Below are 288358 nucleotides of genomic sequence, written 5' to 3'. Positions count from 1 at the left end.
TTGTATAGTGATAAAATGTATAGTGATAGTGTATAGTGTAATTGTATAGTGATACAATGTAGTGTAATTGTAGTGTAGTGTAATTCGCAACATCAACTAGTTTTGCAGAAAACAATTAGATTTAATACGAATCCCGTTGAGGAACTGTTTACCCTCCAGTATATTTTTATTTCATTTAGTGATACAAGAGAAAAGGAATTTGAAAACACTTCCTTGGAAGATATGGATGTTTAATTTTTTTCCGACATCCAAATTTCTAGTATTCAAAAACTAAAATTTTTAACTACCAGACAAAAACCGTGAAGAAATTACCAACAACCACAGAAAGAATTTTGTCTCCTCTTCAGGAATTCGTTCTAAGTCTGGTCTCTCCAAGACTACCTGTGCGAGCTGTAGTAGCTCCTATTTATTCTACCAACGGGGAGTTTTATTCTTTAAGACTCTGGGGGTTGGCTTCTTCACGGCGCTAGCCTCTGCAGCTTTTCTTCCCAATACACACAGAGCTGCAGAACACTTAACACAATGCACATACAGTACTCTAAGAACACTACACAAATTACAACATATATCCTTACACAACTAGACAACAACTCTTTACATTTTTTCCCCTCTACTCCCCTGGGCCGGATCGACTTGATGGTATTACGCCACCCAGGGGAGTGTCCGTTACTCTAATTAGCCCTCCCCACCTACCGGCAATATACCGGCATGGCAGGTCGGGCTAACCGGTGGCTCTTTTGAGGTTTCTTTCATTTTTGTCCTTTATGGCACCACACCATACCTCAATGCCGTGGTGTGGCCCATGGATCTTTTGTTATTTTTTATTCCTACCAAACACACCCAAGGAGTCCTCAGCAGATCATTGAAACCAGCACACATCAGCATGCTGGCTCTCACTGCTGAGGCTGTCCACCCTACCTAACAAACTAGTACCCCATATTTCTTTCATCAATGCTCTTTTGCTTTAAAACTGTTTTTATGTAATCAGCAACCTTTTTCCATTTTACCGCACTATCAAGCATATAATCAACTGTTTCCTTCGGCGTTTTCCCTCTAATACCTGCATACTGCCTTAACTCCTGCCATTTGTGGCACCTCAAAATGGTATGCTCAACATCATCTTGATCTACACAGTACATACACATAGGCTGATCTCTTTTGGCAATTTTATGAAGATATGCATTGAAACAACCATGCCCTGTTAAAAATTGTGTAACATAATAATCCATTTCACTCTTTACATTATTTCCTCTTACCTTTACACTCGGTGTTGTTGCGATACCTTTCGAAACGCAACCGTAACCGAAGGTGGAAACTATCATGCTTATAGGTGGATAGCTGTACGTAGTGAGTCTTGAACGTTGCCCTCTGGTCACCTGAGCAAATCCATTTGCAATTAACTCTAGCTCCAGTAAGCCTGCGCTCTGCTGGAGTGGTCCGTTAAATCGCTGGTACTCGTGGGAACCGTATTATAGTTCGAAATAAAAATCTTTCAGTGACTGTTGGTCCACTTGAAAAACCAATAGAAACGGGGGTTTGAAAAGTCTTCTATCGACGTTGTCGGCCGAGGATTTAGCCAGCAATGAGGAGATAAAGAACTTATAGAGGGAGGTGAAGTTTTCCTCTGTAAGGTTTCTTATAGTGAGATACAGCGAGGAAGGTAAATCCTTTGTTAAAGTTTCTCCTTTCCTGATAAATAAAAGTATAGAAAACAGCTTGCGGATCTCCGAAATTCGTTAAAAAGCTCAGGAGTGGTGCACTGCTTATTGAAGTTAATTATCAGGAACAATGCAGAAAACTGTTAACCCTTAAATATATAGACAAAGACGGAGTGGTAGTGCAGCCTCATAAGACGCTGAATTTCAGCAAGGGGGGGTTACCTTCTGCCGTGACTTGGCTGACGTTGAGTTATCTGAAATTACAGATGAGTTATCACCGCAGTCAGTGACATCAGTATAGAGCATTATGAGAAGGAAGAATGCTGTTGATGTACCAACATCCTCGCTAATTATAGTCTTTTCAAATCCGATCGTACCAGACAAAACTAAAGTAGGTTACCTCAGTATCCAAGTCCGACCATTTTTACCTAATCCCAGACGCTGCTTTCAATGTCAAGGTTTTGGCCACAACAAAGATGGTTGCACAAAGGAACAAGTTTTTGCGCGTTGCGGCGGTATTAGACACGATGACACCACATGCGCTGAGGTTGAAAAAAAGCAAATTGTAAAGACCCACGCTTAGTAAGTTCTCAAGAATGCCATTTACAAAGAAGAGAAAGCGATTTTGAAGATCTGTACTGATCAGAAGTTTCTTTTCCTGTAGCCCGACGGGAATATAGAAAATCATTCAGCATGAGGAATACTGTATAACCTGGAGTAAGTTTTGTTCAGGCTCTCTCTTCAAACAATATACAAAAAGAGAAAGAATGAGGATCTTGAAAAGAACTGAAAAAATTGGTAGAAGCATTATCAAACCAAGTAAAATCCCTCATGGCTGCTATTGCAGCATTAAGTACAAGATCTGACGATCTTGTATTTTTCCTGAAGAGGGTAGTTCATGATGAGTGGCAAAGTGAATGGGATGCTACCATGAAGAAGAAACTTCACCCAGTTAAGAAAACTGTTTCATCGTGGAACTCCTCATGCAGAAATAACCGTCGAGATTTAATTTTCTGCCGTTTGCGAATAGGGTACACTAGACTCACATGGATATCTGATGAATCAAACATATGCACCAGTTTGTGCTCGCTGCGATTGCCAACTAACAGTGCACCACATCCTTGTGGATATCTGTTATGGGGCATTGCATCGCAGGTTGTAGGGGCTAATATGCAAACTATTCTAGGAGATAATGAAATGTTATTTCTGTTTTACTATTTCTTAGGGCGTCCGTTTATATTTAAATATATAAATTACTATAGATTGTTCCAAACAAATATTCATGTCATTTGCTGTAAAGCAGATGCGGATTTTATTGATTTGAGATACATAATGTGACACATTTTTCCGCAGAGGATGAGATGAGTGTAGCGTGTGTGAAAAATGTCATGCCTGACCGGGATTCAAACCGAGGACCTCCGGGTAACAGCCTGCCTCCTTCAAAAGATATTAGCCTAAAGAATTAAAACCTCGTATTATTAACGTTATTTTAATTATTGTAAATAAAAACCAGTCACCTGAGGCGAAATGGGTAGTTTTGTATACATTTTGTGTATATCCTTCTCTTTCTTTATTGTAAAGAACACTTTTTTAAAATTATTGTGTTTTGTTAGAAAGTTAAATTTTTATATTGCATTTTGATTCTTGTCTTATAACACTGTTAAATGGAATATCTCAAGGAAGTCTAAGTTGCTATTTATAGTTTTGTTATGAGAGTGCACAAAATGTGATGTTCAATTTATAAAATATTAATTCGCGGAGGTACAAAAGTATTTTTGTTTGTCATTTATGTTTTCCTTCTAGATTTTCTAGGGTTTGGTGACGCCAAAATGCTAGAGGTTATCAGGATATATGTGTGATGTAAAGTAACAGGCCATCGTTTTGTTTTATCTTTCGTCGTTAATTTACTTATATTTCCGCTATTATTTAAATTCAGTAATCCCATGGGAATCGGTCAATCGACAAGGCTAAAAAATGACATGAATATTTTTTCCTTGTCTAATAAACAATATAAATCATTTTAGGAAAATGTTAGGCATAGAGTAGGGGATATCATATTTTTTGAGAAGAATAAAATGTTCCTAACAGAATAACTTAATTAAAGTGTAATTTTAATTGAGGTATTTAGTTAAAACAGTATGAAACTCCAAAAATAATCGTAACTTCAATATGATAATCTAGAATCTTGGATACTCTTGGGAAGATATTTACAGTTTCAAGCAGATTTTATCATTCCGTAAGTCAGTACTTTTATAACAATGCGCTTCATTGTTACATAAAAGGCCAACGGGAGCCTCGTCATACAATAACCTTATGTCACATTTAAATTTTTAAATTTAATTTAAAACTCTTGGAGGTACTTAACAAATTCTTTCTTTAATCTTTATTTCCTATTGTTGATAAGGCGTAATTTGTGTTTGAATACCGTATAAAGGTATAATTTATATACTTTACAATGAATTGATATAATAAAACGTTAAAAATAAAGATTTATAACCATATATATTTATACTTTATAATTTTAAGCTTTATTAAATGAAACAAAGAAATAACTGACACAAGCTTTATATAGGTCAATAACACATCGAACATTCCTACATTAATTAATATTATATATATATATATATATATATATGTATATATAATATTAATATTATATATATATATTATAAAAAATATGAAACATGAATTTTAATGAGAAGATAAAATAAATAAATGAGTAGATGAATTGTTATTAAATTTAATGTTAATGATTGAATACAACCGGTTTTTAGGTGATCTATCGATTCTATCTAGTTATAGACACAACAAAAATGAAATCTGTGGTTATAATGAAAGTGTGACATAAATGTCAGCTGTTAAGTAAACTGAAGATTATGGTCCACTTATCGTTTTAAATTAAAGGAAGTATGTCGCCTATAACTTATTAGCTGTTCGATTCGGTTAAAAGATACATGAGGTCAGTAACATCTGCCGACAATTTTAATTTTGAAAATACTAATTTGTTTTCCTTAATAAACGTTACAGGTTTATAAACCTTAATAAAATTAGTGAAACCATAGAAGAATAAAAGTGTCAAAGTCTACTACAAATAAAAAGTAAGGAAAAACATCCAAACTCTTACAAACTAAAATTGCTGTACCTTCTTACAGCCGTATGGCTTCGCAATAACTGGAAAATCTCAGGTAGCAGCGACCTGAAGATTCATCTACGCGAGGTGAAGAACACAAATAAACGGTCTAAGACATATTTTATGAATCGATTTTCTCAGATCACCCAAATAAAACAATACTATTTTCCTGCGTGCTGTTGATTTTGGCTAACGATCACAATTTTAAATACAAAAAAAAAAACAAAAAAAAACATGAATGTATAACAAGCCTAACTTATTTTCAAGTTTTCGTTTAATTATGTTTTAATGTCGCATTAGAGAAGCCGTAATTTAAACCTAAACCCTCTTTCACAGAGAGCTACGATAATGTTATTCAAATATTGTTATGTAGTTTACGTTAAAACTAGTCTCCATCATTTTTTCCGAGGCTCGTTATTATAAAAAAAAAATATGAACACTTCTCCCCACAGTTGTTGGCATAAGAGCGTATTTCACTTTCTTTCTGATTTGTAAATGATGTTAGCTGTAGTAGGTTCTTAATCGTAGTATAGATTTTATTAGCGAAAAAATGGCTTGTCGAGAAATTAGCTTCCGCGTGAGATCATTGTTCGATTTAAATAACAGCTTCGGGAGCATACTCGAAGCAAGCAGACTTTGACAGCAACTTTGCTGATATGTCCGCCATCAAAATTTCGTAGCAGTTTTTCGCTCCATGGCTGCTTTACTTGTAAAAAAATAGTTTCTGTTGGGCTATCTACCTTGAGAAGTCGTACCGATGTTGAAATTTTCTCGTAAGTTTTGAGCGATGGGGAACTGAAAATGCCGAACTGAATTTGCGCCGAACAAGCCTTACTGGTAGTAATCTGTATCTGTAGGCGAGTGAGTGGGGCATGTCGATTAATGTTGTTTATTAGGGTTACACATAAACTGAATCGCCGCCATAACTGTAATTTCACTGAATAAAAAAAATGAATTCAGAGTTATTTAATTTGATGATTCATTTTTATTTTTTTATTACTGTAGCACACTGTATTCATGCAACTAAAAGTTACAGTTGTATTGCGAAATGGAATAGAAATTAATCCAAATACAGCACAAAATTTATATTCAGGTACTTGAAATAGACTAAAATCATTTTATAAAGTTCTGATAACACTGATAAACGTAATTTTTGTTTCCTATCACGCGATATAGGATTTTAATCTGTTTTTTGATTCTGAAAACGAATATGAACTCAGAAACTTTCTATCACCCACAATTTTTGAAAATTTTTAAAATTTTTAAGGATTTTAAAAATTTATCAACGTATAGTTAGAATTTTAAGCTCCTATATAGTACTATGCTAGCTAAATTTTTGTTGTTTAACTTTGTTAACATAATTTATAAGCTATAAATAAACAATACTCGACAATGAATTAAATCATATCATAGTCACATACTACATCATATCTAATACTGAAGAGTGAACCTTCATGGACAAGATTAATCATGTTTGTGCAGGTCAAAACTTGTAGCTGAAAACACAGCTGTGTTGTTTGTATTAAGCACTGGATTTAGGGATGAATTAATTTTCTTCAGTCTTATTGCTGTCTTCGTTTGTTAACAGTGCAGTGTCATAATGCTCGAAATTGTGTAAATGATATGGATACCTTTTGTTATGTATGTGATGAGTTTACCGTAAAATCAATTAGAAAAAATATTACACCTTTAATTAAAAAAGCATATAATTTGTACTTTCAGTGTAAAATTGGTGATCAGGATAAGACGTGGGCTCCTCATATAGTATTCACTAATTGTTCTGAATATTTATGAGGATGGTTGAAAGGCAAACGGAAGGCTTTGCCATTTGGTGTACCTATGGTTTGGCGTGAACCAAAGGATCATGTAACCGAATGTTACTTTTGTTTGACAAGTGTGTCTGGAATTTCTAAAAATCTAAACATACTGTAAAATATCCTTTATTGCAATCTGCAATCAGGCCTGTACCTCACAGTGAAATTATTCCAGTTCCTGAGCCACCTGTGAATGTATATTTAGAAAGCAGTAATGAAGAATCAGGCAGTACTGAAGAAGACAATAATGATTTTGATTTTGAATTATCTTCCAATGAGCCACATCTTATATCACAAGGTGAATTAAATTACCTGCTTAGGGATTTAGATTTATCAAAAAATCAAGCTGAATTGTTAGGATCAAGACTGCAAGGTTGGAATTTACTTCAAAAAATACAAACATATCGGGCTTTCGGAGCCGACAAGAAGAACTTTATTGATGAAAATTATTTGGTTTATTGCACAAATATTGATGAGTGTATGTTGCACTTAAGACAAGTTCATAAACCTGAGGACTGGCGCCTTTTCATAGATTCGTCAGAGTATAGTTTTACTCTCAAAAGTGGTTTTACTACACAACGGTAAGAATATTTCTTACCGTTGTGTAGTATTTCCGTTATTACCGTTGTGTAGTATATTGTGTAATATTTCTTACCTTCGATACCAATCGCTTATGGTGTTAATCTGAAAGAGACATACGATGTGATGAAAGACGTTTAAGATGTGATACGACGTGGAACATATGTGGTGATTTGAAAGTTATAGCTTTTTTTGTTAGGCATGCAGTTAGGTTATATGTATTTTCATGTTTTTTGTATTTTCATGTATTTTTATGTTTATTTGTTAGGACACATATTTTCTTCGCGAATGCGACTGCCGAGCTAAGGATAATCATTTGTTACCGAAGAGTGGAAGAAACGAAACATCTTAACTCCAGATGGGAAAAATATTATTCATATTCCCTTAGTTGAAGCCAAAAAAAAACTTTACTCCCTCTCCATATCAAGGTAGGACTAATGAAAAATTTTGAAGCAGCAATGAAGAAGGATAGTCCCGGATTTTTGTACATCAGGCGGAAATTTCCGAATGTAAGTGAAGGAAAAATTAAAGAAGGAATATTTGTTGGTCCTCAAATAAGAGAGTTGGTCAAAGATGATATATTTAACTCAACGTTAAATAACGTAGAAAGTGCAGCTTGGGCTTCATTTAAACCCGTTTGCAGAAGTTTTCTCGGCAAACAAAAATGCGACAATTACCACGATATTGTTAATCAACTTCTTACTTCATACAGAGCTATGGAATGTAATATGGCTTTGAAAATACGTTTCCTCCACTCACATCTGGATTTTTTCCCGGACAACCTCGGAGACGTAAGTGACGAACACGGTGAACATTTCCACCAAGACATTTCGGTGATGGAAAGCCGCTATAAAGGGAAATGGAATACTAACATGCTAGCCGATTACTGTTGGAAATTAATTCGAGATGTACCTGTGGCTTCTTATAAAAGAAAAGCATGAGCAAAATCATTCTCATACAGGTATGGCCATGCAAAATTATAAATTTTACAGATTTTAACTATATTTCCCTTAATTTTTTTTTTTTTAAGCGTAATTTATTTAAAAGTAAGGGTGATAGAAAAATTGTATTTACAGATCTGTAATATACGAAAAAAAACAATTCAAGAAATGATATCATACCTAGAGTAACATTAACATTTTTTTTGTCTATTAGTGTAATATACTCTATTGTATGTTTCGAGCGCAGTTTCTGAACGATCACTTCGTAATATTACTAATTACAATTTTACAAAAATCGAAACATAATTTATTCGTTACGTACAATAAGATGTTTTTTAGTGAAACTGAGAAAAATAACATTGTTGTTCCATGTTTATATGTTTACTTGTAAAGTGTCAATCAAGGCCTACAGATTTCAATCCACAAAAAGATTCAGTCACGAATATATCTAATCTAAACATACTGACATCCGTTTATAAAAATTACTCGTTAGAAAAGTTACTTGTAGAAAATATTTAGAGCGATTCTATCCGGAATTAAGAAACAAGTGAACGACAATAAGGCTACAGAAAATAACCTTTAAATGGAAAATAAATAAGTTTGTTATTCCTCTATATTTTACCAGTCTGTTACCTCGAAGTTGTTTTGTTAGCGAAGCCGCTTTGGAATATTTAATCTACTTTCTCTTGCCTATTAAAAATTATTACTTAGATATTTTTTGGAGGTCATTTTTGATTATAGTTCGTCAAGTTCGTAATGTCAAACTCGTTGAGTTCGGTCTAATTCTTTAATCGTAGAAATGAGGGTAGAGCTATACCGGTTCGGTTGTGAAGATTGAATCCGGTGATAATGAATTGTTTCATTTCTCAATAAGAAGAGTAAGAAAAAAAGTAAGTGGTGAATCTTGCATTTCCGTGACTGACCCGGCACGCTTACGAGGCACAAAGGTCATCAGGATGCTGGTTTGTCTGGAAGTAGGAAATGCAGCGGCTCGACCGGTTACCCCTAAACCTACTGTTCCTTTTAATTTTATGTTTAAGACTATGTAGTTTTTAAAATATGACTGACCCGCTTCTTAAATAAATAATATAATATTTTATTTATTGTGGATTTCTTCAAATAACCCACCTCTTCATTTTTAAAATATCAATACCATTAACGTTTCTATTGTCCAGTTATGAAACAATAACATACAGAAGATATCGATTGCCCAGATTTCGTTGAAATAGCGTACCTTTTCTGCTAACAGTAAGGTTTTGTAAAGTAAATTGCGAGCCTATACTAGTTCTTATCGGCTTATTATTTCATAATTATATCGAACGCTCCATACAGTTTTACTTATAATCTGTAGTGAGCCAATAGAAGTAGAAACTGAGAAATAAAACGTGACATATTTTATTACCTTTGGGGAGAAGAAATTCGAATTAGAATCTATTCTCTTCCTAAAAAAGATTTTACCTTATGAAGCAGTGTAGTTGTGAGCCCCTATGAAGATGCGGATAAAATGGTGTTATGGTGTTAACCACTTCGTTTACGGGGAAACCGATTGTAATTCACTTTTGCTTTTAGATAAAAACGAGGTATCATTATAAACGGGTCAGCCGAGTATTCATGCATCAGATTAAAAATACAAAAGTCTTAACGAATTCAAAATAGTATCTCTTGGATTAATAATCACCGCCCACCATCGAGTCGTGATTCATAAAACTGCATTACTTTTCGGAATTATAATTAAAAATGTACAATATCTAGCTAGCATTATATGGATGTAACGATAATTTGTTTAAATAATAATGGGTACCAGATTGTTCCATGATTAATAGTTATAGTTACGAAATCGACTCAGAAAATGTCATCTACATTATCAAGATTATTTTAATGAAGTAAAAACAAATAATGTTCGTAATTTGTATTTGTTTTAATAAAAACCGTTTCTTAGTTATCGCAGTCTTGGCTGATCAATTTTTGTTAAGCTAATGAATTAAGTATAATTGTAACAAAAACCAAAATCTAAAATTTTCTTTTTAATATTTAGTATCATCAAATGCTTTGTAAAATACGCAAAAAGCTCTCATTTCCTTTTACTAACAAAAAAAAAAAAAAAAAAACCTGATGCGATTTGACTGGTTTGATGCAGCTGTTCAAGATTCCCTAACTAGTGCTAGTCGTTTCATTTCAGTATACCCTCTACATCCTCTATCCCTAACAATTTGTTTTACATATTTCAAACGTTGCCTGGCTGCACAATTTTTTCCTTCTACCTGTTCCTCCAATATTAAAGCGATTATTCCATGATGCCTTAATATGTAGCCTATAAGTCTGTTTCTTCTTTTAACTACATTTTACCAAATGCTTCTTTCTTTATCAATTTGCCGCAATACCACTTCATTTGTCACTTTATCCACCCACCTAATTTTAAAATTTTCCTGTAGCACCACATTTCAAAAGCTTCTAATCTTTTCTTCTCTGGTACTCCGATCGTCCAAGTTTCACTTCCATATAAAGCTACGCTCCGAACATATATTTTCAAAAATCTTTTCCTGACGTTTAAATTAATTTTTGATGTAAATAAATTATATTTCTGACTGAAGGCTCGTTTCGCCTGTGCTATTCGGCATTTATATCGCTCCTGCTTCGTCTATCTTTAGTAATTCTACTCCCAAATAACAAAATTCTTCTACCTCCATAATCTTTTCTCTTCCTATTTTTACATTCAGTGGTCCATCTTCGTTATTTCTACTACATTTCATTAATTTATAAATTATAATAAACATAAATATTCCCTTCAGCACACGTTAACTTGTCCGTTAGTCATTTACGGCAATTTTTACGTAAGAGTAATTTTTAGTAAAGCCGCTAATTTAATAAAATGTTATTCCTACAATCTGGAATATATCCATTAGTATCCTTTTTACAATAACGTATCAATGAACTGTTATGCTAAGACTAGTACATGAGGTGTAGTCAATCTAGTTGCAAAAAAGATTATAATTTGTAAATGTTAGTAGTTTTCTGGTCTTCTTTCACGTATGGTGCGAAACTGTTTCTTGAAATGTGAGAATTTTGTCATATATCAATGTAGTTTGGTACCGGTTATGTATCAAGGTGAATTCACGACGATTCGAAATATTTTTTACTGAAGTCTGAAGTCTAAACTTTCCTGGGTTGTGATTTACACCGGAGTTGTATACCGTTACGTAATGTGATTTTCTTTTCTTACTGCCCAACACAAATGACCGGAGAGCCCTTTAAGGCAACCTTTTTACCGGACAGTATTGTTTAGATCGTACTTAAATGAAATTTTATTAATGTAGTAAGAACGAGTAATTGCTTAACAATTTTATTGAAGAAGAATCTTCCAGAACTATTTTGTACTGTATAACCCAAAGAAAAACAGTAGGTATGATGATTATAGGCAAAGAAAGTCGTTCAAAATTATATTTCTCTAAACTGTACTTTCAAATACGTATGATTCATTAATAACATACAGTAACGGTAATTTCTAATATAATGTATTTAATTTGACCTAATAAAAAAAGAGAAAAAGTATAACATAAATGTTCTTTAACTTTTAAGTTGAATGTTCCCTTGGGGTACTATTCCTTTCAAGTTTATTTAGAAAGGTGGTTTTAATGCTTTAAGTACTTTCTAAAATAATTGCTTTAAAATATTTTCCTTGCGAAAAAACGAAACTGTACCTGATTATACGTTGAGAACTTAATTTTTTATTTCATAAAAATAAACAATTGTTGCCTCGGACGTTTACATTGTATTAAATTTTCTTATTTAGATAGAAATTAGTTTAAAACTTGATTCGTCTTTACTAAAGCCTGAAAGGGTAGTAGCGGATAAAATGGTCGCAATTGATTCAAAAGCGTAAACTTTTTACGTGAAACTTTCAATTGAAAATTTCAAGAATAATCAGAGGAGTTGAGGAATACGAATTCAATTGGCACATCCTCACAATACTTACGTCGCATTATGTAGGTATATGTAAGGAATAAAAGATAGTTATGTAAACCAACTGACAGAAACTTAGTGCAGTTACACGTTTACTGAAAAAGTAATATTATATTTATTTGATTTATTCAGTGTATTTTGTTTTTAATTATAATGTTTTACTGTTTTATTATATGTTTTCCAAAACATATGATATACATACCGTAATGCTTTGTAATATTAAAAAAGTAAAAAAAAAATTATCATTTCTCAAACTATTATTATTGATTTATTAATTTATAATTAATTTAAATATAATGTATTTCTTCATTAGTTCCTGTAAAGCACAGATACTTATGTGCACGCTTCAGGTCTTCTCGAAAAAAAGGCAGCTCATCATTGCTTCGTCGATATAACAACTTTGAACTCTAATTAATCTTTTGTCGATTTAGTATATGTTCTTCTCTTTTTTTAATTATAATTCCTTGCTCTTTCTTTAGTAATGTTTTCATATATGTTAGTCTTGGAAATTAACTTTCATATAAAATGTTATTAAGCGAGTTCTTGTAAACTTAACCCGTCATTGTAATTTATTTACCTGTACATTTTTATACAGGATTTAATTAAAACAGTTTTCTTCTTTATCAACTCATGAGGGAGTAAAGACTGCCGTAAGGGTGCATGTCCATTCGGCAAAGAAAAAAAATAAAGCATTATACTCTTATTAGCATCGGTATTCTCAAGAGAATGGTTCTCTATGCCGATCTATTCCTACAACACTATACGCTATCTGTAGTAATATCGTTCGATGATTGATTATTGTTAAAGGCGTGTATGTGTATGTGGATCTGTATGCGTATTGTGTGATGGTAAAGTTATATTAATCCTGGAGTACCGGGCAATAAAAGACGTTTCGTGCGTAACGAAACATCGGTCAATGTCCACCCGACTGTAGAATGCAACGGGACAATGCGGAAACAAACTCAAATCCTTTAGTTGCCTATCAGACATGTACTATGTATTCACACGCGCGCGCATCAAAGAAAAATTCACAATTTCAAATTAAAATTTTTTTTTTAAATTCAGATACAAATAAAGATCAATGTCTTTTAATTTTGAGTAAAACTATTTAAAACTACGTTTAAATTTTCTTACAATGAAATAAGAATAAATTAAAATGTTTCTTATAAGTTAAAAATTTCTTTCAGAAGTTAATAGTATATAAAATTAAGCGCTTCAACTTTTACTAAAAAAATATATAATCTGGTTTTCTTGATTCTAAATCTTTATTTTGTAATGTTTCAGTAAAAATAAATTTTATTAACGATCAAAACCATTATTTCACCGAATTAACCAGAAATTATATCTCCTGTTGTGATACTCAAATCGACAACCATTGATTAGTTGACTTGGGAAAGAACAAACATCTTTCATGATAGGTAGGAATTTGGAATAATAGTTAGAATAACAAAAAAGTAGAAATAATGAGTAGATAGGAGTATGATAACAGATTATTATTCATCCTAAAGCTGTAGAGTTAATTATAGTTTACGGATAAAAGAGAATATCATAACTACCAAGACTATTTCGAAACTAATAATTCTTTTATCCATATTGTTATGTTATATAGTATATAAAATAAATTTCTGTATTAAATATGATTTTTTTTTTTTTTTTTAGTGGCTTAATTGTTATAAATTTAAAATCATATAGAATATATAAAAGAAAGATAACTTCATTAAACTTGTAAGAGGAATTATGAAGTCAGCACGTTGTCTAAATATGATTCGTTGTCAGCGACATGCCTACATAAAAATGAATGAACTGATTTCAATAATTTTCTTAATGTCCTTAATAGTTTATGGTAATATTTTTAATACGAAATAAATAAAAAAGAAGTTAAATGCTACTTTTGGATTTATGAAAAATTTCCTGACCTCGATATTTGAATGTTTTACTTTCTTGGTACATTAAAAATAAACTAATATCTATCCTCCTAAGAATATTGAGATTATCCTTACATATTTATTGTTTTTAATTTTACAAGTATGCCTATGTTAAATTGCAAAAGACTTTTAAGACGAGTCGAAGAGAATCTAGCTTGGGTTTTTATATTAATGTTTCACCCGAAAGCAAATTTTATGTAATTGATTGTTACATAACTTGGCATAAAACCTTTCATAACTCTGGGACAGAACGGATTTCTTCTCCGTGAAAATATTTCTCTATCTATTACATCGCTTTTGAAAAAGAAATCATAAAACTGTATGACTGTAGCTAGTAGGAAGTCGGTCTTACTCTGTTTAATTTTTACAACTACTCTATATGAATCTCAGGCGGAAGTATTATTCTAGAGAAATCTAGTTTATTTATTCAGATTATAACATCAAAAAAAAAAGACAGAAACTTATTAAATTGTTTTCTTTTCCTGAAAAAAAAAAAAAAAAAAAATAGTACTTGGTCTTCTAATTCTTGGATAATTTATTTAGTTCTTGGATACGAATAACTTTTACGAAGAAAAAATAGAAGAAAGAAGCAACTTGCATATAGTTCAATAAAACCCAGTAAAAGAAAATATCCAAGATATAACACGAAAAATGCAGGTAAAGAATAGCAACTCTTAGATTTGCTTCTTGGATTCGTTCGGAACACTTTCAACTTTTTGCTTATGGAAATTATTGCTTATGGAATTCTGATTTCACTGAGATTTTAATAAAGCATGTTAAAAGATGATGGTGGCCTCACTTAAACAGTAACTTTCTTTAAATGGGACCACAGACTTTATATAGGATTAATATCTGGACTTAGTGGTTGCCAATCTAAAATACTAAATTCCTGATCGTTTAGTCATTCATATCTGACTTCGCTTGGGGTCTCAACCCTGTTGAAAAAATGATATCGATTTTCTTCAGTGGTACGAATATTAGTAACAAAATTACGAATTGGTAACTTCAATGGTAAGTTGTTCAGTAATCTCGATACCTAAATATACATATTCATTCACATTCCCATTTACATTTTTACAATCCATTGACTGATTACTTGATTACTTCTTTTATTAATTTTTCCTAGAATTTTACGTTTCCATAACCAATGTCACTTCATTTGTTATTAGTAGGTGGGAAATTATTCGTTTAACTTGAGATGATAATTTATGCCGAGATTTCATGATTTTCTTTAAAGGAGAAGTGAAAGTTTATTTAGTCCTATATTTACTTTTAAATATACTTAAGTTAGTAAAAAGCGATTGTAGTGTTAAAACTTTTATTTTTATTACGACTTTCAACAGTTCGACATGATGAATCGCAGTGATTCCAGAAGAAGAACAAAAAATTAAAAAGTTTAATTTCAAAGAAAAGTACAATATTTAACATAGCAGCGATCATGATATTTTAAAATCAGTTTTACACAAATTTTCGGTAGGAGTCTTTTAAATATTTCTCCAGATCAAAATCTTAAAGAAGTTAAATCGAACGAATCAAAACTTAATTAAGAAATAAAGTAATAAAAGAAGAGTTAAAGACACCTTAAATAAAATAATTAAAGATCTAAAGTGCTAAAAACTAGATTTCATAAAAAAGTGTAAGTCAGTTTATTCTTGAATAAAATCAAGAAGAAACAACAAATCGTTTTACAATTAAAACATCAAGAAGGAACTTAAAAAACCATTGAAATATTACAGAAAATAGAGAACACCTTGCGGAATTATTACTCGTAAAATAAACAGATATTTATAATTACCAAAAATTAAATTAAAGTGAAATAAAAAAAAAACAAGAAACGGTAGAACCATAATATTGTGAGTAGGAAGGGATAAACGGAGTGGATTGTATTAAATAATTAGTATTAAATAATATTGGTTTTTTTAGTACAGATCGTTTTGCATAAAAACTGAAAATATGTAGTCACATCAATTTACGTTTTATGGACATTTTTAGATTTCCAAATAATGAATATTCAAAAGTAAAAACATTATTTTGGAGTAGGGGACCTCCACCCCACTCCACTTAATCCATCCTACCAACAATGTTATTTATTGTTCTACCAAGTCATACACTGAAGAGTATTCAATTTCAGCGGTTATATAGTGCCCGTGAAAATTATGTTTTTACTTATGTTATTGCTTAAATACTTTATATTGTAAAAAAAAAAAAAATAATAATAATAATAACATAGTACAAAAAATAAGTAAATAAAAGCATTAAGGCAATCTTCTATTATCCTGATAAAATTGTTAAAGTACCTTTTATGTAATAATGGTTTAAAAAAAAAGCACAATTTTTTAGCAATACTTAGGAAGCATATTTAATCAATTACCAAAAAACAAAAATGGTAGAAATAAACCGTAGAATTTTTTTATTGTATATTTTAGTTCTATTTAGTTACTATAACTTTGGTAACTAAAGTACACAGACCTTTGACGGGGAAAACTTCACAACTTAATTTTGTAGCCGTGGTGATAGAAAATTATTTAATTTTTAAGCATTCATTTTTTCTATTAATTAATATTTTTTATTAATCAATTTTTTTTATTAATTAATATCTATAAATCTCAGCTTCACCCCCATTGGGGTTAGTGGCTCGGTCTGTGGCTTAAAACTTTCCCTGGGATAACATGAATGTATCCTGCAAATTTGAAAGCAATCGGTCGGTCAGTTCTCGCGTGATATGAGAACATACAAAGAAACAAACAAACAAAAAGCTTTTCGGCTTAATATATAAGATAATTAAATTGTTTAACGTTTTTTGAAAGTAGAGGTTGGTTTTGTTAGGAATCAAGTTTATTTAAAACAGTAACTACAATTATAAATCAGAAACCAATGGTTTGTTTCATATAAACGTTTAACGCTTAAAACTTGTAATATTTGGTTAACCTTTAATGAACCAGTAGAAAAAGTTTAAGTTAATGGACCGTAAATTAAACACTTTATTTCTACCATTTTTGCTTTTTGATAAATGATTCTTTCTAAATACTTCCTATATAGTTAAAAAAGCAGTACTTTTCTCTTTTTAAACTATTATCACATAAAAACTACTTTAATCATTTTATGGAAATAATTGAAGATTGCACTGATGCTTTTATTTATTTATTTTTCGTACTATTTTTTTACAATAAATAGTATTTAAACAATAATTTAATAAAAGTAAAAGTGTCACTTTCATGCACACAATGTAACCGGTAGAATTGAACGTGCGCCCACTGTATGGCTCATCCTGTAGTGCGATTATCACCAGAAATGAGCCTCATGAAGACATTTTATTTACCCTATGTAATGATAAGTTTTAAAAAAGAATCTGATGTGGGCATCACATGACTTCCTTTTACGTCTATTAAATTACATATACACATTTTTTTAAGATAAAAATACATAAAATTTTATTTCATTAATAACTTCTCATATTTTTCATATATATATTTTTTTTATTGTTATTATTGAATTATTATTTATTGCAATTTTTTTTTACAATCAGAGGTTAATAATTGTTAATAAATCAATATATTTAAATTTAAAAAAAAAGTTTAAGAAAAAAGAAAAAAGGAGATGAAGTCTGATTCGAACCGATGGGCTTCCCCTTGTAAGATCAAATATTTAATTTGATCTTACAAATTCTTTTTGCCAAATTTCATTTGGCTATAACTTTGGAACCAATGAAAATAAATACCACTTATGATATATTGTTGAAAATCTCTCAATGAGAGCTTATTACTGCAGTTAAGAAAAAGTCCATAATCAAAAAAATTTGGATTTTGGGCACTTTCGGTTCAGTCGATTGCAATCAAAAGTGGAGGTGCACAACTAGATGTTACAGCAGTCCTAAATCCAAAATTTCAACATCCTACAGCTAATCGTTTTTGAGTTATGCGAGATACATAAGCACATACGTACGTACAGAAGTCACGCCGAAACTAGTCAAAACGGATTCAGGGATGGCCATAATGGACATTTCCGTTGAAATCTGAAAACTGAGATTTTTCGCGATCACAATACCTCCTTTACTTCTACAAGGAAGTAATTAGTAGTATTTTTTTAAAACAAATGTTTAAATCTTCAATCAGGTAGGTGCTTACTATCCATTATAAAGTACTTCTTACGAGTTACAATAAAATACAATTCATCTAATACCACCTCCCTTACCAGTTGTTATCAAGCTGCCCAACGAAGAGAATACCGAATTTAAACCTCTTTTTTATTATATTGTATAACTAAATGCTTATTTATTTATATAATACGCATTATAAACGCTTAGTTTAGTATAAATGCATTTAGTTATAAACATGTAAGTGAGTTTATGAGTAAAGTATATGACTAGTATATATGTAGGTAAAGTGAATTGATGATGTATAATCTATTCCTTTACAGATGATATTTCTTTTTCTTTTATACAGTTTTAAAAACGTAAATCCATCTGATTAGAAAGTTATATTGATCAAAGAATAACTAGCTTTAATAGTTTAATTTTTATTGAACAATAATAACTATTGAATGATTATAAAGTGTTTTTTTTAAACTATTTTTTAAATTGTAAAAAAATAATCAGAAATGTAGTTATTCAAATGTAGTTACGTAGTTATTCATTTATATAGTATTGTGTTAATGATTACTATTTATATATACTCGTGTATATAACTATATTAAACGCATTAATGGGATAAAATTTAAATAACTCTAAACTATTTTTATATACTCATTGTCTTTATCGAAATCCTACGTTAAAAATTATTATTTTTTTATTTTACTGGATATACTGCTTAATTGTAAACTTTATACTAAGTAACTTCAAACTAAATAATTTCATATTAGGTAATAATATTATAATTATATATGTACATCATCTTCTAAGTTTTAATAATTATTTCTTGTTTGAATAAAAGAGTTTTCAACAGTATTACCAGTTTTGGGCACAGATCTGTCTGTATTTTTTCATTATTTTGAATAATAATAAAACGTCTGAAAAGAGAGATAAAGAAGAGGGAGATTGATGATTTTGATTTCTCTGTATATAGGGGAATGTTTGTTAGTTCCGTGTTGAAAAGTTTCACTGATTATAAATTTATGTGTAGAAATCACATATCTTTTCTAAGTTGTTATTTTTTTATCGGTGAGAATGCTCTCATACGTATAATAATCTTATGATGAAAGTTCGATCGATGAAGTTTATAACCAAGGAAAAGTGCACATTTTCATAATTACTTAAGGCTTGATTAAGTTATATTTTATCTCAAGTCGTCTATCAAATTAATGAACTTTACATAATTCATTATAACAACAATACTGAATAGCAAAATATTATAGTCATGTAACGGAATGTTGAATCAATTAGTTAATTAAGAAAATGATTAATTATGAAAAGAGTGCTGTTTAAAATACATCAACATACTGTAATGGATAATATCGTTTTTGTGGTCTTTACATCTGCATCTACTCTTTTAGCCATTCACAACAATCCACTGTAAATTAAATTTCTGGAAATTTGAAACGACCTAAACAGAGAGAAAGTGCAACAGAAAAGTGTAAACCTTAATATGTTACACAAAAAAATAATAGATAAACATAGATGCATATAAATATATACATAGAATAAAATTTCAACGTAAAAAATAAAAAAAATACTGACAAGAAATAATAATATGAATACAGGTCCAGAATTAAAACCTTACTCAATATTCGAAACAAACTCCGAGACTGTAATATATTTATTTCTTATAATCTATGGCTTCACTTACTCACAGTAATAAGCCAGGCCTTGTTGGAATGCCACCGATATAAATGCCTCGGCAGAAATTTGCATTAGTGAGTTAATGACTCAGCCTTCGCCTTGGCTGTAGGTTTCTTTCGGACAATCTTGAGTGTCCTACTTCGTTTCCCTCTGAACTAGCTAACCGAGTTCGCGGAAACAAGAACGCCGCGCCTAGTTCTACACTTTATAGAGTCAATTTGTGTGTAAATGTCTCATAATATTCGAGACAAATGAATAAATAACATACCACCAAAAATGTTGTTCACAACAACGATATTTATTCCTAGTTCCCTTAGTGAACTCAACTTTAGTTCATACCACTGACTTGGTTTCGATTGTGGACTTCGGTCTGGTCTACCAGGGAAAGGCGGACAGACCTCCTACTCCCACTCAGCTCCATCGCAGAGTCCCGCGTGACATTTACTTTCTTTCAACCATCGTCACGATGTCGCTACTCCTCACGGCTGCATGGGATCCATTCCCTTGGCAGTGCAGTAGCCATTCCGCTAACAGAGTCGTGTGCTCGTTCTAACTGCCCTCGTCAAAACGGCGCTACACTTCACGGCTGCATGGTAACCCATACCCTCGGCAGTGCAGTCGCCGTTCTGTCGATAGCTAACATTAAAATAATCACCACAATTTTATCTAACCGTGGCTCGACGCAAATACGCCTACCTCCAGCCAATCAACCGCCCAGGCGGTCCTTAGCCACCCGAGGTACTACTCTACTATACCCCTTCAGCCGTCCTGCTCAGGGCGAGGAATCGAAGGAAGCTAGCCACAATAGTCCATTCGAGTCTTCCAGTTAACACGCAGATCAAAGAAGGATTCCACTCTCTTGAGTTCTCTAACAATTCTGGTACGTTCAGCCTCGTACTGGAGACTAACATAAAGGACATGGTCTACAGTGTCATCGACCCTACAGTCCGGACACAAGCCGGAGTCAACCAAACCATTCCTAAAGGCACCATGTCTCGAAAGGAATTAAGTTATAATGATTGGGGGAAACCCAACTAATTGCTCGCAGCTCCCTAAAATTTGGAAAGGTGCCATGCCCGTATCGATCAGTAGAAGAATCGTTCCACCTAGCTTGTCAGGAGTCTAAACCTTGGTCTTCAATTGCTCGCATACGCCCAGAAGTAAGAAGGCCTTCCTTCTTAGAAATGTACCGCTTGCTACGTTCCGTAGCTAGAATGTCAATGGGTTTAATGCCAGCGATCACAGAGACTGCCTTTCTCAAAACAGTTCTGTTTTGCTTGTTTTGCTGGGCTCGCAAAAGAATGTCCCTATAACATTGGAATTGCAAACAATGAGCCTAGACGGGCGCAGCGTACAACATTATGACCTCACAGACATCTTTGTAAAGAATACCCATGGTACGATAATTCAATCCCCAATCGGGATGGATGACACTACGGATACCAAAGAAGGTATCGATGGCTTTCTTTGCAACTACGTGGAGGTGCTCTTTGAATTGAAGCCTCTCATCAAGGATAACACCCAGATACTTCTGAACGGTAACATACCTAATCGAAAGGCATTCCATCACAACCCGCGGGTGACGGGTCGCGGCTAGACGACCTTTGAGAAGCATCATAGTGGTTTATTCCGCACTGAAAACCATCTTATGCTGAAGACTCCACAACCTGAGAACCTTACATGACTGCGTGGCTCTGAGCTCTATCTCTGCACGCGAGTTGCCCTCGACAAGCAGCAACCCATCTTCGGCATAAGCCACGATGCGGCAGCCACTGGGCATCCGCAACCGCATGAGAGAGTCGAACTCAACGACCCAGAAGAGTGGACCTAAAACAATGCCCTGCGGACAACCTTTTGACAGGGTCTTTCCTACTTCCGAGCCGCCGTCTCTTAAGTAACTTCTGTCTCTTAAGTAACTCGAGATAGTTCTACTCTCATTTTTCGTGCACCCACGCTGTTAAGTTGAAACAAGGCATAAGTTACTGAAGGTCCCAGATATACCCAGAAAGACACCAAGCACATATTTGCACTCACTGGACGATGTCAGATCCATTATCCTAAGAATTACGTTCTCTGTGCCCTTACGGGGGCGAAAACTGTACTGGTCGTCCATCAGCATATGGTTGGAAGTCAACCTACAATTAATGCGGGAGTACAAGACCTTCTCGAAAACCTTACCTACTACAGGGAAGAGACTCAGAGGCCGGTAAGAAGATCTTACAGTTGGATCCTTGTCGCCACCTTTGAAGAGCCATTTCAATACACTACGTTTCCAACACGCTGGGGCTTTACTTACCTTTCCTTTTCCTGTTTAGCCTCCGGTAACTACCGTTTAGATAATTCTTCAGAGGATGATATGTATGAGTGTAAATGAAGTGTAGTCTTGTACATTCTCAGTTCGACCATTCCTGAGATGTGTGGTTAATTGAAACCCAACCACCAAAGAACCCCGGTATCCACGATCTAGTATTCAAATCCGTATAAAAATAACTGGTATTACTAGGACTTGAACGCTGGAACTCTCGACTTCCAAATCAGCTGATTTGGGAAGACGCGTTCACCACTAGACCAACCCGGTGGGTTGGGCTTTACTTACCGCTGAGATGCCATCAACAGCAAATTCTACAGAATCTGGAAGACAAATTAATTCTCTCTAAGCTCCTTGTCAATAGAACCGAAGTACCGGCCACAGCATTCAAAGAAAAAGACCAAATTTTTCTTCATTTATTATAAGGCACTCGAAAACCAATATATTAGATACTTACAATATATTAGATACCAACCAATATATAAACCAATTGGTTTATTAACCAATATATTAGATACAATATAAGTCACTTTTAAGACTTCCTTTGGGTACCATCCTAACAAATATAAATCATAAAACAAACCGCCGATCACTCATTAACTAAAACATTCGAAACTACGCTGAACTTTATCATCAGAAGACGCATTAGCAAAACTTCTATCGATCAGAAAAGAGAAAAGAGTTTCTGAACAGTCTCAAGTTGATTGCAAATGTACTTTCTATTGTAGTTTGATATTGTAGTACAATATTCAAGTTCTGACCTAAAGTTTACCATTTAAATATAGGAGCGATTGTGAATTATGGAAGAATTGACCAACTCACAAAAATAGTCATAGTTTTCTCTTGTCTTAGGTGTAATTCGAAAGACATATTCATTAAATAACAGCTTTCCATCAAAGAAATCACCTACGTCTATAATTTATTTTTATTTTTGTATTTAAAAACTGACTAACCTCGTGGAAATATTTTATTTCATTCTTTTCTTAAATACGTAACGATACAACGGATTTTGTTATGCTTTTCCTGGATCCACAACGAAGTATCGTTATCAGCGTCAGGATACGATATCTGTACAATAAATAAATAAAAATTAACAATTAAAAATTAAATTAAAATAAAAACTAAAACCCAATAACATTAAAGCAGCATAAATTGTGACGTGTGTTAAAAGTGAAATAAAACCGTAATGAAATATTACTTTAATAATTTAAATTAAAATAATAAATTTACGATTTGCCATGCACCAAATCGCTTAAGTAGCTGAAACATACTATAGAAAACTCAAATATTTGAGTACAAACGGATGGCCCTTAGAAAATAAAACCTTTGATAATATCGTCTCATCGTTTCCTGAGATATTTCTGATGTAAGTCCAAATTTAAATTTTCGCTTTGGAGCATTCTGTTACTAATAAACAATTTAAAATCATTATTAATAAACAACCGAACTCACTCTGTAGAACCATGTGATGTTTACAGTTTACCTTGGCCCAAATTTTAACATCTTTAGCAAACAAAGGAATCTTAAAAGAGATTTAAGAGGTGATGTTATTTTTGTAGATAGTTTAAAGCAGAGGAACCAAATTAAAACTTTAAGGAAGGACCAAAGCCGCATTGAACATATAAAAAATCCTACCTAATACTTTAGCTTGGCAACAGATTTCTATCCCAAAAAGAAAGGTAAGACTCTAACTAACTTAATATTTTATTTTAATGCCAAAACCAGCAAGCTTTGATAGAAGTAAGTTATGTGTATCTTGTCAAAGGCCTTCTGAAAATCGAAATAACAACCTCTGTTCTCCCTCTGGCCTCAGGTAAGACATGAGATCTTAATGGAATGTTGTCTTCAGTATTTCATTAAGATTAGTAAAAGTGGATCTCATAGACATAAAACCATATGGGCATTGCAAGATGCTATCTGACAGGGATGAATACAAATATTGATGAACATACTTTTAAAATAGTTCAGAAACCACATTCAATACTGATATAGGCATAAAGGTAGAAATTAGGTAGAGCTCTTCCTTTTTAGGAACAGGAGAATCAGAGTTTCTTTTCAAAAACCGGGGAAAATTCCATTACATAAATTTAAATTAAAAGTTACCTGAAGAACTGGACCAATACTACCACTTTTTATTAAAAGGATGAAATACCATCAAACCAATTGCGACTCTAGGTCTTAAAATTTTGATTGTTATTAATATCCACTTCTGAAACAACAGGAACATTAATCAATCACATCCATATTGTAATCTCCAACACAGACTACAGAATGTTCAGGATAAGTCGTCTAAAATCAGATTGAAAATATGCTCCAACCCCTTGTATAACTCTTCTGAATCAGTAAAATTCTATTGCTCTTTTTTATTGGTCTTCCACACAATATCCACACTATTTTCATTTATAAAAAGCTTTATATGTTTAAAAAGGTTTTGTATTCTACATTTAACATCAGCCTCTGCAGCTCTCTCTCTCTCTCTAGAGACTTTATCTTCCTTTAAAAGTATTTTAGCTTGGTTTTTAAACTCAGAAAATCTACGGAAATGTATACTACAAAGTCCTCTTTTACCTTCTGTAATATTTAATATTTTTCTTATTTCAGAAATATTTCTTTATTAAATTTTTTTTACTCCAATATTTTTTTTTTATTCATACATAATTTTTAGTTAAAATTATTTTACTTCAGACACATCAAACTCAGAAGAACCGTGCAGTATATCTCTAAAACATTGTTTTTTTTTTCGAGGTATACGATTTTCGAAGTAGATATAAGTCAGTTCATCAAAGCAAGAAGCGGTGAGATCAATGTCTAGGGAAGAAAATACATTATTCCAGTTCTATTGCCTAACAGATTTATGATGACCAGAATAATCATCCTGCAGAAATCAGAACTTAGCCTCTCGGAATTATATGAAACTACTTACACAGCTGTTATATGAATGCTAACGGGATTATGAGGTACATCAGGAGAAAAAAGATGATTAGTCCCTGAGGTAGCACCAAACTCAATTTTTATTTTCTACCCTTGGAACTTGAAAATTAAACTGCTTCATGTTGAGATTACTCATGAAACCGATCAAGCTTTCTTTTTGGGGTAGAAATTTGTTTAACAGAGGTAGTAATCCAAACCATAACGGGAGCATTAAAATCACCTGTAATCAACACTCGATGAGAAGTTATTTCAATTTAATTTGCTACACGAGTACAATCGAAGTGGTATCAGATTAAAATAGTGACTATCCAAAAGGAGATTACGTCTAATTTTCATTTCAATTAAGACGTATTTAGGCACAAGTTCCAGTTCACTTCTACGATAACTCTGAATTAAAGATCGAATCACAAACAGAGATCCGCAACCAGATTTATTATCAGAAATATCATGCTGATATCATAAAATCACATCATAAAATTAGTAGGAAAATAATCAAAAGACAGCAAACTAAGGTTCAAAGAGGATTCGGTGAGGAAAAAATATCAAAACGACTGACTATTACTACAGAAGAAAATCATCAATATTAGTGTTAAATCCTTACATTCTGAAATATTATCAGTAGAGGTTTCCAAGCCATAATTAAGAGTAGAAGCACCGGCCTTTTTTAGCGTTACTCTCAGAACAAAGCAACAAGCAACTAACTTGCTAGGTTTCAACGATTTATAGAATAGACGAACCAAAAATCTGTCGAAGCAGAAACTTTATCAAAATTAAATTCATCCATCTCTACAAGAAAAAAGCTATAACTGCGTCTTTGCGACCCATTTGGTACATTTCAAGTCTTGAGTTGTTCGTACATTTTTAAACTCGGTAACAAATTCTTTACTTCAAAAACAAGAATCCGTCTTGATGCAGCCAGTCACCCGGTCAGAGTTGTATGTACATACGTAACTGCCGATGGTGTCTGATGGGTGATACTAATAACAGTTCTTCCTTTTATCGTATTCTTAAACATACATCTGAGCAGATTCATGTGCATTCAGGTTTTAGTTTGCTTAACACACACACCACACACACACACACACGGATATATATATAGAGAAAGAGAAAGAGAGAGAGAGAGAGAGAGAGAGAGAGAGAGAGAGAGAGAGAGAGAGAGAGAGAGAGAGATAAGCACAAGCATCACTCACACAGTTACACACAAATTTTGAATGCACACTGAGTGCACTACCGACTAAACCTCCATCCCTGGCCTCCCGCCCGTCCTGGGAATAGCTGGCAAGGCATTACTTCAGAAGTGTAAGCACCCACACACACACATTCAGCAAAGCAAATAGCAAGGCACATACACACCCAAAAGCAGATCCACACATAACTAAAAAATTAGCAGCATACACCACCCGCGCACTAATAACTCAAACAACACGCATACTTACCATACGCATACTTACATGTCATCAGCTTTAGCTCGGAAGTGGGGGACCCCAGCCGGTGGAGTGACCGCCGCTTCATTGCATCCAGCCGACTACCACAAGATCGGGGTGCCATCTAGACACTAGCCCGCGGCCCTGGGCCACCGCGACCTCAGGGCCCTGGATCCTGGGCCGCGGCCACCGGGACCTCAGGGCCTCTATTTAAACTGCGGCTTTCTTCGGCAGAACGTAATTTCTCCATAACTGCTTTAGCATATCGGGCAACAGCCGCCCAGTGATTCTAACCTGTTAACATAATTTCCTGAAGGGCCTCAGGTTAAACTTTTCCTCTCTGCCAATAGCATCCACGAACTACTCACGCTCTACCACAAATCTAGAACAGCGAAAAAATACATGAAAGCGTCTTTTCAACCCAATAAGCAGAGCAGCTATCTGAGTGTCCAACCCAAACCTATAGAGATACGCCCTAAAGTTAAGGGCGTCCTAGTCGCCATTGTAAAGGACGCTTACGATTTGAATATGTCACACTAATGCTATAATCTCTTTAATCAGATATAAAAACCGGTGAGATATAATAATAATTTAGGAGAAACCTCGTCTTTAAAACTTCACACCGAGTTCAATGAGCAAATGGGTGCAAATTGATGACTTGAAGTTAAAGTATAGGAAAAGCACTAAACTCATCTCTAAACAGATTACTCCTAACAATAAAGTACAGAGCCAAAATGCTTAAGAGACAGAAATGACAGATAGACAGGTTGTCAGGGGTAGAACATAAAACTCCTTTTGAATGTTAAATTTAAAAAAACAAATGTAATTTATTGGTTTAACAGTTGATTAAACCTTGTTACGGTCATGTAAATAGGTACTGTTGTTAGTATATTTAATATTTCTTTAATGCAGATTGTTTTGGATGGTTTGCATCGAAGTATGTTTTAAGCGGTTCCAAATTAACACGATTAGAGATAATGGTACTTTTTTATAAATAGTGTTAAGTATAAGTCGGTTTAATTTTAAGTGTTAATTATTATATTCGGACGTGATTCTCCTTTCCTATAACACTATCATTATTATATTCTGTAATTTATCTGTTCACTCTTCTTCAGGAGTAAGAAAAAATATCCTATTAAAAATAATGACGATAACCGCTACTGGTTCCGTTCTGTGACGTGATTCTGAACGATGACTATGGACGTGAAGAGTAACGAGGCAACAACATCTTCCCATCGACTCGCATCGCACAGTTACAACTAGTGAAAGTATAGCTAAGCACAAATGTATTTTAAAATGGTACAAATACACTACAATGTACAGCCTAGTTTTATTGTACAGCTTATCTCACTTTAAAGAATGTTAACTCGTACGTTCTCCTATGTTTATAAAATTATATTGCTCTACTTAAAAACGTTGCTTTTCATAAGTATTTAAACTACATAAACGTAACAGTAAAGCGAAAACGATTATTTTCTTATAACTTCACACGTTAAATAATTTTTAAAGAGTAGACGGCAGTATACTTTTAATAAAATATTAAGTTAGTACCGGGAAGAATGAAAATCCGTAAAATATCATGATTCTAAGATTCCTGGGGACTATTGCGATACCACAAAACGGTACCATGAATTATTCCATTCTCGTCTCTGCACTAGTAATTTTTTTTTGTTTTCATAACTTTTATGATGATGATGATGACTGATTCAGCTCCTTCTAAAAAAAAAAAAAATGTGAATGTATAACTTTACCTTTCTTTCATTGTTTTCACTAAATTCAAGAAGTCAGTTTGCCGTAGTAGTAACAGCTTTATTTTTCCAACACACTTCTGCTTACATCACGTGTTCAGAAGATTTTGTCGTTAAGATTTCGATAAAGCAGTAGTTTTGATATGTAATCAAATTATTAGAGTTTTTTTTATTATTAGTTAATATAGAAGAAAAATAAAAAATTTAAATCGAAAGAAAATGTTAATAAGCCTATATTTTACCTAAATTTGAAATTGTGTTCTTCAATTATACGTTAAAATAAACTTTATATTCTGATTTTTATTGAACTTTTACAACAAATGAATATATTTTAAAAAGCAATAAAAATTGTTATATAACGAAAAAGAAATAAGAAATAAAGACCACTTCTGTCAAAGTTATCTGGAATCCGCAGCGTTATAACAGACTAGAAAAATCTGTCTTTCTAGCCCAATACTGGGGCAACCAGAATCGGACTTACGAAATAGTTTGCGTGAAGTTCGATGTTCCTATGCGCTCTACGCCAATTTCTCCTAGCGATGCAAGTACCTCCCCGGTAACCAACGTGTTAATTTATTAGTAAAGAATCAAAAAGTAAAAAAAATCTGTTTTTATATTTTACATCACAGAAGTCAGCTGATTAAAATAACCTTTTAAAAGTAGTCTTCGTTAAATAAAATAAAGTTTCGTTAAATTTAAATAAAATAAATGTCACTCCTGAAAATGCCAAGATGATGATATTTCCAAAATTTAAACAAAATTTAATTATTTATTTTGAGAAACCTTTGCTGACTGAAACAGATATATTAAATATAAAATGATCGGTAACCGGAAAATTATTCGTCCAAAAATAAATTAAACCGGGTTAGAAAAACGAAAGACTAGTCATATAAATAGGGCGTAATTGAACTACTAGAAAGATTAGTAAACTATATTAAACAAAAACTTATCATTTTGCACCGGAGTAAGGTCAAGTTAGGTTAAAATTCAAAAGTATTATTTCTTGAATTTATCCTGTTTGAGTTATAATCTTTTAGGCTTTTTATCGGACACGAATTTTAGAAATGAAATGAAATTTTATAAATTAGAAAAAAAGGGCATGAGGATAAAATAAGACCACCTTTGTCTTTTTAATTGTATTATTATTATTAAGACCAAACTTTCGACAACACGTTCAATATAATAAATTTATATTACACCTTGCTTTTAACAATTTTATGCAGTTTTTATTCTTACTTAAGAACGTATGCAATTATTTCTAATCGATAATAAAACTCTAAATAAGAGAAAATACATCCATGAAGTATTTCATTTGTCTTTATTATTCGTCCTTTTTTCGTTTAGTCATTTACATCGTACAACGATAAAAAAAGGAAATTCCATAAATACTTCAGTTGTTCCCATTAAAATAAAGAAAAATATTTATATTAGTAAAATATAATATGATCGAGGGATCTCGATCAGCATACTATATATTAAAAATTTAGCCAAATGAATGTCATATTTTTATTCATTTCTCGTCATTAATTCGACTGTATGTGGCTCATGAACCAAACAAAATATAAGCTAGGCGTAGTTTTGTATTCCTTGAAATTTTTATGACACAGTAAGCATTATGTTAGTGATAAAGTAGTGTCGTTAAAACCAATAGTGATTAATCGTTTTGCAGCAAAACTAATAAAATTATAATAAAAGAACTGAAAAATTAAAAATTCTATTAGATAACTAGTAATTTACTCTTCTCTTTCCAAATTATCGTAATGAAAATAATCGTGGAAAGCTTTCACTAAGTGGTTTAATTTAATATGTCTAGAATACATAATGATTTAAGACGACTTAAAATATTTTATATTTTATCTTAACTAAGTTTTGAATTTAAAAATTTTTGTTCCAATTTAATAAATTATTTACAACTATGTTGTTAACACAACCAGTAAAAGTGATGATGAAAGATGAAATGAATCTAAATGGGATGAAGAGTAAAAATCCTTTTAACGGATTTTGTCCCTGTTTAACCTCCGGAAATCACCGTCAGGTATTAATTCAGAAGATATGTATGAGTGTACATGTAGTGTAGTCTTGTACAGTCTCAGGTCGACCATTTTTTAAGATATGTGGTTAATTGAAACCCAACCACCAAAGAACACCGGTATCCGCGATCTAGTATTCAAATTCATATAAAAGTAACTGCCTTTACTAGGATTTGAACTTAGAACTCTCGACTTCAAAATCAGTTGGTTTGCTAAGACGCGTTCACCACTAGACCAACTCGATGGGTTCTCCTTTAACGTAAGATATCTTCATTCCATTTCCTATTTAGCCATCTCTAGAGGAGAGGTTGCGAAAGTGTGATTACAAAGGTTTTGTTTGAAACATGTATAAACTTGAAAGAAAATAAAGTTAACGTACGGAATATTTAAATCATTTTAAATCGTTCTGATTGGGGGGGGGGGATTAAAGCCATATAACAAGGGGCGTCTATATTACTCGTAAACATTCTGACTGGAACCGTAGCAGTTCAGCTACTACAGATGGCATAAAGAACAAAAATGTTTGGAAGCGTACATCCAAACCGTTAGAGAATCGTTTTATTCACAGTCAGCTTTAAGAATAATGGTAGTCACGTTTGTTTGTTAAATATTTATATAGTTGTATCTTCCTTTTTCCTAATGTGTTATGTCAACGTGTACTATGTTTTCAGGTGTCTGTCAATGTGTTGGCCAAGGTTATGACGAACTATCAGACGTTTAAAACTACCCGGTAGTCAATAAACATTCTTTGAGTTTGGAATCGTGGTGTTGGAGATTCAATGAACGTTATTTACTTAATTGGAAAAAGAGTTTCGTCTGCGTAAGACGGTAGAAGCGTTTTGAGATAATTTCGGGTACCAAAAGTGAATACGCTGTGTGTACAAGGAAAGCTAGTATTCACCCTTAAGATAGATCTGCTGTTACAGGAAACGGTTTAGGCTTGATGAAAAATACCGATCGGTTAGAAATGAGTGCAGATTGATTAGTTTGAGACTGGATCAGCATCAAAGGTCTGTCTAACATCTACAGAATGTCGGCAGCGTAATATTTCTTTTCAAGAGCAGCTGCAAGAAAATCAATAACACGATGAAGTCGGTCGACGGGGGAATGCCCAGAACGGAAGCGAATTGATGGTTTGGGAGAATACCTACGTTACAAACAAGGGCAAACGCAGTGAAGTAGCATTTCGGGTTTATGCGTAATTTTTATAACAGAAATCTTCCATTGAAATGGTATTTTAGTCATGCATTCGAAGAATGCATGACATTTAGGCAGGCGTTTTGTTTTCACTCATAAGGACCTGACATCAGTTGTTAAGGAAGATATCTCAGCGGTAAAAATATTTCAGTTTAAGAAATTGAAATAAAGAAGGATTAAATTAAATAGAGAAGAAAGATGTAAAGTAGGCGGACTGTAAATATTCATGTTGATCAAGGAGGAGTATAGAGCAAGGATCCTGGAAGCATGCCAATGTAATCCGAGCGATAAATTGGTAGCTTCGTGAAAATCCCTTGTTCTGGAGTAAGCTGTCCTTTCGCAAATTATTTTTCGTTTTACGTACAGTTTAGGAAGAAAATTGTAATCGGTTTATTGCATAACACAAAAGGCTTTACTGATCCCTTGAACATCAAGAGAGTTGTGACAAGTATGAAAATCTTTCGGATTAATCAATCATTAAATAAATTCATTGTAGTTGATAGTAAAAGTTTATTTAATATGAGAAAGCTAGAAAATATTAGATTATAACACAATCTTGCTTCCCACTTGGTGAACTTTTGACTAATTTTGTAAGAAAATTCTGAATACCGATCACTTCATAATAATTTAAGATCTAAGAAATTTTTTTAACATAATTGCTGCTTTTGTGTCCGTAAATTTCAAAAATTATAACTCAGCGTTTTGATTTAAGAAAAGATTATTTTTGAAGCAAGCTTTAAACGTATTATCTTTTAAACGACGCAATAATTTTATATCAAACTGAGGATATTTCATTAACTAGAAATTAATTGATTTAGGAAAGCTTTGGAGTTTCTAGTCAAAACGTTTTTATCTCAACAAAACGAATAAGATAAATCACATCAGAGAGTTATAGGTAGAATCATGGGTTAAGCATTTTTCTTAATGAATACATCTTTGTATTTATTATTACATTTCAAACATACCTTTATACTAATTTATTGATGAAGATGAGAAGAATGAAATGTTAGGTAATAAAATGATTTATTTAAAATAAATTCTCACAAGCTGGTAAGCGAGATTTTCTTCAGTAATGTTTTTACTTTGTTCAATTTTTTTTACTACGAAATAATTCCAGTTCATAATGTCTATTTTACTAAAACATAAGATGAGAAAGAAAGTTGTTGAAAATCCTTTAATCTATCTAGCTCTGTCTTTTCTTCTTTCTTCTATTTTTCTGTATTTGTGTAGCTGTTTTTTTAAATTTTAAGCTTTAGTTTTTTATGCTATCTAAGAGTAGAAATATTTTTTCTTAAAAATTTTATCCTGAAGAGGAAATGCTCTTGTTTCAAGAGAAAGAAGATAATTTATTTTTTTTTTATGACAATTATTTTTTGTTGAATATTGGATCGGATAAAAACCAGCAAGATTAGTTAAAAATAGCAGACATATTCTCCATCCGTTTTGTTTTTTGTGGTACAATTTTTTTTACTTGAGAGCATTTAAATGTTAAAATTTTGTTCTGTTTTCTTGTACAAGTACAGTCTCTATACAATAAACTTGTATATTTATAATATAAATTTTTATTTCGGTCGTGTAACACTTATTTTTACGTTTGTTATTAAATATTTGTTGTCCCTATAAGTATCTTTTATAAGGCAGTAATTTTTATCTAACGCAGTTGTAACCAGTAATTTTATAATTATTAATTATCATTAGATTATAATTTTTAATAATCTATTTTTTTTTAATAACATGAGATAGATTCAATTTTTATCGTTATTTATACATCTGAATATAAAACTGAAAGTTTATGTCTGCAAGAAATTACTTCTGAACAGCTTAATTTACTCGTCCTTCTGAATCAAAGTTAGATTACATAGCATTTAAAAAATATGGCGGGGTGCCCTTATTTTTGCCACATTGTTTTTCACTTGAAGGAAATGAGCTAATTGAGTACCGGTTTAAATTTTGTATGTGCAACACAATAAATAAATATTGGAAAACATTTTTAAAACTGCAAAAATTTATGTAGCTATGATGTTAAACCGTTTTAGATAAATATTTTCTAGCCACGGAAGTGTTTTATAAAAAACAAAAATATTTGAGATTTAATATTTTAATACTTTAAAATGAATGTAAATGTCATTTGAATTTTTGAAAACAGCAGATGGGTTGTTTTTCATTTTAACAATTATAAGATTTTGGTGGGTTTTCTCTTCTTGGGTGCACAACGAAATGTTGTTATAAGCTCCCGGACAAGCTGTCCGTGTTTAGGGAAGTGTTTTTTATATAGAAATGTAATTTGAGGTTTTCACTAGAAAAACGAGTTTTTATTTTTATAAAATTACTTGCGAATCAAATCTTCGCTGTAGATTTAAGAGTTATTTAAGAATATTTTTCTGGATCCTTGGTAAACGAATTCGAGTATGATATGTTTGCTGATAGATTTGAAAAAAAAGGCAGTATAGGAGATAATAAGCGTTTTAATCGTTCTTAAGTTTTAAAATATTTGATGACTTATAAACTGACTGCTGCAGCCTCCTGAAAAATCTTTGCTTAAATATCCTCTAAGGTCAAAATTACTAAAACGACAATTTTAAGAGGAAACACAACGCTTAAAATTATTTCCTTAAAAAATCAATTTAGTTCAGGAACTTAAAGAAAATATAAAAGTGAACAGATTTATTATTCTATAGGTTTCAATCATTTAATATTAGTACGCATATTATATAATATTTATTTCAGTAATTTAACTGGTTCTGTATACATTAAATCACAAAGTACTGGAATTTTTTAACAGTATAAATCCATGTCTGTTTAAGAGTCACCATCATATAGTGTAAAAACCAATTTGACCTGTCAATTCGAGAAAGAACATTATTGGTGCGATTTTTTTAATATTCATTGAGATATTATAACAAATCCGCCTATCTCCGTAGTGAAGTGGTAGCGTCTCAACCTTTTATTCCGAGGTCCCGGATTCATATCCCAGTCAGACACGATATTTTCCGTATGCACAAGCTTACAGCTTATATGGTGAATTAGTCTCAAAAAAAATTATTGTTGTGTCACAACACATTCATTATTTAAAACTGTTTAGTTTCAAAAGGGTTAAGCTCTTTCCACTGATCTAATTTCATGTCACCAGACTCTCTTCTCAGGGGAATCTTGAAAAGCGGTCAGTGAAATATATGAAGAACTCAGAACATAACTATTATACAAAAATTAAACATAACAAAATTTCAGGAGCAACAGTAGGTAAGGTATTTAAAAATATGTTGAAAAAATGAAAGCTTTTCTATAATTTGGTGGTAGATATTTTCATCCATTATTACAAGACTTCCCCTGCAAAAATTAAAGAAAAAATCTTTCTTTTAAAATTAAATAAAATACAATAAATAATGTTATTATATACTTCTATGTAGATACCGATTTATTTAGTAAACCGCAGTTGGTGCGGCCACTCGATACATAATATGGGTGATTATGTACAAGTACTTGTATGTAAGCGAGCGCACATGCTCAGCTTTTATCGCATTTTGTTTTTTATGCGGTTTGTAATTGTGGTTTAATATATTAACGATCAGTGTTTTGCCCATAACAAGCTTACAGTGACCGGATGTGATTGACATGTTCCTTCATTTAATTGAGCTCAATTTTAGTCTTACATGTCATTCCACATCCATATACTTGATTTTTTATACTTAGTTATTTCTACTATTCATTTCATTGTAATCAATTATTGAAACTGTTTAAATAATGTACTATTATTTTGTTAACTATGCGTGAATTGTTCCCAGTAACATTTTAAGAATGTAGTAGAACATCTATTTGAAAGAGAATATAATTTTTCTTTAATGAATAAATTAAAATAAATTGCATATACAATTTACTGTGTAGATAGAAGAATTTTGTATAGAGATTGCTTGTAGAAGCAGAAAAAGCAAGCACAAAATGCAAATAAATTTCTTCTTTTTTTTTATTTGCCGCTGAAAGAATAATTCAATAAATACAAATTTTATAACTATATGATATAGTAGCTCAGGATCATAAGAATATATGCAATTAATTAATTTAAACAGATGTTTTATTTTAAATTCAATTGAAATTACTTTTAATTATGTGCGCTATTGTGATGCGACATCTTATACGCAGTAAGATTTTTTGCATGAAAAACCTTTATTAAGACTTACATTAATGGAAACATTGAATATTCTATATATTCTTACACTTTTCCCGTAAAATTTTATGGGAAAAATTTGCTTTAACATTTCTGTTCGATTTAAACAGGCCAATAATTTTCAATATTTTTAACTCCACGACCCCCAAAAAGTAAAAAAAATGTATAATGAATATTTCATGACCTTCCAGTCACAACCCAATGAAACCTAGTTGAAATTACTTAGCTGTGTTGATATCGAGGTATGTACATGCATGTTTTAAGTGTTGAAGTGTACAAATATGAGTAATTTACAGGTTCCAACTTGATGTGTACGCGCTCCTTATAATTTGGTCTGCTTGCATAATATTCCCTGTGAGAGCATCATGTTCGAACACGCATATGATATGTTTGAACACGTCATGTTCTCAGTAGTATAAGAGACATAAGGGATTACAGAACTCGGTTTAGTTTTGAATGCAAAAAGTGCGTCTGGTGAGTTTATTTAATTTTTTAAAGGTGTAGTTTCAATGAAAGTAATAATAATTGAGGTTTCGGTTTTTTAGTGTTCGGTCAAACGGTGTAAAAGTTTTTTTCTCAATTAAATTCTTATGCAAAATGGGTAAATTTGTGAAATAAAACCAAGTGAGCTATCTACACCCTGTGACTCGATTGCTAAAAAGGAAGGTAGAATCAGGTTTATTTATTTACTTTTTTAATTTTATAAATGTACGATATATACCAGAAATCATTCCTGTGGTAGTTAAGTAGAGATCAACACATATGTGCACACAAGCATAAACCATGTTCTGTTATATACAGAATTCGGTAAATATTACCTCTATATTTTTTTGTTTTAGTTTAGGTGCATCGGAAATTACAGATACAAAATAAATTCTGAGGGGAGGGGCCGTTTTTTATAAAGTAGTATTGCTTTATGCTCCATAACATCCGGATGAATGAATAACATTTTTAAAAAGATATGTTATTAGCCTACAATTCGTTTCTGGTAAATTTCAATTTTTCTTTATTTTTACGCATAAAAGTATATTACATTGTGCAAGGGAATATGGAGTTAGATACAACAGAAACGAAAAATAAATTTAATACAATGGTTATTTTCATTGCTATTGCCTATCTTTTTTGGAAGGAATTCAAAAAGCTTCTATTAGTAAAATAATTAATTTTCGGAGAGAATATTATGATTTACGATATACGCATGTGCTAATCAGGTGTATTCCTGTGTTAATGGTTTACGTACTGTAATTTTCGTTTATAGTTAAAAATTCACATTTTTCCTATATTCTTCAGTAATTATAATTATCTTAACTAGGAAAGCCTTTTATTTGTTTCAAATTATTAATAGGTTTTAAATAAAAATGAAGTAATTTACTTAATAGGATTTGAAAGGAAATCACGAACTAATGCTTCAAAACTAATTTACTTTTAGAATGTTTTAATTATTCATATGACTTCTCTAAAAAAATCACAAAAAGTACTACTTAGATACGATGCAAGATAATCGATGGATAGCAAAGGAAATAAATATTATCTTAAATAAGACTTCGATGAAGTGTGTTATTAGGCTTCACTTGCTCGATTGATTTCCATTTCATCCTCGTTAATCATATATTATGATTTTTTTTTATTACTGCCGCATTCATTCATTATAAATTGTTGTAATATAATACTTCATTACGTTTCTCTATGTAGACTGTTTTGAATTTTGACCTCATTATGGAATTACTAATTTTGTATCGCACGTCTAGTCCATTGTTGGGAAAGGGGCGGAGTTACAGCTCCGAAATGGGCCAGGCGGGGCCCCAAACAGGACGGCGAGAGTGGGAGCCGGACACACAAACCGGTCACAATCCGGAAACTAACCGACTGGTTCGCATTCCATCGCTTCCTATGTTTTACTTTTTCCAGACGTACCTAATTCCCTTGGGCAACGTACACAAAACTTATCCTCCGCGAAATTCCTAATTCTGTAATTTATTTTACGTAATCTTTCAGACTTTTCATTAAAAATAAATATTTGGATGCATTTTATTCGATTAACAATGTCTTAATTTTTTATTTCTCTTTTTACACAGTTAAAATCTTCGTTAAAATTTTTAATTCATAACATTCAGAATGCTATAATTTTTTTACATCTTTTTTCTCTTATTATTATCTTCTTTTTTTTACAACATATAAAAATCTGAAAACATCCCGGTACTCACAGTACCTATGTAAAAGGTACTACGAGTGGTTCTATATTGTGTGTGCCTGTAGTTAAGAAAATTAATTTCCGATTAGAATGTGACAACTGTCTGTAGTTTTAATAATAATAGCCTAAATTTTGCTACAGAAAACCTCTATTATAGTCACGCTTTCGTATTTCATTCGATTGAATTACCCAAACAAATGCAGATAAAGCATGTTAATTACAAATTATTTACTTACCCAAAAAAATTACAATGAAATTGTAAACCGTACAGTAAGTCTCGCTGACATTATTTCTTCCAACCCACCGGGTTGGTCTAGTGGTGAACGTGTCTTCGCAAATCAGCTGATTTTGAAGTCCAGAGTTCTAAGGTTCAAATCCTAATAAAGGCAGGTAATGGATTTGAATACTAGATCGTGGATACCGGTGTTCTTTGGTGGTTGGGTTTCAATTAATCATACATCTCCAAAATGGTCGACCTGAGACCGTACAAGATTACACTTCATTTGCATTCACATATATCATCCTCATTCATCCTCTGAAGTAATCCTGACGGTGGTTTCGGAGACTAGACAGAAAAAAAAGATATCACTTCTTCCGCTCAAAAACAAAAAAAATTCTATAATATAAATAAAACTGTTTTTAACAGAATGATACTGATATCAAAAAAGGTAAACACTACATTTCTATTTTCAAAATCTGTTATTAATTTAGAATTTTGTTTAAAGAAAAACTTGTTAAGTATATGTAACAGAAAATAAATATACAATAATAGATAATAAACAATGTTTAAGCGTTCCATATAGTAAGCAAAAGATAGAAAATTTTATTAGAGAACTCTTACCGGCCCGATTTCATTTATTTGCAATACGTATCAAATTTACAGAAATAATAAAATTCTTATAATTATTCGTTGTTTAATAAATTAAATTGGGCCGATAATAGTGTTGTAAGAATTTTTTCTATTTCTTCCTTATTAAATGGAACGCTTAAACATTGTTTATTATCTATTATTGTACAACTATTGTCTGTTACATATATTTAACATGTATTTTTTTTTTTTAAAGAAAGTTCTAAGTTAATGACAGATTTTGATAATAGGGATGTGTCTACCTTATTTGATATCAGTATCATTTTTTTTAAAAACAGTTTAATTGATATTACAGAAATTTTTGTTTTTTGACCGAAAGAAATATCTGCGAGACTCTTACCGTCGTACGGTTTACAATTTCATTGTAATCTTTTTAAATATCACTGCATTTTGTTAGATTATTGTTTTATTTTTTTATGAATTACTGATTGTTATCTTATGGATTTATTATTAAAATTTATTGCCTCTCTAGAAAAAACAAATATATATTTTTTTGAATTTCTCGGCCAATTTTTTTTTTGTTGATAAGAAGATCCGAGATGTAATATTGCACTTAATACTTTGTAAGTGTAACCTTCGATTTTTATCGTATCTATGGTCACCCTTTTTATATTATTATTAAATAAATTTTAATATTTTTTTTATTTCTCCATCAATTAGTTCAGATAGTTCTAATTGTAGAATAAAAATTTTAAAAATCGAATTTATTCCTGTTTTATGTAACAAATTTTTATTGCCACATCTGCAACACTTTCCTACTATTCGTGTTTTTTTGTGTTTTATTAGCAGCTATAATCTCTTGAAAACTAATACTTTTATTTTTTTTTAATTAATCGATGGAAATTAAAAAAATTATTTCCTCTTCTGTACTTTCATTTATATAAGAGCATTTACTATTAAAACAACCTGTAGTATATTTTCTTTTAAATTTTATTATTTCAAGTTTTTGTACGAGATCATTCATAAATTCAAAGGCGCCGTTAAGTACTGCTACCTAGCGGCGAGATTCGTAAACCCACCTTTATGACATATCGAGTCCCGCGGTTCATCAAATGGAAGAAATAAATGTTGTCTAACAAAATTTGAGGTATTTTTTGAAAGAATTCTTTATTACAAATTTATTGAACTGAAATATAATGTTTTTCATGCTTATTTTTAAACTATTTTCCCCATTTTCATTTCACGTTTAGAAATCTACGTTTAGAATTGTAAAAATAGTTCGTTGATTTCGCCGTGCCGTCCACTTCTGCGGACTATTACCGACGAAGTTCTAACGAACTTCTTGATTATTTAACAAATTATATTTATTTGATATATTATCTTATTAACTTTCAAATACTTATTTATTTGTAAGTGCTGAATATTTACATATACATATTAGGTTATGGGATCAGTCTTGAAAAGCAATATATGAATGCTCAATTTTTTATTGTATCCGATGCGGATCGAGCATATCATCTTTAATTAGCTGCTGCCGCATACATTAAATAAAATATAACTCAGTGTGATAGGAGAAAGATTCGTAATAGTCGTAGCTGTTTATTTTCATCCATCCGCTCTACTTAATCATTACGATGAATTTAATAATTTTATTAGAAAATGATTTTCGATTATTGAATGAAGATAACATTTTATTTGGAGATTTTAACCTGCCTGAAGTAGTAGATCGTAACTATAAATTTTGTGCAGATTCTAATAAAATTGAACGAATCGGTAAATCGGTAATCTTATGTAATATTTTGGTCTGAAATCTTATAAATTGATTAAGAATATTCGTGGAAAAACGTTCTATCAATTCTAAGTAATGTCGATTTGAAAATTGAACATGAATCTGTTCCATTGGTAATGGAAGGTATTTTTTATTCAGCTATCACTTCCCGGTAGATGTGTCCCAAGTATCTATGTGTAAACCAATTATTCTTGAGTATTTTAATTTCGAGAAAGGTAATATTTATGAGCTTTATAAGGTATTATCTGGATTGGTTGGGCAATCTTTTTACAATTGCACAAACATGGATGAGGCGATTGATAGTTTCTATGATCTGATCTATCGAGCGTTTGATTTGAGTATATCCACTGTAAAAGAGTAACAAAGTTCAAATATCTCTGTTGGTTTAATAGAAATGCTATTAAAAAAATCAAATTAAAGAATCAATTAGCTCGTAAGCAGAGAATATCAGTTTATTATTTAAATCGTTTAAAGAAGTAAGCGCTTGTGTTAAGTATCAAATAAAGATAGCATATCAGTTGTATTTAACTAATATACAGAGGGAAATAGGAGTTAATATTAAGCTATTTTGGAATTATGTGAATAGTAAGAGAATGAAGCGGTGCCAAATAAAGTATGTGCGTGGTGGTGTTAAAATCGCAGAGAGTGATGTATTTCAAGCAATCGTTAATTTTTTTTGCTTCAGCTTATCATTGCGAAAACTTTGACGATGATGATGTCGATTATTTGGTAGATGTTGCGATATTGATACTCTTGAAATGAAGTACATTACACTTGAAAAAGTAAATAAGGCTACTAAGTGTCTTAAGCCCAAAAGATCTTGTAGACCCGATAATATTCCGCCTTACGAAATTTAAAGAGTGTGTAAGCAATCATTGCCATCCTTTACATTATATTTTTAATTTGTCAGAAGCAAAGTAAAATTTCCGACTAAACAGAAACTAGCTAGAATACCCCCATACTCAAACCAGGTGACGTTAATGATATCTCGAATTACAGACCACTATCTATAATTAATTGTTTGGCGAAGATATTTAAAGCTATTATCTACGGAAAGGAATTTGACGATGTAAAGTATTGTATTTTGGATTTTCAACATGGCTTCCGTCTCAACTGTTCTACAATAACTAATTTTGTCATATTCAATCTGATATATTTTATCATTTGGATTGTGGATCTCGTATGGATGCAATTTACCTCGACTATAAAAAGGCATTTGACAGTGTTGATCACTCAATATTATTAAAAAAACTATATTATTTTGGCTTCCATATTAATTTTATGAAGTTTTTCAGTATTTATTTAAGATTTCGTAGTAAATTTATATTATCTAGAGAGTGTAGATCAAATATGTTTTATAATACTTCGGGAGTTGTCCCAAGGAAGTAAACTAAGTACTCTTTTATTGTTATTATTAATTAAGGACCTTCCTAGCCGACTCAAATATTCAAGAACTTTTATGTATGCGGATGATATTCAAATTTACCATTTGATCATTTTTAATGATGACTACATTCTGCTCTAGCAGGGTCTTGATGTGATTTTAAGGTAAAGATATATAATGGTCTTGAATTAAGTATTAAGAAATGTAAATACATAATATTTACCAGGAAATTAAATTATCAGATCTACAATTACTCTATAAAAGATACAAATTTAGTATTTTTATAATTTGTAAATTTAGTATTTCTGATGAAAGACCTTGGAATATATTTACCTATCCACTAATTTTCTAATTTCTAATTAGGTGTACAATCTCTAATTAGGTTTTCTAATTAGGTGTACAAAACTATTTACGGATTTCATCCCAATAATAAAATTATTTTACGCTTTTGTAGGAAACAGACTGTAATATGGATCTGTTATCTGGAATCCATTCCAACAGTTGTGTGTGGATTCAATCGAGATTGTGCAGAATAAATTTCTGAGATTCTTATATTACAAGAAATTCAAAAACTTTTGCCCTTTGGGATATCACATTCAGAATTTGAGAGAAATATTTAATACAGAACCATTAAAAATAAGGCAGAACTGCTTTACTGGTACTTTTTATAAATTTGTAAATCACTTGGTGGAGTTTCCGACGCTGCTGGACCGTGTTTATTTCTTTGTGCTTCCAAATAGACCTAGATCCGATATGTTGTTCGTTATTCCAACAACTAATACGGTCTATCATTCTATGTCTCAACTCTTAAGGATTTTGTATCTTGTTAATAGATTAAATCCGATTACTGATATATTTAATGATAGTTTATCTCATGTTGCAAAGTTGTGTTAACAATCGCTCACTAGCCATAACAAATGAATAATTATAACCAGTATATATTCTTAGTTCTATATCTAGTTTAGTTAGTAGTAATTTAATTAAGCTGAAAAATTTATTGTTATAAATAAGATTATTATGTGGAGCAATCTGTTAACCTTTGCATTACTGTTAAATAAATAATTTTCTTAAATAATGGCGACGAACTGTTGAAATTCATATGCAACAAATGGGAAGTAGAGTTCAGAATTAAACAATTAATAAAGTCATCAACACAATTTCAAATACTGGTTAAACATGTACGATTTGGTTTCTACTGCTCCTCCATCAATTAAGCATAAAATCACCTAGTGTATCCTATCCGAATGATAAACTTTGTCTAAATTGTATTTGCATCGGTACTTATTTCCGAGTGAACGAAGCGGACATTAACAAATCAAGAGCATTATTGATACCTCTGTACGGACAATCTTGGTCGACCGTTGCCGGTAAACAATGATGCAATCCACATTACCCTTACGTGAAAAATATTAATACAAGCGCTTTAGGAATTTCAGCAATTAAACACGTCATTATTTCCTTTTCATCGCAGCAAAATAATTCAAATACTGTTATCAGTATACTAATAAGAGAAATGAAGAAGATTTGAAAGAAATTTTATTACACCTGAAGGGGGTTTTCAAAATTAGGAGTGGATACTGAAAAGAGCGACATCGATGTTTTATTAGTTTTTAAAGGAGGGATATCGTCACAAGTGGTTTCAGCAGGCTGATATTTCGTCTTCGTTATGGTAACACTAGCAGTACTTTGTTAACACTTTTATATAGTAGTACTTTATTAAAAACAGTACAATAATGTCTCCTCCTAAGCGAAGGTTATTTTATGATAAATAACACGTAATTTTCGTAAAAAATTTTTTTTAAAAAAGACTCATTTAAATCCGAATAATTTTTTTTATTAATGATAAAATCTTCTACTAATACAGAATAAGTTTTAAAATAATAAAATTGAAAAATTCTTACCGATTTGTTGTAATAAGATAATTAGCCTAAACCAGGATTAATCTTTTCCTGCACGCAGTTGAATTAAAGTAATTAATTTCAGCTACCACATTCACGGGCTAATCAGAATAACTTTTATGTGAATGTGTTTTTTATCGGTCAACATATTAGGCTTTCTTTGTATGTCACTAGTAAGGAATTTTATGATTATTGGGAATCATTTAAATAGCATCTGAAATCAATAGCAAATTATGGGAAATATAATAAATAATTACGAGCTTCTGCATGTTTGCTGCGGCTGAAAATAAAAATACAATGATTAAAACGGTTTTTTTATTAAAGATATCCAATTGCTAATGTTTCATTAGTGAGCAACAGGAACAGCGTCCTTTCTGCTCCTCATGAGGCAGGAACAACGTGATAGAACGAAGCAAGTCTCTCGGGGTTCAATCTGCCTCAATGGAAATATATCTTGCCTGAGTAATCATGGCAGGGAATCTAACGTTACCTTTTTCATGATATACAGGTTCTAAGCCTTCATTTTTAGATTTGAAATAAAAAAACCTGACAGTAAAGTTGTAATAATTTCCTGGCATTGGTTATTTATTTTTACGTAGTGGAAAAATAATGAAAGAGATTACATAAGGTTTATTTTCTAGGATAGAGTAATTTATGATGAAGTTTTATGTAAAATTATCATTATCATTATGTACAGTTAGTTATAAAAAAAATGGCAGACCGACAAACCAATGGTTGAAGTCGTATCTTGTAGTCTACCGGTAGACTGTGAAATCTATTTTTCCTCCACTAAACATGAGATGTACTGATTAAATCAAAAATGTCATATTAAACTTTTCTGAAAAAAATATTCGTCGTACTCAACATTTAATCATAATAATAAAGGATATGCAAAAAATAATATCGGGATTTTAAAGCTTATATATCTTACACTAATAAAATTAAAGTGTAACTTTTACAGCTTTTCCCTACAAATGTTCAATATGAGCACTTTTCTTTACGTGGCACACATCGAACCGATAGGAGAGTTCGTTCCATATTTCAATCAGCATGTCTGGAATGATGGAAGTGACAGCTGCTTCGATCCTGTACCTCAAATCGGGAAGATAAGTAGGTGGCGGAGACACATGCACAAGATCCTTTATAAAAGTTCAAAGGAAAAAATCACACGGGGACTTTTTCCTAAAGTTACCTGATGACCTTAGCAGCTGCTAAAGTCAAATGATAACCTTAGCAACCGCCGCAAACAAGCTTTGCAGTCAGGTCCATGTCGATCGATACAACGGTTGGAAACACCATTCCACCAATCGCGTACAGAAATATGCCAGTGAGGAGGCGCACCATTTTGTTGCCAAATATAATTATCTTGTTCATCTTGCAATTGAGTAAAGAACCCATGTACGCACCATATCCAAATAAGCAACTCCAGTTAAGCTTGATTGTGAGAGTTCATGGAGATTTTCTGACCCCCCCCCCCCCCCAAGATATGAACATTATGTGGGCTAACTTTTCCAGTAAGATGAAATGTTGCCTCAAGCATAATACAATCAAGAAAGTTGTCATCTTCATGCTGCAAGATTTAAATTCCGAAATCGGCACGCATTGCTTGGTCGGTAGGCTTCAAAGCCTGTAATAGCTATAAACGCTATGAACTCATGTAAGCGTCTCCTTAAAACACCGGCATCGCTGTTTCGCGGATGGTCTTCCCAATAAATGTTTTAGTATTACGCAGGAAAGACTCCCTGACACGTTCAACAATTTCTTCAGATACGCTTGCTCGTCCGTAATTTTCTATTTACAGATACATCCAGTCCTTCAAGCCAATCATGCCATCGACGAATGTTATTGTTACTTAGAGGTTCACTTAAACTTCCTACAGAACGCACGTTGAACTATAACTACAGATTCACATGTAGCAAATTACAAAAATAGAAGGCTTTCTATTCAGGAATCGCCATTTTTACTAACAACGTTATCAAGCGGCTCTAGTAATGATTGTATCTTAATTCTTTGAAATTTGTAAGCAATCTGAATTTGTGTGACTTCTATTCTTATCTGTTTCTCTATTGAATCTTGTTTATTGAATCTTGTTTCTCTTCTATTGATATCTGCTTCTCTCATAAATATAATTGCAGATAATTAAAGGGTTTGTGTGTGATAAAACAATCTAAGTAAGGTTTCGTACACGTAATAAAGCATAACACAATTATGGAAAAAAGTTACTCTTACACACTGAAACATAATAATAATAGCTTAATTATGATGCAGAAAATGTAGATAATATTATAAAAAACGAGATAAAGATTAAAAGGAATGGTCTGGATACCAAACAGTCAATGAGAATAATTTAGAAATTTTATAGAATTTATATTTATGAAAACCAATTTTTCGAATTTTACTCTAAAAAGACAAAAGGTAGTATCCCCTGAGCTTTATTAGAGAAAGGTAACGTATATATTTGTAGATTAATTGAAAGGAAAGCAGTTGGCGTTTGCTACATGGAATACTGGTATAACAAGAAAAAAGTATAAATAGATAAGAATCTGAAGCAGATGTAGAAACAGTTCTGGAAAGGGTTAAAAGTCACTGGAAATTGATAAATCGTCTGGACAGAGAAAGATGAGGTTGGTTGCATAGGAGCCGACTTCCGGGTTGGAGTGGTAGTCTTTCTGCTCTGTACTTCATCCAGAAGATTCTGGATTCTAATTCCGGTCAGGCTTGGAATTTTTCAAACCCGACAAAAAGTCTATTTCTTATCAAAAAATTAAACGGTAACTGTAACTGAAAGTTCGCCTGTTCTAAACAGACCTGAACCAGGTATCCTGATTCTAATCCTTCATTGATGATTCATTTGATTCATTGATGAATTTCATTTGAACATTGATGAATGTTCTCAAATTTGATTCTTCTTTCTTCTTTCTTTCCTGTTTAGCCTCCGTTCAGATAATACTTCTGAGGATGAATGAGGATGATATGTATGAGTGTAAATGAAGTGTAGTCTTGTACATTCTCAGTTCGACCATTCCTGAGATGGGTGGTTAATTGAAACCCAACCACCAAAGAACACCGGTATCCACGATCTAGTATTTGATATCTCAAATTTGATTGGCGAGAGAAAAAGGTCCCTGCAAAATTTATTTAATTAAAAATAATTTTGTGATTTAATTTCTATTGTATTTGTGGTGTAGTGAGTGTAATTTTTGTTTTATGTATTTAATGTGCGGCCTTTTATTGTTATGTATTGCATTTTCGTGTCTGTTATTTTATCTTACGGAAATTAGTCACTTACCATTACAAGTTATGCTAAACCATATAATAAGTTATGCTTACCATATAAGTTTTGCTAAAGGGTTAATACAACAGATAATTAAAAAAGTAATAATAATAAATGAACCACATAAAATGTTAACATCAATAAAAATGACAGTCTTGAACCCTGTGTGTGTGTGTGTGTGTTATCGCGCGCGCGTGTGTGTTAATTGATTAGAGAAAATCTACGTTTAATTTCAATTTTTGGAGGCAGGAACTGAATAGAAAATAATAATATACTTTATTATTGTTACTTTATAGGTGGGAACAAACTCAAGGACTCTTACAGTCGTCAGTCATGTGGCTATATGTGCATTCCAATAGAAACTAGCCTAGGTTTTCTAACTCTTCATTTTTGATGAGTCTGAAGACCTTTCCAACTAGGTTAGAAACACTTATCGCACCTGAAAGAAGGCCCAACAATTTAGAAAGATAACCTTCGAATATGTCTCATTTAAAAGTGGTATTTTGTGTATGTCAGAAAAATTACAAGAAATTCTGCATAGTTGGTCATAACCTGGAATGCATTAATCGTAAACGTTTGTTCCCAGAACTATCAGCAGTAAAAAAATAGGACCTTCCTATTCAGCAGGTGCTGAAGTAGCATCTGCCCAACCGAATCAGAGAGTCGGTAAGAAGTTTATTAGGAATCTGAATTAAGATTTTGCTCAGATTTATTCGAAATATGTATAATAAATTGTTATGTGCTCATTTACAACTGCTCTCCTTTCAGAAGTTGAAGTTGAACCAGCAGCAGTTGTAAAGAGTATCAGGCCTACAAATGGAAGAGATTCTCCTTTCTTAGTCGGAATTTAATGAAAATATTACATTTAATAATGGCAAAAGAAGAAAAATAGGATGAAAATCTGCAGATAGTTGATGTTGTATACCAAGATCTTCCATTAGCTGGGAATAGAACTATCAAGGAAGAAATAGAGTTGTGTTATCAAATTGGTAGGGTATAATTTAGCTTTAATTGTAGCTATTTATGTAAGAGAGAAATTCGAGAAAGTATGCAATATACGTATCAAAATTGGCGATGTATATTAATTAGTATTTACCTACAAAATTAGTATATTTTAATATGAATGCATACACAAAGTTTCTAGTTGTATACGTTTGGTATCATATGATTGTAAAATAAGGTCTCTGTAAAAGTCGGAGAATGAGTAGAATTTAATTATTGATGATCTTTTTTCTTTGGAAAAACCCCCAAAAAAAACTTTCACTTGAACAAAGACAAAATAAAAGATTGTAGTACTTTTCCGACAATTTAACTAAAACAAAACTTTATTTGAAGAGTAAACAAAAAAAAAACCATCAAAGCACACAAAACCGTATCAGGCAACAACAGGTAATGTCGGGAAAAAATAAAAATATAATCCTTTACAACAAATAAAGCACTCAATCAAAATAGAAAAATCAAGTGTGTTATAAAAAAGTAATCATACAAAAAAAGTAAAAAGAAATGTAATCATGTAATAGAAATGTAAATAATGAGAAAAAATATAGATCAAATAAATAACAGATTACATACTGATATGGCTGAAACTGAAAATGTTTCAAGTTGCATACAGGGCTCCTACACCAAACTGGGGGGAAAATAAAAACTAGTAATAAAAATACACCTAAGTTTTGAGAATAGCATAATAATTTTGAATTGTCAGTATCAGCCACATCATCGAATAATGGCAATTTGAAGAGCTAGTTTGAATTTCCATATAATGCACACAATCAAGGAGAATATGACGTACCGCTACGGAACAGTAGGTAACATACTGGGACCTCACCAAACAACATGAGTAAAACCCATGCATTATCCGCAAACGAAATCTTCTTCTGTGATATATTAACAGTCGATCAGTTGGGTGACTGTAAGCTTTCCTAGCAACGCTACCCGTTTGTTCATTGTCTGGTATTTTATCTAAGAACCAAGAAAAAATTGATAGTTACATTGGGATCGCTGGGAAAATAAACAAGTGAAAATGTTCTTGTATTACTAAATGGTTAGTAAATAAGTCCGCTACTGTTAAGTATGGATTTACAGAACCACAACACATTAGAATATGGAAGTATCCATTCACAATGAGATATAAGGCCATCTGAATCGGGTAAAGCTTACCAGCAAATATGTTGGGTTCTCGAAATAGATCGAACATGAAAATCCTGTTACCAACAACAAACTCGACTAAAATGAACCATCTTATTTAGATCAATGTAAATCTTATATAGATCAATGTCCATCTTACGTAGATCAATGTACCAATGTAAATCAATACATTTAGATTCATCTTGCCTAGGGATCTGTGAAATTCTTGCCGGAATATCAGATGATCAGTACTGTTTTCTTTAAATAATTTAACTCAAGATGACAATTTAATGGCGGAATTTTCATGGATTACACTGATTAACAACGAAGATAGGTAATTCGCCACCAAACAGAAAAATAAGTGCTTAGCTCAAACTACCATGGAAGATATACAATTTGGATCCCCGTTAAAACGATCCGTAAGGTCATTCCTACAATTTAAATCTATCCAGATTGCGCCTTTATACGACAAATTTTAGTACTTCGTATTAAAGATTAGATCAGAGAGCCCGTCTAGCAAATTGGATGAATTTTTTTATAGATAGGATCCTACAGCTTAACTGCTGTTCATTTTATAAAGACATCCGAACCATATTAAGTCAAGATCTCACTAAAACAGAAAAAAATTCATAACCATCCATTAAAGGTAAGATTAATTTAAAAAAAAATTAATTATCATGATTATTGTATGTTAAGCGGTACAAGCAAAACCTGAAACCGAAATTTAATGGAAGTTTCTTTTTTTTACACCCAGAGTACATCAGACAACAGAGACCAAAATTTTATTTCGATTATGTTCATTTTTGGGATAAGTTTTTTTACGAGAGTAAATCTACTTATCCGAAAAATCAGGTGATTCAATGGCATTGTAATTGTAACCGTATATATATAAAACCTCCTATAAATTATATTAATTATAAATATTTGTAAACCGTCAATAAAAAATCATAATCAATAATTGTATCTTAGTAAATCGAAATATATAAAGTAGATTAAAAATTAATTGCGGTTATTCGCTCATAATAAACTGGAAAACAGCACTTAAATATCTTACGTGTTTATGTGAATATTATGTAGCATCAAATTTACTTAATGCTACAGCGTTAAGTAAAGAATACTTAGTTCACACAAATAACTCGCTCTTTTTATACCGGATATGTCGTGTTAAAAGAGGCAACTTTAATGTAATTTTAAATGATTCGTTGCATAAAAATAAATTGACTGATGCGAAAATTTGTACGATCAGTTTAAATTGAAACGAATTATGTTTATAAGATAATCTAATAAAAAATTACTATCATTACTTTATAAATCTATCATTACTTTATTATTTTTTTAAGTTAGTGCAACACTCTCTTGCATAATTTTAATGGATAATAATTACTATGGATTCCTTTTTACCGGTTGCTTCATTATAAATATAATAATATTATCTTAAATATTTTTAATTAAGAAATCTATTTTAATTTTCTTTCTACTTCGAATTATCAGCAGTTTCTTGGTTTATTAATTTTAATTATTATTAAAAAAAAATCGTTTAAAATCTTACGTTAAGTTAAATCTTTCTTAATTTACAATGCTCATTTCTTGAAGAGGATCGACTAAATTAACAAAATCCCAGTAAGAGATAGGTTTTTAACTAATAAAATAATATATAGTAAATCGAATACATTTATTTTAATTTTAATGTTATTATTAAGAAAATACCGAAGTTAAAAGATCAATAGACAAGGAGTTGCAAAAAACTAATCAGCGAAAGAGGAAAAGATAGATTTCTTCTTACATTAAATTCAGGTTGACAACATTTTTAAGAGAGAGATGTTTTGATATCGTCGACAAAAGAGATAACAATCGCACATAGTTTTTTCATTCCTTTTAACTGCAAACTGGGCGACACCATGACCGCTTTGTCATACATCACATCTGTACAAATACTGCGCTTTCGCTAATTCTGTTGCCAACTGGAGAAAATGAGTAACTCGAATGTTTTCATTGAATTCTGAAAAAAGATTACTAATTTCTAATTTTTTCTGTAACTGTATCTGTAACTGGAAAACTTGCATCACTTATTACACTGACATATATACATAAGTATTTTTATATATAAAAAATTATTTACACACCTACTTGCCTATGTGAGTGCCATTATTTCACTGAAAATGGAAAGAGATTATTAAGATGTTGTGATGTCCAGAACCATAAGCAAAAAAATATTTGAACAAAGGTATAATTAAACAAAACCATTCTAGCTAAATGTATATTAAGCATTCGAATATTATTGGATTTTTTGTATAATGGTTATCAATTATTTACGTTACTAACCGATGTAGCCCACACTATGGACTTAATAATATGCAGTCTATTGAATATACTTATTTACCGCAAATAGAAAATGTACTGCTGCATAAAAAATTAAGAGAAGAGGATTTAATGTTGACTACTGAACAATTATATTAAAATAATTCGAAAAGATTTTGATTAATACAATATTACTTTTTTAAACTGGAGTGAGCAGGCAAAAATGCGAGTTTAAATTTAAGAAGAGGCTAAAATAAATACTGTTCTAATGCTGTAGATTAGTATTATTTAATAAGTGTTTAAAAGTAAATATTCCTAAACGCTTTAACAATTAATTGTAAAGTTTTCGACCAAATTATGATATCATTTTTATTAAAAATTACATGAGTAAATCTAAATTTTAATTCAGATACGATTAACAATTTCATAGTCACGTCTATTTAAGCCATTATTTAAGCCATAATTCAAATAAAAATTCTATTTCATTGAAAAAGTCAAGTATCAAAATGAAATTCTTTCTCTTTTCAACCAAAACTCGATAACTGTAAAAATCGATTTAGATTCTCGAGGAATTACACGTAACTTTATATGAACTTTATAGAAATAAAATTGATTATAAATATGATTTTCCCTGATTTATTAGATAATTCTTTTACCAAACAGAAGTTCTAAATCACGCCGTAGGAACCCAAGGTGACCCAGTTATAGACCAGTCCCAGTTGGATTGCTGATGGTTGCTGATAACTTCAATACGTATGCGTCCTGAAAGAATGGTTTTTAATTTCAGAAGTTATCGTAAGAATGAGATTCCTTAGAAGTTCTCGTAAGAACGAGATTTCCTTACCAAATGATAATGTAGTACTTGATGGTTCTCGCAAATCCATCAGTGGAAGTGATGATTTGATGTTCAGACATAAGATTGTTCTGAAGATGAAAGTCAAAATGGAGTACCGACTGAGATAATAATTAACCTAGTCCATGGTTTTCGAGGCTAAGGTTTTGGTAATAAAGCATCTAGAAAATTGGTAAAGCTTACTATTGGTAAGCTAAGTTAAAAACTTAGCTCGGGGTCATCTTTGTAGAGAATGACAGACAATAGAAAGGTAGGAATGCCCTTTACGACTGATTAACATGGGCCTACATCAAGTAACCATTAACCATATAATAGATTCAAGGAGCCAGTGTTGGCAATGACGTCCTGGAGCTCTCTAATGAAAAAATACGCAAATACCGCAAAAAATGATGAACGTACGTCGTATACAGTAAATCAAGGCTTAAAGGTAGGCTTAAAAACTTACCGATTTTCACCTTTGTTATTCTTTTTCTTCAGAATGTTCACACATTCCTTGATTTCACAATCGGGTTCATTATCTTCCGTGTCCGTATGTTTTAAAACCTAATAGAAATAAATACGCTCTAAACTTTGTAAATGGGATTACTGAGAAAACTGATTACTGAAATCCGATGTGCTATCCATCAGAAATTTGTTATTGTTTTACCATAACAGCTGATAGCATGAATCCTGACTCGGAATGTACTACTGAGGTAATGAATTTATTTTAAGGCAGCTGCTGCGTAAAGCCAAGTCCAAAGTTCCACTTCATATTCATTCACGATTTAAAATTATTATAAAATAGTTTCTTATATTTACTTGCACTTTGGTATTAGTTGCTTAGTTTTTTTGGACGATAAACCTATACTTAAAAAGAAATAATTTTCTCAGTATTTAGTGCCCATTCTATCCAAATAAAAAAACATATATATATTTGAGCTAGATAAATACAACGGTGTTAATATCTGTTAGTATAGAAATAAAAAGGTTTTCTGATTGTTACACGTAAATTTCTTAATATTTAATTATTTCAAATAAAAATATTTTGCATTTATAAATAATATCAGTTACAATAAAATTAAGATACACCAAAATTTACATGCCGATATTTTTATAGAGATAATATGATTTCTATGAAAGTTCTACAACTATGAACGTGCTAAATGTAATAAATAAAATAAGCTATGACTGACTGAATTATCCTATTCACATCAGCTCATGTCACCCGTTATACACACGTCCACTCACATAATAACAATAAATACGCAAACATACGCATAGTATAATAACAAGCATATTACAAACTTATAATCATAATTAGACTTGTAAATCTGCTAACGACTTTGATCAGCAATTAAAATCTTAGAACTACATCGAAAAAACTTATTTATCTGTATGAAATGTGGCAAAAGATTTAGAAAATTCAATTACATAGTTTGATCAAAATCTGAAATTTAGTTCATCTGAACCTAAGCAGCTATTGAATTGAAGCGGCGTGAAGTTAAATTTCAAGTTGAATCGTAAACAGAATTTAATCTATGCCATGAAGTATTATTGAATGAGTATAGTGCTTTCTTAATAATAATTTGGTGGTAAATCCTCTTAGTTCATAGCAATCAATTCAAATACGAGTATATGCCGTAATCCAACGAATATATACAAAAAAAATTATATTTGCTGGATTATTTTTCCCATTTATCTAAGAAAGTTCTTATATTTAATTAATTAATAAAGATTAAATTAACTTTTGTTTGTTTGCTCTATCTCATATTTAATTAAATGGAATTCTGAAATACTTATTTCTATCTGATATCAAATTATTTTCAAAAGGTAGACAGTTAATCTGTATAATTAAAACAATAACTTTGATGTAAACGAAAAAATGTAAATGATATACAGTATAAATAAAAAATCTGATGTGGCATCACATGACTTCCTTGTACGCCTATTAAATTACATATACACATTTTTTGCTGCACTTCATTTAAATTTATTTCATTTTAAAGTGAGATACGATCCTCCAATTCTTTAATAAAGTGGACAGTTACACAATTGCTAAAATATTAGTTATTAACATCAAATATTTATACAATTATTAATTCAACAATCTAAAAGTCACTTTATTACTCTTTAAATAAATGTATGTCTTATATATATCGTAGTATATGTCTAATACTACGTTTTTTTTTTAATTATTATGATGTAACCAGCAACAAAATGAAAGCAAAAACGAATAATCACATGTTTCACCAAATCTGATGTGGAAACCACATGAATTACTTGTACGCCTATTAAATTACATATAAACATTTTTTTGAAATGAAAAGTACATAAAATCTTATTACAGTAATAACTTCTGATATATTTTCTTTTTTTTATTGTTATTGAATTATTATTTATTGTAAAATTCTTTTTGCAATCAGAGGTTAATAATTATTAATAAATCAATATATTTAAATTAAAAAAAAAGGAAATGAAGTCGGATTTGAATCGATGTGAAAGCTTCCCCTAGTAAGATCCAAATATTTAATTAATTAAAATTTTATTTGGCTATAACTCTGGAATCAATGAGAGTAAGTACCACTTATCGTTGAAAACTGACAAAGATTTCACTTATCGTTGAAAAGCTCTCAGTAAGGACTTATTACTCCAGTTAACAAAAAGTTTAAAATCCAATTTGTTTGGATTTTGGACAAATAAATGTTACAACAGTCCTAAATCCAAAATTTCAACATCCTGAGCTAATCGTTTTTGAGTTATGCGAGATACATACTTTACAGACGTCACGCCGAAACTAGTACAAATAGATTCAGGGGTGGTCAAATGGATATTTCCGTTGAAATCTGAAAATCGAAATTTTTTCCGATCACAATACTTCCTTTACTTCGTACAAGGGAGTAAAAATAATACTAGAACATAAATAAAAATTATTAATTTATTTACAGACAAGTTATAATAATTCAGATATTACATGATTTTTTTTGTGAGTGGTTTAATAATAATAAAAAAATGCAATTAATTTCTAAAATAAATTAGAAAATGAATATTAAGTATAAAAGAAACCATAAATAATTTACCAGTATTTAAATTAATCTTCTGAATGCTTATAAAAAAGCAAACAGAGTTCAAAAATAAATTAAAATATGAATATTTAGCATAAAAGAAACGATAAATAATTTACGAATATTTTTATAAATCCTCTGAATGTTTATAAAAAAGTAAACAGAGATAATGAAACAGGTTTGATCATTCCAGAAATATAATTAAAATGTAGTTAAAAAAGCTTTTCTTTTAATTTATACATCTATGAAGGATTTATTTAAGCCGGTTACTACATGGAAGAAAAGAAAAAAATTATGATTTAAAAATGTAGTTACAGATTGTGATTAAGAACTGGCAGAGGCGTTGATATCATACAGACCTAAAAATCTAAATTTTTTAATTTAATCTGAATAATTTTATTCTACCGAATTAACCGGCTAAATTTGATTTCAACCATATTCAGAAAAAATCATAGCCTTTGTCATTCATTAAAATAATTGAAAGCTGTTAAAAAGGGAAAGCCAAGGTGATTATTAGTTTTTGTAATAATTTTTTCAACGATTTATTATCATTAATCTGCTTTGAAAGACACTACTTTTAATATAATTATTATTATATTAATTATAATATGAGTATTAATTATTGTTATGTTTGAAGCGTAATGACACGGATATCGTTTAAAGATGTAAAGTATAATGCGGTTGTATGTATACGCACGTGCGTGCATGATTGTGAGGTAGTGTTTCAAAAACTGATATCTCTTAAAGATGATAATATGAAAACTTTAAAAAATAACGAGCGGACGATTAAATGCGAGGAGATTTAAATTGAGGAATGCGGAGCAAAGAGCACGGTTTGACACCCCTGCTTTTATTTCCAGAGGGAGAAGTTGTGAGTAGGCCACCAGACTTCCGGGACGAGAATTAACTACAGCGGGACGAGAACAGGTCGCGGGTAATATGGAGGGCGGGAGATTGCGGTTGTGTTTCAACTGCCGCTGCCGTCTATCGTTACAATTCATCTTGCACTCGTTACATTCACTAATTGACCGTTTATAAAAAAAAATCTGTGAAATTCTGCACAGCTTGATTAAGCTCACGTAAATAGTTCAAGAGTCTTTTAATTTGTCAAAAATATTTTCAGAAGTATAACATAAAATTACTCTAGAATTCAATGTTAAGGCTACATACGTTACGGTTAATTATGATTACAATTGCATAGCTTTTGTTCAGAATACCTGTGCACACATATTCGCGCCGATTCACATACACAGATAGCTTAGATTACTTTCAAACAAAAAAGCTCGATCATAAATAAAAAATTACTAAACCACATTTTAACCGGTTCAAAAGAAAACATGTATAATTTTTATTGAAAGATCTTTCGATTTTAGACCCTTCTAAAATTTCAGAATCTAAAAGTTTGAGTTATTTTTACGTTTACGGTCTACGATCATGACGCAAGCTTAAATTCTCTCAATCTATATTCTTTTTAATCTTCTTTAAATTTTTTTTTTCTTAATCTGAATTCTTTTTAATCTGTATTCAACGGATGTGAGTTAAATATCTATGTTAACCATCATATCTTAATTAAATTACTTAATTGTTATTATGAAATTGTTAGTTTATCAAGAAATTCTGCAGTTTTTTACTTATTAGTTAATGTTATTATAGGTAGAGAATGTGATGAATATAATCTAATTACATTCTAAAGTAAAAGTATATACGAGTAGATTTGAGAATATAAAACTAACTGGAATCAAATTTTTTTAAAGTAAAAAAAAATTTCAAAAATAACAAAATATTAATATATATCTTTACATTGTTTTTAATGGTTTTTTTTTTAAACTTTCTAATAAAACTGTTTTAACCAAAATAAAATTAATATTTTCATTATAAAAACTTATTCAAGTATTTGCAATTAGAAAATAAATAAAAAATATTATAATTATAAAAATTAGGTTATATTAAACTTTTATTAAAAGAATCCAGTTGCTTTACACTGTATTTCTATTATTTATTAATATAAATTTATTTGGAAGAATACAAAATTCCAGGGAGAATAAAAAAACTCTCATAAGTAAACTTAAAAATACTACTATTTTATATTTTTATTGTAGATAATTTTGTTTGGTTTAATCAAAGTTCGAAACTGCGTTCGGTAGTTCTGCCTGGTTGGCTGCTTATATCAAGGTTATTTCTTTTACATCGAGTGAAGCCAACACGTTAATTGCATGGAATAATGCAAAAGCGCATTGAAGAGTTCCGTAACTAATCCGTATTGGGTTCCCAAGCGAGTCAATGTACTCGATTCTTTTCCTACATTACAGCTTCCAGATAAGCTGATTGTGAGCTGACCATACATCTAAAGTTTTTGCTTTGTCACTTCAACATATATCGCCACTGTAGTTTTTCTAGCGTGTTATGACGAAACGTTTTAGATTATCGTTGGCTAACTTGTTCTACCGTAGCAGTATATTACGGGTTGGAAGTACCAAATCTAATTTACACTATGTCATCAGAAGAAATGAATAAAATCTCTAGTATGAGTAATTAATGATATAATATTACGTTTTATAATAAAAAATACTAACCGTTATAATAAGTATGATTATTAATCGCGTAACGCTCAAGGTGGAAAAATTTTCCCGCGGTTCTATTCTAATCGATTAATTTTTAAGTTAGCACGAAGCAAACCTTTTAACTAAATATTGAGACTTTTGTAAATAAAACAGGTATCAAATGTAGGTACATTTTCTAAGTGTGAAACCCATGCGTGTGGAGAAATATAAAAAGAAGAAATCATGGAAGGTGTACGTGTAAAATCAAACACGAAATGAAAATAGAGAGTACCGTAAAAGGAATCGCTTTATAAAGAAGACGTACAATAAAAATAAATAAATAGACAAATCTTGGATAATCTACGAGTAGCTAGCCAACACTTATACGGCTAAACAAAACCGGTTAAAAGTCGTGCGTCCTGGAAAGCAGCTGCCTGTCAATTTTGAGATTGATCGAGAAAAGATGAAATACCTAGATATTCTTTGTTTGTTAATCGAATAAATTTATGTGACTGTAGATATAAGCAGTAAATTACAAAATTATTTATACAAACAGAAACAAGATTCTGGTATTGTTAAAGATTACAGAATTCATAAATGCAGGTGGATTGAGGAAAAATAAAATATCTCCAACCTGTAAGTGTTAACAGAGCAATTAGGGAAGCTAAATGTAGAACAAAAAACAGCTACTTAAACGAATTTCACTCTCAAACAGCGAACTCATATTTTTCAGCGAGGTCATCCTACAACCCGGATGACAATATAGATTACATTAAGGATCTAAGATATCTGAAATGAAGGTTATTTTCAGCTGTTATTTTTATTTTTAAATATGAATATTAAGTGTATTTTTTAAATTTTACTCGAATGTTTTTTTTAAATTAATTTGAATTGCATGTTTTTATGAGATAATACCAATAGTTTACTTGTTACAAAGCAGACTTTCTTGATATAAAAATTCTGAATAAAAAAAATATTGAGAATGACAAAATGAAGAGATTAAAATTTTTTATAGGGTAATTTCTTATACACCTAGTTTATATTGTTTTTAATTTATTTTAACATTATCAAGTTGTGTCGTATTTATCCTGGCAAACTATCTTATAAGTACATTTTTTAAATTATTGTACACCTTTCACGATAAAGAAATGATATTAATACAATATTTTCATACATTGAAAGTAATAATAGAAGATGTTCATTTGAAAACACAAATATGTAATTAATACAATAGTAAAAAAAAAATTTCTTCCGTTTACAATAAGAGTGAAAATAGATATAAAATAATAATTTTAAATTATCCATGAAATTAGGAAATTTATAGGTCTAATTTAAAAAATTATATAAAAAACGCGATAAACAAAATATGTTAGGGTTAGAATATGTTTACGGAGTAGCTTATTTGAAAGTGGGAAATTAACTAACGATGAAAAGACATATAATTTAAATTATCTAATTTAGTGTGAAACTAGACTGTTGTGAATATATCAAATGACGTTGAATAATTGTAACATCATGAACAATTGTTTGTTTAAAAAATGTCAGATCAAAGAAATATCGCTAATTTAAATGTGAAACACGCAACAATGTTGTGGTAATAACATTAAATAATTATTATTTTCTTCTAAGAGATGACTCTTTCAGTTTAACTACTTTAAAGAATGAGGAACTATTCGCTAATCCTTATTAATATTATAAACGTGAATGTGAGTTTGTTTGTTTGTTACGCTTTCACGCAGAAACTACTCAACCAATCATCATGAAACTTTGCACACATATTCTGAAAGGTATTGTTTAAGATATAAGACACTTTTTAGTAAAAAAAAAAACAATATTTATTCGGGAGGGTAAAAAAATTTATATTGGTAGGTATGATCGTCCGACAAAAAATTTGACCAAATTCAACTCCATCTGGCGTTCCAGTAAGTAAATGAAATAAAGTGCCAATACCGACGGTATTACAGTGAAAATAATATTATTCCAAATGACATCCTTTGGAGTAGATAAAGTGATAAGAATGCCCAGATTTTCACCAACTTTTACTGTACAAGGACAGATATATCATCAAATTAGATCACTTTTTCCAGCAGATAATGAACAGCATAAATTTTTACAGGTGTATTTTATGGGTGATGAAGAAAATGAAGTAAACCGTTGTTGTCAGCATATTGAAAGAGTCGAAAGAGATACAGTATTGAAAATTCAACGAATGTTACACAGCCACAATTTGTTGGTAAATACCTTTAAACGTGCTATAGAAAACTGGCCTCCAGATAATTACATAGTGGTCATTCATGCTGATCGGACTACACGTGGCGAACATGAGAGGCGTTATAATGCGCCGATGATCAATGAAGTTGCTGTTTTGGTTACTGGTAACCCATGCTCTCCACGAGACATAGTGTTACGGGCACATGATAATACGCTGAAACGCGTAGCCGATACTCATAAATTGTATGATGCTTTGTAGTACCCGTTAATTTTCAGTAAATGTGAGCCAGGATATCATTTCAACATTCCAGTCATTAAACCAACAACAAGACAGCCAGTTGCCAACAAAAAAGGTTCCTGCGTGGATTTTTATGCGTATCACATGATGCTTCGAGAGCACGACTTTAATCTTCTTTCGCGATCAAGGCAACTCTTTCATCAATTCTTGGTAGAGATGTACATTAAAGTAGAGAGCGAACGCCTTCGTTACATTTCTATAAACCAGACGAAATTACAAAATGAAAATTACATTCACCAACAAGATGCGGTTAGCGCAGATGGTAATATTAGACCTAACGACATAGGCAAGATGGTTATTCTGCCTTCTACTTTTGTGAACAGTCCCTGTTATCTGCACGAATACACTCAAGATGCTTTCGCTTATGTACGAACTTACGACAGGCCTGACCTCTTTGTAACTTTTACCTGTAATCCTTCGAGGCAGGATGTAACTTCCTTACCCGGGATTCCCTCATGGCTAGGGGTCCAGCAGAAACTCTCTTGTGTGTTGCGATGGTTCAACTCAGCGATTGCATTATGAATTTCGGTGAAGATAGGATGTTTAGGATACAAATCTTCTAAAGCGTGGAGTGCACTACTCGAATTTCTAAAAATGAGGATATAATGGTATTTTGGGTTTATGATATTCAAAGCAGCCTTATTGATGGCGTACAGTTCGGCATTGTAGATACTTGTAATACCAGGTAGATCAAACATATAGGTTCTGTCGTTTACAAAAAAGCGCATCCAATGTTATCATTGTGTTTCGACCCATTCGTGTATATTATTGCGTCTGGGTTTGTCTTCGATAGAAATTAGTGAAACACTTGCTGAAACACGATAGAATTTTTTTATTTTGTATAGTGAGGTCATAATTAAAATTGATTGAGTCAAGTCTCAACAGAAGATATAAACTGGGATAGGATGGTTTCCACTGAGAAGGACTTATGGAATAAAAGGGTCTCGTAGGCAAGAAAAGACTAAAGTTTTTGTTTTCTCAGGTGAGAACGAGAAACCGAAAACCTTGGACCAAGCTTCAAGATGAGATATACTATTCTGTAGTAGTCTCTAAGGTGTGGCTGTCAAATGCTCGTGATATATGTAGCAAAATCATCTACAAATACAGAACATGAAACAGGTGGCTGAACACAATATTGTTGATGACTATAGTAAAAGCGTGTATTAAGTAGCACTTAATACACGCTACCTTGAGGCACTCCATTTTCAAAGGTGATACTACTCAATATAGAATCTCCCATACGAACACGGAGAGTTCGGTCATTTAAGAAGCACCTAATAAAGGCAAGCATATTGCCCACGACTCCCCATTCTTTAAGAGTGGTTAAGGAGTGTTTGCCAGGCCGTGTCGAAAGCTCTCCTGATGTCAATGAGAGCAGCGACGAGTTGCTGGCGGAGCAGAAAAGCATTTTGGTTAATTGCATCCAGTGATACTATATGGTCCATGGAAGATCGTTCTTGGCGGCAACCACATTGTTCTGGAGAACATTCTATAAATAACATGTAAGCCTGCGGTTCACCATTCTCTCCATCACTTTGCACAAAATTCATGTCAAGGAGATAGGATAATAGTATAAGGAGCAGCTTTGTCTCTACCAGGTTTAAGTATTGGTACGACAATGCCTTCCGACCAGACGGGTAGGAAGACTTGCGCGGAGAACAACACATTAAAAATACGTAATAGGTGATGCAATGCCGGACTTGGGAAGTTTTGAGAGCATACTGAGACGAGTGTTGTCATGTCTAGGAAAGGTGAAATGCGAGTTTTTAATGCATGCGATAACTCACTGAATGAAAAGGGAGCATTTAATCTGCCGACCGAATCGCTAACTTTTAACGGTGCAATTTCCATCTGTATCTTATATATCTGAAATTCGTTAGTATATGATGAAGTTGGGGATACCGAACGAAAACACTCTGCCAGGTTAATTAAAACTGCAGAAGATGATGTAATAAGTCCGAGGATAGACTGTTCTGAGATCCGCAAATTGTACGAAGCTTCTTCCACATAGTAAACGTAGCAGTAGTGCATGTGATGATGCCTACATAACTCTTCCAAGAATTTCTCCTAGCGTCTATGGATACGCAACGACAAACTTTTCTAGCCTTACGATACAAATTCATTCGTAGGTCTGCGATTAAATTTACACAGTGCCTGCCGTCGTTTCCTAATCGCGTTTTGGCAATCATCATTCCACCAGGGTATAGAGGGACGTTTTGGATTTCCTGATGTTTGTGAATGTATCTACTAACATTCTCGAGTACCAAGGAGGTAAAAGAGGTTAGCTGATCTAGGGTATCAACACTATCATCATACTGTATTGGAAGGCTTTATGGTAAATGTTTCAATTTGCTCTTTCAACAATCCCTCTCCGTGGTCTTTTGTTCACCACGTGGTCGGCACCAAAAGCAATAATAATATTGGCTACCGTGAAAGTTGTCATAAGCAGACCAATTAAGACGATGGAGTAAACTCGGTGAACATAAGAAGAGGTCGATGTTGGACAAAGTTCCAGACGATGACGACATAAAAGTGCATGATCCAGCATTCAGCAGATAGAGGTCGAAGTGTTGTTTATGATATTTCCTTGAGGGAAACAGATTGTTGAGTCCCATCAAATATGGTGGGCATTATATCTCCTACTATTAACGACGGAGATGGAATTTGGACGAGGAGATTTTGTATATCTAGTACATCAAACTCGGGGTTCGGTGAGATATATAGTTTACAGTTTTGCAATTTGAAAGGGACAGAGATTTTTATGGCCACTGCAGGTAGATTTTTAAAAATGAGAAGTCGCAGACGACAACCCAGAGGGGATTTTATGTGTGGTTCCTTAACATGGAGCTTATTAGATGGCTAACCCCCAGCGTTATTTACTCCTCTCGGTAAAGGTAAAGCTTTGGGGATAGGAACTTTTAGAGGGATTCCATTAGCTTTGGTTTCACTAGCTTCAACTACAGACTTCTCATTCATCTTATTTAGCTCCGAGGTAGCGGCTGTGAACGAGGCTACCTGATCAGAAAACACCTTAGCAAGCTGCAGTATCCACATTATTGGTTTCCCGCATTTATAGAGGATTACCTTGATGGAAAGGTTGCGAATGACTTGTCTATTTTTATCTGGTTCCGGAAGTTCCACGTCCTTTATACTCTCTTCGTGCCGCCAGAAAAGATAGCTTCTGCTTGGTACAAATTTTTAGAATTGCCTTCTCTTCTTTAAAAGTTGGGCAATCTCGTGAGCAAGCTGAATGCGATCCCTTACAGTTAATATATTTTTCTTCCTCCTGGCAGTCAGAGTTGTGATCTTTTGCACATCAAACACATATTGTACTGTTCGAGCAAGAAGTTGTGGTGTGGCTGAACCTTTGACACTGGAAGCATCTTCGAGAATTGGGAATGAATGGTAGTACTCGAATAAACATGTAACCTTCTCTTATGTTCTCCGATGTTACGGGAACGTTAAACGTTATTATAAGAGAGGGAGTCGGTTACTCCATTCCGCTCTCTGACGTTTAATAATTTGATTCATCTCTGCAACACCTTGGAGACGAAGTTCTATAGCAATCGCACTAATATCAATCGCCAAAAGGTCCGTGCAAAAGATTATTCCTTGGCTGGTGTCTAAGTATTTGTGGCATACCGTCTTTATGTTAATACTACCCATATTGGTACACGTAAGAATGATCGGCTCTGTTCTTCACTAAAGTATCCACCAGTGTCGATGCGTCTCTTAGGTTTCTGTCGCTTTTCGGTGAACCACTTGTTATCATTTTATCTATAATAAAAGATGAGATCTTTTGAAGGGAGTCTCTTTCCTGATTGTTTTGAAAAATTACAAATCTTACATTTTTATACTGTTGACGAGATGCGTCACTATTTATATTATTAGACTCTATTAGACTCACTACGTAGAACCATCCACCATCGGCACAGTAGGACACCTTGGGTTAGTGTTGCGTTTCGTAAGGTGTCGAACACCATAGAGTGTATGTGTAAGAAGAAACAGTATAAGGTGTTGTGTTGCTGTGTAAGTGTGCATGTTGTAATTTGTATAGTGTTTGTGGTTTAGTATATGTTATGGTGTAAAAGGTTCAGCTGCTCAGAATGTAGTGGGGAAAAAAGCTGCATTGGCTATGGCCGTGGGGACCAACTCCGAGTCTTAAGACTAAGACTCCCTGTCGGGGTTATGGTATTTTAGACATCCCGGAAGTACTTCAATATTGCTGTGACTTGATCTATCTCCTCGTTTGTAACGCAAGTCACGATGGATTTAAGGATCATTTTACAAATTAGTAATTTATAATTCAGTTATAATATTAATTTTTTTTTTTTTTAATAACCAATTAAGTTTTTTATAATTTTGGTTTATCTTTACTATTTTTAAAATTAGCTGGAATTAAAGCAACGTAATAAATTAACCTCGATATTTAAATCACCGTCATTTTTCATAATCAATGGCATCTTTGATGAGGCTTTTTACTTCAACAAAATAAATAAAAAACACTGCGTAATTCAACAATGAAGTCATGTAAAAAATCAAAAGGGTTCATAAGCTTAGTTGCTTTAAATTAAAATTTACGGGACTTTGTTAATATTTTAGTTTTTCAATATTTATTTTTCTTTCTTATTTATAATCACTGCTCCGTATTTGAATATGGAAAGGATAAAACCTCACTGAAGATTTGTAACATTGAAACATGAGTTAAATCGTTTTTAGTAAACTTGTAATTTCGGAAGTATGTCTTTTTGGATTGTCTATCCGATTATACCCGTTTTCGGTTTTTTTGAGAAAATGGATCGAAGGTCCAGTGGACGTCTTCTGCATGAGGGGTGAACTACAACAAATTTACTTTTTAATTTTACAGTTTTTACTGTTAACCTTCTTATTGGCCTGTTTTAAAAATATTATCGTGAAAAATATTAACTGATCATTAAAGTTATTCGGTACAATACTCAGAAAAAAGGTTTCAAAAATCGTTTATTGAATTGATATTATTGTAGCTGGATATAATTTTTCTGTGTTCAGTCATGTGACTGGTCTCGGTCGCTATGCTCCATCCCATCCTGTTCCATGCTAATTTATTAATCTTAGTGTTATTATCACTTACATCGTCCTACCAGTTTTCGTCTTCTTCGGCAGTTTTCACCCTTTTACAAATCCGTCTGTTATAAAATTAAATAAGCCTGATGTTTGGTATACGGTCAACCGAAGTTCATATCTTTAAAAAAATCTTCACAACCTTTTCCCTTATGCTATTTATCTTTAGGTCTCTATATGTACTTTTTCAGCTCTCCGAATTTACAACCTGCTTCTGTAATCATATTTAAAAGCCTTTATTCTTCTCTTTTCTATTTTTCCTATGTTTTATAATTTATTAACATAAAGTGTTACGTTCCATAACCATCAGCTTTACAACTTTATAATACCCTCCGTTTAATGCGATTTGTCTAACTCTACAAAATAAGAAGGCTGTCTCAGCTTTGTCGTCATTATTTGAATGAATCATTATCCGGCGAACTATTTCTCATTTCTTCAAGTTTTAGAAGAGAAAGTAATAGCTGATTGAGAGTATGGTGCTCGTGGAAGCACTTCGAAGCGTATGTCATGGAGTTTTGCAGCAAAAACCTCGTAGTGAAAGAACACTTATTTTTAGCGTACGTTTAAACGAAATGGCACTCGTCAGTAGCTCCAGTAGTGAAGCGTAATATTCCCCGGTGATGATCCTGCCTTTTTCCAAGTAGTCTATGAAGACCACACCACCAAAAAACAGTAGTCATGTTTTTCTTGCAGATGGAAACGGTTTTTGCTCTCTTTGTTGCTCTTTCACTTACTTCACACACTGCTTAAACTACTGCTGCTCAGGCTGTCACTCAGATACCAATGTTTGATATTTATTTGGTACATCAAGCAGAAAGCTGTTTTATAACCTAAAATATCGTGTAAAATACAGTGAATATATCGAGATTTTTGCAATGTCAGAAAGCTCACGAACCTGAGTGTACATTGAATATTCCATTAAAAACGGGTCGAATAGACTTTAAAAAGAGAATATTTAAGGTAAGAGAAGATATATTAGATAGAAAAATAATAGTTAGGAGAAAAAATGGGTAACTAACGTATATTAGAATTAATTTATGAGTAACAATATAATTATTAAGATAGTGAAGATAGAAAACCGTATAGGCTCTTTAAAAATAAAATTAATAGAAAAAGATCCAACAGGTATCCCTGAATCCGCAGAGAATTATACCAGTTTACCGGGTCACTAAAATTAACTTATTGTTTTGCAGCAACAACCTCGTAATGAAAGAACATTTTTTTGGCGTGACATTTAAACTGAGTAGCACTCGTCAATAGCTGCAGTAGCGTATAATTATATATAAAACAACATAAGCTATTATCTTTTTCTGTATATATATATATATATATATATATATATATATATATATATGAGCTAAAGATATAGATAAATATAAACTGATAGTGTCTTATGAATCATTACTTAAATATAATTTTTTTAGACTCAAATTTTTTCAGTAACAATTTTAATGTCTTTCTTATGATTTAATAAAATAAAATAATAAAATAGAAATACTGATTATTTTAGAAAATACTAAGCTTTGAGTAAAAGTAGTGTAGATAAACGGTTATAAAAGCGTGGTACGGTAAATTAACAATTGTCTACGCCGATTAGTTTTGATGATGCTTGGAATTCCATCAGGAATATGTTTTTATGTTCACCTTTTTTGCTTTCTTTAAATGTTCCATATTATTTTTTTGTGTCGTTAAAGATTTCATAAAACAATACTTATTATTTTGAAAATAAAAGTACTTTTTTTAGTTGATCATTCGTTACACTCAACCAAGAATATTTATTATTAATGTATATTATCATGCGTGTATTTAATATAAACGAGTATAATTATATTCGCTATTAATTCTACTGATTGTTTTATACATTTTTTTTTGTATCCACAAATTGTAATTTTTAAAACGCTGAATATTACTTACTTATTATTATACTTATTACTTATACTTATCCAAAAGTAAATAATAAATTACTAACAAGTATATGGATCCAATAACCCAATATATCACTGACTAAGGAAATGTCGCTGACATATTAAAGGCCTTTATGAAGGTTGTTTTTCGTTAGCGGCATGAGAATGTAGAAAGAGAACAGGAATCCACTCGTTAAAAATTCATATTGATTTCCCCGAAGTCATTATGGCAGTTTTCACATGTAGATTATGCGGAATTTCAAGACCCTTACTCGGTTCTTTGGGAGGAGGTAGGTTTGAATTAAGTTAGAAGCTATACGTTAATATAAAGATTTAACTCTCATTACGACGTGGAATGTTCAAAGTCAGTATTGGGCCGGCAGTGTCTAAATACAAATCTTTTTTATTAACAGCATCCTTATAAATTGATTTTCTAGTTATAAAAATTTGGATGTCCGGTTTAAAGGTTAAAAAATGAAAACTTGGGTGGAATCTTCAAGAAGGTATTTTTTTTGAACTGAGAAGAATTCTAATAAAAATGTTAATCTTTACCATAAATTTTAATGTTCAGGAGCTACAGCTTTTCTGTTTATTTGTTCATCGTGGAAGCTAAACAACTGGTAATTAGAAAGTTGAAAGCTTTTTAAATGTAATATACCGAACCCTTAAAATACATAAATGTTAATAAGAAGAAGTTTTGGATCAGAGTTAAAAGAATCAGAATCTATGCGAGCTAGAAAAACAGAGTAATTTGAATATGCAAGACAGATTGAAGATGGAAAACATAGTTTCTATTTTTCTTTAGGTAATAATTCAGAAGAAAGTAAGCGGTAAAAGAAGAACAGAGAGAAGACTGACGTGGTCTGGCTCAAGAATTCAAGAATATGGTTCCGTTTTACGTCCACAAAATTGTTTAGAGCCACACTCATCAAGGGTTAACGGCTAGTATAACCAACAGCCTTTAATATAAGATAATACAAAAAAGTAAACTGTGAATAAATACGGTGGATAACGTAACTATTGATTTTATTGCGCTGTTATAATTCGAAGTAAACAACAGCTACTTGTGAAAAAAGCTGATAACACAGTTGTAGGACTTTCCCGTCACACACAAATTAATTTAAAATATTTATCATTTTATTTAAATGCAATATTTGTTGTTTATTTTATTCAGTGATTCTAACTAAAACGCGCGCGCATACCGTATTTCATTCGCGCGGGTGTGGCGGTCTAGCGGCCACTTTAAATAGATTTTTACACTTTAAATATTATTCAATTATTTAATTCTACCGCTCACCTGTGACGTCACAACATAGTAGGCAACTACAACAGAAGTCCGGCCATTAAGTGGGATGTGGAGTGTGTAAGGGGAAGTGGAAGAGTTAAGACTCTACTTTGATGGGGAACTAATCTTTGCATCCAACGAGATGCTAATAGAAAAAACTGTAACAAATTGTACTGCCTTCTACAACGTTTCAAAATTATTAATATTTTTTGGAGTAGGGGTGCAATTTAGCAAAAACGTTTTGCACAAAAGATTTTTTTTTTAATTATTAACAAAAACATTAAAAAACATGCAACGAAAATCACTCCCTTTACTGCCTTCTATAACTCTTCAAAATTAAATACATTTTTAGGGGTGGGGGTGAAATTTAGCATAAATATCTTTTTACAAAATTTGTTTATTAATATTCACAAAATTATCAAAAAAAATTTATAACCTTATTATGCAAAATCTGGAGACGATTTCGTTTTCCTCCCTGTATCCCCCTCATATTTTGAATTGAAAATTTAATAGGATAAATGCTCCTACTATAGAAATACAGAGTGATTTTTTTAGTCCTGTTACCCAGTTTTAAATGTAATTTAAGAAAGGGAAATTTAGGTGGAATAAAAAAATTTATTTGTTACTTACAAAAGAGATTTAATAAAAAGCTATTACTTACATAATTGTTAAAGAATATGCTCAAAATGCCCACCCCTTGCGGTTATACAAGCACGGACTCTTTTCTGCATATTAGCAGAAAACTTTTTAAGAGTTGCATTGGAAATATTCGTGATTAAGTCTGTAATATTGACTTTAAGTTCATCAATAGTGTGAGGATTGTTTTTGAAGGCCTCGGACTTAATATAGCCCCACAAAAACTAGTCAGAAAATGTGAGTTCTGGGGACCTTGGAGGCCATAAGCCCTTGCTTATTATTCGATCATCAAAGAACTCTTGCAGAAAATCCATGGTTTCTCGAGAATTGTGGCATGTAGCGCCGTCTTGCTGAAACCAGCAATACCGTTCTTGAGGTTCCAGGAGGGACACAAATTGGCGCACAATATTCCTGTATTCTTCACCATTTACTGTCTGTTCGAAGAATATGGGTCCGAATATACGATGACGAGATATCGCACACCACACACCAATTTTTTCAGGATGCAAAGATTTGTCTTGTAAAGCGTTAGGATTTTCAACCGCCCAAATTCGACAGTTTTGACTTTTCACATAACCATCCAGATGGATCCAAGCTTCATCACTAAAGAACACTGTGTTTAAAAATTCGATTCCGTTATCGTTTACGAGAGACCTAAACCAACGGCAATATTGCAATCGCTTGTTTGTTTTCACATTCTCTAAAACGTCATCTGTCAAGCGAGTTGGTCGAACACTACGTTTTCTTTCGCAAACACTACCTGTCTCTCGAAATCGGTTTGCAAGCCTAGAAATTGACATTTTTTCTGGCGGAGGAACACCAACAAATTTAATTAGAAATGATTCTTTTACACTAGCGTACTATTTCGTAGCAAAATACTGTTCAAGAATGAAAACTCGTTGTTCTATGGTAAAAGACATTCTGCTCGTAACACGACCGGAAACGGTACAAATTTTACACAGCTCAAGGAGAATCAACTCACACTGCCGTATCTATACCGGTCGAGTAACGCTACCAACTTCGTGTCACAAAACAAAATTTACCTTTCTTAGAAAAAAATTACCAGACATTAACAATTGGGTAACAGGACTAAAAAATCACTCTGTATTATAACCAAGTTTGGTGAAAATCGGTCCAGTAGTTCAAGAGATATAAGGTGATTTACATGCCAACATACATATGTACATACGTGCGCACATTTTGTTGCAGAAATTTCGATGTCATTTTTCGGTTTTCTGGGGTCCTTAGGGATCAATTCGTCAAGATTCGGTGAAAACCGGATAAGCCCAATTTTGATCTTATCGGATAAGCCCGATCACCATACTTTCCCTTCTATATACCCATAGTTTCGCTATTGCTGCTATATAGACGGGAAAGTAAAAATCAAATCTATACTTTTCTTGCGTGAAACGCTATAAATTTCATAACTTCTACTAATGTAAACAATTTCAGAGTATATTGCTTAACGATTTAATAAGAACATTGTTTTTGTGTCAGTTAAATTAAAATTCAATTTTTTTGCAGCATTGATCAAATTTATAACAAGAAAACTACTTCATCGATATAATCTCCAAATATTTCTGGTTTACATCTTCTAAAGCAGGTAGATAGAGTAAAAGTAAACTATTTGTGAGAAATTAAGTACGCATTTTTTAAATTTTCACCCTTAAAAGGTTTGTGGTTATAATTGTTATTTTTTTAACAATTGCGAGTAGAACTTATTGTTTCTATAGTAATTGCCCAAATAAACTGATGTAGTTAAAATATGTTGTTTTGACGAATGAAATCGACGATACAAAATTAAAAATAATTACCAACAATTGGTGACACGTAAATTAGCTCTGACAAAAATAAAAATAAAAATTTAGGGAAATCAAAGATATTTTTTTTCTTAATTTAAAATATTTTTTAAAAGATATGTTTTATTTTATTTGTTTGTTTTATTTTTAATTAAATTTAATTAGATTTACAAAAAAAACACTGTTCAAAAAAATATTATTCACAAGAAATGAAAAGAGAACTTTCCTCTTGAAAAAATAAAAATAAGAAAAAGAATTCAAACAAACGTTGTAGAGAGACTACTACCCAGCGTAAGTTAAGATTCAAGAATTCAGGAATATGTATTAATATTTTACAACTAATTTTTTTACTCTTCGTTTGAAAATTAGAACAACAGGTTATAAACATTACGTTATAGCGATCCAATACCGTTTTTATCCATCTATATAAACGATGTTATCTTTGTTAAATAATTCACTTAGGGCGAATAAACTTAAAATCGATCTGTCAAAGGAACTTCCTCAGGAACATGAAAAATAATCATCAAAATCACTCATTTGATGACGAATAAATAAATTAAAAAAAAATAGATTGAATTGAGAAATTCCTTTGAAGTCGATTAAGATGTACGGTAATTTCCACGGTATTATTCTCTCTCCTCGTTATCCGTTACTTCATTATCAATCATCACTTTCATCGTCAGGCAATATAAAATAAGATAAATTATGTTTAAAGTTATTTATAACATATACATAATACGTTTAAGGTATAATTTTATAGTTATTGAAATTACTTAGCACTTCCAACAAATAACAACCAGAGCTACGTTGTAGTTAATAATATGAAAGCGAGTAGGCCTATAATTTGATCGAAGTAAATCAGTCGATGGTTTACATCGATTCTGTGCTTAACGTGATAAAAATTTCGTAAAAAAAAAATCTGATGTAGACACCACATCACTTTCTTGTACGCCAGTTAAGTTATATATACATATTTTTAAAAGTACATAAAATGTTATTTCCCTAATAACTTCTGATTTTTCATAACTTCTTTTTTCGTTATTATTGAATTATTATTTATTGTATTATTTTTTTACAATCACAGGTTAATAATAAATCAATACATTTAAATTAAAAAAAAAGGAAATAAAGTCTGATTCGAACCGATGTGCCTTCCCCTTCTAAGATCCAAATATTTCATTAATTAAAGTTTTATTTGGCTCTAACCCTGGAACCAATGAAAATAACTTCAACGTCAAATTCATTTGACTATAACTCTGAAACTAATGAAAATAAATACAAACTATAATTGTTGTATACAACTATACATATATCGTTGAAAAGCTCTCAATGAGGGCTTATTACTCCACTTAAGAAAAAGTAAAAAATCCAACATGTTTGGATATTGGGCTTTTTTGAACACTTTTGGTCCACTGATTGCAATCAAAAGGGGAGTTGCACAACTTGATGTCAAACACAACAGTCCTAAATCCAAAATTTCAACATACTACGGCTAATCGTTTTTAAGTTATGCGAGATACATACGTTGGTAGAGACGTCACGCCGAAACTAGTCAAAATGGATTCAGGGATGGTCAAAATGGATCTTTCCGTTTCATTGGTTTATTTTCATTGGTTCCAGAGTTATAGTCAAATGAAATTTTAATTAATGAAGTATTTGGAACACATCGGTCGAATCACACTTCATCTTCTTTTTCATTTTTTAAATTTATTTTTCCTTTTTTTAATTTAAATATATTGACTTAATAAGAATAATTAATCGTGATTGTAAAAAAAAAGTTACTAATAATTCAATAAGAACAAATAAAAATATGGAAAAAAATCAGAAGTTATAAGTGAAATAAAATAGTATGTACTTTTAAAAATGTGTATAATTTAATAGGCATTTACATATGTGTATAGTAGTAGATTTAGTGAAACATCTAATTATTTAATATTAATTGAAAATTATAATTTACAATCGTTCTATTTTGGGATTTTCTAGTTAAATTTCTGTTTAATTTTATTTAATTATTCTGGAATTTCTGTTTAATTTTAACTACAGAATAATTGAAAAATAGACCCTCGCAAGAACAACATATACACTGAGGTATACACGCCCGATCTTTAATAAATTGGAAAAAATTCTTATCTTTTAGTTCATTACTCCTCTGATATTATCGGACAATATACTCCCTAAGTGGACTTAATCTTCATTTCGTTTATTTGTTTTTTGCTGCCAATCATTTAATCGCTGTATGGTTTGATATAATTCTTCTGATCTTAATTTGTGTACACATTATCTAGTTTCAGCAATTGTGTAACTGCCTACTACATTAAAGAATTGGAGGATCGTATCTCACTTTCAAATGAAATAAGTTTAAATTAAGCGCAGGAAAAAAATGTGTATATATAATTTAATAGGTGTACAAGGAAGTCATGTAGTGTCCACATCAGATTTTTTTCGTGAGGGTTAGCTGAACTTATTGAATTCGCAAATGCGAGGAGATAGAGGCAATTAATGAAGAAATTTATTGTAATATTGATTAAGGTCTCTATTTCAGAGAGTAGGAAAGATATATTATTAGTCAGACTGCAATGTAATGCTTATTTAAATAAAAGTAATGAATTTAGTTATAAAATTAATTTATTACTCTGTGTAATGATATTACAATTTGTAAAATGTTATTTCTTCAGTTTCATCTTGGATTTGACGAAGAGTGTAGTTAGTTACATGCGAACATTATTTCTAGAGGAGTAGTTTTACTCAGCTAATGTGTAAGTTAATATTTATCGCTCGGCCGAGATGATTTATAACGCACTGAAGATTATAATTATGTATCTGTTTATTTCTGTAGAAACATAAACTGTAATTATACGAGTAGTAGACCAAGTAAAATTTCTAAATCTGCGCTTGAACTAGATTGCCGTCGCTTCGTAACAACTTTGTAAAATAAAAGAAATCTCTTAATATATTTAAAGTAACAATATTTTATGCGACTTATCCATTTGTACTTATAAAAATATTTTGTCGATTCAACGTACGTACACTCACACAAACTGATACTTAATGATATATATATTAAAATTAAACACGTTTGTCCGTTAGGTTACACGTACTTATTTTCATAATGAAATAAATACAATGAATTTATGCTTCAGAATAATTTACGATTTTGTTGCTGAACTCTGTTTTAAAATGTTGTTTATCTCTGTAAATATAATTACATATGTGCGTTAAGTATTTTTTCTACTGTATCGCTAAGTAGGTACTAAAAGAGCAGTGGCTTATTAAAAATACGCTTAACGGTTAGCTTTTAATACACGACTATGGTGTTATTGTTCATTTAAAGAATAAAATTAGGATATTAAAATAAATTTCTTAATTTTGTATTATTTTCCACTACGGGATGTCAGGATGTAAAAAAAAACTTTTTATTTTTCCCAGTATTTCCTAAGATCATTAGTACTTATCGCCCCAATTTGATCGAGGACGCCATTAAAACAATTTGTTTTTTATTCAAATACGAATAATGAAGAAAATAATTGTAAAAATACACCGTCTTTAAAGATTTTAAGGTAGAAGCCTTATGTTACATATTATGTAACGTATTTTTTATTATTATTATTATTATTATTATTATTATTATTATTATTATTATTATTATTATTATTATTATTATTATTATTATTATTATTATTATTATTATTATTATTATTATTATTATTATTATTATTATTATTATTATTATTATGTAACATTGATTAAGCATGTTTGGATTTATGATTTTCGATAAATAAAAACTAGAATTTTGAAGTAATGAAATGTAATAATATTAATAATAATAATTATTTTTTTATTTTTAAATTCCGATTAATTATAATTCGAGTAATGGAAAAAAGGAGGGAGTAAATTCTGTTCGGTCCTATGTATGTAACCCACCGGGTTGGTCTAGTGGTGAACGCGTCTTCCCAAATCAGCTGATTTGGAAGTCAAGAGTTCCAGCGTTCAAGTCTTAGTAAAGCCAGTTATTTTTTCACGGATTTGAATACTAGATCGTGGATACCGGTGTTCTTTGGTGGTTGGGTTTCAATTAACCACACATCTCAGGAATGGTCAAACTGAGAATGTACAAGACTACACTTCATTTACACTCATACATATCATCTTCATTCATCCTCTGAAGTATTATCTGAACGGTAGTTACCGGAGGCTAAACAGAAAAAAGAAAGGTCCTATGTATGTATGTACGTATGCTTGCGGGTCAGGATCTATTTGGATAAAACCTCGCGATTGGCAGGAGCAAAATCTTTAATTCTGACTTAATGACTTATATTCACGGGGAATCGATCCTATTAAAGCCTAGAGTCGGGGCTTAAAATGGTGGGTTGATAGAAGGAAGTCCCGGTTATTTGTCGGGAAGATTTATATACGCCGTCGATTACTAATCTTTTAAAGGATGTTTATCCTCGTTTTGCGCTTTTTAATCAGTACGTTATTTATAATAGAGAACGTAGGTGGAAACCCAAAGATAGACATGTATAATAAAGTATAATTTTTCTGAATAATTCAGTTAAATTAAAATGATTAAAAAACTAAAAAAAATTACTGAGCGATTACAAAAATCAGTGTAGTTGATATTTTTCTTCTGAACACTCAGTAAAGTGAAAATTTGGATGACTGAGCGAATCCTAAATTTAATTAACATTTCACACTATTTATTTTGCGAAAACTGATAGGATTTAGCCAATACCAAGTATTAGGGCATTTAAGTCCATTTTACGGTACGCCAAATATAACAGCCATTAATTGAAAAAAAATTATGAAATTTATTAATATAATTTTCTTTTAATAAAAATCGTTAAGCATGATCGTAAATTAAGTTCAATTTACAATGAGTAGCTAACACGGTAAAGTTAATAATGATATTTACGATTTCTAAATAAATTTAGAAATACGGTCTTTTTTATCAGACTAATTCTGATTTATTAACTTATTTTGTGGAAAATTCTGAGCGTAATCTTAAACGAGTGAAAATATGTGAATTCACCACAATGGGGCCTCCAAAAGCTCAAAGAACAGCTTCAGCGAAAGTATCTACTTCAGCTGGACCCAGCACTGCATTAGAGATTGAGTTCAGCTCATCAGCCGCCGAAAGTGCATCGCTTGCTAGTTTAGATTCCATAGCAACGATGCTAACAGCACCAATGAAGCTTTCATCACCTGATGTAAGCCGGCGAACGTCATTGGCATCAGAAAGAGAAGACGATGCCACGTCCGAGGCCTCAGACACACTGTCATCGGAAGTTGAGGCCGTTCGCAGAATGGAAAAACGCCGAAAGGAAAGCCTAGGCGGTAATTTTTGGATTTGAAATTATAGAAGAATGTAAACTTTTGAACTTTTTTTGATTCATTAGAATGTGAATTATTGAACCTTTTTTTATTTTTATTTTTAAAGTGGGATGGGGCTAATGACCAAAGTAGTCGATGCTCCAAAAAGCCTCAAAAAAAAAATAATAATAATAAATTACGATATTTATTTTTCTTACAATCTAGTGGAATAATATTTACTTCGTTTAAACATTAATCCTAAATTTTCGTTATTTAAGCATTAAAAAAATTTTTCTTCCTTAGACTAGATGTTAAATACAAAATGATAGATGTATAATGAAACAAAATAAATGATAAAATCTGATACTTGGTATTCGACATATTGAATATTGTTTTTCAGATAGGCGAATTATATTTGTCGCTTTAAGTAAAATATGTATCGGATGTAACTTTTTTTTGCATAAACGAGATGATAAACTTCATTGTTGTTATTGCTGTGAAATCGTGCTTTTATTTTTAAATATGTGCTTTTTTGTAATCATAAATCTCATTTATCCTTAAAAACGGTACTTTTTGTTTTAATCTGAGTTCGTTATAATGGTTTAAACAATATAAAACATTATAAAGAAGCTACAAAATTATTGATGGAAAGTGAAGAAAAAAACAGATCATAATCGTGAGTAAAAGTATTACTTTCATTCTTATAAAATATCGAATAATAACAAACAGTAATTTCTACTTGTGGCAATTTATATGATGCATTTTTCATTAGTAATGATAATACACATTTTTTTTATTTACTGTACTAATCTATTTATGTCTAAACAAAATAAATTTCACTCTGAATGCCACGTGCATTATATATGAACGCAGGTTGAAAGTTATGTGAAAAAAGTTCTTCCCATTGAGTACAAGTAATGTTAGAATAAACCACAGATAAACAATAAACAAAATCCGAAATGCATCAAGTTTAAATCAGAATTGAACTTAGTAGTTTAATGGCCTATTCATTAAATATTTTAAATAACTTTTTTGTTTTTAGATAAATGCCCTGATTTTAGTTGTAATTACTTATGACAAATGTGGTCTATATTGGGTAATGTAAATAAAAATTATCCAGAACATACTGAAAAAGTTCTTGATAAAAAATTAAAATTTTAAAAAATTGGGTGAAATATCGATTTCACTTATTAACTTTAAATTAATATGTATTGGTTTAAATATCATTATACTAAATAACAAAACTATCAGAAAACTTAATGCAAGTATAGAGGTTAGTCGTAACCTCACAGTATAAAATATTTTTATACTGATAACATAGATCAATAAAAAATTTATTAAATAGATAATTTAGGTAGAAGCTTACATATTTTTGATGCTGAATCCGACAATTAGCTCAGATTAAAATAATGATTTCCTTTTTTTCAATATGTTTACACAATTTAAATGATCATTATTTTGTTTACAAAAAAGATTATTTAGGAGCAAGTATAACTTTATCTACTTAAAACTCTATGGACAATTCCATCTTTAACTCTATGCAGAAAATTAAACCATAATACATTCTGTCAAGCTTAAACTTTCATTCGATCATTTTCCTAGTACATGAAGTTTCTTTTATATTTCAATATAAGACATTTTTTCTACGTACAACTCTATGCCTATACATATTTATGAATAGCGATGGTTTTTTGCAAACCATTTATGTACTAGGTCTCATCAAAACAGATGTGATGAACAAAATATATCACAACTCATTTTTAAATAATATTGTTAATAGTGTTTCATATTTTACTGAATTCATCCTGTAGAATTCGTTGTAGGTTAAAAACAATATGTCTCGTACTAAAATGGGATCCCTATAAAATGAAATGGAATCACGAAGCAACCCACATCTTTTCTTAATTTATTTTCAATCGAAAACATACGGGACTTTGACTATACTTTACCGGTCCGTCCAAAGAGATTGGAGCATCTAAAAAAAAAAAGTGTATCCAATTATGCTAAGAGTTTTTAATTAATTACTAATTTTCACTTTCATTTTTTCATTTGAATACTTTTAATTTCATACATAATCGGATAGGATGAGTTCTCCCACTAACACCGCTTCAATACCTTTTTTAACTTCGAGAAGAAGTCTCTATATTAGAAATGCACTCCCAGAAAAAATGCTTTTTACTAAGGTAGTTTAAGTTGCTTGGCATTTTGTACATTTTAAATGGAGCTGAAGCGACCTGAACTTAAAAAAAAGGACAAATATTGGTCCAAGCGAGTATACGCAATTTGAAGTTAGCAGAGGTAACAAAATCGGTGTCAGTTCGGATTAGATGTTTGAATTTAACTTTTTCCCCACATTTATAAGTTACATTGTTAAACGAGAATATAAAATATGTATATGAATTCTAAAGACATATTATAATAAAAAAACTTTACTTGTTAAAGCAGCCCAATTATTTCCAAACAAGATTACGAGGTTTGTATATAAAGTAATGAGACCGGTTCAATAAAGTTTTTATTTACAATCCAATTATACACGGACTCTATCACCTTCGAAATAGTACCCTTGGGAAACCACGCAACGCTTCAAAAGGTTTTCCCACTCTTCATAGCAGTGTTGGAACTCAGAAACCGGAATATCCTTCAGATGGTCAGTTACACCTTTTTTATGTTTTCTACTGTTCCAAAATGGTGTTCTTTGGGGTGTTTTTTTAAAGTTGGGAACAGGAAAATGTCGCAGGAACTCAATTCAGGTGAATAAGGTGGTTCAGAAACTACAGGAATGTTTTTGTTTGCAAAAAACTCATTGATTGGGAGTGCAGTGTGATAAGATGCATTGTCATGATGCAGCATTCAGTTGTCTTTGATGGTTGGTCTCACGCGGGCAACACTTTTCCGCAGTCTTTCAAGAATTTCTCGGTAAACATATTGATTTACAGTCTGTCGTATAGATAAAAACCTTTTATGGACAATGCCATTATTATCGAAGAAACAAATTAGCATGGTTTTGATTTTTGATTTGCTCATTTTTGCTTTTTTGGGACGTGAAGTTTGAAGTGTGCCACTCCTTGTTCTGGCATTTTTTTTTTCTGGGTCGTACTCAAACACCCAAGATTCATAACCAGTAGAGTAACATTGTTTTAGAAAATCAGGATCACTTTTAATTAGCCCTAGAAGATTGCGGCACACTTCTACCCTGTTGTTTTTCTGTTCAACAGTGAGGTTTTTTGGGACCAATTTTGCACAAACTTTTTCATATCCAATTCGTTTGTCAAAATTTGATGGGCTGTTCAAATTCAATTGTTCTTCAATCAATCTGACAGGTAATCGCCGGTCGTATCTTATCAAGTCTCTGATTCGCTCAACATTGTGGTCACTTTTTGACGTTAACGGTCTTCCAGAGCGTGAATTGTCCGCAACTGATTCCCGGCCATCTGAAAATACTTTAAACCACTTAAAAACTTGGGCTCGTGACAGAGCGTCATCTTCACACGCCCTTTTCAATTCTTTAAAAATGTCAGTAGAATCCTCAGCGAGTTTAACACAAGACTTAAGTGCACAACGTTTCTCATAATTAGTATCACTCATTTTTGTAACGCACAACAAAAATTCGTTTCATGACTAATTTGTTTATGTCTCACGTAGCAACAATAGACTTAAAATATTAATATCTAATGTAAATCAGTTGTTCATATAACCATATGTTTACTAGTAACTTTACAGTGTTGCCACTTTGGCAACCAAAAAATCCTAATCTCTTTACTTTATATACAGACCACGTATTACTTACTCTTAAATTTCTTTCAGCGGACCGGTCAAGTTAGTGAAAGTCCCGTGTGTTTTTGATTTAAAATAAATCGAGTAACGATATGGGTTACTGGTCGATTCCATTATTTTCTATAGAGATCCCATTCTAATACAAGACATATTGTTTTTATCATACAACGAATTCTACTGTATGAATTCAGTAAGATACGAAACACTGTTAAGAATACTATACAAAAATAAGTTGTGATACATTTTTTCATCATATCTCTTTCGTAGAGATCTAGCGTATAAATGGTTTGAAAAAAACATTAGCTCAACATAAATATGTTTAGGCATAGAGTTGTCTTATATTAAAATATAAAGAAAACTTCATATACTAGGAAAATTATCGAATGAAAGTTTAAGCTTGACAGAAGGTGTTATAGTTTCATTTTTTGTAAAAGGTTGAAGATGGAATTGTCCATAGAGTTTCATGTAGATAAAATTATACTTGCTTCTTCTTTATTTTATGTTTACCCTCCGGAACCACTGTAAGGTATTACTTCAGACAGTGAATGAGGATGATATGTAAGAATGTAAATGAAGTCTCAGGTCGACCATCCCTGATATGTGTGGTTAATTGAAACCCAACCACTAAAGAACACCGGTATCCACAATCTTGTATTCAAATCCGTATAAATGTAAATTGCCTTTACTAGGATTTGCACCTTAGAACTGTCGACTTCGAAATCAGCTGATTTGCGATGACGAGTTCACTAGTAAACCAACCCGGTCGGTTATACTTAATCCTAAATAATATTTTTTGTAAAAACAAGAATGGTCACAAATTTTGAAAATAGATTCGGAGACAAATTTCTGTTTTGAAAAAGCGTCGTTATATGCGTGAAAAGTCGTCAATATAAATACTAAATAAATCATGAGAAATACATGACGGCATGTGTTTTATATATATATATATATATATATATATATATATATATATGTTTTATAATATAAAACACATGGCAATATATGGCATAAATATAATATATATATATATATATATATATATATATATGCCTTTAAATGAAATTATGAGGCTCAAAAATCTCTTTTACATCTATTTATTCTTTTACAATTATTACATCAATTTCATTGAAATTTATTTCAATGACTCACGATCGAATCGCTCCTGAGTCGTTCATGATCGATTAGTATCAGCTGATCTCGGTCGGACCACTTAAGTCTGAATATTGTTAAGAATAATTACTGTGGGACTTTAATGCGTTCCAATAAAAAAACAAGAATGCTAATCAAAAAACTGTTTTTTGCAGAAGATTACTTCTTTATTCACGATTCTTAAGTACAATCAATCATAAATACATCATTCTTATTTATTTAATAAAATTAATTTGAAGGTACGGAAGGTGTCGAAAAACCCTGTTTTAAAGATAATAGAGGTAGCGTCGCCGCCTCTCTGTCAAGTAGTAATACTTGTCAGAGGAAGCGCTAGCCACGCCCCTCGATAAGGGGCCAATATTTGTGCCAAGTGTACAATTTTAATCTGTTACAATATGTTTTGGATGAAGTGTACATTGTTGATTACGGCTAGAATCATAGAAAAGAGGACAATTTTTGTTCCGCGCGTGGCGGTAGTTTGGTTCCCTATCTTTCCGTTTGAAAGCGCCACTAGCAAAGATTCGACTCTCGAACAAAAAGACTTCTTTGTTTTACAGTTTGCTAATTGTAAATCTGTAGATACAGTTTAACGTACTTTCTGGGGAAAGTTTAATTAGGATCCTCGACAGTGACAATAACATTCGTCGGTGGCATAATTGGTTTGAAATGGCCGAATGTCTGTGTAAAGGAAACTGTACGGAATGACCGAAGGTGTCTGAAGAAGATATTGGACGTGGTCAGGAAGTCTTTCCTGCGTGGTCCTAAGAAAATCTGTTAGGGAGGCCAGCTGAAAACTAGCGATGCCGGTGGTAACTGTAGAATGTTTTAAGGAAACGCTTACATATGCGTTTATATCGTTTACCGTTTAGCTTTAAAGCCTACTTACTACTTTGTGCGTGCCGACTTCGTAATCGATATGTTGCAGCACGAAGGTGACGACTTTCTTGATCGTATTGTGTTTGGTGATTACTCAACATTTCATCTTAGTGGGGAAAAGTTAATCCCACCTAATATTCGTATCTCGGGACCAGAAAGTCCCCATGAACTCTTACAATCCGAAATACCTTCAAACCGATATGAGAGTTTGTCCCATACTTTAATTAGCATCTCTGTATTCAAATATTTGATTTTTATCATAGAGGGTTTCGCCTATTTATGCCATTTGGTGTTTGCTGAATGGTAATTTTGTTGTTTTTAGTTACATGTTTGATATTGTATCTCCTTGTGGTTTTATTTCACCTTTAGCATACGGCATAGGCATTTTACATCTATGCTGTATTGTATGAGAATAATTTCTCGTTATGATATTGCGCGTGTTAATTGTTGATTTTATTTGTTTTATAGTACTATTATTTAATTATTAAGTCTGGTTTTGGTGTTGGTTAAAATTATTTACTATAGTAATATTGTGTCCAGGCTCTGATAACGACACTTCGTTTTGCGCCCAGAAGAAAAAACATATCCGGAGTAATGGAACCGATAGTTTCTTCAATTCTGCGGCTCAAATCGGATAGATCAGTAGGTAGCGGTAGCACATACACAAGATCGTTTATAAAAACCCAAAGAAAAAAATCACATCGGGTCAGAACGGGTGGGTGACCTTGAAGTCACCGAAAGCAAGTTCTGACACCAGGTCCATGCGACTGAACCAGAGATTGAGGAAAACGTCATTCAACTGATCCCGTACAGAGCTATTCCAGTGAGGAATAGCTCACTAACATGGTGCCCTTCTCACTGGTGGCGCATCATCTTGTTGCCAAATAAAATTCTTTAGTCCATCTTGCATTTGAACAAAGAGTAATGTACGCAATATATCCAAATAAGCATATCCTGTTTCCCTTGCTTCAGTAAGAACGGCCTGTAAACTTGCCGTCGGGATATCACACAAGAGATCATTTAATTCTTGGGACTCAACTCTTTAATTCTGGGAATCAACCCGAAAGGATTATAAGAGTTGATGGGGATTTTCTGGCCCCGAGATACGGACATTATGTGAGAAAAGTATGAGACACTTTCATATCGGTTTGAAGTGTTTCAGGCGGCAAAAGGTGCTTACATAGAAGACTTGTAGGAAGAAACTGTAAGAGGTACTCTTACATTTTATTTGTGATTCATTACTGCAATCAATGTTAAGGAATATTATATAAATTCAAAGCCCGTTATTCTATTTTAAACAATCTTTATCTTAGTAGGAAATGAAGTAAAAATATCAACAACTGAAATAAAACAGAATATTCCTCTCTAACTTCACTTCGTATTACGTTATGACATCATACGATGACCATGATTTACGTGTTTATAAAGAGTTGTTACCCGATTTTAGTTTATTTATTAATAATATCGTTGAAAAGATTCTATTATGAGTATTTTTTTCCTAAAAGCTATATGTATTCCCCTAATTATTTGATAAGTTTATTGTGGAGGCAATGTTAATACATAAAATATACGTGGAATAATATGAGCAAAAGAAAGGATTGTTTTTCCTGGTAACATCTTTTAAAATTTGCCGTAAATTTTGAATCTCAAATTTTCTTAAATATTATATTTATTTATTCATCATTGTACAGGTGAATATTTTTCGATTGATAAAATAACTAAACTTCAGCAATGGTTTATTCATTTCTTATTGTTTTATGATTTTTTCTTTTTTAATTTTTAAGTATGGATTTTATAATTATGCATTTATTAATTTAAGCAAGTTGACTGTAAAAATAAAAGATAAAAGGTTGTAAAAACAGATAAATCAGTTTGTTAATCTATTTGTTTGAATAACCTTTGTTTGAGTTGCAGTGTTACTTAATATGTTTTCTAAAATATAGGGCTTGGAGAAAATAAGATGGATCATACACTAATTAAAGGAGATTTGGTATTAGAAGAACGGTTTGGTAAAAACAAAAATAAGTTTCTTTTTCTCGGAAAGACATATTAATCTATAAAGACTATTTAAAAAAAAATTAATAAAATGTTTGACAAAACGGTAGAAAAATTCCTTGCATGAATATAAAGATTAAAACTGCTGTGAACCGCACTTAAAGCAGGAGTAAAGAAGTTTAAAAAAGAAATGATAATTTAAGTGATAATGTTAAAGAGTTGAACTCGTCCTGTGTTGGTAAAAAAATAAATAATAAATAATTCTTTCGCAACAAAACGAAACAATTAAGACAGTGGAGAAAACTTGGGAGTATAAAAGATTTAATTAAATTAATACAGCGTAATCAGTAAGAAAAATCCAGTAATCTTGAACGGTAAAATTTTTGTCATTTAATACAAATCATTACGAAATATTTTTCGTGTTGTATTTATATAACAAACCTTACAGTTTCGCAACATTATTTACTCGTATTATCATAAGTAGCTAATGTAAAACAATGATGAGAATATTTATTTTTAATTACTTTATTTTCGGCGTATAAAATTACTTTTTATTTTTTTTTTGTAGAAAAATTTTTTTTGCTTATCTGTTTCAAACACTTAAAGGGAGGATTCTTACTTGACCTAATGAAACGTTAAAGAGATAGCTGTTGATTAATGTCAATAATTATATTTATTTATTACAAAATGTTTAAGTAAATTTATGAAAACTACATATATATGTAGAATAACGTTTCATAAAAGTTTTAAATGAATAATAAAAAAATATTTTTTTATTAACGATTGTAAGATATAGATGGAAAAAACAAGCGCGTTTAATGCACAAATCCGTTAATTCGTGATTCCAAGGTACAAAATATCTCTTGATATAGTTTAGTGTCGATGAAAAAACTGCTATAAAAATTTCCTATTTTAGAAATAAATTTAAAATATATATATATATATATATATATAATTATTATTATTATTATTATTATTATGTTCTGGTTATCGTAGGACCGTTGTATTGAATTATATCTGTTTATTTACAGTCTGAATGTTATGTGTACGACCAATTGATGAATTATTGAAAATTGTCAATTGTATAGTTCGGATTTCACGGATTATTACACTCACGGCGGAACTAGAAGATGAACGGTTCTCTACTAGTCCGTATGAAAAGAGCTACACGAATCCCATATACGATCAAAAAAATTCTCACAGAAATGTCCTTAATGAAATATTTTGAAGTGGTCGATTGTGTACTACAGTTACTGTAATAGTAGGTCGACTACGGAAAAAGAATAGACCTAGTGCTAATTTATCATGAAATGTCACATGTATGTGAACAAGAGTACGAGAAATAAGTTAATCGTCTTTCTTCTCTCTCTTTCCCTACTTCTTTCTATCGCTATCATTTGTATATTTATAAATAAATCGATTTAAGGAAGAGTCGATAAAAATATTACAATTGAGTCTATATGTTTGTGTACTTATATGTTTTTTTAAACTCAGCTCCGGGGAGTGCCTTCGCCTCAAACTACCTCGGAAGGACGCATGGCCCCGCTCAGGAAGCCGGAACTCGGTTTTTTGCATGCCATGCTTCAAATGAGGAGTTCTCAAAAGTGAACTTCCCACCGGGACTCCGGTCTTGACGCTTCACCTCTAGTAGGGAGCCCCCAAAAGGATCTCCCACAGGAACTACGGTCTTACATTACCCCCGATGGCATGTACCTGTATGTTACTTAACCACTACATAACATAACGACTTTTGTTTGTACAACAGTTAACATTCTATATATCAATAAAGAACAAAAACAAAATACGAGTGGCTGTGATTTATTCTTCACATTAAATGGCAAAATTTACTCCGTAACGGTTCCTTCTTTGTACACTTTCACATTAAAACAATAAACTGTTAATCTTTGCCGTCAGAATATAATATTTTTATAAAACAAAGTGTACTTAAATAAGTAAGTGAAAGTAATTACAAGTCACTTATTTTTGATGGATATTTAATTCATTTCCTGTAAAAGTACCAGCAGGCTATTGTATGTTAAAAAATTGTACGATATTAAAGAAATAATAAAATGAATTATGCAAAATGTACAATAACGTAAGATAACGGCGTAGATAAACAAAAATACAATAATTGGAATTAAAACTGTACTTTGTGTTATGAGTTAAGAAAACAAGGTTAGTAAATTTATAATCAGCTGACTCGATCTGTGTGGGTCATTTTAATAATAATCTCGATATCATTACCGGAGAAAGTATATCGGTTCTGAGAGAACTGCCGGTTCGGTCTACCGCGTACACCAAGCCGACCGGTCGGATCGATGTGATTTATGCGATGCCGGGTGCGAAAAGGAGATAGGTTAATTTACCATCACGAGTATACAGCTCACGACAAGAATGTAAGTCAAGTGTTTATTACAGAGATTTGTTATTGATGTCGTGATCACAGTTGTATTTACAAAGTAATTAAATGTGTATTCGAGCATGTGTTGCGGTACATTTTCAAAACACGACTTTTTAATCAATAATTAAGTTTTATTTTCTTCTAATAATTCTTTAAAAACAAATATAAAGAAATTCCAAGAACATAAACTGTGATAAAGAATTTTTTTAACCAAAACGCAGTTCCTGAAAGAGCATTCAAAATTTTACTGAAGTTAAATTACGGTAAATGTTTAAATCCGGTCCTGAGTGTGTAAAATGGATTAGAATATGTTGATAAAATTATATTTGAAAAAAAAAATATATATATGGGCATAATATTATATAACATCTGAAATTTGTTATTTACATAAGAAGCACATTTGGATTTCTTTTCTGTCCTATCCTATACGGCTTTTGATTTCATTTAGAAGCTAATACAATCACATTATACTAGGTTTATCAAAAGCATTTTGATTTACATTGTTGTCAATAGTAGACATATTTTTAGCCTTACTGCCGTTCATTATTTAGCTGCTTTCTTGTTTTTTATTGATCAGTTTTTTCTTACGTACGTTAACAGTTTCAAAACAGAATAATTCAAAACCAAAAGCTTTTATATTGAGTCTAAAGAAAAGTTTGAGATGTCAAATGGATGGCTGATGTGATTTTATCCCAACTTACATAAATCGGGATATGAAGTATAACCAACGCTAGAGTGGTGAAACAAGAGTTATGGGTCGACTAGTTTATTCTCCCTCACAAGATAATGTAGCTCACAGATACTCAGAACAAATGCAACCTATTTTTGTAATGTAAATATCCGGTTATTGATTTCTTATTATTACACTATTCTTGGCTTGCAGTACGGAATTAAAATACTCTACTCTTCCACTAAATATTAACAAATCACAAGTCCACTATTATGACAACAAGGTTTTTCATTGTAAGGAAGTGTTTTAATTATGTATTGATACTCTAAAAAATAATTTATATATATATATATATATATATATATATATATATATATATATATATTTATCCTTTGTTTACATTAAACACTTGATTATTTTCAAATCGTTTCATAATTAATATACATCAGTAATTCTTATATTCAGTTTATTAAATGAGAAATATCATTTAGTATACCTGTACTCATATTTTTCATTAAAATGAAGTATTCATTAATATTGTATAGATTTAATTTACTAAGCATCTGGCACCGTTGGTATTAATACAATTGTGTAAATTAAATTTCCACTTGCCAACAATTTAAAAAGTGTAAATCCTAGTACTTTCGGAGCTGTTACTCCATCTTCAGGGATTTTCAGGGATGTTAATTTGAATTCAAATCAATAATCTTTTTAAATTAAACTGTTATGTTTATAATAGTCGGTCGTCAAGAATAAAATTAATTCGTGCGTCAATATGACAGTAACGTCATGTTTGTAAGATGTTTGCGACTACTATGAAATAGATTTAATATTAAATGAAATGTTACCAACCTATTAATAATTAATTATTATATAATTTGTTTATAAACATATCATTATCGAATCTGACCTGTTCATTCATAAATTTATTATTATTTAAATATATATGAGATTTTTCTAAGATACTGGTTTTATAATAATTATTATTGTATTCTAATATTGTAATATATTCGTTAGGATTATATAATTATGTCCAGTTTCGAAAATTATTATGTTCGTACAGAGAATTCCTGTAATTGATTATTAGATGAAACCTCTATCATCAGTACATGAAATTATTCTTACAATAAAACAAAGAATATATAAATATAATCTTGACTTGTTGCAGTTTTTTTTTTATAATTTATTGACAATGAATGGGCTCATTGGGTTCATCAGTCTGTACCAGAAATTTCTTCCTCTTCCCATACCTATTATTCTCAGAGTACTTTAGATTATATTCTTTGAATAAGAGTTTGTAAAAAGAAATTGTTTTTATTTTTTTTATTACAATTTATGGCATGGGTTTACGATTGTTTTCTGATGTAATGATTTACAAAGAGCCTAAACAGGAAACGTATGTGTATTTGCGTGAATTCTGAATTATTTTGTAGAAAGAAAATAACTGTTTAGATCGGTTAAAGCAGCATTTTAAACGATATGGTAAACTGATACGTGTTTGAAATTCGTTCAGCATAATTACTCAGACGCGGAAAAGAAACGTAAGTAGAATTGTCTATAAACTAAAGAAACTAATTCGTAGAAGACTCAGTATCGATTTATTACAGTGAACCTCCAATGCACGTATCACTATGCAGACTCATTAAAATGTGTTTAAAATGAAACCCAACATCATTTTTATCTTAAATTTAAAAGTAAAGATCGGCATATTAAAAAAATTAGAATGCTATAAGATATTGCATAAATGTAAAAAACCTAAAAAATGGATTAAGTATAACAAAATACGTGAGATATAAAACAACTTCCGAAATAAATTTGCTAGAAACCTTACTGGAAAAAGGAACTTTGCTACATATGTAACTGACATCTACAGAATAAAATTATAATTCCTGTTTAAATCCTAATCTTTTATTTGAGTTTCTTCTTTAATTTCATAAAGATTAGGAGTTGGGATCCCTTCAGAGATGTAAACGTAATTTTAATGGCTATAATATTTAATACAGTGTGAGAGCGTAAAACTTAAATGACTTTGTAAAGCCTTGTTTTGTGTTGGTTTGAAAATAATGTAAAGCAAAGAGGCAGAAAATGTGTAATAATTGTTAAAATTGGCGTGAAGTAGTTTCTTAGGTACCTTCATCTCAGTCACAAATTAGTAACGAGATAATTTAATTTACCTTGTAAGTCATAAATTTAATCTATTTTATTTGAAAATTTTTGTTAAATGTCGTTTGAATAATTGTGAATTTAGTTGTTAAAATTACAAAGAAAATGAAAAAGTGACAGAAAAATAAAGTTGGTTTTTTCTAACTTTTACTTATTTTTTTCTACCTGAAATTAAATTATCAAAAAACAACTATAACTGAATCAGTTGCACTATTATTCAAATAAAACTTATAAGAATATTACAGTCGTTTTAATTAATATTATTTGAATAATTTTCTGTTTCAATATATTCTACTCTACTTTATTTTCATACTAATATTTTTAGTCGATGTAAACATTACACAGAAGTGAAACCTTAATTTTTGTTCGTTATTCTTTAAGTTACCGATCAAATTAAATCAATTGTTTTGAAACGTTTTGTTAAATGCGTTGAGATACGTTTGCCTGATAAAAAGATTAGTTTTAGTCTCAAAACGAAGAGAACTGATACTTGCAGAATCGTTTTGGTAAGTTTTTGCAGTATTGATGTGAGAATAACCAACAAAGTACTAAGTAACTGTGAAAATATTAATAATACTTTTTTATATTTTTAAAACAGTAGTAAAATCAGTAGATGTTCAAACGGTTACTCATCCGGTGTATCACACTTTTGTCAAAAGCTTATAATTATCTAATTTTTTTAAACGACCGATTTACAGAAAGTTAACATAATTATTTATAATCAATGAGCATGAAATATGAAAGGAATTCGTTCTCTTACGGGATGGTTTTTTTTTAATACTTTCCAATATTACGCTAATGGTAAAAAAGAATATTTTCTATTTATGTGGAACGGTACTAACACTCGTGCAAAAAATTATAAATATTTTTCTGCCAGTAGCAGCATTTTTACGGTTAAATTATTCTCCGTCGATATTTTTCATGATGGTTAAAAAATTATCAGACAAATTACATTTTGCTTGATCAAAAAATAAACACGTAGTATAAAAAATAAACAACTACCACCATAACAAAATTTGCTTGGTAGAGAAAATGGAGAATTAAATAGTTTTCCTATAAAACTGATTAAATTCCTTCCTTAAAAAAATATTTTTATCGATTCATTACGGTTAAAGAGCATCGCATAAGTTACAGGCATCTGTAACATAAACCCTTGAAAATAATGTACTCTTACTGCTCCCGTTTCACAAAACTTCTAACGGTAAATTTCAGAAACAACAACTTTTAAGTACAACATACCAATCATATTTTCATACAGAAAACCATAAAAACTCATATAATTTTTTTGAAAGACAATTCTCCTACTATGACAAAATTTTGTGTTCTTTAAATCAAAGCGTATTAAAAGTTTTACAGTTTATACAAATAAACTCTATTTCAGCTGATAACGTAAAACAAAGATCGGTATTTAAAGTTCTCACAGAATCAATATCATTTGTTATACTTAAGTTTAAGTCTAGTCTTAAGTTTCTTTAGCTTAAGACTAGTTTAACACTATTCCAAAAGAGTACTAGAAGAGTATTTAAAAATATTCTTTAAATATTTTTAAATAATCCTATCCAGTATTTAAAAAGGGAAAAGTAGGGTTAGTATTATAACCGAGTTTATGTCATACGGTTCAACGAAAGTTATTTGTAATGTAAAATTTTTGTGCCGCCTACCGTTAAAAGTCCATCTAGAGTAGAAAATTTAATTTAAATTACACAACGACGAAATAATTAAAATAACTGTAATTTACTGGTCAAAAAAATTTAACTTTTTGTTTGTTAAATGAGAGTGAATGGCTGATTCTTACAGTATTTTTTATGCTGAGTTCATATATGTTAATAGATTTTTTCTTTCGAGCTCAGTTTTTTGTAATTGAAACTTCTTTTGAAACAAAAACTATATTATAGTGAACTAAATCGTAAACAAAACCTATGTGGTGAACGTAATATTACATGCATTTTGTAATTGGCTAAAATCTATTTCTTTTGGATTTTCTGCTGTAATTTTTTTTAAGTAGATCCCTCTTTAGATTCCAGTAGCAGTCAGCTAACATTTTTGGGTTCCATTTTCCCTGGTATCGTATTTCCATTGTAGATATTTCCTAGTGAAAGCGTTTTCCATGTTCGTCACTGATAACACCGGATTGTTAGGGAAAAAATTCAAATGTGAATGTAAGGAATGGATTTTGAGTGGCATGTTACACCCGAGCTCTTTGTAGATTTGAAGGAGTTCACTCACAATTTCTCTGTAGTTACTGGCCTTATGGTTTCCAAGGAGTTGTTTACCACATTTTGAAACGATTTCCATGCAGCAATCTCCAAGTCATTCAAACAATCTTCAAACGCCGGATCACTCATTAGTTTTCTTATTTGTGATCCAACAAATATACCTATTTTTATTTTAGCATCGCTTAGATTAGAGAAGAAACTGAAATTCCGCACCATTATAATCCATTGCTTTAACAAAATATTTGAATAAACCTAGTTTAATATGTAGCGGCAGAAGATAAACTTTTCTGGCTTTACTAATACCTGACTAACAACATTATTCTCTCCTACATCATTACCTATCTCTTTGGCCACTGCTCTTTTATGTAATGGTTTTTCCTATCCCTGTTGACCCACTCGCGCAAAAAGCAACAGAACTTAGTGTATCCAAGTTGCAGTCCAAGTAAAAGCGCCATTACTTTCAGATCTCCACAAATATGCCATAAATATTTCTCGTATTGAATTCCGCTCAGTACAAGTTTCATATTTTCATAAGACTCCTTCATGTGAACAGCGTATGCTAATGTTATCGATGGGTTTTTATTTCCAATGTGAAGCATAACAGCTTTCAAACTAAGCTTTGACGAATCAATAAAAAGTCGTCGTTCGTCAGGATGGTACATATGTTCCAAAGCCAACAGTAAAGAGTCCACATCATTACAGTATACTAAGCTTTCGTACTGAGAAAAGAAATGTTCAAATTCTAACTGTCTGTCACGAAAAGCACTTATTTTAGTATTTGGTTGTAAAAGATGCCATCCTTTCAGTCTTAATATTTCTGCTTGATTCTTTGATAAATTTAGATCACGAACTGGATCATTTAAATTAAACGGGGTTCAGTATATCATTTTCTAAAAAGTTTGGATCTACTTCTTCATCGCCTGATAAGTCAGTAAAAGATTTGACTTTTTTATCTTCATCTAAGTTCCATGTTTCTGGAGGTATTGGAATTGGAAGTTGCTGGTCGCATGACAGGGGGAATATCAGGATATTTAACAGTACGTTCAGTTTTAGCGTTTATCTCAGATATCTTTATTACACAAAAATAACAGTCTGTGGTGTGATCCTTCGGTTCTCTCCAAACCGTTGGAATTTCAAACGGCATGTGATGAGATCCATTTAGCCAACAGTGAACAGTTTTACACAAGAAGCACAGAAAATATGAGAAGCCCAAGATTTGTCCTTTTCACCTTATCTTTCTTTTCCTGTTTAGCGTCCGGAAATTACCGTTCAGGTATTACTTCAGAGGACGAATGAGGATGATATGTATCAGTGTAAATGAAGTATAGACTTGTACAGTCTCAGTTCGACCATTCTGAGATGTGTGGTTAATTGAAACCCAACCACCAAAGAACACCGGTATCTGCGATCTAGTATTCAAATTCGTATAAAAGTAACTGCCTTTACTTGAACTTGAACGCTGGAACTCTCGCCTTCCAAATCAGCTGATTTGGGAAGACGCGGTCACCACTAGGCCAATCCGGTGAGTTTGTCCTGATCACCTAATTTACATCCAAAATACAGTTCACACGACTTTTTTTATCAGTGGAGTTATATTTCTTTTCTGAGACTTCAACTTTACCTTACTACAGATGTAACAGAAATTGCTTGGCTGATTAATGCAACTGCGAGGCATTGTTAATACATTACAGTAAGTAATATTGTTTAAAAAGAAATACTTTACAAACACACTAATTTAATAAATATACAATCACTTTAATGAATTACAATATCCGCAAATACGAAAGCCAGCTGCAAAACTTAACGTTACACACACGAGGACTTACACCTGAATGAGAATTAAAAATATTTCTCTAGTCTGCACGACAGTTTATATGTAAATACAATAACGACAGAAATAACTACTGAGTGGATGATATGTTTGTAGTAAGATGAAAATAGGAATAGAAGAAAAGTCACATTCTTGGTCATTTTAATTAGTGTGTAAATAATATACTTGATGACTAATATTTAACAATCAACGTGACAACAATTAAGGGACTGTAATAAATAAACGAAAGCTAATTACTTGATAAATAATATAATAAAATACATTCACAAAATGCTGTACTTATGGAGTTCATGCATGTTCACGCATGAGTTCTGAAAAAAAGATGATAGTTACAAAAAAAGCCTCGTTGAAGAATTCTGATTTCATATTTGAAATCAGCATGAAACATACTATAAGAATCAGTTATTCACTCTCATTTAACAAAATCATTGTTGATCAGTGTTATAAGAACGAAGGAAGGTATTATTTCTCGCAAAAAGAATAACTGCAAATTCATTCTGGTATGTATTGATATACAGTTCATTATTTATGGACATCTATACCGTTTTATAATTGCATATAGCCATCTCACAGTACATAAACCAGCAAAGAAGATCAGAAATTTATTGAGATGACAATAATTATATCCTAGCTAATTCTCATAATAAGTCCACAAAATACTACTACTGTTTACAAGATACTACAGGAGAATGTAAGAACCAGTATTGAATTTAATAATCAAATAGTAATTGGTATCAAATATTTTTTACTCTTGATAAAAACAAGTAAATTTTCAAAATAAACATGAGTATATTGTTGTTAGGTCAGCTTCTCTCTCGTCGTTAAAAAATTAAGAGCTTTATTAATAACGTATATATATATATATATATATATAAAGCATCTATTTAACAGTTAATAGTTTTATTCCAATTAATTCCATATAAAAAAATCAATCTTTTTTTTGTTAGATAGTTCAATTTGCGCAAAATTCTGACAGAATTTCTTCGTTTGATCAAATTTTATTCTTTTAATCCGTTTAAAAAGTCAAACACTGTGTAATTCATAATGTAGCGGAAAGGAGACGGATGATACGGGCTGCGTATCATCCGCATCATTTTGATGCAGCAGATGCTGCATCAAAACTATGGTATTTGATATTTAATCAAATTGCAGTGGTTTTATTCGCAACAAAATAAAAATTGAAATTTTCAATTAATCATTCGTCAAATCTCTGGATTTCTTGCATTTTTTGATTACAGAGTTTATAATTTATTTACATGAAAATTAGTTGTTAATATGCTTAATTGAGTTTTATTTATATATGAGTAAAATAGTATTAATTTTTGTTGATAAAAATAACTATTAAACATGTACTAATGCACATTTATAATTACTATAATATTTTACAATTCTGTCACTTACGAAATAAATGCATAAGTTGCGTCTTTTTTTATTCAATCTTATCAACTATTTTCACTAACTACCATATAAGCTTAATTAACTGTCCAATATTAATTTAACTTTCTTCTCTTAATTTTGTTCGTTAGGTTCTTTCCTTAATTAATATCAAGCTGTTAATTTGAAATAAAATTTAATTATTTAAAGGAAGGTGAGAGAAGCAACAATTTTCACAACAAAATTTGTAGAACTGTCATCATTACATTTTTTAAATTTCACATTTTTTATATCAATATTTTTTAAATTTATTTGTAAACTTAAATAATTTTTTAGGTACGAGGATAAAACAATCAACATAGTTGTTTTACTTATGATTGTAATATCATAAATATTGTACATCATGTAATCATAAATCATATTTATGAAAAGAATAACAATGGTAAATTTTAAAAAAAATTGAAACCTACTAAAACCATTCGTGAGGCAAAAGCAGGTTGCCAAAAGTTTTCATCAGTAAGTATTGCTTATTCTGCAACAAGAATTTCAATTCCTTGTAGTAAGATTATTATTTTCATTATTTCACAATCTGAATTAGAGAAAAGTTTTTAAATCTACATATATAAAAATGTTAAGTTCGTTTGTGTACGCCTCAAAATCTCAAAATGTTCTGCACCGATTGAGCTCAAATTTTAGCACGATATATAACCCGCATCAAAGATTGTTTTCATCTATTTTTAATAAATCTATTTTTAATTTGTACAGTTTTTTAATAAATAAGAGGCTAATAAATCAGATGGAAATGTAAACAAAGGAAAACCAATCAGATCAATGCAAGATGGCCGCTGTCAAACACAACGACCAATCACAAAGAGCCCGTATGGCCGTTGCCAATGTAAACAAAATCACAACTGATTAAGTAACAAATTTCTTTCAATTATATTTAACAGCTAAAACATCTGTATTTTATGTTTAAAAAAACACCAAAACAAAAAGAAAAGCCACCAAGAAGGATGACTTACAGTAAATAAATTAAAACACCCAACTTTCTTATAGCCCAGATAGACTTAAGACTATGCAAACAAAAAAAGTCGAAATAACCAAAGACACAGAAAATAATATCCCTACATAATGACCAAAAAAATCCTTTGTTAGGTTAAATATTCACTTTTGTCTGAATTTACAGAAAGCATTTACAACGAAGCATTGATAAATATTGAAGACAAGCTAATGCAAATAAAGTTCTTAGTCAATTGGGAATGCCAGCACCCACCCGAGCTGCGATTGCTTCATTTGATGTGGATTTACGCCGTGAACAGAGTTACAACATTGGTGATATTCAGTCATATGTCCAATGAAACATTCCCAAATTAACGCGTGAACAGAAAGGCATTTATGATCGCATAATGCAAATGATAAATGACGGAGTTGGGGGGACCTTTTTCTTGGATGCGCCAGGAGGAACTGGGAAAACATTCCTCATTAGATTGATTCTAGCAACGGTTCGATCAAAAAATGACATAGACTTAGCTCTTGCTTCGTCTGGAATAGCTGCGACATTGTTACCAGGTGGAAGGACTGCGCATTCAGCTCTGAAGTTGCCATTAAACATGCAAATCATCGAGACTCCCACGTGCAATATTTCCAAAGTATCCTGTATGGGAAAAGTATTACAAAAATGTAAACTCATTGTTTGGGATGAATGCACGATGGCGCATAAAAAATCGCTTCAAGCTCTTGATCGATCGTTACGAGATTTACGTGGAAACGTTCAACAATTCGGGAATGCTTTGATATTGCTCGCAGGAGATTTTAGGCAAACATTGCCTGTAATTTCTCGATCGACACCAGCAGACGAAATAAATGCTTGCCTGAAATATTCAACACTGTGGCGACACGTACGTAGATTGCAGTTGACTACGAATATGCGTGTCCAGTTGCAGAATGATCCATCAGCTGAGGTATTCTCACGACAGTTACTGGACATTGGAAACGGACAGCTGCCAGTCGATGAGACGTCTAGATGAATATCATTTCCTGATAATTTTTGTAATTTAATAACATCGAAAAAAGAACTGATCGAAAAAGTATTTCCTGATATTCAAATTAATCATAGAAATCACGATTGGCTCAGTGAACGAGCTATCTTTGCCGCAAAGAATAAAGATGTCTTTCAACTTAATAATGTTATTCAATCCAACATTCAAAGTGAGGAAATTACATATAAGTCGATAGACATCGTTGTGGAAGCAGATGAAGTAGTTAATTATCCAACGGAATTTTTAAACTCATTTGATCTGCCAGGGATGCCACCACACATATTAAAATTGAAAATAGGTGTGCCAATTATCCTGTTGCGGAATATTAATCAGCCAAAACTCTGCAACGGCATGCGACTTGCAGTTAAGAAATTGATGAATAACGTAGTGGAAGCAACGATTTTAACGGGGCCTTTCAAAGGTGAAGATGTCCTCATTCCTCGAATACCCATAATCCCGACCGATACACCATTTTAATTTAAAAGATTGCAATTCCCAATTCGATTGGCATTTGCAATCACAATCAATAAAGCTCAAGGTCAATCTTTAGAATTGTGTGGTTTAGACTTAGATACGGATTGCTTCTCACATGGGCAACTGTATTTTGCGTGTTCCCGAGTCAGCAAACCAGATAGCCTTTATATCTACGCAGATAGTGGAAAAACGAAAAATATTGTATATCCACAAGTATTGCAAAATTAAACTTCTATGAAACGTATGCTTTGTTTTGTTTCTCATTTCTCATCCATGCAACCACAATGTGCCACAGCAAAGCGTGGCGGGTACAGCTAGTAATACTATATATAGTAAATCAGTTTGAGACAAATTTATTTATTCTATAAACTGTAGGATAACCGCCGTATTACAGTTACTAATATTTAATATTAACGCGGCCAAAGTAACGAGAAAAATTCATGAGTATGCGGGACGCATATAGGAAGTTGAGAAAGGACCGCAATACAGATATATATGTCGAGAGAGAGATTAGGATCAAGAGTAGGAAGGACCGGTCAACGAGTAGGACGGCAATAATTGTAGGAGAGCCATAATTGTAGGACGAGTAGGAGAGCCAAGACTAATAATTGTTAAAGCTGCAGATGACCAAGGAAAAAAGATATTTGCTGATCTCCTCAAGGAAGTCAAAGATGGAGCCCAAGAGGGGAATCCAGTGATCCTCTCGGTCCGGAAGGGGCAAGGGGAGGATCTCCTAATCCATCCCCGTCAAGGATGAGGCAGAATGACCGGCAATATTATTCAGGAAGCTTAAAGAGGGAGTCAAAGGAGTTAAAGTCGTGATCAAAAAACGAGAAAGAATCCAGTGACTCAATACTAGAGATATTGATGCTCTTGTGACCAAAGATAAAGTGGTAAGGGCGGTAAAAGAGGTAACCCGGGTGGACGAAGAACATGAGCAGATGTTTAAGCTCAGGCTGGCGAACCCCGGTACACAGGTGTCTTCTGTTACTATAACTAGCGGAGTAGTCGAGAAACTCCTGCAGAGTGGCCGCCTACGAGTTGAGGTGATCTCCTGCAGAGTGACGGAAGATGTGAATTTAGAACGATGCTTTCGCTGCTGGGATCTTGAGCGCAAGGCTTCCAAGTGCCAGGGCCCAGATCTAACAAGAAGTTGTTTTAACTGTGGGAAAGAAGGCCGGCGCAGAGAGTCAGCAGCATGTAGGAAATGTGGCAGGAAGGGCCACAAGTATGGCAGCCCATTATGCAAGTCCAAATGTAGATATTGCAATTGAACGTGAACCGTTCACGGCAGTCCCACGATCTTTTGTGGGCCATGACCAAAGATCACGGGGCGGAACGTTTAATGGTCTCAGAACCAAATCTGAGTGTGATAATGAGTGGAGAGTGGCATACGGATGTGAAGCAAACATGCGCTGTTGCCACGGTTTCAAGACAGAACGTGGTTGATGACAGAGGGAACGGAAGGGGATTTGCTTGGGTTGAGGTAGCAGGCATGAGGTGTTATTCTGCTATGCCTCTCCCAACATCCCATTGGAGGAATTTGCAGACATAGTTGAGGACCTGTCTGCAGACATGCGAACTCGTAGAGGCCCAGTTCTCGTATGCAGAGATTTTAACGTGAAATTTCAAGAGCTGGGCAGTAGGTCATCTACTACACGAGGACGGATGCTGGCAGAAGTGACGGTATAGTTAGGGCTGGTCTGTGTGAACGACTTCGGCGTTCACACATTCCGTAGAGATGATAAAGGATCAACGTTAGATTTGACGTTTATTAAGAAATTCTGAGCGAGAGAGGTGCGATGGCATGTCCTGGAGGAAGAGACGCTCAGCGACGATCGCTGTGTAGAGATGGTCATCGGGCGTCGGCGATACAGTGATGTTGGTATTTTGGGGACCTAGAAGATAAAACCGGACCGTTTGCTACTTTCAGTAAATAAAAATTTAAATAAATAAAACTGGATTATAATTACGATTAATTAGTTTTTGAATTTAATTTCTCCTTAGATTAACAGTGTAACAAAATTTGAAGTTCAGAAATTTTGTTATACAGACTTATTTTTGTTCCATAACCTTTCAGAGATGTTAATGAAAAGTAGATCCATTTTTAAATACAGTAATCAAATGTTTTTAAGTGATCTGATGTGAGACAGAAATAAAGAACCTATTATTGAGAATGATTATTTTTAGTTCAAGTTTAAAAACATCCCGTTCAGGCTTCCAAAGAAAGATGAAATGATACGATTCGTCGGTCGTTTCGAGTCGAATTATTATACTGAACAAGCTAGACCCGCTGAAATGTAACTGATAATGAAACATTGACTCCGTTTATCACAGGGATTAACCGTATACTGAACATAATAATGTTCAGCAAAAATTTCTTTCTTTAAAAATAATAATAAAATATAAATATATTTAAAATAATAATAATAAAAAATGTCTTTCTTTAAAAATAATAATTTTTAAAGAGATTAACTCTGATCGATGTTTCTTACAGCTTTGGTACTTTATAAGCATTACAGCCACACAATTATTTTGAGGCAGATAATGTAAAGCAACAAATTATAATTCTGTATACCATGAAATCTTTAAAAAAAAAAACAGAAAAAATTTTCCATCTTTGTCGAAATAGAGATTTTTTTAAATATAAAACTAGGCTGCCTGATTCAAAAAGCCAGTTATAAAAACACAATGGGTTTTAAATTCATACGTATAGTATTTCTTAGAACGGCAATGGGTAATCGGTGCTCTGTATAATAATATACTACATGATATTAAATACAAGTATGATTATTTAATAAATCGATATCAAAACAGTAGACCTTACCGAATCAGCTAGTATTTTCGCCGACTTCTAAAACAGTATCATGAATTAAATATTCTTCTTAGAATATAAGATTCTCGTTTTATTAGTGAAAACGAATTTTTCCCCGAGATCTTACGATCATAAGTGAATATATATTAAACAAAACCGTTCTGTTGAACCTCCTACCTATTCATCTAATTTTGACATTATTTTTATGCTATCGGATCAATGTACAGAGAGCAGCGTTTGTGTTTTTGTAATAGATTATGGATGAATACAAATTACACTTAAAGGCAAACGTAAGGTCGAGATAAAGGGAAAAGAAAGTCAAAAGAAAAAGTAATTTATTCGAATCATTAAAATGGTTTAATAAACGGAATGGAAGGCAAGATCTGACAAAAACCCTCAAAAAAAAATCTTGTAATGATATCTAATTGAGAAATTCATTACGCATATTTATATGAAAAAATAAAAACAAAAGATAATAACGGAAAGCATTTTTCTTGTAAACTTATTCGTAAATGTTTTCTTCATTAAACAGTTAGTATAATCATTAATTCTTAATGATCTAATGCCGTAGAGAAATCGGTTACTATTTTTGTTTATTTTCTTTTTTAGGAGTAAAGTCCAATTAAGGAAAGTTGGAGTTACTCGTTCTCTGTATAGCCTTATGTATAGGTGGATGAAATAGTTTGTAAAACGTATATCACATTAGTGTCGGTGTGGCTAACGGACATGAATATGACGACTGAATACGAAAGACTACCGCACGGAACATTAACTTTTGAAATCTATCGGATCCCATGAGAAATATCATGATAATGACCCCGATATTATTTGTATAGCATTAGCAGTAGAGTATGTGGATCTTTTCTGTCTGTGTTCCACTTGCGTACAGGTTTGCCGAGTCAAGGGGAATTCCTTTCGTTGATTTTTGTATCCATTATATTCTTCATTCATTTGTTATATTATTACTATTATTGTAGTTATTTATCATCGATATTAAGATATTTTTATGTGAATTACAGAAAAATAAATCATTGTAAGGTTTATTTCTAAACACAATGCTTTCAATTTAAATTAAAGCTTTAATATAATAGAGAAAAATGTATCGATAAATTTATTATTAGTATATATATAAGTTATTACTTTTTTAATAAAATAGTAGGTCCCTATACGATAAAAAAGGCACAAGTAAAGAATTCTTTTAAAAGTAAATTAGAAATGTGCTATTTTTGAATTTTAAATTTTGATAATAGTATGACGTTTCAAAATTAAGTTCAAATTTTGTATAAAGACATCATTATATAGCCCATATCATATCAATAAGAGACATAACAAACTTTTTATTATTACTGGCTTAAATTTCTGTTTTTAATCTTAACAATGTTACTTGCACATCATTTAGTCCATTTACAAATAACGAGTTACGTTAAACGATTATAGAAGTACAATTTAAAACAATATTATGCTCAAACACACAAAAAAAAAACAACAGAAATGACGCTAAAAGCGCACATCTTATATTGTTTCGTAAATAATGTATATTTATTAATTAATTTAAAAAATTCTTTTTAATTAATTATTTATTTATCTGCTGTTTATTTTTCCTCTTATTGATGATGACCGTTTAATTGAAACGGCCATCTGAATTTAGATTTTAAGTAAGTAAACCGGTTTTTGAGTGTAATCTTTTTCACTGGTTTACTTAATCCATTTATTAAAATGAATAATATGCAGACGTAACCAAGTAATAATTAATGCAGGAAAATAATTTAGATTCCTTAAAAATAAAAACTACTAAAAAATATTTGTCAATTAGAACTACAGAAAAGGCTTTTGTCTAAATTGCAAAGATAAATTGATTTAATTGGTAATAGAATTTTTTCAATAATCGATCCCTTCTTTATAGTTATACTTGTGTTTATGTTCATTCGCATCTTGTGTTAAGGATGGATATCCAGGAACAAGTTAGAATACTTTAGTATTTTACCATTTTTTTTTGCAATTTAATGGGCATTAATACCAAAAAAATCCAAAACATACATTTTAAATGTGTAAAATTTTAAATTGTGTAAAATGTATACCGAAAAACGAACGTATTAATTTTTAATAATGAATTATAATTATCTATTCTTTGTAATATTCGGCTAATTGTAAGTCTATGTTTGTACCGTTTGCAATAAAAGAGAATAGAATCAATTAATATTTACAATACGTATGATTAATTGATTCTAGCATTTTTTTGACGTCTATTAATAATAGCAATAAAAGATAAAATGTTAGTGCTATATCCTTATTGAATTAATCAGAGGTCTCGATAAATTCCTGTAATAATATGAGAAATTGAACGAGGACAGAATGTAAACAGTACGATATTAAAGTTATAATTTCTCAAGGAGGGAATTTTATACTGAAGAGGGAAATTTTGAGCAGGTAGAACGAAATCAGGTGGGAAGAAAAGATTAGCGCCGCGGTCAGTGGCACAGGTGTTTCTATAGTCGTAACGTCGGCTCCGTGAGTGATATTCCTTTATAATTTCGACGGCACTTGCGAAGTGATAACTCTGAGTGTTTACGTGATGATATCAGTAAAACATTTTATTTCATTCAGTAAAATAAATAAAATTAAAGAAATGTGTGTGAGAGATTTTATTGAGCAAAAAATTAATGTGTCTGATAATAATTCGTCGTCTTCAATAAAAGTGAAACCTGACAATAAAATATTTTTATTATAAAAAAAAAAAAAAAAACATTATAAGAAAATTTGAATAAAGCTTTCGTTTTACTCAGATCCCTTTTTACAAAAGGACATAAAATTATTACTAAAAATATATTTTGAAAACTAATCATTAATTTGTTACGGGAAAAGTTTTTGTAGTAGATTTAAATGTTAGATTTTGTCTGGAAGTTTTAGATTAGATTCAAATTTAATAAAATATTTTTTGTGAAAATTTCTTTATTATAGAAAAAACATTTTAAATAGAGTTTAGAATCGAGCCTGTTATAATAGCTCATCTTTTTAGCAAATCCCATCGAGTTGAATATTGCATAAGCATTACCGAAAATTGCGTTTCTATAAGTTAAATAAATTATACGAAAGCTTTAAAATAAGAACAAGTAAAAAATAGATCACAATAAAGTTTTTTTGGACTGAATGGATGCGAATCGTAAATAATAATTATAAAATGAACCGATATTATGAGGCGTATCCACGTCGTTCAGGGGTGTTGACTCTTCCACCTCCTCCTCTGACAGATCCCTCTGCCACATGGACGTCTTACAGTTCAGAACCTGTTAGAGGTGGTGAAAGGATTAAGCCCGAAAGAAGTCGTCATGGCGTAAGTGTACAAAAGTTACAGTGGCGAAATTCTCATTGGGTAGATGGTTTCCCGGAATTAGTCAGTTCTATGACTATAGCGGATGTCAGTCCAAGGTTCGCTGTTAAAAGAATTTTATTACTATATGAAAACGCTCAGTATCGGGAGGCGGCAAACTTCGTGAACAGATTGAGTCACGGAACTTTTAAGGCTATTCTGCCTCAGCTGCCTATCGATGTTTTCATAGAGGCTATGCCTCATTCCGTATCTATTTTAGAAGCTTTGTACGCTAAAGTATTTCTCAGCTCAGATTGCGGGGTAAAAATACTTCGACCCGAAAACGTTTTGATGCAGTTGGTAAAGCTTTTTTCGGGAGGAAGTGCCGACAGATGGTTGGCGAGCAGCCGCAAACTTCTTAAAGTGATTGTACTTTCGGAGCCTAAACTGAAGAAAGCGCTTCAGTTACGTCGAAGAGCATTGGATAAAGCGGTAGAAGGTCTTGGGCAGCACGGTTTAGTGGGCACAAGTGACGAAACGTTGACTAATCTACACGATGCATTGAAAGTAGAATTTCAAAGGCTTGCGGATACCTACAAAACTGCACTTCAGAAGTTGGAAGAATTGAGTCTTTCAGGTCGAAGGGATGGTGTATCAAAAGGCCCGGCACCGGTACAAGCCTCCCATCAGCGTCAGCTTTCGCTGCGACAAAGTGATATTCAAGAACGTCTTATAAAAAATAAAACTTTATTGAACGTCGTGGAACCTGCGATCAGCAACAGGTCTCTGGCAATTTTACTCGCCATTCTTCAGCGTCGTGTGGAGTGCGACAAGGATGCTCTTTTCCAGTTTACTCAGTTAAGAAAAGAACTGAATGTTGATTCAGATCACGTGGTGGCACCTCTGCTAATGCGTTATTCTCATGCATGTGATCAGGTGAGTTTTTTTCATTTTTATCTTAATACTGACATCGATAAAATAATCTGATTCCTCAGTCGCTTAAAATTCCGCTAAAATGCATGAAAGCAAAAAGTCACTTATTTAAAAAAAAAAAGTATTTAATTTTTGAAAACTTTATTTTTATTATATTTATCATCAGATGAAAAATGTATTTTTTAAATATAGTTTTAGCACGGCTACTTGAAATTAACATCTTCTGTTAAATTCAAATACGTTTTATTGTTCCATATCATTTACAATTAGTTATTTTTTAATTACTAGCATATGTAATAAATATTTGTGGAAACCATAACATCCCATCCAATAAAATCGGTAATACAAAAAATAAAATCATTGTGTTTTTTTTTTTTTTTTTTTTGTTAAGTATGAATATTCAATGTAATAAACATTTTTATTTTTAGATATATACGAAAGAAGTTTATAAAAATTCAAAATTTAATAGAAAAAAAAATCATCTACTGACTAATACATTATTACTTTTACTACTTTTCACTTTACATTTACATTTAAATTATAACTTAAAAAATTAATTTTAACAGAAAGCCCTATTAATATAAAAAATTATTTGCATATCTTATATTCAAAACAAACAAGTAGATGCCGCAATATGTTTATATACATTGAAAGTAAACCCGTTTTGAATTTATTTTCAAATAAAATTTTAACTATAAACAAAAAAATAAATCAAAATAATGAAGGTCTTGTATTTTGGTTAAAAACGGTAAGTACATTTAATAATTTAGATCTACTTAGGAATTAAAAATATTTATATGACAATAACGACATTATATATATAAATATGAACTAAATTTTAGTCCAGTACTTCTTTTCTGTTCTTACTGCTTTTCCATTAAAAAATGTAAGTTTACACTAGTTTTTCTTTACTTTGTTACAATATGAATGTAATAATCGGTTAACTAATTCAGTCTCTATTGAATATAACTGACATAACAGTCTCGAATTAAATAACTGGCAGGAATCTGAATTTTCATGACAGTTTACATTCAAATCATGATACAAGTGAGAGTATGGCACTGAAAACTTAAAAATTAACTAGATATTTAATAGTTAGGAAATCAATTAATTTTACTTATGTTTAATTTTGATGGTTGATCTCTAAGCATTACTAATTATCACTCCTTCCAACGTCACGAAACCTACAAATAATTGTTGAATAGTGATAAATAAAGTAAACGTATGAATACTTAATAATTTAGAAATAAATTATTAATCTTATTTTGTTTGTGTAATGAAGATGTCATTTTTGTGTAACAGTACAATCAAGAAGAGTAAATAGTGTTTTATTATTAACAGTATAGTACAAAAGTTTGATTATTTTGATTATTGTACGTACATGTAAGTATGTGTGTGTGTGTGTGTGTGTGTGTGTGTGTGTGTGTGTGTGTGTGTGTGTTTGAGCGCGCGTGAGTATATGAAACTGCTCTCGCTCTTTTTAATAATATCCAACATTTTTCATCGTCCTTAGCAGATAAATTACAACTAACAAATTAAATCTGATTAATGTTGTGAATTTATTTCTGTAAGTGATTTAAATAAAATAGCAGTTCTTTAAAGTAGTTTTTTTAATACAAAAAGTAAAATTTACAGAAAATCCGAAATTATTTCAACAGGGCTTCTTTTAATTCAACTTATGCAGTTTTTAAATTGCGCGATTCAATATTTTTAAAATAAGAGTGTATTAGTTTGAGTTAAATAAAGTACAGTTTTTGTATAACATTTAAAAAATAGATATTAAATGAAAAAAATTACAGCATTTTAAGCAATGATGAATTATGCAAAATAATAAACAGATTTTTCCTGAAAATATCATACATAATGGTATAATTAATTGAAAAACTATCTATTTTTTTATTAAAGAACATAAAAAAAGTTATATAATCAATTAAAAATAAAAACAGAAAGAATTATTTATTCATCAGATCAGAAATGACATCCAGCGAAATAATTCTGCAATGTAAAGGCAGGGTATTTCCTGCCTCAATATCAGGAATAGTAGTTAGTAACTAACTGATATAAAAGTTAAAAAAAACGAAAGAAAAAACTTATAGCTTTCAATAATGGATGAACCAGGGGGAAAATTTTCAGTAATAAAGTACTTGAAAACTAAAAAAATAGAGAAAAAATTATTGAAAAATCATAACAGTAAAGAAGAAGGAATTTTGTAAAATTATAAACGTAACCTGTTCAAAAAATAACAGTTTATTTTATTTATTTATTCAACAACAGATTGACCTATAACAGCTGCGATGATGAATGAATTTTTTTGCATCATGTAAAAAATGCCTTACATGACGGGGATTTGAACCCAATAATAATAATAGTTTTTACCATACTATATTCCGAATGGTAATATTACACACATAAGATCCTATCAATATTTTCAAACTAAATTCCAAGCAACCATTTTTTTTTTAATTTATTTTTTTCTACAGAACAATAAGAATAAAAAAATAAAATAATTGAAAAATTACTACAAAAAAAATAATTTAAATCTGTGTCAAAACAAATAAAACATTATTTGAAGAAAGTTACTACTGGCTTTGGGCAATCTCACCGTAATTTAAAAAATTCTTTTGTTTTATAAAATCCGGTCCCTTAGCCAAGTGTGACGTATTGTTTCCACTAACTAATATGGTTAAAATAAATAAAGAAGTTTAAAAATAAAAAGATGACAGAACTAGAAATTTTAATGTAGTTAGTAAATGTATTAGTAAAAATTTTATCAATAAAAAAGGAATAATTTAACTCAGTGTACCTTAACTGTAATAACTGCTGTTATTAACTTTTACTTATTTTTGAAGCGTAAACCACATTCCATTAATTCCTTAAATATTTATTTCTAATGACTGTAACTCAGAAAAACACAAATTTTATTTATTTGTTGAAGTAGAACATGTATAAAAATTTCTAGTGCACCCCAGAGAGAAGGCTCCTTCTGTAGGAAATTGCTAGTGTCATATCCCAACCATCCCTATCTTATCAGATTATTTATCATCATGGTAGTCGTTTCAAACCCCTAGAAAGTCATTTCCATCGAAATTTTAAGTCATATAGGCTAATTATGGTTAGAGTCCTCTATCCGAAACTATAAATATGCTTTCCATAAGAAATGTTTAGTTGGGATCTGAGAAAAAACAACCCATTAATTCTTGATAATTATAATTATGTAAGCGCTTCTTTATAATTAAAAGCCTATGATAAGGGGATCATATGTATGAATTTAAACGTCACACATCACGTAAAACATCATCGTCATCACACAAACTCACATATCAATCAGTTCAATCACATGCCTTAAATAATAAGTTTATTGTTTGGGTTTTTTTTACGAAAAAGAAAATCTTTCTCGAATGGTGAGAGAAAAAGTTTTTTCGTATGCGTGAAGGTAATTAAAATTCATTTTTAAGCTTATAATTTTAGAAATTCAACTTCATTCTTATATACCTTCCTCACATACCAGTCGGAATATACACTAGTACGCACCAAACGTGTTAGGTACGGTAATTATTTTGATTTAATCGCTAACCGTAAACTAGGTGGATAGAAATGAATGACTTTTTTCAACAAATAAATAACCGTAAAATCTCGACGGTTCCCAACTGAGATGATAAAATGTCCAGAAGAGACCGTTTAATTAAATAAACTGTGTCTGGATTAAGTAACTGACAGTACTGTCTAATCGCTGAACGGCTTATACGTTTTTAATTCACAAATAGATTTGGTCTTGAACTACATTCAAATTAAGAACGCATAGCTTTTCCATCCAGAAGATATACTCTGCTCTTCATTAGAGATATTATCTTGAAATTTTTTGATGGAACATGATTTTAATGAAAAATTAAGAGAAAGAGATAATGCACGTATAGTTTTGAACAATTGTCTAAAATATTTTACAATATATTGACTTTTTCCCCGTTCTGTTGTATTGCTTAAGGCAAGAGGGCTGCAAATAAAATAATAAAGGTTTTTTTTTTTAAAAAGGTGGAGGAACCTCATTTACGGACGTTTAGGCAGTGTCGGGGTCACTAACAGGTTCCGCAAGATGTTATTAAATGCGTATGTGTTCCTGCGCACTACCGACTAAACCTCCACCTCTGGCTACACACCCTTCCTGGTACAGCTGATGTACATTACTTCAGGAAGGGGGGAATACGCCCTCACACACATTCAGACACCACAGTCAACAGACACCGACCTCACTCCCATAAGGTAGCTCACATCAGAATAAATCACACCACACACTTCACGACATCCAATCATCACTCCAGAATATATACCTCACGCCGCACACTATACACATCAATAAGTCACATCCAGTCACAATGTTAACATATCTACTTAAAGATTATAAGACACCTATTGCGAAATAAAATAACCGCGTAAGTTTTGATGTGATCTCCGAACTACAGCTTTAGGAGTTTCACTGACAATTAATAATAATCATAAAATATTTTTCATGTAGCCACACACTAGATAAGGGTTATTTGATACCATCCATATCAATGAACATAATTTATCATTAATTTTGTAAAATTAATTAATATTTAAATCCTAAGTATTTTATTTGTTACCTACTTAGTAAAAGTAGGTTCTCGGTTCGCCCTAAATATTTTCAAACCTTATTTCACCAGATGGACTAATTTTTTATTGTAGAACAAGTTCCATAGATATCCCGGTTGCACGATCTAAATCGAAAATTTTTTGACTGGCGAATTCATTCTTTACATAAAACAATATAAAAATCCATTTATATTTTTTTCATTATATTCGTTTAATATTGGATTATTATATGAAAAGGGTTTAGCTGACATAATTTTGATATCCAAAATATCGTTTTACTTAAAAATTTAAGAAAGTTAGAAAACTTAGGTAAACAATCGTATTCTAAATTCCCGATAACCTTATTTGATGCCTTATAGCGGTTTATTTTGTCCCTTCTCTACATTAATTTTTTTATTACCAAGAATCGGTGAAAAAATAGCACATATTTCAACACTTCGTACGGCGTTAGATCAGGTTCGATATCAGTGTCTTTACTTTCTTTCTCAGAGTATTCTTATTGTATTTTTATCAAAACCCTGGTTTCTTTCCTTTGCTTTTATTACTAGTTGTTTTTTCACAGTGTATTTGACTTATTAAATTTTAAATAAAACTAAATCTTGAAAGTATAAAATTTGCCTATTTCAGTGGCAGAGTGGTAGCGTTTTGCCTTTGCCATTTCATCCGGAGGTCCCGGGTTCGAAACCCGGTCAGGCATGGCATTATTCATTACACGCTACAAAATTTCATTTCATATTTCCATGCGCAAGCTTTAAAGCTTATATGGTGAATTAACCAAAAAAAAAGATTTCAAAAGTTTGCCCCAAAAATGAAATCTTTTCAATTATTTTTTTTTTATAAAAGGAAGTACGCATCAGATGAGTCATTAAATTTATGGAAATTATCTGTTTTTAATTTGTTAATTTGATTTTTTTTAAAGTCAAAATTAAAGAACTAACCGAACAAAATATAGTATTTTTTAGTTTTTAGTGAAGATTTTTGAGACCGGTTGCATACTTAAATAATTTTTAGTAAAAGTAATAAGTAGGGTAAAACTAATGGTAGTATTGTCAGTTATGAAAAGTAAAATGAAAATATAAAACATATTTAGCAATTATTTACTGATACGATGTTTGAGTTTGAATGATTTTCATAAAATCATTCTTTCATCAAAATCATTTTTTCATTCCGAAAAATTCTGTGATATATTGAAACTTTTGTTCTTAAAATAAATAATTTAATTTCTCCTTGTATCATTATCTACATTTTTCCATCGGTATCGGAACCGTATTCATTGTCTTGCCACTTTCTTGCTTTTTATAAAAACAGATTTATACTAAATTCTCATAAAACTGGAAGTTCTTCGTATGTTTTGTCGGAGTGATTAGTTACGATGTTTTTAGTATCTAATGAAATTTTCTTAAATTACACTATTTATTTTTTTTGTTACTAAATCTAAATTATAAGCATGCATTTATAGCATAGGGTTCCACAGCGGCTGTATGAGGTTTATAATTACGTAGAGTGTATTAGAGTAAAATAAATTAACACGTTTCCAAACGTTTTTTAATAGCATATATTTAGATAAAACATCAGTAGGCTATTCAGTTGACCTTACTTTATGTTAGACTGTTTCCCACAAAATCTCGTTTGAATACTAAATAAGTAATGGGTGCTTTGTTTAGAACATGATAATATTCAAGTAAGGTAATCAAAAGACCGGTGGAAGTTCAATAAGAAGTAACAACCAATTAAAGAACACCTTCTACTTTTTTCTTTTTGTTTTACATTCCTCTTCTCGTAGGAGTTCTAAAACTAATTGATGGGGCGGAGGTAAACTCCCAGTAAGAACATTTAAACTTCCTTCACGTTAGGTAGCCGAGATCAATGACCTTTCTTGACTATCTTAAAATCGAGTGGCAGTTTTTTCGTTTTTTTTTTCATTTAGAATATCTATAAGAATAAAACAGTTTTTTTGTTACTTCCTTTAAAATTTTACCGTTTACATAAGACGGATTTGTATTTCTTAGACGGTATAAACAACTGTATATTAAATGTACTTGTAATCAATTTAACAGCGGTTTAAAAGTCCTTCACCTATGAACTTGAATGGTCAATAGTCGTTAGTAAAACAAAACAGGTGGAGGTATCTTACCTCTGTCATGTACATGTTTATCTAGTTAAAGCATTAGTCGTTAGTTGATAGCACATAGCTTTCAGAAGGAAGGAAGGACCTGACCCTTTGAGCTTCTTCCTATTTGACGGTCGTCATTTATATAAAAACTATTATTCCTCCGTATCGTCAACTCAGCTTCGTATAAGAGCTGATGGCAGCGTTTGAATGATTAAACTCGCCTTCAGGCAAGTGACCGTATATATGTACGCAATTAAATTTTTGTAAATGTTACAAATTAACTGCGTGATTATACCAACCCTGAAGCCATAAAAATACACAAACAAAACTATACAATTATTATTAATTATAAGTAATACATTGCATGGCCAATTAAATGTTATTTAAGATTCGGTTTATTTTATTTAAAAATCTGTTTATTTTATTATCTCTTCAATTTCCATGAGAAAAATTTAGTTTTCGAGAAGAATACCAATCTTATTAGGCTAGGATATAGTTATTTCCTCCAAATTCATAAGATTTAATTTGCTATTTTTGAGTTTACAAATATTTCTTCTTTTTTTCGTTATTATAAATACTAACCTTACAAAACAACACATAAATAAAATTAAGAAGGCCCATTTTCAAGGTTAACTTCCGTTATTGGCTGAATCGACTAATTGGTAAACCGCAGTTTAGGTACTATATGAATTATATATTTTAAATGACGTAATAATAATGGTTGTAGGCGACTTGTAGTGATTCAGAAGTCATTTCCCAATGCAAAATAGTTATACCATCAAGAATTATAAGCAACCCTTGACAGGTTTACCGGGAAAGGTGAAGAGTGAAGTTGTTTCCCGTGCCTTTTTCACCGATCCAAATATAAAGTTGCATATCAAAATGTCAAGCCCACTGAAATACAAGTGATATTCAGCCCTACAAATTACGTCTTCACTCTGTTAATCGTAGGGATTGGCTCTATATTATTGCCTGATTGGGATTGGCTATATATTAAATGTTATTGCTTTTAGGAAAAGCTCTGAGTAGTGCATTTGTAAATCAGAAATTTTACATGCATCATAATAGTAAAAAAGAAAAATAGTATAAAAAAGCAAATGCTACACCCCTTTCTGTTGTGCAAAAGTGTACATGAGTTCGTTAAAAAAATTTCAGCATTTAGTATTAAAGAATCAAAGGAGGCAATCCATCCCTTCCACCCACCAATCTAAACTTATGATATCATGAATGAAAGTGTAAAAAATTAATTTTATTGAAAAACAAATTAAAATTGGTTCACTCTTCCGCTTTCTATGCTGAAAATCTTTGCTTTTTTCAATTATTTCATAGTTTAAGATAAATAAAAATCAATAGATTACGTAATGAAACTTTTATATCTCTTACACTGTCACCGATCTGTGAACTATATTCAGATATATTTTTAATCGAATGATATGGGTTGTGACACCTCAATAAAAAACCTTTATAATTTGACAGAAATTAAATAAAAATCGGTCAACCACTCTCAGATATGACTGAAAACTTGTCATTAATCAGGTTTTCAGTTATTTGTCAAGCAACAAAAAATATCAGTTAATCAATTTCTTTAAATCTTTTTTATATTTTTTTTTATTTTTTAAATTTATTATTGACATACTATTGCATACATTTCATACTTTATTTAATTATCTCTGATTTTTGTTAGTTAATTAATATATCTATTATGTATAGCATCCGTAATAAACAACTTGAAAGGTTTCCAAGAGTATCCACTCATTGCTGTACTTAAGATATTTTGGATGAATGATGAATTATACAGTGGAAAGTCAGGCAAGTGTGTTATTTATTTATTTATTTTTTTTTTTTGAGATGGAGGAACCCCCATTTACAGGCGCCGAAGCCGTGTCGGACTCGCTAACAGTTTCTGCAAGATAGTAAAAAAGGCTTATGTATTCCTGCGAACTACCGACTAAACCTCGATCCCTGGATACCCGCCCCTCTTGGAAATAGCTGGTAAAGCATTACTTCAGAAGAGGGGGTAAGTGCCCACACACACACTCAAAGCAAATAGGCACATGCACACACAAAAACAGATCCACACATAAATACACACATGTGTATTTAACTAGGAAGTAAGCGTGTAATTTCATTAGTCTTTTTTTTATATTGCCACATAAGTTTGAAGCTTGTACGTGGAATATGAAATGTGGTGTATGAAAAATGCCATGCCTGACTGGGATTCGAACCCAGGACCTCCGGATGAAAGCCTGAGACGCTACCACTCGCGCCACGGAGCCTGGCATTTTATCCCGTTTTATCCGTTCGATCCTTCTGACTATGGTTAAGAGAAAATTACCCTAGGTACTAAGAAACGGTCAGTTACTTTAGTTCAGTCAACTATACGTTATTTGTAAATCACAGGTTAATTACAAACAGTATCCTCATCACATTAAACTTAGTCGTCAACGATTTGACTGCGGTACCAATACAAGAATAAAAGTAAACCTATAAATACATTAAGCGTTATCAGTAAATCATTACTTTTTTTACATTTGTATGATAATTTAATATTAATTAAATATAAATTATAAAACTGAATAATGAAATAAATATAAATATTGAGTCAAATAAATTATATAAACCGCAATGACTATTTTATTAATGTCGTCTGAGTTTGTAGCTTAGCGTAGCCTGTAAGTTAGTGTTCCAGAAGTATTAGTGCACATTTTTTGTTATCGATTGATTAACATAAGTATCGATCGTATGAAAAGAAGCAAATGACCGTCCGGTGTCATACTTCAAAGCCAAATGAACGCATTTAAAACATGTCTATAACTAAAAAAGTATTTTCAGCATAAAATCAAAATATAACAAAAACGTCGTTGAGAAATAAGTGTTCTACAATCAGTGTTATATAATTTTACTCTAACTCAGAATTTAAAAAAAAATTTCATTCAACATAACAAAAATCTGTCCCGCAAGATGATGGAAGGAACCATTTCTGAAGTTTTATAAATCTTTGAAAACCGTTCTGGAAAAGTTATATACAATTATATTTGCTTTAGTTTTAATCGCTTGAGAATTTTGCTAAAATGCATCCTTAGCATATGAACTAAATCATTTTGACAAAAGAAAAGTGAATTTGATATTTTTCTCCTATTACCGTAATTGTTAAAAAGTTCATTGCTAGGGAGAGAATATCAAACTTTTACCATTCGTCAAGAATGGTCAACTCACCGGTAAATATTTCAAGTGAAGAAGTAGGAGAAATTTCTAAAAAATAAATCGTGTAAATTGCATCTTCTCGGTAAAATATGCTCTTTCTTCAAGTTTTTACTTTGCCGTCTAGCGCTATAGCTGTAGAAGGGAAGTATTGCAATCGGACCAATTTGGGTACACGCGGCTTTCACCGTAACTTGATGTTTTGACACCTAAGGAACCCAAAAAACCGGGTGGAAATTTTCCGGATGTTCGTATGTATGTGTGTGCGTTCGATGTCTCACACCTTATATCTCCAGAATGTGGGGAATTGATGCCAATAAATTTTCAACTTAAAAGGTCAAGGGGGTAAGGCTGTAAAGCAAGGTCACCCTCAGTATCTCGAAATTTCGTCTAATTAAGGTCTTATTTTTCTTGGGCATATTTTTTAATAATTAAAAAATAAAATTTCAAAAAACTTTTCAAAATCACACCCCCAACCCAAAAAATGTTAAAACTAGTAGCTAAGTGGGTATACTGAGTCAATAGTATTCCCTGTCATCACAAGGAGCGCTAGTATAGAGAACTGACGTACAGCTGTACTAAATATATTATATTTAAATAAAATTATAAATTAAGTTGTGTGTGTAAACCGTGCATTAGAAAAAAGCCGCGTGACGGGAAAGTCCTACAATTGTGTTGTCAGCTTCTTTTTTTTAATTTATGCCTTTACACGTAATTTTATACAAACAATCAAATTGAAATAAACAGTCATTGAAGGAAAATGACTCTTCAAGGAGAAGGAAAGCTCTTCAAGCTTTCTATGGAATCCAAAAAAATATAGGAAAACAAAAACTTATCTTAAAAATTATTTACAGTACTATATATATACATATAGTACAGCGAGAGAGCTCACTGAAAGATATTACGTCACTTGTCTACTACTAAAATTGTGGTAATAAAATACCCAATTAAATTGTATGTATTTCTAGTATAGTTCTCCCGATTTCGAAAAATTAAACATCAAAATAAAATTCAGTTTTTCTTATAACTTTCACTTGCGCAAAATATTTGGTTGCCTCTTACTTAAGATGATTTAGTAAACGATTCAAAATGTTACTAAAGGAAAAATGGCAATACGTTACCAAACCATAAGTTTTCCATCTAAGCTTAATTATTCTCTTAATAACGCCTAAAACTAGTTTCAAAGTTCATTAAAGTTATCGATAAAAGAATCATTCAGATTACTTCAATAATCTTTGAGTTTTAATAGAATATGGCGTAAACATACACCCGGACATTCTAATTTACTTAAAATGATTACTGTTTAAATATTCTTATGAAATTTAAACCATAATCTACAAAGTAGTGTTACGTATAACTCGATTATTGTTATTAATTAATGAAACGTAAAACTCTCTTAGTAATTTCTTGGTATTGGAAACTAGGGTACTATGTATCCTTTCAATAGACTCACTGCAATTCTCCTAATTAAGAACTTTTAAGCTGAATTTTGAGAATACAAAGAAAAAAAATCACAATATATTAGTTAAAACTGAAGGAGATTTCTCTGCTTAGCTAAATTTAGCTAAGTACTCCTATGACGATTGCTGAACTCGGTCGGTCACACATATTTATAAAGTATTTACGCGTGCGTGCGCGCGCGTGTGTAACATAATTTACTCGTACAGGATAACTGTTTCCATTATTATAATGTTTAACTGAAGAAATATGTAGCCCACAAAAGTATAATAAGCCGCATTAAAATCGTACAACTGTTCTTGGTTGCTGACGCTATTACTAAGTGGTATGAATTTGTCTTGCTATGACTTTTCATCACTTTAATGCGTGAAATTTATCTGTTAAAATTCACGTGGTATCAATTATATTTCTGTATTTTAATAATTATTCATAATTCATGCATTCACTCCGTTACACATCGTTACCTAATATCTGTAATTACGTTAAATAATATCGTAACGTTTTGCACCTCTGCATTTGTTATAAAAAAGTTTTAACTATTATAAATTACAATACGAATTAGAATTATTGAAAAATCGTTTATATTACAATGAAATGGATTATTTTGTATCTAACTATCAAAGGTAATAATAAATCATAATTAGAGAAAATATAAAAACATTTTTAAAATCAGAAAAAATCGAAGATTATTAAAAGATCACTCATGATATCATTTTACATGTACAGTAATAATTAACATGAATTTTCTTATACAACTGTTATTATAAATACAATGTATAGATTTTTGTCCTATAATTTATTAAATATTTAGTCCCATTTTACAAGATTTAATTTTCAGTAAGGATATTGCTCAATATAACGTTTAAAAAAATGATGAATATGCTACATTTTTCCACTTTTACTTATTAAAACAGCCTTTGGGATGCTATTACTGGTTATCAAAAATCCTTCTAATCTACAAGCCAGCATCCTAACCATTGCACCAACTGCCCAGCCGGTATTGCACGCGATTGTTACTTGAGTAAACTGAACTCACTTTTACGGCTGGAATGATTTTATTTACAACCTTTTGACTATTTCTGTAAACCTGTCAGGTTTTCTTACCTGCTTTTTAAGTTCTTAATCCTAGAACCAGCACGAGTCGATCTTGTTAGTGCATCTCGAGAGGCAGTTTAAAAAATCCTGTTAGAGAAAATTTCCGTATATTTCTCATTAAAATATTGTTAATATATTTAAAGTTTGATATAATTTTTATTAAATCATACAATTTTAATCAATTAATAAACATATTTCATTATATTTATTCACTCCGTCTGATATAAAAATACACATACTTAAAAATTATAACGTTCTTCCTTATCATTATCATATCTCTCAGGGAAAAAGCTTTAAAAACTAATATTTTATTTTTATTTTCCCTAATGTGTACGGCAATTTGTTCAACCGGTGAACAATAAGCAACTCCCCCCTCCACAGCTCAATAAGAGGATGATATGTATGACATGTGAGTGGGGAGTAATCTTGTACAAACTCAGGCCGACCATTCCTGAGATGTCTGGTTAATCTAACACCAACCCCCAAAGTTCACCGGTATCCAGTGTCTAGTATTCAAATCCTTATAAAAGCAATTAACCTTTATTAGGATTTGACCCTCAGAACCTTCGACTTCGAAAATCAGCTGTTAAATAACTGATCTGCAACGACGAGTTAAACACTAGACTAACTCGGTGGGTTAATAAAAACTAATATTTTAACATACTCTTTAATTTTTTAGTAAAGACATATTTTTTTACAACTTTTGAGTTACGAATAAAAAATATATATCTTAACAATTCGTCTGCATCAAATTATTTAATGTGATAATATTTAAAATTTATCGCAACCGACGATACTTTTATAACAATGAATTAAACAAATACTGCAAAATTATTTCACATGTTCATTTTACAATTCTTGTCTTTTAGAGTAAAAGGACAACTGTAATCCTTTACGTAGGCCCAAAGACACGGTTGTTTTATTATATTTTCTATTATTTAAGTATTTTCTTCTCTTAATAGACTCAAAAATATGGAAAAATATTCATTTAAATTAACCGCGCCGTGAAATTATGGTCATATACCCATATCACGTTAAAGAATGACGTTTTCCGCACTTTATGTGCTGTTTTGTCTACTTGTAGAAGAGTGATAAGTATATATTTTTATTATTTTAGTTTTGTTTTTATTCCCTTTTTTTATTTGTTCGTTTCTGGTATTATAATCCTTTCCATACTACACATTTAATCAGTTTTCCTTTCTGCATGCATTTTAATTTTAACATTATATAAAAACATAAATGTGTCTTAATAATAAAAATATTTCCACTTCGTAACCTTGTTTTACTTCACAAAAACAGATAAAATTTTGATAAAAAAGAAATTACAGGAAATTTATATGATTACAATTTGCGTTGCGATATTTCCGTCATTTAATGCAATAACGGAAATTTCTCTACAAAAATTGATGATAAAAATATCATCGTGGTTAACAGGGTCGGATGCGCACGATGAGGTGCATTTATTATTATATTCTTCTGTTAGGACCTGCAATACGCGGAACAACGTTCTGAAAATACAGATTCATCGGACCGTATTAGTTACTACGTGATACATGCTAGAAAAAATGAAGTCTCTTAGGACTTACAGTTACTGTCTCCTTGGTCGCGCCTAGCTAACCTGAGATCTGTTCGCTTCCTTCAGCCGAATCTAATTAATTTATTATCTAACCTTACCCTGAGGTTCACCGATTCCGTACTTCCCCACTGCGAACCGTACTTCCCCTATGCTCTGTTTGATTTCATGATTCGGAAAAACGTAAATGATATGCGATTCAAATTGTGCATATATCTTCATATGATCATCTTGAAATTACTATATGTTTTTAATGGTTTCTAATATGTTTCAATAATCTGTTACTCTTGCTTACAAATGTAGCCTGTGCACGCTATGGGGTAAATAGAAACACAATGATAAATTGATACACAATTTTAATTAATAAAAAACTTATTTCCCTACTTTTTTTACAGAATTTCAGATTAAAACGTACAAGATAATATGCCTTTATTACTAATAATTTAAAGGCAATTTATTTGTTTTTGTGATTACAATGATAATCAAACGAGAAAGTTTTCTCTCAATTTATCACGTAGTATCAACATTTTATGTTAACAAATCAATTAATATTTTTTATTTCTGGAGTTATAATTACAATTTTTTTTCCTTAAAGTATTTTCTTCATGAAACATATTTGCTACATGTCTGAGGTTAAGAGACCTCTAATCCGGGAATTATTTTTCCTGCGATTTACTCTTATCTTCATGAGTAGCTTGTTGAATCAGGAGATCGGTAGAACGTTTAAATGTTTCAGAAGTTAACATAATTTAGCCTGTATAAGATAATTTTTGAGCTAAATCACTAAATCAAAGCAAATATATAATTAATATTTGAATGATATTCCGCTAAAATGATCTGCAAGTCCGATTATGATGAAAAATATTGTTCTTATATACTGTAATCTTCTATTACAATATTACTGCGTCAATTTTATTTATTTCTACTTTCTTCATTCATTTGTCAGCGACATTATCTTCATTCTTTAATTTTATTGTAGAGCTTTAGTAATATTTAATTTCAACGGCCTTGTTTCTCCCATCTCTTTCTTTCTTTCACTTTCAAGAGAGACATGTCTAAATTTGGGTTTGTAAGCAATAGTTTAGTTTTGTATAATAGAAGAAGCTCAACTGCTACACTGTGAATCCTTTCTATAGAGATAAGATAAGAGTTTTCACTTACTTCTTTATTATCCTTGAGTGTAAGCATATGATATTTTGTGCGCTCAATTTTCTATTTCTTGATTCTAATTGACATTTTCTACCATCATCAAAATTACATTCGCAGAATCTCATTTGATCCATTTTTTTATAATCTAGTATGTTAAAAGGTTCTATACGTTCATTTTTTGTCTTCTACCTTCTTACTTTAGTCTCCGTTCAATGCCGTTTTTGTGACATGTAGTTTTTAGTGATCTGAAGCCCTTGAAGTGAAATTTGACCTTCATAATATAATTTACATGTTGATTTTTTACAATTAAACTGAGAACTTTCGGTTTAATAGTCTGCAACTATGTTGACTGAGCCAATAGGAAAGTTTTCAAATAAAGGCCATCTGAACCTGAAAATTTATCCTGAATTCTCTATTCATTCGGAGAAAATTTGCATAAAAAGTGACCTTTTTAGGTTGCTAGAGTTTGAAACTTTTTATCGAGTCTGATGTTAGGAGTATATCATCAGCAAGTAGTATGTTTGAGCTTTATATAGTAGTTTACGATAATTTTCTATGTTCTTCATAAATCTCCATATTCATACTAATTTAAAAGTGTCCACAATTTATTTGCATCAGTGTGCAATAGTGTACATCCGTTGATGCTCACTGTTGCCTGTACAACTTCCTTCTTTTGGCTGAAACAACCCGATGTTTTACCCGGCTTATAATCTTTTAATAATATTTTTAGTTGCTCTTTTTAAATTCAATGGGTTCACCACCTTTTTGTCCAGTGTTTACCACAGTTCTCATTTTGTAAAAATGCCAAACTTGGATTTTTGGTCTAAAAATTCCTATTTTATTTTTTAGTTAATTTACTGCAAATTTTGTCATTTAGTAGAATGAAATGGAACTCTTGTCCTGCTTTAATCCTCCTTCCTTACCAAAGTATAATTTATGAGAAATATTAAAAGTGTAAGAGTTGTATAGTTTCTACTTTTTGTTTTTACCCTGTGTTTTCTTCGTCTGAGAGTAACGTACAAGAGAACTTCGCTACAGTAGGGCTGTTATAAAAAGTGCTATGAACTATCAGCGAAACTGAATTCTGAAATATTTTCTGACTGACTGCGGTCGTTCAGTACTTTTTACTATGGAAATACCTGTAATGAACTGTAAAGCTTTGTCAGAAATGTTTTTTGTAAGTGTGCTAATTCTGTAGTGCTGTAAGTGTACTGCAAGTGCCAAGGCATATTTATTCTTAGTTGCAGTGTTACGTGATCAATATAGGTACATTTATCTAGGTACTTATCATAGGTGTATTTCTTATCTAGACAAAAATTGGGAGAATGGGAGAATGTTAAAAAGGAAATTCTTAAATCAGCAGAAGCAAACTTAGGCGGAATAAAGAGAACTGGTAGAAAACCTTGGGTTTCAGACGATATATTGCAGCTGATGGATGAACGTAGAAAATATAAGAATGCTAGTGATGAAGAAAGTAAAAGGAACTATCGGCAATTAAGAAATGCTATAAACAGGAAGTGCAAACTGGCGAAAGAAGAGTGGATTAAAGAAAAGTGTTCAGAAGTGGAAAGAGAAATGAACATTGGTAAAATAGACGGAGCATACAGGAAAGTTAAGGAAACTTTTGGGGTACATAAATTAAAATCTAATAATGTGTTAAACAAAGATGGTACACCTATATATAATACGAAAGGTAAAGTCGATAGATGGGTGGAATATATTGAAGAGTTATACGGAGGAAATGAATTAGAAATGGTTTTATAGAGGAAGAAGAGGAAGTTGAAGAGGATGAAATGGGAGAAACAATACTGAGATCTGAATTTAAGAGAGCATTAAAAGATTTAAATGGCAGAAAGGCTCCTGGAATAGAAGGAATACCTGTAGAATTACTGCGCAGTGCAGATGAGGAAGCGATTGATAGATTATACAAACTGGTGTGTAATATTTATGAAAAGGGGGAATTTCCGTCAGACTTCAAAAAAAGTGTTATAGTAATGATACCGAAGAAAGCAGGGGCAGATAAATGTGAAGAATACAGAACAATTAGTTTAACTAGTCATGCATCAGAAATCTTAACTAGAATTCTATACAGAAGAATTGAGAGGAGAGTGGAGGAAGTGTTAGGAGAAGACCAATTTGGTTTCAGGAAAAGTATAGGGACAAGGGAAGCAATTTTAGGCCTCAGATTAATAGTAGAAGGAAGATTAAAGAAAAACAAACCAACATACTTGGCGTTTATAGACCTAGAAAAGGCATTCGATAACATAGACTGGAATAAAATGTTCAGCATTTTAAAAAAATTAGGGTTCAAATACAGAGATAGAAGAACAATTGCTAACATGTACAGGAACCAAACAGCAACAGTAGCAATTGAAGAACATAAGAAAGAAGCCGTAATAAGAAAGGGAGTCCGACAAGGGTGTTCCCTGTCTCCGTTACTTTTTAATCTTTACATGGAACTAGCAGTTAATGATGTTAAAGAACAATTTAGATTCGGAGTAACAGTACAAGGTGAAAAGATAAAGATGCTACGATTTGCTGATGATATAGTAATTCTAGCCGAGAATAAAAAGGATTTAGAAGAAACAATGAACGGCATAGATGAAGTCCTACGCAAGAATTGTCGCATGAAAATAAACAAGAACAAAACAAAAGTAATGAAATGTAGTAGAAATAACAAAGATGGACCGCTGAATGTGAAAATAGGAGGAGAAAAGATTACGGAGGTAGAAGAATTTTGTTATTTGGGAAGTAGAATTACTAAAGATGGACGAAGCAGGAGCGATATAAAATGCCGAATAGCACAAGCTAAACGAGCCTTCAGTAAGAAATATAAGTTGTTTACATCAAAAATTAATTTAAATTTCAGGAAAAGATTTTTGAAAGTGTATGTTTGAAGTGTCGCTTTATATGGAAGTGAAACTTGGACAATCGGAGTATCTGAGAAGAAAAGGTTAGAAGCTTTTGAAATGTGGTGCTATAGGAGAATGTTAAAAATCAGATGGGTGGATAAAGTGACAAATGAGGAGGTATTGCGGCAAATAGATGAAGAAAGAAGCATTTGGAAAAATATAGTTAAAAGAAGAGACAGACTTATAGGCCACATACTAAGGCATCCTGGAATAGTCGCTTTAATTTTGGAAGGACAGATAGAAGGGAAAAATTGTGTAGGCAGGCCATGTTTGGAATATGTAAAACAAATTGTTAGGGATGTAGGATGTAGAGGGTATACTGAAATGAAACGACTAGCACTAGATAGGGAATCTTGTAGAGCTGCATCAAACCAGTCTAATGACTGAAGACAAAAAAAAAAGACAAAAATTGATTCATAAGTACAAAAGAGCTCCCAGTTTTCTTGTAAGAGTGAATAAGAAAATTTGTTTGGAGGAAATGGAAATGATCGATTTTTAAGATGATTAAAAACATCTGACTTCCTCTTTGACTGGACATAAAATTACCGTGTGAGTTTCATGCTTCAAATTTTTCAGTCTCTTTTATCTCACGCTTTGTTTTCCCTAAAGTTATTCAGAGTTATTCTACACTATTTTAATCTCGAAGAGTATCATGTATCCGATATTTCCTGTTCTACCATCTTCTGCCTTTCATTTGTGAAATAACAACTTTTTAGCGTTTTTACTTTCAAAAATATTATCCTTATATTTTACCACAAAAATATATATTTCTAATTTAGATTTATATTTCCAATCTTATACGCCTTAAAATCCGGTTTATTCTTCAAAATATTTTTTTAAATTTTTACCGCCACTTTTGTTACCAGTACATTACGTCTAATTTTCTTTCGATACATTGCAGCCTGTTTATCATTTATTTGATCAAAATTTGAAACTTCGGGTCAGTAAGTTACTTTCCAATTAACGAATTAAATCATTAGAACTTGCAAATAAGATTTTTCTTGCATTTGAATGATGAACATGTTCTCCATCGGTCAAACGAGTCACAGCTTCTAATTAAAATACAACACAATCCCTCCATGGTGACAAAATTGTCCACCTCTCGTAGATATAAATCACAAACCCACCGGCCTTAACAACAATCATGATTTTCTAAACATGTACTAAAAAGATGCACTTGAACAATATGAAATATATAAACCCACAAAAGCCCAAACCACGACATACTAAATGAACAGACACAATTAAAATTCAGGAGAGTTTTTAGCCACTTTCTAATTGCATATATATTCTAATTTTAGGCACACCACACTTAATTTTAAAAAAATACTACTAGCAGTAACAGCAGCTAATTCTAGGGTGAGAATAGCAGCACAGTCACTGATGAGGACACCTCAAACGGTTTGCAAATACGTTTGAAAACGTTTTGAAATAATTTATTAAAAACTTATAAAATTTGGTTTGGTTGGCTGATAATTAAAAAAATTACTAATTTCAATAAACTAAAGTTATCAATCTTTTTATAACGTAAAAAAAAATGTGGAAAAATCGCCTACGTTCTAAAACTGTGCAAGTGCTATTGTCTTCATTATTTATTTATTACAATTATCACTTTTTTGTAATTTTTTATGTTTCTCTCTTCATAATCTTGGATATTATAAACCTACCTAACAATTATTTAATGATTACTAAGAAAAAGGAATTATGTTAATTTTTTACTTAAAAAATAACACTGTATTAATTGGGTTATTGAGTTTAAAAAAAGAGATAATAAAGTTAAAAAAAAGTAGTTTAAAGTACATTAAAAAATTGACTTACTTTTACTTTTTTAGAATAAATATACTTTCTAATTTTATATAAAACTTAAAAAAAAGAGTATAATATTATTAATGCGTCGTATGAAGGAAAATACTAACTAAATAAAGCGATTTCTATAAAAATTTTTGTTTTTTGCCAACTTTTTTCTTCTAGTTATAATTTTATTCTCAGTTTCATCCGGAGAAAATAAAACTAATTTTCTAAAAATTAATAGATTTAAAATATATTTAAATAAAATAGACGTATTAATAACCAGTTATATAAATGGATTATAATTATATATAAATATAAAATATTTTAAAAAATTTTATAAATTTGAGTTTTAAAAATTTAATTTTCTTCGTTTTCAATTCTTAAATATTGATTTTAATTTTTTAATTAATTTTTTTTAAATTTTATACTGTCTTATATACAAGTGGTAGCTGAGTTAAGTTTTTAAGTAAAAACATGGTTTATTATCTGCATTCCTCACAAGATTACCAAAACTAATATACCAGATTTTAAGTTTTTGAAAATTAACGTTTTTACTGAATTATTTATTACTTGAAAATTGGCGATTAACCAGAAAATTGGTTTTCTTACTCTTTCTAAGTAGGCAACACAATGAGAATAGATTTGTAATCAGGTAATTAGTAAAGGCTTATTTAGGTTTTTTAGTGTTACGCACCGTTATATAATAAAAATTTAAAAAGTACTCGGAAAGGAATACTTTTTTATTTTTGTTCAGATTTTTGGAAATGATATTAAACGAAGTTTTGGGATTAAAAAAGACGGAAAATAAAATAATACATCCAAAATTCTTTTACCATTATATCAAGCAAGCATCAAACTCATCCGTGAAAACATGACTACTCTCCTACGTTTTTCTCTCTTTCGGACACAAATTTTTATATAAAATACAGTATGGTATAACTCATAATTGGAACCGAAGAACTATTTTTCTGTCATACGCACTATTAATGGTGATTATTGAAGTGAGGAGCGGAAGTGTAAGGTGTTTTATAATTTTTACCTTATCTCGGATAAAACATACATCTACAGATTCTGTCTTAGAATTGAAAACAAAACTAGTTCATTATATTATCCAGTTTGTTTGATGAATTATTCACTTAATAATAAGTAAATTAAATAACACACTTTTTAGTGTGTCTTCACTAAAATTAGTTTCATAAAAAGGAACTGAAGAGAAAAAATAGATAGAGAATTTTTCCTTGATTTTGATTATAGCTAACCCAATTTTCCCAAAACCACTTTCATGATACTTTCTGAAAATTAAAAAGTTTTCATCGCGTGTTTTTTGGCATGTTTAAAAATTCTTTATTCTCTCCCATCTCATGTTTGTCAGTTAACTGATACAACCGCATAGTTTCAGATGACCTGATGTCACAAGAGACAATCTCAGAAATGTTATATAGCCATTCTCAATAGTAACAAGCATCTAATGTCAGGCTAGCAGAGAAAGTGAAAGATGAACTGATTACCAATTTACTTGCTTTATTTGACTTACTGTTTCACGAGAGTATACCGACCTCCAATGTACAGATGAAATTCAGCCCTAAAAATGACATCTTATCCGTTCACTACAATTACTGGTAGCACAGTAAACTTCATTTCTCTCAAAAGTATAAAACAACTCTGACTTTTATTTTTTCAGTGTAGAAGCTTTATACTAGTATACACTATATACGCAAGTTACTCCCAATAATACTATATGTGTATAGCTAGATAAATACTTTCTGCCTTTAAATAACACGTTATATAAACATTTCCTCTACTTACTCATTAAAAGAAAAAATAAGCTTTGTGTATTTATTTTATTCACAGGAACTGAAAATATATCAAATTTATCGTTAAGCTACTGTTTCCGTTTCCGATAAGTTCCTAATATTCTTAATAGCCTCGATTAGACAATGTCGAAATAGTTTTTTTTTTTTATAATCAACACACTACCCCACTGAATTCTCCAGCTGAGTTGAAGCAGTGTATAACAGAAAGGGATAAATCAATTTTCTGTTTTGTACTAACTGTCTCGCTCTCGCTTATCGCTATGGTGCATTTAAACCATCCGACGTGCACTTGATATCATAGTTGCTTCGTTTACGAGTAATGATGTTTGTTATACAGCCAATACTGTTTTTCCCCTCCCCGAGCCGGACCAACAGCTAACCATAACTCAGCCCCGCGGGGTATCCTTTAACTCCAACAGGCCTTCCCGCCCACCAGCTGTACGTCCGGCAAGGCAGGTCGGCCCGCCGGTTCGATCTTTTTTATTGTGCCAGACTCTAACCCTCAGCGAGAGACTCCGGATCCAGCTATGCTGCAATCTTTATTCCCACGCCCAAGGCCGGGTCTCGGTCTTGTTTGCCTCAAATGAGGGGACCCCAAGAGGATCCCCCGCTGGGACTCTGGTCTTAACTCCCCCCTAGCGGATGACGGATTCTGAAGATATTCAACAGGAAACTGTCACAGCGGTACACGTCATGTACGGAGTCCCCAACTGATCATCGGAGCCGGCACACCCAGGCGTACCAGTCCTCAAAGCTGTTCTCGCAGCCTTGGTATTTGATATACGAGGAATCGTGGGCGGGATGTTTTCCCACTATTTGGTAAGATCTTAAAACATCTTCAGTTATGTTTATATTTTGAAGCTCTGTAGATTAGATTACATTTTCGCAGTCCCAATACTTTCCTTATGCTTGATCCCTTCTTTCTTAACAGTTTTCCTGTGGTTAGCCGGATCCGTGCTAATAATATGAGGACTGAAAAATTAATCTGTGGTTTGTGTTTGTGGAAGAGCTTCCGAACGAACCTACGATTTGTCTATGAACTCTAGCACCAATCCGCTGTCTGTACATAAAACTCACTATAACTGAAGTGTTTATATGGTTAAGGCGAGCCAACCTCACGTTATACATACTTTTGTACAAATATTATAAGAAAAATTTGTTAGATTTTGGGTATGAGGCAGAAAAAGCGAAAGAAATTTTTATTGTGTGAAAATAGTTTTTTAACACTACTGCACTATTGTCTATGGTTCTATTAAATTATAATAATTCTATAATGTATGAATTTTATACTTTCAATTACAATGTTCTATATACATCAATTATTTTAGTGATAACATTAATCGTCAAACAAATAGTTTTACTTGCAGAAACGTAAACCATGTAACTAGTTACTTTGTACTAAGGAAGTAAAAGGCGAACAACAAAGCCTAATGCACAACCTCACAATCGTTTTAAGTTATAAAAAACCGGTTTCATGGTCCAAAGAATCCGGTTTAAATATAACTTTAAATCATACAAGTTGAACCGTAAATCAAATTACTAATCTGACGAAGATGCCACACCGGAACTACGAGTATAGTACACGTTTATTTGTAATTCCAGTTTATTATAAACAAATACACACTACACACAAAAAAAAACCAAATATATATATATAATGTATTCCGTAATAATTATGAATTTAAAATGATTGTTTTAAAACATAATCGTTTATTAAAAATAAACATGAAAAACATTATCAATAATACAAATCAATTTTAATTATAAATAATTATGAATGGAAATTATTGTAAAATAAGACTATTATTATTATTTTATTGTTTAAATAATAAAAGTTGTTTACAGGATAGTTCGACATAAGTAAAATAAAAAAAAAAATGAGTTATATATTAAATGAATAAAACTAATTTTACATTATGTTTTTTTTTTTTAATTTTCATTTTCGTTAATAAGATATTCTCTTAATTCATATCCTCGAGTAAAAATAAACGAGGTCTATTCAGAAAATAACTGAACTTTATTTTTATTAATTTTTATTATTAATTTTACAAATTATTGGTCTTTGTTCCTTTCAAAGTACTCCCCTCCCCTGTTCACACTTTTCCCAGCGGTGTTTCCACAGCAGTCCTGGATAGCTTCATTTGAAATGACCTTTAAGGTCCGTAACGAATTTGCTTTAATGTCATCAATAGTCTCAAAATGGCGTCCTTTCATCACTGATTTTAATTTCGGAAATAAGGAAAAAATCGTAACGAGTCAGGTCTGGAGTGTAGGGTGGCTGAGGGAGGACAGTCATCTGATTTTTGGCACAAAATGACAAATTGACAAAGCTGTGTGCGGACGCATTGTCATTGTGAAGGAACTATGAATTGTCTCGCCACAACTCTGGTCTCTTTTTGCGGATTTTTTTACATAACCGTAGTAAAACGCCTTGATACTACACACGGTTCACTATTTCACCTTGAAGCAAGAATTCAAAATGCATAATTTCATTAAAATCTAAAAAAACAAACAGCATCACTTTGACATTGGATCGAGACTGACGTGCTTTCTTGGGGCGTTAAGATCCTTTGCCAGTCCATTCTATTGATTGAACTTTTGTTTAAATGTCGTAGCCGTAAATCCAGCTTTCGTCTCTCATTATGATCCTTTGTATGAATGTTTCATCGTTATCGGCTTGTTCAAGAAGTTGCCGATAAACGTCCACTCGATATTCTTTCTATTGTTCGGTCTTCAAACGAGGAACAAACTTTGCTACAACTCGATGGATGTTCAATTTTTCAATTAAAATGTCATGGTATGATCCAATCGAGATGCTAACCTCTTCTGCAAGTTCTCTGACAGTCAATCGGCGATCTGTATGCATCAGATTGTTGATTTTCTGAACGTGGGAGTCATCAGTTGAAGTCAAAGGCCATCTTCAATTGACTGACGACCATCTTAAATCGTGAAAACCATTAGTAACATTGCGAACGACCCGCAGTATCATCTCTGTATGCTTGTTTCGAAAGTTGAAACGTTTCTGTGAAAGTTTTCTCCAGTTACACGCAAAATTTTACGTTATATCGTTGCTCCAGAAAATCGCAGATTACAAAAATCGCTACTAACACTTAAACACTGCACTAAAACAAAAATAAAAAGAAAACTGAATGAGATATGAACAATCCAACAACATGTGGTTACAGAGGAGGTTATGCGGAATACAATGCTGCCAACAGCAAGTCACTAAATATCCCCGTTGACGTATAAAAGTACGTGTAAAAATAACCTAAAATGTTTGGGTTTTTTTCTAAATAGACCTTGTATTCTACCTTTAACGTCCGACATGGTATATCCGACGTGTAATAAGTAGTATATAATCATACCAAGTACATATTTATTGAAAAATTACCTTTAAACTTTAAAAATGTTATTTTTTAGTTTTCAGTTTTTGAGAGAACTTCGTAATCCTAAATCATGTAGATTTCTTTTTCCTTTTATTTTGGTAAGATATTCTATTTATTCTTGCCTTTCAATAGATATGATGACGAAATTGATATAATAAAGACGAACTGCAATCTGCAGTTTTTCGTAATGGGGGTTCTTTGTTTTTTTTTAACTTCCAAGTTGTACTTGAAATATGTTCTATACTTTCATTTTAGTAATTTTAAAGTGTAAAATATCTTATTAAAATACTCTACATAATTTTTTTTTAATTGAGAGTATCTTTACGAAAATTAAAAAAAAAATTCTTTATTATTTGCTAGTTATAAAAAAAACATAAACCATAAACCGGTAAGTATCATGAAAAACAGTTATTCTACAAATTATTAGATCTAGGTACGTTTTTCTGCAACAAATACTAATAAGAAAATAAATACAATTTACAATAAGATAATTCAATCGTTTCAGAATATTACTCCAATAAAAATGGTTATTTTTTGTGGAATACGTTCCTTGAATAATTCATGCTAGATAATAAAATACCATATGATGGCACGCATAACTTAAAAGATTATTTAAGTGTGAAAAAGTAAAAATCACAAACTTTAAAGTGTTTGCTGCTAACATACTATATCATACTGAGTGAAGTTACCTTGGACCACGATAATGATCCGTAAACCTTTATAAAGTCCTATTACCCTTTTAACCTTTATAAAATTTATCTATTATAAGGTTTATAGATAACATCGCATCTGAGCAAATGGTTAGTGTTAGAATAATTTGATGTCTTATTTATTTTGATTGAAACTAAAATGCCACGAATGATAGTTTCGATGTCTGGCGTCTATCGGTCATGCCTTCAAAACAGCATATTCACGCAACAACGAACTTTTAGTTTTCGAATATCAGAAAGTTAAAAGATAGAATTATGAACAGTTTTCCATATTTTTTTTATGAATTCGTTTTCTTCCATCAAAATGTGCAATTTTAAGAGCGAGTTAGAATAAAAGTAACCGATATGCAGTAAATTATTTTTGTAAAAAACTGGCTGGTCAACTGAGTAGTTAATATGCTTGCTCTGAGATTCGATTTTCGATAAAAGTCTGTCACTTTTTCATGTATTGTTTCATCCATTTTATCTTCTTCATTAAAATAAGTGTAAAATCAACTCTAAGGACATATACTCAAATAAAATATAAAATTAATCTTCTTTGTATTTTTTTTTCAAAGTGATTAAAATCGTCAATTTATGAGATAGATTAATTTAACTATTAAAAAAACTTTTTCAGGAGCCATTTCTCAAAGATGGTGAAGGAACAAAAATTTTTAAGTGCATGGAATACATAAATATACTCGTACATATAGGATTGTTAAAATTCAATTTCATACTTTCGCAATATTCCATACTTTGAGTAATATTAGCCGACGAGGATGCAGCTGTGGAGTACCATTGGTAAAACTAGTAACAAATACCCACGATCATAAAGTAAGAATGAATGCGTCTTTCTGTCCGACGATCTACCTTTTTGTTTCTTATTTCATACACTTTAAGTTTGAATAGATTTGATTATAATATAAAAAAACTTTAAAAAAAATAATTTATCGTAAAAACAAGCTTCTTAAAATACCGTCAAAAACTATGTTACCTTTTCCCGTAAGTTGATTACCGACAATAATAATGGCAATAAACAAAAACTGTGCAATAAGAAAAATATTTTTGACAAATGATTTTCAGACCAATGACTGAATCGTTTGTATATTTGTTTCCCAAATCAACATTTTAATTCATAACAAGCATATTCATCAATTATAATACGATAAAAAGTAGATTCAAAAGGAAATTATGGCATGATTCTTTTCCTCAAGACCTATCTTCTAAAGAATAGAATTTATGAAGTAATTAAATAAGATATACGAGTATATCGACTTTCATATATGCGATTTATCATGGCCAAATTTATTTTAATTACTAGCAAACCCGGCAATGTTTCGCTATTGCTAGATTTGAGTATATTAACAGATTAAATGAACACAATTGAAAGTTTGATAAAACATTAACAAAATGAACATTACGGAACTTCACAAAATTTAACCTTTCTCTTTTTTCTTTTTACCCTTTTTCCCTTTCCCTCTCTCCCATTATTTGCCCCATTTCTCATTTGTCCCGTTTTCATTTTTTTTATATTCCCTTTCCCTTTCCCCATTTCCCCTTCCCTTTTTTCTTCCACATTTCCATTTCCTCCCCTGTTTAACGTCCCCATGTTTCCTTTTCTCCTTCCTCTTTCCCTTTTTTCTCTTTTGCCCTTTTCATCTCCTTTTCCTGTTTTATCTTTTCCCCTTTTTTCTTTTTTCCATTTTCCCCTTCTTCCCATTTATCTCCTTCCATTTTTCCCTTTTCCGATTTTCCTCTTTCTCCCTTTTTCCCCCCCGCGCGTAAATCGGTCCAGCAGTTTTTTTGTTTATAGCGTATACACATATCGGAAACGATGAAATTGAATCGTAAAATATTTAGTCCCAACAGATAGTACTGTTTACCTGACATCTTAGGTATATAAATAGTAAAAACTAATAGTAATAAATACCCGCGTATTCGAATGCAACATTGTCAAAATTTCAAAGCAATCGGAGAAGAACTTTCGGAGATCTAAGATTTTCAACAAACGAACATTTATTTTTTTATTATACAGATTTAAAAAAATATTTTCATGATCATTTTTGTCTTATAAATTAAATATTTTTTTACTAATTCGAATGCTTAGTATTGTTGTTAACCATTTTATTTGATTCAGCACTTAACAAGTTTTTTAAATTTTAATTTTTTTTTAGATCGAAAAAATTAGATATAAAACAACCCATAATTGTTTGTTCAAACCGTCATCTACTTGTGCGACTAAAACGAATCAATCTATATTTGTTTTATAAAAGAAAATTCAACAGTGAAATTTTCTTTCTTTTTCCTGTTTAGCCTCTGGAAATTACCGTTCAGATATTACTTCAGAGGATGAATGAGGATGATATGTATGATTGTAAATGAAGTGTAGTCTTGTACAGTCTCAATTCGACCAGTCCTGAGATGTGTGGTTAATTGAAACCCAACCACCAAAGAACACCGGTATCCACGATCTAACATTCAAATCCGTGTAAAAATAAATGACTTTACTAGGACGTGAACTCTGGAACTCTCGACTTCCAGATCAGGTGATTTAGGAAGACGCGTTCCTAGACCAACCCGATGGGTCAACAATGTAATTATATGGATCGAAACAAACCGATAAAGATACAAATGCAATGACTGACTAAAGTAATCGAGTAAAAAGTGAATTCTATGAAATATAAGAATTTTGCATAAGAATAAAACTTTAATCAGATACCTATTCTAAATCTTATGAGTAAATCGAGATAAAAATGAATTTGAAGCAAATTTCAAAAGTTCTGTAATAGTATTTTATCGTAGTAGTCACATGATGATCCCGTGGGAATCAATGATTACTGGTATAAAGAATTGCGCTATCAGAAGTTGCACACTTTTCTACATCTTTTTGCTTCGTGTCAAATATTTTTTAACTGCATAATTTTGAAAAAAACACGGTTATTATTGTGATGACAGCCACCACTGCAGGTCCATGTACCCTCTGCTGCAGAAAGAATACCAATTATCGGGAAAATGTACAATTATTATTAAATTATTAATTATTAAATGTACAATTTAAATGTAAAATTTATCGCCACGTACTTTAGAAAAAATTATGAATATTTTTACTAAAATTACAATAAATTGTTTAGGGTGTAACTCTTGTCTATTTTTGCAATGCTAAGTATTTTAAGTTTAATCAGGGCAAGGGATGTTCAGAAGTGATACTAATTCGAATGAAATGACTTTTATTGTTAAAGATGAAATTTCCAAAATTATTTAATAATTTTAATTAATACTTCTCCAAAGGAAAAAGGCGGAAAAACGAGGTACACTCGGAAATAAATTACAAAGGTTAGACGATGGCCAGGGAAGATCACGTGACCACCGCTAATCGTGATGAAAGAAACCGCAGTAGTTAAAGTCAAATACAGTAAAGACGCGTCGTACGAGAAAAGAACTGTTAGATCGGAACAAAAAAAGCAGAGTCTTTCTAAACTTTAACATTTCTTTTTGTTAGGTGTTTACCTTAAGGTATTTTAGAATGAACTATTGATATAATAATAATAATCGTAATATTAAATAAAGCAACTTGTAATTCTTAGTAATGAATAATAATAATTTGAGTCATACGGTTGTATTCTATTTGTAACCATTCCGTTTTAAATAAAGATTTTATTACCAAAAAACAGCCAATTATAAAAACATTTATTCCACATAAATGTTTATATTATTATTATTATGTTTATTATTCAATGTCCATTTATACTTATTAATATAAATGGACACTGAATAATGATAAATGATTTCATCTTTTGAAATATTCTTTTTACTAGTTATCCGGGACATAAGTTCGCGCATTTTTAATATTATTTTTCTTTTAAAGTTTTTATTATATCGTAAGTGTAATAATTCATAAACTCAAACAAAATAATTTACTATTGTATAAAAGCTATTACTAAGTAAGCTTAGTAATAGTAAGCTTTGTATTACTATTACTAAGCTATTACTAAGTAGCTTTACTAAAAGTAATATACTAGTGTTATAATACGAGGGTTATTTTTTTTCAAGGTCCGATCGGTCGCGAAATAAAAACCCGCACCAAAATCGGATTAACCTTTGCACCTATATGTTGCGCAGTGTCTCTAGTATGGCCTTCAATCACGCCGCGTCACTTCGTTTAGTTCTGAACATGCAGCTAGCATGTAAGCATGTTTACAACAATAGCATCTCACGCCAAGTGTGAAGTGCGTGCGGTAATTCGATTTCTTCAGGCTGAGGAGAGTAATGCGGCAGAAATTCATCAACGGATAAGTAATGTGCACGGTGAAACTTCAATGAGTGACAGCAAAGTGCGACAATGGTGCAGGAACTTTAAAGCAGGACGTACAGATGTTCATGATGCAGGCGGTCAGGGAAGGAAGCGAGTGTCAACCGATGATCTCGTTGAGCGAGTGGATGAGGCAATTCGAGAAAATCGTCGGTTCACAGTTTCTTTATTGAGTCATTCGTTTCCTGAAATTTCAAGGTCAGCTCTCTACACCATTGTGAGTGAGAGAAAAATGTGTGCGAGATGGGTTCCCAAGATGCTGTCCGACCATCACAAAACAATGAGAATGGACGCCTTCCTAACGTTTCTCCAGCGCTACCACAATTAAGGAGAAGATTTTTTGAACAAAATTGTCACAGGGGATGAGACATGGGTCCATTTCGAAGCTGAAGAAGCAAAAGAACAATCAAAACAGTGGATGCATTCTCATTCTCCCAGTAAACCAAAGAAGTTCAAGCGAACCTTCTCCAACAGAAAGTGTATGACTACTGTGTTCTGGGACCGGAATGGAGTTCTCTTGGTGGAATTCATGGAACGTGGCACGACCATCACTGCAGCCTCATACTGCGTGACTCTTCAATGTCTACGAAGGGCAATTCAGAATAAGCGGAGAGGAATGTTGTCATCAGGCATTGTCTTTCTTCATGACAGTGCTCGGCCGCACACTGCAGCTGTAACAAAGGCTCCTGCAGCGTTTGATCACCCACCATACAGCCCGGACTTGGCTCCATCCGATTTTCACCTCTTTGCTAACATGAAACGCTGGCTAGGAGGCCAACATTTTGGCACAGACATCGAACTGCAGACCAGCGTAGAAACATGGCTTAAAACACAGGAGGTTCCGTTCTATGATGAGGGTATTGGAAAGTTGGTACCACGCTACGACAAATGTCTAAATCGGAGTGGCGACTATGTAGAGAAATAACGTAACTATGTAAGTACTTGTTACAAATAATTTTTTATTTATTTTCACTGTGGTTTTAATTTCGTGACCAATCGGACCTTGAAAAAAAATAACCCTCGTAATAGCTATTTTCTTTAATAATAGCTGCGCAAATAAAAACTGTTTTGTTAAATAACGTAACATTATCTATATTATACGAGGCTTCTATGGCTAAGTATTCAGTTTATTTTTTTTTTAATTTGTATCATTAAATTTTTTTTAATGATGGTTTTTAAATTAAAAACAGTTTTATTAAAAAAAAAGAAAATAATTAAATGATTTTAAAAAATATATTGAACCTTACTGTCTTAGATAATCATTAAATTGACGTATAATCTGTAGGTTACAAAAATTATTAAAAATTCATTTGGTTTTTTTTTATTAAATATCGAAAAGAATTTTTAAAACTGAACATTCTGCTGCAACACATGTCCCATAAAATACAGTTATATTATCATGACGAGAGTGCGCGCACACATACATACACACTCATATTGTGAGGGGGTAGATTGTTTTAAATTATCATCTACTATTCGAGTAAACGTATAGGGTAACGTTATTTTCATTGTATCTCAGTAAGCACTCATTCTGAGATACGATATTTTAAAATAGGTTCTTCAGGCAATTATTCACCAGAATGTGGGAAATGACAAACTATAAGCAATATTTAAGACGCATTCCATTGTTGGGACTACCGTGTTCTCAGGATTATAACTGTTTTGACCATCTTGTTTTTTTTTCATGTGAATTTAATAAAATACGCGCATTAATTTATTTACAATTTTATAATACATTTACTTTTAGTAAATAACGGTTACTAACTAATATTCTGAGAACATGTACAGTAAATAATACCGCCTACTTAAGATTCAACCTGTTTTTAACCGAGTACGGTAATCTAATCAGTCAAACTGGTATTCTGTAGCGTAATTTTGTGAATATTCTATTTCCACTTTTTTTAAATTCATTTAGATTTCTGGATATATGAGTAAATTATATTAGGAAATCAGAAAATTATATTTGGTAAAATTTAATCTGTATTTTATATTAGTAATATTGTATGATATTACTAAATAGCTGTGCTAAATAGTTATTGAAAGTAATTGGAAAAAACTTAGACTCCAGAAACAGTTCACAAAACGGTTTACCTAAAATCTAAAGTTAAACAGTCATTTCAGTTGTTGAACAATCATCATTAGTTATCAAGACGGAAAACGTGTGTATAAAAATTATATAGTAAATTAAATTAAAAATATAAAACGGTGTTAATTGACAAGTAATTTCAATATATGAAACACTATAAAACATTAATTTTTAGATTTTAAAATAAGAGTAAAAATAAATGTAAAAAATATAGGTTACTCTTGTTGTTGTAGATAATCCCAACAGGGTAGTCATTTTTAAACTTCAACTAAGCCTGCTCACCACGACTTAATGCCAGTTTTTTATAGGCTGGATAAATAAAAATTACTTCAAGAAATATAGATAGAATGAACCTTCAACCAATCAAACAAATATCCCCGCCCATGGACGAAATTTTAAAGGAGGGGATAACAGTTTAATGTACTTAAGATTAAAACCTTTAACAAAAAGATTGCATTCAAAATGAATGATTGATTGTTCAAAATGATTGAATGATTGATTCAAAATTCAAACAGGCTATTGGGTATCGGTCCCTATATTCACCCAACAGCTGTGATTTAGCTTCAGGATTGATAAATAATGTTTCCTGACTATCTGATTACTAGTATTAATTTTTATACTTTTATTTACTTATTAATAAAAGTTTTAAAAACCATAGTTTCTAATAAATTAATTTTGAGACCTGGTATTGTTGGGCGACAGTCGATTTTTCTGGTCTTTATTTATAACAAGCCAAGTACTGCTCTATTATGTCTTAAATATTTCTCTTAGTTTGCTCTATGTAACCATACTGCAATTATCTGTATTGCACAGATTCAATTGATTTGTGTCATTTTGATGCAGCTGTTGATCGGTTTAGTTTTATCTTTAGGTTTCCTAATATTATTTATTTTTAGTATTGCTTTGGTTTTTTCACATATATTTTCGTTTACGTTTTCCAAACTATCTTCCAATAGTGATTGTTTAATAATCCAATTGACCATTTAAGTTTTTTAGAGAGAATTTTGTTATCCAAAGAATATTGTTTGTATAAAATATATATACATATAAACAGAAGTATTTAATATTCTTAACATTATATATTATCTTAAAATTTATACTATATATATATTTATTTATTTATTTATATATAAATGCAAATATTTGTCTGTTTCTTTGCAACAGCATCACGCGAGAACAGCAGACCGATTGCTTTCAAATTTTCAGGATACATTCATATTATTCTAGGAAAGGTTTTACGCCATAAATCGTGACCCTAGCCACCGTTGGTGGTGAAGTTGTTAATTAAAGATATTCATTGAAGAGACAAAAAATAGTCCTTTTACTTTATTGTATTTCTGTCACCACGGCAACAGAAATATAATGAAGTAAAATGACTTTTTTATCTGTAAAATATGTATTATCCTCACAAACATGAAGATAACAAACGCGTCGGAGGTCCAGGAGGCTCCTCCCTTGGATAGACGGTCAGACGGGCGAAGCTAGCCCAGACCGGCTAGTATATGTATATAAATTCCTTTAGTCCAGAAGTTTTAATTTTTTTATTGTATTTTTCATGTTACATACAACTTTGCAAAACATTTTCTCTGAAATCTGAAAACTGTATACATATAGTCTATAATACCAGCAATACGATTAAATACAATCTAGCAATCCAGCAATACATTTATTCTGAAAAAATCAAAAAAATTAAAAAATATTATATTATTTAATGATATAAGAAAAAGGACAATAAGTATTTTTTTAGTTAAAATAGTCTTAGTAAGTTACAGAATGAAACGTTCATTCATTAAATAAATAACAAATTCTTATTTTCCTAACTAACGCTATTTTTAATTTATCCATTCAAATAAAAAAAAAAGAACTACTAGGGGACCGTGCTTCTCTGCTGCATTAATAAATAAATTTAACTGAAGTTGTAATAGATAATTTACTTTGTGGTTCATAACCCTTCCTTCCAGACAACATTAACTGTAAGTCAACCCTTAGGTTTCATTTCCACTTTCATATTTTTTTTTTAATTTTGCACTTGATATGGCAACATATAATTGTCCATGACTAAAATTTGGTTTAGGTAGGTAGATTCCTACTGGGTCCGTATTTTGTCCTTGCGCCTTGTTGATGGTCATGCAAAATGCTAAACGAATAGGAAATTGTCTTCGTTTAAAAGAAAATGGGACAGTATTGTCAGTCGGCGTCAAATCAAATCGAGGCAGAAGTACCCGTTGTCCAACTTTCATAACTGTTATAATTTCCACATTCAAACTCTTGTAATACATTTTTCTTATTGTTTAATTCTAATAACTTAATTAAATTAACGTTTCCTCAAAACCTTTTTAGGAATTATTTGATTGAAGTCGGTGTTAGCTCATTAAAAGGGGATTGACGTAGTCAGTGTTTTAAAACCCAACGAATTCTGTATCTTAATTAGTTGCTGAAATATCTCGATTCGAATTTCCTTGAGGTAAAGCTTTGAGTATGAGAAAGGTTATGTTCCCTTAAAACTCCTCTCATAATTGAGTGAGCATAGTTGGTGCATGCTGGTTATCTGTAGCCTGACTTATTGAGTGTTTTAAGACCCCCCAACGAAATCTGTAACTAAATTAGTTACTGAGTAATTGCAAAAAAAATAGATTAATTTAGTTTGTTTACCTAATCTTTTTATTATATTTTTTTTAATTTTTGTTATTAATAGTTATTAAACTATTCTTATTACTATTTTGATAAGAAGTAAAGTGTTATGCTGTTTTTAAAATTTACAATTTTTATACATTTTTATGCTCAGCATAAATGAAATGTACGGTGTCTAAACATTTTTAAACAGACTACAAAATATTAACGAGATTTTAGAAAAATAATGTTTATCATAGGACGAATTCTTTTTTATCTTGTAATCGTAAACATTTTCAGCGGTTATATGTAATGTATCGTCACAAAATAGCTATTGTACCTATTCTGTGTCACTAGCATTCGTGTTCAAATCCGTTTAAAGATTAAACAAGTGTTCTGTTTTTCTTCTTTTATTTAGATCTGAATTCTGTGTTTTTTTGACTATTGAATTTCATTTAATCTTTTACGAACGGTTACCGAAAACTGGAGGCCATTTACCGACTGTAATTTTACTAGATTTACAGCCTTGCTATCAAATTAAATGTTACAGAAATAAAATTGAAAGAAAAAAATACGGGTTAAATTCACAGGTTTATCTTCTTATTTCATGTGCATGAGAAAATATTTTCATTGATTCTTTAAGCTACAAGCTACAATTAGATAATGCTAATTGTTCACGAATATTTTTATTGAATTATTTCAATTTTTTTTAACGTACATGGATTGTTTTATTCCGTAATGTTGTAATAAAAGTAGAATTTTATATCATTGAATAAAAAAAAATAGGTTAATCATTATAAACAGGTAAAAAATACGAGAATAACAAATAGGATACCGATTGATGGTTAATTCAAATTTATGCGTGTAACATAAACTAACGAAGTAATAATAACTTTAAATCTCCGGTGAAAATAATAATTTTAAGTGTCTTCATCATAATTTTTATCGGCGACCTGACTTGAGATTATTCCGCCATTCATATTTATTTTACCATTCATAAAATGGCTCAATGATAACAAGCACTCCATCCGAATTGTTAACTTCTTTAGCGAATCCAATATTTCATAAGAATTATATATACTGTGTAAAGAAAAATTAATATCTTTTTATGTAAGAAACAAATGCTTTTTATACATTCTTTGTCAATAGAGGAATACAATTGACTCAATAAAAGAGAAACTGCTTTTCCGTATTTGGATCTCAATCTAGCAGTAATCTTATGGGTGAGAAAAATTTTAAGACATTTAGAAAAATGAATTATTTGATGATAAAACACGGAATTTTTACTGCTACAAGATTTTTACATTATTTAGTATTTTGATGTACAATAATTAAATCATTCAACAGTTACTTTAAACTGAGATTGAATCTATACATTGTAACGTAATTACATAGTCTCTTTTACGTCTGTGTATTAGTAAGTCGCTTGAATACGATGGCTTAATTATTATTTGATTATGTAAGTAAACTTATTACAACAAATTGATTTAGAGCCACGTTTCTTTTATTATCTGATGAGAGCGGTTGAGAAAATAAACACCAGAATAGAGGATACTCTTCTATCTTATTTTATCTTCTCTTTAATCAAATAGAAGACTATTTTTATATTTTTTATTTAAATCACGTAGCGAATAATTTTGTTAATTGTACAACTGTTTTTTTCTCTACATTCTTTTTCTCATACGATTATATTTTAAAGTCAGTCTCAGTACACTCGGAGATTGACGTTTATTGTTACATGTGTTCTACAATTTCTTATATTGTGACCGGGGAGATGATTTATACACGTTCATATATTTTAATGAGATCTAATATGAATGATAGTGTAATAAGACCGGTATAACGGACCTGAGTAATGGATTTCTACCAATTAACAAGAAAGTAGTAGAAAAGATAATAATGGAACGAATCCAAAAAGAGGCTGAAAGAAACCCTTTTAGCAAAGGTAACAGGCCCGTTTAACAATCGTCTTTTGTAATATTGCTCACTGACATACTAAACGTTCGTTCCGTGAGAAGAGTTACCAGACCAAGTTTAAAAATGCATGGGAACGAAAGGGCTCGGTCGATCGTTCTCACGCTTCGAGTTGGGTCCGGTCCGGCAGGTAAAGAGGTTAAATAATCCGGGGAGTGTAAAGAAGAGTTAAGAATATAAATAATCCGGGGAAGACCGTTGAAAATCAGTTCCGCGAAATGAGTCTAAGCGAGACGTTATGATGTCAGTCTGCGAGATGTGAGTTCTTCGAGGTGTCAGTTCCGCGAGGAGAGTCTGCGATGTCAGTCTGCGAGATGTGTATTCTACGAGTAGGTCAGTGAAGGAGCGAATTTCGAGTACAGGTTCGATGCAACTAAGGTGCCGTCACAACTAATCCCGGTACACGAAAACATAAGTTATTGTAAGGTAACTTATGAGTACATTAGTTACACGGTTCATGAGTTACTGCAAGACTATAAGTGAAAGAGATAATGTACTAAATTTCATTCATAAACTGTTACGGTAGTTTTATTTGTGAGCACCAAAGGTATTTTCAGTGAAACAATTTTATACTTGTCTTGTCTATTGTGTTAATACAAGACTAAAAAGGTCTTAAGAGTGTTAAGACTTTAAAAGTGTTAAGACTAGCGGCATGCTAATGTCTTTTGTCAAATTCTGCTTTTTCATTCTATTTATCTGCAAGTGAATAAATCCTGACGAGTACTTTAAATTCTGTTTTGTATGTAATCTCTGTTTATTATTATTGACATTTATGATTATTTGTTTGTTATTGACATTAAATATTATTAATTTTTACTGTTGTCATTATTGTCATTATTCTAAATATTATTGTGAGATATTTTTGTATTATTATTATGATTGTGATTACCGTACATTTTTTTATTTATTTGTTTCATGATTGTCCTTTACAATTATTATTGCTGTTGTTATTATTATTGATTAGTCTTGTTTAACTTATTATTTTAAACCAATAAATTGTAATTAAATAAACATTTTCAACTGTCAATCTCAATATCCTGATCGAGCCGCGAACATGCGACAATATTATAGACGAAAAATGTCTAACTCTTACTTGGCTTTGATCACGATATAAACTTATTTAGCAACCGGCAAGTTAATGTTAACTGCTGGAGTAATTCTCTGACCTTCACTATTTTATTCATAACTACTGTATAAATATTTTGACTTTTACATCCGATTTTTCCCTTTTTTTGTATAAGGTGTTATGGATTTGGTCGGAAAGATACTGACGACATCTTTCCTCGCCAAAATGTCAGAGGGTATATTAATATCTATCCATAGTAAAATCTTCCATCATTACTCATGTGTATTTCATCACTCTTTTATTCCAATTCCTTTAGTCGCAAAATTATTTGTAGATGACATGATATACATCATCGCTTGTAACAGGAAGGTGACAGGGATACGATATAATTTCTACAGTTTTTTAATTTTATCTGTTTTCTTCTATGAATCTGAAATTATTGTGAACGTTTAATTATGTAACAGTTAATCGATGGACTCAAAGGTGCAGATAAACATAAAATGGGATTTCCATAATCGAACAAACTGGTTGTTATCTAAGTAAATTATCTAATAAATAACGAACTCTATTGAATTTCATACCTTATATTTCAAAATTGATTTGAAATTTCTTAAAGATATTTATAGTATAAAAGCCTAAATTAAAATGAAAACGTTAGAAAATATAATAAAAATGTTGCTTACTTATTCGTGTAATTATCATACACGACATACTTACTCCCATTCACAGTGTATAGTAAACACAGAAGTAATACCATAATAAAGTAACACAACAAAAAGTATAAGTAAGAAAATTAAAACAATAATAAAAAATTTATAAATATACAAATAAAAATAATTATACCTTCGTATATACACGCATATGCATTTGTATTCACATACTTCCTGCCTTTTAGCAGGCAAAAATTCAGATTTTATTTTATATGTCGTTGATATGATATTAAAAACGCTTCTGGGAATTAAATCCCGGTTCGATTGTATGTACAAGTAACCACTACAGTATTTGGCCGAACGGTTATCAAATCAGAATACAAAGGGTGAATTTAAATCTACAGGAAAAATTATTTAAAAGGCCTATTAACGGTAACTTACTGTAAAAAATTCTGTACTAATCCATAATGAGCACCATAAACAACTGTGAGTTTTGCTCCTTAAAAGAAATTTATATAATAAAAAGCAACATAATAAGAAAAAAATCGAAAAGTTTTAACCATTTTATCCCCAAACCTGTAGTTACGCGCTTGAAGCTCGAACATGAGGAAAAAACAAAAAGCGGTGTAATAACCTCACGAAGCGAATGAAGTTAACTTTTGAATCTCTAAATTTGATCGGAAAACATCAAAATGGGTGAATAAAGAAATATACGTAACTATCGGGTTATTATGCAGGACGTGCTGCAATAAGGAAGATCAAGTGTGCAACAAGCTTAATTGTAAAGGAGCCATGGATGAATGAATAAAACGTCCATGCGATAAGTAGAGAAACTAGAGAATATTGTGAAAGTGATACTTGGGTGAAGTTTATTACAACGAAGAATGGAAAAGGTTTGAGAACTAAGAAGATTGATTCGGGTTCATAAAAACGTATTTTACAAATTTATTTATTTTAAACCAAAATATTTTATTTGATCTTATTGCGATTATGTAAAATATCGATCGATAGTACACGTCTTTTATTCAATTCATATTCTCTTCATATATAAATAATAATAATAATAATAATAATAACATAATGCCCTAAAGTAGATAATCCCCACGTCCGGAACATAACATCTATATTGCACGTCCAGGGCAGAAAAAGCACAGCGGAAACAGTACATATGTATTATTCATAATACTGACTAACGGGACTCCGAGTGTTTTCCCTCGGAGATGGAATTTTCTTCGGTCCGATTCCACCTAGGGCCGTAATACAAGGACTGGATTTTCGGCCACCTGCACATATGAAGAACTTTAATGATTAAGAAAATAGATTCACAGTATCTTTAGAGCTGGCGATGTGGCGACCAGGGTCGAAATGATTGCAGGTGGAACAGAAGCCCTTCCGCTGTCCACATGTCCCCCGCGATGACAAGCATATAGTTAAGGTGTTCATGTGTGCCGGTGCATGGGAGCCCTAAAAACTTCGGTGTCTAGGGGCCTGGAGTCAGTTTAGAGACTGCGCATCCGCTCTCTGCCAGTACATATGCCAGTTCCACCAGAGTACCGGACCGGACCTTCAGAGTTGGTAGCTCTGGAATGAGGGTGTACCCTGGCGGCTAGCCTTGCTACAGAAGTGACAGAAAATCATGCAAGTTGAACAATCTCCAAACGTGATAGAGGGTTCACGTAAACACCCTTGTCTTGAACCACCCGTTTTGCCTGAAGCAAAACGGAGGAAGAATTTTGAGACCGCAAGGTTAGAGAAAGAGACTAAGATTATCCAGAGAGCTTTGTACAAGAGTTTTTGTAAACCAAAATATCTGGTTATTAGTAGACAAGATGGTAATTTTTCGAGGGTAAGCCTGATTCCCCTCTGCCAAGGACGGTGACTGGGGCGACTCCTGTTGCAGAGGTCTCCTAGGTTCCCACCTCTCAATCGGCGCTTAAACCAAGCGCCGATCCATGTCCGTCTTGGTCTGCGGCTTCGATGGTCTCCGATTCGGAAGCCGGTAGCTACACAGGCGACGACATACTTATCGATCACAAGGCTGTGTGAAAAATGGAAAACAAAAGGAAAAAAGGATGGCCGAAAGGCAAACCTAGAGATTAATTAATCTAAAAATTAGCGAGTCGATTAAGAATCGACTCGCTATTGGAGTCGCCCTACTAGTAACTCCAATAATTGGAGTCGCTAATGAATGTTTATCAAACATCTATGAGCTCCAACGCTTGGTACATGATGTAGACTTTTACATGTATTTGTACATGCCTGCAAGAAATACATTTCTGCCAAATGAAAAATTCCAACTAAGAAAATACAATATATTTAGGTGAGATTAACCGCCAAATATAAGAGTTAGAGGTGAAGGAGATATATTAACATCGACTATAGCTATTACCGAAGCGGTTTGAAATAAATATAAATTTATTTGCAAGCCGTCGCAATCACAATGATGCGTCCACTGCAGATCACCATCCGCAGCATATACTTACCGAAATTTGATTGGAAGGAGGGTGACATAGCACGATTAATTCCTCAGCTTCCCCCACCCATACTACTGGTGAGTGACTTCAATACACATAATTCTCTTTAGAGGTCGGATCGAATAGAACCCTGTGGAAGAGAATTGGAATAGTTCCTACTGAATTCTGATTTCATGATCTTAAATGTTTTTATTATCATTAAATTAAATTTTTTTCAATGCTAAAGGTGGATCGACGTCCTGTATAGATCTAGCACTTATAACTGGATCGATAGCACCGAGGTACACTTTCCATGTTTTTGAGGATCTATATGGAAGCGATCATTTTCCGATACAAATTGTAACTGACGTTACAAGAAAAATAAATCCAACCTCCAAAAGATGGCTGTTTGATAAGGCAGATTGGATGAGCTTCACAGCTAGGATGATACTCTCTGAAACAACTAGAGTTATTGAAGCCGATGTCGACGCTATAACTAATGCCATACTTGACTCGGCATTAAGATATATTCCCAAAACATCTGAAAAACTCAAAAGCGACCCGTTCCGTGGTGGAACGATAAAATAAATGAAGCTATTACAAGAAAGAAAAAAGCGTATAATCCTTTTAAGAAAGTCCAACATTAAAAAACCTAATTGCCTTTAAAAAATACAGGGCGTATGCAAAAAGACTTGTGATAGATGCTAACAAACCATCCTGTCATCCATTAACAGAAATACGACTGCGTCAGGTGCTTGGAAGAATGTGAAGGCTATTTGTGGGCGTACAAACGTTACTCCCATACTTGCATTCAATATGAAGATGAAGTTAGTATACTCGAAACGAAATTGCAAAATTACTAACCAATCGTTTCGAAGAAGCAAGCAAAACGGCTGACTACGATGAATATTTCAGAACGCAAAAAACAGAACTAGAGGGTCTGCTGACCATCGTATACTGTACAAGGACAATGTACGATTTTTATGTCTGTTACTAGATAAATCCCTTACATGGGGATTACAAATGCAGGACTTGAATGACAGGTGCAATAAAGCCCTAAACATTATTAAATGTTTATCCCACATCAATTGGGGCTCAAATAAAGAAAAATTTGTAGGCTTTATAAAGAATTGGTTCAAACGAAGCTTGATTACGGATTTATTGTATATTCATCCGCTATAAAGTCGCATTTACGAGAGTTAGACGTAATAAATAACAGCGGAATAAGATATGCCACAGGCGCTTATCTTTTCTGTACATATCTATTCCGCGCATATTTATTCCATACAAGTCCGGCGACTAGTCTATGTCGGAAGCCAAAATAATGCCATTACATTATAGTGAGATATCCTGTTGCTAAGACATGCGGAAAATATACGGACCTTTTCTATCCATATAAATACTATTTTCAACAATCATCCTTCGGTTGCATTATATGAACATCGTGCTACCTATTCCAGACCAGCCGGAATAAAGTATCACGATTTTAAGGTATCAGGGCCCTTTACACTCTGTAAGTGTTCTTAGTGTGTTTTAATATATATATGAGTATTTAAATGTTTTGTTGCCAATATTACAGTTTTTAAATAAAATTTAAGGTCCCTTTACCCCTTACATCTGACGAACCTGATGGTGATTTAAACCTCTTTTAAAGAATATGACGACGGTTAATGACCTTAGAAGTCGATGCCCGTATAACAAAAAATATATTAAAAAAAGCATGATATAATATATATATATATATATATATTATTTAAAATAGTATTTTCTGACTGAAATATTTTATTATATTAAGAAAGTATCTTCTAAAATAAAAGTTATTTATTTTTAAGACTATATAGTCTTTAGAAGAAAATGTGAAGATGACATTGTAATGAAGTAATTTAAGAATCCGATATACATTTTTAATGATAGTTGTAAAAATAAAGACTCGTACTTCTCTCTATATTAAAACTGTTTAATAGTAAAATATTTTTGATTAGAAAAAGTCTGTGTTCACTCATTCATACTTATTCCTAACTCGAGGATTAAGAAAACTGAAACTATTGAACATTTTTTATCTCTTTATTTATAATTGAATACCATTTAATTAACTGCAGTGTGAAATCCTATTAAAAGAACCACATACTAATAAAAATTTCGGCTTATATTTTTTATTCGAACCAACAATTAGAATCTTTTTAACGTACAAAATACTACTGAAAATTTAAAAATCAAATAAAAATTGTCAGAATAATTATAATATGAATGTATTATAATATACATATATAAACAAAATAATTATTATATTCATTTGTTTTTAAATTCATAACGGAAAATTAACTTAAAAACATAACTTTTTCATTCTTTTAATTACTCATAAAACACTCAATGAGTTAAAAAAACAAAACTTTAACACACGCTCTAACAGTACTGTATTATTTTGTTTCACTGTAATTCAAATAAAAAAGATCCTTTTTAAATAGATCTATTGTGCGTTCTTGAATGCGATGTCTGTCTATCGTGGGAATAAAAGACCAAAAAATTTACTACGGTGAAGGAAGCACCTGGCTCAACATAACAAGAAAGAAATCTCTTCCAACAAATCAACTCATCTACCTGACTATGCATATGTAATTAGAAAATTACTATGGAACACGTGATACCACACGTTGATGAATGCACTTGGAATAACAAAGCGCTTCTTGGTATAATCTGTTGCATTAATTATATGTAATTTTAAATTTATTCCTTTCATTTTATTTCGTTGTTCGGCTTTATACGAACGAAATTATTCTGTTACAATCATTTGTTTTTCTTTATAATAATTTGTTATCATTTATTCTCGTTAAAATCTTCGTAATTAATTGTAAATCCTGAAAGCCGCAAACTTACATATTTAGAAAAAATTATTAAAATAAAAACAAAATGAGTTGGTGAGACCTTATAAAGTAATTATTTTTATAATACAAGACTTTTCCTAATACGCAGATTGAATTTGAAAAAAGAATAAATTTCTTAGAATAATTGTATAGAAAAAGATCCAAATTTTATTATTTATTGGGTATTTTATGATTTGTTTTATTATTTAGAACTTCTCCTGCTTTTCTTGGATTAGGCATCTCTGTCTGATCCGAACTCAATGTACAAGGTGATCCTACCTTCTTTATGGAAGGTAAAAAAAAAAGCTGGAAAAGCTTTGCCAGCTGGAAAAAAGATTATAATATCGTTCATTCTATTCAAGTCACATAAACAATTAAATTTTCAGTTTTTAATAAATTCCATTTATGTAGAAAATTTCTTACTTCTCCCGTTTTACCATTGCTACTGTTTTTTTGCTTGTACATCTGACAAGCTATTTTATTTCACCGGCTTGCATTCTTATCTGATATCACTCTGTGACAGCACCTTACTTTAACCACAATAGCTTTTAGTATAATTAATTGTTCGAATAGTTAATTTTTTGTTTTTCTTCGAACATATCATGTAATTAACGAACTATAGTATGTGGTGAATCCGCTGTCTATAGGATCGAGAAGGGTTATTAACTGTTGTAAGCAGTGTTGGTTTTTCCAACTTCGATAGCGTACACACTTCGAGTCCCTTCGCGATTTACAGCTCGGGTCAATGCAATCCATAATATTATACGAAAAAGTATTCCATGTTTTGATTGTCTGATTCTTCATGTGATTATTTTATTCTCATTTTCTACGTAACAACTGGGGTGCTGGTGTGCGAGCGGGAATTTTTAAATCTCATTGACAATGTTTGTGTACGATCGATTATTAGTCTGAGACATTTATTCATATCTGTATTATATTTATACATTTATCTCACATATTTATCAGTTTATAATCCATTATATAATAAATTAATAATTTTCATTATTTATCTTAAATATTTTAATAAAAATTGTTGTAATAGGTTAATTTATACCTTTAGAATACTATTGTCTCATTAAAAAAAATGATTTATTGTTATTAAAAATATGTATAGCAATGAAATAAGAACATAATGGTAACGTTATAAGGTAGATGACCTTTTTTTTAATTTGAAGACGAAGAATCGATGGACTAAAAAATTCGATACAGCAAAAATCGAAAGAGAAAAAAAACGTGTTTTTTCTGATGGTGTCCGTTTTGTATCATATTGCATTCCATAATTTTAATAATATATTGCAAATTTCGATTTTGACATACTATTCATTTTTTCAGTAACAATTTTATTTTACTTTCAGTAAGAATAAAAAGTGATCGAATTAATTCTAGTGTTGCGTTTAACTCTTCAGGATTTTAATTATTTTCTTCCATTATCCGTTGTGAAATAGGTTTCAGATGTTAAAGTATCGAAAAAACTTAACCCGATAATGTACCCCCTTCAATTACCAATCCTTAATATTCTGTTACATGGGGAAGGTTACGGATAGTACCGCAGTCGGCCTAAATTTACTGTACTCAACTTTTTTTTTGGTTATGAAAAAACGGGCATCAACAGCTAAACAGCTACAGTTAGGACGTAGAAATTGGTAGCGTATGAAAAGATGCCATGCCTGACCGAGATTCGAACGCGGAATCTCCGCACGAAGAAATGTTTCTTCTTAATATTTCGTTAAACAAATACATTTATGTGAATGTTTTACAAAATATCACCCGATAATTGTAGCCTACTTCAGTAGACTATAATTATCCAATTAAGAATAAATATCATTTGTTTACTGCCCAATTACTTTTTAAGCCGAACCAAAACCAGAAAATTTACCGATTTAAATATTTTCCTGACTGTAGATTCATAACCTAAAACGATTTCAATATTCTTCTTTGAAATCGAATGGGTAAATGTTAAGGAAGTTTCAACATATAAAAAAATATGTCCCATTTTGAATCCTTCGTACTGAAATAATAAATTTTAATCATTCTGATGAAGTTATAAACAGACTTTTGTTCGTTTTAACTAAATCGGATGGTTTTTTGCAGACAAGTTTCAAATAAATTAAATTATCACAATGAAAATGATAAAAAAGGACATTTATTGAAATAGTTTTCAAAAAGTTGAATTCAATATCAATTTTATCCATATCTACGTAATTAATAAAGAACTTATGCTGCTTATAGTATAGGTAATAATGCATAGGTTAAGGTATAAAATAGTGTTATATTTTATTTACAAATGCCTTTTATTAAAGTAATCAACATTTTACGATCGAATGAGTTTTTCCTATTCAAAGTTCGTAATTATAAAGTTTAAGAATACTTACAGACTATTAAAACCTTTTTTTCGCAACTAATCTGATCAAATTTTCGTAGAGAAATGATGCTAGAAATCATTAAAATAAAATTTAATCTTAGATGAAGGAGGTTTATTGATTTTCTTTCATTAGGCTACATCAGTTTACTTAAAATATTTTCGAGTATTCGAATATATATTTTGGTTATAACATTATTATTAAAACTCAACTGCTACGATCATAGATGTTTTGTGATTCCCATTTGTTTAAAAATTACTCCTGTACAAAGGCGTATTCCTGGAGTTGCTAAGTTCCAGAAAAGTTTTTGGTTTTGGCAGGTTGATGAAAATAAATTTAAAAAAGATTTAAGTTCTTTTTTAACGACTAGTTTCTGTTTCCCATAACGTTATTTCAGCCACCGGACTGTTCCCCTGCGTGATGGTGGCTCGGAGGTTCGTAAGACCTTAACTAAAGGATTCCCTCAGAGCAGTGTTCTGAGTTCCCTTCTTTGGATCATAGCATTCGATTCCATGTTGCGTTTAAGGTTGCCGTGGTTTTTGTGTCGTCGCTTATGCTGACGACGCGCTGCTACTGATTGAAGGGAACTCGCGTAACGAGGTAGAGTTCCAAGCTGCTTGTGCTTGTGAGATACTCCGACTGTGGAGTCTCCAACACAAGATGATTTGCAGCCCAAAGAAAATCACAATGATGTTGCTTAAGGGCCAGTTGGGAGCTACCCGACGAATCCGGATCCGGATGGCTGGTCTCCCCATTCGGTACGTTACGACTCAAAAATACCTGGGTGTTATCCTTGATAAGAATTTTTGGTACAAGGAACATCTACAGTGTGTACCAAAAAAGGCTGTTGATGCTTTTTTTATGGAATCCGCAGAGTCATTCATCCCGGTTGGCTTTTAGGTATTGCTCAGACATTTTGCTGCGGGCCTAGCGACTTCTCTTGCTGGCTGTTATAGGCGGTTATAGAACAGTCTCGCGGGAGGCAGTCTGTGTCATAGCCGGAGTCAAACCAACAGATATCTTGGTTAATGAGCGTAAGGAACGCTACATTTCCAAAGTAAATAACCTATTGACGTCAGAAAGAAAGCAGGAGATTGAAGAAAAGGGCCTGGCGTCTTAGCAGGTAAGGTGGGACAAATCCCCCACAGGTCGCTACACGCATGGTATGTGCGACGCACGGTCACGTGCGACCGGGGGCGTGGCTTCCCTCCGCCGATGGCGGTCCTGATCGTGACTTGGTAATGCCACGCGAGACATCATGTGGGACCGGGTGGAGGTGCGAGGTTTGTCCCCGGCTTCTGCGCAGACCGGTAGGAGGTTGCATTCCACTTGTTAGAGGATCTAAATTGGTCGACTTAATTGGGTGTAGGTCTGAATTTCTATGTTGCGTAAGACATAATTTTGATCGGTATGAGTGTAGCACTGATTAGACTTTAAACTCGTTCGTTTACTGAGGCATTCACAGTCACGGACGGTGCTGTCAAATCTGGACTAGGCGCGGGGTTTGCTCTTCCGCGGTTTCGGTCAGTTAGTTTGAGGAAATCATGTTAGGTTGGATGTGAAGATGTCCGTTTGAGGCCTACGTGAAAGCGAAATTTGATTTGCATTTTACTGATGCAAATGTCTGCCGAGGCATTTACATCGGTGGCTTCCCGACCGAGGCCTGGCTGATGACTGTGAAATGTAATCAGTTAGAGGATCTAAAGACGACCTCCGGTAAAGCCCCTCAGGGCTTGGAATGGAGCGGGTGGTGCGGCGACCAGTAACGTCATAAGGTGGGTGTCTTCCCCCTACGGGGTTGGGATGTTTCCCATAACGGCTGGCTAATCCATAGTATTCGTTTAGAAAACAAAACCCCATTCTCCATGTTTCTTGACTCATTCCTCATATCCGGGTTATTATACCAAAGTCTATTGACTTTTCTAATGCCGTAAAAATGTACCCATCTATTCACTCGCTGGCTGGTCTCTTCTGCTCGTGTAACCGGGGATTGGATTCACTTTAAGTGGATACGAATCAAAACGAATATTATTTTCTTTTATATGAACTCATATATATAAAGCCACGGTTGGAGATTTTATGGATTCGTTCAAAATATTATCTACCAAAATACCTTATTTATATAAATATATACTTGCTCAATTAGCCTATCTTCAGTAGCAGATTGACTTAACACTGACAATTAAGTTGATATCAACTTCCAGTATAAATAGACTAATAATTTAAGTCTATTAGTTGATATAATTTTTACTTAGTTGATATAATTTTATAGTTGATACTGTAGTTTTTGTTTCCTTTCTGATCAACAACGAAATGGAATTAAAATTTGCTCCGATCCTTGTCATTTTCATAACTCTATCTGATAATGATGCAATTTTGTTTTTTAAGAGATGTCCGTTGATGATGTTTTAAATTCACAAATGAATTTAAAAATTGAATTTAAAAACAATTGAAGTTCAATAATTCTCCTCAAATTTAATTCCGTTACAGAGAACATTGAGTTGTATGAGATGTATATCATCACGAGAAAATATGCATCGGAGATGAAGGAAACTGTTAATTAAAAAGACATAGCTGTAGACACCATTTATGATCGCCAACCGCAAAGAAAGCTGTATTTACATATATTTAAAATGAAGAACAATGAAATATGAAGCGTGTCCACTAAGACACTAAACTTTATAGAATCACTCGAAGGTGGGATAGAGTAATCCACCTTCTGCATGTTCTTTAAAATTATTTTATTCTTTAGCAATTTCCTCACTCTATCTAAATGACATTACCATTCTTATTTTATGTTTTGTATTTGTTTAATTACGTTATTTTCAGTCTTTCTGGTAATTTTCTAGACAAAAAGATAATGGTTATTACATTTTTCTGTAAAACTTTTTTTAAATTGGGAAAATTTGCGCTGTAATACACATTAATGGTAAAAACAATGTGATAATTGATTTAATTGTTTCAAATTATCAGAATAAAATCGAAAATTATGTAAAAATCTGGACGATAGAGAACTGTACAGTAAATCATTAATTAGAAGAATACATAAAAAAATATTATAACTTCCAACTTTACATACAAGATGCATGTTGGTACAAGTCATCCAAAAACATTTTAACGTAATTTTTTTAACAAATTACGACTCCTTTGTGGTTCGCGGATTTATCAATAGGTATCCAGAGACGACGGAATAAAAAAGCCATAATAAGATAAAATGATGACAACTTATATCCGGCTTTAGCGCGCAAGAACAAGCACTACGGACGACAGTAAATACATGTAAAATGTTTTCTGAAACAATAATGGGAGTCAGAATTATAGAAAGTATACACTTTTTGAACAAAGAAAGCTGAAGGAACGATTAAACAACTGTCTCACTACGTAACTTAAAATGTAAAAATATTTATGACCCTATTATTAAACATAAATAAAATAAATTCGACCTCAAAAATCGCTATAAGAAATTTTATTTCTTCTTTAAATTTCGACCTATGAAATTGGACCTAAATTTTTCAAGTTAAAAAATTACTAATTTATTAAAGCTAATTTTGTGCCGATCTTAAAACGTTTTCTGTAAAAAAGTGTAATAATTTTCAAGTTAGAGATTTTTTTAAATGGTGAACAGAGTACAAATTATAGATTGCGCAGTGGCATATATATATGTATTCTGCAATAGTATTCTTTTAGTACAAAAGACAGTAACAGGAACCTCTTTACTCCTTGGCATTTTTAGTAAGCCTCATGTTGGATTCTTACTACTATTGTGAGTGGCTGCTCACAATAGTGAGAAGCCACTATATAGTGATATACTATATACTATATAGTGATTCTTTATAAATCACTGTTGGCTCTTGTTAGGTCGACTACACACCTTACGGTTTTGACTCTTAACAGTCAAGAAATAGTAATTCACATTTAAGGATGTTGTTTCTAACGCATAAGTGTTTTCCACCTTTTTATTTTCATACTAACGTATATTTACTTTATTCTTCTTACTTCATAATTAGTTTAAAAAAATCTGATGTAGACACCACACGATTTCCTTGATCGCTTATTAAATTACGTGTACACCTTTTGTTTCTGCACTTCATTTAAAATTATATCATTTGAAATTGAGATACGATCCTCCAATTCTTTAATAAAACGGACAGTTATACAATTGTTGAAATATTAGTTTTTATTAACATAAAATAATTATACAATTGTTAATTCAACAATCTTACATAAAATATTAGGATGTAATTAACATCCCTTTATTACTGGTATTATTAGATCAGTATTATTCGTATCTTCGTGAGTTCCTGGTTAACAAACGTTTAAGATTTCTGGTGAGTGGTGTATATATATAAAAGTTAATAATTAAACTATTCCGTTTAGTGAACTCCTGTATACTAGTTACAAATGTTGATTTCGACCTTGTGATGTAAAATATTCAGTTTTTATTATTGGATTATTTGGCGAATAATCGAAAATGAAAAAGAAAGATAACATGAAAAAATATATCTCAAAAAAACGAAAAGAAGATGACTATGAAGGGGAAGACAATGTTAAGAACAAGGGAACAATAACAAAAAATTAAGGAAAGATGATAAATATAAAGAGGAAGAAAATGTTAAAACCAAATAAAATGTTAAAAAACAAAAAGATTAAGAGAGGATGATGAATATAAAGAGAAAAAAAATTTGAAAACTAGAGAACGCATACACAAATTAAGATAAAAAGAAATATATCAACCAAATAGCGATTAAATGATTGGCAACAAAAACAAATGAAGAGGAATGAACTAAAAGATTAGAATTTTTTACGATTTCTTAAAGGTTGGGCATGTATGCCTAAGTGTATCTGTTCTTGTGAGGGTCTATTTTTCAGTCACTCTGTAGTTAACTTTAATGTAGATAAAATTAAACAGAAATTAAGCTAGAAAATCCAAAAATTGTACGATTCTAAATTATAATTTTCAATTAATATTAAACAATCAGATGTTTCACCAAATCTATAGCATATACGCATATGAAATAATGCCTATTAAATTACATATAAGCATTTTTAAAAGTACATAAAATTTTATTTCACTAAACTTGGTATTTTATTTCATATTTTTTTTATTGTTATTATTGAATTATTTATAGTAAACGTTTTTTACAATCACGGGTTTAATAATTACTCGTATATTTAATAATTAATCAATATATTTAAATTAAAAATAAAAGTTAAAAAAATAAATTTAAAAAAAAGTTTGATTCGAATCGATGTGCCTTCCCCTTATAAAATCCAATTATTTTATTAATTAAAATTTAATTTGGCTATAACTCTGGAACCAATGAAAATAAGTACCACTTAAGATATATCGTTGAAAGGCTTTCAATGAGGGCTTATTACTGCAGTTGAGAAAAGCCCAAAATCCAATTTTTGGGGGATTTTGGGTTTCTTTTGACACTTTTGGTTTAGTCGATTGTAATCAAAAGGGGAGTTGCACAATTAGATTTATCAACAGTTTTAAATCCAAAATTTCAAATCTTACGGCTAATCGGTTTTGAGTTATGCGAGATACATACGTACGTACGTACGTACAAACGTCACGTTTAAACTAGACAAAATGGATTCAGGGATGATCAAAATAGATATTTTCTTTGAAATCTGAAAATTGAAATTTTTCACGATCACAATACTTCCTTTACTTCGTACAAGGAAGTAAAAGTAATAACAATAAAAAAATAACATTTATAATAAGTCTAATTTTTATAAATATACTTCCATCATAATAATTAAAATGTTCGATCTCTGGTGGAGTGGTACGGTCTCTGCCTTAGTTACCTTAGGTGAAGAAATACCCTCAGTTCCGGATTCGTGCCCGGTCAGGGATGGCATTTTTAAAAATCCACTGTCATCAATCGTATTGATATTCATCGAGCGTCAGCCTGTTGTATTTATAGAGAAATGTTACGTATATAAGGTTCTGCTTTTAATGCTGTTCTTTTGCTTCTGCCGTCATTTAAACCTTTTCTCATAACGAATAACTGACTGAATATTTCACCAGGTGATAAACGTTTATACGATAATGATTCGAAGTAGGAAGTAAGAAGTCGCTAAAGTTTAATCTAAACCATCGTGACGTCTCAAGAAGGTAATACGAATTGCTCTGCGCTTTGTGTTAGAGTTCTTCAAGTTCAAATATGAAAACAGTTTCCAAGGAAAACAAAACAATACCCGAGTCTCACGCACGAGTGTGTCATCTGTTTACTATACGTGGTTTGTAACAGCCGTTGTCCTTCTCATGAAATATTCACCGTTCCCTCGCTCTCAAATTCGATACGGTCAGGACAAAATCAAACACGGTATTTAGTCTATTTTCGTAATTACAAACTGAAGGTAGTATTTCTCCCCCACGTGGGAAAAATATATTAAAAAATAGCTACTTGTAAAATTGATCGACTTTGAAAGCGATATTGTAAAATCAAAGCGTTAAAGATTACAAAAAGATTATTTTCAATCTGTTGTAAACAAATTATATTGATACTAGCACAATTCCTTGAATTCTGATCCAGAATGCATAATTTTTATTGAATTTCTGCGTAAAACTTTATTTGCTATTCGTAGCATTCTTTCAGTTTTTCAGTAAAAAAAATTTGTAAAACGAATACGATAAAAATAAAAACAGTATTAATGTCTTAATTCAGGAGAATTTATTCCCATTTTTAATTTAATTACATTTATTTTACACATTTTAATGCTAATAAAACAATAAAAATATTTTGTATTTTTAGAAGTAATTATTATACATTCCATACATAATTTATAAGATTTTTAATAAGCTAAAAATACATACAAGTTGTTTGTATTTTAACTGTAAATGTAAACATTTTAACTGTATGATATACGTAAAAATCTGACGTGTACACTACATGACTTCCTTGTACGCCTATTAATTTACGTATACACATTTTTTGCTGCAGTTCATTTAAACTTATTTCATTTGAAAGTGAGATACGATCCTCCATTTCTTTGATAAAACGGACAGTTACACAATTGCTGAAATATTAGTTTTTATTAACATTAAATATTTATACAATTGTTAATTCAACAATCTTACATAAAATATTAGGATAGAGTTAACATCCCTTTATTACTCGTATTATTAGATCAGTATTAATCGTAACTTCCTGAGTTGCTGATTAACAAACGTTTCAGATTTCTTGTGTGTCGTATAAATGAAAGTTAATAATTAAATTTTCCGTTTAGCGAACTCCTATATACTGGTTGCAAATGTTAATTTCGACCTTTCGATGTAAAATATTCAGTTTTTATTAGTGGATTATTTGGTGAATAATCGAAAATGAAAAAGAAACAATCATACAGAAAAAATAAACATAACATGAAGAAATTTATCTCAAAAAAACGACAGGGAAGATGAATATGAAAGGAAAGAAAATGTTAAAAACAAGGGAACAATAAAACAAAATTAAGAGTTGTAAAATATAAAGAAAAAGAAAATTTTAATACCAAAGAAAGCATAAAAAAATAAGAGAAAATGATAAATATAAAGAGGATAAAAACGTTAAGATCAAGGAATGAATAAATAGATTAAGAGAGGATGATGAATATAAAGAGACAGAAAATTTTAAAACTAGAGAACGCATACACAAATTAAGATAAGAAGAATTATATCAACCAAATACGATTAAATGATTGGCAACAAAAACAAATAAATGAAATGATGATCAACTCCAACTTAGGGAGAATATTGTCCGACAATATCAGAGAAGTAATGAAATAAAAAGCTAAGAATTTTTTGCGATTTCTTAAACGTCGGGCATGTATGCCTCAGTGTATGTGTTCTTGTGAGGGTCTATTTTTCAGTCACTCTGTAGTTAACTTGTAGATAAAATTACAAAATTCTAGAATAATTAAATAAAATTAAACTAGAAAGTAATACGATTCTAAATTATAATTTTCAATTAATATTAAATTCACTTCACTTACACTCATACATATCATCCTCATACATCCTCTGAAGTATTATCTCAAAGGTAATTACCGGATGCTAAACAGTAAAAAGAAAAGAAAAAGCTAATTAGAATGATTAATTTATAATAATAACTCATATTTACAAAATGACTTCATTTAAAAGAAAGCGTTGACTTTGTATTTATCAATTTTGTCAACATGTGCATCACTTGTAATTCTTAATCGCTGGGCCATAAATTAACATAATTTATGTTTAAAGATATCTATAACATTATCAAACAATAATTGCAAGTGAAATACTTTAGAATAATTTAATTTAATTATAATTAATATTATAAAATAAATTATTAAATTATACTTAACATTAATTTGGGATAAAACTTTCTTTCTGATAAGATTCGCTATCAATTTAAAGATAATGAATCGGTATATAGATTAACTATCTTAAATTGTATTGAATTATGAAAAAATTTAATTTTCCGTTTTGTAAATTTTTTCTGGGTGCACAAAATAATGTCCTTATCAGCGCCCAAATACGATATTTGTTCATTACGTAAATAATTATTAAAAATTAACAATTAAACTAAAAACTAAAAACCTCAATTAAATATTACATGAATAATTTAAATTAAAATAATAATATTACCATCTGGTAAACGCCGAATGGTATAAATAGCTTAAAGCTACTACTGAATGCTCATTGTTTCATTGTTCCTGAACGTACTTTGCATGTCAGCCCCTAGTTTAAACCTGCGACGCAATGCCATATGACAGAGATAATCCACAAAGGTCTGTTGCCCAGTTAGTTGGCAGTCGCAACGAGCACAAATGGGTGCATCTGGTTGTGTCATTAGATATCCATGAGTGAACATAGGGTTCAATATTTGCAAACGGCAACCTCCTCTTGACGGTTATTTCTGCACGAGGAGCTCCACGGTAACACGTATTCTTAACTGGACGAAGTTTATTATTGTTGGTAGCACTCTATTCACCTTGCCACTTATCACGAACCACCCTCTTCAGAAAACAGATAAGATTGTTGGAGACAACGCGATTGGTGAAAGGGAGGCTGGAAACAAGCCTCTTTTATCAGCGCGCTCATTCCCTGAAATTCCATTATGTCTGGGGATTCAGCAGATTCTTACAGTTGTATTACGTTGAGTCATTTTAGAAATAAAACACTGAATCTCACAGACAATAAGGTGTCTGGAGTACATGTTATCAATTCCCTGCTAGGCATTCCTTGAATCTGACAGACAAGTACGTGTCGAAATGTTGGACTAATCATATTTAAGGCCTCATTAATAGTATACAGCTGGAAAAGAAAATACTGACTATGCTGGGAATGCTAAACACGTTCGTTCTGTTGCCAATCACAAAAGCATAACCTACCGAATTAACGTGTTTAAAGCCTTTCGTATAAACTACAGCATCTGAATTCACGCTATTTATAATGTTATAAAATTCTTCTCGCAACATAACCGGATTTGTGTTCTTCTTATGATACTGACAAAGATTATAGCAATAATTAACGAGAGAAGGCCGTCAAGAGGGAGTAATAACATGGAGCAACAGTAAGAACTGGAAGTAATTGTATATTTAGAGCTGGAGGTAATTGTATATTTAGAGCTAAGAAAAGGGTCTGAGCTCGATGCCTAGCGGAACAGTAGATTTCGGTTGCTTAGGTGCAAAATTAAAAAATCACAAATTACTTACATTGCACGCATAAAAATCTGTAGTTCTATGTCAACTTCGTATTTTTTAAACGACTGCTTATCAGCAGTTTCTGCTGAATTGATAAACAGACGAACGACCGGGTGAATAGCTAACAAACACACGAGTACGCGATAAGTTTCACCGAAACCTAAAACCAGAGGTGGCTTATTAAACAGAGAAAAAACGGAAGAAAGGAGGTTTAGAAAAATAGATGATTCAAGGAATGATGGCTACTATGTTGAAAAGGATTCGTTGTAAAATTTTAAATCTTCAAGAAATTTAATGATATCGATTGGAGACTTTGATATCTTAATGTCAAAAAAAGAGTGCTAGAAAGATAAATGCTTGAAGGATTTGAAGTGATTTTTACTAGAAAAAAGTGTGCATAAGGCAGAGTTGTGGAGTAGAAAACGAAAATATTTATTAAAAAAAGTTGATTACTATTTCATCGAAAAGTTTTAAGAACTGCCAAGGTGGACGAATATTTTCCAAAACCCCGTCCTAGCAGGTCGTCCACGATTATTTATTTTGATAATAACTAAAACATGTAGAATAAAAACTATAAAAGAAGTCATGATAAGAATTCATTGCTGGAGCTAGTAAGAAAACTATCGATTAAAATGCTGGATTTCGAGGTAGTAGTGAAGATTAAATTGTGTAGGGAATTGTATCAAACAATCCAAATAAATATCAGAAAAAAAAAGTTAAGAAAGAGGCTAGTAATACGTCAAGTTTCTAAATCACTAGGTTATAGCAACTACAGCGGTTAAAAGATCGGTTTTCACAAAAACTGTGTTAATTTGCCCAATCACATGATATTAACAAAAGGATGTGGCTTATTGAAGAGGAAAATTTATTTTCTGTCGAAATAAATACAAATGACATTCACTAAAGTAGAAAATTACCAGCCAATACTAACGTTTAAAAACAAAATTTAAGATATTTTTCCCACTGTTTAAACAAAAATGTACAAGAAAAAATAATTACAAATACTCTTTAAATAACAGAGAGTGGGACGTTAAAAGTCAACTACAATTTGGCACACAGTAAAACAGAATAATGATTCACGAATTGACTTCTGGCCTCATTATTTCAACTATTTCACCCATTTAAATTACTTAAAAAAATTTGTACAGTGTGCTCAGTCTATCGTTAAATTTCCGGTTTAAATAATTATTTAAATTAAAAAAAGATTTCTTACTTTTGTCAGAAAATAGATCCAAAAGTAGTTAGCTTATTTTATGTACGCAAAACATTTCCCGTTACATATAAAGGAAGCTACTTGTTGTAAGACTGTACACAGCACATATAAATATATATATATATATATCTGAATCGTACCTAAAATAGCCGGAGATTGAATGTGAAATCGGATTGTGTTTGAGATTCAGGAGTATACTTTGAAATTGTGTTTTTTGCTTCGTATGATGGTATAGCAGAGAAACTTTTATTACCTTCATATTCAGATGTGGGTGAGGTTAATAGTATAATCTTATATTATTGTCAATAACTCTTTACTTAGCCCTGTGTTGATGTGGTATAACAGGATGGTATTTTAATGCAGTGTAGTTATAGAACATCTAACCCACCGGGTTGGTCTAGTGGTGAAAGCGTCTTCTCAAATCAGCTGATTTGGAATGCGACAGTTTCAGCGTTCAACTCCTAGTAAAGTCAGTTATTTTTACACGGATTTGAATATTAGATCGTGGATACCGGTGTTCTTTGGTAGTTGGGTTTCAATTAATCACACATCTCAGGAATGGTCGAACTGAGACTGTACAAGACTACACTTCATTTACACTCATACATATCATCATCATTCATCCTCTGAAGTATTATCTGAAAAGTAATTACCGGAGGCTAAACAAGAAAAAGAAAGAAAGTTGTGATATTAGTGTGCGACTAACTATGGATATCTTAATATAGTGCCAATCCAATTTGTCCATTGTCTTTCAAGATTCTGCCACAAACTTTTCTGTTTTCATATTTGTCTTAAAAATTCATCTCCTTTTCTATCCACGAGGAAATTTTCAACCTTTTGCTTCACTTCAAAAAGCTTCCATTTTGTTTTTTTATAGAATACATACAGTAAAATAAAAATAGAGAATTATTAAAAATTAAAAATATTGCTCATCATTTAAGTCCAGTAAGCCACTTTTTTCTTATTACTCTCGAACTTATCACTTTTTATTAACCTACTTTTGAAGTTTGATATATTTTTGTACACTACGATTAGCTTTAAGCTAAAATAACATATTAACAGACATTAATTACGAACATATGGTAAGGTGAGGTGCCATTTTTTTATTTGGTCATCTGGTCTTTACAACGTACCCTACGATGTTTGTAAATACAGCAAAATCTAATTTAGTTTTAGGAGGAAAAAGGAGAATCTTTTTTGCAGACATTTGCAAATGTAAGGAATTGATTAAAAAGCACAGTGTAAACCTTTTAAAACGTACTAAATTTCCTTTAATTTGGTATTATTTCTTTTCCTGAAAATTTTTAACAGTAGATTATTTTTAATGCATGTAAATGAAGTATGTGGATGTCATTGTGTAGCTATAGCATGCTAGTTTTTTAACCAATATTAATTATTTTTTGATCATTATTTTAAAATAAATTTTTGTACAATAATTATAAAATATTGTTCATTCATAAGAAAATACAATAACACATATGGTCATTTCAACTGTTATTTATAAATAAATTTATATATATATATATATATATTTACAGGTGTCTGGCTTTTTTTTTACCTACTATTTCATGAATTTCATACTTCTCGATAAAATATGCGAGCAGCATGTCTGAAGGTACGATATTAATATGAAAAGATAGATCTGGATAATAAATTATGTCATTTAATTTTTTTTTTACAATTTTCTTTTTTAATTACACGAGTAATTTTCCAGTTAATATAAAGTTAAACTAGAAATTAGCTTGAAACTTTCAATTAAATTCTCTTTTTTTTTCTTTTGTGTGGTTGTTTTAATTAATGTATGAAGGAAGAATTCATTCAGATGCAAAGATATAATTGCGGTTGATTTATTTCTGGGATTTTTTCTTATATAATAGAAATAGCAAATGACAATGCAAAATTTCTGAAATAACTTTCTACCGTTTATCTCAATTTACGTATAATTTCTTTGGCAAACGGGAAAACTGTAATTTTTTTTCAAAAGAATGCAAAATATTTGAAAACTAAGCTATTTATATAATTCTCTAAGAAATATTTTCACAATATAAATTTATATTCTGTTCCATAGATGTAAACCTTATAAAGTTTAAATAGTATAGATAAAAATGAGTAAAAAATTAAATGTTCAATTTCTGTACTTCGTTGAAGCTTATGAAATAGGAAACATTTTATTAAAGGGTTTCATTCGTACAAATAAATATTTTTGCTGTAGTAATTTCGATAAATTTTAAGGTCTGAGAATTAAATACTTAAGTGAATTTAATTTTGATTAAAATTCATTTAATTTTTGAGATTCTCAACTTCGGGCTGATACCCAGTTACGGTTGATAAATATATATATATAGATATTTGATATAATATTTGCTTAAAACTATTAAATTTACAGTAGGTCATGCTCTAAAACCAATAAACTGGGCGTGAAAACATTTTCTCTTTGAAAATAATTTTTTAATATTACTCATTATTATTAGTTATGAACTAAGAGGTTAATGAAATGGTAATAATTAATAATTACTAATAAGTTTATTTCACATAAATCAGTAATCGCTCAGAATATTTTTTTTCTGATTAGCTGAATCTACCGTTATGTAATTTAAATATGGAGAAAACGTATTTGAACAAATAACTAAAAGCATTTCATCATTTTCAACAGTTAGCTGTAAAAGGTTTACGATAATATTGAATGTTATTCATGTTCAGTAACTACTTTCTTAATTAATTCTAAAGTACATAAAAGCTAGTTTTTTTTTATAAAATAGTGATTTTAATCGACAGTCCTAAGTTAAATATGTGTAGAGTCAATGAACTTTTAGACTTCACTAGTTTATTTAAATGATGAAGCATTCCCAATCAAAGTGTGCGTCCGTATCTGTAAATCAGTCAATGAAAGTAGATATTAAACACTTCTATTTGTACACATTTATTTATTTATTACGGGCAATTATCTCTGTTAAACAACATAATAGTCAGTGTATATCTAAAACAGTAACCAGTGGTAATCCAATGAGTGGCATTTGTACAAATATAAAATACTAGCTCTACCCGCCACGCTTCGCTGTGGCACATTATGGTTGCATGGATAAGAAATGAGAAACAAAACAAAGCATGCGTTTCATAGAAGTTTAATTTTGCAATACTTGTGGATATACAATATTTTTTTTTTTGTTTTTCCACTGTCTGCGTAGATATAAAGGCTACCTGGTTTGCCGACTCGGGAACACGCAACATACAGTTGCCCATGTGAGAAGAAATCCGTATCTAAATCTAAACCACACAATTCTAAAGATTGACCTTGAGCTTTATTGATTGTGATTGCAAATGCCAATCGAATTGGGAACTGCAATCTTTTAAATTAAAATGGTGTATCGGTCGGGATTATGGGTATTCGAGGAATGAGGACATCTTCACCTTAGAAAGGCCCCGTTAAAATCGTTGCTTCCACTACGTTATTCCCCAATTTATTAACTGCAAGTCGCATGCCGTTGCAGAGTTTTGGCTGATTAATATTCCGCAACAGGATATTGTCATTTTTTGATCGAACCGTTGCTAGAATCAATCTAATGAGGAATGTTTTCCCAGTTCCTCTTGGCGCATCCAAGAAGAAGGTTGGCGCACCCAACTCCGTCATTTATCATATGCATTATGCGATCAAAAATGCCTTTCTGTTCACGCGTTAATTTGGGAATGTTTGATTGGACATATGACTGAAGATCACCAATGTTGTAACTCTGTTCACGGCGTAAATCCACATCAAATGAAGCAATCGCAGCTCGGGTGGGTGCTGGCATTCCCAATTGACTAAGAACTTTATTTGCAATCGCTAAGCACTTGTCTTCAATATTTATCAATGCTTCGTTGTATATGCCTTCTGTTAATTCCATGGCCATATTGGTATTTTCTAGGCGTACTCTATGCAAAATATCCTCAGCCATATGCGATCGATATCTTTCCCATAACTCTGTGGGAGATGAAGGGAAGCAAGCGGTCAATATAATTGCGAATAATGTGCGAATTTGGTTTGGATGTGCAGTCATTAATACATATATCCCACTGTTGGTCGTTTTCTAATAAATTCAGAGCTTGGTGAAAGGCGCAGGTCAATCACGACACGATCACACAAAAGTACCTCGATTAAAGTGAATATTTAATTCAGATTGTATAATAATCTGAATCAGATGCAAGTGGATACGTTTTTTTTTTTTTTTTGTTAATAAACAATGTAATTGGGAACAGGTATTGTTTCAAATATGACTGCGGTTGTCGTTAGCTAGTATGGCGAGTGTTCCCCTCGCTTCCGGCAGATGGCGCGGTCACTGGTACACAGCTGACCGTTAAAAAAACAGTTTTCTTGTGGTCGCGGGTATGTGACTGATGCAAAAAATAAATAAAAACAATCTTTTATGCGGGTTATATATCGTGCTAAAATTTGAGCTCAATCGGTGCAGAACATTTTGAGTTTTTGAAGCGTACACAAACGAACTTAACATTTTTATATATAAAGATTTGTGGGCTGCGAAAAAAGTCCTTAAGTCGTGCGAAAAAACACATCATTTTAAATGCTTACAAAAGCAGAGTAATGCTTACAAATTACAGAATAATCAAACGGCGTTGATTTCAGATGTTAATAAACTGCTAACGTAAGTAGAAGTTGTGCTGCTTCAGTGTACAACGTGATTCTCGAGTATGAATCTACTAATGAATTACGGTCTCCAAAGAAAACAAAACCCGCAGGTCAATTGAGAAAAAGATGAGATTTTGATAAAAACGCAATTCGTAAAAACATTACACGAATTTGAATTATTTAGAAATAGTTTAGCGGTGTATTATGTACTTTGGAAGAGAATTCGGTTATTGTCTTCGACAACGCTTCTTATCATTAAACGAAAAGAATTCCAGCCGTGTTATAGAAAAACAATGATATCAAAATGTGGCTTAGTTCAAAAGGAATAATTTTTGAACAGGTTTAAGTTAATATTCAATCATTGCAAAGGGTTTCGCGTATTAAAAGTAATTATAGTCCGTATAAAATTGGTTTGACACACAACGCCATATTGGTAAGTCGTGTTTTTATCGGCTCCTAACGAATATGTTTGCAGGCCTCCGTGGCGCGAGTGGTAACGTCTCGGACTTTAATCCGGTGGTTCCGAGTTGGAATCCCGGTCAGGCATGGCATTTTCATAGCATCATTCATATCATCATCTGAAGCAATGCATAACGGTGGTTTCGGAGGTTAGAAAAAACAAAAAAAACGAATACTTAGTTGTGTGGTTTCAGTGTTACTATTTGTGAATTTTGTTCTTTGCTTTTACGTAGCAAAGAACGCTAAATGACCAAAAAACGATTGTTTGGTCATATATATGTAAACAAATAACCTAACAAAGGATTTTTTGGTCATTATGTAGGGATATTATTTTCTGTGTATTTAGTTATTCGACTCTTTTTGTTTGCATAGTCTTAAGTCTATCTGGGCTATAAGAAAGTTGGGTGTTTTAATTTATTTACTGTAAGTCATCCTTCTTGGTGGCTTTTCTTTTTGTTTTGGTGTTTTTTTTTTAATAAAATATAGATGTTTTAGCTGTTAAATATAATTCAAAGAAATTTGTTACGTAATCAGTTGTGATTTTGTTTACATTGGCAATGGCCATACGGGCTCTTTGTGATTGGTCGTTGTGTTTGACAGCGGCCATCTTGCATTGATCTGATTGGTTTTCCTTTGTTTACATTTCCAAATTAACAATGTACAAATTAAAAATAGATAGATAGATTTATTATAAATAGATGAAAACAATATTTGATGCGGGTTATACATCGTGCTAAAATTTGAGCTCAATCGGTGCAGAACATTTTGAGTTTTTGAAGCCGTACACAAACGAACTTAACATTTTTATATATATAGATATATAATTTTGAAAAATTGAATTAAACCTAGTTTTCTTTCGAAAATTGTTGAATATATATATAATTATTAGCAAAGAATTGGAAAATATAACTGCCAAAAAAATCGAGTCTTGCTAATCTGTGACTGTGTCTTTAATGATTAATTAATTGCAGAACATCAATCACAAGAAATGAATACAAAAACCCTAACCAAGTAGTTTTACGAATCATTTTTCCTTAAAATACATTCCGTAAGGATGTAAAGTGCGATCTTAAAAATCTGTTTTGTTAAAATTTATAGAATTATGATGTAAATTTTTTTTTCAACTTTTTATGAAATTTACAATATATGGACATAATATTAACATTTTTTTTTACCAAGAAAAGCATTTCTAAATTCTATTTTTTAAATAAAACATGTAACCTTTCCTTTGTTATTGATTAAGTAGAAAGAAAAGAAACAGGCATCTTAAAGAGGATATCTATACTTATTTGTAAATATTTTCTTTATTTTAATGTCATAATGCCTTATAACAGAATGTTATCTCGACAATTTTTCAGTAATCTGTCTAGACTCAAACCGACATCCCCGAACAATTTTCTTTTTTTTTTAACTCAACCATCAGTTAACACAACAAACGTATACATTTAAAGTAATTAAATTGAAATAATTATATAGTAAATTAAATTACATTACATATAGTAACAATAAATAATCAGTAATGCTAATAATACCTATCCGATAAGTAGTTTTTTAGCATCTGATTTAATCCTTCTTTCTGATTTAATCATGCACACAATATACATGATTACCTTGAGATGTTAGTTTAGAATTGTTCTTAAATTAAGAACGGATGTAAGTAATAAAATATTATTTTGATGTCATAATTTTGTTTGCGTAAGCCGCATTGTTTATAAATTAAAATTTTGAATCACAATTTTTCGTTTTATATGGGGCTATTTGTTTTTGTTTTTTTTTTTAAATTAATTTTCAGTTTTTTATACTGCTAGAAAATTAATTTTTTGTAAAACAAGATAAATAAACGTACCTCAATTTGTCGTTTAAAGAAGGTACCGTTGCTAGACATGGAAGCAAAAAAAAATCGGTAACGTTGGAATTTTTATATTTCTTCATAAATTGGGGTAATAGTATTATATAATACGATTCTATTTTAATACTTTCAGTCTGTTTTTTTTTTGTGATAATATCTTTCGTAAAATAATGATAATTCTTTAATACGACTACCAAGTCAATAAGTGGTTAAAATATATGCGGTAGAAACAGTAATTACAACTTAGTCTGTGTATAAAATTTAATAATAAAAAGAATATAAGCATTTTAAATCATGGAAGGAAATAGATTGTCTTACCAAGAAATATTAGTGATTTTTCTGGCGTTCTTGAAATCTAATTACTGGACAAAATAACTGTATTACCGTAATAAGGGAAGTAGTTCTCAAGAATTCTTATTAGAATGATGACTTTTTGTGGCTGTAATCTTTTTAAAGAAAACAGGAATTATTTTTATTGCATTAGATTACGCAAATTTAACGTATCACAGTTAATTCATAATTAATTTTTTTTAACTGTACAGAGAAACAGAAAAATTTATTCCTCATTATACATATTTGGGTCTCATCAAGGCTTTAAACCTTATCGGCAAGTGCCCATTCAATACAGTACAAATACATTAATAATTACATCAAAAAATAAAGCTAAAAAATAAGATACATTTCCACATCCCACGCACAAGCTTCAAGCTCATGTGGCTATATCATCAAGCAAAAAAATCTACAACTAAATCTATTGCTAAAGAAAAACAAAATAAAATTGTGTATTACTAAAACAGTATACTACTAAGTTTATAATAAACATATGTATTACAATCGTAACAAAATATTAAAACATTTTTAACTATTTATTGCTTTAAAATTAACAGATATTCTGGATATTTACAATTTCAGAGGCTAGCCATCGAAATACGAGTACCTGTTTCTTAAACAAATTATAATTTTTTAATATCTTTTATTTCTTTTCGTAACATATTACATAAACTAGGAACAACAACGTTCAATGACCTTCTACCATATAAATTATTATATTTAGAAATAACAAAAAGATCTTTGTATCTAGTTGATAATTTTTGTTTTAAATTCATTTTTCATATGGAACATACATATAATATTAAATACACACTTTTATATCCTACACTACTATTAAAAACTTACACTCCTTTAGATAACAACATAAACAGATTTCGGAAAACATACCTTAACAAAATCAACTTTCTAATTTAATATAAAAATACTTTTTCACCATTAAATATATAAGAATAATTAAAAAATAAAGAGAATAAAAGAAATCCTATCTGAAGAAAACAGTAGCAGCCCTTTGGAAAATATTTCACTACGACTAAATACTGCATCACAAATATCTTGTGTTACATACCCAGAAGTCAACAAAATCTATTGTTACTTTTATGAAGTACTTCTAAATAAACAGACATAAGTATTTATTGTTTTTCCCTACGATAAAAAAATTTAATTCTACCTTATTAGTAATGTTTTAAGAGATATTAGATTTAAATAATCAGAATTAATAGAGAGAAGATGTTTTTATGATGTAGAACACGACGCGGTGTTAATGACACCATTTCGAAAGTGAAACCCTTAAAAAGAATGAATGTTGTCAAAGGAAAACCGGTTCTTTCTTCGTATAACCATTTTATGAAAGTGTTCCTGACGATTGCAGGTGTTTATTTAGAACTTTTAATAAAAATTTAATGAAATATCCTGTATGGATAGGTTCATCCGTCCGTGTGTTATACTTGTTTATCGTATAGTAATAACGTAGAATTTCATTTAAATAATTTTTCATTCAAGTTTTTTTGGTGAAAGCAAAGTTAAAAGTAACGTTGTATTTAAACCGATATAAAAACGTGCTTACTTTGGTTGTTAAACTTGATTTTTCGTAATTACTTGTAGTATGGGAAAAATCTCTTATAAGGACTTAATTATTAAAATAAGTAGAACTGATATCAAACATGTTGAGATGTGTTTTATTATTTCTTGAAATGCTCTAATTTTATCGCTTTTTGAGAACTAATGAATTAACTAATAAATTAATGAATTTATAATTTAATTTTAGAATATCTTCAGCTGTTTTGCATCCGTAACTTGTTATCTTTTATATGTCCTGAGTACATTAATTCTGAATTACTACGAATTAAACAACGTTGCTATATACTGAACATCGAAATGTGTGACAGCAGAAATGTAGGTTAATGACAGTTGTATAACGCAAAAATTGACCTTAACCATAGGTAACATGGGTATTTTAACATATAAAATTATTATCTAATTTTCTTTAATTATATCTGAAGCGGTTATACAGTATCACAAAACAATTTAATAGAAACTAATCGGCGATCATGTTAATCGGTGACCGGGTTTTCTAATGTTTATTTCAGTAATAAAATACTTTTAAAAATTGCAATCATTTAAAGTAAATTACGCATAAACATAATGCCAAAGATGTTTTAAACTGCTATAATAAGTGGTTATTATAAAGAATCGTTTCGAGTGAAGGATATACACCATAAAATAAACTGAAAAATAATTTTTAATCGTTTTAAAAATTAACACTTAATAATATAAGAAAGACTACGTGTCAGCACGCTCCCACGAAGCCTGAAAGTTTTTTATCTGATTTTATTAATTTCATGTGCCCGTTGAAAATGCGTCTCCCTCCACACCACCAGGAAGAATCAACATTTTTGTATTTGCAAATTTCCGGACAAGTTAAGGCATTAAAAAGTTTTGTATGATATTGTTACAGAAACGGTTTGTTCTTAAGCAGTCTTTTGCTCTTAAAAAAACCACCCTTTTACTTAAAGAGTCAGTTTATTATTTATGGGAAAGTAGGAAATTAAAAGAGGATGATTTTTTTGTAAACATTTTTAAGATATCAGTTGATTGTCTTTGAGATTTGAATTGTCGCTATTCAAACTTATTTAGGTCTGATACTAGAAATCTAAGTTTTACTTAACTTGTTTCATTAATGGTACTTTGCATTATGGTGTATTAGGATATTAGAAAAAACATAACGAAAAAAAATAAAAAAACACGATTGTCAAAAAAAAACATTGCTGACAAACATTGCTCTTTAATATTTAATATTATAAATATTGATCTTTAATTACTAATATAGGATAATTAAAGAACGTGCGGGTGACAGTTTTGTACTTTTATATAAAATAATTTTTTTAATTTATTTAAAAAAATATATATAGCCTATGACACTCTGTCCAACGCGGGGTCATACATTTAAATCAGTTCAGCCGTTGAGCTGCTATGATGGAACAAAGATACAAACATGCATACACACTAAATACATTACAGTATTTTTTGGCCAGTCCTATAAAAACACTCTTTTTTTCTGTTTGCCTTCGAGACAAGGGTATTTCCTGTAAAAAACACTAGTAAGACAATAACTTCACAGGTATGAGATGCGAGGTTTCCGAATCGTTCAGAATGAAGCGTTGAGATGTGAGCTATACAGAAACGACTCATTCACCTGATAGATTTTTTCAAGTTTTTAAAATTATTTAAACACACCCACGCACACACATATAGCATATTTATATAGCTTATGACACTCTCGGTAACGTAAGGATTCCAACGCGAATCATACATCTAAATTGGTTCATCCGTTAAGCTGTTACGATGGAATAAGCATACATACACCCTAAATACATTACATTGCTTTTTGGGCAGTCGTGTAATAAGAATCAGGTAGGAATACTGTTATAAACCTTTTAACTCAAAGGTTAAATCACCTAATCCTGAACGGGTTTATTCTTATATTTTACCGGGCGAATAACTAACAAGTCAGTGAAGGAACTATTAAAATGATGATTTCTTAAAGACAAATATTAGTTTTGTTAATCATTAAAAAAATATTTCTAATTATGTAAATGATAACCGATTATTATTGAGTTTTAATATAAATATTTACAACTTATGAAATCAGTTCAAAGTAATAAGAAATTATTACGTACGCTTATTGAACTGTTAATACAACATTTTTAATTCATTAAATATCAGTTGCTCCGTATAAAATTAACTTAATTCCTAATAAATTTAGTCATGAAGCTTTATTAGGGTATTTATCAAATCCCTATCTTATTAATTAACTTTACCTAACTTATTAATCGGTAACATATTTAAAATAAATTAGAAAATACTTATTTTAGAAAAAAGAAAAAAACAAATAATCTGAAGAATATTTTGCAGAATATATACCATAAAATAATTTAAAAAATTATCGTCTTTATTCGCGTAATGTGCTCGCTCTGTTTCTAGGAATCTGAATAAAAGTAAAGTTTGTGACTGAAAAAGCACCCTAAAATTCTTCAACCTTTTTTTTAAACTTACATTTAATGTTTAGTTCACATAAAATATGTATTTGTAAGTGAAGTAAGTGAAGAATGTTGCTAGTAACCCATGTAGTCAAATGTAATAAAATTATATCAATCTTGATACATTTAAATACAAATTTAATCACATTCACTGCCATCGATATCAGTTTCGTCCTTTGCATAATGTCCTCAAATTTTCCTTTGCCACAAAATATCGTACTCACTGCTATCTATAGCTCTCTCTATGAATCATGAGATCTTGCTGATGGTGAGGGGGCTTGTGTTCTCAGTGATACAGAGTAACTGGACCGAAGGTGCAACCATATCGCAGACGTATCTGTTGAGAGCCAGACTAAGAAATGATTCCTGAAAGAGGGCAACAACTCTTTCAGTAGTTGTTAAGAGCGTAGGTCAGAAGGACTTAAACGGCTACATCAACATTACTCAATCTTCTGAGTACTGCGCAGCTGAAAGCAATGGAAAAATACAACTGCTTTTTACCCAAGAAAATGTAGCTCTCTGCACTTCCATGTAACAAAGATGGAGGCGCCTTCCTTGGTAAAATATTCCGGAGGTAAACTAGTCTCCCGTTTGGATCTCCGGGTGGGAGCTACTAAGAAAGGGGTCACCAGAAAATTAAAAAAAAAAACATTCTACGAGTAAGAGCGTGGAATGTTAGAAGTCTAAAAAAGATTGGTAGATTAGAAAATTTAAAGAGGGAAATGGATAGGTTAATTGTAGATGTAGTAGAAATTAAAATAAAAATAAAAAAGGAAGTCCGACAAGGACTTGTTCCGTATCCCCGTTACACTTTAATCATTACATAGAACTAGCAGTTAATGATGTTAAAGAACAATTTAGATCCGGAGTAACTGTACAAGGTGAAAAGATAAAGATGCTACGATTTGCTGATGATATAGTAATTCTAGCTGAGAGTACAAAAGATTTAGAAGAAACAATGAACGGCATGGATGAAGAACTACCGCATGAAGATAAACAAGAACAAAATGAAAGTAATGAAATTTAGTAGAAATAATATAGATGGACCACTGAATATACAAATAGGGAGGGAAAATACTACGGAGGTAGGAGAATTTTGTTATTTGGAAAGTAGAATTATTAAAGATGGAAGAAGCAGGAGCGATATAAAATGCCGAATAGCACAGGCGAAACGAGCCTTCAATCTGAAATATAATTTGTTTACATCAAAAAATAATTTAAACGTCAGGAAAACATTTTTGAAAGTATATGTTTTGAGCGTAGCTTTATATGGAAGTGAAACTTGGACTATTGGAACATCTGAGAAGGAAAGATTAGAAGCTTTTGAAATGTGGTGCTACAGGAGAATGTTAAAAATTAGATGGGTGGGTAAAGTGACAAATGTAGCGGTTTTGCGGCAAATTGTTGAAAAAAGAAGCATTTGGAAAAATATAATTAAAAGAAGGGACAGACTTATAGGCCACATATTAAGGCATCCTGGAATAGTCGCTTCAATATTGAAGGAACAGGTAGATGGGAAAATTGTGCAGGCAGATAACGTTTGGAATATGTAAAACAAATTGTTAGGGATGGTGAATGTACGGGTATACCGAAAGAAAAATTTGTCAATTTTAAAATTGATAAATCTTTAAATACCTTTAATATCTTTAAATACCTTTTTTTAAATACTGTCACTCCGACGAAAAATCTTTGATTTTTATACTCTTCTATACGAATTTGAACTAAATAAAGTTTGACACCCTTAAAATTTGAAGTTAGGGTAAGATTAATATGCGCACCCAATTTTTAGGAAAGTCATTTTCAGAAGAAATATCCATAGATTAAATAAAACGTATTCATCGTTTCGTATCTAATAGTTTTATGAAAAGCTATTAGTCCAATGTCAAATAATTTATAGTAATTAATCTAACTTTTACAAGCGCCATTCATAATGAATAAGAAGTCAATATTCCTCTCGTACCAAGCTTATTTTGCAAGTTAAAAGATGTATTACTAAAATGATGGATGAAGGATGTATTGTTAAAAGGATGACGATTATTTTTATTTTAATAAATAATAATAAATATAAATATGAATTATTAATTATATTATTATCCCTTCTCGGACTCTGGCCCAGTACTTCCACAGTGTGTCATTGCTCAGATGATTTTATTTTTTTGTACTTCCTGTGCAAATACTGTGATCTGTAATATCTACCTCCTAGTTGTGCAAACTAGACGTTTATAGGTGCGGAGACCGTTTTCGCAGGAAACCTAGTTTGCCGGTCGGGACCTGGCAACGTGCCCGAGCTAGGTTTTCCTTGCAGAATATATTCTCAGATACGCTAAAAGAATCTACGTTCAAAGTTCTTACAAGTCGGCCTGTCTTCTTTTTGTCAGTGGTGGTTTACCATTTTGCTACCACTTTTTTCATCTAATTTCAAGGCTTATCGGTCAGACCGTGGACAGAGCGACGGCATGGAGAGGTAGAGTACTACGTGACCCAGTTTTTAACGGCTCAATGGTACTTCCGTTCTTATCTCCATGCCATAGGGATAGCGCCGTCCTCCGACTGCCTCTATTGCCCCGGTGTACGGGACGACGCCGAGCACACATTTGTTTAAATGTGCTCGGTAGGCGGCAGATCGAGAGACACTAGAGGCGGATCTCAGAACACTGACGTTGTGGGGGACCTGGATAGTCATGAGCCAGGTGAAAATTAAGTAGCGGCCTTCTCAGGCTAGGATAAGAGGACTCGACCTGAAGTAATGTGTTACACGGTTCCGGGTCGAGTCCTGGTAGAAAGGGGGCTGGCTGGTTTTAGTCGGTAGTCTGCTGATGGCGGTTGTATAAGACCTCAGTAGGAGCCCGACACTACGTGCATAAATGCATTTCTACCTCCCTCCCATCCAAAAAAAAATATTATTATTATTATTATTACTTAGAGCCTATTAAATTAAATACATAAATCGCCAATCCAGGTATCATGGTACATACTGCAGGATCAAAAGCTTAGTTAAAAATGCAGTTACTTTTAATTGAATCTAAATGCTTACATTAGCGGTGTACTTTGATCAGTGATATTCAATTAACCGAAATGTCTCGGGAATCATCAATCTGAAAGCGGGCAAAACCACCTCCTTGGTTGTTATTGAATTTATTAGGCCTGCGGTGAGGTAATAAACGAATAAAATAAAAAAATAATTACTTGGTATAAAGAATATTATTTCAAACCCAGATACAAGTAATTTAAAAATTACATTTTAGTATAAGAAAACTTTCTTAGAGTTTTCTTGGTCTAATTTTAATGAGAATATATCGTTAATTTATAAAATTGTATTAATAGATTACGACTTAATAAATTAAATTATTTAAATTTTATTTCGTATGAGATTTAAAATCACGATTTTTAGAAACTATTAACATTTAACAGTCGTAAAACTAGAAAACTAGAATACTTTTACATTCACGTTTGGAAAAATAAAAATTTATATATCGACATAAGCCGAGTTATCTTAAAATCTATTTTTTGTACGGCATAATTAACCGATAAAAAAAAGTAAAAGTCAAGAGAAGATACAGTAGATAATCGAATGCAGCAGATATTAAATAAAATAAATTCAGGGAAAGAAAAAAATAATTTTACTGTAGAAGAAAAATGGAATAGATTTAACAAATTTTATTACGATGCAAGATTATTTGACGTTTTAAACTATATGCTAAATAATATACGTGAAAACATACCCTAAATAAAAATTTAAAGATTTAAGTTTGTTGCACTGACTTTAATTTATCAGTTCTGCATACTAATTTAATTTTACGTAAATCATCTTTTGAAAATTGTTTTAAAATATAGGGTAAAAGAATAATATAAATTTTCTATAGAATCTTTCAAGTAGATTCACTTAAAAAATCATCATATTTTACGTTCACAATTTTATTATGCTTTGAATTTTGAAAAAAAGAAATTGTATAACTTATGGTTTTAGAAGAAAGTTGTTTCAAATATTGTTAAATTGTAGTTATTTAGCCGAATTTATCCAAGTCTTAGATCGAAAAAATCCAAATAAGTCATTAAAAACCAGTAACAGAGAATAAAAAAAATCTATACATCTTATAAAGAAGCAAAGAAGAGTCTATTATCATCTACGTTCCTCAGCTATTTACAAGATGAAGATAATAGTACAAGGTTTCATTACCCAACATATAAGCTCTTCCAATTCATTGAGGACAATTAAAAGAAAGAAAGAAAAAACCATAGGCTACCGAAAAAACTTGCACTAAAATTATAGCTCATCCGACATCACATTTAAAGAAATAAAGTAACAGATAAACACTGACATAAAGTAATAGATTTACACTATAAAAAATTTTTAAAAAAATTTTACTGGAGTTATTGCCCATACTTATGAAATGAAAATCAGAAATCAAATTTTTCCCACTCAGAATAAAATGGAAAAAATAAAACACTTTTTGTTCAGATACAGCTTTTCGAGTACAGTCAAAAATAATTTTTAAGAGAAAAAAATAAAAACAGAGAGCGATTAAAATAATCCTTTATAATGTTTAACAATGCAAAATTAAAATTAAATTATACACTTATTCGTTCGACTTTTCATGTCAAGTTGACAATAAGAAATATCAATGAAATTACCGAAAAATAAAATAATAATTATTTTGAATTATAAGATTGTCTCGAGTTGAAAATTTATCCTAGTGTAGTAGACTCTCGATTATCCGGTCTAGTTTAAAATAAAATTCTCAGTAATAATCAGGAAAACTTACTTCGCCAAGGCGTTCCAAACGGGCGTCTACTGTAGTCCTTCAACGTGTCGTGTGCATAACAAGTTGAAACATGCAAAGTGCAGATTTCTACCGCCTTACACCTGCTCATCACTTCTTCAGCTGTGTGTCGGATGTCAAGAAGTACGGAATACGTTTGTGGTTACTTTAGTAACCGTTGTTCCTGTTTCTGGTTACTTGAGTAAATTTTTGTTTGGTATGCTTCGTTGTTTTTTTTATTAAAGATTACGAAACGGGTGATAAACGAAAAAAGGTTATAGTGAGTATGGAGGAGAAACTAATAAAGCAACTGGACTCTGGGTTAAAGGCAAAACTGTTGCTTTGAAGTTGGGAGTCGGGAAGAGTACAATTGGAGAGTGGAAGAAAAATTGAAATTTAAAAGCGGGTGCTGCCCAGTCTAGTAGTAGAATGACTGTCATTCCACTACGAATGACGTTTTACAACCCTCTCAAGCAACAAACAGCTTTAATTCAGAAAAATTGTAGAAGGTCTCTCTGTATTTATGATGATCTGTTTTTTTTTTTTTTTATTTCGGATGCTTCGGATGGACCGATTTGGATGAAATTCGATGATTTCAGTATACGAGACATCGATGCCATTTAATTTTGGTAATATTGGTTGAGGGAGCAAGGAGGTAACATACCTCAACGATCCTGTATCTCAAAACTTTACTCGAAAGGAAGGTAAATTTTTCACGTAATCTAATGTTGCTTAGGTAGCTAAGATACTTTCTGATGGTATTTGATCCTATTCAAACGCCCACAAAGAAATTGGAACAAAAAAGGGCTTTTGAATTTCATAATTTTTAAAACATACTTTTAAATTAAACTTTTTCCCGGTTTACCAGGAAAGATATAATATCTCATACGATCTATTCATATTTAGAAGCGATTCTGTTTTCTACAAAGGCTGCTAGAAACACTGCTGAATAACAGTAATTTAATAAAAATCTAAATAGACTAGAACGATAAAGTTTAATCAGCTAGTAAGATTTACTTCTATTCGGGAAAAATAACGAATTTAAAAAAAATGCAGGTTCTGAATTCGACTCAATTTTTAAAAGTATTTTTATCATGTCCAAATGGATTAATTTCGACAGTACGTTTTGTTTGCAGAGGAGTTCATCTACAGGTTCTTTTATATGTACGATTTATTTGTAATTTTATTGAATTTTTTCTTATATATTACAAAATTATAAAGGTAGTCGACATGTAATTATATAAATTAAAATTTTAATGCTGTATTCATTTAACTTATTAACATAAAACCGTGTTGATTCTAATTACATGAAAGGATGTGATTTCAGTTTATTACTCAATGTTCTGATTATTAACTAGCCAGAAAAGTATAATTTTGTTAAAGAGCACGAGAAAAATAATTTATTGCCTGTATTATATGTCGTAATATTACGTATTCTGTGAGAACTAATTAACAATGAAATTAAATGCACATTATATTGTTCTTTTATGAACTTGTTACTAGCAGTTACCTCGCATTCCTTATTACGTTTTCGTAGTTTGTTCACACCACGACTTATTATTAACTTAGTTCTCGTGTTTCATCAGACCCCCGAGCTTCTTCGTTACTAGTTTCGTGGTTTTTTAATCGTTATTTTAATTCAAACACAATACTGTATACTCTCATGTTTTTTAAAACAATTAGTAAGAATCCTTAATAATTATTTACATGTGAAATATGTAAGCAACTATAATTTTATGATAGTTGCTTACATATTTCACATGTTCATCATAAAATGATGTTAAAATACGTAAAAATAAATTTCCCGTGAATAAATCCAAAATTATATTTTATATAAATTATCTTAGGTTTTTAATAAAATGGATATAGATAAGTAAGGTTTAAGAGCTAAGCACTTACCTTATATTTCACTTATTACAGCTTCTAAAATGTATTTCTATATAAACAGTAGGAAACCTCTCTTTCATCTTCAAGGGATTTCAAATCTGAGAAAACTGATTTAAAAAATGCTAATAGAAGACGAGACAATTTTAATTATCTTAAAATACTTAAAATAAAAAATTTAGTTTGAAGAAATGGAAAATTATATCAATTTTTATCAAAAAATGATTTAATATAAAAACGCTTCTTATGGTTTAAGGTACTGAGATATAATCAAGGCGGTTCGAAGGGGTCGTCATTTTTTTTAATGCAACATTCACTACGACGAATCCATGCTTTTCGAACACATCTTATAGCGTCGTAATAATTATTAATGGTTTTTATGCATTCTATGAAGCGATCTTTTTTAATTATTTTTTATGCTAATACGTACAGATAAACCCAACGATTTTATCCAACCCCAAAGGAAATAGTTTGATGGCGGGAGATCTGGAGACCGAAATATCCATTTTACTGATTCGGCTTATCATCGATTAGCGTGCACATTATATAAATAATCTCTAAAGTTACAAGAGAAATGAGCCGGGCCACCTTAATCCATTAACCACATCTCCAATCTACCTGTAATTAGATTGTCTTCCAAGAATTCAATCAGATTCTTAGTCAAGAAATGTAAATGTTAGCCTCCGGAAGTCCTTAATAGTAAGAAAATAGAACAGAGAGATTATCACCCAGATCATACCACACATTAAAGGAAAAAGTATATTTTAATTGATTTGTGGCAGGCTCATGTGGGTTTACGAAAATTGACAGTTCCGCATGTATCCGTAGTTCCATATATATAGTGTAAAGCACAACTCATCAGTAAACAAGACATGATGGAGTTGGGACTGTGCACATATTTTAATCAGTCATCGACAGAATTTTATTAATTTATCACGATTTGTTATAATATATCTCGTAATCGATTTACGTGGAATGGGTGCAGTTGTTGGTCCTGTACCGTTCGCTACACGATTGGTCATGAAACATTTAAACCAAGTGAAAACATTGTGATTCTTGTAGTAAAATATTGTATAGCAAGTATACTTCTTCTTTAGTATTTGTATACTAAAGATGTATACTTCGGCATACGAAGATAAACTTGCCGAAGATGTACTTCAGCATACCTGTTTACTTAAAACTTCTCTTCACTAAATCATCTTACGATTTGGTATTGTTAGATTTGTCACCTATTCTCGAACCGGAGCCATAACATTTCTTTACCATAAATAAACAAGTCCGGAAACTCTCCAAATGTATACAAATTTGTGTTGTCTCCCGTTCCATATAGTAGCGGATTAAACTATTCTTTTAATTTTTAATTAAACACCAGCGCAAAACTATTCACAAAATTCTTCATAAACAATACGTAAAATTCAATTTTAGTCATTGTTATAGCCAACACATGAAATAAAGATCTTTTAGAGGAATTATTTTTTAATTTTGATATTATAAAGAATAATTCTGTTACAGTTTAAAATTATACTTTTTCCTGTCACACTTTCATATGTTTTGTTATGAATTAAGATCTAATTTCTAAAACTTGTGTTGTTCTATTGACTTCATTTAAGCAGTTTTTTGGGGAAATTAATTTTGAACAAATTCTGTGGAAATTTTTAATTGTCTCCTGGCAATTAAAAAAGTTAGTTTATGGAGACCTAAAAAACTGTTTTTTTCGAAAACAATATTTTTTGGCTTCGCAATAATTTTCTGGTAAACTACTATACCCACCGTTATGGGACTGTTTAGTTCCATTTTTTCAGGTGTAAAAATATATAACCACCAAATTTAATCCTTAATTTTGGTCCCAGGAATTTTTAGCGCGGATATATTTTGCCCATTACAACAAAACTCAGGACATAATATTTTGCTGACCTTAACATGAAAACGCAGTTTTCTTTATTTTATTATGTCCCAAATCAGATTCTTATTTCCTTGCAATTTTGAATCGTTCTATTTATATTTAAACATTCCTAAAAATTAGATAATTTAATAAAAATGAACTTGCTTATTATTTTCTTCTTAATAAGCTCTTAGTACTAACATATTAAATTATCTTTTAGTATTAATTTTCTATATGAATAATGTTTAACTTTTCATATTTCTTACAAAAAGAAATTATAAGTTAGCAAAAGGGATACATAAGTATTGTGTATTGTGGTAAGTTAAACAAGACTTTTTCCTTAATTAGCTTGTCATATAGCGCCAGAATTTAGTTTTTAATTTCTGGACTCTTAACTTTAGGAAGTTCTTTACTTTCAAAAATACATAAAACATTATAATGAGGTTTTCCAGAAAGTTTAATAAAATTAAACCAACAGTCAGTATTATGGATAAATTCCAAACTAATTTATTTCAAAAATGTGTATATGAAAATAGAGAAAAAAGTTATGAATATAATTTATCTATTAAGCCTAATCGTACAAATTTTTGTTAACAGTAGAATTAGTTTTTGAAATAAGCACTATTACTGCACTTATATAAAAAAAAAACAAAATGAAAGATATTACATCTTGTACTTTCCAAATGTTATTTAGAAAGTCATATCAATTTTAAACTTAAGTTACCTTTAACAAGATGCTGACGTATGTTCTCTTGTTATTCTCTTAAAATGTTGCACGTATATTACAAAATAGATCTGTATAATGTGTGTGAATGAACTAAAAAAAAATTAGCTTTATTTTAAGTTCACATTTAAAACAGGTACTCTATTTTATCTTTAAAAATAAATTTTGACTACCGCTTCTCATTTTGGTTCATAAGAATCACCATTTCATCAAACTATTTATCTCACAATAGTACAAATTACCAGAGGCAGAATCTTACAAAAGATCAAATCCATTGCAAGCAAAACTGCCTTTTGATAGCTCAAATTTGTTAGATAAGGCTCTGATGTAATCTTTGAAAAGAATATATGGCCATTAAAAATAAATAAAAAATAAACAAAATTTACATTCCACATTTTATAGATCAAAAGTAATGAACTAGTTACAGAAATTATTTACTTTTTTACAGTAGATATTTAACCCATAATAATGTTAAATTCATAACTTACGATTATTAAAACTCAGAATTTTATTTTTATCTCGGGGTTTGTAGTCTGCTATGCTTTAAAAAATATTTTTGAACACTTCTTCTCATCATTTATTCAATTTATCTAAAATAATGTTATCTGTCTTATAAAAACCTTCATCGATCCCTAAATATTAATTCAGTGCCTGGGTCGCATGTATGAGGTGAGCCTCACCTAAAAACAGAACTTGGGTTATAGGGTAAATTTAGTTTGGTTCGACATAAGATTATTTCCTCGGTGCCTATATTCTGCATCAAAATTTCAACCTAAGATTGGTACAACCTAACTTATTCTTATTGGTACACAATAACTCAGGAACAGTGGATCTGCTACTCGATATAATAAAATTAACTGCTTCAACATTTATTTATTTGTAAATCAAAAAATATTTTTATCAGTATTTGATTTATAAATAAAAATTATAAACTGTTGTAGTTCTCAATTATTCATAACTACTTCAGTAAATATAAAATAATAATTATATAAAATAATCGACAGGAATATGTGAAGAATACAAATAAGAGGTTAAAATTATTAAAAAAAAAAAAAGGAAAAGAACAATATTTAAAACAATAAACAATTGTGTCTGTAACTTTCTTTAGAACAGAGAGAGTAATTTCATCAATACCAAGTGTGTAGTGTGCTGCCAAGTCACTTTAAACTTGGAAGATCATGTATGAAGTTCAGTACCAATTACCAACCATGCTCAAATATTAGGATACAAGCATACTGTACCCTGATTAGCTTCAGAACATTAACATTATTGCTATTCTTACTGCTTCTGTATGTGTTTACTCATAGTTCAGTCAAATCACAACTAAATATGAAAATATTAAATAGGGTTGGGCCAAATGAAGGTTTCATTCCGAAAAAATTTAAACAAACTTTAAAAAAATTTATTCATAAGAGCATTTACAAAGTACATTCTAAAAATTGAAGTAAGTTTTACATTTATCTAATAGCAAATTAGCAACACCAATTATTAGATGTTCTGAATTTTTTTCTGTGGATGCAGATTTTTTTAATATATTAACAGTCATCTTGGATGAGAGAGTGTAAGGGTGAGAAAATTGTTCTACAAATATAATTTTGCAGTTATAATTTTTATAATCATTTTTTTGTAATATTTTGTATCAGTATAATCATTTTTTTATGGTAAATTAGGAGGATTAAATTAATGTTCTAAGTTATCAGTAGGCTATATTTTTATAGTCATTTTACTTAAATTTATTCTTGGTTTTAAAATTACATTTTGCCTCTTCAGTTGCTGCTGCTTGTTTCCTTTTACTTACCTTAATAGCGTCTATGATTTTTAATGTATAAATCATTATTTTCATTCCACTTAAAACTGATGAGAAGTGAGTAGTTAGCGCACTGAAATACCTTTGGTTACTCCTTTACTGTAATTTACCATTTAAAATGATGATTAAGGACATTTGAATCAGCCAGTTACTTCAAAATTAATTTCAGTAATTACTTAGCATATACAGATAAATAAATAGAAAGCTCTTTTACTTAGAAGCTCACAAAAAATTTAAATTATACACATATTCTTTCACATTTCAATAGTTTAAAAATAATAATAATTTTTATTTAATTCTATTTTTTTGAGATAACCTCCAGATCACCCCTCATAATGATTAGTGTGGTTTTTTACTAAAATTACTAACAGACCACAGGGGTCAAATAAAAACACGTATAACAAGAAAAAATAAAAACAACAGCCAGAATATATGTATTACTCTGGCAATCTTCAAAATTAATAAATAAAAGTGCACTTGTCATATATGTCATCCTTGATATTTTGAAACTACCACCATACATGGCAGAGGAATCCCCCACTCCTATGCCAACCTCTTATTCAGTTTAATAACTAGCAGGAACGAAGTCTGTCCCCTAATGCTCCCTACAAGAGCCCTACTCAGCACTTTTATACTTAAAATTCCTAAATATTTCTTATTTTCCTCAATAAAATATAAAAAAAAGAAATTAAAATTGGTTAAAAGCAATTTTGTCATAATAACTTAAAATCATTAAAATTATAATTAAAAGGATGAAATAAGTTAAAACATTAAAAAAGAGTTAAAATCTAGTTAAAATATACAATCCAGATAGAATTAAAAATAAATTTAAATTGTGAAGTTGAAATCTTAGAATCAGTGGTTAAAACTGGTTAAAATTGAGCAGTACATCAGGTTAAAATCAGGTAAAATTTAATTTTTTTTGTAACAAATAGCCTTAATTCTTTTGATAAACATTTTTCCATAGAATCTAAAATAGTCAACTTCTTGTAACTGGTTAGCAGGAAATGTGCATCTGCACAAATGTAGCATCAGCTCTAACATATTCTAAAAAACCATAAAAATTACATAAATAAGGTAGGTAGGCCAACAGATAATTGATATCCATGACCACAGTGCAGAGACCAGTAGAAGATAATCATTTCTCAGACAGTTTGAAGCGAAAGTGGATAATTCGTACATAATACTAGTGCAGATTATATAACATAAAAAAAAAATTCAATAAGAAAGAACTAATTAAATAGTAGCATAAAAATAATCTTGTTTACTTATATGAATGACAATCACAGACACTTACAAAACAGGAAAACTGATGAGATATAAAATCTCACCTGCTCAAATGCCTGGAAAAAGTTTATAGTAGAGGCATTGGCACCTTGAAAGGTGAGTAATGAAAGATGAAAATGAGTGCCATGATTATTTTAATTTTTGTCTCATAATATAATTTTCCATTCATCAGAATTTTCTATTTACTTGCAATGAACAATTACTTTTAATGATTGATTAGCTTTTAGTGATTTGTTTTTTTCAAATAATTTAATGTTGTTTGTCATCCAAAGAATATTTTGAAACTGTGATTTATACATTTAAGTAAAATTGAAATCTGATTGTGAAAGGAGTGTCTCTAATGATTATTTTTTTGTCCGAAAATTATATTATTAGATGATATATTTATTTTCTGTTTTCATACAGATAAAATTTCAATAATTATGTTGTAATTAATAATACTTTTATTTATAGCTGCATCAACAATTAAAGCCATTAGTAACTAATTACATCAGTGTAATGTAACTGATTCGAATAACTGTGTCTAAGTGCACTTTCGATTATTCAGAACTTATGCTTCTGGATCATTAATATCTTTAAATAAAGTCCTTGTTACTGTGATCAATGAATATTTTATTTATACTAACTATAATATTTTATTATATACTAATGAATAATAATAATCAGAGTTACATATATAATAAGTTGATTTGTCAACAATAGTTTCTTTTTAACAAGTAAGTGCATATATTTTTTAACATTTGCCTTTACTAGTAAATCTGGTAATTTATACTGCTTATTATACCTAACTCATATAGATTAGGATTTCTTTAAAAGTGTGTTCGTGGGTTCTTATGACGTCCAGGTATATTCATTGGCAAGCATCTCACAAGTGAAGATTTAATATAAATAATGCATAAATATCAGAAATCTATTCAGATTGGGATTGATAATCCACTAAAATATATAAATAATACATAAGTGTCGGAATATATTCTGATTGGATCGATAATCCGCTACAAATGAACATATGTATATATTGTATGTACATTTATGTTTGTGTTGTATGTATGTATGCATGTTGTGCATGTTTGTACATGTATGTAGTATAATAGCCAGTCTGTAGATTGTTTAAAAGTGTAGAACAATATGAACATGATGTAAGAATTACATTAATATGCATTTAGCTTGTAACAATAATACATTAATCAACAGATTAAATCATAACATGAGATTACAATTATAACATGAAATCACAATAATAGCATAATGTATTAAATCAAACAATATATTTTGAAAATATCATCATTTAAATGATCTAATTGTTTATTTAAATAATAAAATTTATGTTAATCTTTAAAAGTTGCTAAAAAACATAATTTATGTATAGGTCTCTTATAGGTCTGTAAGTTTATGTATAGGTCTATAGGTCTGTATAGGTCTCTTTAGTGAGCCATTAGCAGCTGTGTGTACACCTACAACTCTGACTAAATTGTCAGAACCTGGATAAACCTGGGTTACAACTCCATGCTTCCAATGCATGGGTGAAATATTTTCATTGATGTTAGAACTAGATCTCCAACCGGTTACGGGTGGGAAAACACCATTTGTTGCGTTGTTGAAGATAGTGCAGATAGTCCTTTGACCATCATCTTCAAATGCATTGTATAAATTTTTAGAGTAGTTGCCATCGACCTGATCGTATAATTTCAACACTTTCATAAGTGGGTTCAGGTAAAGGTGTGAGAGGACATCCAATATGAAAATGTCCCAGTGAAAGTGGTACTCATTTTCATAGAGTCGGATCTCTATGGTCTGTGGAAATAGAATTAATAGGGTGAGAGTTAAGACAAGCCTCAATTTGTGTCAATACTGTATAAAATTCCTCAAAATTGAGCATTGTTTTTCCTTTTACACGACGTATATGATATTTGACACCTTAATTGTACTTTCTCATAAACAACCAAAATGGGGAGATGGAGCAATAAATGACCAAGAAATCCCTTCTGATATTAAAACAGTTTGAATATTTGTTTTAAATTTGACTTTAAAAGTTGGTACAAGTTGTACAAAATATTTCTAGCAGAATGAAAATTAGCACCGTTATCAGAAAATATTTTAGCAGGTATACCTCTGAGTGAAATGAATCTTTTGAAGGTGGAAATAAATGATTGTGAAGTCAAACCAGAAACTAACTCTAAATGAATAGCCTTATGGCTAAACATATAAAAGGCACTATAATAAGCTTTACTCATTTAGATCTCTGCCCGCCATGACAAATTACAATTGGGCCACTATAATCTACTGCGCAAGAAGAGAATGTTAAGAAAGAAATCACTCTAACAGGCAGTAATTGACAAGTTGCTGGGATTGAGTTTTTGCATCAAACCTAAAGCAAGTTAAATACTTATGAATGATTGATTGAATGATTTTTTGCATTTATTATCCAGTATCTCTGTCACAATGAATGATGTGTTAATTTTACACCAGAGTGTAAGAGTCTTAAGTGTTCAGAGTTGATAATTTTGTAATGTTCACACTAGGATGTAAAACAATAGGATGTTTAACATGATATTGTAGGAGAGAATGTTGAAGTCTGCCTTCTACATGGATTAGACCTAAAAAATCCAAGAATGGATCTAGAGAACTAATCTTACTTTGTTTATGAATAACCTGATTATTTTTAAAATTGTTTATCTCATTATTGAAATACATGGATTATGATTGACATATAAAAAAGTAAAGAATATGTTCTAATTCCTTAGTGATTAGAGTACCAAAGTTATGTTCAGACAGTTTTGATTTAATATTGTAATGAATCTGAAACAGAAACTAAATGTTCGTAATAAAGCATGTAAAGATGAAATGAAAACCTTTCTGTGTAATCACATAAAACATTAGATACACATGAAATTAACATAGTTTTATGTCTTTCTAATAAACATTCAGGATTTAAATTACCATAATTAAATGCAATATTACGATCCATTGGCCAATGTAAGAAGATTGTAATAGCCAAGGAGGACCATGATACCACAGTGACATATCAAGTAATTTGCTTGGTGAGCAACCTCTAGACAGAACATCTGCTGGATTATCAGAGGATTTGATGTAATGCCAATTGGTAATTGAAGTGTTTTGCTGAATTTCAACAACTCTAACTTATAAATACTTTCCATCTCTAAGAATGTCTGTGAATCCTAGTCTTTTGGTATAAATTTTAGAATTATTAGAATGAGTGATTTGGAAATTTAGTGAATCTGAATTGTTGTTCCATACTAATCCTAGAGTACATGTGTTTTTGTTATTAATAACAAACTATTTCTATGTATTTCTATGTATAGAAATACTGCAATTAATAAAATACCATGTGGGAAGTGAAAAACCATACTGTTTTAATAATTTGGAGATATTGTCCTTTAATTCAATACTTCATTTAGGTTATCTGAACCAGTAATGAGATCATCGACATAGAAATCATTTTTAATAGCTTTAGAAGCTTGTGGAAAATTATTCAATTAATATTTGAATGAGACATCTTGTGGTGAAATATGGTGCCCAAGAGGTTCCATAAGTTACAATTCGTAGTGCATAATGTTTTATCTCTTGTTTTGGAGAATTACACCAGAGAATCCATTGTAAATTAGAATCACTGGAATTAACTAGTACTTGTCGATACATCATTTTTATGTAAGAAGTAATGACATAATTATGAAGTTGGAATCTTAACAATATAGAAAATAAATCTCACTGGACAACAGTTCCGACTAATGATGGTAAAATAACCATTCAGTAATCTATAATTCAAATTTTTTTTTTTTTTAATGCCACAAAATTTGTAACAATCTTCGTTCGAAATATATTTCAATAATTCAGAATATTTTTCTGGATATTGCTAACCTGTTTCTGGCATAGGAATACACTTTTAAGATTCACTACCTTTATGAAAGTTGTAAAAAAGCTGATTAAAAAATGTTTATTTTTTATTAATAAATTTAATTGAGAGATATTAACACCAGCTAAGCAGTTGGTTTCAAATTGTATTCAGTGAATTGCCCATTGGGTTTAAACACCTGTAATACCTGAGAAAACATTTATGGAAATAAATAATATTTGTGTCCAAAATTCTAGTCACTAGCACCAAATGCTTCTTATTTCAGAGCTGATAGCTTTCATTCATACTCACTAAATTATGTTATGCTTCTATAAAATTATTATTGTACAATTCTATTTAAATATTACATAATATATATGTATTTCAGTTAATGTTTATGATACATATATTTATTTGCTGTTTGCTCAGATAAATATTGAATTTTTAATTTCCAAAATAATATTTTGAAACTGCAATTTAATTAAAATTTGATTTGAAAAAAGAATATCTCTGAACGGCTATAATGATTCTGTTAAATGTTTGTAGCACATGCTTGTCTCTGTGTCTAGTTAAACTGTATGATAACATGTAGATGCAAATTTTTTTGTCACTGAGGGAAATGATTATATAATAAAATTCAATTTCATTTAATGTAATCATTATTTGCAGGTGTTAGAGTTGATGAAAGAAGTAGGGGAAGATGAAGACTCCAGTGATATTTCAGGATACCATTCAGACTCTGATAGTGCTATCATGATGTCTGGAAATTCCCCCTATGTCAGTAAGAGAGCCAGGCATAACTTTCTCACTAGATCAGGTAAGTAATAAACTCAATAATCCTTTTGGTATTATGTCTTTTGTTTTCAAATTTAAATTTAAGTTTGAAATTTAAACAATTCACTTCACTAAAAAACCACAAAGTTTAAAACAAGTAACAACACATTAATATTTCCTCAAAAATTGCTCTATTTTTATATTGAAAGAATTAAATATTAGTATTATATTTATATCAGCTATTAATATTATAAATGTCTACAACACTCTCCAAGCATGTTAACAACCATAGGATAATACTGCAAAAATATTCTACAGAACACTATCCAGAGAAATCAACCCTTCAAGTTTTTTAAAGATTTTGTTTTTACACAAATTAACTTTTTTTTTTAATGAATTGATTTGATCTAATCAACTTCAACACCTAAAGCTAAAAGAATTCATACTACAATTTTGCAACCAACAGACTTTCTGCAACAACTAAATGAAGTCTTCCATGTGTTCTTTATCTTGTACATCAACTTCTAACCAGAAGTTTTCATTTCATTATTTTTAATTGTAGTCTTCTGATTCAAGGTTACCATTTGTCATACCAAAGCAAACATAATGAAGAGTCACTAAGTCAGTCTTAATTAAAACTTACTAACTATATGTGTTAGTTTACGCTTCAGTGGTTGTTAAATTTTTCATCATAATAGCACTAAACTGCTAAATCATTAGTATTAATAGAATTGTAGATTTTTACCTCCCTGAAATTCCCTTACTCAAACATTAATCTCATACTTGCTTGGTACTTCAAAGATCTATATTTAAAAAATATTATCATTTAGTAGATTGGAGTTATTTGTTTTTATATTTCATAATTTTAAAAGAACATTGAGAGGATTTTTTACTGTACTGTTGAATACCTAGGTATTCAAGATTACCATTTTTGGTACATTTATGATTTATTTCTGTAAGGTGGTTCAAAAATGCTAAGTCTAGGTTCTGCAAAATACTTTTAGGTTGTCACTGTCTATTTACATGATTAATACACACACAAAACTTCACCAATGAAGATGTGGAGATTATCTTGTGTTAATTTTTTATTGTGTTCTTTTTATCCATTACAACTTTGTGTAGTAGAGACAGTTTAAATACTCCAGGAGAATTTGGTTTGAATGCTTGTTTACTGTCTGTGTCCAGTAAAGAGGTTGCTCCTGTTTACTGTACATACAGCTCAGTAAAGAAGATAACAGGAAAGTTATCATTTCTCACATTCCCTAGAAAGTAACCCTCCACGAAATGCTTCTTGTTCATAAATGTCTATGCTTCATGCCAGGTTGATCTACAACCATTTCTTTATGGCACCTAACTAACAAAAACAAAATTTTCAGGTTTTTTTTTTAATGTTTTGAATGTTATACTGCAATCTAAACTTTTGATTATTTTATAGTGGCGTTAGCAATAATTGTAATGTGTAAGAGAAGAGTTTAGGCATCAATTAGAGGATATTAACTACTGTCATGTAGCTATGTATTTCATAATGTCTTAATTGTCAACATAATCTTGAACAAAAAAAACATGAAGAAAACACAAGAAAAAAGTCAGTCAACTGATTCTTCAAAATATTTCTATCCTTTTTCTAATAAGGAGATATAAATTGTTGTCTTTTTCTTTAATAGTATTATAATAATAGATTAATTTAAGCCATTTAAAAATTTACTATACTCGTTAACATAGAGACTGAAACAAATTAATAAACTATGCATATATGTATGATTTGTGTGCGTGTGTTACATAAGTTATTTGTGCAACGTACTCGTACACATTTATTTATGATGAACAGAATGTTTTAGAGATACTGCTATATTTCATAGGTGTATTCCTTATTAAAATATCAGACATACATACATACAGTAAAGCTTTGTTTTTAAGTTATGGTCAATCAAAATTTGGCTCTTTTTTGCTTCAAAGGTTAACCACTATGATATTGCATTTATGAGAATGTGTTTCTTGAAGCAAAATTAATGATTCAAGATATAATTTTGTCTAAAAAATTAAAAGTGACCCTAAGTTAAATTTACAAAATACAATTTAAATTTATGTATAAGGTATGATTTTTTTTAGAAAGCCATTAAAAGTTCAATAATAAGTATTCATGATAGTTAATTTTTTATACGTTCTATAAAAAAAATATATAATAGATATAAATTGCATCAAAATAAAAAAAACTAAATCTTAGCCTTAAAAATGGCAAAAATTTAATCTTGAAGTTGTTATTGTAAAACATCCAAAAATATGATTCTGCACTACAGCAGCATGCATTTCTTTTTTCTTTTTTTTTTGACCGCATAGAATAATTTTAATCACTCCATTATCCAGTTCTCTTCAAAGGGATTGTTCAGGCTTTGCGGTCCTCACAGTACTTTTTCAAACATTCTGATCTCCAAGCCCTTTTCAGTGTTGAAAATATTTGTGTTGTGAATTTCTTTCTTATGAATGTGAAGCAGATGTTTTTGCACTTGATTTATTTGTTTAATTTTATATTGTCTGTGGTTTCTTTTGGTGTAAGGCCAATTTCCTTCAGATCCTCTCTTATTTCTCTGATACCATGCATATTATATAAAGAGAAAAAATATTTATTTTCTATAGAACAATTCATATGCTGAAAATCCTGCAAAAATAAGTCAATGGCATCTCTATCAAAATAACTTTTCCAGATAACACTGTTATTTAATAAATTACATAATTACCTATCAAAATTAATTTTGTATATTTAAAATAAGTAGTCAGTTGGCCATGCTTGTGATCTACCTCAGTTAATTCATTATCAACTGCCTTGAGGCAGGTCCCTTGCATCATGTCTGTTTCCATTCTCTTCTATTTCCAACTAAACTTCTTGATAGTTTCCATTTTGTTTTAGATCATCTAATATTTTTAATCTTTCTTCTTTGCACTTCCTAGTGATCCTTCCAGCTCTGCTTTCATCATTCCTTCTCCTTTCACGATAATTCCAGTTTGTCATCTCCCCTACTCTGAATTGTTCTGATTAAGCTTATATTTTAAATGAAGTTTTACAAACATGGCACCATCGGTAAAATATAATTTAATTTAAATATAATATTAAAATCAGCTTACCAGTAGATTAGTTAATTCCCTCAAATGTTTTCGGGTATTCTGCCATCTTCAGAAGAATTGATCTTATAATAATTTAGAATTAAAATATAAAAAATATAAAATCACAAGATAAAATTGTTAGAATCATAACAATTGATTGTCATAAGTTAAAAATTGTAAATTTAAAATAAAAATGCGTATGTCCAGTTTGTAAGAATTTCACTAATTTTATCTATATGTAATTTTATATTCTCATTCATTCTCTTCAATCACTTCTGCCCTTTTCAATTTATCTGTCCACTTAATTTCTCCAATTTCCCTCTTGCCTGCACTCCAGATACTCCACTTTTTCTTTTTTCCTTTTCGATACAGAAGTACACTTCACAAGATCAAGTTTAACTTAATCAAGTCTAACTTCATCTACCACATAATAACTGTTTTTTTCTATGAAATGATTCCATAGGCATTATTCAATTTTTATTTCATTTTCAATTTTGTAGTTTTCTGATAATATGTCTAAGGTACCTTAGTACTTTAGAGAAATTGTTTTATCCATTCAATTCTCCTTATTTTGTATAAACATTCATTAACTTATTGTCTCCTATTCACTCTACTTCTATTTTTTTACAATTCATTTTTATTCTGTATTGTCATATTGTTATCTAATTTTGAAAGCAGTTGAATATCCTTTACTTCATTTCCTAAAAATACTGTCATCTTCAAACCTTACATGATTTATTTTCATTCTTCATACATTGTTCTCTGCCACCTTTTCTAAAGCAAGTTTTTTATTATAACTTCAACTTGCATGTTAGACAAGGTTGAGAATAAGCAGAATTTCTGTCTTCTCTTCCTACCTAAATCCACTCTGCCTGTGCATTTCCTACTTTCATAACTGTTTTCTGAATCAAGTATAATTCTTTAACTAATATTCTATCTTAGCTGAGCCTCTGATTGGAAATATTTCATTTAAATAATCAGTATTATGATAAAAATATGAGCTGGAAATCCATCATGTTGGAAATGTTATGTAAATGTTCATTTCATTAGTAAAATATACTTTAGCATACTTTATTAAAGAAACATATGTATTAGAGCTCATTTGAGGAATATTTAGGTACTGATAACAATCTTCTTTGTATCTACCATTAAGGAATAAGGTCTGATAAAAATATTGTGTATTATATTGTTCTGGAAATTTCTTCAGCAATTATGTTAAAAGTTTCTTTGGTTGAGTATCCAGAATCCAGTATTTGGAATTAGTATTCTAAAAATTAAATGTTGTTGCATTATTTACTCTACCACATGTAATACTGCTTCATCACTGAAGATCATTTTCATGTTTGGGAGTACTGGGGGAAGTACATATGAAATAAGTTTTAGTTTTTTGTTAACCACTAGTAATAATTTAATCAATAATCACAATAAAGACCTTGGACAAGTTCAGGCTGATATAGTTACAAACTTTCTTATTTGGTATTCATCATATGACATGTGGAATTTCCAATCATATAGGTAGTCTTTGAGTACTTGGGATGGACTTCATTATGTAATGTACAAAACATGTTCATAATTATTTCTTCCTTATTCTGATGTTACTAAAAATTATTCTCTCTCCTATGTGGTTGGTAGTTGCCTGAAGTATTTATAAATATCTGCCTATTAAGAATTTTTTGCTTGAGAAATTACTGACTGTATTCCCCAACTTATATAGCATTACAGTGACAATTAATGTAAATAAAATGGATATTCTATATTTGTCTTTTTGAAATAATTTTACATATTCATCACTGTACATAATTTTTAACAGATTTGGAATTAAGAGTGATTTTTTTTTAAATGGCATTTATTTTTATTGTTATGAATTCATACATTATACACATCTATTTTAATGAGGAATTTGAAATGGATAAAATGATAAGTGAAAAACCTATTTCTAGGTCCTTTGGAAATGAGCTTTAGACCAGTTTATCTAGATGCTAATATGCTACCCACTACACCAATTAGCTTATTTGAATTAATTTAAATAGTCACCATTTAATTTACATTTAATATTAAGGGGATGATCCTTGAAAAAAATTGAAAAAATTATCAATTTTTCAATTCTGTCATATATCGATAGTTCATTATTTTCTGTTTAAAATTATATAAGACATGATATAGTTATCTTTTTTTTTGGTTATTCAAAAAATTATTTTTTTCGATGGCTTGCACTAACAAAAATAACATCTTTTCAATTTTGTTTTTATTTAGTATTACCATTTTCTGTGGAAGAAATCTTTGGCAACAGTGACATACAATCAAGAAACCACTGCCAATTTGTTTAAAGAACTGTTACATGTTTATAGAACTTAGTTAGTGTTGTGATAACATAATAAATGTAGTTGCTTTTATTTGGACTTGAATACTAGATCATGGATACCAGCGTTCTTTGGTGGTTACGTTTCAATTAACCACACATCTTAGAAATAGTCAACCTGAGACTACACAAGACTATATTTCATTCAAATTCATATATATCATCCTCTGAAGTAATACCTTACAGTGGGTCTAGAGGCTAAACAGAAAAAGAGAAGTTGTGATAACAGTAATTGTTATCATAGTATAAAAGCATGCACATAATTATTTTGTGTGTCTTTTAGTTTGTGTTTCTATTAGACATTGGAAAAAAGGATGCCTGGACAAGAAAGCATTTTTAAGAAAAGAAAAAATCTTGGCTGGCATCATGCAAATTATAATAAAGGTAACCTCAAAGATGATGCTTCTATAGTAACACCAACCAGGATGTCTGATCAAAGTTCCTCAAGTACTACTGAAAGTGAATCTAAGAAATCCAGTGCCACTAAATTAAAATTAGATGCGCATCATATAGAATATGAACAAGTTTAAGGAACATTTTTTATATGATATAATAGATTTAGAAAGGCTAAATAAACTTATTTCTGAAGTCGCTCAGTGTAAAAATTGTGGTGGTTCACTAAATCTGACAACTGATAACAGGATAGGTCTAGCTTTTACCATGTATTTAGAATGTGCGAAATGCTGTGGAAACTCATCAAAAGAAAATAGTAGTAAGGTTAGTTTAGAAAATAGTAAACGTCAGTTCTATGATATAAAACTTTCGATTTATCTATGCAATGCAGTCAGTAGTAGCTGGGAAATAAGCTGGAGTAACATTTGCGGGGGTTATGAATTTATCGAAGCTATTGAAAATTTCATATTATAACAATGTTTTGTTATCTGCTACTCAAAATCTACTCTATCAGTGAAGCAGGCTGTAGCCAAAGCAGTGATAGAAAATGAAGGTCTCATAATATTGCAGTTGCGTTTGATGGTATCTGGTAAAGGCATAGCTACTCCTTGCTAAATGATGTAGTCACTACCACCAGCATTACAACTGGGCTGGTCCTTGGTGTAGTTATTTTATCTAAATTTTGTAGGTGCTAGACTTATAAATCAGCTTGATGATAAATGCGCAGCAAACTACTTAGGAACTGGGTAGGTAATACATGGGATATTGAGATTTAGTGAAACAAATTATTATGTAAGGTATAAGTGTTACCTTGGAGATGGAGACTTGAAAGCTTATAACACCATCTGTAATGATCAATCATATGGCCTAAACTTCTAGACTGAAAAGTGTGGGTCATGTACAGAAAAGAATGAGAACTCGTCTCACAAATTTCAAGAAAAGAAATTCAAAAAAGTACTATTTGATGGAAAACCTATTGGTAGATGGGAGCAGCTTACCAATATTAATATTGACACCATTCAGATTTGTTTTGGTCTAACATTAGAAGGAATGCCAAAAAGGGAATAAATGAAATGAGGAAGGCCATCTGGGTAAAATATTTTTATTCCATGAACAAAGAGTCAAAGCACACCTTATGCCTATCAGGTGAGAAAGTATGGGGCAAGTATCAACAGTGCAAAAGGGAAGGAAAACCATATAATCATGATGAACATATGCATTTACCATCTGCAGTGTTACAAGAAATAAAGCTGGTTTTTAGAGATTTATCCAATGAACTCTTATTGAAGAAGTGTACTTACTCATGGTGGTGCTCAGAATAATAATAAATAGGTAAAAAATATTACTTGGAGCCAGGTACCTAAGAGAGTTTTTGTGCAATTTGTTATTTTGAAATGTGATGTTTGACACAAGTGGCTGTTATAACATGGGCAGTGTTACTATATGTTTGATTTTTAAAATCTTAGTTTCAACCTGGGGAAAACTGTGTAAGAGCAATGAAGTGTATTGGTAATCAATCGTTGCACCTATTGATCGGAAAAAAAATCTTTAAATGGAAAAAACTGCTGACAGGATAACAGTTTGAAAACTAGAAGATGAGTTAGGAAGATGAAGAAACCCATTTAATGGGCCATTTATGGGCCAGAACACCATTAATTGTAAATAATTCCTTTAATTATAATATATTTTTTTAATCTCATTTTTCCGAATGTTTGGTTTTTAAGATATGCATCATAAATCTGCATTTTTCACATAAATTAAGTATCTCATAGTTTTTCCTTTTTAAACTAAAAAATAGAAATTACTTTTATTGGCCATAACCAGAGCTGGCCTTAGGACAGTTGGCGCCCAAAACAAAGAGATGTTGTTAACCTTGACTCCTAATGTCGTTCCGAAAATTAATTTTTTGTATTATACTTAATTTTTCAAAATGTGTTCAACACTTCTTTTCATGGAGTTTTTTTTAATTTATTAAAATGTTAGCCTTGGTTCATTCTGGTTTAGACATTACGCCTGCTAAAATTTTATTATTTGCTTTATTTTAATGTTTTACAGTACTCATTTATTTATTCTTTTTTTTCAATATTTGGATAAGTGCTGTATTAACACAGCAATGAGGACTCAAGTTCACTCACAATAATTTTACTACAATTGAAAATAAACAATAAATAGGAAAATTGAAATATGTTAAAAATTTCAGAAAAAATTGATTAAAATTTCAAGATATGCTTTTAAAGAAAGTTCTTGTAGTTTTCAGCAGTACAAAACATATGCGTTCTATATGTTTCATGCAGGTGAAATACAAGCCTCAGTAAAATTTTTACTTAAATTTTTGAACATGGTTGTTGCTACAAAAATTAAATTGCCACTTACAAATTAAAAAAAAAAGAATGTTATGAAAACATTTGATTTCTTTTAATAGCTTTTTGAATGAGTAACAACCTTATTGTGGCGGAAACAATATAATACTGTAATAAGAACTAATCAATTTATGTAGCCACATGGAGTGGATTCAGAACTGTTTATACAACTAGCATTTTTAAAGAAATTAATTACAGTGAAATAACTTTAAAGAATGACTTTTATTACTGTTATGATATTACTACCTTATTTTTGTTATTTTTATCTTTAGACTCTTTTGTTGATGAAGAAAATACAAGAGACAGTGTCAGAGATAGAACATGGGGTAATGATTAATTGCAAAATATTTGGTTTTTTCCTAAAGATCTAGTTTAATGGAGTTTCTGTTGTTCTATAATTGCACATCCTTTACAATATCACTCATATCTGCTAGAATCTATTAAAGAAGACTGTTCTGATATGATGGCCCATTCATAATATTTTATGTTGAGCAACATAGGCATTTCAAGACATAAAATTAAACAGAAAATTATGAATAAAACTTTTTTAAGTGGCAACCTAATCTGCTCATTACGGCACCCCTCCAAACCTTTCACCTCACTCATCACACCCTAAGGCTGTCTCTGACACACATTACAAAAAAAGACATGTCCAGATATATTTTTATAAGTACATTGTTATTATATTTATTGTAACATTTCTGTATTACTTTTTCTGAGAAATACATGGCTATGGAATATGGCAGGACCCTCCTAAAAGACCTCTATTAGGAGGTCTTTTAGACCTCCTAAAAGACCTCTATAAGAGGTCTAAAGACCTTTTAGAGGTCTTTAGACCTCTAAAAGACCTCTAAGACCTCCTAAAAGACCTCTGTCTTTAGAAGGACCCCCCCTTCTAAAGACCTCTAATACATCAAAAAGCAGTTTAAGCTTTTTTTTATTATTAATAAACATATTTTCACTGCTTGCATATATAATGAGTCAGAAGTATTGCAATTGCTTTTAAATTTTTAAGCTGTTTCAGAAAAAAGCTTGAAAAATTTAAGAGAGTAGAGATCATGAGTCAGATACTTAACTTTTTAGTGATAATGAAATCTTGCTGCTTTTGGGGGTTGGAGTGAGATGCAACTAAAAATTTTTATTGAACTTTAACTTAATTAAACTAATAATTTATTTTTTATTAATTAAATCAAAGTTAATTGAACAAACAGATGATTTCTCACCTTCTCATTATATTTAAATAAAGAATTCAATAATTTGAATTTTTTCATTTAGCTGTAATAAAATGAAAAATTACCATACAATAAATAATTTATCAATTCTAATTAAAGTAAATTAAAACAATTATGTGTTTTAATTTACTTTAATTAGATTGGTATTTACCTCACCATATCTACAAATGAACGAATATTCAACTGGATTTTTAGTAGTTAGAAAATTTGGAAAATCTGAATTTTGTCTACCAGCTGGAACATTAGAGGGAGTTCTTTATATCATTTTTCGTATCTTGATGAGAGCTTTAAAATTGAAATGAGATTTAATTAAAATTACATGATGAGTGTTACTCCCTAAAACGTTTGAGTTGCAACTCCATCCATTTGCCCAAAAGTGCAAAATTTCAGTTTTATTGGCAAAAGTATAGTAATTGACCTATAAACTTTCTAAACATTTGAAATTTCTTCTGAAAGAGTTCAAAAGTTAAAGGGAAGACAATGTGTTTGAATCACTCTGTTGTAACGTTTCACAGTGTAAATAATTTTAAGTAATTGAATAATACAATTATTAAGGTTTAGTACATTTAATTTTCCTCACCTTTAATTTTTTAGGTTTAGTTTTAAATGTACAGGTTATTTAGTTAAATCTTATCTTTTTTATTTTTCTAAGTGGAAAAAAGAATTTTTGATAAAATTTTGAATTCCACAGGAAAAAAAAATGTTTTTCATCAATATGAAAAAAATCAGATTGGATTGTGCTTTAGGAAAAGGTTTTATTCATGGAACATTATTTGATACTGTACAAACCCTATCTCATATGAATTTTTAATAAATTATTGTATTTTAATTGTTCATGAATGAATTAAATATATTTATTATAACCTTATCCAGGCACATCATTATTGACAACTGCAAACAAAAGTTCATAAAATATTCTTTCATTTTAAATTGTTACAGTTAGATCTAGCAGCAATAGAAGTGGACGCACATGCTTGTTACTCAGCACTGGTTCAAGTTCTGATACTCCCCCAGAAAGAGAGAGAAGTAATATATATAAATATTTATTATAGTAAATTATTAAGTATTAACTACATTTTATTAGCTACCATATGTTATTAACTGAAAGATTAGCTTATTAGAAAATGTTTACAGAAATAGTTATCATTTGTATGTAATTTGTGAGTTACTGTAGGAAGTATTAATTGTTATAGCATACTTTTATATTAACAGTTGAGCCACATTTGATACATTATATTGTCCAACTCAGTGAAGAAATTTAGAATTCAGCCACGTGGTTTTTGAATCCATAAAATCAACGTTCACAAGTTATGTAATAGTAAGGATTAGATAAATAATTAGAGCAACTGAATTCTGAAATATTTATGAAGATGAGGGAGTGTTGCAAATGAAAGAAACATTTAGTAAGATTAATTAAAATAGCATAAAAATAGATAAATTTTGGTAAAGGAAACCAAACCCTAAAAGTTAAAGAAAATAATAAAAAGTAGAAAAAACAAGAACTAAAAGGATCCAGATTCAGTGATAGTCCAAGTAATGTTCTTATGCTTAATGAAAAGCTTCTGGAGTTTGAAATTCCTTTTAATAAACACTAACCTCTGTTAGTGACTCTTTGGATTCATGTCTCAGTTTTTTGCATATTTAAATGAGAATAATCATTTTTTAGTGAATCAAATCAATTGATCTCCCTACCTTAAAAACAGTAAACTTATTTAAAAAAGCAAAAGAAGTATTTATTAAACATCTACAAATTTCCATTTACAATGATTTTTTGCTGGATAAGAATAAAGAGGATGGTTACTAATCTGATCCATGATTTATTAAAATACCTGATAAAAGAGAAAAATCACTGTTGTATTTACAGATCTCACAAAATCATTTGATAATCTTTGTCATCAGTCATTTTTGCAAAAGTTCTGTCACTATGCTATTAGTGTTAATGTGTTTAAATAGCTTATTAGTTATTTAGAAACCAAACAACTATAAGTGAAGCTAGGCAACCACATGAGAAAACTTTTTTTCTTTTATACAGCAATATACATATTTAGTAGTAACAGTACTATATTTAGTAGACCATACAATTACTCTACTATATAGAGAATTAGGGTTGGTATTATTAAACATTTTATTCATGATTTATGTAATTTTATTATTGATGAAAAAATTAAATATTTTTAACTGTATAAAATACTATTATTTTAAAATAAAATTTGAAATATCTTTATACGAAGGATCAAAAACTGTATCACATGTTAAATCATAGCTAGGTATAATAAATTAACTCTTTAACATCAATGCTAAGAATTTTATGTTATCTTTGATAGGTATACAAATGCCTAACTTGTAGACTAATATTTTTAATTATTTTACAATAAATTTATTGCATTATAAATTATAAATTTATTCTATTCTAAAACCGGACTGCAATTTGAGAAATATTTTTTGACCAGGTATAATTTGGTCAAGAATTAGGTGTTCATGTTTGCTAGACATATTGGAATTACAGAGGTAGTATTATAGAGATGCAGTTATTGAGATATGAAATATTAACATTTTTATATGTAAGATGTTATTGGAACATTTTCCAAAAAACCTAAATGTTTATTCTCTGACATAAGCAAGAAACTCCAACATGAATAGTAGCAGCATTATGATTCATTGCACATTAATTGAGGCCATATTAATCTAAAGAATGACTACTATCACTCTCCATAAAAACGGATGGTGTGTAGGTTTGTTTGTTGTATATGTTCACATTTTTATTTTAGCTGCTATTGGCACAGAACAGACCAATGGTGGTGCACCAGGTGGTTACATGAAGCACATGAACGATTCATTTGTTCAAATGATTTATGCTTCTTGATCTGAAAGATTTATCTCAAATTTTATTTGTGTTTTGGGAATAAAAAAGAAAACAATGGGGTTAGAGCTGTGTTAAAAAATCACAACTCAAGAAACAGCCAAAAATTTTTAGGATTTTGAAGCTTTTGTTGTAAAAGTTTTTGTTGTTGTCAGTACGCTAAATGCATGAATGTTATTTACTTGCAGTTGGTAAAAACATTTAACAAAATCATGTGTAATGAATCATAAACCTTGTTGTATTTTACAAGTCAAGCATTTTTACAAAGGCAGGCCTTTGGCCCATCTTTTTTCTAGTGAATGTTTTTCATATGAATGTTTAGCACTCATGTGGTTTACCATATGCATAGCATAACATAAGTGACAACTGATAATTTACATTTGCTAATAATATAAAGTACCAAAACAAAAATGATAATAAATAAAACAAAACAAGAGTAGATTATGGACACTTTTAGGTAAATTGTAAATAACATCAACTATGATAGCTCTAATTATTCCTATATTTAAATAAAAGAGTTGCGTATATATATATATATATATATATTTTTTTTTTTTTTAATTTTCAATGTGGGATTTAAAAATATAGTGTGGTGATTTATTACCACATAAAATTAATTATGTACAGCTACATGCAGATTTATTACATACAGCTACCTGAACAAACAAAAATCATCTTCTTAACCAAAAGTTATTGCAATATTGTAAATGCATTTATAAAGAAACTATGTCTTCCCTGGTTATTTCATTAATGATAGATTGAAGTCCAAAACTGACATTAAAGTTTACCTCTGTAACAATGGGCAGATTTCTTTCACTATAAAGGAAACATAAAATCTTATATAATATATTCAATAGTTTGTCAAAATTTCTCCTTTCAGATGATCTATGAATAGACATACATACTAAATTCATAAAACTAATGTACACCTTTTTAAATGTTAAAGCATCAAATAAATTTACTTCTTTTTTGGGGTTTTTCTTTTGCTTTTGGTAGGGCATAAGCAACTTTAAGAATTTAAAGATGCACATTTTTCTTATCATAGTTTTTATTTTTCCTGAAAAAAGGAATAATATTGAAATTGGGTGAATGAATATCTCTGTTTATATCAAACTTTAACTGGTGTTTAAACAACACAGGTGATATCAATTTTTATATGATGACATTAGGAATATAATTCATCAATCTCATTAGTAATCCATTAAATGTTATCAAAACACTTAACATATGATAATTATTTTCCTGCTGATAATCATTTACAAAAGTAAACAATGTATCTTTGTCATTTCCTTAGAGTTCAATAAATAAGGAGATTATCAGTAGAATTAGGCAAACCATTCAAATTAGTACATAAATCACTGAAAAAAACTACCACTAAATACAGCTTATTGCAAACATTATCAGATGAAACCATTTGATCAAGCATCCAGAAGAGTGAGGACACTGAAAAAATATTTCCTATAGTATTAATAGCTTTAATAACTTTGGTATTTATAGTGGCCTTAAATGTAATGTAGATATCTGCCAGCTAAATTATTTTTTTCTTCTATTATTAAGGTGCAGACCATACTTAGCTAAGTCTTAAGCAGCAAATATATTTCTAATAACTCTCTATTGGCATTTAGAACTGAATCATATAACAAAGAATTTTAATCTCTTTATGTTCTTATTTATCAATTAAATTTGTGCATGCCATACCTATACAGAATAGTAGCCATTGTAAAACTTCTGGCAATAAAAACTAACAGATATTTACAGAATATAGAGAATGCACATTTCAAATTTCATCATTATATGGTGGTATTAGAGGTATCATTGATATCTCTAATGATCCTGAGGATAACCCAGTCCTCAGAGAATAAGTTCATCAGTTTCTCTTGTATTTTGCCGAATATAAGATTACATACAGTACAGTGTACCTGGGGGAGAATTCCTCCCCAGGTACATCTATCTATCATTAGTATCAATGATCCTTCTTTTGTTCAGAATTGATCCAACTTCTCATCCCTGATATTCAGCTGAAATCAGAATTACCTCTTTTTCATTTTAATTAGTTATCACCAGAGACTTATAACAGAATAAGTATCAGAAAATGATAACAATTTAACTCATTAACAGTTGTTTTTTGTTTATTATGCATTTCTTCTCTCAAAAAATTCTTAATTTTAGTGGCATTTATTAAATTTCTAAATTTTAGCAAAACCATCTTATAGTTTCGGCAATCCTATCTTATAATCATCATTCTGTGGACTAAATTTTTCAAATCTTTACTTCTCATTTGAGTCATGAATTTCAAATGATCTATAAAAATTAATAGCTCATGTATATCAGTCCGACAGGTGTTCTGCAGGAATTACCTGCGTAATTCCTTTTCATGATACTAGCATTTCAAGTCATGATTAGGCTCAAGTAGCCTAATCATAATCACCACTTGTTGCTCAAGTGGTGTAAGTGAGAACGTGTCGGATCTGTAACCATGCACACATTAGTTTGAATCCAACTTCATGTACATATATTCTTTATAATTTTTTTTTTTTAAATATTGATTTAATCTCTAAAAATGTTTGAATTAAAATGAAAAATACATAAAATTTTATTTCACTAATAAATTCTGATTTTTTTCATACTTTTTTCAACTGGAGGTTAATAACAATTAATAAAACAATATATTAAAAAAAAAAAGTTAAAAAAAAAGGAAATGAAGCTGGATTTGAACCGATATGCCTTTCCCCTGTAACAAGATTTCTCAATATTGTGGTGTCCGTATCAGCATTTTATATTAGTTTACGTATTAGTTCTGTTTTTCATTGCTCAAGTGTGCCTTCAAAACAGTACTTATATGTAAACTAATATAAAATGCTGATATGGACACCACAAAAAAAGTGATGCAATGTGGTGTCCACCACAATGCAATTGTTTAACTGTCCACTTTATTAAATAATTGGAGAATCGTATGTCATTATCAAATGAAATAAGTTTAAATGAAGTCCAGCAAAAAATGTGTACATGTAATTTAATAGGCGTACAAGGAAGTCATGTAGTGTTCACATCAGATTATTTATTATAACTTACATAAGGATGTTAACAGATCAACAGAAATTCTTTTAAAATAACAGTTATCACCTCTGGAGAATAACGGAAGGTTGTCTATTTCATTTTAGGTTTGAATCATTGTACCCCATTTTTTAATCAATTTGTGTATGCTAATTTTTGCTGAGATAATGGCATTTGGAAATCTTTCCACAAATACTTGACGGGTTTTTTTAAAGCAGTCACAAAGTACATAAGCTTCCATTATAGCAACAATTTCATCAATCGAAATAGAATTTAGAAAAACACAATTGTAAAAGACGAAAGTGTACTGCATTGAAGCATGAAGAGTTTACAACTATTATTTTAAAATAAACAATAGACTAGAGTAAAAATACTAGAGTTAAAAGTGATCTCAAATAACTGTAGTTCGAGTCAGCTCATTTCAGTTTTATGTTATTTACATGTGGTTATTTGCGTACAAGGCATACATAGGCGTACAAGGAAGTCATATGGTGTCTACATCAGATTTTTTTTATAAACAAAATAAGAAATTGACAGCGTTTCCAAGAAAGACCAAGAGCAAAAAGAAGCAAACCTAGAACAGAAAAACAAAAACAAACTCAAAATGAAAGAATGAAAAAATATTAGCTATCATCAAAGCCAAAAAAGAATATACAAAAATAAATTGTTTTAATATTGTCCATAGAAGACTCAAGAGAAAAAAATACTGTCACTACTAAGACTACATGACAATTTTTTGAGAGTAGTAATAGAAACCACTTTTAATTTATCATTCATTATCACAAAGTGCTATGAAATTTTACAAGTGTCTTCATATAATACTGAAATCCATCAGTGACACTCAAGTGGACATGCACACTCCATCAGTGGACATGCAAGAACAACTTACAGACAGCTTTAGTCATTAATTTCATTTGGTGTTAAAATTATATTGCAATTTTAATAAGTTAGAACCAAAGGCACTAATTAATAATATTCCCAGCTATCTATATGTCACAAATTACAATTTATGTGGATGTAAATGTTGAGTCAATACTTTTACAACCAAGCACTGCACCATTTTTATTAACTATTAATTCAAGGAAATTGGTTCATTTAAAGCTTAAATCATCACTAAATTTACAACCAATTAATTCAGAACACAAATAATAAAAACAAAAGAAAATTTCTGTATAATTAATGGAAATTCTAAAAAATTAGAAACTGGTACAAAATATTAGACAGTCGGATTGAAATATGTATTGGATGAGTAATTTAGCAAATTCATTTTCAAAATCTGTTGATAAAGAAAAGTATTCTTATACATCAAAAGAACTCGATATAATAACTATCTGGCACAGGTTAATTTCTATCCAGTTATATCAATCAATAGACAACATATCACATAATACACAGAACAAAATAAAAAGTACACCTAGTGTCAGAAAATACATAACACATATCAACTAAAAATTATACAAAATTATGACATTTTTAAGAAAGCAAGTTATTGTTATTTTTAAGCACAAAAATGTTTTTCACACAACAAGATTAACCTTTATAGATCACTTCATAGAAGCCACAAATACACAGACAACCACAAAAAGCAAATTTTACAAGTAGCACATAAAAATCACAATCTCAACATGCTTGAATAATTCAAAATTTGCAGTTGACATAAGCATATTACTCCTAGATAAGAAGATACAATTTGAATCAAATATATTACCTCTTTTCTTTTTCTGTTTAGCCTCCACCATAAGGTATTCAGAGGATGATATGTATGAATGAAGATGAAGTGAAGTCTTGTACAATCTCAGTTCAACCATTCCTGAGATGTGTGGCTAATTGAAACCCAATCTAGTATTCAAATCCATTTAAAAGGAACTGCCTTTACTAGGATTTGAAACTTAGAACTCTGGACTTTGAAATCAGATGATTTGGCTATTACTAATGGATTAAATATATTATCTAACTGTGTAATGAAGAAATTTTCTCACCACTTCAAGAAGGCTACCGTGAACAGAAGTGCCAATAGTAACTCTACTAACAAAGGAGTTAATTGACTCTGACAAGTTCTTCTGGAACTACCTGCTTCTTCATATTTTAATATGTCACTTAACAAGTTATTTCAGATTATTTATCATTGATTTTTACAATATTTTATTTTTGAATCTCAGAGCAAGTTCATCCCAATTTACTCTTTCACTTAAAGCAGCCCTTAAACTAGTCTCAGCTTTTGATTAACAATGCATACTTTTGAGTGAACAATATAAACTTACATGCGTTTTATAACAATCTTGAATAGTTTAATGTGTGTAAATATAAATGATATTATTTATCCTATATTGTATTCTCCTTGCTACTTTTTACAGGTACAGATTGGGAATGGTCCAGCACAAAGAATGGAATGACATGTTGTCAAGCATGCGAACCTCGAGCAACAATGCAAGTTATACCTCCTCATGATGAACAGGAACTTGCAGCGCTTCAAAGTGAATTGGAAACTACAAAAGCTGAGCTTGAACACACAAAAGCCAGACTAGAAACAGTCATGAACAACAATAAACAGCAAGCAAAGTAAAAAAATATTACATTTTAAATTTAATAAACCAAATAAAAATTATTACACTCTATGAATAATATTGATATGCAGTTAAATCATTATTTAATTTAAATTATGTTTTTCCCTTCTAAAGCTAAAATAGCACTTAACATTGTTTACATATTATTCATACCTAATGCTCTCCCATTTTCCCTATACCAGTCTATACAACATCATTTGATTCATAATAAAATTATATAGTTACATTAAACTGGCTCTACTGTCATGTTATGGAAATCATCTGAAAGGCCTTATCTTAATCACTATTATCATATCTTTACTTCTTTTATGCATCTTAATTACTTATTTACATCAATTTTTAGTTTTAATTTCACTCATAATCGCTAACAATACAAATTAGTAATTTTTATAGTATATTAATTTTATTGAATATTGAGGAATAGAATAAATAGATTCATGAGTTTATTTTAAAAATTAAAATTAATGGTATCATATAAATTAAAGTATCTATAAAAATAGGTTCAGGTAAAATTTTCATTGTTATTTTATGTATATTACTTTTAATAAAGTTACATGTTTTTTCTGAAGTATGAGGCTCAGCTGATAAATTTTGCACATATATGCATAGCATGGCAATGAAAAGAGATATTGGAATGAAATAAAAGATGAATAAAAGTACAATACCTTAGCTACAAAATGTAGAATTTATTTTTGAGTATTATCCCCGTTTACACTGATACACTTTTTCTAACGTGTGACAAGTTTTTGCATTCTGTCACTGAAAAATTCTGGCAGTCTTTCTTGGATCCAAGTGGCCACAGCTTCCTTCACCGTTGATTGTGTAATGATTACCTATGAGATCCCTCTTGAAATGAGGGAAGAAGTGGAAGTCGCATGGAACCAAATCTAGTGAGTATGGCAGATGCGGAATAGGCTCAAACTTCAGGTTGTGGAAAGCCATCAGAGAGTTTGTGTGGTATCCATCACGCACAGATTTTATGGTAACCCAATTGCTCGATAATATGGCCTTCTCGTTCTTTAGATATGTCTAACTGAGTAGCAACGCATTGCTGGGTGATTTGCCAGTCACTTTGAAGCAAATCATCCACCTCCTTTCAATGTTTCTCATCAGTCACAGAAACTGGTCGTCTGCTGCGAGGTGTGTCCTCAATTGTCGCTTTACCAGCTTTAAATTTGTGAAATTTCAATGCCCATCTATTCACAGTACTCTTGTCAACAATTTCACTACTGTAAACCACTTTTAAATGATGAAAAATATTCATAGGATTCACATATTCTATTATTAAAAATTTGATCACTGAGCACTATTTTAACCGTGTTGACATATTGGATGTTCTCGACTACATTTTAACTGCTACTGAAAACAAACCAATAAATGAATTTCAATGTATTATCACAGGTTTGTAGAGGGGGATTTTAGTTATGTGCTACCACACACAACTTGATAGTACCTTTTGTCTCCATGTAGCATGCTAGTGTACAAAATTTATCAGCTGATCCTTATATGTAGTCAGTTTTTATTATATGTCACTTTTAATAATATTCTATATATGTTTTATTAATTTAATATAATAATATTCTACATGTTTTTTAGAGAACTGAGTGGCCCACGACTGGTACGTTGCTATGGAACTCTGTATTCACAAGCACGAGTTGATGCATTAGATTCTCTGGATACATTGCCTCAACTTCACGATGCTGTAGAACTAAAATCTAAGATACTTTTTTCAGTGGTTGTTGTCAGTATACTTTTTATTTCATAAACTATCAGTTCTAATATTAAATTGTATTTCCAAAATAATCTATTTATTATTTTAAGATAAATTAATTGCTGAATCAGTTGGGTTTAATATGTAATACTTGTATAATAAATCTCTGAACTTTTACAGTGAGATTGAACTCTTTTTTTGAAATTTTTGTAACTTTAAAAGGCAAATGCAGCAAGCGCTGATTCAAAACAGAAGATCATACCAAATAACAAGCAATAATTACAAATTTCTTTTTAAGAATAATTGATAATTTTTATTCAGTTCATACATTAATTTAAGAAGAGAAAGAACCTGACAGAGATGAGCAAAATGAGGTTACATTATCACAAATAAACATACTTTTTTCTTAAATGTATCTTTAAATGCACTTCTCTCATAAAAATGCATTGTTGAACATCTTTACTGATTAGTAAAAATTTGGAAGTCAATCTGCACAGTTCACAGAATGTATTCTAAAAATTATAACCAAAAATGTATTTGAATTCTAATCTTTTTATTGACATGAGTATTTATTCATTTAAAAGAAAACAAGCTCACATCCCAATTACATCTAATGAAAAACAAATTTTCTGCATTTGAAAAATTCCAAGACTAATTAGCAGATCATTAAAAAATCTATCAAAATAAAAAAAAAATACCACTCCACCACACAGGTTAGCTAATATTAAAACAAATATTTTCATAACAATAATCAAGGTTATATGAAAGATATACCTACATGAAATCAAATATTTACGTTATGGAAAATTAGGATTGTAATTATGAAATTTTACTCTCCTTTTTATTGATGTTTTTGCAGTATTGATGGTTAAATAGGATAGCATCAATTTTTTTAATTGATTTTTTGATAAATTTTTAATCATTTTTTAAGAATAAGTTTGCTCTCAAATTTTATTAGACAACATGGAAGCACAATTTTTTTTGTACAAGTAATATATATTCAGATAACTTATAAAAAAAAATTGATAGTATTAATACAAACCTGACTATTCCTCATTTTTTAAATATACAGAACTTTCTTACATATTTATCTATACATTATGTACATGTACTAGATGAATGTAACAATATACTTTTCTACGGAAGATATGTTATCTTTACTTAACAACTAGAGCAAGGATAAGCATACATTACCATAACCAATAACTAGAATTAAAGTTTAAGGTGAAAATGTTCTGATCCTCTGCAAAAAGATTCTAATTCTCAGGGGATAAAAAGATGCCCCTGTTAGATCTTCCATAAACCAGTGATAGATTAATTTTGAAGCTAAAATAAGAATAATATTGTATCGCCATGCTAAAAGAAATTGATCTAGATATGAGGCTTTACTAAACAAATAAATCATATTTAGTGTATTTTATTCATTAAATTTTACAAACGTCAATTAATTTTTATTTTTGCCAATAGTTTTAAATTACATCATAATGTAGAGTTTTATTTTTTCTGCACATCAATGAAAAGTTACTTAACATATTTATTTTGATTTAGCTGGCTTTCCGATCAGCACAGGCTTTATTAAATAATAAAAGAGAGCAGGTATGTCGTTTACTGCTGTCAGCTACACCTCCTGGTCCAGCGCATGCTGAGTTAGAGTCAGCAATTGCAACATTTTTACACAGGACAGTTGATACATTTGATCTTAGTCATAGCATTGAGGTAACATATACATATTTGTATGTATGATTCTTGACATTTAATTAGCATTAAACTGAATATAATAATTAGTCAATAATTAGAAGAAAAGTGACAAGTTACCATGTAAAGAAGAATTAACACTCCTCTGGTAACAATTTATTTTGTAACTTATATTGTGTGAAAACTTAATTCATAGAAATAACTTGAAAATTAAACAAAGAGGAAGTGACTAGGTACAAAAATTAAAATAACAGGAACAAGTTATTTTTAACTTCTATAAGAAAAATAGCATCTACTCAATTCCAAAATGGTTATCTTATTAAACAACAGTCCAAAGAGAAAAGGGTGTAGGTGTTGCATATTATATTAAATAACTTAAAGAAGAAAAGTCAACAGTACTTGAAAACATTTGTTAAAAACATGATAAAGTATAAAGCCAATTATTTAAATATTAAAATACTAAATATGCAAACTAAGAAGCTCCTATTCAGTATTATACAATAAATTAAACATTTCATAACTCTACCTTTCTGGAAAGAATATTGCTCTATTTATAGTAAGAGATATGTTACTATGAAATAAGAATAAACTACTGAGTTTCTTCCATTGGCTAGAACTCAGTTTTTCAATCTAACACGATTATATCTTGATCCAGACAAAGAGTACAAAAATGGTAGCTTCAATTATTTTATTACTGAAATATTCTCCATAATTTTATTGTGTATTATCTTTTACTAATTATTATTAATCCATATTTGTTTTAGTTACTTATTTTACATACTGTATTTTTTTGTTTAATCTTTAGGCTTATCGATCGCTTACCACCATCATTTTGTTTAATCATTATGCTTGGTTAATTATGTGGATAAATATCTTGGTAATGGATAATTTTACTTACAGGCCTGTAACAATTTTTAGGATAGATCTTTTCTTATGAATAAAACAAAAGTGCTCTATTCCCATCAAACAACTTGAAACTACACAATTGATAAATGCTTATACAATTATAAATAAATGTTTTATAAAGAAACAATGAAATATTTTTTATTCTCTTTGCTATTAATGATAAAATATACATTCAAATAATGGATAGTTATTATGAATGTAACATTTCTTTTTATCTTCATTGTAAAAGATAAAGATCTTTTCAAAACTATACTATGCTTCCTTCCTTTGTTATTCAGATTTATTACCCATTTCTGAAATGGATAGCATTTATGTACGTATTTTTAATGTTTTGCAAATTGTATCTAAAATAAAATTTATTATTATTACATCCAACAAAAAATTGGTATATACATTTGACAACAAAAATACAATTTAATTTGTTGTTAAAGATTTTAATTTATTTGTAGCAGAAATTTTACAACTCCATAAAACTAGCATATTATTAATTGTGGATAAAATGTTACAGGAAGTAACATCTCAGTTGTGGGCAACATTATATGATTACCCTTGTTTAAAAACATGCAATGGTTTGATGCAATACATCAGAGACTCAGTGCGATTAGCTTGGGCACTTGTTAACCAGGTAAAGTATTAATGCTTTTTTTTTAACAGTAAAAAGGGAATTATGTTTAATAGAGTCAATGGTAAGTGAGCAGAGTGTTGTAACACTGAATTGTAATAAGAACCTATTATTCATGTCTGCAGATTAACATTACTTTCATGCTTATTCATTCATTTAATTAAAACTCCACAAAGAGCATTTCACCAATCTTTATAATGACATTTAATATATAATGATTAAGTCAGTCTTAAGTCCCATCTCTGTAGATGATTGTCCCATCTCATGACAGGTGATTGTCAATTCGTAACACCAAGTTAATTCATAGTTCTAGATAAAAATAATAGTAATTTCTTTCAAGACAATTTATGCAGTGATCACTGTTCATCACTTACATTAGATGTTAGTGACAAATATTTACAAAATGAGATGAAAACAAGATGTTAGAGTGCAGTACTAAAAATATTTCTATTAAGGTAGATTTAAACATACAGTACTGTGTGCTTACTGTACTGCTATTGTAGCTAAAGTGCCTATGATAATTTCAATTTAAATATCAATATAATCACTAATCACTGTTATAATCACTGTTATAGACAGATTTGATTTTCTAATAGGGCACTAGGATCAAATAGCTTTCATTTGCAATTATGGATCAAGCAGAGGAAGACCTAATCATTACTTGCAGCTTATGTATACTTACAAAAGAAAAAGAAATTTGTTGGATCCTTAACTTATGCCGAGCTAATAAAGAAAGCCCAATGGGCTGGTCTAGTGGTAAACTCATCGTAAATCAGCTGATTTTGAAGTCGAGAGTTCTAAGATTCAAATCCTAGTAAAGGCAGTTACTTTTATGTGGATTTGAATACTAGATCATGGATATCCCATGATCTAATATTATTTGATAGTTGGGTTTCAAGTAACCATACAGCTCAGGAATAGTCGACCTGATACGATACAAGACTACACTTCATTTACATTCATATACATATCATCTCACTCATCCTCTGAAGTAATACCTTACAGTGGTTCTGCAGGCTAAACAGAAAAAGAAAGAAAAGGCTAATAAAGAAGAAGGAGGATTTTGAACTATTTTTAATAAATTTAATGATTTTCCATCATACTTTAGCAAACTTAAATAGTAAAGAAGGAAAACTGAGTTATAGAGATATTTATTGGTATTCTTGAGTAAAGAGTGAATCTGGAAACTAATTGCCATCAGCAGTTAACTTTCATTCTGAACCACCAGAATCTGAGCTAATCATAAGACTAACAAATGGTCTAGATTAGTTTTAAGCTATAGCGGTCTGTAGCAGTTAGATTACACCACCACTATGTGTGTACCATTCTAGTATATTCATTATGTCAACAAATATTAAAGGGGTAGTCAAAGATGGCAGTCTGCATAGTCAAAGCACTACAGATTAAACAGAAAACAGTGTATGCAATTCAAGTGAGGTAGACCATGTTGCAATCAAAATAATCATGACATGGTAGCAGTACAGTAGATGCACTAGTACCGTTAATGTAAATGCATTTTTATTAATTTGCTGAAAAAATAAGTAAAAATATATATAACTTCATTAAGCAAATAATACTTGATGTTTTGAATAATGATAATGAATGTTAGTAACCCTTATTTAGTTTAAATTATTAAATAGTAAAAACAAAAGAATGATACTTGAAAACAGTGTCACACTTGTGACTTAAGAATATCTGATCGCCTGGCCTTGAGAAACACAAAACAGATGATGATCTTTAGTAAACTGGCTTATGATGATATTTTTGTGAATATGTTGGTCGTACTACAAAGAATATTTTGAGGGGATGGGGAACCATTACAGGCTGATCTGTCATTATTTCATGAATACATAAAGCTTTTTTGTGGAGGTGTATTATACATACAGATTTTTTTCAAGAGTGTAATAAATCTTTCAAGAAATTTTGTGACAATAATTTAGGTGCATGTCATGTACCTTGTGCATGACATCATCAAATAGTTTCATAAAGCTGAACTGGAAAAGTTTTCAATAGGAAAATAAATCAATGACCAGATCAGTGTAACCAGTATTTCTGAAAGATATTACTGAACATCTACTAAGATTACTGCAAAATATAGCATTAAAATGAAATCACTTTAATGATTTATTTAAGTGATTTAATAAATCATTGTGTATAATATATTTTTAAGGAATGACCAAAATTTTGCATTTTTAATTTACAAAACAAGAGTTATACAAGAATTAAATTCATTACAAACTGCAAAAAATAAATATGCTATTGCAATTGGTTTATATGATTTATTCTGAATGTTTCCACTTTCATGATCTGTCTTTTATTAAAATTCATAATTTCCTTCCACATAATCTCTTAATAAATGCACCATGGTCTCAAGAAAACCCAGCTGAGCTGCCCCAACTTAAGGGAAAAATAGAAATGTAGTGTTTGATTTTATTATCAAAAACATCAGCCCTCTTTTCTTTGGCATTACTGTAACTTCTGCTAGTTATAATAGTTGTCATAATACATTACAACACTTGTTCACTTTTGAATGAATTAAAAAAATGAGGGTGTACTACCTCTCATGAAACAATGACTTGAGAATTTGACTTGATTGAGAATTTTTTGATCTCACAACACCTCAAAGAATTTTTCCTCACTTCTCACTTTCTGATATGGCTTCCACTAATTTTTATTTATCGAATTTCCTGAAAGAAAGACTCTTAAAAGCAATTCTTGTATTACTGATTATCTAAAGTATAGCATTGACAAAGCAATGAAGAAAATCATTCATAAAATACTTTCTTAGGCATCTTGAAACGTGAATCAATGATGGAACTAAGATATTCGTGTAAAATGTTGATACCTGCAGTAACTTGATAAGAAAAATTGTTTCAGAGATAAACTAAGTTAGAACTTGAAATAATTTTGATTTCCTAGATGATTAATTTGATATGTAGATTTAACTTCATTTTGAATTTTGATAGTATATAACATTAATCAAATAAATGATTAATCCATAAATAATAGCACTTTACGTTTTTCCTACTATCTTAAAATTTTTAAAATAAATGGCCATGTTGCTCAAGAAAAGTAAATAAAAATATTATATTCCTGCAATAAAAAAAACCTTGCGAGTTGCTTACTCATTAGATAGCTCTATTATCATAAAAATCATCAGCCTGATTTGATTTCCCTTAATTGAAAATTGTAGGATATAATTTTCAGTCACTGAACAAATAGATCAATATGTGATACAGCACAACTATTTTTATAGCTGCAATGGTTGATAAAAACATTTATCATGAGTCACAAGTCATTCCTGAAAAAGAGTACAGCCATATTCAAAAACAACAAGCACCTTATGGCAGGCGTGCTAAATTAATTGTGGGTAGTGATTCCCGTTCTCCAGAAAAATATGCCATTTAACTTTACTGAACAGGTAAAATATCCACCAAACTTGCCATGCAGTTGTAATTTAATGAATTATTTACATACTTTTCGTATTCCACCTAGTTTTCAAACTTATAAGTCAAAAGTATGATTAAACTTTGTTCTCTTTATCCTGATGGTTTGACAACATCTGGAACATTTCTGAGAATAATATCCTGGAAGTTGAAGAATGAGAATTAAGGATAAAATATGAATTACCAAAGCGACATTATATATGGTTAAATATTTATTAATAAGAGATGATGGTTGTAAAATAATTCACTTAACATTTGTTGAAAACAAAGGTAATATTTTATTTACCTCTTCATAACTTAACTTTCTATTACTTGGTCACTGGTCTCTTAATTGTTTAGATTACTTTCTTTTTAATGGAAATGTTCACTTTACTGTCTGTAGCAAAATAATGATGTAAAACAACACTGTAACTAATAATTAATAATCTATACTGCTAATATTAATTGCTGTGAACAGAGGCATTCTGCAAAACATTTTAATTTAGCTAGCTCTACATATGAACTCTTATAATCCAGCTCAATGTGTGCATCCAACCCATATATACTAAGCAGTGGTCAGAGAAATATTCAAATATAAATATTATAAACTATTTTCTATAATCTCTAATGTTAAACAACATTGAGTAAATATTTCCTATGTACTATTAGCAGATAATAAAGGCTAATGGTCATAGCAGTTGATCAACTAAAATGTAAAAAAGGTAAATCTAGACTTTTGAAATGTGTTGCTACTAGACTGAAAATTTGAGATGATGAATGCTGGCTTGTTAACTAACAATTAAATTTTATAATTTGTGGATAATGTATAGTTCACATAATATTTAGTTGTTTTCCATAAGTGTGGATTAAATAAAAAAACTGAGTCTTTGATTTTAGCGATACAATTCTTAAAAACTTTCTCTTGCTCTTTTTATTTCATGTACCCAGAATGTACCATGAAGTTTCCCCAGGACTTTCATAACCTATTCTATTCATGAAAATAATGGAAAAAGTTTGTACAAACATATGTCCTAAAATGCTTCGTTTACAAGTTACAGCTAATGAAAAATTTCACTTGCCCTAATGAAATGAGGTCATGCTGAAATTTTTAGGACATTAATTAAGAGGCAGGATTAATGATTTCTTTATTTTTTTTGACTTTACGAACCGAATAAAATAAATCCCAGAACCGTATCTGTAGTAGTTTTTGAGAAATCTGGGGTCAAACTAATAAACTGGTGTAAAAAAACCCTGTTTTTTATGTTTGACATACAATAACTTGTTAAATTGGTAATAAACACATAAAACTTTTTAAAAAACCTTATTGAGAATTTAATTCTCAACAAAAGGGTTTAAGATAAGTTGAACAAAACAAAGAAAAGTAAGAAAAATTTGAATTTTATTTAGAAACTGTATGTTTAGACCAAAGTGCAATATATGTACCAGACTTTATAATAAATGTTCAAAAGTGAGCCCGCCATTTTCAACATATTTCTTGGCACGCTTCTGTACTGCTTCTTTTTTTTCTTCAGGACTATACTTCAGTTGCTCAGCCACATTCATAATGCAAACAAGAATGTATTTTTGTTTTATATACAATATTTATCATCCATCTTCAGACTTACAAACCTAAAGGTGTTAGATCAGGCGATCTTGGTGGACAGGAATGTGGTTTCCACGACCAATCCATTTCTCAGGGAAATGATGATTTAAGTGAGTGTAAACGGCACAAGAGAAGTGGGGAGGCGCACCATCATGCTAGAAGTATACTTTATGTTTCAGTGCTAGAGTTATATCTTCAAGCACCTGTAGCAATTCTTCTTGAAGAAAGTACAAATAGACCTCAGCATTTAAGTGGCAAGATAATATGAACTGATTTCGTTACTAATTGTCAGCTAATTTTGAAGTCGACAGTTCTAAGGTTAAAATCTTAGTAAAGACTTACTAAAGCCTTTTAAGACTTTTACTAGGCTTTAGTAAAGCTTAGTAAAAACTTTTATATGGATTTGAATACTAGATAGTGAATACCAGTGTTCTTTGGTGGTTGGGTTTCAATTAACCACACATCTCATCTCAGGAATGGTCGACCTGGGACTGTACTAGACTACACTTCATTTACATTCATACATATCATCCTCTGAAGTAATACCTTACGTTGGTTCCGTATGCTAAACAGAAAAAAGAGAGATATTATCAACGGCCCAAACAGCTTATTGTGAATAAAGTCGCAACATATTGACGCAAAATCAGTGTTGAAAACTGACTTCCACTGTTTCATGAAGATTTACTTCTGCCCACGTATGCTCATTGCGTTAAGTTGTTGAGCCATCTCGAGTGAAATTTGCCTTGTTTTAAACAAAACATATTTGTAGAGTTGTCGATTGTATTTCACCATTCGTAGAACTCCAATCCAATTGGACCGTCTTCGGGGTGTAGATGTTGGAACTGGTTGTTTACGGTAAGGATAAAACTTGTTTTGTTTAAGTATCCTTCAAACCATCAAATGTAAAACTCTGATCCGCTTAGAAAAACGGGTACTGCACTGAATAGCATCAATAATAATTTCATCATTAACAGTATCGTGTTGATCACATCTTTCAAAGCTGGTACGAATACTAGGTAGTGAACCTGATTCCCGAAGATTTTGAAAAGTCACACTAACTGTTTTGGGATCTGGAATCCTGCGAATCGGAAAATGTACTTCATATTCTACTGCAGTAGCTGTAGCAAAACCATTGCACACATCAGAAATGAATACCATATCAGCGTACTTATATACCTTTGTTGTAAATAAGTACGGGACATAACTTCAATAGCAAACCGATCACGTTCTAACTAAAATTCACTGATAAATTTCACTAATAACAGCACAGTTATACACGATATATTTAATGATTTAAACACTAATACATACAGTGTTACATCAGCTGTTGTTATTTTATTACAAACTTTGAAATAATAATTTCTCAGATAATTTATTGTATTTTGTCATTAATAAAAAAATTATTACCTAAATAATTTATTTTAATTTTATAATGGTGTAATTTCCAGTTTTTATTTCTATCTTTTAACAATAAATTTTGTTTTTACAATTTTTTTTCATATCACCAAAAAAGAACTTTGTTTTTGTTTACGTTATATAAATACTTTTCTGATAAATGTTGTAATGTGCTGTTTCTAAATAAAATTTGAATTTTTCTTATTTTTCCTTGTTTATTCAACTTATACATTAGTTTATTCAGAATCAAATTCTCAACAAGTTTTTTAAAATTTTTATGTTTATTACCTATTTAACAAAGTTATTGTACGTCAAACATAAAAAACAGGGATTTTTACAATTTATCGGTTTCACTCTAAATTTCTCAAAAATTACTGCAGTTATGTTCTGGGACCTATTTTATTCGGTTCTTCGGCTAAAAAAAAAATAAATCGCCAATTCTGTCCCGTAATTAATGTACTAAGATTTTCAGCATGACCTCATTTCATCAGGGCAGCTGAAATCTGAGCGAAATTTTTCATTAGCCGTAACTTGCAAACGAAGCTTTTTAGGACATATGTTTATATGAAATTTTTCCAAGTACTACAAGGACAGCTAGAAGAAAGCGTGTTTGGCCAGCCACCACCTGACCCCCCAAACCCTCCGCGGACCATTATATTTTGAAGGGCCAGACCAGCACCTGCACCAAGTTCAAATTTAAGTATAATAGGGGGGCGTCTTATTCAAAATTGTCACCACCCCGGCGCACGGGCGCACGAAAAACAACCTGCGTTATGTATATCTCTCCTGCCTGCCCTTACGGCGGGCAGACATCTAATACTTAATAGAGGTATATCGCGCTCAGAATAGTAAACCGCAAACCATACTTCTACTGAATGAGATAGCTCTGAGGCGCAACGCCCCAGAGCAATCCATCCAACCACATTTCCTTAATTCAAACCAAGTTAAATTGAATTGAATTAAGTAAATAAATAAGAGTAGGCCCAAAAATCGCCTCCGACGTCCTTTCCTTATGAGAGTACGCCACCTTAAACTAAGGATTTCAGCCAACTCTTGGCTGAAATGGAGCGCGTCACGGAAAATAAGCTTATTAGCAAATCGTTCCGCCGGGCCCCTACCGACAAACCATCCATTGGATCGGAACGCAATCCAAACTTCACCAAACGAATAAACGTCAGCTACTATTAATAACCGCCAGTGAAATAGAATCACCCAGCAGTAAAGGACGAAAGTCCGTATACTGCGAAAAATAGGAGGGTATTGCACCCTCCGACATCCTTGCGTTCCGTTCCGAAATTTTTCCATTATTTTCACGAATAGAATAGTTTAAGAAAATCTCAGGAGAACTTTGTGATTCACTTAGTGAGTAGAACTCTTAGAACACTTAGAGTAGAATAAAAACATATCTCACAATTTTATCTGCTATACAAAATATAGAACTTAAAATTAAATTTAAGAGAATCCTCTAACAATTTTACGTGTAATGTAGATCCTTGTATAAGCATTTTAAATGGAATTTTGACATAGCCACAATTTACAATTTACAATTTTGCGTGTATAACCTTGAATATATTACTGATTTGTCTTCAACAAGCTAAACTATATAGCACTAATCTTTGCTCCAACAGCAAATAAAGATTCATAATACTTAGATACTGAGCCAACTCTTTTGAAATATTTCTGCAATTTTCCCAATCTTATTTAAATAATTTTCAGAATAATTTCCTTAGCACATTTCAAATACTTTCAGTTATTTAGAATGAAAACACCAGTAATCTATACTGGTTCTTAAAAGCATTAAAGAAATTTAACTAAACAAATACATTTATATAGGACAGTCCCAGAACAATACAAGAATTGAAAAATTCTGTGTACAATAAGAAGCACATGAAGCTTTTATAACATTTTCATGAAAACTTATTTGAAATCCCATTCATGCAATAATAATTATTTACTGCATTTTTTTTAAAGTATACTTTCTTGTTTAATCTATTACTAGATGGAATCAATAGAAATCACTCAAATGTATATGTAAAATAAACTTTTGCTGATTCAAGATATTTCAGTGTGGTAAATTTGGGGTAGTACAAAACATGATATTCACCAGATTGGTCTAGTGGTGAATGCGTCTTCCCAAATCAGCTGATTTGGAAGTCGAGAGTTCCAGGTTCAAGTACCAGTTATGACAGTTACTTTCATACGAATTTGAATACTAGATCATGGATGCCAGTGTTCTTTGGTGGTTGAATTTCAATTAACCGCACGTCTCATGAATGGTCGAACTGAGACTGTACAAGACTACACTCATACATATCATCCTCATTCATCCTCTGAAGTAATACCTGAATGGTAATTCTCAGAGGCTAAACAGGAAAAAGAAAGTACAAAACATGATAATGATATTATATAAAGACCCTTGTTATATTGTACATTTTGTATTATGATGTTCTGCAGCTATCCTCAGGAAATAGTTTCAGAGAAGAAAGGTTAAGTAAATATTCAAGCAATAAGGTGAGATCAAGTGGGTAGTGATTATAAAATTATAAAGATTAACAGTGACTTCTATTTTTTGTTTCTAATTAATATTATAAAAGCTTAATTAATAAAAACACTTATTTTTGTATCACTACCTTTGTTGTTATGAACTGGTGCATTCTCAATGTTCCAGAACATTGTTCAACAACAGAGAAAAACATTCTCCATTCATCAAGAAAAAGGTAGTGTTATAACAATCAGTGTTTTTGTCCCTCTAAGATTTTTAATGTATAGTTCAAGAATGAATATAAATGCTACAGAATAAAGTAATTCACAAACATTTTCAAAGTTTTGATTAAAATTTTTAATTCGTAATTCAGAATAAAAAGAAGTAATTTATTATGGAAGTGAGCAGTTAGCTATATTCAGTGCAGGATTGTAACATCATTAACTGAAAACAACTAATACTTGTATCTGATAAAATGCTGTATTCTAGCATCTCAGATCTATCTCTACTCTTAAAAAGTGTGCATCAGATACAAAAGAAATAAATCTGAATATTCAGCAATTGTTTTTCCTACTTTATGCTCCTAAAATACAACCAGAAAAGAAACAGATTTATTGGCTAATTTGCAAAGCATTTCATCCATGAGGCTATCTGAGGGCCCCTAAAGAAACTAACTTACTTGTCTAGCTTTGTACCTCTAGTGAGTGCCAGCATTTTCCACCAAAGCTAGAAACATCTACATGTCTGGAAATATTAACTTTGGAGAAATGGAAACATTTCCTCTCTAGGACCTTGCATTCAAAGAGGATTTAATAGCAATATAAATTATTATATTATCTTTGTTGGACTTATATATATATATATTTTAGATTCCTTCAGAGTAGTTTGTTTTCACAAACTACTCTGTAGGAACTTCAGAGGAACTCTTTAGGAACTTCAGAGTAGTTTGTGAAAACAAACTACTCTGAAGTTCCACAAAATTATTAGTTGTACTTTTTTTACTTGAATTTTTTTAGTGTTAAAAATATGTATGTATTTTAATTATTTGTTGATTTGCAACTGTTTTATGTAAGTATTTCTTACCTGCGATTTAAAGTATTAATAATATTTTCATTTTTATGAACAGAAGATAAATAAAACCAATCCAGCAGTGCAATATAGTATTATAAAATCTGGATCAATATGTATGATAAAAAATTAATCACAAAAATATTCACTTTTGAATCAGTTTACATTTTCTTTTATATTGAAAAGATGCACATTTTAACATTAGTACTATATTAAAACTTAAACTAAGGTATGTATTACAATGGATTATGATAACCATTCAAGATAAATGTTATTAGTAAAGCACATTCATTTTCTCTTCAGTGTAAATACAAACAATTAAAAATGATAAATAAGTTCAGATATTTACTTAGCAAGATCCCAAACACCACATTTAATGATGCTAGATAACAGTACAAGAACTAAAGGATTGAATGCAGTTTTTGTTGTTATTATACTACATAAGTAATTTATATTATCTGCAATAGATGAATAATCCTTATGGTCATAATATATAATCTTCTAAAAATAAGACAAGAATCAATTCACTGATTAAGATATATTTCATTTAACAGCTATGATTATACTTTAAATGCAATAAAATAAATTTACTTATATATCCCAACGACCAATTTTTTTCTTTTTTAACAGTTTTCCCTCTGTAAATTTTCTTTGAATATTTTGAACAAATAATTTCATTCTTTTAATACTTAATCCTATAAACATTTTTTTAAACATCCTATTGCTTAACAGAATATTTAAGTTTATTAATCATTATGTACTGTTAACTTCTAAAGAAATGTTAATAAAAAGAGGAAAAACACTGGTAGACTTAGAAAAAGATATTTGTAAGGAAATACAGAAGTTTAGAAGATGGAGATCAGTGATCCATATTCTGAATAAAATTAACTCAAAAAGTAAATTGAAGAGTAAGAGTAAATATTGAATTATTTTTCTTATATTTTTTTATGTGTAATTTAAGAATTATTTTAAGAGTAGCAATGAACATGTTCAAAAGTAATGATAAACTCATTTTTTTTACTTTAAATCTTAAATAAAATTGAACCATTAACACAACTCATAGAGCATAAATAGTTAAAACATATATTTTTATGTTCCAGACACCTCCTTATGTTCTTGAATATGAACAACGTGTGTTTCGCAGAGAATTGCATGTACGATTTCATGCCTCAAATGGTGAAAGTGACCAGATTCGAACATATTTGTGGCCTGCACTTCTGGAAGGGCCTAATGGACTATGTGTACATAAAGCTGTGGTCATCACATAGCAAAAACTGTTGTGTTAATTATCATGTAGCCCAAATTCATAATTTATTTTTGTATTACTACTTCTTCTTTCTTTTACACTGTTTTTATGTTTCTGTATTTTATATTTTGAAAAAAAATTAAATTTCATGCTTTAATACTTGTATAACTGTTATTTCCAAATGCTACTGAGACTATTCCTGAAATATTTCATAAAACTAATGAATACCTCTTCATCAAAATGTGCTATAACTATATGTGCCATAATATTTAAAAAAATAATAATTCATTTGAAAAGGAAATAACTTTAGTAAAATTCAAAAAATAAAATAATCTCAATATATTTATTTAACACTAAACTTTCTTCGTTTTCTCAGAGTGCTTTCTCAGTGACAACTGAGAAAGTTAGTTTTTATTTTATCATTGAAAGTTTTCTTCTGGAAAGACTATACTATAATCCTCATCTACTTAACTGTAGTAAATATTTTCAAATGACTAATTCCAGTCAAAAATTTGAAATAAATATTAGTTTTCAAAGAATATCAGTTATCTTTAAACACTCCATAATTTTTTGTATTGTGTCCTTACACGGGTCACTGATACATCTGTCACAGCACATTTGGTATATTACCATTTTCTGTTTTCTTTTGTCACTAATTAATGTCTATAATGTATCATCTGTGATTTATCTCTGTAATTTTGTTTCACCTCTATCATTGTCTTCAAACATTTTTTCTGGTTTTTAAAGTTATTTCCTTTAGTATTGTGTTCAAGGAAGAATTCAGATAATCCATCTGAAAGAGAACTTTCAGTTTTTTTGTTTAACCAGCCCTAAATCTGTTACCAAGACAGAAGTTCAGAATTTTTTTAAAAAATCATATATTTGTCATAAATTCAAAAATCCGCAATTTCTGCTTAACATTAATCTAATTATGGTATCATTAAACCAAAAAAAAAAAAATTTCATTAGGCAGCATACACCCCTTAGCAGCTTCCATTACACAAACCCTAACTTACTATATCTTATTATCTGATGAAGAGTAGAAATCTTTTATAAATATTCTTTAATGGAAGTAACTATTGGATTCATTTCAAAGGCTAAGTTTAACTTATAGATTCTGACTAAAGATTATTTTAACAAGTAATTGACTGATAATGGTGCTGAAATTACAATGCAGTTTATCAAAAGTAATTCTAATTGTTTTAAAATTCAGAACTTCCTCCTAACCAAAATATCAATTATAATTTTCTCATATTTTTATATTCGCTTCTAACTAAAGCTTGTCCAATATTTATTATCCAGTGTTTTTTGTAGCATTGTATTGGAAAAGTTTTAATTACTTAAGCATAGGAATCATCAGTATCTGAATTAGTATTGATGCAGTCAATAATGATACTGGATGTATTGAGGGTGTTCATATTTTTTACATTTTATTTTGTAATGAATAGAGTAAAAAAAGTGAATCCCATAAATTTTAAGTACAATCTTATTTTAATTTTAGAAATTTTTCTCATAATTTACTTAGTCAATAAAAATTAAAATTGGGTGAAATGTGTACCATCAATAAAAGCAATATTTTTTTTTTTTAATTTGACAATTTGATACATTTATATGCTTGTTTGTTCCTAAAATTTAATATCTATTTACTTCAGTAATTATTAATTCAATTGCATAACTTTTTTTCAGTCCAGCAACTGAGTGATAGCATAATCCCTCATTCCAAAATTATGTGAATTATTATTTTTTTATAGTGCCCATTAATAATTGACCATTAATTAAACTATTTATAGTTAATTCACAACTGATTTAACACAGCATATATTGTTGTTCCTTATTCCCAGTTTTCAGATATTATTTGGAAAACAAGTAATATATATATATACTCTTCAGATATATATATAGATATATAATAATAATAATACAAATTTTCTACCTAGATTTAAAATTAGTTTTCTTCTGTTATTTTATAAACTGATGAATAACAAAATGTAGAAAATGAACATTTTTTTTTATTGAATTAATTAGTAATAATACTGGTAGCCTTACATATTTTGTCTCATAATTTACTTATATTTTATAAAACTTATGTTCTTTCTTCTATGTCTGTTTAAAATATACTGAAACTTGCCTCACTTTTTTTTAACAGTATTATTATTTAATTTAATAGAATTTGGAATAGTTCTTGTAAAATATTAACAGCACTGTTAATATATGAAATTGAGTTTTATGCATGTAGCAACTGAAATTATTTTTGTTAATAATATTTTAATAGTTGAAAGTAAAAGAAGGAAACTGTTTTAAAATAATATCTTTTCTATGTATAGTAGTATAGTAGAAACTTTTAACTCTACTTATAACATTCTGAAATCTGAAAAGCGACATGTTAATATTTTAAAATGTACAGCATACTGATTGGTAATGTTGCATCAATATGAAAAAAATTTTAAATAGAAGAAATTATTTGGTTTATATGTCAAATCATTTCCTTTTATATTTTAGCACAGATTTGAAGTTGAACATTTTGATTGTAAGAAATCATTCAGAAATTACATCATGCTTTGAGGGTAAGGAGGTGTTTCAATGGAATAGAAATTTAAGAGGGAGCTATATGACACACATGTTGCTTTTTGAAATACTCTTGGAAGTAGATGCTTTTACTTATCTATTTGATAATTTATTTTTTGCCTCACTAGAGATTACGTAATTTCTTAATGTTTTTTAAATTTGCAATCAAATGGTATTATTCATTGAAATTCTATTTATTTTTCAACATAATGAAAAAAACATTACAAAAAATAATAAAATTTTGTTTTTACTTATTATTCTTTTACACAATTTAACTTTCAATTTGGTAAAAATTGAAAAATAAAAATTAATTTTCTTAAATATAAAAATCTTTTAAATAGAAAAAGGAAGTACTGCAAACTGTTGCAGAAATCATAGAAAATCATCATTGCATTGGATTTAGAATTAACAGTAAGTTCATAATCCATTTGTTAAAAATCAAAATACATTATTTTTTATTCTGATTGTTTAATAATTGTTACCATATAAGTTTTAAATGATAATTAATTTGTTGACTTTTGCAAGTTATCTCTTGTCAGAATATGTTTAAAAATATGTATGCCTATACCCATTCAGTCAAACTGAGCGCAGCTTACTTAAATAAACATGTAAACTGACATTTCTATTTTTAATTAACTTAATATTTTACAGTCCATATTTTATCGTGAAAACTCATTCTTACTCATTATTTCTGAGGAAGCCCTAAAAGATAATTATACATTTCAGAAGAGAAAATAGGTTGAATATTATGACATAATATTAATGCAAGGGGTGTCATGAAGATTTTAAAAATACCCAATTTAATGGCCCTTCTCCTCTTGTATTTCTTCTCAGAACTACTTTTAATGATTAAACTATAGTATAATTAAATTCTGAAAGATTTTCTTTCTGTTAAGAAAAATTGCCAGTAAGAAAAAACATTTAATTTGAGATACATTCTTGATCTGGGCTAAAATATTACTTTGTAACCTTTGGGAACATAATTTACAAACTTTAAATTCTGTGCTTGGGTATGGTAATGTCTATTATTTATTGATTTACTAACATTACTTATTTCTTACTTAATAGTGTAAAATTATTTAATTTTTTTTTTTAATTTTCGTTTTGTATCATTGTTCCTAAATTATTTGTTTACTTTTTCAGGTAGCTGAATTTTTGACAGCCTTTTTATAGTTTTTGTTATTGTTCCCTAAAGGAACTCATTAACTTATGATGTTACATTATCAATTTTTATATGAATATTCATATTTTTTATTTAATATTCAGTTTACAACTGTCAAATGTTTATAATGCTTACATTATTTTGTAAATATTTTAAATTACATTAAATATTCATGATTATTGTGTAAGCAATCATAATTTTTTTAACTACCAAGATTATTTAGTTGGAATTGAATTTTGCTCAAAACAATTGTTGGTAAATAATTTTAGATTGTAAACCCACCTACATTACATATTTATAACTATTGTATGAAATAAATTCAGTTTGATTCTTCTGAAAAGAAAAAATATATATTTCCATTAATTACTTTACTACCTTTTTTGTAATTGTTTATAATTGATTGAGGAGTTAATTACGTGAAACTGCAATAAGCTGATATTGTAGATTATATTAGAAAAAAACCATTACTTTATCTCCAGAGATGTAATGTTCTCAAGCCCTTTACCCTGTGATTTTACCTAAGTTATTTTTGGAGGTGATTGACAGTAATACTGTTTTTAGCACTGACAATATTGTAACACCGCCATTTGTCCCAAAGCCATACAAATTATTGTATGGCTTTGGGAAAAATTATGGTAAAAATTATTTACCATAACATTAAAAAAAATTACAACTGCAAAAGTGTGAATATTCACTGTTTCACTTGATATTTAGTTTTTAATTGTCAAATGCTTGTAGCTCGCTGGGCTGGTCTAGTGGTTAACTTGTCATAAATCAGTGGTATAACACTTGAAGTCAAAGTGGTTGATTATTGAAGTCAAAGGTTCTGAAGTTCAAATTCTGGTAAATGTTAGTTGCTTTTATATGGATTTGATTACTAGACAATGAATACCAGTGTACTTTGGTAGTTGGAAGTGAATTAACCACACATCTCAGGAATGGTCAGCCTGAGTCTATTCAAAGCTACACCTCATTTACATGTCATACATATCATCCTCATCTCACTGGGCCGGGGGGGGGGGGGGGAGGCGTTGCTTATTGTTCACTAGTTGAACAGATTACAACTACATATTGGGAAAATAAAAAGTGTTTATAAAGCCTATATTATAAAGCATTTAAACTGTAAAACTGTGAGTGAAAAATATGGATTACAGCTGCTGTAATACAAAATAAGGTTGAAATAACATGCATTCTTGAAATGAACAATGTTCATTTATATAGAAATTAATCTGTTAATTCAAAATTTGGTGACTTCAGACTTGATTTACATGTATTTTAATGAGGAAGATGTTATCACCAAAATATTATATCATTACTATAACTGAACAAATAGCTGATGTGTTTAGTAAATACATTATTTGTGATTTCCAGTAACAGTATAACTAATCTCAGACAAGACAATTCATCATGATTAATTTTTTTGTTGTTTGATACTTTTATTTCCATTTGATATCTACAAATTAAAACTTACAGTATAAATAATAAATATTTATTCGGTACAGAAGAAATTTCTACCTTATTTTCAGAAGATATTATAGATTCTATCATTGTGAAATTATATAACAAACTATCACAACAGACTGTTTTCTTATATTTTAATACTTCCCTATTACTTGCCATGATGAAAAATTAAATACATATTTTACTCACTATGTCTTTGAATTGTTTGAAAAAAAGGATTTCTGAATTTTCTAGAACAACGAAATATCTACCTTTTGTACTGTTTAATAATACCGTCTACTGACATTAAACTTTACAAATTCTTAGAAAATATTTGATATAACAAATATAATCAGCTGTATTTTGCAGTCTTAGTGAAATTCTTGATTCAGTTCACAGTTTTTTGCTATGAAAATTTGTTTTTTACAGTCATTACTAATGACTAAGGAAGCATTAAATAATTTAAAAAAATGTAATATTGTCATTATTGTGCAACTAGATGGAGTAACACTTAAGAAGTATCTTGTGAAGTGTTACATTTGAAATAACTTCCATATAGATCTGAAACATGCACATTAAGAAAGGCAAAGATATTCTGGAGGCATCTAAAGTATCGAGATGGACGAGAGTGGAAAAGATTAAAAGACAGATAGAGAAAAATGAATAAGTAAATTGTTACTTACTTCATTCACTCTCATTGGAGAGTGAATGAAAATAGAACTTTATTCAGAACAGTTCTGAGTAAAAATCCATCTTGCAGGGATATATAGATTATGTTTAGTCAACATAGAGTTGATTTCAAAGCTTCAAAAAAAGATGCAAAGAAGAGAGAGTTGATAAGAGTAAAAATTCAACAAGTTTGATTTCTCTGATGTGCTACTGCATGATAGAGAAAATCTGAAAGTTACAGAAAATAAACTTTTTAGCTGCAAATATAGATTTATCCTTTAACTGGGAATCCAGCATTAAAACTAATAACTGATTAAGCAAAGTTAACTTTCAAGTAAAAATTCTTCTGAACAAAATCCTTTTGAAAATTGAAAAATTCTTTTTTAAAACAATTAAAAAAATATGGTTGGCAAAATATGTTTATGATTTGCGTCTCAAATACAGTACTTTTTTAATTATGGAAAGTAATGGTTCAAAGTACTAAGACTTAGTAAAACAATTCATTTATGATTGTTACATAGCTTCACAATGATAAAATTGACTAATCTTCTAAAATTGAGGCAGGTATTCTAACTGTGACGACTAAATACTTATTATTTGTACTGCAAATTTTAATTACTTAAAAAAAAGTAGTAGCCATCAAGAACTTAAAGTTTAGTTGTAAGTAGAGTAATATAAAGACTTCATGGTGCAAACAGCCCTCGGCCACAAGACAAACAACCACATGGTGATGAAGAAATTAATGGCTTAGCAGGAGCTGATATCTGTAATAAGTTGCTAAAGAGCAACCTTAGATCAACGTAGGGAAATATGTTAGCCTACTGGGCTGGTCTAGTGGTTACCTCATCATCGCAAATCAGCTGATTTTGAAGTCAAGAGTTTCGGAGTTCAATCCTGTAAAGGCAGTTACTTTTATATGGATTTGAATACGAGATCATGGTTACCAGTGTCCTTTGGTGATTGGGTTTCAATTAACCACAAATCTCAGGATTGGTTGACCTGAGACTACAGATATCAGGCCACTTCATTTATGTTCATACATATCATCCTATTCATCCTCTGAAGTAGTTCCGGAGGCTAAACAGAAACGAAAGAAAGGGAAATGTTAGTGTTTCAGACTAAAATTTGTTTACTTAAAAAATAATAGACTTTTGGGAATTCATTTATTCCTATCTTAAGATGGACTGTGTTGCTAGTAAATGGAGTATCCTATAACAATATTCAGTAGCTATATGACTTGAACCATTTGACTTAAACCAAATTCATTCTTAAGAGTAGACACAGGTATTACTATTTGTCAATTATTAATATCCTAAAACAGTCAATTTATTTAAAAATGTATTAAATATAACAATTAATAGAACTATAATTATGCATAAGTAATTCATTCCTATATCCATAGAACATACATGCACGTGCACATGTTATACAGGTAATATATTAAATTTTAATTAATATTTTCCAATAATAAATTTTTTTTAATTTTTCAAAAGCAGTAGCTTTAATTGTTTTAAATGTAAATACAATGTTTTTAACATAAAAATAATCAATAAATAATCTGTCATAAATTAACAACAGCAGCAATTAAAATTATAATTATTAATAACAATAGATAAATTTATTTATAAAAAATCAATACTTTATAATTTATTTTATTTAACATTGAAAAAAGTAATGTGAATAAGTATAACAAATAGTATCCTAAGCTAAATTAATTATTTTATCCTATTTACTATTTCAAATGGTACTATTTTTTTTTATAAATCAGAAAAACAAATAAATAAATCAGCTTTGTAGAAAGAATTTTCTGTAAAAACATTGTGGGTCTCTTTAAAAAAAAATTATACCCAGATTTTTTTTAGGCAGTTCGAAAGTCTGCTACAGGAACAATCATGTATAGTAATAAAGTTGTCCTTATTATTAGCTGGGTAAGAATGGACATCTTTACTACATTTAAATTGGATAAGTTAGGTTCTAAAGTACAATGCTCAATAAAGACAAGGCATTTTTTTTTTTTTGATGAATTTTTCTTTAAATTCATCACAACAGGATTCAGTCAATTATAGATTAGCTATAATTACTGCAGCTTGTCTCTTCAATATGAAGATCTGAAAAGAATGGCTAGAATTTCCTCAAAAGATTAAACTGCATATCAGTAGAGATTAGATTTTGTAGTTGACTATCTTTAAAATCTTGAAATTTCTAACGTTCAGAAGGATTTTTATATGGAAATTAACTCTTCTAAGTCTGATTATTAATATTTTAACGTGGGATTGCCAATTAAAGGATAAATTTATATTTGCAGCTAAAAAGCTTGTTTTCTTTAATTGTCAGATTTTTATCATATATGATCACATCAGAGAAATCAGACTTGTTAAATTTAAAAGAACTGATTTATTCAGATTTTGTGATATGTTATTAAATAAACAATTCTCCAAGTTCCTGAAGGTATTGTAGACATGAATACTACTGGGGATGAATATTACTGGAATTAATATTAATGCTGCACCATAATACTGACTGTAAGTAATACTTCACCATAATACTAACTGTAAGTAATACTGCAGCTCAGATATATTTTTGCCCTAAAACCCTATTTATATTATATATAAAATGTACAATTTCAACAAATGAGAAAACTTAGGTCAGTCACTAATAAAAAATAAAAAAAGTACTGGACTCAGTACTAAACTTAAGCAACACCAGAATGGTGTTGTTTAGCTAGTTGGTACTTTTAATATTCTTCTGCTGGTTATGAAAAAAGATTTCTATCAGATATTTTCTTTAAGAAAGGTGAAACATTTTCAATGTATGTTATCAATGCAATATTTATTTATTTATCTGTATGTTTAGGAGAAGACACAGATTAATGATATCAAAACTGCAAAATAATTCATATGTTATATACTGTATCTGTCATCAACCCATTCCAAAGCATTGTTTATAAAATCACACTGTTAATATGTCTATAGTTTTCCCAGAAATTTAAGTAATGAACAAAATAAAACTCCTTCAAAAATGTATGAAAAGAGAAAATTAGACTATCTAGTTTTGTCTAGTTCAACTAGACATTTTTGTGTGAAGGTTTTCTTTTACCTTACTTGTTTTGGGAAGTACTCTCAGAAAAAGATATTACATAATGCATGTTTTACTGCATCATAAATGTTATTGAGAATTTTATAAGCCTTTTTATTACACTAACACCAACAAATACTATTTTTAAATGTTTCACATTTATATAATATACATATCTATGAGTTTTTTCTTTACCTAGAAGTATTTCAAATTCAGAAGGATTACTTGTGCTTTTATTTACATGAAAAAAGAAAAACAGGATTCTTCTGTATGTTATTTTTTTTTTAGTTTTAAATTAATTATCATTGAAAATTTCAGTTACTCAATTGGGATCTATTATAAGTTCATAATTTTTAGTGATTCTGATATTTTTAAATGATTTAATTTATTTGTTGACAACATCAGTGTTAACTACCTGCAATTTAGATGTGTCACCTGTAGAGCTTCTGTGCATCATTAGGATCGACAACTTCATGTGCAGTCATATATTTGGTACAGTGAAAAACCAGTGTGAAGTCACTTTACTCACACTTTCCCTAGTAAGGTTGGCATGTGTGCTTATTATTCTTGAAAAGAGAAATGTCACTTTCAGAAATGATTGATTGATTTGTGTTAGCTTACACAACCATTATGATTCCAGAAATTAACATACATACATTGTTATATAATTTCTTTAATACTTGCAAAAATTACATATATATATATATATATATATATATATGTATATTAATTTATTTAAATTAGAGTTTTTGTAAAAAAAAGTAAAATTTTAATTAAAAAAAACAACATTATGTTCTTTTATTCTGTACTTTGTGGAGTGGCTGAATAAGTTTTATATTACTTAATTAGCAATATATATACATATATAAAGAGCAAAAATTTCCCTTCATCTATGGCTTGTCAACATCTGGATCAAAGAAGAACTACCAGAACACTGGACAACAGCCCTCATCCACCTGTTACACAAAAAGGCAAACAAAACATGCCCTAACAACTACAGGGTAATCTCACTCTTAGAGACACAATATACAAAATTATTTCAAGAATTATCCTCAATAGGTTCAGTTTACAACTCAAGAAAGAACTAGAAGAATACCAGGAAGTTTTCAGACCCTGGAAGAGTTGTCCAGACCAGATAATGAGGCTCAGGCTAATAATGGATTACAACAAAAAAAGAAGCAGAGACATAATATCTGTAGACTTCAAGAAAGCATACAATTGCATCCACAGGGAATTCCTACTAAAAATCCTATGACACTTCGGGCTGCATCCCAAATTAATAAGCATGACAAAACTGACCCTCACAAACACTAACTCCAAAGTGAAATTTAGAGGCTAACTCTTGGAGTCATTTGAGATCAAAACTGGATTGCACCAAGGTGATAGACTCTCACTGCTACTATTCAACTTTGCTCCGGAAATGGTAATGAGGGAACAACTCAAAAAATGCCCCCCAAAAATAAAAATTCCAAAAAATCAAAACAAACTGCCTTGGTTTCATTGACAACTTGGCACTACTAGCAAACGACATTGAAAAAAGCTAAAACAAAGATATTAGAACATCAAAACATCGTGAATAACATTGGCCTCAAAATATAATTTGAAAAGACAGAAATTATCCCCCAAAAACCAACATAATTAAAAGAAGTAAAAGTTAACAGTAATAACGTCAAAATAGTAACCCAATTTAAAAACCTTGGAGAAATAATAACCAACAATCTTAACAAAAGAATCTCATTCCAAACAAGAATAAATAAACTAATTAAAGCACAAAAATTAATCTGTTACACCTACAGTAAAAAATGTCCATAAACACAAAAATAATACACTACAACATAGTTATAAAATCAGATATCACATATGAAGCAGAAAAACTCTTCCACCTGAATGAACAATCAAAGAGAGACAGACTCCAGAAAACTGAAATAACCTGCATCAATAAAAAGTATGAGAAAGACTGGCAGAGGTGGATTGTGCCCAACAAAGTCATGTACAAAGAGTTAGAACCAGTCACTGACACCATGCGTAAGGGGAGACTAGGATTCTTTGGATAAATCATAAGGATGCAAGATTCAAGAATTCTGTAACAGCTAATACAGTACAATCTTGACTCGAAAACCACCAAGACAGGATGCAGATGTATCAGAGAAATAAGAGATGATCTGAAGGAAAACTGGTTTTACATCAGAAGACACCACAGACAAGATAAAATTAAATGAAAAAATCAAGGACAAAAACACTCACCAACACAAACATTTACAACACCAGAAAGGGCATGGAAATCAGAACGTATGAAAAAATACTGGGAAGACCGCAAGACCCAAACAATCCCTTCGAAGAGACTGGGATAATGAAGTGATCCTATGCAGTCATAAAAGATGAAAAATTATATATATAAAGAGTGACTTAGCAACTGTAGTGCTTTCAAAGTCAATACTTCATCGTTAGCAGTAAAAAATATAAATTATACATAAAAAATATTTGCATGTCATTTACTATTAAAACCTTTATCGCATGTATGTACATAAATGAACTTACATGTTTTTTATTCTGAATGGCAGAAACTACCAATTAAATTAATTTGTTTGTTTGATAACCAAGTCTAGAAAATCAGATGTCAATCATAATCAAAATGACAGTGTATAAATACACATCTTGATTTATTGGAAATCTTTGTTTTGAAGTCATACATTTTAATAGATAGTGACTGTATGAATATACAAGCAATTCCCTACCATATGTATTGACTGGTTTAGGAATAGAAAAAATACTCTTAGACCTGAAATCTGTTAATTGAGAGAAGACAGATGGGTGTGTGGATAAAGGCTAATGTTAATGAAAAATATCTTGGAGCGGTTCACCGCAAGAAAGGAGCAATTTCCTGCTCCTAATTACCAAAAGAACAACTTTTGGTATTATTTTATTGAACATCAAGATTTGTTAAGTTGTGTGGGTGTGTGTGTTATGTACTGTGTTTCACTGCACTCCATGGTGAAACAATTTTATTAAGTATTTTAAGTATTTATAAATTAAACTTAAATACTTTTATAATTAAGTATTTCTGTAATATTTCAGTTTACTTTCATTCATTAAAAAATTTTGAATTTTATAATGAATGAAGATTGGGCTTTCAATAACAATTCTCCAAATATCTTTTGTTATGTTTGCAGAAAATTCACTACAAAAAGTCAATGAAAACCAGTATCAGTATCAGTATCTGCTGAACACTGCTTACATACATTATTTTGACTGTGCCTTGAGAAACCAAGATAAATCCTAGGCTCCACATGTAGAATGTTAAACTAACCCAATGGTTAAAAGGGAAAAAACAGCATTTGCCTTTTGACATATGATTTGGTGAGAGCCTACCAACCATTATGTTGATTGCTATTTTTGCTTAACAAATGCTACTGGTTTCAATTCAAACAATAAAAGCATTATTGCATACTCAAATGTTTGTTTGATCAGTTATGAGACCAGTATTTCATGGTGTTGATTTATAGATTCTGATTGCTCCAACTTCTTGGATAGAAATTTTGATTCCACAGAAGGCTCGATCGATGAATCCTCAACTTCAGTAGTTATTAATTACAATCCAGAAAAATCAAATACTGAACCTCACCTCATCACACAAGCAGAACTGAGCGACCTAATTGGTGAATTGTATTTATCAAAACAACATGCAGAACTCTTAGGTTTATATCTTAAAGAATGGAATTCATTAAACAAGGATTCTAAAAGTTCAGTATATAGAAATCAAAACGAAAATTTACTGAAACACTTAAGAAGAAATGGTTTAATTTGTTCCTGCCATGATGTTAGCTGGCTAATGTCTTAACTGACGTTGAATATGTTATTCATGATTGGCATTTATTTATAGACTCATCAAAAAGAAGGTTAGACACTGTAAAGCTAATTTTAGCTTTATAGTGTTGTTGCATAACTCGAATAAGTTTTCTTGTATACTGGTAGCACATGCTTAGAAATGAAAGAAACATATGAAAGTATGTCAAAAATTTTAAAAGCTATTAAATATGATGGAACACTTATGGTGAATCATTCCTGACCTGAAAGTGATAGGGCTTATTCTCAGTTTCAAAGAGGCTCTACAAAATATATGTGTTTGTGGGATATTCAGGCTAGAGATAAGCACTATATTGTTAGACTGGCCAAAAAGAAATCAGTTTACCCTAGAAAAGAAAAAGTTGTCAATATTTCCTTTGTCAAAGCAGATCGTATTATTTTACCACCTCTACACATAAAATTAGGACTATGATGAATTTTGTAAAAGCATTAGATAAAGATGGAGACAGCTTTAGATATTTACCTGAGGTTTTTCAAAATTAAGTGAAGCCAAATTAAAAGAAGGTTTATTCACTGGGCCACAAAAAAGAAAATTAATACATGAAAATATACCTGACAGCAAACTGCATCCTAAAGGGGATTCCTGAGGGTGATCAAGAAAAACTGATTTCATTTTAAATTTCAGCATAAAAAATACATTCTAATTCACCTACTTTTATCTCAGTTCCAAATTATCTTTTTGTTCAACTATGTAATTAACAGATTTCGGTAGCGTAAGCTCTCGTGATTAAGTAGACTGAACTGAAAAAATTGTTGCGTGACGCGCGCCACAATCTGACTGCCGCCTAGCAGAGTCAACACCCGTTTGTATTTCAATGCAAATACCCCATTTGAATTTTGAAAACCGGAAAACTGATTGCGAAGATATACCAACATTTTCGAAGAACCGTTATCTGTTAGATCGAGAATGTATCTAATGCATGCAAAAATTAGCCTTCAATCTACTAACAAATACCAGTTTTGAATTTTGAAAATCGGACGATTGTTTGCAGAGATAAGCACCCCACTGCGCATCCCAAAACAGTGTCCGTTCGTTACCAGTTGATGCTAATAATTGGTATAGCCTCTCACGAGGCACACATAGATTACCACTCTAACCTTACACGCAATCCCCACGGGAAGCCCATTATTGTTAGACATAAATTGTTTAAATTTATTTAATATTATTTAACGTAAATTTAATTCTATTATTTTTGTAATATTATTCATTCGATTGATTTGAACCATTCAGTTCAGATCTAGTTCACACAGTGATAGAAACCACTGAAATATAGAAATACTGGATGGGCACTGCCTATGTCCAACGTGAGACAGATAGATTTAGACGTTACTTTCATCATGGATTTGGAGGTATAGTTTTCATTGTCGCACAGTGCAGCGCATGCGCATTGTACCTAACGTACCGTCCCTTCAGAAAGTGGATGCATAAAACTTAATTGTAGTTAATAGTAAGTGATAAAATCTCATAATTCTATTTAATTAATAGAAAAATTTCAATGTTTAGGAATATTAAATAAATGTTGAGTTAATCATTGCATCATATAAATGTTTAATAAAAACTTTCTACAATAACTTGAATTATGAAAGATAACTTGTCATTAGAGAGATCGTCACAAACGTTTTGAACGGGCTGTTGACAAAAAGAGGTATACCTCTAAATCAGCCATCTTTGTTGGCACGGATTTCTAATGCTAGTGCCCATTCCAGTATTTCTATATTTCAGTGATAGAGACTCACAGTTCATAAATGAATTCATTATAGTTTGTGTTTCAACGTGTAAATCTCCGCTACTACATACATTTTTTTCCGAGATGAAATATACCTAAAAACCTTCCCAGTTATGCCAAGCAACATGGGTAAAAATTTGGTTGCGATTGATCGAATAGATATCCCGAACAAACAAAAACTGTCTTCCTCTAATTATAATACAGAGTATTTTTTAGTCCTATTACCCAATTTTAAATGTAATTTAAGGAAGGGAAATTTAGGTGGAATAAAAAAATATATTTGTTACTTACAAAAGAGATTTAATAAAAAGCTATAACTAACATAATTGTTAAAGAATATGCTCAAAATGCCCACCCCTTGCGGTTGTACACGCACGGACTCTTCTGCGTATTAGCAGAAACCTTTTTAAGAGTTGCATTGGAAATATTTGTGATTAAGTCTGTAATATTGACTTTAATTTCATCAATAGTGTAAGGATTGTTTTTGAAGGCCTCGGACTTAATATAACTCCACAAAAATATTCAGGAGATGTGAGGTCTGGAAACCTTGGAGACCATAAGCCCTTGCTTATTATTCGATCATCAAATAACTCTTGCAGAAAATCCATGGTTTCTCGAGATGTGTGGCATGTAGCGCCGTCTTGCTGAAACCAGCAATACCGTTCTTGAGGTTCCAGGAGGGACACAATTTGGCGTACAATATTCCTGTATACACCATTTACTGTCTGTTCTAAGAATATGGGTTCAACAATACGATAACGAGATATCGCACACCACACACCATTTTTTTCAGGATGCAAAGATTTGTATTGTAAAGCGTTAGGATTTTCAACCGCCCAAATTCGACAGTTTTGAAAGTTCACATAACCGTCGAGATGGATCCAAGCTTCATCACTAAAGAACACTGTGTTTAAAAATTCGATTCTGTTATCATTTACAAGACATCTAAACCAACAGCAACATTGCAATCGCTTATTTAAATCCGGAGGCTGAAGCTCTTGGACTAATCATACGCGATACGGATACAATTTCAATTTTTTTGCAGCTTTCTGAACACTCGAATATGACAAACCAACTTTCGTGAAAAGTTTTCGTAAACTTTTCCGCGGAGAATTGAGAAATCTTGTTTTCAAATTCTGTCAAGCGAGTTGGTCGACCACTACGCTTTCTGTCGCAAACACTACCTGTCTCTCGAAATCGGTTTGCTAGCCTAGAAATTGACATTTTTTCTGGCGGGGAAACACCAACAAATTTAATTTGAAATGATTCTTTTACACTCGCGTACGATTTCGTAGCAAAATTTTGTTCAAGAATGAAAACTCGTTGTTCTATGGTAAAAGACATTCTGTTCGTAACACGACCGGAAACGGCACAGACGTTTACACAGCTCAAGGCGAATCAACTCACACTGCCGTATCTATACCGGTTGAGTAGCGCAACCAACTTCGTGTCACAAAACAAAATTTCCCTTTCTTAGAAAATTTATCAGACATTAACAAATGGGTAACAGGACTAAAAAATCACTCTGTAGTATAGATATATATTTGATGTAAAATTTTAGGTTGAACTTCGTCATAAGGGCAACAGACCCCATATTACGTCTGCTATCTGCTACAAACACATCTGAGTTTTGTAAGTCTCCACTAGATGGCATTAGTCGTCTAGTAACGAAACCCTGTGCTATTCGTTAGTCGACAACAAATTATCATTTTCACGATTTATTATTGTAAATCAAGTTTAAGCTATGATTACAGGTTAAGGTTAGGTAACAAATGATTCTGTCTACTGAGCTTCATACTTTCTTTCTTTTTCCTGTTTAGCCTCCGGGAATTATCGTTCAGGTATTACTTCAGAGGATGATGATATGTATGAGTGTAGTTTCAGTTTGACTATTACTGAGATGTAATCAACACAAATGATGTCCATGATATGGGTATCACACAACATGATATCCATGTTGTGTGGTTAATTGAAACCCAACCACCTAAGAACACTGGTATTCATGATCTAATATTCAAATCCATATGAAAGTACTTAACTAGTACTTGAATGGTGGAACTCAAGACTTCCAAATAAGTTGATTTGGGAAGACGCATTCACCACTATACCAACCCATTGAGCTGCTTCATACTATATCAATATAACCTAACACTTGCTCGGTAATATTTAGGATGTAATTAACTTTATGATCAAGAAGATAGGGAGGAGAGAGGAGTATTTCAAGACGCATAGCGATAGAATCATTGTAATAAGGATAAAATCAAAACCTAAACCGACAACGATTGTTAACATCTATATGCCTACAAGCGCCCATGATGATGATGAGGTAGAGTGTGTATACGAAGAGATTGATGAAGCAATTAAACATGTAAAAGGAGGTGAAAATTTAATAATAGTTGGAGATTGGAATGCAAGCATTGGAAAAGGCAAGGAAGGAAATATAGTGGGTGAATACAGGATGGGCAAAAGGAATGAAAGAGGGGACCGACTTATAGAGTTTTGCACGAAGTATAATTTAGTAATTGCCAACACCCAATTTAAAAATCATAATAGAAGAATATACACTTGGAAAAAGCCAGGCGATACTGCAAGGTATCAGATAGATTAGATCATGGTTAAGCAAAGATTTAGAAATCAACTCATTGACTGCAAAACTTACCCTGGAGCAGACATTGATAGCGACCATAATTTGGTGATAATGAAATGTAGATTGGGGTTTAAAAACCTAAAAAAAGGTGTCAGATGAATCGGTGGAATTTAGAGAAGCTTGAGGAAGAGGAGGTAAAGAAGATTTTTGAGGAGGACATCGCAAGAGGTCTGATTAAAAAAGCTAAGGTAGAAAATGTAGAAGAAGAATGGGAGAATGTTAAAAAGGAAATTCTTAAATCAGCAGAAGCAAACTTAGGCGGAATAAAGAGAACTGGTAGAAAACCTTGGGTTTCAGACGATATATTGCAGCTGATGGATGAATGTAGAAAATATAAGAATGCTAGTGATGAAGAAAGTAAAAGGAACTATCAGCAATTAAGAAATTCTATAAACAGGAAGTGCAAACTGGCGAAAGAAGAGTGGATTAAAGAAAAGTGTTGAGAAGTGGAAAGAGAAATGAACATTGGTAAAATTGACGGAGCATACCGGAAAGTTAAGGAAAATTTTGGGGTACATAAATTAAAATCTAATAATGTGTTAAACAAAGATGGTACACCAATATATAATACGAAAGGTAAAGTCGATAGATGGGTGGAATATATTGAAGAGTTATATGGAGGAAATGAATTAGAAAATGGTGTTATAGAGGAAGAAGAGGAAGTTGAGGAGGATGAAATGGGAGAAACAATACTTATTTGGGAAGTAGAATTACTAAAGATGGACGAAGCAGGAGTGATATAAAATGCCGAATAGCCGAACAAGCTAAACGAGCCTTCAGTAAGAAATATAATTTGTTTACATCAAAAATTAATTTAAATGTCAGGAAAAGATTTTTGAAAGTGTATGTTTGGAGTATTGCTTTATATGGAAGTGAAACTTGGACAATTGGAGTATCTGAGAAGAAAAGATTAGAAGCTTTAGAAATGTGGTGCTATAGGAGAATGTTAAAAATCAGATGGGTGGATAAAGTGACAAATGAAGAGGTATTGCGGCAAATAGATGAAGAAAGAAGCATTTGGAAAAATATAGTTAAAAGAAGAGACAGACTTATAGGCCACATACTAAGGCATCATTGAATAGTCGCGCTAATATTGGAAGGACAGGTAGAAGGGAAAAATAAGGCAGGCCACGTTTGGAATATGTAAAACAAATTGTTAGGAATGTAGGATGTAGAGGGTATACTGAAATGAAACGACTTGCACTAGATAGGGAATCTTGGAGAGTTGCATCAAACCAGTCAAATGACTGAATACAAAAAAAAATTAACCTTAAATATTAAATGACCGAGGCTAACGAATGTTTTATTTGAATATTATTTTTTATAATATTAGGAAAATAAACTCCGTTACACACCCCGTGATCATAATATAACTATATAAAGTACTAATGTCATCTAGCATATTCTGAGGAATTTATATTTCGTCTATAATGTCTTATGGGCGTTATAACAGATTTTAATATGATATAGGATTTTTTTTTGCTAGTTTATTTGAAGAAGTCTGTATTGATTATGTAAAATTATGCAAATGTAAGTTGGAACTGCAATTAAAACATTCTATAATTTCATTGAAGATTATATAAAAATTTGTTTTTGTTTTCAATAAAGTTAGCAAGTTTTCTCTAAAAAATGTGTTTGATATGTTTAGTTTTATTCACTTATTAAGATTCTTTAAAGTCTTTTGAAATATATGGTCTACAGAGGATTGGGCAGGAAAGAAAGCGAGATAAAGTAGGATTATTGTAAATATCTCAAAAACTGTTGATTTTAGAAAAAAAAATCATCAGACTTTTTTAAAATTATAAAATTTACTGCTCTTAGGGTTTTTTTTTTATATAATAAAAGATGACCAAGAAATGGTGTTTTTAAGTTTTTACATTTTTGACTAAGACCATAGTTTTTTATTTGAAAACTATGGTTAAAAAAAGCAATAACACTACATTCCTGATTATTCACTACCTGTTATCTTAACTATTTTATCAGGAATTTAATTGTAAATTATTCATTTCTTCGTCAATTTAAAGCAATGTTCATGTTTCTATTCTCATGTTGAGAATGTGCATAACCACAGATATATTTGGTAGTTAGCATGGTAGAGATGTTTGTTCAACATGTTAGGTACCTTTAGGTACCTAACCTTTGTTCAACATGGTACCTCTACCATGTTAGGTAACCTTTTCATCACCTGCTCCACTGCTAACTTATCAATTAACATTTTTTTAATATAATTTTATTTTGTTGCTTGTTCCATCAAGTCCTCTTTAGAATTCTTCTCAGTATATTGATTGGACCAAACACATCTGTTATGCAAAACATTTGGCCTTCAAGTTTGGCGTTATATGTATCCATTCATTAATATGGGCATTTTCTTTTATGTTAACTAACAGACACCCTAGCTTTTTCTCTGCAACTGTTCACTACCCCACAATAAAAGTAACTACTCCTTATGTCATTTCTACTCCCCTTTCCATTGTTAAGTAGAAAATCATAAGTATTTTGATTCAGGACATCAACTACTTTACCAAAAGTAAAAATTCCTTGAATCCACAACTCAGAAATCAAAACATCTGCTTCTATCTGAATCATCTGTTTTCACTATTAAAATGGCTTAATTAAACTACTAAAAATGTACATAACCACTCAATGGTAAACAAATTATGGCAACAATTATTTGGTAAACTGGTTCATCAACAGCAAAATTCCCACCAAGGAATACAATCAAACTTTTAAGTTTGTATAAAAAGTTCCAATCCAATTTCGACGTATGCAATAAATTTACTCTGTATAATATAAAAGTAATTACATATTCTTTAGTGCTTCTCTACTAACAGTACAGTCATAAGATTTTAAAAATTGATTCTTTGTTTCATAACTTTATTATTTTTAAATTTCGTTGTAAAAGGAAGTGTTGCCAGTTGTTAAAAAACATCTTCGTTAAAAATATAATTGTATTTTTATTGAAGGGTAAAGAAAGTAACTTACAGACTTTCTTACATTATTTTGAGAAGAATTTTTTTTTGTAAATTGTGAACTAGAACTCATCTACTAATAAAAAAGTATTTTGAACTAAAAAGTTTAAAAACACATGTATGACGTAGAAAATTGTACGTCAATATACTGCTTCTTCACTTAGTTTCTGTGACATTTGTAATTGTTAACAGCTGTTATTTCCACGAAAATCGTTATCAGGTTACTATTTTCTTATTTATTATTTAATGATTGAAGTGTTATTACAACTTGCTTGGATAATTGAATTTTGCGCAAGTGTGAACGCAGAAACTTGGGTTTAAAGCTGTGAGCGAAATACATAGTGATTTTCTTTTAACAATTCATCTGTTATTAGTTTTTATTTAGTTCTTGTTAAAAGATATTTATGGATAAATTATAATGAAAATCGATGGAAGTGAGTTGATTGCTGTTAGATTCCCATTTAGTATTCTGCAGTTCCTTGATAGCTTTGAGGTCCATTTCTGTGTTTGCGAATAAAAATATTGATTGTTGCAGTGTAATAATAATTATGGGCTTATTTGGAAAATCTACTCAAACAGATCCGAAAGAACAGGTAAATTTGTATAATGATATATTTTTTATTTGTTACTTCGTCTAGTAAACATAACCTTTTAAGGGTATGATCAATTTATTGTTCCCACCTACTCTTTTTATACCCTACGTATTTATTATATGGTTTTTTTTTATGTAATCTCTCCTTATTATCATTTATATCGCAGGTTTTAGTTAATTACTGATTATCATTAATTTATTATGTTGGTAGATGTCACTTTAATTTTTAAGAAACTATTTACTGTTATAAACGCTCTAACTGAAACAGGATTGATGTAATTCAGAATAAATGCACAGTAAAAATAAAATTATGTAAAAACTTAATTAAAAGTTAAAAAATATATAAACAAACAATCATTCAGTTTTATTTCTGCCTGTTAGCAAAATGTATTTGTTTAGATAGATGTTCATCTAAACAAATGTATCTAATCAACATAGATTGTGAATGTTTCTGCCTTTATTGGCTGTGTATATTATATATATTTTGTTACTGCCATGAATGTGCTTTAGTAATTCTAAGCAATTACTTTTATCACCTTCAATATTTTTTTATACTTTAATATACCATAGTAAATGTGCTTTGGATTAGGAAAACACAAGATCTAAATGTTGGAAAGCAGGTGTTTACAGCAGGTAAAAAGTCCACACTGTTTTATCTGTGCTCTAGTCAATTAGCAATCAGTTTTGTGAGATATGATGTGCTGTTCAGATCCTAATCCATTATGTGGAGAGAGATTAGTGTTAGAGATAAGTTAAGGTTAGAGTTTTGAGAAGAAGGGAAGAAACCATAAACTAACCTGAATAATTGTCAGAGTCATTCTCAGTCAGTTGTTTAAGATGACTGATGGTGCTCGTTGTAAGGTGGTTATCCGTCGTACACATGACTAACAACATGAAATATGTAGTGTCTATGTCTCTGAAGTAACTATATTTCTCTTAAACATAAACATAGCCAAGTTGCCTACGAAATAGTGTTAAATATTGTCATATTTGGTAATTTAGCTGGCTTACTTTGGATGGTGTATCATCAATTCTTGGTATGTTATTCTTGTTTAAATCATTAATGCGAAACTCACAAAACTGATAGCTAATTTACTAGAGTACTTGATCTTGCACAGGTCACCCACTGTTCAAATCTGCTTTCCAACATTTAGATCTTGAGTTTTCCTGAACCTTAGCATATCTACTACAGTATATTAAAGTATGAACAAAATTAGTCAATCAACAATTTTCTCATAATTATCGATTTTTATTTTTTTTGTCATCATTCAAATCACAATGCATATTCCATTACTGTCTTCTACGCTAACCATTTAATATATTTACTTCAACCCATTAACTTGATCATCACTATTATTTCACCCTTTGTCTTTCGGTGGTTTTTACTTTCTATGTTACTCCCTATTACCAAATTGGTAATTGGTTATCTAAGTTTGGTTTAGATGTCTAAATGAATAGCCTGCCAACCTAGTTTATTTCTTTTACAGGATTCTGCTACATAGTTCTCTCCTTGCCTATTTGTCTCTCTTCTTTTCAAATTTTATTGAAGATATTCAGTGTCATTTTCAATACAGTTTTCAAAGGTGTCTAGTCTTTTCCTTTCTATTGTCTGTTTTCACAAACGTAAAGTACTACATTCCACACAAATTTTTCAAAAATCTGTTTCTAATTCTTACATTTATGTTTGATAATCTTTTTAACTTGAAAGTTCTGATGTTTCATCCATTCTTTGTGATTTTACTATTTCATTAATATAATTCTCCCACTTGTGTATTGTATTACTCTAACTCAGCACTCATTTAATTCATTTTCCTCCTTTCTGATATATTTCATCACTTTTGTTTTAATCTTATTTATTTTCGAAGTAAATTTCTCATCAAGCAATAAATTTGTGTAATTTCTATTTCCTCCAATTCATTCTTGATTTGTGTAAAAAAACAACAAAAAACATTATGTATGTTGTTAACTTTCAAACATTATATACTACCATAGAAAATAATTAACAAATAAATATTAAACTTTTCCCTCCATGTTTTCTAAAATTGTTTTTAATATTTATTTAGTTGAGGTGCCTCACCCCAAAATCACAAAAAAAAAAACGTATATCAAATTCATTCAATGATGTATTTATTCATTTAATGATGTATTTTGGGTGTTGGAAAATAGAAAATTAGTAAAAATTTACATAACCTAACCTAACGTAACGGTGGCTAACCATGTATCGGTGTATTGCAAAATGGCTATCTTACACTGTTTACTTCCATATTTCTTATGTTTTTTAAGTACATGAAGGCGTTTTCTACAACCTAAAATGTGTCAATCTTCATTCAGCATCATTTTGTTATTACATGATGGACATTGTCTGTGTTGCGACAAAATGCTATGATTGTAAAAAAATTATTATCAACCGACTGAAAGAATTCAATAAGTGTAATAAATGTAAATTCACAATTTTTACATATAAATTTCAGGTCCAGCAGATTTTTTTTTCTTCTGTTGTAGCTTATGTTATTTACTTACTGAACACTGTAAATTCTATAAAGAAAACTCAGAAAACTTAGATGCCGTGTGAGAATAGCAGATAACAATGTAATGTAATGAATAAGTTATAAATAATAAAAGTAGTGTAGTGAATAAGAAAGAGTTCTACATTATCCGGAGATGAGAATCTGCATTATCAAGTATATCAATATTCAAATATCTACTTTTCCGCCACATCATTTCCATCATAAAATACATTTCAAAAGATTTTACAGTGATTTGATATGTTTTTTTGTGATTTCGGGGTGAGGCACCTAAACTAAATAAATTACCCTTTTTTTCTTTTTTCCAAAAGTTGAAAAGCAATGAGGGTAGACTAAACTTTGTCTCGGTCCCTTCTAAATCATAACTTTCTTATCACTGTAACTCAGTCTAATACAGATTGTAAATAGCTTGTCTTTCCCAATATTTGTTCGAATTTTCTTAAAATTTAAAAAAAATGTATTCTATTCTGGATTATTATTGCTTTCTCTAGTCAAAATATAAAACCATATTGGTTTTATTATAAAAGCATGTTTTTGGTACTCTTGCTGTTCTGAAATTGAAATTGTATTCACTTAATATGCATCTTACCAAACATTCGGTTCAGTTGTGGTGTGTAATGTAGGTGAAATGTATTGCAGTACGGGCAATATATTTGTAAAAAACTATTAAATCTTTTTAAGTTTCATGTTGTACTGTGGGTTATTAATTATTGTAAACTGCTACAGAAAACATATTTATGTAAGAAATCAATAATAAATTTAAATCCCTTATACATGTAAAAATACAAATAATAAAAATCACAATGAAAGTTGATTGTGAAAATGGTCACTGAATTAGAGAAATAATACATTCAAAAATTTGAAAATGAAAACAATATGTGGTTTTTAATTTCTACAAAATCTATATAAACAACTAGTGCCAATTCAAGAATGATAAACAGGAATACTAGAATGAAGAAAATAACATTTATTTTGCAGATAAAAGTAATGAAGCTAAATTCAATCTTTTTTAAATAAACTTATTTCACTTATTTATATCTTATTATTAAAATTTTTCAAATGATTTAAGATCATTTAAAAATCTACTTATGTATAAATATATTCAAATATGATACCAAACATTAGATTCATTGTCCAGAAATATATTGTATGTTACTGAGTGGCTGAGTTATAGTGGTTACATTTACATTTATCTGCAGTTTTAATTCTTATTAATTATTTTGAAGAATTGGTTCGAAGATGTGTGTGAAATTGTTAACAAAAAATAAAGCTAAGACAGTGCTGATTAATTAGTTTAACGTAATTATTTACATTTTGTTGTTAAATTATAAAATTATGTTTGTTAATTAAAAATGATTTATATATGTATGTATGAATGTTGTAATTAAAAAACTGATTGATTTAATTTAATTTTCTATTTGATTCAGACCACTTAGTGCAGGTTGTTCATGGAACTAATTTTTTTTTTTTTTTTATTTATTTTTTATTTATTAAAAAAAGGCTAGTCCTGATGTGTTATTTACTGCAATGGTTATGTATAATTATCGCCATGTTAATTAACTCTTAGCTACAGGTGAGAGTCAGCATCCATTAAGTATTACGCATTTGCTTATAAATGCATTACATGCTTACATTACTTATTTTACATGTATTACATGATTGCTGTTGTTCTAAACTAGACAAGATCAGTAGGTTATGTTACAGTTTTAGTTTAGAATAACTAATTCTTCTTTCGCAGAAACATACTCTCCCTTTAATGATTGATAAAATACCAGGTGGATATGACGGAATTTATACTTTCATTAATCGATTGGTATGGCCCAAGAATACTTTGTAGTTAGATGTTTATTGATCAAAGGAAATTATACAGACCTGTTGATAGATTGAAAGTAAAATATTGTTTAATGTTATAAAAATGATAAAACTGATTTTTTATAGTGAAATGCAGCTTTGATACAATTACTATAAAAAAATTGACATTCTATAACGAATCCTACTGGTTACCAAAGGATTACTGAAAATTGCAGTCATATCTTATTTGAGTAAAGTTTTAAAATGTAAGAAATACAAAAAAAACTTAATACTTTTGGTGGGTAGTTGCTGTAAATAAGTTGTTTGCCATAACTATTTTGCTACAGCTTTTTTTTTTTTCAGGTGAATGATTGGTGTCATAAGATAAGGAAGGAAAGCAATCAACTTGATAGGCAGATTAGAGGTGAGTTTTAAGAAAGTAAATGTAATTTCATAAGTAAAACAGTGCTAGCTTTATTAATTATAGCTTATAGATTTTTTGTTCTCATTCTGTTGCCTCTAGTCTGATGGCACACTGTAATAGATTATTTTATATTTGTATTTCACTATTTGTCATAAAATGTAAATGTTTATCTCATATATTTGTATAAAATTATTGAATGGATTCCAGCCATTCAGCGAGAAGAAGAAAAAGTTAAGCGTTCATTAAAAGAAGCAGCCAAGAAAGGTGATAAAGATGTTTGTACTATTCTTGCAAAAGAGGTCATTCGAGCTCGAAAAACTGTTAACAAAATCCATACATCAAAGGCTCACTTGAATTCAGTGCAGATGCAAATGAAAAATCAGCTATGTAAGTAATTGATTTTATGCATAAAACAATTTTCTTTTCAATTAATCCTTGAAAATTTTGTTTGCTAAATTTGAAGGGAATTCTTTGTTTACATGTACTATGTTTTTTTCTAATTAGCAAGGTATAATAATCTTTCTGTGTTTAAGAAATTTGTATATCACATTGATGTTGCTCATTGACTTTCTTGTAATGGCCGAAAGATCAGTGATATAAGGTTATAAAAAAGTAATGTGAGCTAAGAAAAATGAGACGAATAAATTAATTTTTCGTGATAGTCTTTCTAATGAATGAATATTTAGTGCTTAAAAATTATGACATAATGTGATATATAATATTACATATATATATATATATATATTGTATCCGAATGGCTGCGATGGCATGTGGCACTTACTAACCTTATGATGGCTCTGAAAAGGGCCGTTTTTGTTGTTGATTGGCTTCAACTCAAAACCTTTAATTGGTAACCTTGCAGTAGCGCTGAGAAGGGCTTTGTCATCGAATGGCTTTGACGATTTGTAATTCATAACCTTGATATGGCCTGAAAAGGGCCATTTTTTGCGTTAGCTGTGAGAAGAGCTGTTGGGTCCGGATGCTGATCTCCAGTGAAGTCAGGGAGTTGCAGCTCGTCCATTGAAGTCTGACCAGGCTTTCCCTCAGCGGCAGTTGGGTCCCCACTACAGCATGGCAATGGTGGCCCCCAGAGCCCTGCAGTGTCAGGTCGGTGCCAGTTGATCTTTGCTGGCGCAGCTGAGGCAATTCTCCCTGAGCAATCCCATGCTGGGCTGGCTTCTGCTGCTGGTAAGCTGGAGCTGGAGTGGGGAGGTATCATTCGCATCCAGCAGCTCCCTCGGTGGGTCAGCCAGGCCTGCTGCTTTGGTGGGAATGTTGGCATCCGCCAGGAGGTTCCACATTGAGCCGGCCAGGGAACTTCTGTCTTCTTCCATCTCTTCTTGGTCTTCTCCAGGTGGTGGTCAACGATGAATTGAATTCACTCTCGTGGTGCACGCTTTTTTATTAGAGCCGAGAGTGGTGGGACTGCAGCACTGCTATTGTGGGAGTACTGCATGGCAGTAGTGATGCTTGTATCAGCGTGTCCATTGTGCGCTCACATTGTTGCTACCATTATTGCCTGCCAATATTAAATTAGGCATATATGTGGTAACAATATATATATTGCTTATATATATTATAACATCACTCATTGTGAATGAATATCATAATTAACTATTTTTCTAAAATTCCTATATTAACATAACATTTTTATTTGTAATTTTTCTCTAAAGACTTTCTTTCGAATGAATAATTGGCATATTCTGTCTGATTTTATTGTTGTTTGTTGGTTTTAATTAGATTTCTTAAAACATTTTTAAGTTCGTTGGTATAAAAATATTTAAAAAAAATAATATTTACGATTAATTTGTCATCCATTTAATAATTTATATTGTAAATAACAATTAATAAGAACTATTAATAAAGAAAATTATTTTATATTCATTATTTTTATATTAAAATAAATTATTTTATATTTAAAATTGGAAGGTCTGAAAATTAAATTGGGACAAGTGTTTATAAAATTTCTTGATATAAGTGTATTGTTGTGAATAGTAATTTAAATTCTCTTGGACTCAAGATAAACATTATTAAATAATGATTAACAGAGCATTTATGTATTATAGAGTGTAACACATCTAAATAAGGAATTAAAAAAGTAATAAAATTGTAGCAAAAAGAATGGATATAATAAATATTTTATTGACGGTACAAATAAAAAAGAATTTAACAAAAAAATAAATAAATCTGCATATAAAATTAGCCCAAGAAAAACAATTAAAGGATAATAATAATAAAAAATTACCAAAACTTTCATTTTTATAAATACATAAATAGTAATGTATATAAAGTAGATAATGTATAAGGGCATTACACTGTAACTTATGTACCTATTATCATTACAAGATATGTATAGCATCATAATAATAAACAAAATATGAGTTGATTTAACTGTTGATAAATGTATGTTTAATTGGACCATTATATGCAAACATAGACAGGGAAAACATAAAGCAATTACCAATTCAAGTGAAAATTAGCTATATAAAATACGTTTTTTTAAGTAAAAAATGTTTTTTAAAAACTTTTCCATCTAAGACACTTGTAATAATTATAATCATATTTGAATATTTTTTTTAGTAGGATGCACAAGGGTCCATAAAATCACAAAAAGGTAAACAGAAAGGCAACACATATCCTTGAATAAGTTTACTTTTATATTAAAAAAATAACTTTTAAACAAATGAATAATGGAAAATTTATATTTTACTAAAAGGTATTAATATAAAAACACTTACACATGACAAAAAAAAAAATATTTAAAATTAAATTATAATGAGAAATTGCAATTTAAAGGGTAACAAAACAAAATAGTTTTTGTTTCTGTATTTAAACAGTCGTAGATCTAAGTCATCCAATTATCACAAATCTTTAAAACATGGATCCTAGCATAATTCAAGGTATCTGCGACAGCAACACAATGATATATAATGCCTTTCCTTTTTCCCAAGATTTTACACATCCTGCATTTTCCGGAGAGTTTGTCATTGAAACTGAAACCAACCGCAGACTTTATCAGGGAATGTTCTGTATTTTTTACAGATTCCACAGCGGTTCTTTCTGGTTAGCATTTATTTATCGGTGTCTGATAATTTGTAAACTTTTCTATGCGAGTATGTATATTGATATGCAAGAATGAATTTAGAACTATAGTTTGCACATATTGAAAAAAAAATTTCTTGTGCAAACGAAGGTTTTCCTTTTGCACAGGTAATATGCTAACATTTGTTTTGTCTTGTCACAGACCAAGACACATCGGTTCTGTTGAACAATAGTTAAAAGTTTTTTTTTGAGTCAGTTCTTCTGTTGGTCTAAGTGAGATAATTTGTTTTTATGTTACATAGAAATGTATAAAACATCTTACTTATAGTGTCATTAGCCAATCATCACACCATATTAAAATATAATTTCTCCTTTGCAATAGGTGTCTTCTTTCCAGTAATTGAAGTTCATATGAACTATGAAGATTATCTTTATATTCAGCCAAACTGAATAAATTTGGCTAAATATAATAATAGTCTGTATAATTGAAAAAGTTGGCCCAGTGCCCAACTTTTTATTTATTATGTTGAATACTACGGCTCATTCCATGAAATTCATATTTCTAGTAATACTTGATTATTTTTAATAAAAATCCATTTGGTTTGCAGAGTATAAATTTTTATCCCATACTTTTCTAGTTTTTATACATTGCTGAAAAATTAAGCAGCCTCTCCAAAAACCATGGCCTCATCTATTGAAACTTCATGATGTAGGTAATGGTATATTATCATCTTATTGTCAAAAATAATCCTGAATTGTTATTTCATTAGACCCTCCTCACATTTGACCTCATTAATCTGGCTCCTTGGCACAACCAACTATTGGCTGATGAATCATTAATTGAGGTCATCACTAATCATTCTACTGATTTCGTTAGGTATTTTCATTACATAACAAACTTTCTGTAGTGAACTTTTGGTTGAAATAAGATCGTTGTTAATACATTAATATGTTTTGTTGAAAACATTGCTGTTCTGTGCGAGTTTTTATGTGTCATATCTAACAAATCCAATTCAGAGTGTTGTAACTAATATTGTGTAAATATAGTATATTATATTGTATGTTTATTTTTGTTTTTTAAAAAATAAAGTGTATTGTCAAAAGGAAAGCAAAAACATGTTCTGTGCTTATTATATCAAAAATGGTAATGCTCCAAAGATTTGATAAAAGTGAGTCTTGTTTAAAAATTATCTTCAGAATTAGGAGTAGGTTTTACGACAATTAAAGACTGGAGCAGAAATAGGAAGAATATTAATTGTAGTACAATGACAGTGGAAGGGGAAAGGTTTTAAAAGACCGAAAAATGCTATTAAAACCAAAATCCGAACTGTTAAGACAGTGCTCTGTAGGTATAGGTCTGTTTACTAAGGCAAAAAATGACTCCTTTATCTGGCCCAATAGTTAAAGAAAAAGCAATTGTTATGTTTAAAAAATTAGTAGAGGAAGCTGATGAACAGTTTCGTATGAAATTTGAGAACTTGCTAAAGGAACATAAATTGACACCAGATGAATTCTATAACATTGATGAGACTGGTTTAAATTTCAAAATGCTTCTGCAAAAGACTCTAGTTTTCAAGACTGCTAATGTACCCAGAGAAAAGTTGACGAAAGACAAGATGAACCTTGTAGTTATGTAAATGGAACCCGTAAATTAACACTATTTGTAATTGGCAAATATAAGAAGCGAAAAGCATTAAAAAATTTAAACATTTTATTACCTGTTACTTGTTTATTACCATAAACAGAAGTTTGCATGGATGGAAAGTATCTTTTTAGACATAGTTTCATGACTGCTTCGTCCCTGCAGTTGAAAAACTTTAAAATCAGAAAATCTTCCTATAAATCTCATCTTGTAGACAATCATGTATCCATCCAGGAGAAAAGGAACTGAAAAAAGGAAAATCAAAGCACTGTTTTTGCCTCCTCATATAACAACACTCATACAACCTATGGACCAAGGTGTCATTGAGTGATTAAGGAAAATAATATATGAGGTAAATATGTTGGAGCAATTTTAGAAAAACAGAAAAAAGTTGCAATAATTTCCAGGCTATGAAAACTTTATTAGAGTATTAAAGATACAATTTATACAATTCCTTAAGTATGGGAAGTAATGAAAGGAGAAACTCTTGAAAAATCATGGAAAAGAGTTTGGCCAAGCATGAAGACTGAAAATACAAATGAAGACAATTCATTGTCTGAATCTATCGAAAACCCATCCGACACTAATAATGACTTGGCTACAATTTTAGACAATCCTAACAAACTGGAATATGATACAGAGATCAAAGATGCAGAAGAAAAGCTGGCTGGAGGTGACTATGATGCAGAATCAATTAATACTTTAATGACAATAAAATTATCGCATCTGTAATGGAGCAGAATGAACGTGAATGAGCACCAATGAATGATTTGTAGACAGAAAAATGGAGACATAGTGGCCAAAGCACATCAAAATGGAAATATCACAGATGTTTTTATAATTCAATTGACAAGTGTTGTTCTGTATTTCTTTTTAATTTTTATCTATTTGCACAAAAAATTTTTTACTTTTCTTAAAAACGTTTTTGTATGTAATACATTTTTTCAAAGTTTATATTAGTTATTGTGTACTTAACAATTTTTTTTTGTGTTTTAATAAAGTTTTTTGTTCCTCATATTATCCTACCTTTTTTGTTATCTGACCTAGCCCTGATCCCAACAGTAATAGAATGTCTACTGTATTTTATAAAATCATCCATTTGGTTAAGGTTTGTTTTCTTTTAAGAATTTTACTGAAATTCTTAATAAGATTAGATTAGATTAAGAATTTTACTGAAATTCTTAATCTAATAATTAAAAGAAAACAGTCTTTACTCATATAGTCTGTAAACTCTGTCCTGAATAGTGGATCTGTTTTCCAGTAATCTTGGAGCTGAGGCAACACTATAATCTCCTTATGCAAAATGAAGCCTAAACTACTCTTTAATTCACTTATTGAAAGATCTTTCCACTTATTTATTTCAGAATGTCTCTGTTTTTGAATAGTAACGAGAACGTGGTGAGCATATTTTTCCATCATTTCACAGATATTTTCATGAAAACCATCATAAAAAAAGTTTCTAAAATAATGGGGCCCTTTTTTGAAATCTAGGCTTTTTGACTTTCACAATCATGTAACTAAATAACTGGAACACTTTCATCTTCATCAATATCTATTATCATTCAGGTGATTTTAATTCATACTATTCTCTTACATAATTGCACCACTTACTTCACTACAGTATCACTTACAAAAATGTTAACAAATCAGCCAAAATAATTTTATTTCATACTTCATTATTTGAATCTGATTTAAAATAAAACCCTTCACTCATTATTTGCTATTTTTTGATAGCTTATCCTTCTCATCAGTCATATAGAATTCTGTCTAATTCATTTGAATGAGAGTACTCCATACTCACACTGACATCTTTAAACAAGCATCTATCAGCTGGAAAGGACCAGCATATTCGTCACTCAGTATTCAGAAATATAAATCAATTAAAATGATAGAGAATAAAATGAACAGCACAGATGTTAAGCACACAATTTTACACTTAAGCAAACGTAATCTTAAATTGATACCATTTGACACCACATATACAAAACAAGTATTAAACATATAGAACGTTTACTTTGAAATTAACATAAAAAACATCAAATTTAGAAAATAATATAGAATTACCAAAATACATGTGAGGGATTTTAAACTAGCAAGTTAGTATGACTGATGTTGTTGAGTGTGAAATACCTGTAATCATTATTGTATCACATAAAATTCATATATGCTTGACAGAAGAAGGTTTTATATATGTAAAACAGTGCACCATCAGTAATATTGTAATAACTGAAGATGAATTTTTAAAACCCTCAAATGCTATTATTAAGCAGGATTATCTTTATCATTTTGTTTCAGAAAGGTATTTTCAAAATACAAACTGCTAATTTATGGCATTCTTACTACAATAAACCTTACTTGATATAAATCAAACAAGATATGATTTGTTCGTGTTTTTTTTTTCTTATAGAAGTTTTGTTCACAGATAAGTGAAAAGGGGATAAGTAATTGAGTCTTCTGTGTACTAATAAATGTTGATTTTTAGATTTGAAATTCTATACCATAATGTTCATTAACAATATAAATTGTTTTATGAATTATTCTGTGTAATTTTTCCATGTATTAGTAATTTTTGTCTCTATTTTCATTGTTTTTTTTTCTAAATTAGCATTTCATGAAAAACTTGTTTTTGTTTTAATACATCTATAAGAACTGAAATTAATTAATTGTTAAATAATATATTAGCAGTGCAAATTATTTTTGGTGGAAAATGATATATCTGAATAATATACTTTCGAAAATATTAAAAATTATTTAATTTAATACATTTTTCAGTATGATGTAATGTAAATTGATATAAAAATTAATATTTTTAGAATTTGTAGTTAAAATAAATTCATTTTCATTTGAGGCTTATATTTGTGTTTAAAAATCATTACTTATTAAATTTCTTATTTAAAAATCATAATATGATATGTTTGTGGGGTATATTAAAGAAATATTGGTCAGTTTTACTTATATATATATCATCTCATAAATTTTTATTTTTTAAAACTCACTTTAAGAGATACAATTAATAATTTCTAATAATAATACATCAACCCTGCTCTCAAGTAAATACTTGAGCTGAGAACAAGAGCAATAACAAACTTAGAGTGAACAAACAAAAAATCTTTTCAAAATCATAATTTACATCTAAAACAATATTCCTTTAAATAACATTCAAACTAAAAAGGAAATAATTTATAGGAAACAAAATATAATAAATAAAATGCACACACAATATATTGTATCATATACAACTCATATACCGTATAATAAATGATACAATAAAATATCTCTCATCAATGAATAAAAACAAAAAAACGTAAATTAAATTAATTAATATACTTGGTTAAAATCACAGTCATCATCTACAGAAAAATGCTTCATATATCTTTTTAAGGAGTTAATAAATTTCCCAAATCAATGTCAAGCATTAACAATAATTGACTAGCTGCATTATATAGGCTTCTAAAGAGAATTCTTTTGGCAAGAGGTATACAAATATTACTCATCAAAGAATGTTTAATTATATAGGAATGATTGCAATAGAATTTAAATAAATGTTGATATTATAAACAAATAATAATAATACATTTTTTAGCTATAAATCTCAAGATTATCAACGTTAAACAAAAAATAAAGCAAATTACTAAGAAAAATGTATGGTTTAATCAGACAAATTTTTATTAAGGAGTTAATAGTGGCTGGAGTACATAGTCAAATGTATTCAAACCAAAATGTTTTATGAGAGTAATGCCTGGTGGACAAATGCACAATATACCATTCTAAGCTGGGTATAAGACAAAATATGCTTAAGAATTCTAGATTTGTAAAAGAGCCTCCTAACCTTATTCAAATTATTTATATGGATGTTAAACTTCAGATTGCAATCAAAATATATCCGAAATTACTTAACAAAATCAACAAAGGTTACATATTACAATTACAAATTTTCATATTAAGCTGACCTGTTAAAAAACTACTACTGTAATTGCATAATGCACAAAAACTTTTACACAACCAATCATTAACCAATTTAAAAGATAAATAAATTCAAAACATTCCCCTTAATCCCAGTATTATGCATTTTATTCAAAATAAGTAAATGATAGAATCAAAAACTTCTTGTATATCCAAAAAAACCCAATGACATGGTAACCATCATCCAGTGTTTCCAGATTCAGATTTGTAAGAATAAACAGGCATTATCAGTTCCAATGACTGATCTGAATTCAAAGTGATTTCCATTAAAAATATTTATTTTTCAAAAAATGAAGCCAATTTAAATTATTACAGTTTCCAGAATTTTAGACAAAGGCAAGGTCTCTGTAGCTATGGGTCTATACATAGTTGGTCCCTTTTGTCACCATTTATCAATATAGAATTACCATTCCTTATTTAAAAAATTTAGAGAAAATGCTTTTCACAAAACATTAGTTAAAAATATGAACAAGAGGCAAACAAATAAAAGAATTAAGCACTTTTTAGGATGTCATTAGATATCCCATAATTACAAAAGTATTATTATCCTTTAATTCATTAATTAATTTAAAAAGCGTATCAGATGTAACTGGCTGAAAAAAAAAATAGAAAAATAAGGCCTCTATAAGGGCCTACTTTCATCACAATTTGTAAAAAGATTACTATTAATAGATCTACCAACATTAACAAAAAAAAATTGAAAAAATTTGCATTACAAAAAGAATCACCTGCTCTTTCCACCCTTCACATATAATTCAAATATACTGTTTATTTTACAGGAGGAATTAGTAACTTTATTTATCAAATTCCAAATTAAATTACTATTGCCTGTAGCGTTTAAATTTTTTTAGAATAATTATTGTTTTTGGACAATCTAATCAGAGTGCAAAGTATTTACGTAGATTTTGTATTCATAAACTATGGTGATATTAAAAGGTTGTCTTTTAATTTTATTATATATTTTTTCTCTTTTCTAGTAGATGTTAAAAAACTATTAGACATCCATGACTTTAATCCAATAAAATTATGATGACTATAAGTTTAATGAAAGATGCATTTTTAATATATTTCTCCAAAACATTATGAAAATTATCCAATGCCCCATCTACATCGCAGCATTAAGTTATAGTAGTCCAACATTCATTTTCAATGTCAGCCATCAGTTTCATCTCATCAATATAAATACAACAATTTCTACCTAGATTAGAACTATCACCATTATAACATCCAGCAACAGCATTTTTTTTACAGTCTCCAATGATCCTACATTAGAAAAATAATCAGTGGTGGTCTCTAAAACATAGCCATTATGCTTTAGAGACAATTATCGGGCTGATCAATACAATAACTCTATACTCAGTGATCCCAGTAGTTCTCTTAATAAAGGATATATAAGCAAAACCAGCCATAATATTTAAAAGTTTTTAAAACATTCTCCATTAAATTATTGCTACAAAGAATGTGTACTTTAAAAAAAAAAAAAACAGTAAATTTCAAATGGGAATACAGATGAGAAAAAGTTCTAGTTCAAGGCTAGGAAATCTATAAGTAACTGTAAAGCCTATGGTACTACCACAAGAATTAAACTTAATAAATACATACTTACAACTTTGAATAATGTCCGTATTAAAAAATAAACATTGTAAATCGTAACTAATATGTTTGCATAACTTATATAATCATACCTTTGCATTTATTCTGACTTTTATCGAAAATATATTCACAATAACTCAAAATTGGATAACGCAGTGATTCATCCATGTCTCATCAAAAATTACAATGTCAAAATAAATTTAATATCTTCTAACAAAATAAGTAACTATTATAAATGGCAATTTATCGTTTTAAGATTACAACAAATAAATTTCATATCATCCAACCTAAAGAAAGAGCAATTATCTTTAATCTAGATAGTCTCAATGTTAAAATTATCAACATCTAGTATTTAATGGAACATTAAAACATAAAAGTAAACCAATGAAATAATAAAAATTGAATTAACAAATGTATTTTAAAGCTGTCAGTCAAACACTATCAAATATTCTGTAAACTCTGTCGTTATCATCTCTTCTGATCTAAATTCTTTCACTATTAGCCCAGCAATATTTGAAATTATTTTTCGCAAAAACCTTATATTCAAACAGCAAAGTTTTATAATAACAAGTTAAATGATTAAAAAAAAAAATTATACTGTTTAGTAGTATTTCTATTAATATTGGTCATCAAGAAATTACCTTTTTCTTTCTGTATTTAAATATAGGCAATCGCTCTTTAGTAAATCTAGAAAAAACTATGATAGGAGGTTTATCCTTATTTTTAGTAGGACTTATTCTATTAGCAGTGTTAATGATCCATTAATGCCACTGGAAATATTTAAACATTTAGCAGTATCCTTCAGTATATATGAGATGTGTTCGTTTTTAGATAATGGAATCCCATGAATTTCTAGATTATTTGAACAGCTATATTGCTGGAGCTCCAGAACCTGTGTTTCACATTCTAGTTTTACCTTTTTATCTCGCAATACTCATTCTGAAATTTATTTATCTTTACAATAAATTAATCAATTTTAAGAGAAAAAAGATCAGCAGACTTACAAAGCTTACTAATACCATGGTTAAAAATTTTAACCTTTTTTTCAGTTTTTTGAATATTTTTTCTAATTTTTCCATTTAGTCTGTACTAAAATTACTTACCACTATAAAAGTTAATTAGGAGTTAGCAATTTCTGATCTTTTCCGTATAACTTCAGAAATAACTGCATTATTACTTTCAAAGAGAATAAAAGAGAATGGGCTGATATTTTGAGGAAGATTATTCATAAGTATTAAGAGAGGATAGAGGACATTTCTGTTCTTTTTTCTTTTGATTCCTAGCTGACATTTGGATTGGATCAATTCCTAAGCTTGTACACTGCTTTGGGTGCCAATAGTTGTCTGATTTCACTAACAAGGTGCTTCCATGCATGATATCCATGATCGTTGTCGTGGCTTCATTAAAGTTTAACCTGTGGTTTTTTTATATAGGATGGGCGATATTGATGGGATATATTTATATTTTGAATACTGTGAGCAGTAACAGTCACTCATGTTTTTCATATAACTTAACAGGAAGTTTAAGAATGGGAGTTACTGATGCATGTTTCTTTTATTGTGGCAGGGAATCATTGTGTTGTGGACCGCCATTGAAATTTTGTGCATTGTGGAGGCGTTCTTCAGTAGGGAAAGCTCCATCACACCACAATGGCATTTAAAACAGCAATTTAAGAAACGGGTAGCACCATTCTGAAAGCTCATACAGCATGCTGTTCACAACTTCTGTGAGACCACAAATGCGAACAAAAAACGGTCCCCTTAGAGACCTCGATCGTTGCATAGTACAATAAACATTGAACGTGTGTCCGGTGCCATGGACCACAGATTAAAGAAGTCAACTTGGCAGTTTTGTCATCCAGTGCATATTTCATGTACCAGTGTGCGGTGAATCCTTAAAAAGGACTTACAAAAATGTATTCGTACAAGTTACAGGTGGTTCATAAATTGTTTAACGAAGATAAGGCTCAACGAACCATATTCTTTGATCGGCTAATCAGCAAAGGTGATGACTTTGTGCAATACCTTATCATGTCTGACCTGACGAAGCGTATTTCCACCTCAGTGGTTATGTCAATACAAAACTATCGATTTTGGGCTAGACAAAATCTGCAACTGTTGCATGAAACAACAGTGTCAAGGTTACTGAGTGGTGTGCACTGAGTCATGCCTGTGTGATAGGTTCTAGTTTCTTTGAGATAAACCATAATGACACCAACACTGTCACCGCTGAGCGGTACTACACAATTTTATGAACATTTTTCATTCCCGAAATGAGATGGCTTCATCTAAGGGACATGTGGATGCAGCAGGCTGGTGCCACCACTCATACTGCAGTAGTGTCAATGACAACTTCTCAACGACATTCCCAGGACGCCTCATCTCCAGATTTGGTGATATCCATTGGCCATCCAGATCCCCTGATCTAACTCCACCGCACTATTTCATGTGGGGGTTACATCACAATGCCCACTGCCATCAATGAATTGAAGGACAGCATACAGAGGGAGATAGCAGCCATCCCTGCGAAACCTTATGGCAAATTATGGTGAACATGATTTTTAGGGTTAAAGAATGTTCTCATCAAGGTGGTGCCCATAAGGGATGTAATTTCCAAACACTGAATACAGTGCAAAACTCACATCCTTTGGCAATGTATTCCACATAGTTGGTAATAAATGTTTTTTCAACATGCTCCATAAATGCATTTTAAATGTGTCCTATTAATATGGCCCACTCTGTAACATCATTAATCTGCTTGAACCATGTTTTCTTTGGAGCTGTTCGTTGGACTCTCCAATGGGTGGGTCGTTCATACCAAAGGAGTATGGTAGTCAGTTTCCACTCATTCTGCAGACATGGGCAAACCATCGCAGTCTTTGTTTTTGAATCTGTCCCTTGATTACTGGCTGTTGTTTGCAGTGATGGCAACTATCCTCATTTCGGATGTGATCGCGAAGTGAGACTCTGATGATCTGGCATAGGTGTCGCATTTGGAACAGTTAAGTTTGCTCAGGTCTGTCTTAAGTAGTGTCCACGTTTCTGCTCCATACAATAAAATTAGCAGGACCAGGGTTCAGAAAAGATGAACTTGGGTCTTCAGCAAAATGTTGCTTTGTTTCCACAAGCACCACTTCAGGGAAGCTAATGCGGCAGTTGCTTGACTAATTTGACTGTGGATTTTTGCTGTAGTAGCTACTTTCTTCTCCTAGACCAGTGAGCTCAAATATTTGAATTCTGGCACTTGTTCAATTTGCACACCATCCAGTTGGATGATGGCGCGTGAGCCTTGTGTTGTTAGTACATGTGTCTTATCCACATTTATTTTTAGGGTATAAGATGGGCAGTGCGAGAGATATAGAGAATATCAGTTGCCTCAGCATGTTGGTGAATGTGCCACTGTCATCAGCAAACATCAAATCAGAAAACTATACTCTCCAAATTGAATTCCTCTGTGCCGTGGAAAACTTGTTGCAACTGGATTTCGCTATGTAAGTTGATGTTTCTGAGGATGCTGGAACTGGCTGTTTCCAGCAGTTAGGTTACTGGTGTTGACAAAGAACAGGAGACGCAGTCCATTGTCTTTGATAACTCCATATCCAAAGTGACTCATTGCTCATTCCCAACTATTTCTATCAGCACCTGTATGAGCATTGAAGTCGCTGGCCAGAAGGATCACATCAGGCTGTGGGATGGAATCCAATGAATGTTGGAGCTGAGTGTAAAAATTGTCCTTGGCTGGCTGAGTGTGGGATGGTTTCAGTTGGTGCATAGATGGCAAACACGTGGGTATTGATGGTAGGAATTCCCAGAAGATCAGATATTGGCTGAAATGCGATAATGCTCTGGACCGCAGGTTTGGCCACTATGAATCCAATGCCAGCCTCTTGTTTTGTTCTGCCTAAGTAGAAAAGTATCATCTGGTTATGGTGACATTGTCTGGACAATGATCTCTTTTTGGCCAACTTGGTGCCCAGTTCATGCTTTCCACATAGCAAAGCGAATCCTGTTTGGTATGACCGCCTTGGACTTGAATTGGGGGTGGCCAGTAGCCCATTTCTCACCAGCATCCTGGCTCCACAATACTGGCACATCAACTGCCCCAGATGAGGTAGCATGAATCATATTGCTTGAGTTTGTAACTTCCATTGGTGTGTACCTGGTTTTCCTTGGTTTCTTGGTTCTGGTCGCCAGTATAAGACCATAAAGTTCTTTCCAACAAACTGATTTGATTTTTTAAATGAATATGTAGGTCTATTCCCTTTATTCTTTCTTTTTCTGCTTTTTATAAAGTTGCAATTTTTTTTTTTTATTCAACATGGTTAATTAATTTTATTTTTGGATTGAATTTTTTGCGTGTTTTTTAAGTTGTTTTAGGCCTATCCTGGTGAGTGTTCTTTCAAAACACTTCTATTTAATAGAAAATTTCTATTGTGGACTCGCATATAATTTCTTTGTTTGACAGTCATTGATTTTTTTTTTTTGAACTAGTACATACACTGTCATATTTGTTAATGCTGTGGATATGAAGCCTAGACTCATAACAGCTTACCCTGTGCAAAAGTGTAATTGTAATGCAGCTGCTATCTGACAGAGGATGTGTAAATTAAAAATTAATTGTTGTCTAAATAATTAAAATATTATTGAGTGCTGTAAAATTAAACTATATTTTTTCTATGAACCCCAGAGTTTTTTTTTTGGACAATGCACATGTCCAATACATACATACAAAAATACCCAGTACGTCTGTATTGTTGCCACATGCTTTGGTTCATATTGGTGGGCAGGACACTAGCAGGTAAGATGTCAGGGGGAGCTACAGAGTTCACATAGCACCTACACACATGCTCCCATCACCAAGTTAGCTGAGTGCACAGCACCCTACCACGGTGACACAGAACCCACCACTTATGGTGGCTATATAAGCAGTGACTCAGAAAGGGGAAAGCATTCGCCTTTGGACCACCACCAAGAAAATAAGAAGCTTGAAGAAGAACTAAGAAGTCCCCTGATCGGTCCAACGTGGGACCTTCCTGCAGTTGCCTACACCCCTACTGGAGCAACAGGCCAAGCCGGTCCACCTAGGGAGCTGCTAGATGTGGACACCACATTTCCACCCCAGCCTGTTGGACTTCAAGCGCTTTGGGCGGTGGCCCACCAACAGGCCTACCAGCAGGAGCCAGCTCAAAGTAGGATCATTAGGATCATCTGCGAGAGGGCCACATTCCCGCTGGTGCAGTGTCAAGGCCAGCCTAGCACGAAGCCTGCTAACACCAGGAGATGTAGCTTGTGAAGATGGAGTTGGATGAATGCCGCTCTGTGAAAATGGCCTTGGGTGTGCCAGGAGAAGTCGACTAACACTGCAGTGTTCTGGGGGGGGGGGTCACCATTGTCATGCTATAGTCAGGACCCAAGTGATGCTGAGGGGAAGCTCAGTCAAATCCAATGAACGAACTGCAACTCCCTGACTACTACCTGTTAGGCTGAGATCTGCAACTGGACTCAACAGCTCTTTTCAGTGCTACCTGATCAAACTTACAAGTGGTCCTTTTCAGGCAACCACTACAGAGCCCCAAACAGCCATTTTCATGGCTACCAGGTCATTCATAAGGTTGCACATGCTGTCAGATCAATCCGGTGACAAATATATTTTATGATGAATATAAAGATTTAAATGGAGGACTGACTACACCATCAGATATAATATTTAATTATCTTAAATAAACTTTAAAAAAAATTAATAAGTATAAAATGCATTAATATTGTAAAATTGATAAATTTTAAAGGTACATATTTGTGTACCTATTATTTAATGGTGTATTTAATTCACATTTAAATCTATTTTTTCATAAAATTCTATTATTGCTTTATATAATAATCAAATTCCTTATTGAAATTCTCAGTACTGAAATTGATCTAAGGATTAAAAGGGTACCTTTCATTTGGTGAGGTGCTTGTTTAATTATTGTTTTGGTGGTTGATAATCAATAATGTGTTTTCGTACATATATTCTAATTTGAAAATACTTTTAATTTTCTATATTTTTTTTTTTTTTTGTTAGCTACGTTGAGGGTAGCTGGTTCACTACAAAAATCTACAGAAGTAATGCAAGCAATGCAGAGACTTATAAGAGTACCTGAAGTAGCAGCAACTATGCGCGAAATGTCTAAAGAAATGATGAAAGTAAGCATTAAGTTTATTCTTCCTCTTTTCATTTTAAGTATAAAAAATTGGTTAAAACAGTTAACCATAAAATGAAATGCATATTTGTTTCTTATTAAAGTTCGTGCAGTAAGAACTGTGGGATTTTTGTACTAAATTGTGCTGTACAGATTCTGACTGCTGTACTGTCAAAACTAAATTAAAAAAGTTAATCTTTCATACCAATTGAGAAACTATTACAATCCACACGTAGACCCTTAGACTTAAACTTTAATTTTTGATGAATAATAAAATGACGATCATTTGTTTTTAATATATAATTCAATTTTGGTAGTTTTAATCATAATTAATATTCCTCTTGAAGATGGCAGAATAGCCGAAAGCACTTGAGGAAATTAAACTGGAATTGGAAAGCTGTTTTTAAAATTATATATAATAAAAAAGTTAAATATTTTGGAATTGAAAAATTATACTAATATCTCAGTATATAATAATCTTATCACTTTAGATATGTAACATTTTATTTAGATGGGTAACTATAAAAAAGTGATTCCAAATGGCATGGAAATCTCTCGGGAGATGATTCTATAGCCAAAAATAAGAAAAAAGTGATTTATACACAAAGAATTTTAGTATAGTTTAATTTCACAGAGGGAGCAGAAAGCAGGACTAAATGTTTCAGCAGCCATACAAAACGCTTTCCTAAATCGCCAGCACTTCGTCGCTATCTTCTTCGATATAAAAAAGGCATATGACACAGCCTGGCGACGTGGTATTCTTAACACTCTCAAAGAATGGGGAATGAAGGGCAATATGCTTGCTTTTATCCGGGGATTCTTAAATCACCGAACGGCTCGTGTTCGTGTGGATGATTCGCTCTCAGATAGTGTCATCTTGGAGAATGGAGTGCCCCAAGGGTAGTGTATTAAGTGCCACCTTATTTTCTGTAGCCATAAACGGTATTACCAAATGTGTGCAGACTCCTGTCTCATGTTCTTTATTTGCTGACGATTTTGCTATTTACATTGCAAGCCGTTCAACACCTACAGCAGAGAGACTACTGCAGAACACTATATCTCACCTTGAAGCTTGGTCCAGGATTACTGATTTCACATTTTCATCTGAAAAAACAAAGTGTGCAGTTTTTTTTCGGCTACGAAACCCTTCTATTCCGCAAGTTTTTCTGAACGGAGAGACTATTACTATTTCTACCTACGTCAAGTTTTTAAGTTTATTTTTTGATAGCCGACTTACTTGGATCAAACATATAAAAGAATTCAAAACAAAATGTTCCAAACTTCTAGATATGATGCGAGTCACCAACTGGGGATCCGATAGGTCATGTATGATACGTTTTTACTATTCCTTTGTTCGCTCCCGTTTAGATTATGGTTGTGTCGCCTACTCTTCAGCTCGTCAAACCGTGCTTAAAATGCTGGATAGTGTACATCATGCTTTCCTTCGGCTTGCCACAGGTGCGTTTAGATCAAGTCCTGTCGCAAGCTTACTTGTAGACTGTGGTGAACCATCACTTTGGGATAGACGAGACCAGCTTTTATTATCTTATTTTGCTCGTCTCAGAGGACAGCCAAATCATCCGGTTCTTGAGTCAGTCTTTAGAAATCCTAATCTAGGAAAGTATGAGGACCATCCGCATCGTACTGCACCTGTAGGTGTCCGTATCCAGCGTCTGCTGCAGCATATAAACGTTGACACACCGTCATTCTTTCCTACCTATCCTTGCTCATATCCTCCATGGAGAATAAACCTTATAAATTTTACTTTTGACCTTATGACATACAATAAACAATCAACACTACCTATTGTCTTCCAGCAAATGTTTCAGTGTGTTCTCTCAAAGATGAAACCAGACGCGGTTGTATACACTGATGGATCGAAACAAAACGATACCGTTGGCTGTGCATTTGTTGTCAGTGAAAGAACTTATATGTTTGGTTTACTCGGTATTACGAGTGTGTTTACCGCTGAACTATACGCTACAAATAAGGCTCTAAACATCATTAACCCTAAATATAGAAAAATTCTTATTTGCAGTGACTCGTGTAGTGCTCTCCAAGCCTTAAAAAACTTTTATTCCACACATCCTATCGTCATTGAAATTTACAACGCAATCGCTGAGTTTAATAATCGCAACACAGAAGTAAGTTTTTGCTGGGTCCCAAGCCACGTAGGGATTTTAGGTAATGAACATGCAGATTCCGCTGCCAAAGAAGCATGTAATCAGCCTCCTTTCACCACCCGAATTGCTACCTCTGATTTTATTAATTATGTAAAACAATCACTAAGAGCAAAGTGGCAAGGTGACTGGACGGCTACTGTAGATAATAAACTCCGGCACTTTAAAAATTCTGTGTTGCCATGGGACTCATGTAGAAAATCTCGGCGTGAGGAAGTAGTCCTCTGTCAGTTACAGATAGGACACACCAGGGTCACACACGGGCACCTGATGACAAGAGAACAAGCACCCCTATGCACACGATGCAACTGCCGCATGACTGTGCACCACATACTCGTGGACTGCATATGTTATGTGGCGTTGCGTCGTAAGTTTAAATTTCCCAGAAACATCCGTGGTGTCTTGAGACACACGAAGTTTTAAACGAAGTTTTAACGACAATGAAGTTTTAAACTGGATGTTCCTTTTTCTGCGTAGTGTAGGATTAACCCAAAAAATTTAACATTGTCGGGTATATAACTTATTCTAGAAAAGTTTTTAATAGATTTGATTTTGTTAACCGAGGAGAGAGCCTTTTAAATCCCTATCCGAATCTGTTAAATTTTATTTTTTATATAGTTTTTTTTATTAATTACTTTAGCTTTTATGTTTTAATGACTCAGTCTGTGCTATTAGTTTTAAGATTCTAGTGATATTAGTTTTAAATTTTATTTTTTTAACTTAGTTTTAAGTTTTATTTAATTTCTTTATTTTAGTTTTAACCTAGTTCTATGTTTTATGTTTGTTGCTTATTTTTTTAAACTTTTTTGTATCATTTTTGTGCTCTTGTTATCCGAGAATGGGCCTTTTACACCCATCTCGGACTTTGTTTAATTGTTTTGCTTTTATTTTTTATTTTTATTTTAAGTTTTAGTTTTACGTACTAGTTTTAATTACTTTTATTTATTTTTTTCATAAAAAAAAAAAATAAATAAATATTTCAGGAGCTAAAACTTGCTAACGAATGATTTTTTGATATTTGTTTATATGAACTTTGTTTCTTATTTTTGGCTATAGAATCATCTCTCAAGAGATTGCCATACAATTTGGGACCTGTATGTATTTATATATATATATATATATTGAACCCCACTGTGGTCTTCCACCAAGTAGATAAACAGCAACTGAACTAATAATAAACACTTTATAATGGTAATTCTATTACCATTAGTTTTATTAACAGAATAATTTGATTTTAGTTTTATTACCATTATATTTTATGAAAGTATACTGCTCAGTTGCAGAAGCAACAGAAGTTTGGTAATCATAGCTTTTGGAAGTCAGGATTTAGTTTGACCATTGCCCCATTCCATGAAGCTCCTCTTGAACTGTGCACTCTTAATTTTGCACCCTATGAACGTTTTTCTGTTTCACCATTAATTTCAAGATTTGCAGGGACAGATTGAAATGCATAGTGCATAGTTGAAGAGTGAGTTTTATAATTGTATTGCTTCAACTGAACAAAACTGAAGAGTCTTCATTGTTATTTGAAAGTGAGGAAACTATTTTTCAGAAGCGTATGTAAATCTTCTATGTATTCTGAATTATTCATAAATTTTAGGTTTTCTGTCCGAAGTGTTTGTAATAGTAACTTATTAAATTTTGCCAAAAAAATCATTTTTATGTCAATAGGAATGTAACGTCATGTCCATAAGATGTTAACGACTATTATTATTGACGTATAAATTATTTTTTTATTTCTGGATGATCGACTATTATGAACATAACAATTTTAATTAAAAATATAATTATACATAGAGAAGTTACACATATAAATTTTGAATTAGCATCTTCTAAGAAATCCCTGATGATGGAGTTGTGACTCTAAAAGTACTAGGACATATATCCAGGGTGTTACATAATGTTCTTAGGAGTTACAAAAATTCAGTACAAAAAGGTATTTCACTTACCTAAATGAAAAATGTACAAGGTTATGCAGGGACTCAAACAGTTTTTGTTAAAATTTATAAATGTTCAATATGTGCTCCTCTGGTGACACGGCACACATCAACACGAAAGTCTAGGTCTTGCCAAACTCGTTCTAACATGTCATTTTCGATAGAGTTGATTGCGTTGATTATGCGATCCTTTAGCTCAGCGATATTGTGTGGCATTGGTGGGATAAACACTATTTCTTTCACTTAACCTCTGAGAAAGAAATCACATGGTGTAAGGTCTGGTGATCTTGGTGGCCACAGCATAATGTGTTTATCTTCTTCAGACGCACGTCCTATCCAGCGCCGAGGTAATGTTGTGTTAAGGTACTGTCGAATCTCATTATGAAAATGGGCAGGACAACCATCTTGCTGCAAAATGAAGTCATTGAGTACCTGTGGCATAAGCCAAAACTGTAACATATCCAGGTATATCATGTCGGTTACTGTCTTTTCCATAAAAAAGAACGGCCCATATACTGCCTCACGAGAGATCGCACAAAAACGTTTACTTTCGGAGAATCCCAAATATGTTCCACATAAACGTGTGGGTTTTCAGTTCCCCAAATTCACACGTTATGACTCTTTACTTTGCCGCTAATATGGAAAGTAGCTTCATCGCTGAAAATTATCTAGAAAACATTCATCTAACAACATCTTTTCCTGTAACTGTAAACAAAAATCGAGCCTATGTGTTTTATCTCCATCAGAAAGACGCTGGATTAATTGAAGATGGTACGGTTTGCATAATAGATGTTTATGGAGAACTCTCCACACTGTTTTTTTAGGAATTCCTAATTCTCTGCCTGCAGTCGCAGTCGATTTTGACGCGCAGCGAATGAAACTTGCACACACACGTTCGACATTGACTTCTGAGGTTGATGGATGACCAGTTGATTTTTGCTTGCACAAGCAATCAGTTTCACTGAGTTGTTTATACCATGTACGAATTGAATTGTTACTTGGTGGCTCCTTATGAAATTTCAACTGAAACGCACGTTTCTACTAATTTTAGAAATAGACCCTTAATTCTTTTTGTATGCCTTTACTACTAACATTATTATTAAAAAAAAACAAATAACAGTAGTACTTTTTAATTATAAACTTTTCATGATATGTGTGATTTTTGGTATTTTAAATGGGAGTTTGGCCATTGGTGTCTGCATTCTTACTTAACCTCTTTTCACTCTTATAATGTTTCTCCCTGAAACATTGAGGGTTTATCAGGTCACAAGAGCATGTCAAAACATTTTCATTCTTGAACTTGCTATTCTGTCATCTAAGTTCTATTTTAACATTTTTTTATTAAGTGTGATGTAAATGATGGTTAGGAGAAATGAATCGTTATCTTAGTAAGATAAAATCAATGTAAATAAGAAATATAGTGAATGGGTTAGTTGTTTTGGGAAATCAATTGTCCAGCTTGATTATGCTATATTTGACTACATCCATTATTGTTTGGTAAATTTTAGGCTGGTATTATTGAAGAAATGTTGGAAGATACAATGAGCTCTATAGAAGATCCTGAGGAAATGGAAGAAGAAGCACAGGAGGAAGTTGACAAGGTACTTACGTTTTAAGTTTGTGAAATAATGTAAACTATACTGATTTCAGTTCTTCTTTTGCCCATGGTATTTATTAAATGTTTTTTAATTGAATTTTGCCATTTATTATTTATATTTATTGTTTTGCTATTTATATTTATTAATGTGAGTAATTAAATCTGATGTATCCAGTGCCTTTGTCCATCTAAGAATGTAGAAGGATCTTAAATAAATTTTGCCTAGTATAATTAGATTAAATTTTTGTCCAACAAATTTTCTAAAACTTCTGATATGTTTCAGAATCTTCTTCTTCTGAAATTATACCTCTACTTTAAGAGTAACCATTCTTAAGGTAGAGGTTTGATTTAACCTGTAAAACAATTTACTCTGAAATTTAATCGCTCACTGCAACTTTTAATTTGTTGATAGATCATCTGAAAATTACCAATACTCAGAAAATAGTAATCAAATATGAAATGGTGAAGCTTGAAGCTAACTAAAATTTAGCAAAGATTAAGAAAAAAAATTAGAAATTAAAGAAGTTGAGAGATATTTTTTTATATCTTCTACATATGTTTTAAGCTGAATAAACATAATTAGAAAAAAGGATTTTCTTTGCATTTCCTTTTATACTTTTTTAGAATTTAATTGCACTCATCAGAGCAAAATTGATTGGAAATAAAATGAGTCTTCTGTCAGTTATTTAGCGATATTGTAAATAAAGGTTAAGTATGAGGGGTATTTTTTAAGTAAGATCCGATTGGCTGTAGCTATGTAAATTTAGCATGGTTGTCCCCAGCTCCTGGAACGACTTGCACAAATGCAGATACCATTTGCAGTTGTAGCGTCACTGTGTACAGTTTATATTGTGAAGTTGAAATTTTCAAATAATTGAGTGGCTTGCCGAATGTGAAGTACAATCTAACATTTCGATTTTTGACTGCAAGGAACATGTCAGCAGTGGACATTCATTGACAGATAAGTGAGGTTTACAGGCCTAATTCAATGAGTGACAGCAAATTGTATAAATGCCATTAAGACTATTCAAGGAGGGGTGGGACAATGTCCCACCCCTCATGATCATGATGAATCATGATCGGGTCAACCTTCTGTAATCACAGACAATTTGGTGCACGAAGTTGATACAAAAATTTGTAAAGACCAGCGATTCATGATTTCCACATTGTCACTGATATTCCCACAAGTTTCAACTTCAGTACTACACAAAATCATTTCTGAAATCTTGCAGTTCAGAAAACTGTGCTTGCATTGTGTTCCCAGGCTCTTTTCTGAAGTAAGCAACCAAAAAAGGAGAATGTCTAGTGTTTTAACATTTTTGACCCAGTACAATGAGGAAGGAGATGAACTTTTGGACCACATTGTCACAGGGGATGAGATATGGGTTTCTTACATCACTAGCATCAAAGCGGCAGTCAATGGAATGGCAACACATAACATCTCCAGTCAAAGTGAAAGATAAATAGACAATGTCAATACAGATGATTATGGCAATTGTGTTTTAGAGTAGACATGTCTGTATATGTCTGTAGAGAATGACACCAATCGCAGATAACAATAAGAGATGCTGGGCTCTCAACAAATTATTCCTATAACATTTGATGAGCCCAGAGAGGTGGTGCAGCATACAGCATAACATAACAAATATGGATATACAAATTTACATATTTTTGGTTGATTTCTCCAGATTGAACAGATCGATTTGGTATGATGATTTCATACCAATTGGATCTATGATGGTATGATTTATGGGGCATTGATGCCATTTAATTTTGGTCACGATTAGTCAAGGGATCCGGGAGATAGTGATTTTTATGTCCCAGATGTCAAAATTTTAATATAGGTTAGGTAAATATTTTTATATATTTAATGCTTCTTAGTACTTTGTGATAGTGTTTGATCCTATTTAAACCTACCTAAAAGAGGTGGAGGAAAAACCCCTTTTTTGTCATGTCTGGACTAAATTCCAATTCTGTGATAATTAGTAGATGATTTCATTACATCAGTTATTGCTTTATGTATTTGAGATATTTTATTCAGGAGCAGGGTATAATAAGCCTAATTGTTTTGCTTTTTTGCATCAAGGATAAATTTCATTTTATACAGATCAGACTTTATACGTTAATGTATATATGTACTTTTTATATATATTAACCCACCGGGTTGGTCTAGTGATGAACACATCTTCCCAAAATAGCTGATTTGGAAGATTTCCAGCATTCCTAGTAAAGGCAGTTGTTTTTATATGGATTTGAATATTAGATCGTGGATACAGATGTTCTTTGGTAGTTGGGATTCAATTAACCACATATCTTAGGAGTGGTCAAACTGAGACTGTACAAGACTACACTTCATGTATACTCATACATATCATCCTCATTCATCTTCTGCAGTAATACCTGAATGGTAATTCCTGGAGGCTAAACAGGAAAAGAGAGAGGTCAGACTTTGTACAAATCTTTTTATGAAATTTTAACAGTGACTTCTGAATATAGGTCATTAACAACATTTAATTTTGGTTACAATTGGTCAATGGAGTGGGATGATATGGTCACCAGTGCATCATATCTCAAAATTTTACTCAAAGTAAAATAACCTTTTTCCAAAATTCTTTATTTGGATACTTATATCCTATAATAATGTACCATTACATTCTTATAATGTAACATTTCATTTTCCTGCCAAATAGTAACCAATCAAGGGTGAAGCTAGAGTTGCATAACTTTCACAGTAAAGCTGGTTTAAGTTATTCTGTCCTTTGCCGACTTCTTTTTTTAAAGCAATAATACGTTTTTACTGTATTTTTAAGTCTAAGAATAAATTATTTATCTAAATGAATGAGCTATTAAACAGAAAAAATAATGGCAATAATGTTTTTTTTTTTAATATCTTTGTACAAAAAATTCATATTAAACTTTATTTTTGATTGTATATAAAATAGTAAAACCAAATGATAATAATTATTAGTTTTGGGAAATAAATTTTTTAAATTATTGACAGATGGTTAGTAATCACTGTAATGAATCTAGAACATATAATCACTCCAGAAATAATTATAGAAATTGGATAGGATAATAAAAAAATAGAGAAAGGATGGATTTTTTACAAGATGAAAGTATTTTAAATTAATTTAATTAAGTGCAGAAATTAAAAATTGATCATTGTACTGTAACTGTAGTCAAATAAGAACCTAGAAAAATAAACAAGAACCTAGCAACTTACCTGCCCCATTATTTGAACCTAAAGCAATGGCTGCTTATCATGTGGATCTGTTTAAGCAGCACATATATATATATATACATATAATATTACAGTATTTTGTAGACGGTGGTTTATTTAATAGAATTTAAATAATGGGTGTTTCAAAAAGGACGCAATCCTAAGATTAAGAAGGTAGAAGTCATGCTTACATAAATTCTATTTCTCCCTACGTGTCAGTTGGCAACCCTGTACTCAAGATTAGCAGCTTGTAACAATTGAAATGTCCTTCTTATGCACCTATGCTATATCAGTATAAATTTGTCTGCATTGTGTTAACTATGTCATTTTCCAAGATGAATATGTGTTAATATTGAGATTTACTGCGCGTATAAATCTTACGAATGAGTGAAAAACAAGTTTCGGATAAAATTTCCTGAATTCTTCAGTTCCTAATACGTCAACAACATCGCATTTGATTAATAAATTTCATGAGACTTGGAGTGTACGTGATCGGAAAAGCACAGATTGACCATTACTGTTAACAGTAGAAGTTCTGGGGGATGTGAAAGAACGTTTGACCCGCTCGCCCAGAAAGTCGCTCAGAAAGTTATCTTCACAGGCTGGACTTTCACTATCTATGGATTTCAGAGCTACTAAAAATTTACAATTGCATGCTTATTACATCAATGTCATTCAAGAACTGAAAGAAGTAGACAATAATGTAAACGTATTGTCATTGGTTTTGTTCTCTTGTTGATGACAACAGTATTGAAATTTTGGATTGTGTTTATTTCAGCGATGAGACATGGTTTCACTGGATGGCAACAGCCAAAACTGCTAAATATGGATCATTAAAAATCCTCACACGTTTCATGAACGATCATTACATGCACCTAAAATTGGTGTTTGGTATACGATCTCCCGGCGTCATGTAATGGGCCTTTATTTTTTGTAGATCTGTGGTTTATTGTAACTTAATCTAACAGTATATTGCCATGCTAGATTTACACAAACGAGAATGTTGGTTCCAGCAGGAGAACGCAACGTGTCATACTACTAATGAAACACTGGATATGTCACGGGAATTTATTAGCCATTGTTAGATATCAAAAGGGTTGTGGCCTCCAAGATCCAGATCTTAAACAAAGACTTTTTCTTCTGGTGTTATTTAAAAAGTGTAGTTTTTAAAAACAATCATCATACACTTAAATTGAAGGCTGACATTGAAAGTGAGATTTCAGGCATTAACAAGCAAACATTATGAAAAGTGGCTGCAAATGTTATGAGACATGTACAAACCTGCATTGGGATCACAGAAAATCATTTTGAACATTTATTGTAGTTATTAAAGGTAATTTGAATATTTTTGTTTAAGTATTTTATTAACATTAATATCTTTGTAACAAAATTCACATTGTCAAACAAAGGGGTTGTGTAAATTTTGAAGTACCTATTATAAGTATTATATGTGTATATTAGTTACAAAGAATGAATAAGCGTTTCCCTTCCTAAAGATATTGTTACATTGTGATGCAAGTAAGCAAGGACATGCAATTGTTTGATGTTGAATAGGATTATGTCTTAACTGTATGCAACTTGTGTTATACCTTATCCTGGTAAGATGCAGCATAGAGTGAAATAGTTAAATAGTAAGTTGAAATTTCCACTTACATTTTACCTGTTGAAATATCAAACTAATTTGAAATTTAACGTTTTCTTTAGATGATTAAATTCAGTTAAATTTTGGAAAACAGGATATAATAAGTATGCTTATAATAAACTAGGCCTTTTCTGCGACCAGTAAATTTGTTGTATTATATTGAAGAAAATTTTAAAGAACAGGCTCAAATCAGGAACATAAATTGGGTTATGAAATCTATAAACCTATAAATCACCAATGTTTAACAGCAATTAAACATACAATTAAAATTTGATTTTCTTTATAAAAAAAAAATCAAGAGTAATTAATTAATTATAAAGTTAAACAGAAATAAAATTTAAACAAGATAAAGTTAAACAGAATGTTGTAATTAAAAAAAAAAAAAAAAAAATATATATATATATATAGTAAATTGAAATTAAGAAGTAACATACCTAAAGTAATTAAACAGTAAAAGTAATAATCAAAAAGTAGCCAGTCAGTTTATAAAAAAAGAAGTCATCCACCATAATTGGCTGATATCAACCATACAATACATAAAACTGCAATGGGATTAATGCACCTTTGCATTAGTTGCAATAATCCATTTGTTTTGTACATTGTCCTTATCAGAGTATTTGATTATTTTCTGATAGGTATTATGGGAGTTAACATCAGGTGCCCTTGGCCGAGCTCCAGCTGCAGTTACAGATAATCTTCCACCTGGAGCTTCTAGAGAGGAGGCTGCCCCTGTTGAAGAAATAGAAGATGAAAAAGAATTAGAAGAGATGCAAAGTCGTCTGCAAGCATTGCGTAGCTAGTAATGCTGTAATATATTCAGGTATGTTATTTGAAATTTAAGTGAACCTTTTTTCCCATTTTTATTTTTATTTTTTCTAATTTGAAATTAATCTTTAGTTTAGAGAATGTCATGAATGAAATTTTCTCTCTTAGATTCTGTTTTCATGGTATTAATGATTGATAAATTTATTGGTGATTTGATTTTTTGTGAAAAAATGTCCTACTGTGTAAAACATATTAGAATTAGACTTGGCATCATTGAAAAAACAGGATTAAGGAAACAGTATTCATTTGTAGATAATAAATTACTTATTTGTTTTGACAGCAATAAATTACTTTATAGTGTTTGTTAAAACATAAAAACATCAGAACTTTCTAATGGTTGACTGAAGCCATTATTTTTGTGGTTGAAATCAGTTTTTTAAATTGATGTTTGGGAAATGTCCTAAAGAATGACAGTCATTTTTAAGAATTACAAACAGCAGGACTTTAAGAGAAAATTAAGATTGAAGTGGTTGTTTGTTGCTTTCATTATTAAGTCAGATATACTCTTTCATATCAGCATGCAGAGCCCATTGAAGTGCGAGTTATATTCAGCCCAACAAGTAACATTGTTAATCTATTATCCTCAGAAACTGCCTGTATAAACAACAATAATCCTAGAGAAAGCAACTGTGAGTAGTGCCTCAGGTGCTTGATATATTAAAGGCTCAGCCAAATATTGAGATAAATATCTTAAAGCAACAAATTAACCAAAAAATTCACAAATTAACAAACTAATTAAACAATTTAACAAAGTAAGAAATTAAATTATTATTTATAAACTAATAAAATTTATACCCTTTTCTGTAATTTTTGGGACGAATTCTGACAAAACATAGTGCATTACCAGATGTTGTAAGGTAGGACCTACAATATTAAATCACCATCGGCCTTTCAAGCAAAGTAAAATCCTTCTATAACTAGCAAAATTTACTCTGTTTGCTCAAATGGATGTATCATAAAAGTCAAATTAACTAAATTATATGTCTTCTTTTTCTTACAAGGTGAATGTTATTTTAAATTTTAGGTGATAATTGATTAAGCACGTAGGATTGCTAGTGAGCTAAAACAGAATGTTTGCAACACAGACCAGATATTTCATAAGTCTGGCATTAGATACAAGTGGTAAGTAAAGTACTCAATATTGTTAATGCAGGTAGAAATTTAAAAACAGATTAATGTGATAGAACAACAAGCATTTGAAATGAAAACTTTGAAGAACCTACAAAACTTGTTGACATTAATAGGTAACAGCCCTACATGTTATCAAATCAAATTGATGTAATGTGTACAAAAGCTTCAACTTGAGGCTACTATTATTATATTATGGTGGTGAAGGATTCAATCATCTCTACTCCACTTTTTTGTCACATGTTTGGTAATTTCTTTCAACGCTTCATAAGAACTTTCATCTTCTCTAGGTAAAATTGTTGATTCACAATTTGTCCTAGAAGAACATTAGATGGTGCATGATTCTATCATGAAAAAACCAGTCAAACATTGGATTTGTTGGGCCTTCTTGGATTTTGATAAATTCAACATTTTCTGTTATGTTAATGTCTTTTTTTGGGGTTGTAATGATAGCACAAATTCTCATGTGATAACAAATTTTGTTGGAAATGCTAATTTGAGCTTGTTCCTTCTGATTGTGATAAATGCACAAATAATTGCTTGTTTACAAATAATTTAATCCTTTGTCGACAAATAAGTAGAAGATTTTGTAGGAACACATTTCATTTTCAAACCTTCTGTTAATAATAACAGACATGAATTCCAAAACAAACTAGACATCTCATAAATCTCAAAAGTGGTCGTCTTGTTCATTATTGTTGTCATTTTTGTTGAATGTTGGCCGGACATTGGTTTACAAGTGACATTTTACCATGCTCACTTATACACCATTTTACCATGCTCATAATATGAGCATCACGTATACACTTTCTTTTGCTTGACAATTCATGAAGCACAAGGAGCAGCAGTGAAGTGGGCCAATAAATAGATACCATAAGTAGGTAAAAAAAAATATTACTTCACCACTCTATTTTATATGAAATGAAAATACATTGATTACAATTATTTAAAAATAACATCTCAAGGATGGTCACCATTTTGCTTCATATTCCAGTAGTCTTGTGCATAGGTTACCATCACATATTTCACAATGGCATGAATTGCAGACATCTCTTCTTGGATCTCCCCATTCTTTAAGATACTGGTTGTCATATGTTTTTGGTGTTTGGAAAATGGGTGTTTATTCTTTGCGTACTTTTGTTAGCAAGTAAGGAAATAAGGATCCTTGGGGTGTTGTGTATAGAGTCCCAGGGCATAAACGTAAGAAAAATATTATTTTGTCAGCTCTTTCAACCCAATAGGATGTTGTGTCTAATAAAGCTAAGTTTTTAAATATTCTATTGAATGATTTATTGCTGGATGATGTTGTGAATAATGAAACCTCATATCATCTGTGAATCCAAGAGGAAGCAGATCCTCTGTTTTTTGCTCTGGTGTTTTATCTGTTTTACGGTGGAGCCCCTTGTCCGTTCTGTCAGAATTTGTTGTGGTACTTTGACTAGAATTTTTAATACGATGCTCTTTGCTGGAAAAAAGTTGTAAAATTGTTGTTTAAGGAATGACAAGGACCCCCATCGTGAGTTCCTCTTATAGGCCTCTAACACTCCTACCAGTTATTAGAAAGGTTTTTGAGAAGGTATTGTATTGGACGTGGAATGAGCTAAATGTGTTATATTGTTATTTTAACAATCAAAACGTTGTTCTTCGAGATAGTGTTTGAGAAGTAGGAAAACACTATCTAAAAGTTGTCCAAGGGTAATGTTTTAAACACCTGCTCTAGGTTGTTGAATTTGATTTTTTGATGTGGTCAAGATTACCCAGTAGATGCTGTGTCATCCTGTATGCTTATGTCAGGCCTTTACTGGTTAAAAGAGATTCAAGGAATGAGATCGAATTCAGGGCAACCCAGGCTTGCAAGATATCCCAATTGTGGAGTTTGCAACATAAGATGGTGTTTAGCCCAGAGAAAATAATGATGATGTTGCTCAAAGGCAGACTAGCTGTTAGACAATGACCTCATTCATGTATCAATGGCAGGGTCATCAAATTAGGTATGTCCTGCTGCAGAAGTATCTAGGTGTTATCCTTCACGAGATTCTTTGATTCAAGGAGTACTTTCAGTTTGCTGCCAAAAAGGCTTGTTCTGCTTTCTTCTGTGTTTGGGGAAAGCAGTTAACCACATTTGGGGGCATAATTTCAGAACTATGCGTGTTTTTTATAAGGCTTGAGAGACAGTCCTGCCTCTCAAGAGGTGGTCTTTGTTATTTCTGCTCTTAAGCCCTTTGATATTCTTGTGACTGAGCGTCAATTACATTATGATGCTAAGAAGGTGGGCCAACTTACCTCTGGGTGCACAAAAGAAATGATTACCAGGGTTTCCATTTATGGCAGGTCAGGTGAACTGAATCGCCCAATGGCCGTTACATGCATAGAATTTTTCCTGATGTGAGAAGTATACAGGTAGTTAGGTGATTTCTTCCATCCCAGTTGGCATATTAAAGTTTCTTTCTGAACTTGGTGCTTTTTTAGAGGATGGCCAGATTTGGTTTGATTAAATCATGCTTGTATCCAGAGTGTAGAGCCACTGATGATGTGCGCCATGTCTTGTATGTTTACCCCAGATACAAAGTTGAATGTACCAAAGTTGCCAGAGAGCTTGCAAGGATCAGTTGTGGTTTTGATGTGCTAGTTAATTGGAAAAATGAAAGGAATTAGAGCATAGTTGCTGGCTTCCTTAGATTCTTAGCCTTGTGGAAGATGGCTGAGGGGGTACTGATGCTGTTATAGAATAGCTACCCAGGTGGCTAGGGGCCCAACCTTGTGGTGCTTACTTTACCAAGATAGGTGTTTTGGCATTGGGCTTCAGTTAGCTTAATTGTTGGCTGTTAGGATGAGATGGATGTGTGGAGTACTCTGTGATGAAGCTGCGATGTGGGAGGGTATAGGCCTTGTTCCTGGAGGCGGACCAGAGGAGAGAGAGAGATAGGGTATGTTTTCATTAGAGGCTTATTAAATTTGAGAATCTTTCTTGATTTTTGGACTTAAAGTAAATTTAATTATAGGACAAAATTGTCATTATGATCAATACTTGTTTTGGTATAAGGATAGTATTTTTGGTGTTCAAGGACTCAGTCAAGTAATTATTGGGGTGCATAATCCTAAGTGAAGTTAGATATAGGAAAGGTTTTTGTGTGAAACCTTTGGTGTTAGAGGAAGATGCAGGGAATACACTTCTGCGAATTGTTAAATTTAATAGTTGAGGGTTGTAAGTTATGATTGACATCATCAGTGCATACACAATCCTAATTTTATTCGAATGATACTGTAGATCTTGATGTAAAATTCTCCTTACACTGTGGTCAAAAACACCTAGTGATACTGCATGCCATCATGCACACAAGGTGAACTTTGTTATTGACAGCTCCATTCACAGAATTTCCTGCCATACACATGCTTTTAATGCTTCCAGTTCTTTTCAATGTAGAACTTATTTCCTCTAAGCTTTTAATCCATGTTTTTATTGTGTGGGCAGAAGGCCATGGATTGTTATGAGGATTATTACAATGATTCCTAAACATTTCTTGCATGGTCACCTAACTTTCATTATTTTATTATATACTTTGAAACAAAAGCACAATGTGTAGTGCTCCACACTTTTATCATGAATGTGGTAAAATAAGGGTTGCAAGATAGAGATATTTCCATTTTCTCCTTTCATCAATGGTAGACTGCATCTGTTCTTTACAAATGCTGATTCACTGCCACGCCCATTAAAAGTAATAGTTTTAGCAGCTGATTTCCCCAAAAAAAAATAAAACTTTGTGTTCATGCATATAGTTTGTTCTTTACATTGCCAGACTTCCTTGGAAACGTTTTGAAAAACCAGAACAATAACAATCTACCTATTTCATTATGCGGAAGATTGTTAGAGAATTCTTAAATGGCTTGTTACTTTTGGCTCTCTTTTTAAATATACAATGTAGGTATGTTTAATATACATTTATCTTTATATTATGATAATTGATTATGAATTGTGTTTGCCTGTAATGAAGTCAAACACAACATGCATTAAATAACACAGCATTAAACATGCATTAAATTGTATAGTTCATTACTAACTGTAATGATACATGTTTAAGGAATAGTTTTCAATTTAATATTTTGTTGTTTTCAGATTTTTGTCATCCTGCTGTGCCTTAGTTTACCAGCTAATGGCCAAACTTGTGATCTACATTAGAGTACATTTTATTCCGTTTCAGCATATTTTATTCTATCTTTATTTGTAGAAATAATGTCTATCGCTTAATATTTTAGAGTTGTGAGAATATTTATTTATAATTTTTGTTAAGTATTAATTGTTAATTCAGATTTGTTACCTATATATTAATTAACACAAACTCATAAGTTTTGTTTTATGTATTATATTTATTTATTAACATGGTGAATAGTTAATTGTGTTTCTGTTCTTCATTTCACTTATTCAATTGTATTTATTTAATTACTCTTTAATGGTATTTAATGACTTCTATGTCTGTATATAATTTCATTCTGTTTCATATTTATATATATATTAAATTTTTAAACATGTTGTCCTGTGTGTTGAATTATAATTAGTATTTATAAACCACCAGATACACACATTTAAAGCAAGAATGCTCTTACCTTCAATTTAATAAGGCTTTTCAAATCCTACAGATTCAACATCAGTTATTAATACCACAATTATCATTAGCATTAAATTACATCGTCACCCAAGTCATGACTGATTAAAACTATTTGTCAGATGTTAGATGACTATTAGTTAACATCTGACTAATACTTTTAATCAGTCATGACTTTGTTGACAAAGTAGCTTAATGCTAATGTAATGTTGTGAGTTATTTTTATATTACTCTTAATTTTATTTTTTCTGTGTGCCCATTTTGGTTAGTATTTTATTATTTTAGTATTTATTCACTTAAGTAAATATAGGCTGATGTCCAATTACTTTTTTCCTTTCCTATTTTGCTTGACTGGTATCTGACCCAAGAACCTTCAAAATGAAAAGCAGAAATTTTACCAATTATTTATTTGTTAGATCAACATACATAACCTCTTTTAACAAAATATTTTCCTATTTTGACAGTACTGAGTATATCCTTCATAGTTACTATTCATTCGTGAAATAATCTATTTTTATATTAACCAGTCTTGTCAAGTTAACCACTTGTCAAGTTTAGAAAACTCAGTTGGTTGCACATACTGTGTATCAACTGGAGATTGGCTTCTTGCTATGTATTTATCATGTTGTGGTACACTATCCCTTCTGTTGTGCTATTAGCAGTTTCAGTTTTACTTAAGACTCTCCAAACAGAACTAGTTGTATATCTTTGTTTTTATGCTTTTTAGACTTGACAAGTAATACCATTTGTTATGATTTCATTTTAGAATAGAATCAGTAGTTTTATTACTTTCTTGAGAATGATATAACTTTCTTGATTTGAAATTTAAGCTCTCATTATAAAATTTGTAGTTTTTCGTCTTAAATTGTAGTTATATCGTGCAGAATATTTCTTTCTGTCAATATAGCAATTATTTTATCCACTTTTCCCCTCTTTAATTTTCTTTAACCAGAATTTTTGTATTTTAGAGAAAGGAAATTAAAAGAAGTTTTATTTGCTGAATGTTTTAAGTATGTATAAATTCTATCATTGATGTCACAAAATAGCTGTTATATGAAGTAATTGGATGTTAATTAAGAAAATTACATAACATGCAACATCATATTGTTACGCTTTAATAGAAATTCATCTTGTTCATAAATTAATTATATCATTCATATTAATCCTTACACACAAAAATGATTGCTCTCAGTTAATCTGATTATTGTTTTTGTTTACTTATTTTTTATTACTATTATATTACTTGTCAACATTTATGATCAGCTTGAAATTTATTTCATAGTCATAAAATCAGTGTTTTTACTTCACTTTGTTTTTAAAGCATCTGTGTTTTTACTTCACTATTTCTATTTCTTTATTTATTTTTGTACTTACAACAGTGTATATTTCATATTTAAAAACAATATTATGTTTATGATATAACTAAATCTGTATTTATAAAGATACTAATATATTTACAATAATTATTTATTTTTAAATAAATATGTAAGTAATAAATTATAATAGTAAATTAATAATAATAATTATAACAGTCTATTTTTTATTTTATTTCTTATCTAATTTACTCTTTAGTGTCCAATAATCAATCATAATTAATTTTTTTTGTTAATTATAAGTGACATCTTTACCCTTCTTTAAAATTTCTTTTTACATTTATTTGATTTTTTAAATGTAAAAATTAAGCACTTTTTTAGCAATTGTTTCTGAAATAATTCAAGTTGAGTATTCGTGATGCTATTAATGATATATTAATTTTCTTTTTTATCCAAATAATAGCTTCCCTAATATTTTTTGGGCATTCTTCATTTACAGTAATTTCATTGCACTTTTTCATTTCTAAGAATAAATTTAATCAGAATTTCCATTTATTATAATGCATACCATCAAACATTGGTAACATAAAATCTTGTTAGAAAAATTGAAAAAGTATCAATTGCTAATTACCACTCTCTGCTACCATGTTAAATAAAAGAATTCATCACATACATAAAGATAATACATATAATCATTTAACAGTAATATAAAGAATCATGAACGCTATGCTCTTTTATCCTGTAACGTTACTTACATTTTTAACAGCTGAAAAAAGTAGTACCAATACAAGATTCATTAAATTCACTGTGTACTTCTACACAGTATCAACTTAAATATAAAGTTTGTGAATTTAAAAGGTGAATCAGTACAAATAAAATTGTATTTGTAACAAAACTAATAAAACAACCTCACTAAAGACACAATGTATCTTCTGTTATTTCTAATACATAATAATTTGCACCCATTTCAAACTTGACAATAGTTTTGGAAATTCAGTATTTTTGTTTGATTCATTCCTCTTTAACAAGTTTATTTTTTAATAAATTATTTCTCAATTGCCTTAACACTTCCAGTAGTATTCCCCTATCTTTTAAATAATTACTATATTTCCATCTATTTATATTTATAAATTATGATTTTTTAATTAAAAAGTAGACTTACATTTTTTTTGAAAAATATATCTATTTATTTATTACAATCAGCATAATTCTAGAAATTTTTTTCCAGTACTTCCAAATTTTTGAAATTATTTTAAGTTTCTGTCTTTTATGACCTCAGTTAACAAATAGTTTTGTTAGTTCCACATTTATATTGATGAAAAAGTTTATAATTATTGAGTGGTGGCTTACAGCTGTTTGTCATAACATACTGACCATTAGCAAATGATTAAAACCAAATTTATTTTAATAAAACCATAAAAAAATACATTCTCAGTCAAATGTAAAATACAAGTGCTCCAGAAAAAAATGTTCAGTCCTAAGCTGTTATTATTTACAAATTAAGCCTTTCTTAAAATATCAAAGAATTAAAAGAGTAATGAACTCCCTCTTTGTAGCAAAAAATATTATTACCTTCTTCGCAGATGGTACTGTTGTAAAGGATCAAACCAAAATACTAAATCAGAGCAAAACTATTTTCTTATTATAGAAGATAATATAGCTTAGCTTAAGAAAAGGGCCATTTTACAGTTCAGCTTCAATTTTAATAAATTAAGTAATGATGCAAATATATCTTTTGATCAATTTATTTAATTAAACTAAAGGATAATCTTTTATGAAAGCAATATACTGGTAATCAAATTATTGAATAATAATTAGAAAAAAATTGAATTTTCTCTGTACTTAATATGTATATTTCACAATTAACACAATCTTTTTATTTTTCAAGTATATCACTATTATCTATTTCCTCATAGTTATTCCGTACAACATATTAATATAAAAAGGTGTGCATAGATGGCTGGAGCTATTTACAAAACTGCTATCTTTTTAGAGATTTTATAAGAAAAAATAAAGAACCAAAAAAAAAAAGGAAAAACAGTGACCATTTTTGTTTCCTTGAAGAAACAAATTTTATTGTGAATAAGAACAACCTGCACCACAAAATTTCAACTGGTTTGGAATTACTCTATACTTAAAATCTTTGGTTTATGCATTGTATAAGTTCTGATATGAATAAAATATTTATTTTTATACAGTCAGGAGTTATTATTTGTTCTGGCACCATAAAGTTCTATATTGAACAAAAAGAATGCAGCTTCAATCAGATAAAATTTACATTTGAAAATATCCCTTAGTAAGAAAGCTGTCTACTTTTTCGTTGGAATAAAATAGAAATACTTCCACATTTACAAGAAACTAGATATTTTACACTTTTGCAAAATTATTACATCTAACATACCTGAACATTATTATAAAGTTTTCAAATTTATAGAAATAATATTAAATGAACAGAAACTATTCAAATCTAATAAAATTATCAAACAGAAACAAAATTTATTAATACATCATCAAGCTTGTTATGCAGCCATTGAACAAGGAACAGTCCTTCAGTCAGCTTGAAAAATGCACTGGCTCTTCAGGTGCTGGCATCCTGACCCACTGGGGTGGTCTAGTGGTGAAATCACTGATTTCAAAGGTTTAAATCCTAGTAAAGGCAGTTACTTTTATACAGATTTGAATACCAGATCATGGATACCAGTGTTCTTTGATGTTTTGTCGACCTCCGTGGCAGAAGTGGTAGCATCTTGGTGTTGTTTAGTGGTTGGGTTCCAAGGTTCCAATTAAGCATACATCTCAGGAATGGTCGACCTGGACTACAAGACTACACTTCATTTACATTCATACCGCCCTTATTGATTCTCTGAACTAATACCCTATGGTGGTTCCGGAGGCTAAACAGAAAAAGAAGGAGGTTGCTGATATCCCCCCTCAGCATAGATAACATAGCTGGGTCAGACTTGCTTCCACTAACTGCAATAATAATCCCTTTTCTTAACTGCAGTAATAAGCCCTCATTGAGAACTTTTCAGTGATATATCGTAAATGGTACTTATTTTCATTGGTTCCAGAGTTAAAGCCAAATAAAATTTTAATTAAAGAAATATTTGGATCTTACAAGAGGAAGGCACATCGGTTTGAATGTAACTAAATTTATCTGTTTTTTTTAAATTTTAATATATTGATTTGTTAATAATTATTAACCTGTGATTGTAAAAAAAAAATTATTTACTTTTCATTTTAAAAAAATGTGTATATTAATTTAATAGGCGTACAAGGAAGTCGTGTGATATTAAGTTAAATTTTAGTTTTTCTTCAGTAATTTACATGAATTTTTTCAGAATTAAATTTTCTACATTACTAATTGAAAAAAAATACAATTTAATTAACGATTTAACAAAATTTTCTGATGTTAAACCCAAAACGTGTTACTTTTACCCCCAATTTTTGTGTTTACATCAGGTATTTTTCGTACAGTTCTGGGACCCATTTTAAAAATATTTTCAAGTCAAAAATCATAAGAAACAACTAAATTCGCCCTGTAATTTACCTTCCCAGAATTTCAGGTGGTTTTGATTTCCCCATGGAAACTGAAATCTGGGTGAAATCTTTTCCTAGTCGTAACACGCTAATGAAGTGTTTTCAGGCCTATGTTTATATCAACTTTTTTCCTATTTTTAGCTATAGAATTACCTTCTGAGATATTACCATATAGCTTTGAATCACCTGTATACATGCACAAATTAATATTATTTATAATTTTAAAAAACAGCTTACCAGATCCCAGTTTAATTTTCTTGAACACTTTCGGCTATTCTACCATCTTCAAGAGGAATATAATTATGATTAAAATTATGAACTACCATAATTGAATTATGTAAATAAAACAATTTATCGTCATTTTATTATTCGTCAAAAGTTACAGTTTAGACTAAGTGATTATGTCTGTATTGTAATAGTTTCTTAATTGTTATCCATGTTTCTCAATTGGTGGGACATATGAATATGTACCATCAAAAAATATACTCTTAAAAAATGAGCAAAGTTCTGTTGTACTAATGAAGTCAACATATCTGCAAAATTATTGAAGCTAGATGCATTAAATTTGGGATTTTTCTAATATTTACCTCGTTACACTACCTAAATATCACTCCTGACATATCATCAAAAACTACTGACCACTTCCAATCCACCTAGAACCTTGAAATTGGAATGCACATAAGAAATTAATCAAAAATTAGCTAGAAGATCGGAGAGCTGAATTACGTGTGTGGTTACTTTACAAAGGTAGTTAGTACATAAACAAAGTTTTATTACACATACAAC

The 288358-nt window shown here is 30.8% G+C and overlaps 2 protein-coding genes across 2 annotated transcripts; both read left to right on the top strand.

Annotated features, from left to right (window-relative positions):
- Positions 1-102587: 102587 nt before the first annotated feature.
- On the top strand, positions 102588-224096 carry LOC142334225 (uncharacterized). Its single transcript, XM_075382076.1, has 8 exons — positions 102588-104343; positions 189543-189690; positions 200030-200116; positions 207359-207563; positions 209165-209309; positions 210828-210995; positions 212389-212505; positions 223576-224096. Exons 1-8 carry the CDS (start codon positions 103252-103254, stop codon positions 223741-223743), a joined length of 2130 nt encoding a protein of 709 aa, XP_075238191.1. The 5' UTR covers positions 102588-103251; the 3' UTR covers positions 223744-224096.
- Positions 224097-243986: 19890 nt separating this feature from the next.
- Positions 243987-284242, top strand: Vps24 (vacuolar protein sorting 24). Its single transcript, XM_075382075.1, has 7 exons — positions 243987-244432; positions 249111-249171; positions 249379-249558; positions 265472-265593; positions 271215-271307; positions 276801-276985; positions 282233-284242. Exons 1-6 carry the CDS (start codon positions 244388-244390, stop codon positions 276963-276965), a joined length of 666 nt encoding a protein of 221 aa, XP_075238190.1. The 5' UTR covers positions 243987-244387; the 3' UTR covers positions 276966-276985; positions 282233-284242.
- The last annotated feature ends 4116 nt before the right edge of the window (positions 284243-288358 follow it).

Source organism: Lycorma delicatula, chromosome 1, assembly GCF_047948215.1.
Source record: "Lycorma delicatula isolate Av1 chromosome 1, ASM4794821v1, whole genome shotgun sequence".
Classification (NCBI taxonomy): domain Eukaryota; kingdom Metazoa; phylum Arthropoda; class Insecta; order Hemiptera; family Fulgoridae; genus Lycorma; species Lycorma delicatula.
Note: the sequence above shows the minus strand (reverse complement) of the source record. Positions and strands in the feature narration are given on the sequence as shown.

Coding starts and splice junctions, on each gene's coding strand:
- LOC142334225 (XM_075382076.1), top strand. CDS start 103,252: ATGCGAATCGTAAATAATAATTATAAAATGAACCGATATTATGAGGCG. Junction 189,691..200,029: donor TAACTTTCTCACTAGATCAG/GTAAGTAATAAA, acceptor AAATTGTTACAG/TTAGATCTAGCAGCAATAGA. Junction 210,996..212,388: donor ATCTTAGTCATAGCATTGAG/GTAACATATACA, acceptor AAAATGTTACAG/GAAGTAACATCTCAGTTGTG.
- Vps24 (XM_075382075.1), top strand. CDS start 244,388: ATGGGCTTATTTGGAAAATCTACTCAAACAGATCCGAAAGAACAG. Junction 249,172..249,378: donor ACTTGATAGGCAGATTAGAG/GTGAGTTTTAAG, acceptor AATGGATTCCAG/CCATTCAGCGAGAAGAAGAA. Junction 271,308..276,800: donor CACAGGAGGAAGTTGACAAG/GTACTTACGTTT, acceptor ATTTTCTGATAG/GTATTATGGGAGTTAACATC.